This window comes from Phacochoerus africanus, chromosome 5 (genome assembly GCF_016906955.1).
Source record: "Phacochoerus africanus isolate WHEZ1 chromosome 5, ROS_Pafr_v1, whole genome shotgun sequence".
Classification (NCBI taxonomy): Eukaryota; Metazoa; Chordata; class Mammalia; order Artiodactyla; family Suidae; genus Phacochoerus; species Phacochoerus africanus.
Genome location: NC_062548.1, coordinates 121,195,298 through 121,483,655, shown reverse-complemented (window position 1 = coordinate 121,483,655; position 288,358 = coordinate 121,195,298).

Below are 288,358 nucleotides of genomic sequence, written 5' to 3'. Positions count from 1 at the left end.
CTCATGGAGGGTATCTGCCAGGTACATTAATTGTCATGGTGGATATACGTAGGAGACGCCATGGGCTGTCCCTTCATCTCCCGCCCCCGCCCTCTAGTATTGCTTTGCTGCTGCTCATCCTTAAGTTGTAGGAGTCACTGTGCTAGCACAGTTGCTTCTATTCCTTAGACACTGGTCCAGGGTTTGGAGATAGGGCTCAGACAGTTGGGTCAAGTTCTTTCTCTGTCCTGTTAGCAGTAAGACTCATAGGTCAGGGGATACGAATGGCCATACTTCCTTCCATAGGGACCTGAGAAGCAGGATTTAGTCCAGAGAAAGACAAGGAAAGAAAAAAAGAATGAGAATAAATGTGCCATGAATGTTCAGAGAGGACCAGGAACATGAGCTCGAGAGGGAATCCTGAGTGATGCCTGAGATCCAGGCACGTCCCTAGACCTGAGTTCCTTGAGGCGATTCACAGCCTCTGAATAATCAATCTCTACTGTTACCTAGGAGTTGGGTTTTGTTGCTCACGACCCCCAATAGAAATTTAAGACCAGGGAGGGTACCCAGCAATGTCTCTAGTAGGTCTAACAGGTATCATACCCACGTGGGCCTTCTGTGTGTTAGGTTGTCATCATTACACTCAGAGCAGAGAGTGTGTACATGAGTTTTCAATAACTGTCTGTATGTTACCGTTCTTTGTCTGCACTGGTTCCCTTGGAATGAAGGAACAAGAGTAGGTACTTCAGGCTAGAGGTCTGGTTTTAAGGATAAGAGAGCAGCTGGAATGGGGCTGTGGCTGCAGAAAATGGGCAGAATGTCTGGGATACAGCAGTATTCTCTGTGTTAATCTCTACTGTCACCTAAGCTATTGAGAGTTGGGTTTTGTACTTCCAAGTTTGGCTGGAGCTACAGTTCTGTGAAGCTGCCAGGGCCATTTATTACATGGAAAAGGGTGCTGGAAAAAGACTCACTAGGCTGCTGTGCCTCAGAGAGCCCACTGCTACCATCACTATACGTGAAGAGCTACAGGCTGTGAACCTTCACCTCTTGGAGAGGCCAGATGACAAGGCGGATGAAAGCACAGATTCCAGAGACCGGCTACCAGGGTCTGAATCCTGGCTTTTTTGTGTGACCCGGGGCAAGTTAGTTATCCTGTCTGTTCTTCAGCTTCTTCCTCTGTAAGACGAAGGTGAAACTATTTTCCACCTTTAAGGTCTGTGAGAGGGTTAAATGCATTACTCTGTGAAAATCATTTAGAACAGCGTTTGGCACATAGTAGGCACAGTACAGGGACCATCATTACGGCCACTGCTGTCATGTACTGTTACTGTTACCGCCACCAACTCTAGGAGATCACAGTCCCCACAGGAGGCAGTACTGGAACACATTAAAAGCCCAACAGTAGAAAAGGAGAAGAGTTGGCAGAGTCAGTTTCGAAGGCGAGGTACTTACACTGGGGATTGCAGGAACTGAGCACGAGTGCAGGGAAGATCATCATTTAAAGCCTTTTGCTTGGAGGGCTCCTCAGTGTCCTCATCCTGTGCCTGACAGGACACATGAATCTAATTATTAATATCTCTGAAATATAATTGCTCAATATACCTTTGTACACTTTTTATCGGAAACACATTCTTTCTGAAGCTAGCCAAAGTGACTGAGTTATATAAGTTAGGTACCTGAAAGCCAACCTTCTATCTTTTCTTCCCCCTTGTACATGTCTTTGCCCTTTATTCACTTCAGTCTTAGTGATTTCCTCTACCCGACCCCAAATGCAAGGTCACTTGCACTTACTGGGAGGGAGAGGAATCCTAAAGACCATGCATAGCTGAAAACATAGTAAGTTAAGACTAAAACTATAGGAACACCGGCATTTCTTTGTACCAGCTAAAGTGTCACTGCTTTTTGGTTAGAGTGTAAACAAAACTTCAATAAATTTGGCCTGATTGTTTTGAAAAAAAAATGTCTTCATGCATTTTTACATTCAGGCAATTCACATTATTTCAAAATTTCATCAGGATTCTTATACACATTTTGAAATTTATGTAACTTGACTTTATGTAAGGAAACTCTGGAACCTGTCTCTTCCTCCACATCTCCTCTGCCACTCTCCAGATATTCATCATCTCTTTCCAGATTATCATGTTCTCATTTTATGATTATGGTGATCATTTATGTGTTTCTACACCTGTCAGTCTGTACATTGAAGAGTAAGGGACAATTTCTGTTTGTTTTTGCTCTGTCTCCCTTCTCACTAGCACTGCCTTCCCTGCACGCACGCTCATTCGCACACTCTCTCTCTCTCCCTCTCTCTCTCATACACACACACACACACACACACACACACACACAGAGTAACTGAAAATATTACCTCATTCAATCTTCCTGCAATTTTAGGAAGTAGGTGGATATTATCTTCATTTTTCAAATTAATGTATTGAGGTTCAGGGAGGTTAATAAAATTGTATAAGGTCACAAAATTCATAAGTGATAGAGTCAGCATTTCAGCCCAAACCTCCCCAACTCCAAAGTCCGTATTTCTCTTCCTGTGTGCAAAACTCTATTCCCAGTGTTTCCCTTGCTCATTGTAAGTTTCCTAAGGACAGGCTGAGTCTAGTCTCTTTTCCCTTTATTTGGGTAGCATTAGTATAGTAACCTACAGTCACATCCAGGCAGGCATTCAAGAAACTTGATGGCTGCTAGATTGGTTCCTAAAGCAGAACATAGGACTGGAAGGAAGTGGAGCTGCTGGTGTAGGAGTGATGGTGGTTAAATATACACATGCCTGTCTTTTCAGGCAGTGCTGTGGCGAGGGCTCTGAGTTCCGCCAAGCTGAATTCTCATCCTTCGTTAGGATAGGGGTCAGACTGAAATTCCTTAAGACCTAGTAGTGACTTTGATGTTGGCTCAGCTACCTGGTGAGGTGTAGGCCTTTGGAACTGGTTTGGGGTGACCGATCAAAGGGAAGAGTAAGAAACCCTGGAGCCAGGGTCCAAGTCTATAGGCGCCTCCTCCTTTTCTACTGCCTCACATCCAGGCTCAGGAATGTTGGCACACCTTCGCTTCCTCAAGTCAGGGCACTCACTTCCGTCTCAAGGCTTCCATGCCAGTTGCAACCTCTGTCTGTGTCATTCTTCCTATTTTCTCTGCCTCCCCAGTTCCTGTTCGTCATCTGTGTCTCAGTCTACGTATCTCTTGTTTAGGGAGGCCCTATCTGATAGTCTGTAGTAGATTAAGAGTTTCTGATGAGACTGCTGAGATCATCCTTTGTACTTAACACCAGACATGAATTACATAATGATCCTGTGAGCATTCAGTGCCTCTTTTGAATACCAGGCTATAAACTACCTGAGGGCAGGGACTGTGTTCGTTTCACTCATCACTCATGTCTGGCACGGAATGCAGAACACATGCTTAATAAATATTGGTCGACGGATAGATGGAGCGAAGGATGGCATAATCATCTCTCTGCTTTTCCCCACTAGAGGGAAATGAAGAGGGGGGAAAAAGGGATGACTTTCCATTTCACCTGGAGAACATAATGTTTCAATAAGAAAGAAGAGATTTCATTTTCTGGACCGTTGTTTTCAGAATGTTTGTCATTTAAATTCTCACTTTATTTGACAGTACCACTTATATTCCTGCAAGAATGAAATTGAGTAAACACTTTTCAGAGTAACCCAAGGTGACCTACAGGCCTAGGCAGCGTGAGCTTAGAGAGTGCGAGAAGCCTTGAGGCATCAGGAGGGGAGACCAGCATGTCTGTGTTTGAACTGGTGCTTTCTTCTTCACTGTGATCTTCAAAAATCAGATGCAAATCTGAGAATAACATTCATCTTCAGTTCTGGGATGTGATGGGTTTTAGGTCTTACACAATGAAAACAGTGAGGGTCTAAGTTAAATTAAAACTTCTCTCCTTAAATCCAGTGTATTCATAAGTATATAGGACTCATTCATTTTCCATGTTTTAAAATGAAAAGGGCAGTTGATGTGCACAATAAAAATATTCTTGGGCACCGTGTGTAAGGAGCCAGGCCGGTGTGGAGCATGACAGAGAGCCCTGAGGAGCTTTTAGATTCTCATTAGCGTGTGGAATGACATAGAATTTAACATTTAAATGGGCTGTCTGTATTATTTATCTTCCCAACCTGGAGTAGTTGTCAGAGTAAACAGGGATGCTATTAATTATTAATCTGAACAAACCTGCATAAACCAGTACCATCTGGGCTAAACCTGGACATGTGTTCATCCTATATTTAGTAACACTTTGAAGTAACAATGGCATAGATATCTCCTCTAGTACATGAGTCATTTGCCAAGTGAATTTTACCCTTTACAACTACTGTAGAAATTCAGAAGAGAAGGAGGTGCTTAATACCAGGTGGTTAATAAAGGCTATAGAACATGAAGGTATAACCTGAGCAGCATTTGGAAGGATGGACAGGATGTGTAGCCAGGTAAGGGGAGCAGCTTGGCCTCTGTGAGTGGAAGTGTAGAGGGGTTTTCAGGAGTTAACTGATTGATTTTGATTATTTAGCCTAGAGTGAAATAAATGAAAATTATTTTAATATTTTACAAAAGAGATATGTATCTATATTCCAGTTTTCTGGCCCTGCTCACCATGGGATTTTCTAACTCTACAGCAGACCCAGACCCTGCAGAAGAGCAGGCTGACGTGCCTGAGGTGGTACCCCCAGGGATGCCTCACCTTCTCCTTCTCTGCCTCCTTCTCCTTCCCTTTTCACTTTCCCCTCTCCCCTCCCCCCTCCCCTCCCCTCCTCGTTTCACTCTCCTCCTGTATGGCCTTTATACCACATTCTCCTGCATGTACTCCATCCTCTGTCCTCCCTGGTCATGGGGACCGGGACTAGAACACCACCAACCAGGACATGCTGGACTTCTAGGGCCATCATTTTAAAGTCAGAAGTTAGGACTCTGGATGCTGGAGTGACTGATTGCCTCCTATCCATGAAACATTATCTCCTCTAGGCTCCTGAAATTCCTTCAACACCAGTACTCTCTTCAGAAGGAAAACTGATGACTGATACTCCAACTAGGGCCCTTCCAATGAAGGACATATTCTTTGTCTCTTTCTCATCTCTGAGCCAAGGCTTAATATTTCTTCTAGGAGAGAGCCTGCTATCATTTTTCACAAGGAGTTCTTTTAAGAAACCAAATTGCTGCGTGTCATTGCTCTGGTCCTGTGTAGAGAGCTCATCCGTTTACACCTATGAATATTAAGCTCCTTCAGTCAGCGTGGCTTGTGGGGAGTTGTGTTCCCAGGTGGATGTGAATTCCGGTGGGCTTCTTCAGAGCCTTCAGGATTCTGCCCAGTTAACACAGGCATAAAAGCAGGGCATTTGAGTGTATTAGTACTAGATTTTTATTTGTTAATCTTGATGAAAAATGTATAATTTTTAAAGTTAAAATAATGGTTCATAATTTACGAGAAGTGTACTTTTCTTAGATATATTTGCAGACATTTTTCTTCTTCTGGGAAGTTAGAGCAACACCCTCTCCCCCAACCACTTGCCCTGCATTTTGCTCTATGGATGCTTGCTTCCTTGAAGAAAGGCCTTTAGTAGTATACCTATCACTGCAAGCTGCAGGAAAGAATGGAGAACCAGGAGAAAGGGCAGAGAGAGAAAGTTACGTTTAAACTGTGACTGTGGATAGCTGTGTATTTCTTCCGGTGGGTAGAGTAGGAGGCTGGAAGCCTTTGGTAAAATTCTTTCCATGGGGATATTGGGAAGAATTGTGGGGCCTCATGATTTAAAAATGGGAATATTAATCACCCATGAGAAAGAAACCCTAATTGTGACAACACGAATGGATTTTGAGGGCACTATGCTAAGTGAAATAAGTCAGACAGACAAAAAACAAATACAGTATGCTATCATTTACATGTGGAATGTAAAAAGCTCTATTTCTCATAGAAACATAGAGTAGAATGGATATTACCAGGGACTGGGGTAGTAGAGGGGTGTGGGGGTATGTTGGTCAAAAGGTACAAACGTCCAGGTACAATATGAATAATCTCTAGGGATCTAACTTACAACATGTTGATTATAGTTAATAATACTGTATTATACACTTGAAAGATGCTAAGAAAGTAGGTCTTAAATGTTCTCACCACACACAAAAAAGACATGGTAATTATGTGACATAATGGAGGTATTAGCTAACACTGAGATGATAATCATTTGGCAGTATATAAGTGTATTAAATCAAAGCAATTTTATTTGAATTCCTGATATCTAGTTCACAAGAATCCCTGGGAGAGTTCAGAATAAGCTGGCTGTGGCTCGAGTCATGGGGTCTAACCTCACATCTCTCACTTATAAAACCCCCTTTCCTCATTTCACTGAAGGCACTTACTTTCTTCTTTGAGTGAAGGATGTTCTGCTGGGAAAGAGGCATAGTTATAGATATGGTTTACTTTCATGGTTTACTATTTTACAGCATCTGACTGCTTTTGATCATAGCGCCATTTCCTGGTCCTTTTTTTTTTTTTTCTTGTTCCTTCTTGCGCTCTCTCTTAAATCAAAGTTACTGTCACATTGCTCCAGAGAACAAAATAGTTTTAAAAAATGTGTTCTAAATAACTGTTTAATAATTTAAAGCAAATTCTCATTTAATAACTGTTTGCAAGGCTTTTTGTTAACCATTGCAGAGGGGAAATGATAGTTTTTCAACCTAGATTATGCATTGAAAAATTCTTAGGAGTTTCTACTAAAATGGAATCTATAGATAACTTTGAGAAGGGATGAAACATAAAGCAATCTACAGATTCAATGTAATCCTTATCAAAGCTCCAGTGACATTTTGGCTTTAATAGAAAAATCCGCCCTAAAATTCTTGTGCACTCTCAAAAGACCCAGAATAGCCCACCAATCTTGAAAAAGGAAGGTAGTTGGAGGTTTTATATTTCCTGACTTAAAAACATATCACAAAGCTGTAGTAATCAGAACAGTGTGGTACTGGTCTAAAGATAAACATATAGGCCAATGGAAGAGAATAGATAGAAAGCCTGGAAATAAACCTTAGTCTGATGGTGAAATGATCTTCAGCAAAGGTGATTAGCCCACCCAAAGGGAAAAGGTCAGCCCCACTTCAACAAATTGTGTTGGAAAACCTAGATATTCATATGCAAAAGACTGAAAATTGGATCCTTACCTTACATCATATATAAAAATTAACTAAAAATGCATAAAAGACTTTAAATTTAGACTTAAAAACTTTAAAACTCCTAGAGAAATGGAGGAAAACTTCATGACGTGGTTTAAAAGTGATTTTTTGACGCCAAAAACATATGCAATAAAAATCAAGATTTTTTGATGCCAAAAACATAAGCAGTAAAATCAAGATTAGACAAATAGGGCTACATTGAACTTAAAAACTTCTCTATATAAAAAGACACAATCAGTAGAGTGAAAAGGCAAACTGTGGAATTAGAGAAAATATTCACAAATTATGTATTGAATAAGGAGCTGATATCCAGAATGTGCAAAGAAATCCAACTGAACTACAACAGATAGCTTCATTAAAATATGAATGAAAGACTTAAATAGATATTTCTCTAAAGATAATATGCAAATGGACAACATGCCTGTGAGAAGATGCTTAACATTGCTAATTAGAGAAATACAAATCAAAAACAAACCAAGATAACACCTCACTTCTATTAGGATGGTTAGTATCAAACAAAACAAAACACCCCCCAAACAAACAAAAAACAAAAAAAATAAGTGTTAGTGGGGATGGGGAGAGAATTGGAAACTCTACACTGTCGAAGAAGGTAACATGGTGAAACTGATATGTAAAACAGTATGGTGGTTCCTTGAATAATTAAGCGTAGATTTATCATATGACCTATCTGTCTCACTTCTGGATATATATAAAAGAATTGAAAGTATATGGGAGAGATATTTGAACACCCATGGTTATATCAGCTATATGTGCAATAGCCAGGAGGTGGTAGCAAACTGAATGTCCACTGGTAGATAACTGGACAAAGAAAACACGGTATATACATGCGGTAGAATACCTATTCAGCTGTAAAAATGAAGGCAATCCTGTCACATGCTGCAAGGTGGATGAACCTTGAAGATATGTTAAGTGAAATAAGTCAGTCACAGAAAAATATTCTATGATTCCACTTATACGAGGTACTTAGAGTTATCAAATTCATAGAGACAGAAAGTGGAGTGGTGGTTGCCAGGACTGGGACAAGGCAAGAATGAGTTATTTAGTGGGTATAGAGTTCAAGTTTCACAAGATAAATACATTCTGGAGGTTGATTGTACAACAGTGTAAATATGCTTAACAGTACTGAACTGTACACTTAAAAATGTTGAAGATGGTAAAAAAATAAATAGTATACACAAACAGCAGATTCAGAGCATTGTACCACGATCTCTGAATGGATTAACATTCAGTGTTGGTGCTTTTACAAAGATCTCTAGGTGACTGAAGGGCCAAGCAGGGTTGAGGACCATTAAAATGGAGGGGGTGGGTGAGGACCAGCCTTGCCTTCACCGAGTAGAAGCTGTGGGGGATGTGGAATGTGTTTGTAGTCAGTCCATTGTGATGGGGCGTTAGCCATTTCCAAAGTGTCGTGAAGATCCAGAAGGCTAAGACCTTCCTTGCAGCATGGGGTGGGTTTTAAGGCATTCATTGCCAGGTTTTGAAGAATCAATAGGGGTTGACATGAGGCCTAAGAGGGGAGAGGGTCTGCAGCTGCCACGAAAGGATAAAAGTGGGTAAGATGTTGGAAATGGAGGATATCTAGTTTCACTGGGGTGCGTTAAGGGTGCGTGGTGTGGAGGACACAGTGGTAGAGAATTACAATTTCAAGGACAAGCCGATCCCAGCTTGTGGAGGGTACTGAATGTCATGCTAAGAAGATTAGATATTAATCAGTAGACAATGGAGAGTCATTGCTTTTTCAACCAGGGGAGTTCAAGGAACTAAAACATCTGGGTGATTTAAAATCCAGTGATAAGAGCTGAGTTTGAAGAAGATACGTTTTACTCTAACTTTAATGGCATAGACTAACCCATACTTTTGAACTGCCTGTTCACATTTCATGCAGGTTTTCAGTGCATGTTATTTCATTTCTCCCTGCCTGGTCCAGAGCCCTCTGTTTCCTCCAACCTGATGCTCCCTGGGCCTCAGCTCCCCTAACTGAGCACCCAGGAGTCACTTCATCCTGGGGCCCATCCAGCAGACCTACTCACTTTGCTAAGCTAAACAATTGGCCCACAAATAAGTCTCTTAAGGGTGGGGCAATTCACATTTGAAAGATTAGCACTAATTATCATCCACAACAAAAACCCTTGTAAGCATGATTCCCTACATGGAAGTTGGAGTAAATGCTGCTGAACTTCAGCTGGATTGCTGGGGCCTCTGGGAACAGCACGCAAATACACATCCCTTTGCCTCCTTCACAAGTGCCTACTTTCTTTTTCTCAGAAAGCCTGGACAATTGTATTTTTCAGAATATTTTCAGATCTGCAAATGGACCCTGACATTTTGAAACAACTAACCTGCTTTGTTTGAGAAATGCATTTAAATAAATTAATGAAACCACTGCTCGAATGAATCCTTTCAGGCTGCTTACAGAGAAATTTTGAAAGGGCAATATTATCACTGACAAAAACTGCAGCATCTGAGCAATTTGATATCCAGAAAGCTGAGCAGGGAGGCAGAACATAATGACAGAGTTTTACCTATAGCAAGACCATTAAAGGTCACCCACCAGAAGGACAGCTAAAATAGAATTTGTTTTCAAATTATAAGATTAAAGAACATTCCTTCAAGAAAGTATTATTATACAATGTCAAAGAGAGAGAGAGATTAAAATGGTTGGAAGATGCAATCACAGCTGAGATAAATTCTACTTTCTCTGTGGTTTGCACACCCTGCCGTCTCTCCGCCTCAGTGGATTGGGTGGGTTGGAGAAATTAGCAAGTGCTCCTCTGTCCGTACATATCTTTCCCCCACTGAGAGTTCCTTTCCCCTCTGGTCTTACTGAAAACACACTTGCCTTCCAGGGAAACCATGTGAAGGAGCGGAGGGTTTCTTTGTTAATGGTGCCCATTGGAGAGGACAACATTAAAAATTCTTTAAAATGAAAAGGGCAATTTTGAGTTTCCAGGTCATTAGGCAGGTTTATGACTTGTCCATTTGCAAGGAAGCTGGTGGGACTCTTCACACAGCCATTTCACATAAAATTGGCTCATCTCACACATGGGCTTTGCTCAGTTTTCCCCCTATGCCCAGAGCTCCTCAGGCCTAGGCTGAGGCTCCCTTTGGAGGACGTGGGAAAGCCCACCCTGCCTTTTCTGCATCACCATTTTACTTAAAATGGGATAGCACTTTAATAATGGTGTGTGGGACTCTTGGCAATGAGTGAGTGAAATTAACTACAAACCTGTTGTATTACTACTGTCAATTCTATAATGTGTATCATGTATATGTCCTTTACAAATACTAGCTACGAAAGGACCTGTGCAGCTACGTAAGGAAACCACGCAGGTGTTTTCTGCATTCTAAAAATATTTGAATACACTCCTTGACAATAGACTTTCTCTTTACCTAAGACTTTTTGTAGTGGACATGCTTTGTTCAAACTTAAACAACACAGACTGGCAGGAGCTAAGAAGATTATGCAGTCTGGCTATTTGTAATGTAATAAATAATTGTGTGCTTTCTGAGCAGACACAGACAGAGAGCGTCTAAATAATATATAGTCAAGCTGATCATCCAGTTATTCCTTACTCAAAGTGTCTACTCTGGACAGAAATAGCAACTGAATAGTTATTGAATGTCCTTTGTACCTTTTTGCTTTCCTGTGTCTGACCAGTTTTCTTGCTACCCTGTGTCCTTCTCCAGTGTTAACCTGTGAAGCTTGACCTTCCATCTCCTGCCTCAGTGCCTGTGGGTTGAGTGGGGAATTATGGAGAATTATTGTCGAGCTGAGGCCATTCAAACTGCTTGGAGACTGGAAGCTGGTTGGCATGGTCCTGATCCAAGAATGGCTCTTATCATGCTTTTATTTCCGCAAAAGATGACAGTATTAGTGACAGTATAGACAAGTCCCTGGGGTGTCCCTTCTGTGGGGACCAACGCCCCAAAGTGTGCTGTCCACCCTAGTCAGTGGGGTGAGAACCATTGGCTGTTGTCCTCTCCTGGTGAGTCATGAACATCTCCAGGAAGAAATCATCCGCTGTCCTCCCTACCCACAGAGCAGAGCTTAATTTGAACTAAGTATTAAGCAGTTACTCAGCGGAGAAGCTTGGGGTCCTGTAGAGCTGAGTTTCCAGCATCAAAATCAGTGCCAGGGACAAAGTGAAACCTGCCTTTTGATGTCATCTTTGTCTCTGCTCTGTTCCCTTTAACTTCTCTTTTTGGTTTCAGTCTCACCCAAAGTGGATCTTGGAGTTCCAGTGCCCTGGTTAGGAAATGTGTCCTGTGTTAGAGTTTTCAAAAAACAGACAGAACTTTGCTATCTGTGTTACTTTGCCTAGGCTAGAGGTCAGAGGTCATGCTTAATATATTATCACACCTTTTTTCTTTGAGTTTACAACCAGTTACAAAAGTAGATGACAGAATCAGAGTTGGAGGTTAAAATGGCAACCTTATTAGTCATAAATCTGAATTTGAGAATGTGGATGAGATGGGCAGTTACAAATCGTACCTTCTAGTATTTCCCTCTAAGTCTAGACTTTGTATCTACCCACATCATGGAAAAGCTGAACATACTAAACAGATACTTTTATCTGCATTTTCTGCTTCACATTTGTTAAGGTGCTGTGTTGGGAAAGAAACTGAGATAGGAGTTCCGATCGTGGCGCAGTGGTTAACGAATCCGACTAGGAACCATGAGGTTGCGGGTTCGGTCCCTGGCCTTGCTCAGTGGGTTAACGATCCGGCGTTGCCGTGAGCTGTGGTGTAGGTTGCAGACGCGGCTCGGATCCCGCGTTGCTGTGGCTCTGGCGTAGGCCAGCGGCTACAGCTCCGATTCGACCCTTAGCCTGGGAACCTCCATATGCCATGGGAGCGGCCCAAGAAATAGCAAAAAGACAAAAAAAAAAGTGAGATAGATGCCTCTGGTCCTGAGTTGTTGACCTGTGGACCTCCAGTTTGGAGCAGAAATAGAATAGAATGCACCCATTCTGTGCTAAGGCAATAAAGAGAGGTAGTAATGGGGGAGGAGAGAGGGGTACAAAGACTTTTACATTCAGTTGGTTGCATGTTGATGATTGATACACATGTTAACTAGAAAAAGTGATGATAGTGAATGATATTTCGATGACTTCAAAACAGTGTAGAAACGTAAATAGAAGTACAAAGAACAGTCCACACCAGTAGGATTTTAAAAGTGGGGTAAAAAACTTGATTTGATAGAACAAGAGTAAAATACTTAAAAAGTAAAGAAAAACAACATAAGTTTTGAGAAAAAAGAATTTCAAATAGGAAATACAAGTAGTGATAGAGATGCTCCATCATTAGAAGGGAATGTCATTGAGAAATAGACGGTAGTTACAGGTACTTATCAATGTCGCTTTCAATCATATAAAGAAAAGTGAAATTTTAGAACAGATTGAGAAGATTAAAATGTTAATACCAAGCTTGATTTCATGGATACAGTAGATAAATCTAGAGAAAGTGCTTTTTTTTCAAGATATACAGTACATTTATTAAAATTAACCATACCATTAGGTAACAAAGTTTAAAAAAAAATATTTGTTTGCCCACAGACGGATAAAAGAAGAACTTGTTGATGGGACTTACACTACCAAATGTTAAACACTGATAAAACAGTAGGAATTAAAACAGTGTAGCACTGGGAAAAGCAAAAGGAACGGAGCAGAGTCCAGAAACAGAGTGAAGCTTCCATAGGAGTTTTGGGAGATGACACAGGAGCCCTTACAAATCATGGGGGAAGGATGATCTGGGATGGAGGCAATTGGCTTTCTATATGAAAATAGAAATAAGCTACATTTCTGCCTCTTAAAAGAGTAAATGTCAAGTAGATTAAAGACTAAATGTGTAAAAGATGATTTTCAAATTCTTAGAAGAAATTTATATGAACATCTCAGTGACCACAGGGGAAGAAAATGATTTCTTAAGCAAAATCCTACATACGCAAGTTAGCAGGGGAAATATTGATGTATTTGACTCAAAATTGCTTCACATTGGACACATGACCAAAGATGCCATGAACAATCTACCTGTGGAATGACAGTAGGAGAAAATGTTTGCCGCACGTGTAACTGACAATCTAGAATATATTAAAAACAATTCTACAAGCCACCAAGTAAAGACAAGCCACCTAATAAAGATGGACAAAGGACGAAAACAGGCGCTTCATGAAAGAGGAAACCTAAGCAGAGAAAGATAAATAATCAGATAAATTGAAAGAACAAAGTACCTGTTTATAATCAATGGATAAGCCAAACACTTCTTAAGAAGGTGAAAATTCTAAGTACTGGCACACATGTAGGGATGTGAAGACTCCCCTGCCCTGTCAGGGGGAGCGTAAATGGTGAAACCACTTTGGAGGGACACTTGACATGTTTTAATTGACAATGCACTTACCTTATGAACTCAGTCTGGCTTCTGGTTATGTACCCAGAGAAGCTCCTGCACGTGTGAAGTAGGAAATATACATAAAGATTCTTACTATAGCATTGCTTGAGTAGTGACAGCTGAAGGCCAAATTAATGATCAGTAAATCAAGTATAGAGTGTCCATAGAATGAGACATTCCATCTCTCTATCTGCCTGTATTTATAGTTCTCAAAACCCTGATTTTGAGTGAGAAGAATAGCAGCAAAAGGTTTGGTATACCATGATAGCACTTAAGTGAATCTTGAAAACACACGTAAACATTACTATATGTTGTTTTATGGACACATTTGTATGTATAAAGGAAACCTAAAATTGTGACCCTGGTATGATCCACAAGACAGTCATGATAGAAACTGCCTATTTTTTAAAATTAACAGATATAAAAATAGTGACCTCAGGGAAAGAAAATGATTTCTTAATTGGCCTAGTCCATGGCTGGCACTTGCTGGCACCTAAGGATTATTATTCCACACAAAGATGGATCACAAGGAATCAATTTGTTAGGATTTGATACAGATGTAAGGAAAGACTAAATATTTATCAAGCAGTAAGACAGTCACCTTTGGCATGGAATTCTAGGGTTTTTTGCCCCTTTGCTCTGAGGAAAAGAAAAATTAAAAAAAAAAAACTTAAAAAAAAAAACAAATTCAGTTTCAACTGCAAGCAAATGATGATATGAGAGATAGTGGGACACTATTCAAAGAACTTTCCATATTTTCTCAATGAATTGCTAGACTTCTGATGAAGTATCATTGCCTAGATTTTTGTCTTGTTGGCAAAATATAAAGGTTTCTTATTGTTAAATTCTGAAACATGTCCAGAGCCTGACAGAATGTTCTCTGGGGGCAAGATTCTTTGGTTAGATCATGCAAGATTATTCACAAATATGAAGTCCATTGCCAGTTTATCTTACAAACTGCTCATGAAAGTATGTTCAACTTATGAATTCTACTGCCACAAATGCTGTGAGGGCTGAAAGAAGAATTCTGTTCTCATAAATTGCCAGGTGCAATATGCTTTGAGTGGTTCTTTATTCAACGTTCAGCCTGTGGTTCAGCAGCATTGGCATCACCTGGGAGATTGTTAGAACTGGCATCTCAGATCCTACTCCAAAACAACTGAATTAGACTCTGAATTTTACGAGGTCCCCAAGTGATTAGTATACACACTAAAGTGTGATAAACACTGATTTATTTGCAAACTTGGTAGTAAATGACATGGATACCTTCGACTCTATATTTCTTTGTGCCTCATGTCCATAATTTTATTTATTATTTTCCCACTGTACAGCAAGGGGATCAAGTTATCCTTACATGTATACATTACAATTACATTTTTTCCCCACCCTTTGTTCTGTTGCAACATGAGTATCTAGACAAAGTTCTCAGTGCTATTCAGCAGGATATCCTTGTAAATCTATTCTAAGTTGTGTCTGATAAGCCCAAGCTCCCGATCCCCCCCCCCCAAGTAGGTCTATAATGAGTCCAGAAATTTGTTTATTAATTTTGAAATAACTTAAAATAGTTTCAAGAATATTAAAAAGCACCTTTCCCTGGTATAAACACCGGATTGTTTGAGAGTGAATTGCCAACATACAGCCCCATCTCTCCTGGAAAGCCATAGTGTATAGTTCCCTTCAACTGATGACATTCTCTATAAAAATACAACCATCAAAATTAAAAAGTTAACACCGATTTATTACTAATAGCTAATCATTTCACACCTTTTGAGCTTTGCCAGTTATTACTGTAAGGTCCTTTATGGGAAAAGTATTCAGTCCAGGATGATGAGTTGCATTTAATTGTCATTTCTTTTAGTCTCCTTCCATCTGGAATAATCTTTCAGGCTTTCCTTAACTTTCATGACCTCAACATTTTTGTGGCTCACAGGCCAATTACTTTTGTAATATGACCCTAAGTGTGGATTTGGCTAAGGTTTCACATTTTCACCACTACCCACCACCTGTGCCCCAGAAGTATCACATAAATGATACAGTGCTCTTCTCATTTCATTTTATCAGATGGCACATAATTTCAATTTGTTTTACTACTGGTGATATTGATCATCGTCTTTGACTATGATCATGTCTGCCAGGCTTTTTTTTTTTTCCCCATAGTAAAATTATTCTTCTTCCCTTTAATGAGTATTTTGAGGAGAGGTACTTTGAAGCTATCACAAACCTTGCATTAAACCTTTAGTGTCAGTCCGTGTTTCTTGGCTGAGTTAGTTTGATGTTATGATACAGGGTGATATTTGCAAGTCCATCGTCTTTACTGTGTTTATCAGTTGGCATTCCTTTGTAACGAAAAAACCTTTTCTCTCCACTTATTTACCTTTACCATGGTTACCTATATTCACAGATTCATAGATTTCTGTTTTATTTTTTGGGTTATAATCTGTTAAATTTTTATTTTTAATGCTTAAATTGTCTCAGGTATGGACAGATGGAGCCCCTTTGAGCTGGCTCTGGCGACCTTTTGCTATGTCCCTGTTATTCCTTGAGCATCGCGCTGTTTTCTGGCCCAGAAAGACGCTCTGGCCTCATCTAGCACTTCCTCTGCCTTAGCCCTGGATTCAGCTGTTTCTCAAAGGAGTTCTGGTTTCTTTCAGTGGAGGATCGTGTTTAGACACCGAGATTCCCAGTGCTAGGTGTGTTGGTTGTTATTGGTTCCCAGTGCTGCCCATTGTCAGTGGGCAGAGATAGTATGCATATGTATATAGACATACATATATTTCCTAGTTTATCTGATTCAATATGTCTATATGCTGAAAACCATGACTTCATACTTCCAACTCCAATTAAACTTTGACACTTCTAGGTTAACTCTATTTCTTCCACATTTATAATTTCTTTCCCCAATTGTGAGACGCCTACTCCTCCTGTGATCCTCTACATGCTTACTTATTTGAAAAATTCCCCCAGGATGCAGCCAGTATCCTCTCCCTGGCACCGTTCTCCCATCCCCAGTCCCCACTGCAGAAACTTCTGCCTCTCTGGGGTTTCAGTACCTCACAGCAGACTGCTGTCATTGCTGTTTCCCTGTGTCTGTGCCCTTCTTACTATGTTGCTACATTTCATTTCCAGCTACCACCAGTCCCCTCCATCCTTGACAAACACTTTCCTCACCTAGCCAGGTTTCTATACCCCTTGCCAGCCTATGCAGAAGCTTTCCTCACCTCATTTGGGTTCCAACAACAGATGCTAGACTGCCATGCTCTGCACCTTACCCTGCTTGGGCTCTGACACTCCACATGGCTGCCACTGCCCCTGTTTTCCCTGCTCAGGTATCCTCTTTGCCCACTTAGATTCCAACATTGGGCTGTCTCCTCTTCTATCCCTTATCATTCTCCCTGTGCCAATACCTCCTCTCTCCCTTTAGTCTCAGCTATTTCATGTCTTATCATGCAGCCTTAGCATGATGGACAACACTGCATGGCCCCACTTAGATTCCCTACATTTTATTTGTTTTATTTATTTATTTTTTTGCTTTTTAGGGCTGCACCCACAGCATATGGAAGTTCTCCGACTAGGAGTCTAATCAGAGCTACAGCAGCAGGCCTATGCCACAGCCACAGTGACATGAGATCTGAGATGCATCTGCGTCCTATAACACAGCTCAAGGCACCACTGGATCCCCTACCCACTGAGTGAGGCCAGGGATTGAACCCACATCCTCATGGTTACTAGTCAGATTCATTTCTGTTGCATCACAATGGGAAGTCCCAGATTACCTACTTTTTAAACAAACTCTGAAGGATTCTTAAGAGCAAGCCCAACAGTGAACTCACAGTGGTATGTTAGGGGTCTGCTTGGTAGTTCAGCCTTTACCTATTGGTATAATTTTTCTGCATTGTGCCTAAAATTTTCTTTATTGTCTTTTATCTAAACTCTTTAGGAAAGGAAGCCCATGTAATTCCCTTACTGTAAAGGTCTCTTAGACTTGAAGTTTTATTCCTTCTCATTTCTACCCCTCATTCCTTGGGCTGCTCACTTCAGGTACAGCACAAATTTAAGTATATAAAGGCAATCATCACATTTATTTCTAAATTTTCTCCTTTATAGTCTTGACATTTTTAGGTCTATTTCCATTTTCTTAATCTGTTGCAGTTTTTATGTCCTTTGATATTTTGATTTTGTTGTTGTTGTTGAGGATGTCCTAGGTTACCAATATTCTTAAAATGTAGCTACTGGTATAGTTACTTCACCTCTTTTATCTTGGAATATATATCTCCATTAATTCAGCCCATGACTTAGCCAGTTTTCCAGTCCATATAACAAACAGACAGCTCACATTGAGCTGTTTGTTCTCTAAAGTTCTTAGGTCTTTTTCTACATAAACCTCTTCATTTTATTAAAGAGAAAGAAATTCTTAAAGCATTCATAGTGATTTAGCCCCAGTATATAAACAAGATTGCAAGGGAAATATTTAAAAACATGAGCTTGTTTTTAAGATATTATAAAATTTGTCATTTACTTAACCCAAAATATCATGTCCTGATAATTTCTTATCAATTTATTGTGAATTCCTTAAAACAGACAAGCTTTTTAGAAGTCCCTTAATTATAGATTTATTGTCACCTACTTTCTACTATACCCTGCCTCTTGGATAGACCATAATGGGAGATAATACGGGAAAAATAATGTAAATAAAAATACATATGTGTATATGTATATATGATTGGGAAACTATGCTGTACATCAGAAATTGACACAACACTGTCAAGCAACTACAATAAAAAATTAAAAAAAGCAGAATTCTTCATATTGACTCGCATCAGATCTGTGATTTAACTTGATGTAACCTATAACCATCTTAGCTTTTTCCTTGTCTCCTAAAGTATATCCCAGGTCTCCACAGAATATAGAAGGTACACTAGATGGATTATCAAGGAGCTTCAAAATGTATTGAGCAGTCATTTTGCCACAAATAGCTGGTCTGAAAGTGCAGCTTCCATTACTAGCCTAATAGGTCCCCTGACTGAGTGTTGGGAAATGTATTTATTAAACTCCAAGCCCAGCTATTGCGAGGATGAATTGGTTGTTACTTTATAGAAAGGCGATAATTGGAAATAAGTCACTGAGAGATGTCATATAGATAAGCCATCCATCCAGCCATCAAAATTGTTGTAAAGAGTCAAGATTCCTAACTGGCTATAGAACAAACGTTTAAATTTCTTAAAGGCATGTCATTAACCAAGTTCATTGGTTTATTATTCTCAAGTGTCTTAAGGATGGTTGATGCCAACACATTCTCTATGTACTCCTGTCATGGTGCCAGATCAGGCTTTTTGGGAAGTCTTTGTCTTTGGGCAAGGGACGGGATATTCTCTAGTTTTCCTGGGGCTGCAGTCACCTTTATTATTATTATAATTATAGTTGATTTACAGTGTTCTGTTGATTTCTCCTATATAGCAAAGTGACCTAGTTATATATATATATGTACATTCTTTTTCTCACCTAATCCTCCATCATGTTCCATCACAAGTGATTAGATATAATCCCCTGTGTTATAGAGCAGGATCTTATTGCTTATCCACTCCAGATGCTATAGTTTGCATCTACTAATCCCAAACTCCAAGTCCATCCCACTCCCCACCTCCCCCTTGGCAACCACGTATCTATTCTCCATGTCCATGAGGTTTTTTTTTTCCCCCCTATTGATAGGTTCATTTGTGCCATATATTAGATTCCAGATAATCAGTGTCATAGTAGTTGTCCTTTTCTTTCTGACTTCACTTAGTATAAGAGCATCTAGTTCTTCATGTTGCTGCAAATGGCATTAGTTTGTTCTTTTTTATGGCTGAGTAGTAGTCTTGTGCATAGTACCACATCTTCTTAATCCATTCATCTATCAATGGACATTTATGTTGTTTTCATGTCTTGGCTATTGTGAATAGTGCTGCAGTGAACACAGGGGTGTGTCTATCTTTTTAAATGAAAGTTTTGCCTAGGGGTGAGATTGCTGGATCATATGGTAGTTCTATATTTAGTTTTCTGAGGTACCTCCATACTGTTTTCCATAGTGGTTGTACCAATTTACATTCCCACCAACAATCTTGGAGGGTTCCCTTTTCTCTACACCCTCTATAGTATTTGTTATTTGTAGATTTATAATGATGGCCATTCTGACTGGGGTAAAGTGGTGCCTCATTATAGTTTGGATTTGCATTTCTCTAATGATTAGTGATGTTGAGCGTTTTTTTGCGTGCCTGTTGGCCATCTGTATGTCTTCTTTGGCAAAATGTCTATTTAGGACTTCTGCCCATTTTTCAATTGTTTTTTTTTTTCCACTGTTGAGCTGTATAAACTGTTTGTATATTTTAGAGATTAAGCTTTTGTCAGTTGTATTGTTTGCAACTATTTTCTCCCATTCTGTAGGCTGTCTTTTTTTTATATATATATATATTTTCCTTTGCTGTGCAAAAGCTTGTAAGTTTGATTAGGGTCCCGTTGGTTTATTTTTGTTTTTATTTCTATTGCTTTGGGAGACTGACCTAAGAAAAAATCTGTATGGTTGATATCAGAGAATGTTTTGCCTATGTTCTCTTCTAGGAGTTTTATGGTGTCTTGTCTTATGTTTAAGTCTTCCAGCCATTTTATTTTCATGCATGACGTGAGGGTGTGTTCTAGTTTTATTTATTTATTTATTTTTGTCTTTTTAGGGCCTCACCCACAGCATATGGATGTTCCCAGCCTAGGGGTCAAATCAGAGTTGTAGCTGCCAGTCTACGCCACAGCTCATGACAATGCCAGATCCTTAACCCACTGAGCAAGGCTGGGGATCAAACCTGTGCCCTCATGGAATGCCAGTCAGATTTGTTTTCCGATAAGCCATGACAAGAACTCCTAGTTTCATTGGTTTATATGCAGCTGTCCAGTTTTTCCAGCACCACTCTCTGAAAAGACTTTTTCCCTTTTTATATTCTTGCCTCTTTTGTCGAAGACTAATTGACCATCAGTGTCTGGGTTTATTTCTGGGTTCTCTATTCTGTTCCATTGGTCTGTATGTCTGTTTTGGTACCAGTACCACACTGTCTTGATGACTGTAGCTTTGTAATATTGTCTGATGTCTAGGAGAGTTATGCCCTCTGCTTGTTTTTTTGTGTTCCTCAGGATTGCTTTGGTAATTCTGGGTCTTTTGTGGTTCCATATAAATTTTTGGATTGTTTGTTCTAGTTCTGTGAAAAATGTCATGCTTAACTTGATAGGGATTGCATTGAATCTATAGATTTCTTTGGGTAATGTGGCCATTTTTATAATATTAATTTTTCCAACCCAGGAGCATGGAATATCTTTCCATTTCTTTGCATCCTCTTTAATTTCCTTGATTAGTGCTTTATAGTTCTCAGCATATAAGTCTTTCACTGCCTTGGTCAGGTTTATTTCTAGGTATTTAACATTTTGGGGTGAAATTTTAAAAGGCATTATATTTTTATATTCTTTTTCTAATATTTCATTGTTTAAACAATGCAACCAATTTCTGGATGTTAATCTTATATCCTTCTACTTTGCTGAATTCATTGATCAGTTGGAGTAGTTTTATTCTGGAGTCCTTAGGATTTTCTATATATAGTATCATGTCATCTGCATACAGTGACAGTTTTACCTCTTTTCTTCCAATTTAGATACTTTTTATTTCCTTTGTTTGTCTGATTGCTGTGACCAGGACTTTCAATACTATGTTGAATAAAAGAGGTGAGAGTGGGCATCCTTGTCTTGTTCCAGATTTTAGAGGTAAGGCTTTCAGCTTTTCTCCATTAGGTTTATGTTGGCTGTTTATGTGTGATAAATGGCCTTCATTATGTTAAGGTATTTTCACTCTGTACCCACTTTGGTAAGAATTTCTATCAGGAATGGATGTTGGATTTTGTCAGATGCTTTTTCTGCATCTATTGAGATGATCAGGTGGTTTTTGACTTTTCTTTTGTTACCTTTGGTTTTATAAGTTCATATATGCTCCCTGATTCAAAGGTCAAATCTACTCTGATTTTCATCCCTTTTTTCAGTCTTAGGAATATGGTTATCTTTGCCGTGATTATAAACATTTTAATGGATATTCATGTCAATTTTCTATAACAGGTTCTTAGTAAGAGAGGCGAGACAAGCACTTATTAACCAACTTGCTAGGCATTAGGCAGTATATTAGGTGTTTCCTTCACTCCATACTTTTCTCATGATTGGTGCTTTCTCATATGTCAGCCCTAGCTTCAGTATCATTCACTTGATCTTAATAAGTCTCTTTTCTGCTATTTTCTAATTTTTATCTGGTATACTCTGTTGTAATTTTATAATCTGCTTATTATCTCTTATTTCCATAGACTATAAATTTCTTGAAGGCAGTGGTAATGGCTGTTGGCTAAGTTACTTAACCTTGTGAATTTATTCGGCTATGAAAAGCCATCTCCCATTTTGGATCTCCCCTTATTACAGGGCTGAAATGAATTAATAATAAAGTTCTTGTAACTGTATCTGACACTTAAGAAAGGCTTACTCCTACCACTCTTCTACAGTTTCTACAACTGCAATAACAGCTATTATTAGTACTACTACAGCTATTACTTCTACTTACTTATCAGAGTCTGTCCTGGCATAGAATGGATGCTTAGTAAATACTCTTTGAATGAATGCCCAATTCGCAGAGCCATTGTATGAAGTTGTATGAAGAGAAAGTGAGGCTCAGAGAGGAAAATACTCTTCCTGAGTCTGCCTAGTAGTAAAATTGTGTCTAGGACTCATCCCCATCTAACTGCAGTTGAGTACAATTTTCACCATGTTCACCCCTTAATCACTTCAGGCAACAGGGATTTTATATGATTTCATCCTTCATAGAAATTCTGCAAAATTAAAATCTGGAGAAAAAGAAGTCTTTAAGGATTCTGGTCAAGAGGTTGGATGCTGGTTATGGGCCTTGTTTGAAGGGTATCTTGTATGTGTGCCTACTTGTGTCCCTCCCCTGCCCAGTGCAGGATGCCCTGATTCCTGCTCCTAGAAGACCTGGGAGTCAGGACTTCACACAGCTTTGGAGTGTGAGGGCAGAAGCCTGTAGCTGGAGTATGAAGCCCCCATCCCCACTCTCTCAGGCTGCCCAGCAGCACATTTCTCTTCCCACCTGCTTTGCGATCCGTGTTTGCTGCAGCGGCCTCCCTGGGACAGGAGCCACCTCATCTGGCAGGCCATAATTTGGGTTGTTATGCTCTCTCATGGGCAGTAATGACATTTTTTTTTCTTTTCTAGACATGACTGCTCTGCAGTAGCCCCATGGGAGGGAGAGTCAATTACTCCTTCTCCTTGACTCCTGGCTCCACCCTGACAGTGATGGTGATGGCAGAAGCCGGCTTCCAAGGGCTCCTTTCATAGTTGGTGCTTGTCTTGGCAGAGGTGCTCTGCACTGCAACAGGGGACTCTGGAAAGATTGCACCCAGGAGCTGTGACTCGGGAGCACTGTGGGAATTGGCAAGGGCCACAGGGCAAGTGCCCTTGCACAGAAGTAGCTCCAAGTTTTACCCACAGAGAGGCATTTGCATTAACAAGTTCTGGGGAAGCTTAAGCTCAGAAAAGCACCCACCTTAGTGAGCATTATTAGAATCATCTGGCTTAGGTCTGTTCCCTTCAAGAAGAATGTTTGGGAGTTCCTGTCATGGTGCAGCAGAAACGAATCTGACTAGGAACCATGAGGTTGCAGGTTTGATCCCTGGCCTCACTCAGTGGGTTAAGGATCCTGCGTTGCCATGAGCTGTGGTGTAGGTTGCACATGTGGTTTGGATTTGGCGTTGCTGTGGCATCAGCTGGCAGCTATAGCTCTGATTCGACCCCTAGCCTGGGAACATCTCTATGCCACGGGCGCAGCCTGAAAAAAATACAAAAGACAAAATAAGTATGTTTGGATGAAAACTGGAGAGAGATAATGGCCAGTCCTCCATGGAAAATCTGGCTTGGGTGGAGCTGCAGGGAGCATGGAAGCTGCTGCTGGAAGGTAGAGCAGGCCTTGCCGGTCCTCTTTGTAGGAGAGGGTCACGGAAGAGGAGGCGTGATGGTCACAGATCCATACAATTCTGGCTTTACCTTAGAATGCTGTCTAAATTGTCAGCTTCACTCAAAGCGGCACTTAGATGCTGGATGTGATGGATTAAACACGCCGACCTCAGGTCAGATAAAATGGAATCCAGTCGTGTTCTGCCAATTACTCCCTTAGGAATGCTGGCAAGATGTCATACCACTCCAAGCTGTTTTCCTTATTTGTCAAATGAGGGAATTGCTCTCAGCTTCTTAGGGTCCTTCACATAGTGTTTTATGATACTATGAAACAGGCATATTTCTGTCAAACTGCTGGATTGGGTGCTGGGCTGGGTTGCAGATGCTTCTTGTCTTCTGGACCAGAAGCCCTGAGCTGCTGGTGACACTGGGTCCTAACAGCACTCACGCCCATCTCCTTGCCTGTGGGTTATGACTGTTTAGTGGAGCACAAGGTTCTGGATGGTGAGCCACAGTTCAACAACAGACCAAAGAGAACATGATGTAGAGAAGTTTATTACTCACAGGTCCTGGAGGAAGGACCCCGCACAGCTTGTAGGGCCACAGGGAGTCAAGGCAGAGTGCAGACAGGCAGAGAAGCAGGACCCAGGCACCTGCCTTTGTCAGGGGCTGTGGTGGAGTGCTTTGGGATTCCCGGGCTAGAGCTGACTGTCAATTCAAACAGAAAGGGTGAGGTTTGGGTGAGCCCCATGGGGGTGCATATGATACATGCCAGGTGAAAAGAGGCACGGGAGCTGTAGGTCACGAGGGCTATTGGGGCCGTCCTACTGGGAACTTCCATTTGCTTGTGACTCTGAGGCTGCTGTCTAGGGCATGTGCTTGTAGGAAGGGCTGGTGCCAGTTTAAGGTCCCTGCATCCCACTTGGCCAGACGACACAGTGCCGAAGCAGCAATTCCATGGAGTAGCCTAGCTCAACCCTCCACACTAAGGCGCTGGCTGTGGGAATGAGACATCTGGAAGCACCAGGGATATAGTTAATGGCTGAACTCTGATTTAGGTCATCTCTCTGTCTTTATCCCTCTCTCATAAACCCAGTTTTCAAACTGCCAGCAATATATCTTTCCCCAGTGCTTTGATTAATGAGTTTTTTGTTTGAATAATTTAATGTTTAGGAGTGACTGACTCCCCCCCATCAACCGCCAAAAAGTAATTTCCCACCAAGTAACAAGTGGGAATAAGAGTGGCTTGGGTTCTTGGTTGAATCCACTTTCCCCCTGAGACAGCCGAGCGGGGGTCATTAGACTCTGGATTATCCCCTGCTGATCAGCTGTTTTCTTCATAATCATCTCAGGCTTAAAATGAACACCATCAGTAGAAGCCTAAACATATTATTCTCCTGAAATATGACCTCTGAATTCTATGTTTTATTAACTCAAGCCACATGATATTGTAAGAGAGGGGAGAGAACATAGCAGTCATTTAAATTCATGTTAAGTTGACAGATGAACACATTCAAACTTGGAGACATGTTGGTGACTTGGGGGGCACTTTCTGGGTTTATGGAGGGAAGCTGATAGTCGAGGGCACAGCCAGAACATTGCAGTGGGGCTGGAGTCATAATTCCTGGGGTTAGCAGGGGCACAGATGATTGAGTGTTGGCACCATGCTGCCCAGATGGACACTAGTCATAGGTCAGATATAGAGAAGAATATTTTGTGAATAATAGCTGGGGTCGAAATAAGCTTCTATTATTTATAGGGGCCACTTATCTGCCCTCTTCTTCTCCAGTGAGTCAGCCGGCATTGAGGAATCTCTTGGTGGCAGACACATTAGCCCACACCTCTTGAAGACTCCCTTGCAATTTAGAAGCCCCACTGATAGCGCTACTGACATGTGGTTTGCTGAACATTTGAAGGGTTGAGAAACTCACTACTTACTTCCAAGGACAGACTATGCTGCTTGGCTTTGCTAAATTAGCTCTATCTGTCAGGTAGCCACATGTTGGGAAATGCTGAGAGCTGCTTTCCTGTAACTCCCGTTCATGCTCTTTAGAGACATAGATGGGTCTCCCATGGCTACTCAGAGAATTGAAACTGGCACCCTGGTCCCACACCAGGCCCAGGTCTTCCCTTCTCAGAGTTTCTCCTCAAGATCTTGGTTTTAGATCTTCCCCAATTATGGGAACTCAGCCCCGAGTAAGCTCCATTTATGTGCTGAGGTGTCCTACAAACATGTCATACTTCTTTTCTAAAGTATAATAATCAAAACCTGATTATGTACCCAGGGTCACCCTGAAGGAGTCTTCCATTCTTGGTAAATGTGAAGCGAAGAAGTCTGCACTCTGCTGTAGATGACAGGTAGGAGCTGGCTTGTATATGAGAGAATGAGATGAATGTCTCAGGGGAAAGAGTAGCTCTGAGTTGCTGGTGATCACAACCCCCCACCTTGGGATAGGGGCAGAGGGAAACACTCAACATCGTCTGTTTTCTTCCACCTTCCGTCTTGTAGGACACCACCAGCAACTGTTAGTCTGCCCTGCAGAGGGGCTCTTGGCGGGCAACAGCGTTTGGGTTCTATATGCAGGTGGGGTTTAGTGTATCAACTTTACTCGTTGTTTTCTTATACCTATTATTACAGAAGTAAGATGTGCTCCTTCTAGTAATTATGGTTAGTTCCTGGAGGAAAGAACTTTACCTTTTCCAGCTCTTATTTTGTCCTCAACTCTCACAGTGATTTAGGACACATCCTTTACCCCTTCCAAGTGAGGAGATTGGGTAGGTTCCTTTCTGCTTCTGCCTCAAAGCTTCCACCTATAAAAGCTAGTTCCTAGAGGACAATCAGCCAGCACCCTGTGTACCAGAGACCAGCGCTGATACCCTTGGGCTGTACTTGGGACACTGTGAGAAGCATGCTGATGGGTGACAATCCCTCCCCACACCTGGCATAAGTAGTTTACTGGATGGAGATTTGAGAGCCCAGAATCTCTGAAGGTAATGAATCAAGGGGGATGGAACATAAAGATGGATGAGGAAGAATTTATTGGTATAGATACACTCTTCTGTGATACAAGATTTAACAGACTGGCAAGACCCTCAGGGTATAGTGCTAACATGTTGGCTCTTAGGATTGCTCTTCAAAGCATGGAGAAAGTGATGGCTTAAATCAAGTAAGAAGGCCAGAAGTGCTACAGCAGATGGTGGATCAAAGTCTCAGAAAAATGAGCATACTAGAGTATGATGTACCATGTAAGGCTGGAAAACTCACCACCTGGTTATATTTAGTGGGAGGACCCAGAGGATGCTCCATTTCTCAAAGCAATAAGAGATGTGTACTAGAAATAAGGGCACCAGCATCTCCCAGAACTCAGTGGTAGCTCTATCCAAAGATGATGGCTGACAGTGAAGGATTTAGAGAATGGGATGATGAGATCCCCAAATCATAAAGGCCAGGTCATGGTGCTTAATGCTCAGAAGGAACATAAGTAAAACTCTTGTAATGAGGTAAGGTCATAGTGGTGAGTGGATGTTGCTGTGTCTCCCATAGAGAAAATACATGGGTTTAGAAACCAAGAGAGAAGAGCAGGAAAGGCTCATCTCACTGTCAAGTCCAGAAAACTATTTAGGGGAATTAGCGCTTCTCATTCCCATAGCTCAGGGCTCTGTAGACTCAGAGGTCCTGATTCCAAGGAGATAAGCTTGCACTGGGGAACTTAGCAAGAGTTCATTAAACATTAAGCTTCAGTGGCCACTCAGGCATTTTCTGCTCCCTGTGCCTAAAGATTAGCAGGCAAGGAGAGGAGTTAGCATCATGTTAGCCTTATTCTGAACATGATGAGAACAATGGCAGGGTTTTAATGAGAGGAGTAGCATGGTGAAATTTTACAAAATTTCCTTTGAAAGCAGATTGGTGGATAATGGGATAGGATGGAAAGGTGACAAAAGTAAAAACATAGTGCCTATCCCCTTTTGACATTATATACAACCTAGTTTTATGTTTATTTTTTATTGGAATTCCCATCGTGGTGCAGTGGAGGCGAGTCCGACTAGGAACCATGAGATTGCAGATTCCATCCCTGGCCCACTAAGTGGGTTAAGGATCCAGCGTTGCCATGAGCTGTGGTGTAGGTTGCAGACGTGGCTCGGATCTGGCATTGCTGTGGCTCTGATTGGACCCCTAGCCTGGGAACCTCCATATGCCATGGGTGTGGCCCTAAAAAAGACAAAAGACAAGAAACAAAAGTTTATTGTTTATTTGTATCTATATTTGCCATAGTATAAACACCAAGAGGCAGAGATTTATTTTTCTTCCCTACTGCTGTTTCCAAGTACCTAAGATAGTACTAGACACACGGTAGGTACTTAATATGCATTTGTTGAATGAATGAATGAACGAATGAATGAAAAAAGTTTCCTTTCTTGTGAAAAAGAAGGTGGTAATATAATTCAACTTTCAATTTCCTAAAAGTCTGGAAGCAGCAAATATGTTTAGTAAGTTGGTTCACAGTTAACTTGGGCTATAAGAGAGGCTGTGGAAGACTGCAATGATAATACATGCAAAGAGGACCGAGAAACATTACCAGTTATACAAAGGACAACTCTCAAGAGCACTGGGTAAAAGAACCCTGGGTAGGGAAGCCAGAGGCCTGTATTTTTTCATTTTTTACTTTTTATTGTTATTTCCCCCAACACTCCTCCCCCCTCACTGTACAGCATTGGGACACAGTTACACATACATGCATACATAATTTTTTCTCCCATTGTCATGCTCTGTTGTAAGTATCTATATTTTTATCCCCACTTTGTGACTTAGTTTGTGAACCTGACTGCCCATGCCACTTCCCACTCTAGCTCCCTGTGGGATAAGACTGACTCTTACTTATTTCAGTGTAGCTTAGAGTGCTAAGCAAGTATGTGTTGAATGACAGCTGTAATAGGAGTTAGAGTGGACTCCTTATGGCCCACAAAGTTGAGGGGGTGTGGCTTAGAGGATGATAGATAAAGTCCATGGGGTAAACCATCTCTCTTCATCTTTAATGATATGAAATAATGGCCAGGGACCCCGAGCCCTCTTCGTCTAATCATTTTCTGGCTCTGGTGGAAGTTCTTAATATGCATTTTCTTACTGTAGGCAGAGAAACTCAGGCCTGGGTCAGTGCTCCATCTATAAACCTAAGCCCTTTAGGAAATGCAGAAGTCAACTCAGAAGTCCTGATGTTGAGGCAGCTACTGAGATCCAGTGCTCTCTCTGTAGGAAACAGCTGGCTTTTCTGTGGCCCTTCTAGATAGGCCAGCCTTCCACAAACTCTCTGGTTGATTTCAGGTTCCTGGAGCACTCTGGCTTAACTGAGTTTAAGAAGCCCTGCTGGAAAATGGATCATTTGACTCATAGGAGCTATCCCAGTCCTTCAGAGCATTTCCCTGTTTAATTTCCCTCCATCTGCTTGGTTCCTTGTCCTGGAACAATGCTTTATATGCAAACTCTGCAGTGAAGGCAACTTAGAAAGCCCACAGAGAGTGATATGCTAATGGTCTGAGGAAAGAAAAAGAATCGAACAGGTCAGAATCTTTTCCAAACTGGCAGTAATGAAAAGGGACAAGAACTTTTCTATTTTTACCATGTCTGTCCTGTGGCTGTGCATGACACAGCACAACCTGCTGGGAAAAGTCTTGAGTCACTCTTCAAGTAGCCAGGAATGAGGACATGCCACCTCTGTTTTCTGCCTATGTCTGTGGGGGTGAGATTTAAAATTAGGGAAGGTGAGAGTTCAGGTTATACCGTGAACATGAAGTCTGACATTTATTAACACTGCGTAAGTACTTGCCGTGGGCCAGTTTCTGGGACCAGAGAGATAAAGTGGGTTCATACAACGGAACTCCTAACACAGTCTACCAGAGTTGTGCTTTCATGAAGCCCAAGGAGATGCTGAGGGAGCTTCACCTCTGTGTATGTTTCTGAGCCTGAGTCAAATGTTCAGACTGTGTCTGTAAAATTTGTGAGGTTGTTACTACAGAAATCTATCTTTTGGAAGAATAAGGAATCTCAGAGGAGAGCTCAATCCTAGAGCAGGATGATGAGGAAATGCATGATGAGATTGGTCCTACTAGGAAACCCTTAATCATAGTAGGAAGGATAATTCTGTATATAGTCTGGTGTCTGTCACTAAAGGATGACTGGAGGACAGAAGTGCAACTGAACTGCATGCTCTCCCTACACATGCTTGAATCCGGTGTAAGCAGTGTAGCTAGAGTGTTCCCCTAAACAATAGAGTTCTCAAGTCAGCTCTTAATGGGTCATTAGAACTGACTGTGCATATCACAGGCTGAATGGTAGCTTGAAATTGGCCGTGCTGGGAGTGTTTACACCATGGAAGTTGGCAAGCCAGCAGGGCTATTTTGTCTCTGGAAAGATGGTTATTAAACATTTACCAGCACAGCACCGACAGAATGTAACTAACAGGATGAAAGAGAAGATCTTGTCTCCCAAGCAGTCCCAGACTGTAGTACAGTTGGGCATAGTGAAGTTCCAATACGTGGTTTTTCAAAATGTGTTCTGCAAAATACTACCCTGCATACTTTATGTGCCTCTTTTAGTTTATAATGCATACAAGCGTTTTAAAGGCTCTGAGGAATTTTCGTAAGAAACATGCTTGCTTAATTTTTTTTAGTTTAGAGCAGTACTTCTCAGACTAATGTGTGTGTGATTCACCCAGGGATTTTCTTAAGATTTGGGTCTGGGCTGGGGCTGAGTTTATGCATTTTTAAGAAGCTGTCAAGTAATGCTGATGCTGCTGGTCTAAGAGGACCACACATTGAAAAACAACAATTTAGAATCTCTGTTTATTTCATTATAGAATATAGTGAATATATAAGGATTTAAATATATATAGTGAATATATAAGGATTTAAAAAAATCCTCAGAGCACATGTGGTGTTCTTCACAATTATGATCCTGGAAGGTACAGTTTGGAAACTTGGCTCAAATTCATCAACAGTGATATGTGGGGGAGGGGGACAAGTGAACAAATCTTGGTGGAGATCACAGTGTCTCCAGAATAGGATGCAAGTCATGGGGTCCACAGGCCCCAGACCTGACCCTAAGGAACCCCACAGTTTTTAGGGGAAAAGCAGTGGAGCTTTATGGAGACAATGCCCAAGATAGAGGTGGAGATGGAATTCCCACTGGGGGTGGACTTATCCAAGAGCATGTATGAAGCACTGGGAGACACTGTGTTGGGAACATCCAGAAAATCTTGGTGGGAGTGTTGGGCAGGAGGCCAAGTTTCTGCATCATGTAGATGGTGGTATGAGGAAACAAAATGTTAGCTAGGACTGTGAATATCACTAGTTTATACTGACAGGCTGATGAAGATGGGTCAAAATGAATAACATCACTCAGAAGGAATTTGGGACAGTTTCTCAGAATAGATGACAAATTCTGTCTTGAAAGATGAATAGAAATCCATTAAGCAAAAGTAGGATATGGACTTGGGTAGACGGAGGCCTGAAAGGAGTGATATATGTAGTACGGGGAGCATATGTCAGTTGAAAAAAATCAGAGAAGTCAAGGGCATGCAGAGTGCTGGTCCTGCTGCAGTGGGGCCGTGGCTTTTGCACAAGCCCTTTTCCTCTGCCTAATGCCTTACTCTTATGAAAGACAATGCAGGTGTCTGGAGTGTAGCGTGTGCTTTATATTCTTCCAAAGGCCAGGTGTCTGGCATGGGAGGGGAAGCTGGGGGGGAGTGCACCCAGGAAGGGGGTAGGAGAAAAAACAGATTGCTAAGGAAACAAACTTTTCAAAAGAAATCTCCTGAAGAGTCAGGGGACCAAATTTTATTTAATGATGTGACATCTTAGTATGGCCTCATTGCTATAGATAAAATCATATTTCAGAGGGAGACTCACTAATATAATAAAACTGGAGACATGAGAAAGGCTTCTCTTGGTTTCACGTGGGATATGATATACTTCTGGCCTAACAGATTAGAGGCGCCAGCAGACAGCAGCTCTTCAACCCAGTCTGGGATGGACAGGAGGCCGGACAGGAAGGAAAGGAGGATTTTAGAAGGTGGTCAGCATCCCCAGCAGTGCTGTGCTGTTTCCTAGTCTCAGGACAGCCCGCTCTGTAGAAGCATCTACTTCTCTTTCCTGGAGGCTCAGAACCCACCCACGTTACATTTCCATTTATGTAGGTATGTGCTTATCTCTGCTGCCAACTGCTGAGCTAGCCAAGGAAGGAGTCATATTTTATAAAGTAAATAATAAAACATATTTATGAGCATCTGTTATGAGAAATGCAATTTCAAAAATGTTATTTCCTTCACCTTTCATGTCAACCTCGTAAGGTAAGTATGGCTTTCCCAGATTTACAGGAGAGGAAACCACATAGCAGAAAGGAAATGAGAACTTCGGAGGTCCTACAGGGAGGAGCTGTCTAACTCCCAGTTCAGCACTCACCGGCTATACTGCAGCTGTTCCTTAGTCAGCTCTGTACTCCCACAGGGCTCAACACAGACACATGGTGGACCTTGTCAGACACGCCTTAGTTAAGTCTGTTCATCCTTCTTCTAGAAATGGCTTGTTTTAGAAGATGCAGATAATCAATGAGGTTTTGAGAAAAAAAAAGATATTTCAAACTTAATGGATTCTAGTTTTATTTTTGAAAAATTATATGTGGCTTTTATAATTACAATTCATTCTTTCAACTACTCTTTCACTGGGTTGCTGTGATGAGCAAGTAGACATAGTCTCTGGCCATGGTCTAGTAACACAAGGATCATGTAACGTGCAAGGGTGTTACACTTCATATCTGTCTCCATTTCACAGGCTTACCCACAGTGTATCATTCGCTGTGCTGTCCATGTGAAGTAAGGTCCATACTCATATCTTCTAAATTTAAATAAGCATTAATGCACAGATGCCATTTTAATTTGCCCTTTTACCTGTTACTGGTTTCACTTGACCTCTCTATCTTGATGAATTTAAGGTTTAGATTTTTTTTTTTTAGGGCCACACCCACAACAGATGGAGGTTCCCAGGCTAGGGGTCCAATTGAAGCTACAGCTGCTGGCCTATACCCCAGCCATAGCAACATGGGATCTGAGCCACATCTACAACCTACACCACAGCTCGTGCCAATGCTGGATCCTTAAGCCACTGAGCGAGGCCAGGGATGGAACCCGCAACCTCATGGTTCCTGGTCATATTTGTTTCCGCTGCGCCATGACGGGAACTCCGCAAGGTTTAGATTTTTGAGCGAAGAGATGTTTGCTTTTGGTGTAAGCTTAAAGCAACATGGACCCAACGGTTCACAGCAAAAGGGTGAGGGTATGAGAGCAGAAGATCACAAGCAGAAATTAAAATGGTGAGTCCTTCCAGAGTAAATATTGGGGTACTGCAGGTAGCTGATTGCTGTGAGAGCACAGAGGAGAGATAAATACCCTCATCCAGGCAGAATCAGAAAGTCTTTACAGAAAAGGTGATTTATCTGTGTTAACACCTGAAGATCAAGTAGGAATGAACAGGCTGAGGGAGGAATGTATGTAAAACTTAAGAGAAGACAAAAATTCTTCCATGGAAGCAAGTGGTTAGGGATGGCTGGGCCACAGAGTCTGAGGGAGGAAGGGGAGGGAGAATGCCAGGCCGTGCGGTTGGATTTAACATGGAGAGCAATGGAGAGTCAGTGGTGGTTGAACAGGGAAGTGGCATGATCAGATTTCTGTTTTAGAAAGATTGCTCTGGCTGCATTGTGGAGATTGGTTTGTACTTCAGGCAGTTACACAGGGGCAGGGTGACTGGAGAGGAGGCCGTTTCACCATGTGAAAGATGGTGGTGCTGAACTGAGCAGTGGCCATGGACATGGCAGGGATGGGAGAGACATTTTGGAGGTGTTACCAGTAGTACTTGGTTGCAGAGATTGAGATCGCGGCATGGTCATTGATGACCTAGAGCTGGCTGGCTTAAACCACAACCCAAAGTGGTTTCATCCCATGGCAAGGGAACCCAGGGGTGGAGATTTGTACTGTTGTTTTGTCTGAGAGTGGAAAGTGAAAAGGAAACATTTATCTTTACATGAACTGATGCATCTGTGGGAGAGCCATTGTGCAGGAGGTAGCTGGACGTAATAGGTCAGAGGCTCCAAGTCAGAAGAGAAAGCTCTAAGAATGGTAGAAATAGATCATTACCATTTACAAGAGGGACTCGGTCAATGAGCCTGTGAAGGAAGCTGGCGAGCTCAGAAGGGGAGGGGAGTCCAGCAGGGGTGTGGTAGCAGGGAAGCCAAAGGGGGAGAGCATTTCAGGAAGATCAAATCTCTCCACAGTGTCAAGACCCTCCCACCCACTGCTCCTTTCTCTTAGGGTCTTCTGGCTTCCTTGTTGTTGCACAGTTATGTGACTGAGGGAGGCTATAGGATCAGGTACTGAGAGTTATCTGGACATCCTTGAAGCAGTCATGGGGCCTGATGGTTTAGGTAGGGCAGTGTTTCTAAGAATCTGTGGTCAACATTTTATCACTGCCTGGGCCAAAAGACCAAGGATGGAGGGACAAATTAAAATGTATCATATATTGCATTTATTTATTTCCTTATTAAAGGATGTTTATAGAGTGCCTGTTTTATTTCAGAATCTGTGCTAAGCTCTAAGCTGCAGGAGTAAATGAGGTCAAGTCCCTGTCATTATGGGGAACTTCCAGAGCACAATAGAAATTAGTTCCCTTGTGGTGCAGTAAGTTAAGGATCCAGTGTTGTCCCTGCTGTGGCTTGGCTGCTGCTATGGCACAGGTTGGATCCTTGGCCTGGAGCTCTGGGGTTCAGCATGCTGCAAGTACAGGCAAAAAGAAAAAGAAATTAGTTCAATAATTATTTGGATTAATTATAACTGTGGAAATACTACAAATACTACAAAGCCAAAAAGTATCAGGTGCTATTTGCAGAATAGAAGGATTTAAAGTGATTTCGAGGATCAGGGCAGGACTCCAGAGAGAAGGAATATTTAATAATTGAGAATTGAATGATGAGTAGATCATTGAGTAGATGTTAACTATTCAAAGAAGGGGAAAGAGCACTTTAGACATAAGGAGTAGCCTGACTGAGTTGTCAGAGGAACCCTGGTATGTGGGGAAGTGAAACAGCTCTGTGTGTTTGGAACAAGGAAAGCTGTGACAAAGAGATACAAGGTGAGCCGGGAGAGCTAGAGCTGGACTCAGTAGGCCTTAGGAGGGGTTTGTCAGGTGGATTATTAAGCAGGGGTGATGTGATCAGATTTGCATTGAAAAATTCAGTGTCTGCAGTATGAAGAGTGGATTGAAGGTAGCATGAAGGGTTGCAGAGAATCCATTGTGAACACATTTTGAGCACCTAAAGCTATTGTCTACTGATTGTAGTGACTATTGGATGAGTTCTAGAGGATGCAGGGCATGTGGGTAGAGGGGTGAATGAGCAAGAAGTGTATATTATTGTAAAGTTTCAAATCTTTTTGAGGAAGTAGTCATGGAACCTCCCAGGGAAGAGAAAGTGCAAGCTGAGTGTAAAATCAAGAGCCAAGTATAGTGAGTCAGAAGGCTCCAGTAGAGAGGGGCCTCTGTGGACTGGGAATGAAAAAAGAATTGTAAATGGAGAAGTGGGCCACTGGACTGAGTTTCCCGAGATGGGGTGTATGGACAGTGTGGCTCCCATAGGGTCCGTGGTGGGGAGTGGGGGGAGCGCATTCTAGCCTGGAGCAGACAGTTCAGGAGCCCTTTTCTCCTGACTCCCTGGAGGTGGCTTCTCAGTCCCACAGAATAATGGAGTGGTGGGGCCTTCTCTCCCTTTTCTTTCTTCCTTCCTTCTTTCTTTTTCTTTTCTTTTCTCTTTTCCTTTCTTTTTTCTTTCTTTCTTTCCTTCCTTCTTCCCTTTCTTTCCTTCCTTCCATCCTTTTGTCCTTCCTTTCTCTCTCTGTCTCTCTCTCTCTCTTCCTCTTTTATTTTGGAATGGACATCCCAGAGGAAGTTTCATCTTTATTCCTGTCATTTCCCAGCAGAGCAATCAGCTTTGCAAAGCTTTTGATTTTAGGGCTGATCATGTTCCTTTTCTCCCTGGAAGAGGACTGTTTGCATGTTTTTATGAGTCTTATTACATAGCTTTACGACTTGTACATGTAATAATAGTGAGCCAGACGTTCATGGTATGTGTCTCTAGAGAAGTCATCAGTCGAACATAAAAATGTAAATCCATTTGGAAAAACACAGACCAGTTATTGAGAGTGACGCCTGCAGAACATGTGCCCCCAGTGATAGATTAGCACAGGCCCAGTGACACCCACTCTCAGTGCAGACCTGCTCTGTGGACCATCTGGAAACAGACGATGCTCAGTAATGCAGAATAGTAAAATCAGCTAAGTTCCCATTTACAAATGAAAAAAATTGGAGGATGTGTGATTACACGGATGTAAAATCAGTGTACATATTTTTCCCCAATTTGGGGCAGGGCTGGGCAGGGAGAAAAGATGGTCAAAGATTCCAGGGCCCATCTTGTGAATCTGGGTGAAGCCAGACATTTGAAAATAAGAAAGTGCAGATTCTAGGTGGGTGAATCTCTCTGCAAAATTGACCTGTCAAAAACCCTCTATGAATGACTGTACTTTCTCTGACAAACAGATATCAATATCTAAAAGTTCTTCCTGCAATTTCTTCCCACAAAGCAATAAGACAGTTTCAGACCAATAACAGCTCACTAAGTGGTATTCTCTGTTCTGTCACTCCTGCAGCTATAACCAACAAAATGAAAAGGTAAGAAAGATAAAGCAAAAATCAGGGTCACTTGTTATAAGCCAGTAGGGCTCTTTATCCTGATAGGGCATGCCAGAGCAGCTTTACTCTTCTTACTTCATTAGCTTTTCTCCTTATAAAATCTTCTAGGTCTTTTATAGGCAATTAAGACTATTATTTGTCTGACTTTTTTTTTTAACAGTTATTTCCCCAATACATTTTTTTTTTCTACCGTACAGCATGGTGACCCAGTTGCATATACATGGACACATTCTGTTTTCTCACATTATCATGCTCCATCATAAGTGACTAGACAGAGTTCCCAGTGCTGTACAGCAGGATCTCATTTCTAATCCATTCCAAAGGCAATAGTTTGTATCTACTAACCCCAAGCTCCCCAACCTCCTCACTCCCTCCCCCTTCCCCTTGGCAACCACAAGTCTATTCTGCAAGTCCATGATTTTCTTTTCTGTGGAAAGGTTCATTTGTTCCTTATATTAAATACCAGATGTAAGTGATATCGTATGGTATTTGTCTTTCTCTTTGTGACTTACTTCACTCAGGATGAAAGTGTCTAGTTCCATCCATGTTGCTGGAAATGGCTTTATGTTGTTCTTTTTATGGCTGAGTAGTATTCCATTGTGTATATATACCATGTCTTCCTAATCCAATCCTCTGTCAATGGACATTTGGGTTGTTTCCATGTATCGGCTATTGTGAATAGAGCTGCAATGAACATGCAGATGCATGTGTCTTTTTTAAGGAAAGTTTTGTCTGGATATATGCCCAAGAGTGGGATTGCTGGGTCATGTGGTAGTTCTATGCATAGATTTCTACGGTATCTCCATACTATTCTCCATAGTGGCTTACATTCCCACCAGCAGTGCAGAAGGGTTCCCTTTTCTTCACACTCCCTCCAGCATTTGTTATTTGTGGACTTATTAATGATGGCCATCCTGAATGGTGTGAGGTGGTATCTCGTGGTAGTTTTGATTTGCATTTCTCTAATAATCAGTGATGTTGAGCATTGTTTCAAGTGCTCATTGGCCGTCTGTACATCTTCCTTGGAGAAATGTCTATTCAGGTCTTTTGCCCATTTTTTTCCATTGGGTTGTTGGCTTTTTTGCTGTTGAGTTGTATAAGTTGCTTGTATATTCTAGAGATTAAGCCCTTGTCAGTTGCATCGTTTGAAACTAATTTCTTCCCATTCTTTAAGTTCTCTTTTTGTGTTCTTTTTGGTTTCCTTTGCTGTGCAAAAGCTTGTCAGTTTGATTAGGTCCCATTGGTTTATTTTTGCTTTTATTTCTATTGCTTTGGGAGACTGACCTGAGAAAATATTCATAAGGTTGATGTCAGAGAATGTTTTGCTTATGTTCTTTTCCAGGAGTTTGATGGTGTCTTGTCTTATATTTAAGTCTTTCAGCCATTTTGAATTTATTTTGGTGCATGGTGTTGAGGGTGTGTTCTAGTTTCATTGATTTACATGCAGTTGTCCAGGTTTCTCAGCAATGCTTGCTGAAAAGACTGTCTCTTCCCATTTAATGTTCTTGCCTCCTTTGTCAAAGATTAATTGACTGTAGGTGTCTGGGTTTATTTCTGGGTTCTCTCTTCTGTTCCGTTGGTCCATCTGTCTGTTTTGGTACCAGTACCACACTGTCTTGATGACTGTGGCTTTGTAATATTGCCTGAAGTCTGGGAGAGTTATGCCTCCTGCTCAGTTTTTGCTCCTCAGACTTGCTTTGGAAATTCTGGGTCTTTTGTGGTTCCATATACATTTTTGGATTGTTTGTTCTAGTTCTGTGAAAAATGTGATAGGTAATTTGATAGAGATTGCACTGAATGTAGATCGCTTTGGAGAGTATGACCATTTTTACAATATTAATTTTTTCATCCCAGGAGCATGGGATATCTTTCCATTTCTTTACATCTTCTTTAATTTCCTTGATTAATGATTTATAGTTCTCGGCATATAAGTCCTTTTCCTCCTTGGTCAGGTGTATTCTCAGGTATTTGATTTTTTGGGGTGCAATTTTAAAAGGTATTGTATTTTTGTATTCCTTTTCTAATATTTCGTTGTTGGTATACAGAAATGTGACTGATTTCTGAATGTTAATCTTATATCCCGCTACTTTGCTGAATTTGTTGATCAGTTCAAGTAGGTTTTGGGTTGAGTCCTTAGGGTTTTCTATATATAGTATCATGTCATCTGCATACAGTGATGGTTTTCCCTCTTCTCTTCCTATTTGGATGTCTTTTATTTCTTTGGTTTGTCTGATTGCTGTGGCCTGGACTTCCAGTACTATGTTGAATAACAGTGGTGAGAGTGGGCATCCTTGTCTTGTTCCACATTTTAGTGGAAAAGATTTCAGCTTTTCTCCATTGAGTGTTATATATGCTGTGGGTTTGTCATAAATGGCTTTGATTATGTTAAGGTATGTTCCCTCTATACCCACTCTGGTAAGAGTTTTTGTCATGAATGGATGTTGGACTTTGTCAAATGTTTTCTCTGCATCTATTGAGACAATCATGTGGTTTTTGACTTTTGTTAATGTGGTGTGTGACGTTGATTGATTTGCGTATGTTGAACCATCCCTGTGCACCTGGGATGAATCCCACCCGGTCGTGGTGTATGATCTTTTTTATATGTGTTACATTCAGATGGCTAAAATTTTGTTGATAATTTTTGCGTCTATATTCATCAAAGATATTGGCCTATAGTTTTCTTTTTTGGTGGTATCTTTGTCTGACTCTTAAACAGGGAACCAAGACCCTGTGAATTTATGTCACATATAACTGAGAGGCAGTTTAGCTGGAAGGGCCATGGCTGAGAAGTGGAGAGGGGCAAACTTGGGAGTCCCCCATCTTTAACTGCTCTGGTTCTGATGCTGAGTGGGTTTTGGAGTTTGCCTCTCATCCAGCAACGTTGTGGTCATTTTGGAGCAAAACCAGGTAGATAGTTCTATGCCAGGGCAGAAGCAGTGGCAGCTTTCCTTGAGTCTGGGTGTTGGCAGCAGGAGAATTTTATCACATACCCCAGAAATATGTATATTACAACCCCAGCTCATTCCCCTTGTTTTGAGATTAAATTCACCACCGCCATCACCACCACCACTTTTCATTCATATTCGTCGGACAGGTATCTAACAAATCCCCATTGGTGTGGCTAGCCTTAGGCTGCATGGTCTGGCAAATATATCGCCTTGTGTATGTATGTTGGGAATGAGGAGGTCTGAGGGCTGAACAGATGAGGATTGGGGAAGGGTCAGGGTTGAAGAAGCAAAGGAAGTATCTTAGGGCATTCTAGCTGGTACAGTCGAGAAAAGGAACCTGGCCAGCAAATGGCACCAGCAGCAAGTCACATCATGTTCTTAATGAGGGGAGTGCAGCACCCACCGGGCGTCTGGAGAAGGGAAAGAGCCCTGTTGCTCAGAAATGAGTAAAGTGGTCTGGTAGTGTCTGGGTTGGGCCTTGAAGGTGGAGATGGGGGTGGGAAGGAATGGGAGCAGCCCTGATGGTGAAGGGAATGTTGGCTACTGAATGCACCCCCCAGCTACCCCCTTGTTGGACTAAAGCCCCACTTCCCCAGCCATGGCAGTGTTGATGCATGATAGCTGTGTCTCACACTCCACCCCATGATTACTCTCCGCTGAGGAGAGATGCCTTGTTTAGTGCTTGTTTCAGGGAGCAGCCCATATCCAACTGCTGGTTGATGCAGAGTTTAAAAAGCCTGGTGCCTCTGTCCTCATTTGGGACAACTCTGCAGGGCCATTCCAGTTCCCTGATCTCCAGACTGTCTGAGGTCTTTGTAGTGGCATCACAGCCTTCTAGTTGGTACTGCTTGCTTTGCCCCCTCACAGGTGTTGATCTTGACAACATCTGCAGTTTGGGTATGTACATGGTCAGGATGCACCTTCTCAGGTGGATGCTCTGCCATTGCTGTCTCCCAGGAGGTGCACATGGTGCTTTCTTGGCTAAGATGTTGGTAGGACTGTTTCTTCTGAAGGATCTAGGGGAGAACACCCCCCTTGCTTTTTTTTTTGTTGTTCTGCATTTTCTAGATTCTAGAGGCCACTTGGATTTCTTGGCTTTTGGCCCATTCCTCTCTCATCAGGGCCATTGAGGTTGGGCTAAGTCCTTACACTGCCATCTCTCTGGTTCTTATCTGATCTCCTGTCTCTCTCCTCTGTTGATAAGGAACCATGGGATTACATTAGTCTCTCCCAAATAATTCAGGATAATTGCCCTATTTTAAGGTCAGCTGATAAACCATCTTAATTACCATCTGTAAAATTAATTACCCTTTGCCGTGTAACCTAACACAGATTTGGGGATTAGGATTTGGATGTCTTTGAGGTGAACATTGTTCTGCCTACCCAAGGGGGCCTGTATTCTTTTAGTTTTCACTACACAGGGAAAGGGAAAAGCAGGGACTTAAGCCCCTGGAGCTGTTATTCCAGCTTTAGCCATTAGGACTTGACATTGGCGAAGCTATGTACTGTGTTTTGTTTATTAGATTTTCCAAAGTTTCAAACAATACCTGTTGGCTGAGAGTTCCAAAATCCTGATCTTCAAAACAGGCTTTCTTCCTGAGTTTCATCCCCTTGATTCTGTTCCCTACCGGATACCTCTTCTTGAATGTCCCAAGTCACTTTTATGTGCTGGAAGTGTAAATGGTATTGAAGTTTTCTCTTCGTGACTCCCTGCAGAACTCAAGTTCTTGTGGAACTGCTTTTCTTCTTAAAGATTCTGGAGCCCATCTCTCTTCTACTTATTCACTCACCCCACTGTTGACCATCTTTTCTTGGTTTACATTATTAACTGTAGCCTCTCACTAGTCCTGCCTCTGTCAAATACTCATTCCTTCCACCAAACTGTTGCAGGCACTGCCAGATCAATTGTATATAAATACAGAGCTCTAATTGTGAATTTTAAATATTCAGTGTTTCCCTGCTTTACATAAAATCAGTCTAACTCAGCAACCCATACCAGTGTCATCTGTCTTCAAACTTTTTTCATGTTTATTTTCCACCACTCTCTTTAGTTCCATCCAGGTGATGCTATCATACTTTGTCATCTCTGTGTAACTACTCACATATATGTCTGCCTTCCTTCGTAGATGAGGAGCAACTCATCTCAATATCCTCCTTATGTAGAGTGCTCCACGGATGCTTAGAAAATATTCAGTAAAACTGAATTTTCCCTTTTGCTTGCATTTTAGCCATCCTCCTGAAGCAACTCATAGTATAGCAGCAGCAGTGATTACCAAGCAGGTGACAAGACCCAACTGCTGTTTCCAGCCAGAGCCTCTAAGCTACTTGGCCATCTCCAGCCGTATCAGATTTCTGACCCTTTGTTGTTCTGCGCAGTGGCCTCAATATGACCATTATTCCACCTAAGGTCAAGTCAGAGCCTTCTAGTTTTCAGCAGCAACTGCTCAGAAGGGAGTCTCATTCGAGTATCTCTTCCAGCCACTGCTAGAGTTTACCTTTTTGAAAATTTCTATTTTTAAAATTTTGTTTTGTTTATTGTTACGGATTTATTTATTTGTTACCACAGTATCTACTACTCTGTGTTGCAATGAGTTATCCCTTAATGCAGAACTTGTTGTCTGGCTACTAGAACAACTTTCAGCTTCTGACTCTTTTAGGCTTTTATTTATTTTTAAAGTTAGAATATAGTTGCTTATAATGTTATATTAGTTTCAGGTGTACTGCAAAGTGAATTCAGTTATACATACGCATATCCATTCTTTTTTCATATTCTTTTGGCGTATAGGTGGTTACACAGTATTGTAACAGTAGGTCCTTGTTACTTATCAATTTTATATAGAGTAGTGTATATATGTTGATTCCAACCTCCCACTTTATCCCTCCCCACGAGAAATTGCTTTTACTAATACTCTGCTGTTCTGATTTGTAAGAAAAATAAATTTTGTGTGTGTGTTTAATCTTACATATATAAGTAAAAAAATGTTCTGACCCAGCTTCCTCAATATCATATGAATAAACTTTGGTCAGTGGCCAAAGTCAGGTGGATCCAGGGCTTGATGAGGGTGAAAGTGCCTGAACTCAGTTCACCTTCTAAATCACACCATCTCCTACTTATTTTTAGTTACAGTAACAATTTTAAGATGGCATGACGGCTTATTTCTGAAATTGTTTTCTTATTTTTATTTTTTGGTTTTTTTTTTTTTTTCTGTCTTTTCTAGGGCCCCACCTGCAGAGTATGGGGATTCCCAGGCTAGGGGTCTAATCAGAGCTACAGCTGTCAGCCTACGCCACAGCCTCAGCAGTGCAGGATCAGAGCCATGTCTGCAACCTACACCATAGTTCACGGCAACGCAGGATCCTTAACCCACCGAGTGAGGGATCAAACCCTCAACCTCATGGTTCCTAGTCAGATTCGTTTCTGCTGTGCCACAGTGGGAACTCCAGAAACTGTTTTCTTATTGAATTAACTCATTTGGCCTCATCTTTGTAGGGGACATAAGCAGCTTTAAGTAATATTAACTATTCTCTGAGAATGCCACAATGTGGAAACTTTGTGATAATTAGTTTCCATTTCTTTCTATTACAATTAAAAAAAAAATCTCATGTCTTCTGTCTCACATGTACTTTATAGATGCTCTTTGAGCTAATTATGGTTACAAAATATGCCTTAACATTTGCATTACTTGTGACCCATCTTCAAATATATTGTGTTTTTGCAGATTTTTGTGTGGTCTTAAAATGGTTCTGTGAATATGCAGATTGTGGCATCTGTGCACTTAAATTTATGTGACAACCTCTGACCACAGAGATTTATAAATAAATGCAACAGAAATAGCGTATTGAGTGGAGGGGCAAGTGGTGAGGAAGGACAGGGGTCCCTTTTCTTCCCAAGCAGAGCGGGTATACGTTTCAATTATGCTCTTATATTCTCTGGGCTCGTGGTCAAGGCAGAGACTGTGTCTGAGAAAAGATCAATGGCAGAGCAGTGAAGGTTAGAGCAGGAGAGAATGACATCTCCAAGACAAAGTGCTGAAAGCCAGCATAGTGCGTGTCTGCCACCACCCAGCATCACTCATGTGCTGCTTTTAGTCCACACCAACAAACAGCATAGAAAAGGTCATTAAAACAAAACAACCACACCAAACAGCCAACAACTCTCCCACCAGGAAGTCTTGGACAGAAACACTGGCTGTAAATCTTAGACTTTGAAGAGCAAGAGGCAGAGTTTGCAGCTCTCCTTGCTGCCCCACATTTCTCTTCTCTCTGAAAAATATTGGGCCTAACTGTTGTTTTACAATGTGCTCCGGGTTACATAGCATTCTGGGCACTCTGCCTCCACCCTGCACTCCATTAAAGAACCTGTGTCATGGTTTGTTGTGTGCTGGACAAGAGCAAAGTTTCACATTGGTAGCAGCATACTAGATCTCTGGAAAAAAAAAAAGTTTCCAATTTAAAGCCCACCCTGTGCTTTTGACCCCCCACCTCTCTTCCCAGTGATTGGAGGAGTTAATGGAGCTGGGCCCTGAGCATCTCTGGGCAAAACAGAAGGCATCCAAATCTTTGGAGGACACCTCTGTCACTCTGTCACATTTTCCCCTTCTCTACTAGTCAGGCAGAGTTCAAACAACCCATTTTAGTCATTCCTTGCAGCCTTGATTTGTCTGAAAAAATGGTGAAGATTTCTACTAGATTACCTAATCCTTAAGAGAACTATAAAAGCCTTCTCTAAAGAGAGAAAGTGAAGAAATACACAGGCCAAAAGCGCTTTGAATATTCCCAGACTTCAGAATCTGATTTCAAGCTCCATCCTTAGTATTTCACGCATCTAAATCCAATTAACTTGGCTCCACCCCTTTTAAGGGCCTCAGAGTAAAGAAGGACACCCTGGAGGCTGCTTAAACTTTGGGGAATCAAGAGGATAGGTTTGTGTATTCTCTGGGTTGGGAGCACACAGCGCTGAGGAAGCTAGGTTGAGGCTGATGTCACACCTGGGTGGCCCTTGGTAATGCTGTTTCAGGGGCAGGTATTGGATTTCTTTCCTTCCCAATCCCTGGTGCTCCCTGCCGGTGGCGGGGTGCGGGGGTGGGAGGGGGGGGGGGAGGGGGGTGGAGTTGTCTCTGAGCAGGAACAGGAAGGTGGCCACATTTTTCTGGCAAATTAGAGGTTCTTTTACAGTGCAGCTGGGAGTCCTTTAGGTGCAAGGCAGTAAACAAATCACCTGGTGGTGAATGCCGCCCTTGTGACTGGCTGGAGCCTTCTCACTGTGGAGCTGCCCATAGCCTTTAGGAAAGGCAGTGAATGGGGGTCTGCACAGGAAACATGAATTATCCCAGTTTGTTTACTTACAAATGTGTAAAGGTCTCACGCAGCTGAGGATGGTTTTGAATAAATATGCTGCTCTCTCAAAACCAACAGCCCTGTAAGACCTGGAGATGGAGCTTTACTGCTCCCCGGTGCTCAGCTCGTAAATAAATAAAAGGTGCCCGTTGATTCAGCTGCCAAATGTGACATGGTGATGAATTTCCAAGGGTGTCACTCAGGATGGTGACAATTGCAATACTGATGGGCCTGGAAAGACAGGTGACAGGCAGTGTATCTGTGTCCATGGGTCTTTCACAGAGGCCCTTTATAGGGGTGGATAACCTGAAATTCTAGTAACCAGCACAGCCTGGCTTGCTCAGATACCTCACCTGGCACACACTGCAAAATGAGGTGCAGAGGCTATAGAGACCTAGTGAAACAGGTACAAAGGGTTGATAGTGGGAGTCAAATCCTCGGGCTGACACTGACAAAGATGCAGTGTTCACTTCTTTCACAGCCAACGATTCTGTCCCAACCCATTCATCCTTTATTTGGAGGGTTCCAGTGTTTTTTCTGATAGGCTGGGCAGTCCTTGCCTAAAAGCCTCAATGACCTCTCTCTGTTCACTTATAGTGTAAAATCCCAATTACTATGTATGGAGTACAGGGGTCTTCATAACTGTAACAACCTCCCTTGTAGCTCCGTGTCCTACCAGCATCTGAACATCTGCCACAGTGACTGGCCTCTTCTTTCCTGGACGTGTGCATCTTCCTGTTATAACTAAAAGGGATATATGTTCAGATTTATTTTAAGGAATATGCTCATATGATTGTGGGAGCTGGTAAGCTGAGTTCTATAGGAATGGCTGGAGACTTAGGCCTGACTTCTGTGTTACAGTCTTGAGTCCTCTTTGCCAGAAAGCTTAGATTTTTCTAAGGCCTTCCACTGATTAGATGAGGCCCACCCACAGTTCAGAGGATGCTCCCTTTTATGTAAAGTCAGCTGATTGTAAGGATAACCACATCTGCAAACTACCTTTACAGCCACATCTAGACTAGTGTGTCCTATGCCATAGCCTGGTTCAGGTGGCTCATAAAATTTAACCATTATATGGTGTCTGTCTGCTTTTGCACATATTGTTCCCATTGTCCAGAACACTCATGCCCTTCTGCCTATTGAATTACTTATTCATTTTATAAAACTCAGTTCAAACACTTACTCTTCTGCAAAGCTTGTCCCTTTGAGGGGGAACTGGATACTTATCCCTCCTATTTCCAGTTGTCCTTTGCACCTGTGTCATAGCACTTCATGTATTTTATAGCAGTGGGTTGTCCGTTAAGTTTGTTTCCAAGCTTAATTACTAGCTCCTTGAAGGCAGAAATTTTGTCTCATTTATCTATGCATTTTCTACTAATAGCGCAGGGCCTAGAGTGTAGCAGGTGCTCAACAAATATAGATTGAATGAATTTTTACAAGATACACATAAAACCTGACATCTGGCAAATTCGACAGATTAAAGAAAAATCTGTCCTTTGATTTGGCTTTGTCTTTTATGAGGAACAAGGCACAAAATATTACATCACTGAATTGATAAGAAGATATCAGCCATTTAGTATGGGTAAGCTTGAGATCAGTTTGTATTCAGGCTCTGGGCTTTTCCTCCTGGTTTGCTCCCAGTTTTTTCCCACCTACTCATCCTCCCTGCCCCATATCCCAGCCTGTTTTCGTTGTAGGAAGGTGACTCTCAAGAGCACAAGCACCAAGTGTAGTCTCCAGTTTCTGAAATGATACCTTTCCTTTCCTTGAACATGGTCTCTGCTAGGGGGGAGAACATATTTCAAGTAATATGGGTACAAGCAATTAATTGGAAAAAAAGAGGAGAGAGAGTCTTGGGAAAGACTCATTCTATAATCACCTCTCTGGTTAAATTGGCTAATAGCTCAACAATCTCCTCTGCTTATATAGTCACAGCCTTCCTGCCCCATGAGATAGTTTTTAACACTGGTGAATCCATTAGTGCTGGGTTGTCTGTTGTCAACATAACATCCCCACTTCCTTCTTCTAAAGGAGTGGAGCCACATTGGATAGGCTTCTATTGCTGAGTCTGCCAAGGAGTGACGTTCACATGACATTAGGAAGGTGGGAGAGGAGGAGAAGCCAGGTTTTTACAGAGACAGGGTAGTAAGCAATTGCTCTGGTCTCTCCGTGAGTCTCAAACTTCCGAATTAACACATTCATACTAGCTTCTAGCTACTGTTTTCCTCATAGTTGCCTGCTCATATTATTGTTTATGCCAGATCTTCTGGATCGTTTGGCTTATTAGGAGCTGGAGAGTGGAAAGGGCCCCAGACTAGGATTCAGGGTTTCCAGTGATCTGATAACCATGGCATGTCACTTCCCATCTCTAGATCTCAGTTTCCATCAGCAAAATGAGAGATGAACTAGTTGCTTTTGAAAGTTTCTTTCAAATTTGAAAATAAATCACAAATCCATCTAAGTGGTAGAAAATGTGGCATCCAAATGCATTACATATTTACTAAATCCTACCAGAGATTATGTTAGAGCAGTTAAGTACAGTGGCAAAACTTGATTCCCTAGGCTTTTGAGTCAAATGCATTATAGTGGCGGGGGAGTTTGAGACTGAGAACTGGAAGAAAGAATCATTGGATCTAAGGCCAAGAAGCACAACCAGGCCTCTGGGGTATTCCATTTAACTGGCTCTACGGCGAGAGTTTTCTTTCAGTACTGAGCACATCCTGTAGGTGATCCATATGCTGAAAAGACAAATAGAGAACAAGCAGTGCTTATTACTCAAAGATAGTCCGTCCTCAGATCCTCAGCGAGGCAGTGGTGTTCTGAGTGCATAGCAACCACTGGAGCCTTCATCAGTACCTGACCTCTGCCCCCCAAGGATGCCTACCACAAATAATCTTTGAAGTCCCTCTTGGTGCAACAGTAGCCAGGGATTTTAAACACGGTCACATGGGGTGGTTGGAGTGGCCAGAAGCCTCAGGTCAGTCAGGAGACAAGGAGGTCAGGGAGGGTGTCTAAGCCTTGTTAGTGGAGAGCCTCTGATGAAATAGCCTCTGCTCTGCTCAGGGTTGGCTGAAGCATTGTAGAAGCCAGTCTGGATCTTTTGTCTAGTCCTTAGTGGAAATCAGGATCTTCTTTCAGGTTTTCCCATTCATGTTGCCTGAAATCAACCAACATACACCTCACCTGCCAACCCCAACACAAACCTCTGAAGAAGTATCAGCATTACACTTACAGGGTGTCATGATACTCTCTCCCAGGAAATAAGATGGCAGGGGCTTAATGAGTGGTGACTGTTAGCATTGTTTTTCTTGTAGAGGTTGCTAATGCTATGGTCTCTATTACACTTGGACAAAGATGCAATTATACAGCCCACTTCAAGAAACACTTAGAAATTCTCTTTGATACACATATTAAAGAGAGAATCCACCAGCTCTGTGTTTGTGCATCTCTCCTGAGCAGTGGGTGCTCTCTGATTCTTTGTCTCTCCAGAACTCGCAGCTTCATTTTAGACACTACGTGTTAAATGAATATTTGTGGCTGGCGTATTCTAAATGGGTTGCTGCAAATTTCCCAGAGGTGCTCTTCAGTATCTTTTCCCCCATCACACAGTATAGATAAGAGCTCCTTTGGAAGATGTTGATTTTAATATATAAAGCTCAGGGTTCTTAGCAAGAGAAGGGGTCCCTCTCTTAGGAGTTCCTCAGCCCCTAGAGATAGGAAGGTGTGAACATAGGAGTTGAAGGCAGCAAACTCCACTGTGACTGCTTCCCTTTCAGTAACCAGGCTGAGAACATTTCTGTTTCCTCTGTCCCTAGAGATAATAGCTGCTGGTGACATTGTGTTGGTTTGAGGAAACCTTAGATACATTTGTTCTCCTCTCTTTCTGTGTTAATCGTCGTCTTAAATTCTAGCGTATTGCTGTCATGTTGGCAACAGTGAACGCTATAGTGGAAAATCATCCGAGCTTCTTTTCAAACCGACCCTATTCCCCTCAGGTGAAAACTCCAAAATTAGACTCTCTTGGCACGACATTTCTTGATACTGAACTGAACTCAGGAAAGAATGATGTTTGAACTTTGGGTTGTTTTTGAGTTATGTATACTTTTCAAAACACACCTTTCAACTGTCACATTGTATTCATTTTGTGAATGCACAAATGCAGTACTTTATTTTTAGATCTAACTCTTAATCATTTGTTGTAAAACATATATTTATTTGTAAATATTTTGGCTTATGTATTGATCATGATTAAAGTCTAAATACTGACAAATACTATAGCTGGGCGATGATTTATCTAAATGTTAAGAGTAGGATTTGAATCCCAAAGGTGCTGATACAAGCAGGTAGATTCCGTTTTAATGAATTCAGGATTACTGGTAAATGAACATATGTTTGCATTTCAGAAATTATGTTTGCATTACCCAAGAACTACAGTTAGTACCAAGGAGTTGAAATCAGCAAATGCTTTAATGAATTATTGCCTATAAGCAAGATGCCTAGCTTTGATAATAGACATGCAAAGAGAGGGAGATTAATGATGCTATTGCTATTTCATGATGTTAATATTGGATTTCCTTTGGTTCTTATTGTGCTAGAGGCATTTTATGAAGTACTGTATCACAAAGGCTTCTGCTTCTATCTCCTCTCCTTCCTCAACCAGCTTATTCTTCTGACATTTATATTTTTATCAAAATTTATATTGGTAAAAATTATCTTAATCTGACTCCAAAGTCTGAAGTCGTTGTCAGCTTTTATTCCTGCCATTCAACCAATAAATCCTAATGACCAAATTTTAGCATTTGTTTGTTTGAAAACCATTTGAAATTAGGGAACTATTTCCCTTGTACATAAAATGTATTTGGACACTTATTCCTGGAGACACAGCCCCTTCCCAGAGGACACTCCAAATGTTCCCATCTCAGAACCTCCCTCTAAAGACTGTTCCCCACCTGCCTCTTATACTCAGTTACAGATCAAGTCTCTTTTCTATGACCTCATTCTTGATGGACTAGGTAGTAGGGGTCATCTCTTCCCTGTGACCCTGACCTGTAGTCAGTGCAGTGTTTATATGGATTTATGGTCAGACAAAAAACCCAGGAGAACAGGGGCCTGTCTTTCCAATACATATCTATTATTTGTATTTTGAAAATACACCTTTTCCTGCCCTGATAAGAACTCATCTAGGAAATATCATAGGAGCTGATCTCTCAAAGACCAGGAGATAGTGCTCTAATCTGGTGCTAAATCGCCATTCACAGAGTATAGGAATTGCCCAGTGATCTTGTTAAAAATAAAGATTCTGATTCAGTTAGGTCTAGGCTGGAGTCTGAGATTCTGCATTTCTTCTAGCTAATGCAGATGCTGAGGTCCATGCTTGGAGTAGCAGGACTCTTAACTGCTTTTGCCCCAGAGGTCCAAAGCCCCTAATTTGACATGGCCATAGACACATACTCCAGCTAGTTCTCAAAATGCATCACCATTCTTGTTGCTGCTGGCTGTTAGGCTGGGAGGTTTTCTCTGTCTAATAAAATAGTTTAGACTGATGCTTTTTCGGGGACCTAATTGATCAGGTCAAAGAGAGGCTTCTGGAAGCTCTCACAGCCTCCACCTTTCCCATCAGGCCTCCCAGAGGGCTCTGGGACACCTTTCTTGTGCCCTTCCCTGCCTGGAAGGAGCGACAAGTGTGTTCATCATGTTTGTGGCCTGATTGTGTTTCTACTGCCTGAGGCTGAGCTTTTGAATTTTTCAGCAGAAAAAAAGAACTGCGTTGGAAAATAATTTTCCTGTTGGTAGGTTCTCTAAAGGTTACATGCAACCACAGATACTCCACACAGCCCAGGTAACAAAGGAGACAGGCTCTTCCATTGCTCACCTCTTTGCTGCCAAGTGATGGTGACCAGTGACCCATGGTGGCCCTTCCCACAGGATTTCAGTCTCCCTCTTTTGCCTTGATTAATTCTGTGTTCTGAACTGAACTGACAATCATTTATTATTCTGTTTTACATATGCACCTCCAGGGAGTCCAGCTAAAAGCTCTAATTTTCTAGTTCAATTGTGGTGCTGTTCTCCGAGAGGCATCGACTGCAGAGATGCTAAAAGGATGCCAGTTCAGTGAATTATTGAGTTTTAGATAGAATCATATGCTTATATGGATTCAGGTAGTGCTTACTGAAACATGATGCAGACCTCCCTTTGCCCCTGGGTCTGTATGTTCATAGGAGAAAGAACAATGAGCTTGGGTGGGAGTGACCTGCTACAAAAATCCATGAGGTCGGGCACCCTGTGTCTGCCTGCAGTGCCTGGCTGTCCTTAGATACAGCCACAATTGTCAATCAGCTCTGAGAGGAACTTGGCTGCCTGTCTCCGCATCCTGCCCCAAGCCTGTGGATGTTGGAAATGGAAATCAGGGTGGTTTTCTGCTGATTTAAATAGTGTCACTCAAGATTCCTTCCATTAAAGTGTTTTAACAACATGAAGTCTCTTAATCACCTACTTAAAATGATGATGGATATTTTAGAGCAGCGATTTGGAGGCTATTTGAATTTCTCAAATGTGCATAAGAGTACAGTGTAACTGATGAGGCCATGAGGTACCTGGAGTCACCAGTTAGGCAAGATTGCTACTTTCCTACCTCACTCTAGTTTTTGGCTAGTCTCTGCTTTAACTTCAGTCTTCAGAAAGATGGAAACATATTCTAGAAATGTCTTTTAGGTAATGTGTGTTCTGTGTGTCTTCTTTGGATACTTTAAAATGTTTAAATGTGCCTCTATTTGGATTATTTATTCTACCAAGTGAATGAATGTAGGAACTTCAGATTTCTGAAGGGAGGCTGTAGACACGTTGAAGAAAGACAAATGCAAAGCCTTAAAGAGGGCAGGAAGAACCAGGCAACCAGGGGTGAAAGGTCAAGGATGAAGCCTGGAGAACCAGTGCAGGTGCTTCTGATTCTAGGAGTCAAGCCGAGGCCAGGAGAGTGCGTCAGGCTAGAACCAGCTGAGGGCATTTATGGCGGGCAGGGAGAGAGGTGGGAGCTGCAGTTAGGTTGCTGTGGTGGTGTAAGGCTGCATTTTCATTGATGAAAGACACACCGGAGGGAGATGAGGGGTCTGGAGGAGGTCACGACAATCTAATACATGGGCTTGGATCCCCAGAGAGATTTTGGGAGTCCTCAGAATTGATCAATGATGTTACACCATCTTCTTCGTTTTTTAGTGCCCCTGGGAGGGCAATGACAGAAAAGCAATGAGGCCTCGGTAGCTCAGGCCTGCCTCGTGCACTCAGAATGACCCTGATGTAGTGTCCGCGTGGCGAGAGAGAGAATGTGGGCACGGCGCTTGGCACCGTGTGTCACCGTGGGCACGGCGCTTGGCACCGTGTGCCACCGTGGTCCTCATCACTGAACTTCAGTTCCCATTGCTTGTTAGTTCCTTCAGGAAACGTGGATCAGCAGCCTCCCCTGTGCTTGGGGCTGGGCTGAAAAGGGAAGAAGTGTAGTGCATTCCTTATCTTTGGGAATGCACTGGGGGACACTGGCTGCCTCAGAGGTCAGGGAAAGCTTCAAGGGAGGTGACATTGGAGCTTGGTTCATGAAGGATGAGTGGTTATATATGAGGTAGATGAGGAAAGGGGTGGGGATCTGGTCTCTGGAGGACATTCTGAGATGTTGTGTCGCCATGGGTGAAGGCCCAGGGAAATTGAAGTTCTGGTGAGTTGATGTTCAGGAATGGTCATGCGCTTAGGATAGCTGAGGGGAGGGTACGCAGGGGAAGTGCTGGAAGAGAAAGTTGCAAAACCCATTGAGAAGACTCCAGCTGATAACCCTGGTGGGCTGCAGTCAATAGGAGGCAATGGGGGTTCATAAGGAAGGGTGGGAGGCAGCTGACCCCTTTATACCTCAGTTGTTCCATCAGTGGGAGTGGCTTGGTCATCTTCTCTGCAGTGTCAGCAGATCAGTCCTGCTGAACTTGCACTTATTTGTCAACCAGGTGTCTAAAGAGAGTCAGACTGGCTCCTTCCCAGGTCAGTAGGCTAAAAACTGTGTACTGCCTTACCATTTCCAATTGCTAAGCTGTACCAACAGCTCATGCAGCAGCAGGCCGTGACAACAATCCCATGATCAAAATAAAATTTAGGAACCAAAATTTTAATTTCTTTCTGTATGTAGTTGAAATTCTCTCTTCACTGCTTACACTCTATAGCCAAACGTCATGTCCTTTGCTTTACCGTGGCTCCCTGCTGTGGTCCCCTGTTAAATGGCCTGCCCATCGCTCTGAATCATTCTTAGCCTGAGGACCTGAGTGAGGCATTAGGCTTAGCTGTCAAGAATCAATCCCTGCCCTGGTGCTTCTACAGGCCAAAAGTTTGGGAGCCAGAGTCAGATTGCTCACTAGAACAACACTTCTGGAGGCTTAGTGCTGCTTTCTTGCTGAGCTGAAACCTGAGGCAGGTGATAAAATGGTGATTAAACAAATTCCTATGCTTGAATTAGACCAAAATAAGTTTTTATGACTTAAGTCCACTGTTCTCTCAAGTTTTCCTAGTCTTTACTTATAAAATGAGATGTTGGCCAAGACGAGGCTTAAGGCACCTTTTTCTTCAGAATTCTAGGGCTTCCCAATGCTTGATTTCATCTGAAGTCACTAGTATAGGCCCTCTCTACTCGAGTGGGTGTGTAATACCAAGAGGTGCCCGAGACCAGCAGAATAGAACCACTGGAGCTCAGAGGCCCCTCTCCAGCTGCGATAGTGGGCTGATCTGGGCACCGCATGTCACATCACTTAGGCAATTGTAATCTCATATTCTGGGAGACATTCACATTCACAGCTTCACTCACTAAACTTGATAAGAGTAATTCCTTCTACATGTCAGGGCATTTTCTGCTCTTGAGCTACCCTCCTAGATATTTGGTTTGGTGAGGTGAGAAGATTCTGATTCCCAGTATTTTAATTATCTGTTTTTCCCCAGTACTACAAATTCCACCAATAGAGAAAGAAATAGAACACTAGCAACTACAGTGTAGAATTGAGTCTCAGTTTGTCTATTTACTAATTATTCAAACTTGGACACCACTCTAAGCTTTGGCTTCCTCATTGTCAAATAGGGTACTATTGCGAGGACTGAAAGAGGTGATAAGTTTAAAATTTCTTGCACAGAACCCAGATCTAAAGAGATCACCAAATCCTGCTCCTCATCCCTCCATTCTTGCTTTACTACCTTCCACCCTGCTGGGCATTCATGCTTTTCCTTTCAGTGCTGCTATTTTACAGAATGTGGCCCTGCTACCTCCATGTCTTCAGGGACCATTTTCTTCTTAACCCTCTCTCCTTTGGGTTGTATCCCTGTTATCCCTTAAAACCCAAGCTTCATAATCACCTATAATCTCCTGGTTCCCAAGGCCGATGTCTCTGCTTGATCTGGAAGTTGTTTGATCCTTCTGAAGCAATGGACGCCTAAGCCACAGATAACTACAGTTGCTCACAGCTTTTCACCCACCTGTTTCTCACGTGATTGCTCTCCTTGTCTTTGGCTTCTTTTTGCATCTGTCCTGCTCTGAACACCTGCCTCTACTCCACCCCTTTGATGAATCCCTTTCACTGGCTTCTCTTCCTTTGCTTGACTCCTAAATATGAATGCCCCCCAAAGTTTTGTTCTCAGTACTCTGACACTTGTTCCATTCTTGCCCATAGCTTCCTATGTCTGAAAAGTCAGGTGCCACTATCCTGATCTCTAGACCTATATTTCCAATGGCCTAAATACAACTAGCTCTACTCATGACAACACACTGACCTTGCCCCCAGTTCAGTAAGGTCACTGTCTCCATGCAGTACCCCATGTGGGAATTAATGTGACTTTTTCTTGGCTAATGGTCACTCACCCCAATACCTCTTCAGAAAAACTTTCCTCTCTCTCCCCTCTTCTCTCAACAACTCAGAAGGAATAGCTTCCACCTCTGGATTTCCACAGCATTTGCTCAAACAATTATAAACTAACATTAGCATACTTAGTTATAATTAACTGTGTCTATGGATGTATTCTCCTTTTGCTAGATAGTAAGCTCTCTGTGTCACTTATCTCTAGATAGTAACCCTGGGAGAATCTGAGTAACTCCATAATGCTCACCACTCATTTGGATACCCTCTGATTATTTATCTTGCTCATGTGTGTTGGTCTGATCTCACAATGAGTCTATAAATTCCTTTAAGATAAGATGCAGTCTATGAATTGTTACATGGCCAATGATATTTACTTGTGGTTATGAAACAAAAGCCCTAAGATTATTTCTGATTCCTTTACAAGGTGTTGTGGACTGAACTGTGTCCTCGTCAAATTCCTATGTCCTAACTATCAATACCTCAGAATATTACTGTATTTGGAGATAGTACCTTGAAACTTAAAAATGAGCTCATATGGGTGGACCCTAATCCAACATGACTGGTGTCTTTATAAGAAGAGATTAAGACAGACACAGACTGAGGGAAAAACCATATGACTACACATCAGGAAGGAGACCGTCTTCACCAAGGAGAGCAGAAACCAGACCTGCCAAGGCCTTGACCTTGAGCTTCTAGCCTCCAGAACTGTGAGAAAATACATTTCTGCTGTTGACGCCACCTGGTTTGTGATATAACAGGACTAGAAGCCTAATATACTATCAGTTGCCACCAACCAGTTTTGGAGGTGAGGAGCAATGCTTCTTTTGGACTTGACATTTGAAAACAATGTATTTCTTCTTTTTAATTCTAGAGATGGGTCAAAATTAGACAGTGGGTTCAGTTGGTAGGACACTTGCCCACATAGTCTTAAGCAAGGGGTTAGTTATCAGAACTATTGGTACTAACATCGAATGACACTTTCTAAGTATCTCTTGTTCTTATTCTTCTTGTTCTTGTTCCTTTTCTTTTCTTTCTTTTTAATAAGAGTTGAGCAGAGGTTTGCAATTTAAATCACAAGATAACCTATATCTGACTATAAAACAAATTGGGATGTTTGGGCTATGAATGATTTGCAGCTTGATAGTGAGGGAGATAGGAATGCCATGTTAAATTTCTGCCCAAGGTGGTTATGCATGTGTAACAGCGCCCAGAGACTGAATCATCACTTGGGCTTTACAAAGGAACTGTCCAGGTGTGTATGGGAAAGACCTTTTGGAGCTGCTCTTGCTGTTAACAATCTGGTTTCATATACCCAGATGATTAGATGTCATAGATATCAGAAGGAGGTCAATAAAATTCAAGCTTTAAACTTTGACTATAATTTGAGCTGAATAATAGTTGAATTTCAGAACTGAGTTGTCATGGTGAAAGCCATCGAAGAGGAATAATTATCTCATAACTCGTTTACTTTCCTGTTGATCTCATAGCAATATCCCTAACCCCATTTCCAACTCACCAAACCCAGATCATGTTAAGTTATTTTGAATAAATACGCATTCCATGAAGCTAATGGGGAAAAAAAGGGTACTGTGGTTTAGTCAGCTATAAATTGTATATTCTGGAATAAAAATACTAAAGTATCATTCACTTGGTCTCAAGAGCCAAGTGGTAGAGAGATGTTAGCAATAATTCTTTTTGCAGTTTAACGTATGTGACAATCAAGCCATTTATTTCCATTATTTTTGTGAACTAAAATTTTCATCTTATCTCTCTTGGGTAATACCGTACATTTTCCTATTATTAATCCATGAAAAACACTGTGGTGCACTTTGCTAATCAAAATTGCACACTGCATAGTAATTTACAACCTAATAAATATAAGCTTCTTCCACATTTCATCAAGTGTAGATGCAATTACCAAAAGATACTACAATACTAAAGATAAATTTGAACTAAGAGGTAATTTAGGTGCATCAAAACAGTGAGAAATAAATCAAATGGTAACTTATTTTAAGTACAGTTTAATCAATTATTTGAGGAAAATCCCCAGGGTGTTTTCAATGAAGGTAAAAAATGACAATTCTTCCACCGAGGCAAGAGATTTTTCAAGTGATGCCAATAAATGAAGGGCAGAGGGAGGGAGTGAAGATAATTATAACTGTTCTATTTCTGATGGCAGTGAAAAGAAAGAAGAGAAAATTGAGAATTAATGGAGAGGAATTATTCATTTTCAGGACATAGTGGCATATCTCCCCTTCCCTGAAATAACCCAATAGAAAATACAAATTATGAAAAAATTTTCACTGATTATGGAAAAAAGAGGTATCAATTCCATGGCATGGATTTCAAGGAAATTCTTCCAAGTAAAATAAATGTGGCATCGTCTAGAGAAGTTTAGAGGCTGAGGCTGTGGCTCCTCTTAGGAAACAAAAGCATATCATGGAAGAAAGTAGGGGCGACACGGAGTTCCCTGGTAGCCTAGCGGTTAAGGATGCAGTGTCATCACTGTTGTTGCCTGGGTTCTATCCCTGGCTTGGAACTTATATCCCCCCTCCCCGAGTTGGGTGAGAGCTGAAAGAAGAGGCATGCAACCACCTCTTACTTCTGCTGACGTTCAGGTCACTTGGCACTAGTGGGCGAAGAAACAGCTCCAGGTTTTTTCTCTAGCATTGAGATCCAGGTGCTGCAGAAGCCTCGAAATGCTGGCATCTGTGTCTCTTGGGACAGCCTCCCTCACATGGAGATGTAGCACTTCCCAGGGAGTCAGAGCTCCTGCAGGCCCAGCTCTGTCACCACTGTTCCGTGGAGGCTGCCCAAGCTGTGCTGGAAGATTATAATTTAATTTTCTATTATTTTCCTCTCTAATTGTTCTAGCCCGGAGACACCAATTTCTGAGAGATGGCAACCCATTTTCCATTTGGCTAAAAACTGGTCGTGGGTACACTAGATTCTCTCTTCCCAAAGAAAGAGAAAAAGGGGGAGAAAAAAGTCCTGTTAACAAATACTACAGGTTTAAAAATGAAATGAAAAACAGGCCACTCTTGAAAACTAGAATAATAGCCTCCAGCTGAAATATATTAAGAAATAGAAAAAATGTGTATTCTCAATAAGATCAAAGATTTGCTGCAAGCATGCTGCCATTGAGGGAAAAAGTCATGAAGACCATGGGGGATTGTATGGAGATGAGAATCAGACTTGTTAAATCAAAAACCTCAGTGGCAAAAGTGGGAATAGCAAATTGGACAGTGTATCGGATCTAACTGGTGAATTAGAAGAGTGAATGTGAGAAATTCTCCAGGAAATCAGAAGAAAAAGACGCATATGAAAATGAGTAGTGTGACTTTATCCCAGAGAACATGAAGAGGGGCAACAGAAACAATAGGAACAAAGTATGATTGAGGACAGTGGCATGGAAAAGATCTGGAGCCAAGAATTGTGAGAGGATGTTGTGTTTCATGGAAACACATGAAAGGGATACCAAATGTAGATAATACCTCGTGGAATTTCCCAGTTTCAGAACATATGGACAGAGCATCATGTACATTTGGGGATATGCTAACCTATTGGTTCTGTTTCTCTGGAGAAACCTAATACATTGAGTCCCATAATTAAATGAATTAATTGTTGAACAGCCATCACAGTGTAATCCTATGTTGGCACTGGAAGTGATAAAATGAATCCATATTGGAAATAGATATAGACTTATGATAAATCAAATATAAAAAGCATAGTAAACAGCAAATATTATATGATTCCATTGATACATAATATATAGCTCTGTACACTTAGCAAATTAAGGGAAGATGTGTTCTAATCTTTGCAGACGGGCCCAGTAGTAAGAGGATGATTGGATTTTCACTCTCTGCTTTTATTTTACATTTATTAATTTTCTCTGTATTTTTGACAAATACATATATATATATATATAAATACATAAATTTTGTCTTTTTTTAGGGCTGCACCCATGGCATATGGAGGTTCCCAGGCTAGGGATCTAATCAGAGCTGTTGCCGAGAGCCTACGCCAGAGCCACAGCAATCAATACCAGATCTGAGCTGCATCTCCAACCTACACCACAGCTCACGGCAACGCCGGATCCTAACCCACTGAGCAAGGCCAGGGATTGAACCCGCAATCTCATGGTTCCTAGTTGGATTCGTTTCCACTGCACCACGACAGGAACTCCTACTTTTATATTCTTAATAACAGAAATTATAATACAATAAATCTATTTCCATAAAAATAGAGGAGAAAATAAAGTGAACCCTAATTTACATTATTTAAAGGAAAGACCACACTCCAGACATACAGTGGTACAAAATGAAAGTTAAGGCTGGACTGCCTTCCTTAGTCTGAGCTCCCTTACTCAAAGATAACTATGGGTAACAGTTTCTTGTGTAGTTGCACATTTTATGCATACATTTATACACACAGAGGCACACCCACTCTCCATACAAAATTCACATACACAGGAATCATGTAATCCCTGCACTTAACCCCCTTGATTTCACTTAATGCATCTTGGTAATCCTTTCCCATTTTAGCATATATGGATATTTTCCCTTCTTTATTATTGCATACCTTCTATTATACATGTAACACAATTTAACCAGTACATAATGAGCATTTAGATTGCTTATATATATATTTTTTTTTAAGATAGAAATATGTAGTAAATCTCAGTGAAATTTCTGGGAGAAAGAAAATATCACATCTAAAATTTACATATATATTTATATTGCTGAAATTTTCTTCAAAAATTTTTTCAAGATGAAACAATATGCATACTCGGGAACTATATGAGATAGTCTGTATATCTGATCATTGATTATAATTTTAAATAATATACTTTGATCAAATTAGTGAGAAATGTTACCTTGTTTTGATATGTATTACTTTGTGACTGGGCTTGACTACAATTTTTCGTTTCTTTTTGAGCATCTCTGTTTCTATTCCTATGAATATGTATATAATTTCCCAGTTTTTCAGTTGTGTTACCTTGTTTTCAGTTGTGTTAGCTTGTTTTGAAACTCGTTATATGTTAAAGGAATGCTCTGCTTTGTAATGTACATGGATTTGTTCAGTTCACTTTTGACTTTTTTTTTTTTTGCCCTACAGTTTTCTTTTTTAAGGATTAATATTTGTCAGTATTTCTCCCTTAGCTTCTAAGTATTTTAACCTGCTTAGAAATACTTTTATGCATCCAGTGTTACAATAAGTATATATGTGCTTTCTTCTAGGATTTTATTAATTTATTTATTGATTGGTATAAGGAATTAGGGCTATAAAGCTCCCTTTTCCCCAAAGCATTAGGTAGTTATCCAATGTAATTTCTTATAAATTAACTCCAGTAGATAAAATAATAGCAAACTGTTTTATTTCTGACAGTTCCATAATATGCTTTAATCTATGGTAGGACTTAGGGTCCTCTGATTACTATACTTTTTCAGAATTTTCTGGGATAAACTTTATATCCAGTCTTCCAGAAAATCATTAACATTATCATGTTATGAAGAAAATCCTATTAGCATTTTAATTTGGACCCTGTGCAAGTTGTATATTAGTTTGGGGAAAATGTACATATTTTTTTACAATATCGAGTGTTCTTTTGGAACATAGCATGCAATTTAGTCTTACTTCATACTACTCAATTTTACACTTTGCTTCATACAGATCCTATGAATTTCTCAAGTTAATTTTAAGCTCTTTCATTTTGGGAAGTGGCCTTATGAATTGGATCCTTTCGTCCATTATATCTTCTGGTGGTTATATTTTGTATATAAGAAAACTTTTAAAAATGTTAATTGTATATACATTTAAAATTTTTTTTTTGTTTTTAATAGGTTTTATCTGGACAGTCTCAACATTTTGAAAAATATCAACTATCTGTTATTTACAAACTAATAGAAACATTTCTTGATTTCAATCTTACACCCTTTTCTGCTGTCTTTTTTCCCCCATATTGCATTGGCTTGTCATTGTTTAAAAATAAGTGTGGAAATAGTGGACATTCTTACACTGTTTCTAACATTGATCATGAATTTTAGGGTTTCCATTAAGCACCTTCTAGCTTTCGGTTTTAGCTATATAGTCACTGTCTTAAGAAGTGTCTTAAGTGTCTACTGTTAATGTCTTACCCCAGGTTAGAAGTGAAATTTGGAACTAAATCCAAAGTCTCTTCATCTGGAGGCTGGTGGGTTTTCCCCAGATAGTCATTTCTAATCTGACATGCTCACCAAATTTTAAATGGCTTATACATACATTCTCTGGGACAGACCTGTCTCTGTCTCATAATGTTCTTGCTCCGAGTTCAGTCACATGGCAACAAATGTAGTTATACATAAGAGTAAAAGCTAATCCAGATTTTTAAATTCCATGAGTGAGAATTAGAACATTTTAGGGCTCAGGATTTCCTGTCGTGGCTTAGCTGAAATGAATCCAGCTGGTGTCCAGGAGGATGTGGGTTCAATCCCTGGCCTTGCTCTGTGGGTTAAGGATCTGTCTTTGCCATGAGCTGTGGTGTAGGTCCCAGATGCGGCTCAGATCTGGCATTGCTCTGGCTGTGGTGTAGGCTGGCAGCTGTACCTCTGGTTCAACACATACTGGGAACTTCCATATGCCATGGGTGTGGACCTAACAACAACAACAGCGTTAGGGTTCAAGTTTGAGCACTCCATTGAAAATTGCAAGGGCTCCATCATGGAGTTTCTGCAGAGAATAGACTTTCCAATGTATGACTAACATCAAGGCACGTTGCTCCCATGAATAATTTCAAAGGTTACAAACATATTTTTTTAAGAATATCTTGAGATTTTTTTTCAACCTGTGAGAGTAAAACTTTAAAAAAGGTATAACCGTATGTTCAGGTTTGAAACCCAGTTTCAACAAGGATTTCGTTGTTGGCTACTGTAATGATAAAACAGGCTAGTTTCTATGTTAGGCCGTGGCTAAGTGGAAAGCATGTGCAATCCCCCCTGGATGCAGTTATTTCTTAGCCCTTTTAATAATGCCGAAATTTTGTGCCAAATAAACTGATCAAGAGTAGCTCTGGGAGGAAACCTCATCTATGCCAATGTGGCTTGCATGATTCTTATTAATAAATTAAAACTAGAAAGACATCCTAAAGTGATCTCGTTCCTCCTATCTCCTGGGGGAAGGCACTGACGGGAGGTGAGCAGGGAGTAGAGATTTGTAAAAGCAATCATGGCACTCAAGGGAGAAGCAAACCACATGGAGCCAGAGAAATCCTTCATGGAGAAGGATCGAACTAGGCACTTTTGCAGCCTCTGCATCATCCGGGTTGTGCAGAGGTGAGCTGCGTGATTATGGATAAGTGCTGGGGTCACTCACACCTGCCTCTTTTCTGCTCTTTCCTGGATCCGTTATCCACAGGCCCTGTAGTGAAGTACTGGCCTCTTAGCACCTTTGCCTTCTAGTCACTAGCTGCCCAGAGCTTAGTGGCACAGCCCTCACACGCAGGAGGCAGGGCAGGGGTGTGGGACCCAGGGCAGTTTTTTGGGGGGTGGTTATTGTTAAAAAGTATTCAAATTTTATAACAACTCATTAAACATAGAGCTAAATTGCGATGCCTTAGTTGACCTGCCCAACAGCTGGGAGCTAAGGATTGTGTGATTGTCAGATGAGCCCAAATTACATAAAGCGGTTGTTACTGTCTGGTAATCCAGATGCCATTTCTCTTCTCATCTCTATCCCCTAGCTCCTACTTTGGGAACATTATTTTTTCAAACAAAATATACCTGCTACCTGTAATGGATAATGAGATAGGTCAAGGAGGAAATACTCTGGTTGAAAGAGTCAAAGATTGGGAGTTCAGGGTTTCCTTTGGATTGGCCCCCCAGTGTGCTTATACATGGTAAGCATGTAACATCATTTGTTTGATAAATGAACTTTCTAATAAACTGTTGCAATTTGTAAACATGTCAATATATCAACAAACATTTATTAAACTTTTACCGAGTTGACTACTGTTTTATGCATATACAGAAGAATATTAAGATACAGGCAGTGTCCTCCATGAATTTTAGTTCAATTGGAGATAATAATTATCATAACCCAAAGAATAAGGCCTAGCTCAATTACTTTTCCCATCAACCCTGTCATTCCACTTAGAGGAAAATGAGGCTCAGAGGAGTGAAGTGGTTTGCTGAAACCCTCACCTGGAAGCTACAGAGCTGAGGCTTGGACCTGTGTCTGTCTAGTTTGCAAGCCTGTACTTAATTACATGTTCTGCATTGCCAGCGTGTGTAGCAACACACCAAGTGCTGGTAGTGAGCAGCTGAGAGAAGGGAGAGGTCTGGGCAGCACAGCTCTGGGTCTCCCACCCTAGACACTGACCGCAACATGCTGCTGATTGGCTTTTAGACATAGTTTCTATCCAGTCATGTCAGAATTAGTCTGATTCTGATAAAATTAAAGCAACAAATCATTCATGGATTGGTTCTATGGGACTGTTGCCACTTCTAAGAATTTCTGGAAAAGACAAGAGGTTATCTTCTGGACTTTTCGTGGGGAGTGTCAGTGCTTGTCAGGTATGGTAGATCATTTTCAGCCGCTCCTCAGTTCCGGTTTAAGTCTTCTCTGCAACACCTCAGACAGCTCTGTCCTATTGGTTGTGACTGTCTTAAGCAGCCCAGGGAGGCATGGGGAGAAGAAAGATACACCGAACTCTCCCATGAGGTCGCTCTTGATAATAGGCATGCTGAGCACTCCACTTACAGGTCTTTGTTTCTGGACCTGGGGTTTTCTTAGAGCCATAAGGAGGGAGGGCAGCCCAAGGCCATTCGCACGCACCCACATCACTCACCTGCAGAACCTCCCTTCAGCAACCTAGTCTCATGCAAATGGCCTGCTCAGCATGAACTAGCTAGGTTCCAGATGCTTCCCTGATTTTCTGACCCTCATGTATTTGGCACATTTATATCTCTTGTCATATTTCCTTTCCTGCTGAGGTTAAGATGCACTGGGCACACAGAAGTTGTGACATCTGGTGAAGGACCGCTTGGGGTTCCAGACGTAACTTAGCCCCCAACCATGCAGAAAAGCAACAGCCACATCACCCTGAGCAGCCGACTCCATGGAGCAAGCAGCTGCTTCCTGAGAGTCAGGCAGATAGGGAAATTAGTGCTGTTAAGAGTTCTTCTCTGTGTATTTGAACGTGCACAAATATAAACCGGCACAGATAATGAGATAATGCGTCTGTACACATATGAACACATGCATAGATGGATGCATACACACATATTCCTACACCTGCATACTTACACTCCTGTGTACCTTCTCATAAAAATGGGAAAATGCTACTTTTCAAACAAGCACCAGAATTACCTTCCTGAAACACATATCCAGCCATGCTACTTGATGACATTTAGCGATTGTTTTTAGTTTTGTTAAAACTGGCAGTGCCATTGTGATTATGCAGGAAATGTCCTGAATTTTGAAGATCTATACTGAGTAGTTCATGCTAAAATATATTTATAATTTACATTTAAGTATCACAGCAAAAATACACATGAAGTAAATATGGCAAAATTTTTAAATTATGAACTTTTAAATTATTCTCTCTGAGTTTCTGTATATTTAAAAATTTCTCCTTAGAAAAGGTTAAAAAAAAAAAAAAGAGGAAGTCTGAACTTCCTTGTAGTATTTCCTCCCTGCCATCATCCTGAATCTTGTTACTCAAAGAATGGTCCTTAGGCCAGCAGCTTTGGCATCACCTGGGAGCTTAAAATGCAGAATCCTGGTTCAGACCTACTGCATCAGAATGTGTTTTTACAAGATTTCCAAGGGATTTGTATATGCATTTGTCACAGCCTGAACATTTGTGTCCCCCCAAGACTCAGATGTTGAATGAAGTCCTGACCCCCCAGTGTGATGGTGTTTGGAAGTGAGGGTTTTGGGAGGCAATTAGACTTAGATGAGCTCTAATTCAGATCTAATTTAGATGTGAAGGTGGTGCCCTCACAGTGGGATTAGGGGCACTATAAGAGGAGGGTGGGAACTCAGAGCTCTCCCTCCACCATGTGAAGACACAATGAGGGAGTGGTCATCTGCAAGCCAGGAAGAGCATCTTCACTGGGAACTGTATCAGCGAACACCTTGTCGTTGGATTCCCCAGTCTTCAGAACCATGAGGAATAAATAAATTCCTGTCATTTAAGCACCCTGTCCACAGTATTTTGTTATGGCAGACTGAGATGAATAAGCCCTCAAATTTGAGGAGCACTCATTTGGGAAATGAAAGCCAAGCTCTTTGTCATGGTGCACAAGGCCTTTCATGACTGCATTTCCATCTGCTTATTCAGCCCATCTCCTATGTTGACTCTATGACAGTGAAGGAGAACTTGTATGGAGCCCTTACTATGCACCAAGTGTAATGTAAGCAAGGCAGTTCTGGAATAGGCTCTGTTGGCACAAAATGCAGTTTTGTCCAAGGCATTCCCTCTGCCTGGCATGTCTTCTCATTGTGTTCACTTACCTAGTACTGAATTTAAAAAAATTAATAGTAATTCAACTGTCTTATCTATTAAGCTTTCCTTGACCCTCTAGGCAGAATTCAAACCTCCCCATTTTCCTTATCCTCTGCTTCTCCCTGATTAGAGACTTACCATAATGTGTTGTTGCAACCTACTCTTATCCCTTTGCCACCTCAGACCAAGTTTCATAGAATGAAGGTCTACATCTTATTTTTCTTTTGTCTTTTTTTTTTTTCCAGGGCTGCACCTGCAACATATGGAGGTTCCAAGGCTAGGGGTCAAATCGGAGCTGTAGCTGCCTGCCTACACCAGAGCCACAGCAACACAGGATTCAAGCTGCATCTATGACCTACACCACAGCTTACAGCAACTCTGGATCCTTAACCCACTGAGCAAGGCCAGGGGTCAAACCTGTATCCTCACGGATGCTAGTCAGGTTCATTAACCACCGATCCACAATGGGAACTCCTAAATCTTATTTTTAATGGTTTGCCTGATAGATAGAAGCATTATAGATGCTCAATAAATGTTTGCTGTGTAAATCAATAAATCAGTAAACCTGTGTAATATACACCTATACACAGACCTAAGCACCTGAGCAGATTGGCATACATACAAATGTGAAGCCATGTGTGTGTGTGTGTATGTGTGTGTATAGCTCACTTTTTACTATTAAAAAACAAAGGAGAGGCGATGAGAGCACATTGATAGTATGCATTTAGAGAGCTAAACCACTGATGTGAAAGCAAGGAGGAGGCATAGCGCCAGCGCCCTGGCTCACTGGTGGACCTCAACCTCTTGGGAGGTTTTAAAAATATGGATACCTGAACCCTACTTGAGACAAAATAGGTCAGACTTCTCTGGAAGTAGGCTGCAGAGATCGGAGGCAACTGCTTTGAGACAGGGTTGACAACCTCTACTTACCTGCTGGAAGTTGCAATATCATGGCTGGTAAAAATAATTCATATTTTTGTATAGTGAGATGAGAATTTTAATTCTCAAATTAACTTTGGATATTAAACTTTGATAATACACTTTAATTTCCTGCTAAAATCAAATTCTTTTTAAGGTGGAAAGGAAGAAGGTTTGGCCTTTCTGGCTTGATATTCAGGAAGTGGAGCCTCCCTGTATGTGGGCAGGTTGGCCTTTCATTTTCATCTGTCTGCTGCCTATGCCGCTCAGAGGTTTGGGGACCCCTTGGCTGACCTTCTGAGTTCAACTGTCTGTCACTTTATTTGCCAGATACCACCGATGTCTTTTGGGAATCTGTGGCCTCTTCTCTGTCTCTTCCGCCTAAAAAGCAGTTTTTTGGAAAGGGATCCTCCCTCTCCACCCGAGGATGTCTCCATGGGTGACCTCATCACCACTTGGGTTTCAGTGACCATCATTTGCCAGTGACTCCCTGTCTTAGTTTCTTAGGGCCACTGACACAACGTGCTTCAGACAGGTGGCTTAAAACAACATTTATTCTCTCACGGTTCTGGAGTCTTGAAGTCTGCCCTTGGGATATCGTGTCAGGCTGTGCTCCCTCCTCTAGCCTCTAGGGAAGGCGCTTCTCTGCCTCTTCCAGCCGCTGGAGGCCTCAGGCACTGTAGCTGCAGCACTTTTATCTCTGCTCCAGCATCATGTGGTGCTCTCCCCCGGTGCATCTGTGTTTCTGTCTTTTTTTCTATGGCCATGGTCGTATTGGACTAGGAGGCTGCCAGCTGCAGCCTGACCTCATCCTAATTGATTACATCTACCGTGGACCCTACTTCCAAATATGGTCACATTCTGAGGGACGGGTGGTCAGAGCTTCAACATATCTTTGACGAGAATGCATTTCAACCCATAACTCCCCCAAATCTCAATTTCCTGCTTTCTGCATCTCTGTCTGGGTCACCAGTTGCACATCTCCCCACGGAAGTCCAAAAATACCTAAAAACCTATAAGAAGGAGTAAGCATCATTTGTAATTGCTGGATCTCGCTCACAGTTCCTTATTTCAGTAAACACTGTATCACTGCACACCCAGGTGTGATGTCATCCTTGGCATTATTCTCTTTTTCACGCAGCCCTTCAGGGGTCGGCAAAGTCTAGCACTTAAACATCTCCCAGATATCTTCACTTCTCCCTTTGTCCCCATGTTGACAGCCATTGTCTTTTTTTTTTTTTTTAATCCAACAATGTCTCACTGAGATGGCTGTAATATTCCCCCATGAACTCTCCCAAATCCATTCCCTGTAGTAGGAAGTATATATATTCCCCATATATGGCATAGTCTTTTAAATCACAGCTTTTATAATGTAAGTTACTTTGTAAAATCCTTAGATGTTTCCCATTGCCATGGGAAATACTTATATACTTAAGCACAATTTTCAGAATCTCTTATGTGGCCTTACATGGCCCGAATAATTAAGCCCCCCTTTATCACTCCAGCTTTACGTCTCATCCCTCCCCCCTCGGTCTCCACACACCAGTCACACTGGCTTTCTTACAGTTCTTGGCAAGTTCAGACCTTTCTGCGTGAGGGACTATACTCATATTTTTAGTTTCCTGGATGTTTTCCATCTCTAGCCTTCTTTTGCTCTGTTCAGCCTTTGGATCTCAGATGAAACTTCATCCTCACTAAGTGGCTTTCCCTGACTTTCCAGTCCAGGACAAGTCCTGTAAAATGCTCTCAGAGTATTCTGTACTATTCTTTCATAGCATGTACAATAATTGTAATGAAATATTCAGTTATACAATCAGTCTTCAATCTGTTTCTCCCACTGAAATGTAATATCCAAGGATCCTGGAAGCAGGGGCCGTGTTCTCTTCTCTGCTGGTGCCTTTAGCACCCGGAATGTTGTCCAATACATAGTTGATAGACGTCTTTGCTAAATGAATAAAAAGGCAAGGCATCTTTTGGGTTTGCTCATAGGTATGTCCCTGCTATCTTGCATAGCTCCTTGCACATAGAAGGCACTTCGCAAATATCAGTTGAACCAAATGGTGGATCAGCCCTCTCTCCATCCTCAGTATTAGAACATGCATCTCTGGAACCAGGTGCAGCCACTCCAGAGAGGACAGTGAATGAGGAGATCAGTGAATGGCAAACAGGAGCACCACGGTGTACGCATATTCTGAAATCCCCATGCATTTGCTCTTTTTAAGTGACATGTTCACCCCCCACTGCAGCTTGGGAGTCTTTCTGACACCTTCCACTGAGCTGGCACAAGCAACGACAGGGTCTCCTGAGGTCTCTCCTCCTCATGTCAGACCTCTGCAGGGGAAGCAGCCGATGGAGCATTCAGGGGCAAAGTTCCACACACCCAGCGTCACACTCTGTCCTTGGAGGAGGAAGTGTCTTCCAGTGAATGCTCTTAGGAACGTCAGCTGTAAAGACTTGGACCTTGTTGTCAGGTGCAGATGTGAATTACCCGAAACTAGATATATCGTGTAGTAAAATAGACACAACCATGCATATTTAGCACTAATAGCGTCAGGTCTACAGCTGCTGGTTTTTCTCAGTGTGCACAGTGCTTTCAACATGCATTCTCACCATCGATTCCTACAACAAATCTGTGGGTAAGTGTTATAGTTTTCCCCTTTTTTACATTTATGCAATGAAATTAAATCTCAGTGTAGGGCAACTAACATGGTATTGGAATTTCAGTAGGAACATAATGTGTGTGGCAGAGCTAGAAACAAAAACGAGGTTTTTCAGACCACCAGGTCTTCTCTCACTACCTCCCGGGGGGTGGGAGGTGGTGGAGGAGAGAGTTGGCACAGGTAGGTGAGCACAGCCTAATGTTTTTCATGTAGCTCCCTCCTGAGGAGGGGTCGTGGTCCTTGCTCCCAAGAGTCCCTTTGAATATGTGCCTCCATACCGGCTAACCATTTTTGAGCACTTTTATAAGTACCCCATAACTATTACCGCATCGGATGCTCACAACATAAATTTGAAGAATGAACTATTATGTCCTGTGTTAATGGGAACCACTGGGAACCACAAAAATTAAATAATATCCCTAAGCCTACATGATAAGTTTTAGAGCCAAGGGTCATAGTCAGGCTATCTGATTCCAGTGTCTGGACACTTAACCGTTTGGTGCCACATTCAGTCTGTTTTCTTTAGGTTGCCGTCTCCACCTTTCTGCTTGCTGCCATGCTCTCACAGAGGAATCCCGAGTCTATTATGCTCAGGGTTTTATCTGGACATTACTTTCTCTCAACGTCTTTGTTTCCCTGTAGTAGGGAAGCAAGCAAAAATGTGTTTCTTGGATGAAAAGGAAAAATTTATAAAAAGGGCCTGTGATAATCTGGCAGGATATTAGTACTTACTCACTGGTGGTACTTAGTAGGTGATTATAATAATTATGCAAAGCAAACAAATTAGCTAAGTTAACTTCTCTCTAAAGCTCATTTCAATGAGGTGTACAAGAGAAAATGAATTCTCCCACTTATTGTTCAGCTGAAAGGGAATTCTAAAGGGGAAAGACCGTTCTAACTGGGATAATTAAAAGATACATCCCCTAGATAATCACATTTAAAATGTACATACACGTGCACCCACATAACTGTTGCTTAAGACATATGCAGAGATGTGGATTTGGAGACAGATTTCAGGGTGGCTTATTTTAAATAAAAGCAATGAAAACTTGTGATTGAGAACTGCAGCAGCATCTTTAAAATGCTCATATTTCTGAAATAATGAGCTGCTTTGCAAGATGACAGATTTAAATGGTGAGGCATAAGCTTCAAAATACTTGCTGTCTAGGCAAGCTTATGATATTTCTACAAATGGGGTTTTCGTAATCTGGGGGGAATTGCGAAGGGTACATTGAGTACTTCTCAATTTTAACAGGCACTTTATATTGCAAAGTTCTTTATAATCACTTTTAATAATGTTTCTTCCAACAGCTCTGATGTTCCAGTTTCACAAATACAGTAACTGATGCAGATAGAATAAAGGAAGAATTTTGGGTCCCACCTCCTAGTGGGATCCAGACAATCTCACCCAGCTGAAAATTGCAAGAAATCAGACTTGCCGTTGAACAGTTGATCTGTGTATTTCATGGAAGGGGCTCCGTTGCTTAGAAGGGCTGGGAGGGTCACTGATGAATAGGCAGTTCTGTCCGGACTTGTGCAGCAGTGCATGGTCACAGGTGGGAGGGATCGTCCCAAGGAGCTGTGCTGGCCCCGCCTTCTCTATCAGCTGCGATGTAATTCTCTGTAGCACTGTATTCTGAAAGGAATCATTCACTCATGCCTTCATTCAGGGGCAACTATTTAGTGAGCATCTACAAAAAGATCTATATTAAGAGCTTTCTAACCAGAAGATGACTTGGAAATCTGCCTCTGCAACTTGACACCCAACTCTCATAGCCCAGTCATGCTCACAGTGTTTTGCACTTGAACTGTCCCAAGTCAGGTACAGTTTGGATGTAAAGTGAGACGTGAACATTTCCAAGTTTTATTGACCATTGTTTTTAAAAAGTCATAAATCCTAGGAGATATTTCTCTAAATATGTTAAAGAGCAACTGATCTATAATCTTGCCCATCCGTGAAAGTCCAGGGTGACTTTATAGTCTCTGTGAAACTCTTCTGGACCAGCTCACTCTTTGATCTTCATCACTTGGGATTGGCACTACGCTGACTTCCAGTTCAGTTCAATTCCATTCAACACTTGTTTGATTATTTACTTTTTGTCAGGTCCAGTGCTGGATCTAGGAATTCTGCACAGTGTACTTTAGGGATTTTGTTTGTTTGTTTATTTCTTGATGCTATTTTACCCATGAGATTGTGAGATTTCAAAGAATAGGATACCTCTGCTACCGGCTGATACTCCCCACTGCATCCTTCCTAGAATTGTGCAGCACAGTTCTTTGCACACAGAAGGCTGATGGTGTAACCAGTCAACTTAATGGAATAAGTAAATTCCAGTGCTATGCAGTTTATTATTTTCAAAATCCCTATAAACCAGAGAGTGAAGTTGCGTCTTGTTTTCTAAATGAATATTTACTTGATATTTCTCATTCTTTCCTTTCGCATTATAGAAACCCACTAACACTTCTTTTTTGGCTCCAATTATTACCTGGCATACATTATCCTTCCTTTTTCCTCTTTTTTCACTGACCTTCTGCATAGCTTTTAAATTTGCACGGATCTGTGATAAGACAGGGAATTCTGCCACTTCTTGACAGATATTCTGTCATTATGTGCATTTCATAAAGACAGAAGAAGCAGTAGAAATTAGCAATGTCACCTCCAACGTCAAACTCAGTTAACAATCCTTTCCTGTTCATTTTCATACTCCACTTAGCGCAAAGTTTTTACTGTTGTCTTCTTTTCTGAAACTGAAAAGCATGTCTTCGTTCACAAGGAATGGTGACAGGAGATGTAGCTGATGAGAAAAAGCTGATAGAGGGATAAATTGTGTTAAAACACATGACCTATTAGAATCATAATATATCCTGGAAAAATATTTCGGATTTAATGCCCATTATTGGTAAACAAGAAGCTGAAAACTGAAAAGTAAGCATTTTATCCTGGTGACCTAGCAAGTCATTGGGAGGCTTTGGGAAATACGCTGGGTTGGAGTCCTTTTGACTGGCCACTCTGAGTCATCAACATAAAATCCTCTGTGACCTATTTTGTTAAGCTACCTGTGGAGAGGCACATATCATAGGGGTTTGGAGCATAAGATTTGGAGTTCGGAGTTGGATGGCTCTGGATTTTCAGAATCAGGCTCGTAAAATAACCTTCCTCTGTGTCTGCTACCTCCTCTGTAAAATGAAGGTAATGACAGTGTCTACAGGGTTGTTGTGCGAATTAAGTGAACTAACAGCCCACAATCTGGCACGCTGTGAGACTCAACTCATGGCTCTTACTATCACACATACACCATTTAGAAATAATTGTGAAACCCACAGATGAGGTTTTTGGCAGAGAACAATCCTGCAGCACATGTTGTTGAATTTGTAAAGTAGCCATTGGTGACCTATTAAACCAGGACTTAACTCACTTGCTGGGTTTATTCATTCGCTTGTTCATTGGGTGCCCACACAAATATTTATTGGGTGCCCGCTCAGTGCCTCATTCTGTGCTAGGCACTGGCAAGGCAGAGACGATTTAGATGTGGTCTCTGTCCTTGAAACTTGAAACTCTTTCACAGAGAAGTAAATGAATTCGACTGATAAGGTTAATAATAGTTAATAACAGAAGCACTGACAAAGTAGTCTAGAAAAAAGAAGAAAAGATTGAGTCCCACCAAATGGGTTTTAGAGAGTCAGAGAGCCCTTTGAATCACTGAACTGTAATTGTTTTATTTCTAAGATTTCCACGATCAAGTGCAGGATGAAATAACATCATGAAAATTGGCTCTCTCCTAATATGTGCAAACAAATTCAGAAATGACATATTGCAAAGGTAGGTCATATCTGATTTCAGATGCTCTGGTTTTCACCTAAGGAATCAGCCCTTGCCGTTCTTTCTCTGCTTCCTCTTTCCCTACGGACCACCAGGGAAGTTTGCATTGTGAAGTGATGAACATGTATCTACTGACCACTCTAGCAGTGATTCTCTTTTTGAAGGACAATGGAGGCCAGTTTTAGGGTGGGTTTAATTTGTGATTTGCTTGTGGGTGAGCTCAGGTAGGACTCGGGAGTAGATGGAGATTTGTATGGTATTTTCACTTATCAGAAAATAAAAAAACCTTTATGGCGAAGATGAAAAGTGTCCTTTGGGAACGGGAAAATGAATGTTACTAAAAATGTCAAGAACAAAATCCTGTTTTGTTGCAAAACAGAGTGACAAAAGGGCAGGGCTAGCCTGGAGTGACCGGAAGTGTGCCACTCACCTCCCTTCTTGGACATTTGGGAAGACTGAGGCCCAGACGGCTTTTCTAAGGTCCTATGTGAGTGGATGAGAGGGCCTGGGGTTATCATCTGCCCCAGTCCATGTCCCCTTTCACCAAGAGAGGGCTTTGTTACCTGGGATCTGTGCTGCAAGATCTGAGGATCTTCAGGACATGCCCATCTACCTGATTCTCGGTACTTTCCAGTGGGGCTTCATCTAGTTTTTCCTCCCACCTCCAACATCACTTGTTTTTCTATCGTATATTTGATTACTATGATGGCCTTTAAGAATTGAATTTTTTGGGAATTCCCATAGTGGCTTTGCAAAAACAATCCGACTGGGAACCATGAGGCTGAAGGTTCGATTCCTGACCTTACTCAGTGAGTTAAGGATCCTGCGTTGCCGTGGGCTGCGGTGTAAGTCGCAGTTGCGCCTCAGATCTGGCGTTGCTGTGTCTATGGCGTAAGCCAGCAGCTACGGCTCCAATTCAGCCCCTAGCTTGGGAACTTCCATATGCTGGGGGTGCAGCCCTGAAAAGCAAAAAAAACAAAAAACAAAAAACACCACAATTGAATTTTTTCAAACTCTGACATCAAGGGCTCAACTTGGAAGCTTGAACCAAGCTTTCTGTCCTTAGCACTGGCCGCCTTCTTTGTACTGTTTCCCCCCACTTCCCTTCATTCAGCTTTTGCTCTTACCTGTACCACTCAGCCCCTAGCAGAGTTCCGTATCACATACAACATTCAATAAACATTTGTTATATTAAATAATAGCAGTGACTAGACATAGAATAAGTATAATGGAAGATAACGTTACACAGCGAAGAGGTTAAAATGGATCCTAGCAGCAACACAAAATTAACTGAAGCACCTTTTTGATCTGCTCTGTCCAACTTTGTAGGAAAAGAGCTTCACTATGAAAGGTTAAAGTTTGCTCTTTGCCTCCCTGATTTATTTTCTTCCCATGTCCCTGTGTCTTTGTAAATGTCTCTCTGTGCTACACTGCTGGGGCAGTAATCTCTGCAGCTGCTAATTGTGCCATCATGAATCCACAGTACTTCTTGTGGCCTTGATAGATGACTGTTCCATTAACATGTTTACATTTCCAAAGCACTTTGTGCTCTTCCTCCCTTGGGAGTGCCTGGGATATGTAGATAGGAATGGCTCTGTGCACAGCCTACCTCCTCTGCCCTGCCTTAGATTCAGAGCAGTTGCCTGCAGCCAAAAATTAGAATAAGGCTTGCAGAAGCTGCTTTGAGACCTGTTACTAAGGAAGAAGCAATTCAATAAGAGGTGGGGGATGGGATGGGGGGAGTGGGGTGAGCAGTCAAAATGTGGTTTCTGTGCCACCCAGCTGTAACTCATTCTCAAAAGCCTCCTAAAGATACCTTCCTCTTCAGATCGCTCTGATGTTACCTGAAGCTCTGCATCATCTTCTCCCCAAGGCTGCTTTAAGCTCTGACTTTTGTACATCTGATGCTTGCACCGGCTCTTTCATTTCGAGAACATGGTTATCTGGATTCCAGGCCTATCTCCACCTGTTGAGGCCTCTGTATTTCATTTAATGCTAATTGTGGTGTTCTTTCTGTTTCAAGGCCTTTAATAGTCATCCATTACACATCCACTGTCACCTGCCTAGGTTAGCCTCAACACGCTCCTCCTTATCACACTGTCTTGGAGCTGGCTTTCCCCTCCAGCTGCCCTCATTGTCAACTCATCATCTCTATAAGACAGACAGCCTTTTCCATATGCCAGTCATCTGGTCAAGGACCTTCCGTGGCTCCCACCGCCTTTGGAACAGGCCCTCAAGGATAGTTGCTGATTGATGGATTGCTCTGTAAACTCTGCACGGTGCCTGTGTTTACGAGGCCCTGACACAGCTTTTAATGACCATTCACATTAATCTCTCTTTCCAAAAAGGTCTTTGGAGATATTTAATGTGCAGCCTGTGTCTCTTTCAAGTTGATGGGTTTGCCTGAGAGGTGGAAGTAACTCTAAAGAAACCATTGAGTTTAAACAACACTCTGAATGACATGCCTTCTTTTGGGATATTTCTCCAAACTGATCAGCTTGCTTGAAAGTGGAATCTGCATTCATTTTTAGCATCTCTCCAGCTTTGAATGCTGTCGGTGTCTCAGAGCACTGCGATGTTCCTTGTGACAGCTAGAGCAAGGTCTAATTACGGAAAGATAAATATGAGTTCCAACCCCTTGCTTTTCCCCAGGATGTCACAAACCTAAATGCTTAGTGAGTTCAGATTTTTGTGAGTCCCTATTATTGTGAAGGAGAAAAGTTTACATTATTAAATTTACTTTTAGCTGTACAATTTCTTCAGAGACCTAGAGCTCTTCCTGCCTTTACAAATTTAAAGAAATTGGATAAAGAGACAATAACCTGAGCTTTCCTGGAGACACTGGATATTTTGATCTATTTTTACTGCAGCCTATTTCCAAGGGCAACACATCTCTGATTTTTTTAATCAAATGGTGCGAATCGAAAGTTGCAGCCTGACCTCTGGAGCAGACACCACGGGATGTCAGTGGCAGCTGCGAATAGTGTGAGCACCAAAACGGAGCTGTCTTGGTCTTACTATGGGAAAATAACCTTGACCCTATGTTGAGGAAGCAGACTGCCATCTCAAAGGAGGGTGGGGGTTGCTATACCTTTAGAATTACTGCATTTTGATCTGGGCACTGGTTTAAGTCTCAACCAGGAGGGCTGCTGTGCCTGGTGAAGATGTGATTAGATTAGTCCAACTTCTCACCACTGTCAACTCTTTCTTTATTGAGTGAGTGTCACAGGTAAATGCTGCTGAGAAATCTCAGTGGAAAGGCGGAACAGAGGGCGATTGAACAGAGAGAAAATCACATGTATGTTTGTTTTTGAGCGGCAGGGATAACCATTAGCAAATTTATGAGTTAAAATCTTACCCACACTTACATTGTAATTCGGATCACCATTTCTTTCTTCTAAGGTAGGCCTTCTGAGTTTTAAATCTAAGACTCTCAGTGCCCAGTGCAATTCTGAGCACATTATGTGGAGTGTGCAAATATTTAGTGATTAATTAATGAATAAAAACCAGAAGAGAACATACTTAATATTCCCCTTCCCCCCAAGAGTTAGGCCCAATTCATGTTGTTCTTCCCCAAGTCATTGTAAAACCTGGAATTCCCTGCCCACTCTTTGACTTTCCTTGGATTTGGTGAGTTCCAAGAGGGCAGCGCTTATGGCTGTCTTATCTTTATTCTGTGTGGCCTCAGCTTCTAGACTGGTGCCTGTCGCATAGTCCACATCCAAGTAAGATGCTTTGCATGAACAAATAATATTTGAAAGGTCAAACATTTGGCACTTCTGATTTCAGTCAATAAGCATCATCTGCTAAATCCTATAATCACAGTGACTGGATCTCTCAGAGCCTGATTTTAAATCTCTATCCTATTTTTTACTGTATTACTCGACCCATCCTCAAGGCATGGGGCTTACACAACAATGAAGATCTTTCTTCTCCCTCAAAGAAAAATGAAAAAGAAAAAGAAAAGCAACACAGCCGAACCAGTTATATTCACCCCTGAGCAAGAGCAAAAGTTAGCTGAGGGAAAGATCTGGTGGTCTAAGGGGTTTAGCAACTGCATGAGGAACGTTGCCCAAAGCAGGTAGGGTGGACCGTGTGTGCAGAGGCAGGAATTTCTGGTTCAGAAAGCTTATCTGAGGACAGGCCAGTCTCTGAGAACGAGACTTGTCTACTGCCAAAGACAGATGGGACACGTTATATCTTGAGGGGTACCAATCAAGTGCAAGGGATAGTCTCAGAGGAGAGTTCATCTCTCTTGATGATTTCTCGACACTAGAAAAAATACTGTGGAATTTATCTGTCACCCAGGGAAGAAGTGAGGAGGGAAAGTGTCTTAATTGACATTGCGTCTTCAAAAAGACCAAAAATAAATGAATGCAATGTCACATTCACTTGACCATTACCAAAAAAAAATTTCCTGCTTCTGCTTTCTGGGAGACTGAAAGAAGGGATAAACACATTTAGAGAAAATAACAGAAGTGCTTGAATCTTCAGATCTAATGACCAAAAATTTGTCATGTTCATTTTCGGAAAATTTAAATTAAAAAAAAATAGCTTAGAGAAGTAAGTGGTTGCTTCTGTCAGAATGAAGAAGAACACTTTACCATTACTTCCTAAACTAATCCATCTGTTCTTTTCAAGCAAATCTACTTCTCCTATATTTTCTGCTAAAGAATGAATGATTAACCTCAAACAGATGACCCCTAATTAATTAAACCCAGTATTTACTTTCAGGAATGGAGCCTAAGACCATAAGGTCTTCACTGTTGAGTTTTTTGTTTGTTTTTCTTAAGACAGAGAAGGAGAGATACAAGAGTGTGAGGAGGTTGAAATTTAAATTTTTAGACTAGGTTGTTTCCAGAAACTTCTTAATAGGACTTTCGAATTCATGTTCTTGAGGAGACTTTCTCCGTCCTGCTGGGGGTTAGAAAGTAGTTCTGTTATTTACTGGGTACCTGAGAGAGGGCACAGATCGTGTTGTGCCCTCAACACAAGTCTCAAACCTTGAAATAATCACTCATTTTGGCATGAAATTCAACCAGAAATCTGATTTTTAAGACCTCAATTTTTTTAATCAGTTTCTATGGATTGTACTTTATCCACGTGTGAAACGAGCAGATTTGAAAGTTGGATTGTTAATTTTCTTGGCAATGTAATGTTGAATTAACTTGAAAAATATGTAACAGTGTGTGTTCTTCAAAAAATCCAATACTTTTCAAAATACATCAATTTTCAAAAGTCTGTTTTTAATTAATTTGGCACATTTGTGTTCAAATATTAGCATATGGTCTGTTTTTGCTGTCCTGCCATCCCTTTCTTCCTCCTACCCTCCAGCTCTCCCTCCCTCTCTTCTCTTCACCTCTCCCTCTCTCCTCCTCCTCTTTCCTCTCGCTTTCATTTTTGGAGGATGATTTGCATACAGTAAAATATACTGATGTCAATTACTCAACTTGAATAATTTTGACATTCATGTGTACCCATGTAACCAGCACCCAAAATAAGGTATAGAATATAGTCTTCATTTTGGAAAGATCTCTTGTTCTTTTTTCCATTCCAGAGACTCCCAGAGTCCTGACTTCCATCATTTTAGTGTTGCCTGTTCTTTGATTTCATCTACATATATGACATGTGCCTATTGTAACTGATTTCTCTCTTTTAACGAAATGTTTTTGAAGTTCGTCTGTATCAATGTATTAGTTTTTTCCTTTCTGTTGCTGAATAGTATTGCGTTATATGAGTGTACCAAATTTATAAATATTCTTAAGAAATGTTTGGTCTGCTTATATTTTTTGACTATTATGAATAAGGCTATTACAGGTCTTCTGTGGACATGTATTTTCATTTCTCTTGGGTAAAAACCTAGAGATATGATTACTGGGTCATAGGTTATTTGTATGTTTAACTTTCATAGATGCTACCAAACTGTTCTTCAAAGAAGTTAAATGATTTTATATTCTCACTAGTATGAAAGCTCTAGTTGCTCCAGATCGTCACCAACATTTGGTATTTTCAGTCTTTTTTTTAATAACCATTCTAACGATCGTGAAATATTTAAAAATTTTTAGAATTTGCATTTCCTTTATGATTAATGATATTGAATGTCTCTTCATGTGTCTATTGGCCATTTGTGCATCTTCTGTTTATGAAGTGCCTGTTTAAATGTTTTGCCCCAATTTTTATTGCATTGTTTATGCTCTTATTGCTGATTTGTAGCAGTGTTTTATATATTTTGGATATAAATTCTTTGCCAGCTGCATGTAATATTTTCACATATAATATTTCAATCAGTCTCTTGCTTTTGCATTTTCTGAACCTATGTCTTTCAAAAAGCAACAGTTTTTATTTTGGTAAAATCCAATTTATGAATTATTTTAAGATTTATACTTTTGGCATCCTATATAATAATTTTTCCTTTCACTGAGTTTGCAAAGTTCTCCTATGTTTCCTTCTAGAAGTTTCACAGTTCTTGCTTTTAAATTTAGGTTTATGATCCATTTCAAATGGGCTTTTCTGTATGGTGTGAGATAAAGGTTTTAGCTAGTTTCTTTTTCTGTACAGACATCTGTTTGTTCTGACACTATTTATTGAGGAGAATATTCTTTCCCTATTGAATTGCTTTGATACCATGAACATAAATCAACATATATGTTAAGGCTTCTTTCTAGACAGACTGTTTTGTTTTATTGATCTATATCATTTATAGATAGACATGGCCTATCTGTAACACAGCAATACCAGAATCTGATTACTATAGTTTTATAGTAAGTTTTGAAATGAGGTGCTAACTTTGTTCCTTTTTTTAATGTGTTTTTAACTTTAATATTTGAAATTTTATCAGACTTATAAAAGTTACAAAAAGTAATACAAAGAATGTGTTCTAATTTATTTATTTTTATTGTTATTTACCCAATACATTTTTTTTCTACTGTACAGCATGGTGACCCAGTTACACATACATGTATACATTCTTTTTTCTCCCATTATCATGCTCCATCATAAGTGGCTAGACATAGTTCTCAGTGCTACACAGCAGGATCTCACAATTTCTGATGTTGACATCTTATCCAACCATAGTATAATACCAAAGTGAAGAAAGCTAACATTGATACAATGTTGTTATCTAGTATACACATCTTACTCAAGTTTTATAATGATTTTTACTTATCTGGGTTTCTATCCATTATTATTTCCCTTCAGCCTGAAAAATGAATTCTTCTACTAGATCTTATAGTGCAAATCTTTTGAAATAGAATTATATCATTTTTTTCCTGTCTAGAATGTAATTATTTTGCTTTCCGTTTTTAGAATGAAAGTCTAGATTGACAGGATTTTTTTTTCTTTCAAGCTTTTACAGATGCTATTTCTTTTACTTCTGACCTCCATTGTTTCTGGTGATAAGCTAGTTGTTTGGTTTTTTGTTTTTTATTTTTCATTTTTTGCCTTTTGAGGGCTGTGCCCAGGGCATATGGAGGTTCCCAGGCTAGGGGCTGAATTGGAGCTGTAGTCATCAGCCTACATCACAGTGATGGCATCACTAGATCTGAGCCACGTCTGTGACTTACACCACAGCTCATGGCAATGCTGGATCCTTAACCCACTGAGTGAGGCCAGGGAGCAAACCTGCATCCTCATGGATACTAGTCAGATTTGTTTCTGCTGAGCCATAATAGGAACTCCTTGTTTTTATTTTAATACCAGTTTTCCCTTGGATGTAATCTTTTTCCTCTGGATGCATGTAATAATTTTTCCTTATCTCTGGTTTTTAGAAGTATGGCTATGCATTGCTATATTTTTCTTTTCATTTATCCCACTGAAGTTTCACTGAGCCTTTTTAATCTATGATGTGAAATTATTCAACAATTTTTGAAAATTCTCAGCCCATAGCTCTTCAAATATTGCTGCTGACTTATGATCTCTCCCCTTCCAGGAATACATATGTTCAGCTATTCAGTATTCAGAGTGCAACAGATCTCTGATGCTCTGTTCAATTTTTTCCACTATTTTTTGTATTTTAGTTTGGATTACTAATGTGTTCCAAAATTATAGTTCTTTGCTTTTTTTTTCCTGTTACGTCAATTTACTGTTTAAATCATCAAATGGATTCTTAATTTCTCACATTGTATCTTTTTTATTTCTTTTTGTCCTTTGAATCTTCTATCTCCCTGCTGAGATTCCTGGTGCTATTACAGATGTAGCTCTGGGTTTGGAACATGGAATTTTGAGTGGTTAGTTTTCCTGTCTTTGCTTTTCCATTCATGGGAGAGCCAAGAACCCTCACAATCCCTGCTGGCTACATGCTGACATAGTGAAGAACAGTCTGGCTTTCACTTGTTTCTAACTTCAAAGAATACATATTTCTTCCAGTTGAGACTGTTAACTGAGAAGAATGACTGAAGGCAGCTCCTGTGGGGAGCTTCTTGGAATGGTCTAATTTTGCCAAATGCTTCGGTTAGGTCTGCAGCCTCCCTTAAGGACTCCTCTGACGAGAATACACATTAATAGGTGGGTTTGCACTAAGAGTGTTGAACTCCCAGCAGAAGCAGTTATCACTCACATTGTTTAAATGCTAGCTCATGGTAATAACAAAAGCACACTGGCTTTTTGTTTATTTTATTATTGTTTTAAAATTTTCTACAAGCAATATTTCCTTTTATTCCTTGCATCTTGGGTGGTCTACTACCAGTACTCTGTCCTTGGTATGCCACTGTTTGAAGACACAAAGGTCTTTTTGGTAAATTATCCACTTCATTGTGGCCATGGGTCACTATTCTTCAAAGCACCTGATAGAAATAGACTTTCCAGTGAAAGAATTTCCGCAAAATCTCTGGGGATCAAAGATAACTAATTTCTTTTGTTTTTATTTTTTATTTTATTTTTTTTTGTCTTTTCGTCTTTTAGGGTTGCACTAGCAGCATATGGAGGTTCCCAGGCTAGGGGTTGAATCAGAGCTGCAGCCACCAGCCTATGCCAGAGCCATAGCAACGTGGGGTCTGAGCTGTATCTGCGACCTACACCATAGCTCATGGCAACACCAGATCCATGACCCCTGAGCAAGGCCAGGGATTGAACCCACATCCTCATGGATGCTAGTTGGGTTTGTCAACCACTGAGCCATGATGGAAACTCCAAAATTTTGATGTATATATCAAATATGTATATATATATATATATATATTTTTTTTTTTTTTTGCTATTTTTAGTGCTGCACTCACTGCATATGAAAGTTCCCAGGCTAGGGGTCGAATTGGAGCTACAGCTGCTGGACTACGCCACAACCACAGCAACACATCTCATTACTGGACATTGAATATTCTCTCAGTTCTTCCATGAGGCACATCATTCCACAGAAGCAAGAACAGCCTCATTTTCTCAAGACAATAAGAAAAGAAAAAGAAGAACTGGAATTCAAGCTAGTTTTGTCTCTTGAGGTTGGAGAGCCTCTTACCGCAATGTGCCTCTGGACACATCAGCTCCTCGTGGTTCTCTAGAGCTGCATTTTGTGTTGGGTGTTACTGGCAAGACTCCTGAAAAAAAGTCAGAGGAATTTACGCAGAGAGAGCTTTAGAGCATTATGTATTGGTCTCTGGCAAGGGAGCACTTGACTAAACAAGAAACAGCTAGATTCGGTGTCTCCAAGGTGAATCTGTAATAACTTAGGTGGCAGTAATTTCCTAGGAGACTGGCATAATTATACCCAGACAAATTGCCTGAACAGATACATATTTATTAACATGAGATTAAAACTCTCGAGTTTGAGCAAACCTGGAGAGCAACAGCAGAAGCCAAAGCAGTGAGGAGCACTGGTAATCTGTGTGACACCCAACACCAGAGCTGACAGAGCCAGGGCAGGGTCCAGCCTGCAGTTGGGGTATTTGAGGATTCAGCTGCATTTTCTTGTTTACTGCAAGATGGGGATTAACATCTCTGGATGTCAGCACTTAGAATGTGTATCAGTTAGCTAATGACTGTGTAACAAGTCACTCCAAAATTTAATGGTTTTAAACAGCAGCCGTTTATTTAGTTTATAATTTAGGCTGGATTCATCTTGGGCCTCCCATGTGTCTACAGTCAGCTGCATGTCAGCCAGACGTCAGTACTTTTGAGATTGGTTGGCTGTGGGCTGGGGCAGTAGGATGACCAGGACACATGTCTGCAGTCTTTCCACAGGGTAAGCCAGTCTTGTCCTCGTCATGGTTCCAGGGTTCCACAAAAGCAAGCACAATGCAAAGCCTTGGGCGAGAGAGTTCAGAACTGGCAAACCATCATTTTCACTAAATTCTGTAGTTAAAGCAAGTTACAAAGCTAGCCTAGAATCAAGTGGAAGGGGGAAACAAACTCTTTCTTACTGAAAGGAGCTACAACATGGCATTATAGTACATCACAAAGAGCATGGGAATAAGAAAGAATGAAGGACTGTAGGCTTTTTAAAAAATCTACACAAAAACCCTTAAAAAAACTACAACTCTACCAGAGATAATGCTAGAAGTAGACACTAAGTATTTGAATCAAGGATCTTTATTATTCTACATTTTCTTCTCAGCTGAATTAGGCGCAACTTCTATAAGCAAGGTTCTATGTTTGGCACTCTGTAGGGAAGATAAAATTTTTTTAAAAGATATTGCTCCTGATTTCTAGGATCTCACACTGTCGTGGGAAAGACAGACAGACAGTTCTCACATCCTGTCTTTAGAATCACCAATGTTGTGATGTTCTACAATAAGGAGTATGAAAAAGGGAAAGTTTACATATTGATGCCTGTAGGGCTTGTAAGATCACATATGAGTTGCTACAAGATGAGAACAGTGGTGGCATTTGATGCACCAGGTAGTTTGAGTTGTGCTGAGGTGGAGAGTCAAGGAAACCTAAAATGACAGCAGCTCTCTGGTGAGGGTGAGATATTAGAATCAGGCAGGTAGATGTAAATGTGATTTTGTGTGTTGGTGCGTCACAGAAAAAGCAGGTGAACACAGGTTTTCTGGTCAGTCGGATTAGTATGCCAACCACTGCTTACTTGGTGGTAAGATGAATTTAATAGATTGGAGGACAGGAAACAAAAAGACTGGATAACAGCTCAGATGGAGGCAGAGAAAAGGCCACTGGTAGCTGAAAACCTAGTAAATACAACTGAGATCCTTAGGGAAAGGGTAATTAACAGTTGTGGGATGAAATCTTGGAACTAGGTTGGTTTATATAGATGGTAAACACATGCCTACCTTTTGCGTTGGTGTCCTATCCTCCATGCATAGCTGCTTGGTCATATCCCAGAATGACTTTGGCATTTCCGTATGGTTCTGCCATAACCTTTTCCTTCCAAGTTAGTTCCTGGATAGTGGTACTAAAATGAGTATTTATATACTTTTTATACCTTTAACGACTCTTGATGAGCTGATTTCATGTATCTCAAGCTTCATATGCTCATGTCGTGAGAAATTTACAAAGATGTTAAAACTACATCCATTCTGGTTTTGATTTTGATGTTGCATGATTCTGTGGCCATGTGAAATCCAGTAGTCCCTCCACCTATAACAGAATGCAATTCCTTGTTCACTGATCCTTTGTGATCCAAGTTTCCTGTCTTTGACCATGGTTGTGTGAAAAGCATGAAAAGATGGCTGTGGAAGGGGGACCCTCATGGGCCAGCATGAGCAGCAATGTAGCGTGGTATTAAGAGCAGAGTCTCTAGATTCAGACTTCCTTGTTCAAATCACGGCATTCTCCCTTTCTAGTCATATAACCTAGGGCAAGTGCTTTGGTCTATTGATGCCTCTATAAAGCATGCACCTAAATCATACATGATGAGAACTAAATAAATGTCTGCAATTAATAGTAATAATAGAAATATCAATTCTTCCACTCACTCCAGCATGCCCTTTGCCAAGTGTTTGCAACTAAACACTTACTGAGGACCCTGCACTGCCTACAAGTTCTAGGGGAGTCAGCATGGAAAAGGGAAAGAGAAGATCTAGCAGGGCTGAGAATGTGGTATTGGAGCTGAGGGATGTTTAGAATTCGGCAAGCTGGAATTGAGATGGGAAGGGAAGAGAAAAGTCATGTTAATACTTCTAATTTAAAATGAGGAAATTGGTCCATATAATTTTCAGTTGCATAAGAGCTCTGAAATTCAATTCTACAAAATCATGCTTTCATTCCTTGATGAATATTTGAGAATTCAGTAAATGAGTTGTTGCATCCAAAAATTTTAGCTACTGGGCATGAAGTTTATCCAGTATTCACAGCAAAACAGATTACTAGTGGGAACTTGAATTAGAAAAATGCTGACATAGTGGAAAATACAGTTTTACCCAATGGCTTGAAAAAAGACTATAAAACTACCTGGCAACTCTGCAGTTACTAAATGGAGCCTAATGGCGTTTTCGTTTTTCATGTTGGCATTTGAAGGTTGTTCTGGTAAAGTTCACCTGGGAAGAAGGGCTTTTAGTAAAATGGCAAGATGGTGCTTCCTCTGATGTCTCAATTGAAATGAGTGCTTTGAAATCATTTAGACAGTGGCAGGGTCCTTATAAGCAAGGTGAATGGTTTGCCAATTTCATTATTTCTAAAAATTACCTAGGGAGTTTTGAAACATGAAGATTCCCTGAGCAGTGCTTTTGAAGATTCTGATTCAGTAGGTCTGTGGCAGGGCCCAGAATGTGCATTTTAGCAAAGCTCTGATTCAGGTGGTCTTTCAGTAACACCTAATGAAACGTTGAGTTGAGAAGTTTGAGATGTCTGAGGTCACAAAGAGTAGCCATTAAACCAGAAATGTATATTCTGGAACTCCTGAGTGCCAAAGGCGAACCTGAGAACTGAAGCTCTTGGAGAAGGTGGACCTAAAAGAAAACAAATTTTAAGCTACTGATTGAAGGCTTCAGAGTCAGGGCTGGCCCAGTGCAGTCTTGAGGTCAATATTTGGTCTTGGTTACCCTGAGTTTCCCCCCTCATTTAGAGTCCCCTGGCCGCTTCTATCCTACCTGTCTACCCCCCACCCCTCAGAGTGCCTAAGCCTGCTCTGACACACCATTCCCCATCCCTCCCTAGAAATGGGCCCTTTGCTTCCTCAACTCACGTGCATCCTGGCTTCTAGGGCTTCCCTCTGAAAGGGAATGGCTCCTCAGAGTGATTAAGAGACAAAACATAAAACAGTGACTTCCAAAAGAATCCCAGTAACTGGTTGATATAAAAGATTTGGAAGCCATCCAACCCCTCTCCCTCACCCAAATCACAGTGCATCTTTCTGTCAGTAATAACGAGAGAAAACAAAGTCTAGAAGAAAAATTCCCTTCTAAATCTAGTTTCAGGATTCTCATATAAATCTGGGACAGCATATGTATGTAAAAATCCCAGTGGGCCAAGGATGCACATCAGATGCCGTGCTAAACACAGAGTCACTTTGCTATAGGGAGAAGGCATTGACTGCAGTAAGAGCCCTGGTTCTAAAGCAAATGCTAAGCCTACAGATGATAAGCTACTCTGGAGAAAAGAGCGGATAGAATGACTTTTGTTTCAGAGGCATCCCTTTTAATGATAACCTAAACAATTAGCTTTAATGGCAGTGCCTACAAAGTGCCTTATAAAACACTGTTCAAGGTGCCTTATAAAACCTACTCTTTAACAAATAATTTAGGATGGTGAGAAGTTTTAAAGCAATGTGCAAAGTCAAATTGGGATCTGGAAAGAGACTAGTCTGTATCTTTCTAGGAGCTTTAGCAGCAGAGCCTATAGGAGAACATGTGTCTCTATCTAGGCTGGTGCCCCATGTCGGGTCAGCTTGAGGTTCAGAGGAAGGGCAAGAGCAAGGAAAACAGGCAAGAGAAGAAATGACCACTAGAGGGCGGAGAGGAGCTTGGGCATATTAATACCCACCCCCCCAAAGAGATGGAGAAAAACCTCTGAGCTAGGGCCAGTCCTCTGGAGAGTTTCAGTCTCTGCAACTGTTCAGATTTGCTTCTTTGCCATAGCCATCATTGAGCCACCCGGCACTCCCTCTAGAAGCAAGGAGGTTTAAACAGGCTATCAGCAGATGAAAGGTGTCCTTGCCTCTGAAACTTTTCTCTTCCAAAATGTCTGTGTAGAGGTAAAGATGCTCAGATTGATATTTTGAGATCCCAATTCATGGTTGTTCTAAGTAATGATTTTAATGCAAAGCTACAAGATGAGAAGGTGATTTTCTACTGTAAACTCATTTTTATAGCAGTATAGACATAGTTGAAGGAGGTAATAGTCATTTTAAACTGTTAGGTGTGCTGAGTAGAACACAGGTGAGCAGTCCCCGAGACTGGACATTTTCATGGTGTGACTTTTAATGGCCTCACAAGGTCCTTAGGCTCTGCTTCACCAGGCTGAGTGCCCAGAGTAGAGCAGTGCAAGGCGGGTGGACTGCCTGGTGGGGGTGACCTCGAAGGTGATGGACATCTGTTCTTTCCTCGAGCCCACAGCAGGCCCTGAGCATAGTGCTTTGGGTGGAGTAATCCTCTTCCCAAGGCAGGCCAGTCGCTAATCATAAGGTGATTTTCCCTTTGGACATTTTGCTGTCCCTTTGCCCCCCCCCCCACATCACCTCTGACTTTCTACATGTTTCCCATCTGTTAAGATCAGCTTGAAGCAATTTTAGATGTATTTTATCACAGTCTTTCATTGTTGAAAATCCTACAGCCCCTGTAGCTGGTGCCCCACAATGAGCAATTATATTGTCTATGGTTATATATGATTCTCTGGTGGCTCCAGATGTGAAATCTTGTTTTCTTAATGACACTCTAACTATCTCCAGCAAATCAGCATCTGTTCTGCTGGGCTTAGTCAAGGCCAGATGCAGGAATCGCAGTAATTTGCTTTTTGGTCCTTATCATTCACCCAGGGTCTAGGGTTTGTCAGCCAAATCAATCAGAGACAGAGAGGCAGCATGTCACAGGGAAAACATCACTGAATAACAAAAGGGGTTTGGGGTCTAGTACTTCTACCATCTAACCTGATGAGGGCCTGTGGAAGGGTCACCAAGATTTATGTGCTTCACTCTCCTCTTCTTTAAAATTAGAATGTAACTTGTTTTTTATACTTGTGCTGAGAATTAAAATACAGAGGTGAAAGGGATTTTTAGAGAAGTGAATCTCTAGATAAATGGTAAATGTTATTATATTAACTTGCCAACATGGGGAAAGGGAAGCTGAGCTGGTATGACCATACCTTACCTGGAGTAACATTAAATAACAAGATATCATATCTGGAAAGGATTATCTGTATCTATAGACAAAATAATTAACTGTAGGATGCCAGCTATAGGGGCTGTAGGATTTTCAGACAATGAAAGGCAGTGATAAAAGATGTCTAAAAATCCCAGTGAGATGGTCAGGGGGCAACAGGAGGGAACACCTTCATGACAGAGGCTGATTAATTGCTTGGTTCCTCTCCCACTGGCTGATGGACAGCTCCCTTTGGGAAACGTGTCCCAGGTGACAGTTTGGAAGGGTCTCTAACATAAAATGGTAAAGAATTTCACGTATGTCACCTACTTTCCTCAAGCCTTTTATCTTTTCGGATTTCATGGCTAAAACCTTTAGGATGTAAGATTCAAAGCCAGAGACCTCCCAGAGCCTCGTGCTGCAAAACAGAAATGGCACAGAGACCTGCTCTTGTACTCAGACAATCATCCTGCAGGAAATAGGTGGGAGAAATAAGTCACTGTGGGTTCTGGTTGTCTGGAGAGCAAAGGCTAAGACCTGACTTAAGGGCTAAGTTTTCTGAAAAGGTCCTGTCATGGAGGCAGCCAGCAGTATGAGTGGAAGCCAGGGGGGTGATTGCCATGTTTAACCCTCAGGATTTTACTGAAGGAAATGTGGGGTCTGGGGCCACTGAGGATGGTACAGGGAAAGGAAAGTTAATTGACCTTAGCAATTATTTAGATCTCTGTTCCTTAGGAAACATGGGATACTTTTGGAAGGTTAGACTAGCTCCCAGCCTCCCATCCTATATGGGATATGGAGTTGAAAGTTGTACTGGAAGAAAAAGAGGGAGAAATGGGCTGAATATTCATGAATAATTGAATTCTGCTATACCTGCTTATGCATAGTCATTTAGAGACTGTTTGAAATCAAATAGGTGTAGGGGTGAAATCTTAGTCTGGTAGACGTGATATTGACTTTTTAGGATACATCCTAATGGTCTTACTTTCCTATATCTATGATACAGGCCAAGTGGTGCTTGCTATTTGCAGTCAGAAACTGATCCGACAAAGGAACATAGTAAACAAATGAGGAAAGCCTGAACCTGTTTGCAAGGATTTCTGGTTAAATTTGAACTCAAATCATGATCCTCATGATTGACACTTGAAATACAGAGTTGCTTTCCTCAAGTGGCTTATTTGTTAAAGAGCTGGTGCTGTACTTGGTGCCATATGGTGCTTAATAAATATAAATCTTAGACATTCTGATGATGGTGAAAGGGCTAGAGAGAATTGCAAATGCATGTGTTAGATAAAAATTATTATATTCTTACTTCAGAAGAAGAAACTAAAACACAGAAAATGAACACATTTTGCAAAAGTGTCCTGTGATGCTGCTTTCAGAATTACCCTTTCATTTATACTTTTACACTTTTGACATAGTTTTTATTTATTAAATCAATTCAAAAATCGAAATCATCCTGGAAAACTCTTTTAGTAACCATATTCCATATCTCCTTTTTTTTTTTCTTTTCTTTCCTTTTCTGGCCCCCTCACAGCATATGGAGTTCCTGGGCCAAGGATCAGATCTGAGCTGCAGTTGTGACCTAAGCTGCAGTTGTGGCATTGCTGCACAGATCCTTAATCCATTGCTCCTGGCCAGGGATCAAACCTGTGTCCCAGCGCTCCCAAGACACTGTCAGTCCGATTGTGCCACAGTGGGAACTCCAGTAACCACATCCTTTTAATTTTTAAGTTGTATCAATTTATAGCTTAGAAAAGTTTATCAGGATCTTCTGGTAAATTGTTAGAAATAATATGAAAATTTAACAGTATAGCCAGCACCAAAAACAATATGCAAATGCCTGTATTTTTATATATCTTGGAATTAAATATTAAAAAAAACCCACATTTTCAAAATATTGCTCCTCTGATTTCACATTAATTAAATGCTTACTATGCTTTTAATATTCTGCATCTGTTGTTTGATACCAGTATATATGCTAGTATGTGAGTAGGAAAGAAGATATGTAGGTATATGCATCAGACACTTGTTTCTGAATTCAATTTCATTCTTACTGGAGTACATCCTTTATTGTTTCTTTCTGTGAAGTTCTCTGCATTGTTAAGCCTGTCTGAAAGGTCTCTGCTGTTCTCTCTTGAATGATAATTACTCTAAGAGTAAAATTCCCAAGTTATTTTCTTACCGTCTTTTGATAATATAAGTTAATTTTCTTTTGATCTCTGTTTTTGCTAATGCTAGGTCTTAATTCTTTATAAATATTTTGCCTTTCTTCTTTGGTTGCTTCTGAGAGTCTCTGCTTGTCTTTGGGGTTTTGCAGTTTTGTGGTAATGTGTCTAGATGTGGATTTTTTAAAAGTATGTTGGGGTACAGGGTATTCATACCTTTCATCAATTCTGGAAAATCCTAAGACATTATTATATTAAATGTTGCCTTTTCAGTGGTCTCTCTAACCTCCTGGTAGGCCACTGATTAAGTACAGATTGGATGTCTCCTTCTATCATCCATATTTCTTAAGCTTTATTTAATATTTTAATCAGTGTGGCGAACTTCTAGTTCCCTAATTCAGTTTTCAGCTCTGCTTATCCACTGAATGCTTAGTTTCTCTGAAACACATTTTATATATGTTTGTGTGTTTAATTCTAACACATCACATTTAACTTTTACTTTCAAAGCTGCTAGTTCTATTTCATAATGTCCCATAAAACATATTTGTTCCTTATTTTTTTTCTCCTTTTTTCTTTATGTCACTTTGAATATTCTATTTTTGGTGTCTATTTTTTGCTGCTATCTTAAGTTCTTTGGGATTGAATTTACTGGTTTACGAATATTTTTCTCTAGATCATTTCTTGTTTTTTTTTTTTTTTTTTTAACTAAGCTTATGTTTAAATGCATTGTTTTATTCCCAGCATATATGGTCCAATAAAGCCTTGGTTGTAGACGTATTTTCATGAAGTATTTTTATGTTTATTTGTTTTTATTTTTATATCCACATTACTGAGGGGCTTTAGAAATCTAGAACTAATGTTTTGATTCATTTATCACTCTGGTGATATGAACTTTTTATTGGTATAAAGATTTAGGCTTTACAACCTTACCTAACAGGTTCTGTATATAACAAAAGTTATCCTTTGAATTACAGATCTTGTAAAATTATTTTTTGGTTTGTATTTTTTTCTCACTCTTTGTATTTTCACACACAGTTCCTGAGACACATTTTTTTCTTTTTGGTATCTGTGTTAGTAGGTCTATTCATCCTACTCTCACTGTCGCTGAAGTGTCTTGGTTTTAGCAGCATACTTCACATGTGCAAAATATCACATATCCCCTCCTTATGTGGGTTCTAAAACCCAGCCCCATAGCTCCTATATCCAGTAGTCCATTGTATCATGCAATATTTCTCAGGCCACTATAGTTTTGATTTTTTTGTTTCTCATGCTTTAAGTTTCCTCTTTTATATGATATTTAGGAATTTCCATTTGAACTCAAATATAAGTTGCATAATAAAAAATACATAAGCTAACCTGCATTTTACTACGTGTGTAAGCAGAGCTCTTTCTTCCTTGGCTGAGTCCACCATGTTCCTGGAATGTCATGTGCTATAAACTCGGTTGACATTTGAAAAAAAATGAATATTTTATTTTGAAAATACTTAAGGCAAGAGACTTTTGATTCCAATCTGAATTACTACTTAACTCACAACAGGATAAATTAAGACTGACAGTAAGCCTATAGCCAAATCTAGAAGAAATTTCTGCTATTAGGTTGATTGAACTAGATTGAAAAGTGAAATTGATGGTCAGTTTTACAAGCTCATGTGAAATCTGCCCATTCCAATGTAGTTAGAAAATCCCTCCCTCTTTCATGCATTCTCTGTCCTGATTAGAGGCACCAGTTCTCTACTAGCCAGAAATCTTTCTCTCTACTGCATGGCAGCTTTTTATGTGCTTGTTCATTTTTTTGAGATAGCTGGGAAACTATTCTCCCTCACTTTCCACTTGCCCCTGTATCCCAACTCCATCCCCAACCAACACTGTATTACTTCTCTTTTAGCATCTAGTAAAAAAATTGAAATTGTCAAAATGCAACTGCAAGAAGTATGTGGAAAGGGGAAAGGCTCATGGTAGCATGCTGAATTTTGGGAGACACGAACCTTCAAGAAAATCACCATTTATAAGATTGAGTTTGGAAAAACTTTAATAGCGGTGCATTTTGGGGATTTCAGTTTGCTCTATATTGAGTCAATATAGAGCATAATATACATATATCGAACCAGCGGGGTTAGTCTTGAAAATGTTTACATAAAACTACCATCCAATTGGATATCCAGTAATTCAGTAGTGAGGAGCACTTCACATACTGTGATATTTAGCAGATGTTAAACCCTGGCAGATAGTTCCTCAGCCATGGATGAGGGCAAGAAGAAAACCAACAGAATATCTGTGACAGTGTACTACATAGCCCAGGAAGAAAAGCTCATCCTGAAGATTGAGAAGAACTTACTGACAAAGATTGCTTATTAGAAGAAACAGAGGAAAACATAGCTTAAAATGTTTTAAATCGACTGCCTCAAAACCTGGCATTCTTTCTCCTGTATTTGAAGATAATCAAGAGGTAACATATAAACAGAGAATGGCAAGAACTGAGATATTTTTTAAAAAGCAGGAGAGCAGGGAATGATTATGAGAAAATTAAAAGGGCAATGGCAGAAACAAAATTTATAACAGAGGCAATGAAGAAAAGAACTGATACTATGGAAAGAGATAATATATACATTTGTGAAATTCTATCAGATTAGATGGAAACTTATGAATAAATGACAATATCTTGAGAGAAAATGGAAGAGAAGGAGTGTTACAAGATTTGAGATAAACATAGTTATTACTTCTGAGGAAAAAGCCAAAACAATTGGCACAAATCAGAAGATTGAGAAAGAAGTTATTTCCTGAACTGAAAAATAAGATAAACCAGTGCATGTCACAAGAATCACTCTGCTCCGTGTAATATGAACAAAACTTGAATTCCATTGGGTGAAACTTAATGACATGAATGAATGCAACATGATGCTTAATTAACAGTTTCACCCATAGAAATAAATATCATGCCAACATGAGTTGCAAGACATATCATGCAGAACATGAGATGATTCGGATCTTTCAAAGTAGATAACGAAAAACAAGTTGTGTGGCAGTTAAATCCAGCATATCAAGTGTCAGAAGGAGTTGTTGATGGGCATTAAAGAGGACTTTCAAAACTTTTGAAGTATGTTTCGTATTACGCAAACACATAGTGGAGTAAGTATACTCTCTCTCGTGAACATGTGAATCGAGAAATAGAACAATGTCAGCTCCCCCACGTCCTCACTCCTCATGCCCCTTCGCAATCAGTATTCTCTCCTCCCTACTAATCTAGAGTAAGAGTGATCTTTTTATATATATATACCGTATACGCCTATATCACTAAATAATAGTCTGTTTTTGAGTTTTATATCAATGCAATTATACTGTGCGTATTGTTTTCTATGTTTATTCTTTCATTTAACATTCGGTTTATGAGATTTATCCATGCTGGCTGTGTGTAGCTATGGTTCTTTCATTTTTCTTTGCTATTTTGTGTTCTTTTAATGAAAACACTGCATTTCTATGCATTCTGATTTTTGACTCTGGCAAATAATGCTCCTATAAAATTGCCGTACATGTTTTTTGATGAACATACATACATAGCTTTGTTGGTTATATACTTAGGAATAGAATTGCAGGATCACAGGGGATGCACAGGCTTAGCCAAAGAGATACTATCAACCACTTTTCCAAATTGATTAAAACAGTTGGCATTCTTATCAGCTGTGTGTGAGTTCCATTTATTCCCATCATCACCAAACTTGGAATTATCAGTTTACATTTTAGCTGATCTGCCCTATGCAAAGTAGCACCATATTGTGGTTTTAATTTATCTTTATTTGATGATTAATAAGGTTGATCACAATTTGATGTCTTCAGAGGTCATTTAGATCTTCATCTGTAAGAAAGTGTCTTTTCAGAATCCTTGCCTATCTTTCTTGTCTTTGTAGGAAATCTTTGTATTTTGAATAACAGTCCTTTATTTATACATGTGACAGATAAAGTCTCTGGCTTGTTTTCTCTCTTTTTAGGGTAGCTTTTAGGGAATAGATCATTTCAATCTTAATATATTGGCACTTATCATTCTTTATGGTTACCACATTTTTGTTTTATTTAAGAAATCAATTTATATCCACATTTATAAAAATAGTGTTCTCTATTGACCTCAGGAAGATTTACTGTTTTTCCTTTCTCATTTATTTAGGTTTATGATCTACCTGAAGTTAATATCTTCTGTATGGTATGCAGCAGGTTCTAATTTTATTTTATTTTCCTTATAGATTATTTAATTAACTCAGAAACATTTATTGAAAATCTGTTCCTGCCCTCTAGCTCTGCAATTTCACCCCATATAAATTAAGCATTCACATATAGATAGATCTTTTTCTGAGCTCTCCATTCTACACCATTTGTCTATTTGCCTCTTCTCATTATCAAAGGTTTATAATACGATATGATATCAAGAAAGCAAATCTTCCCACTTTTTTCTTCTTTAAGTGAATCTTGGCTTTATCTTTGCATTTCCATAGAAGTTGTGCAACTGACTTGTCAAGTTACATACTTGGACAGACTTCCTGGATTTTGAATGGTAGTACATTAAACTGTAGATTTATTTGGGAAGAACTGACAGCTTTAAATATGGAATCTCCCTGCCTGTCAACATGTATCTTCTCTATTTAGCTCTCATTAATGCACATCAGTAACGTTTTATCATTTGGTTTGTAGAAATCTTGTACATTGGTCATATAATTCTTATGTGCTATTTTACATCTTTAGTAATATTGTATGTAATGTTTTTTTATTACTTTTGATAATTTATTGAAGTAAAATGATTTTTTGTGTCTTGATTTTATGTATAGAAATCTTGCTAAACTCACTTAGGCATTTTAACAAAATCAGGTCATTTGCTAATCACAGTGGGTTTTTTTCTTCCTTTCTTACCCTTTGGCCGTACATTTCCGTGTCTCGACTTCTTGCCCTAGTCAGAATGTCTGTTACTATATGGAATCGAAGGTGGGAGAGAGTAAAGTCTCATTTTGTTTCTGATCTTGCTGCAATTTTTTCGAATAGATATCATTTTCAATAGATTTGCAAGTTCCCTTCTTTTCCTAGCTTGCTAAGAAAATTTGTTTTTATTACGAATGGATGCTGAATTTTGTCAAATACTTTTTCTTGTTCTATAAAATTATCTTTACCCTTAATTTGCTAATGAGGTTGAAGGGGTATTCATGCAGTTGACCCTGGAGGCCAGAGCTGAAATTTTTTTGGGGGGAGGGCAGGAGTGGGGGCGCACCTGCAGCGTATGGAGTTCCCAGGCTAGGGGTAGAATTAGAGCTGCAGCTGCTGGCCTATGCCACAGCCACAGCAAAGCAGAATCTGAGCTGCATCTGTGACCTACACCACAGCTTATGGCAACGCCAGACCCTTAACACAGTAAGTGAGGCCAGGGATTGAACTTGCACCCTCATGGATACTAGTCATTCATAACCTGCTGAGCCACAATGGGAACTCCCACAGCTGCAATTCTTGATTCCTACTCAGAGTGGTTCTTTCCCCTACACTTTGGACTAATAGTTTTTTACTGTCTTTTCAACCTTTTCCTGCATTTAAGAGGATTTTTAAAGAATCACTTACATGTAAGTCTTGAAGCAATATTTTACAATTATTAGAATATGAGTATTTTTACATTATAAAATGAAATAATGGAACAAATGTATTTTGATTTAAAATGAAAATAGCTATGAAGGGAGAAATACAATACTTGAGATACTGAGAGAGTTAACGTGGCAGAACAATAGTTCCTTATAACCAAAGACTAAGGCTTACTGGCTCCTCATTGTCGCTGAACCAAGAAAGCAGGTGACCGGTTTTGGTTGATTTCTCTCTGGATCCTGTGCTCCATGCGGCATAGACTTTGAAGTCAATAGACCTGTGTATTATCTTGGGTCTCACTTCGTCAAAGGCACTGGCCCTCTCGGAAGCTCCTGAGTCATTTCTTTTCACTACATCGGGCTGTTACTTAGTTTTTGTTATGGATTAGAAAACAGTTTGTGCCTCTCTTATTCTTCATCAGAAAATTCTCTTCCAGTCTCAGGACACATTTTCCATGCAATATCTTTCTCTGTGAATTTTCCATTAGGTTATGCTCATACCAGCTAGCTTTTGCATGTCTCAGAAAGGCATTTGGGATCCATATATTAATAAATAGCCACAGTTGCTTTTAGTTTGCAGGAGAGCAGAGACTACCCTGGGAATATCTCAGCCATTCATTTGCAGACGATTTAAGAAATACTTCATCATGCTTTATTGTGTTTCATGTGGTATAAACACACCTCTCAACTGAATTATGTTCTATATTCAAGTAGGAGGTTAAATTATACTGCAGACAGAAAGAGAAAAGTACAGTGATTTTAAACAGAGTTGGGAATGAGGAAGAGGAGTTTATGTTGTTAATAAGAATGTTTAGCTATAAAAACCCTATTCCAAATCCTTTGGCTCCATAGTTCATACCTAGTATTTGAAAACTGAAAACACACTTTTTCTCAGTAATTTTGTAAGCATTCTTGGTTCCTGGTAACTATGTTTACTAATAGGAGTGGATCTAACAGTTTTTGATTTGTGGTATTGTTGGAATAGGAATAGCTCTTTAGAATTTCTGTGGGGTGGTGAGATATGACGTGGAGGTAACGTAGAAGGGATTCTGAAGATTAAGGATAGTTTCTCAATACCAAGACAAGAGCATTGTCAATCTGTTATGTTATAGTGGGAAGATGCTGGTACTGGTTGTACTAGCTCAGTTATAAAAGGAATAAACTATTGATAGACCCAGCAATACAGGTGACTCTAAAAGTAATTATGTTGAGGGAAAGAAATAAGTCAGAAAAGAGTACCTACTGTAAGTTTCATCCATATAAAATGCTATGAGGAGAATTTTACATGGACGGAGTTCCCACTGTGCCTCAATGGGTTAAGGATCCTGCACTGTCTCTGCAATGGAATGGGTTTGATCCCTGGCCCAATGTAGAGGGTTAAAGGTCTAGTGTTGCCACAGCTGTGGTGTAGGTTACAGCCGCAGTTTGGATTCAGTTTCTAGCTTGGGAATTTCCATGTGCTGCGGGTTTCAGACCAAAAAAAAAATAAAATAAAATAAAAAAACCCAAACAAACAAACAAACAAACCCCAAAAAACCGCTGTGAAATGCGAAATGCGAGCAATTCTGTAGTAACAAAAAGTGAACCATGGTTGCCTGGAGATGAGATGGGTGGTTGTGGGAAGTGGCAGGGGGCAGGATTACAGATGGGCAGGAAGAAACTTCATTGCATGATGAATTCACAGGTGTGAACATACATCAAAACTTACCAAATCATATACTGCAATGATGGGCAGTTTATTTTATATAGATTATACCTTAAAAAGCTTTTTCTTTTTTTTTTAAAGGGAGGCAACATTAAAATTAAAAAAAAAAAAATCCTACTTTGGAATCCCCAGGTAAAATGAGACCATTAACCATACCCCCTTCAAAAGATTATTGTAATTATGAAATAAGTAACCCACATAGAGTACTTAGAATTATTCCTGACAATAGTAAACCCTGTTAAAATATTAGCATTTTTTTCTTATTATTGGATAAATGAGAGACTATCTCTCTGAGAAAAGTAAAGAGGGTACTTTCTTAGTAAATTTTGCAGGTGGCAATTGAGGGGCAGTGATTCCTCCCAGTTATAGACTGAATTGTGTCCCCCCTTGAAATTCATATGTTTAATTTTGAACTTCTAGTATCTCAGAATGTGGCTGTATTTGAAGGTAGTACCTTTAAAGAGGACCTTTAACTTAAGTTAAAAAGCAGCCATTAGTCAAACAGGATGCCAGTTATAGTCGAGGAGATTTGGACATGAGAGACACCAACCAGGGCTGCAGACTCACAGAGGGGTGGCCATGTGAGAACAGAGAATTCAGCTGTCTGCCAGCCAGGAAGAAAGGCCCGGGAAGAAACCAACCCTTGTGATACCTTGATCTTGGATTTCCAGTTTCTAGAACTATGAGAAAACATATTTCTGCTGTTTCAGCCACCTAGTGTGTGATATTTTGTCTTGGCAGCCCTAGCAAACTAATAGACATGCTAGACAGAAAGCCTCTTGCAACACTTCCATACCTGCCAGGGCAACTGCTCACCAACAGGCCTCTGTCTGTCTATAGAGCATCCAGGTTTTCCTGCACAAAGCAGCAGTGCACTGTCACTCATCTCAGGGCATATTGTAATGAGAAGGCTTTCAGCATCCAAATCCAAACCAGACATAGGCCCTGCAGTACCTCCTTCAGTGACTACCCATGGGGGTACATGCTGGGGTTTGCAGCTGCTGTGCCTGCAGGCTCTGAGCTCTGGCCTCCTACTGCTTAGTACCATTGTCAGGTGCAGTGGAGCCCAGGCTTATATAATCAGGTGCTCTGTGCGGTAAGACATCAAAAAGGAAGACAACAAATGAAACTCAGAGATTGCTTTACTCACAGGGATTTTATTTCCTAGTTCGTGTAAGGCACTTTTCATCTGAAAAGTTTTATCTTGGAATATAGAAGCTTACATATCTTCAATGGAATTACTATGCATTTTCTAAGACTCTAGTGTTCTTTGTATAAAGAAAGACCTGTTCCTGCTCTCCCTTAAGATAGCATGTCCTCATTTTTTTCCCTGCCTTTTAAACTTTTCTTTCTATGTAACAAGCCCCTTGAACACCTCTTTGGAGTTTTTTTGATCATAAACCAGATTTTTCATTCTTTGAATGCTTGTTCTCTCCAACCCTCATATTAAACTTCCTGCCGTGTGACTCCGTGAGTGATCTGTCATATATAAGCACAGAGACTCCTTGGAGACAATGGCATGAGGTTTTATATCTCACACAGCCTTCTGGGCACTAGGTGCTTTCGGTGAATCCCTGTAATGACTTTCCTTCCATAGAACTCAACATTTTTTTTCACATAAACCAAAACTAATTGGGAAAAAAAGCATCCGTTTTTTTCATCAGGCACATATTAGTGGATGGAGTTATGAAATTGAGTCAAAAACATTGTTTGGTCTAAAGGGGTTCTCAATCTAATAGAGGGATTCAAAAATTTATATATGCATAAGAACGTGCTGTAGGTCTGGACTAGAAGGTAGACATTGGAAGGTAGAATTTGCAAGTATGGATTAGATTAGAAGTAGATAGGCTACCGGGGGAGGTGGAACAGAGTGAGGGGGGCTTTAACAGAGGAAGCGACCGTGGAGCCAAGACTTGAAGTGCAGGCATGTTTAAATGCACACCCTCCTCCACCCCGTCTCTGCTGTAGATGTGTCAAGACCTGTGAGACAGGAGACTTTCCCTTCAAGGACCTTACTTAGGGGTCCAGCTGGGCACATGTTGTGCCATGGTATCTGGCTATTGTTGATATTGCTCACTCATAAGCATGTATTGACCAGGGCGGTTTATTGAGAGTGAAAATGTGCTAAATTGAGCAAAATGTGTGGGAGTTTATTTTTATTTTTTAAGATCTATTTTGTGACCATATTATACCAGCTTTCTGAAGCATATTCTAACCTTCTCTAAAAATGACTGTCAGATTCTCTTGAAACACTGGCAATTTAGAAATATACCAGTTTGACAGCAACCAGCTCCTGGCCTCTAACTTTTTCCAGAAGGCTCTTCTGTCATTCAGTATATCAGTGTTCTCTTCCTTCTGTTAAATTCTCAGACTCTAAAATATGCAGATTTGTAACACAGCAGTTAGCCATCATTAACATACTGTATTTTTTTTACGTTTGCTTTTTTTTTAGGTTAGCCTTACCCAAAAATAAGATGGAGAACAGTGACCATGTCTATCCCTTTAATTAACTCCCCTCAATATGCTTGACAAAATATGTGATATATAATTGTCATTCTGAGGTAGGAAGAGGACTCAGTCTCTGTTTTACAAGGCCTTTACCACTAACGTGGCTGACAACGGCAAGCAGCTTTCCGGCAGGTGCTCTCTGTAGAAGGAGAGGAGTGCTCTTACCTTGAAGGAAGATGATTCTCAAGATACCTACCTTGGAGTGCTTGGGTGCCCATTGTACCCAAAGAAGGCTACATATTAGAAATGTCATGGGTTTTGAAAGTAAAGAGTGATTGTGCTTAGAGCTGAACAATGGTACTTTGATTAAAAAAAAAAAAAGAATTTCCATGATTATCGACATCCTTTTTACCTCAATTTTCCTTTGTGGTGGGTCCTGTCACCCAGTTTATTGATGCACTATTGCCAGAGTTAATGATAAATGAATCCCCTCCCCCAACTTTCTTAGTTTTAGGCCAACAGAAAAGTAGGCTTCTGTTGGGTTTCAGGTGCCTATACCTTTGAATTGGCACACAGTACACACAGTATAGCCACATCCTCCTTACCTATTTACAAAAAAGGATATTCATTTCCTAGCTGAATACTGCATAGATCACAGTTTTCAATATCACTGCTAATGAAGCACACTATGTTGCTTTGATTGCCATCCGAATGTGAGCAGTTAATTAGATTGATTGTCTATTTGATGCCTGCTGATTAGCTTATGAAAGCCCTCTGAATTTCTGACTTTGTGAGAAAAGGCCCCTGACTTTATGATTACTGATTGATGCTCCAATTTCTGATTGCTGTGTGAATAGACACTTAATAGCTCTGTCACCTTGACAAGGGTTTTGGTATTCATATGATGAGGAAAACAGAGTAGGTTTCTCTGTTTATCAATGTCTACCAAACATTCAAAGTTCTTTAGAGTGTGAAGACCACGAATCAGGGGCATCTGTCGCCTTGTGATAAGACCATGTAACTAATGTCATATGGTTAGCAAAAGTAATGGGGAAGGAGGAAGTTGGCGGGTGGCCCTGAGGCTGTTTTCTTCCTGGAGACCAGTTTTAGCGCTAGGATTAATCTGTATGGCCCAGGAGTCATTTCTGTGAGTGGATAGTGTACTTTCAAGAGTAAACATGCTGTAGTTTTGATGCACTTACTCTGCCTCTTGGTTTTACACTAAAATACCTAAGGAGATACCAACAAAGATAAATTACTTGCAGAAACACCGAAAACTCATAGTGACAGTCGGCCAGTTGTTGGAATCTAGGAGAATTTTCTCACTCCGTGGTGCATCAAACTAGACTGTTAAGATGGAAACCCTGATTCAGCTAAATGCTGACTGCTTAAAGTAGTAGATATAAAGCCTCTTCAACCTCTCCCGCTCTTTGTACCTGGATTCAGAATAGTAAGTTATGCCCCTAGCAGAGAATTGGGTACCTTTCCCTCTACTATGGGCAAATTGCTTTTTGGAAAAAATGTAATATCTTTTTCATCGTCTTCCTAACTGCATCCAATTAGTACAACACAACATCCAGGCTAACAATTACCCTGTGGTACAGAAGTCTGAAAACTTACTTATTTCAAACTGAATTTTTCAAGACAAGAGAAGAGGGTGTATATGCAATGATTATCTGAAAGAGATGCCTTGGGCTGGAGAGGAGTGTGAGGGTGCCAAGTAAGGGAAAGAGAGAATGGGAGGAAACATTTGATTCCTTTCTTTTTTAAACAATTAATTAATTTGTTTTTAATTTATTTTTTATTGTTATTTCTCCCAACACACTTTTTTTTTTTTTTCTTTCCACTGTACAGCATGGGGACCCAGTGACACCTGATTCCCTTCCTTTAAGACAGATGCTGGTGATGACTCACCTTCCATGTCTTTAATAGTTAGAAAATACCAAGCCATTAGTGAGGACCTAAGCAATGCAAATGCTCATGTGCACAAGCTGATGTGAGGGCAACTGGTAAACCACTTTACCGACAGTCTGGAATTTCTCTGTAACATCTTGCCCTACCCTCCAAACTTGAGGCCAGGCAAAGGTAGAAGGTGCCAGTGTGTGCATATCCTGTGGCCCAGGAAATCTCCTCTTGTGATAAGAAGCAATAAGAAGGAGCAGGTGGGCCAGGTTGAATCTGAAGGTGCCGAGGAAGATGTGAAGTGACATCTTGTACAGGATTTAATGCGCATTCCCCAGGTTCTTCATTTGAACGTAGTCGAATCTATTTTTTAAAATTATCTTTTGCTTTAGGCTTAATACTTCTCTGTGTGTTGTTTGAGACATTTTTACCACTCTAAAGTCACAAAGATATTTCCACTGACTTTCTACTAAATATTTAAAAGTGTTGTCATTTATATTTGTTTCTAATTTATCAAGGTATGATTGAAAGTAGGAGTCACTTTCTTTTTTTAATATAGAAATTCAATTTTCTCAACAAAATTATTTGAAAAATCATTTGAATGGTAATGCCAGCACTTCCATATATTCTCTTTTGATATGTGTGTCTATTTTGTTTTTGGATCTCTGTTGAGCATTTGATTAGATTTGCAATGAAGATATAGATCAATTTAGACGTAATAGTTGCACTATTTAGTATTTACCTTTCTACTTAGGTAGGATTTTGTATTTTGTATTTCCTTAAAATGCCTCAACTGAACCTAATTGTCAGTTTCCTTGGCATACAGATTTCATAATAGATCATTACCCTTAAAAGCCTCTCATGCTATATCTAAAATTTCAGTCCTAATACTAATTATTTATTTGCCTTCATTTTATTTCATGATCACTTTTGCAAGAGGTTTATCAATTTTGTTTATCCAAAGAACTCTTTCAGTGTGTCTCCTGAAAACAATGTATATAAATACATTTTGTCAAGTTCTGTCTGATGGAATTTGTCTTATTCATAAACATTGAATATGGATTTCATATATGTGGATTTATAGCTCCCTGCCATTTTGGGGTCTCTTTGTTCTGCTTTTTCTGTTTCTCTTCTCATTTCATGACTTTTTAAAGAGTAATTTATTTTCCTTCTTATTCTTTTTTCTGTATGTATTTTATGCTATGCATCATAGTGTATTTCATTGTTTCCTTTTTCTTGCATATTTTGTATGTTATATATTGTATATTATTTCTAAAGTGTACGGATTTGAGATTAATAAGCTCTACATTTTTTCAAGTCGTCTCTGTATTAGTCCCCTAGATTGCAAATTACCACAGTAACTTAAAACAATACACATTTGTTATCTTACAGTTCTGGAGGTTAGAAATCTGAAATGAGTCTCACTGGGCTAAAATGTCAGTGTCAGCAGGTCTGTATTCCCTTTTGTATGCTTTAGAGGAGAATGTGTTTTATTGCTTCTTCTGGCTTCTAGACATAGCCCACATTCCTTGGCTTACAGACCACTTCCTTCTTTAGAGACAGAAATGGTTTGTAGTCTTTCCTGTATTTCATCACTCTGACACCAGCTCTTCTGTCTACCTCTTCCACCTTTAAGAACACTTGCAATTATACTGTGCCACTTGGCTAGTGCTTGCTAATCTCCTATATTAAGATCAGCTGATTGGCAACCTTAATTTCATCTCCTCCATCATTTTCTCTTTGATATGAAATATATTTACAGGTTCCTGGTATTAGAACATGGACTTCATTGGAAGGCTACTGTTCTACATACCAAAATTACCCTATAAATCTTAGCATGCATATTTGAGTACACAAATTAATGTTAAACTTCTTCTCCCACATGAGACAAGGTATTTACAATTAGTAAAGTTTTATCCGTATCCTGGTTACATACATTACTTTTTGACGCATTAGTTCTGTCCTGATTTTTCCACACCCCAATGTGAATTCATTGTTATTGTTTTCTGAAGAAAATGATCATTTATATATACCTGTATGTTGCATTCATTCTTCACAATTCCTTCTTGCATCTTATATTTTTCTTCTAGGATCGTGTTGTTTCTCCCTTTGTCTTCTCCTTTACATGTTCTGTTTGTTAGTGAAGGTCTATTGTTAGTGACGTCTCTTAGTTTTTATTTGCTTATGTCTATTTAATTCTATATTTCAGGATATTATTTCTGGTTAAGTCTAGATTGAAAGTTGTTTTCTCACAGCAACTCTGGCTTCCATTTTTTGCTGTTTAAAAGTTTATTGTCAGTATAATTGTCCTTTTTCTAAAAGTAAATTATATATTTTTCATTTTTAAACTTTATTTAGAAGTCCTACAGCTTCATTAAGATATGTTCTGATTTAATGTGATGTTGATTTCATGGTGTTTATTCTGTTTGGGATTTATTGATTGTCTAGAATTTAAGAATTGCTGTCTTTACTCTAGGAAATTCTTAACTACTACCTCTCTAAATATTGCTACTCACTCTTTTTTAGTATCCTCTCCTTGTTCTCGCATTTGAAATGTTGGGCCTTGTTACTCTGTCTTCTTTATCTTCACCCCAAACTTTTTTTTTTTTTGTCTTTTTCGGGACACACCCATGGCATGTGGAGGTTTCCAGTCTAGGGGTCCAGTTGGAACTGTAGCTGCTGGCCTGCACCACAGCTATAACAATGTGGGATCTGAGCCACATCTGTGGCCTACACCACAGCTCAAGGCAATGCTGGATCACTAACCCACTGAGCAAGGTCAGGGATTGAATCCATGTCTTCAGGAATGCTTGTGGGTTTTGCTAACCACTGAGCCACAACAGGAACTCCCTTCACCTCAATCTTGTACTTTTTCTTCATTTTCCTTTGCTTACTTTTTGAATAATCCCTTTAATTCTTAGGTAACCTGGAAAATACCTGATACTTCTAATAACTGCAGCCATTTGAGGTTGATTTTATAGTTTGTTTATGTTTCTCTACTGACTTTATTTGTATGTTAATTGTTTCTACACTTGTTTAATGATTTCATACTGTTAGTTCACATTTCTTGAAAATCTGTGGTTAACAAAGAAAGTCTGTGTTTTTCCTAAATTACTCAGCAGCCCAATCAAATCAAGACCATTTGGATAAGGTTTTTCAGGCCATATGGGTATGGTGAATTGCAGCCACATACCCATGTAACCCAGGCTCTGCTTTAGGAATTCTCCAAATTACTTTTCACTTTTAGCTGTACTCCATACATTCACAATCAAGGTCTCTGCAGCACACCTTCTGCGGGAATAATTTGTTTTGTTTCCATTTCACATACTGAGCCCCTTGCTGGTCTCAGATTTATTAGGGACTCTGTAATCCAAGCTCCCTCCAGATTTTGGGGCTCTGGGCCATTGCCTATTTTCTCTTGATTTGATGTGGCCCATTAAAACTCTGAATTTATTGTAGATGTATAGCCAAAAAAAAAATAATAATAATAATTGAAAACCGAGACTGGAAAAGAAATGTTTATGCCAGTGTTCATTGGGGTGTTATTCAAAATAGTTAAAAGATAGAAGCAATCCAAGTATCCATCAACACATGAATGGATAAACAAAATGTGATACGTACATACATATGGGATATTATTTAGCTTTGAAAAGGAATGAAGGAGTTCTCTTATGGCACAGTAGGTTAGGGCTTGGTATTGTCACTGCAGTGGCTCTGGTTGCTGTTGTGCAGGTCAGATCTCTGGCTCAGGAACTTCCACATGCCAAAAATAAATAAATAAAATGAAAAGGAATGAAATTCTGACACATGCTTTAACATGGATGAACCTTGAAAATAAATATGCCGAGTGTAATAAGTCAGTCACAAGAGGACAAATATTGTACAAGTCCGTGCACATGAAATATCTAGAATAGGCAAATTCATAGAAACAAAAAGGTTATAGGTTACCAGGAGCTTGAGGAAGGGGTAATGGAAGTTATTGCTTAATGGCTAAATGAGTTTCTGTTTGGAGTGATGGGAAAATATTTGGGAATAGATAGTGATGATGATTGTACAACATGAATGTAATTAATGCCACTGAATTGTCCACTTAAAAATAATTAAAATGGCACATTTTTATGTTATTTGTTTTTTAATCACAAAATAATTTTTAAAAGCTGGGTTTAGGCCTTCATATATTAGCAGATATCCTCAGGGCATTCTTTGATGCCAGTGGTAGCTCACCAAGGGCTTTCAACATTTCTGGCATCTGAGTTTTGCCTTTTTTTTTTTTTTTAACCTCTGCCTTAGTATGTTTTAAAAATTATATATGTATATATAGTAGATAACATATGATATATATATGAAACATGTATAGTATCTGATATTGGGGTGCTCAGTTGAAATATTTTTACAAATATCCTTTCTCTGGAGAAATTTAAGAAAAAGAAAACACATATACAATGGTTGAAAGCAAGGGAAGGGAGCATCTATTGTTCGTACCAGGAGCAGACATCCAAATAATGTTGGGTGAGTTTGCCTAGCCACATTATTCAATCATGCCCCACAGCCCAGATCTCCCCAACACTTGTGCCTAGTCAGGATTCATGAGCAGGAGAGCTACAATTGAAACCCACTCATCTCCAGCTGCCTGCTGATTGTTCTGGCCATTCAGAGAGAGATTGAAAATCTGCTCTTTTGTTCCTCTCTTTTGCTCAGTAATTATATTTACTTGCACAAAAGCCTGAGTGAAGGCTAAGTCAGAGATTTGTATGGTGCAAGATGTCTCAGTCTGTTTTCTATCCCTAAATGAAAGATGGGGATTAATTTCTTTATTTCTCAAGGAAATCAGTGTGGATCCATTGGCATGCTGCTAGCAAAAGTTGCTTGATCAAATACATTTTTCACAATGTACAGACTGCCAACTGTTGTTAGAGTACTCTGAAAAGCACATTTTCTTGACTTTAGTGTCAGTTTGTGTTGACTCTGAATTTAGAGGGGGAAAAAAAGCCATTAACCTCCAGAAATTATAGAAAAATAGCGTAGCTATATGGTATGGCAAAGTAATGGATAAACAATTATATGCAAATGAATGCAGATACTAGAGGTCTCAGAGTGCAGACTCTATAACTTCTCAAATGAATCCCTTGCCATAATCTTTTTAATAGCAGAGCACATGTTGAATCCTAGGTGGCCTTTAGACATGTTAGTTGTGCTGTAGTAGAATTAACAAGTCATCCCAAACTATGTCTTTTATAATTGTGTTCCTAGGAATAGCCAGTTGTGTAAGAACCCAAGGTGTTTTAAACAGACTGATTACATCCATTGATTGATGATTGGATTCAGAATAATTTTCTTTCTTTGGATGAGAAAAAGCGATGGTTATTGACCCTGGTCATTCAATCAAAATGGTAATGCAACATAAGCATGCCTGCTTGCAGAAGCAGCAAGCCAGGGGAGAGTCTAAATTATGCAAGGTCTGCCTCTAAGCTGTGTTTATGAATACAATTGATTGACACTGCTTGTTGCCCCTCCTCAGCACACATGCATCCACATGCGCTTGTCTTATTATAGATAAACAAGACATTGGGATTGCAGAAATTGTTTTTTCTCCATATTTCATTGGGAAGATAATCACTACTATTCTTTATTTGTGGTTAATGTGCCATTATGTGTAAAAGGGAAAAATGATTAAATGTAATGCATTATCAGAAGCACTCAGAGCTTATACTTGGTAAAGAAAGTTGATTACTCAAAATATCTGTCAAGAGGGTTTTGTGTTCTCTAGATCACTTAAAATGCCTCTCTAATTACAGGATGTGTCATTGTACTTACTTCCTCCAGGTTTAACTAGCTCCTCTAGCCTTGGCTCCTTGGCCTCCCTCTCCAGGGGCAATTCAGTCCTTTGTGATCTCTCTCTTAATTAACACTTCCAAAGGTGCACAGAATCTAGAAGGCATGTTGCTATCTCTTTCCATAACCTCATTTTAAAAACAGGTTCTTGTAGTGTGGGTGGAGCTAGAGAGGGGAGATTTGCAGTAGGATCGAATGGGACATGGGGTGAGGGCAAGATTAAAGGAATGTGAAGAAGAGTGGATCAGAATTTAAAGCAAAGTAATGTGGTGGAAAAGTGCTTTTTTTTTTTTTTTTTCTCTTTGTACTCAGCTGGCCCTTCTTCTGGGAAATGTGCCATCTTCTTTTTAAGAAATTCTCTTCTTCCAGACCAATCATGTGGTTCTGGTATAAAGACTACCTTTTTTTTTTTTTTTTTTTCACTTTCTTTAGCTGCGCCCATGGCACATGGAAGTTCCTGGACCAGGGATCGAATCAGAGCTACAGCTGTGACCTATGCCACAGTTGTGGCAATGCTGGATCCTTAACTGACTATGTGGGCTGGGGATTGAACCCACACGGCTGCAGAGACAACACCTGATCCTTAATCCACTGTGCCACAGCAGGAATTCCAAGACTACATTTTTAATGACCTCACATTTTAGGCCACAAGATGGTAAAACCCCACACAGTTTGGAATCATGCTTCTCTAGATTTTTGAATCTATTTAGAGAATGCAAAAATCTCTTTCTCCCTGGAAAAATTGGAACGTAAACTTTGGAGGTACCAGTAGGCATGGTTTCAGCTGCGTGAAAGAAGCCCAGTAGAAAGAAGCTAATACAGAGAGAAGAAGGGGTTGTTGAAAGAAATCCTGGGTGGTATTTGAGACCACACAGTCATCTGATTATCACTGAGGCCCAGTTACAACCACCTACCTTTCTTGAAACTTCTCACTTTCATTGGCTTTCAGTCGCAAAGTCGCAAATAGCACAAAAGGAAAATTTCTCAGGAAATTTAATTGTTAAATCAGCTATCAATTTTTTGTCATATTGCAAGGTTTTGAGAATTTTCTTTGAGGCATAAAAATCTGTTTCGATCGCTAGAATTTGTAAAATTGGGTGGCCTAATTGAAGTGTTCTTTCCTCATGTATATTCCGATTATTGCATTTCTCACACATGTAATTATTTGTTAATATCTATCTCTCCTACATATCTGTGAGCTCCTTAAAGGGAGGGTCCAGGTCTTATTTTTGACTGTGTGTCTTTAGATCCTGGAATAGTTTTAGGCGCAACTTAAGCTTTAGAAATACCTGTTCAATTGAACTTAATTGAGCACCAGTGCCTCTTCAGCATTTTGCATTTCGCCTTGAATGAATTGCCAGGCATCTGTCTCTACCCTTCCTAGGATCTCTCACTTCTAATGTCACTAAAGTTCCTCCTTATTGTTCTAATTCCCAACCTAGGAGCACTGGCTCTCAAGAATTTCCAGGAAGCCCAGACAGCTTTGTAGCTTTGAGAGGACTAGCTCCTTGACATTCTGTTCTGCTTCATTTCAGAAATGAGACTCCAAATTTGGAAAGTACCAGTGAAACTCCACAGGTAAGAAATAATGTCAATCATGACTCATTCCATTTACCTGATTGGACACTTTGGATGGCTTATCTCAGCAGGTTTCTGTTCAAAGAACATCTGTTACTTTTACTGAATCCCTGTAATGAAGCCAGCACTTAGTTGCAACTCCCTGAAAAACCCGCAATTATTAAAACCACAAGCATGTACCTCCTCCCTTACCACTTATTTTAGAAATGTAGTTAGCATGAAATATTTCCTAAGTGCCTACTCTAGAGTTCACATATGTTTTTTTCATTGAATCCCTGTTTCGCAGAGAGGGGAACTGGTACTCAGAGAGGTCAAGTATTTTGCCCAAGGTTCATATGGAGTATTTGGTAGAACAGGACTTGTAAGGGAGGCTGAATGTTGTCATGTTCAAATCTTTAGTCCTTGCCATTCAAGTTCTCCATGAATGGTGCTTGAGCTGAGCTTACCTAGCTTCAAAATGTAGTTACTTCTACTGCTCTGTATCATTTTAGAAAGAAATAGCGTGTCACTTAAATATTTGAGGGCATCTATAAAAACTTTTATTTGCATGGATTCACATAATGTTGACTGGATTTGCACACGCTAATTTGTCGTTTTTCAGTATTGGGTTTGAATTCCCATGTTCCTGATATACTTTAAAAAATCTAGCTCTTTGCCTTTGTGCAAGAATCTAGTTTACCTCTTTCAGCATCCATCAAAATAGGCTAATGATGGGGTTTGAGGGCAGACTACTTCTTCTTATTCATTTTTTGTAGGTATACAAATTGATGGTATTTATTGAATTTATGGAGTTGTTCAACTGTCACTGTGATATAATTATATATATATTCCATTTCTCTAAAAATTTCCCATGAGCTCATTTGCAATCATTCTCCACTGCAAAGAGTATCCCTGCCAGAGGCAACCATTGATCTGCTTTCTGTCTCTATAAAGTTACCTTTTTTAGACATTTCACATAAATGGAATCCTACAATTGTAGTCTTTGGTGCATGGCCTCTTTCACTTAGTATAATGCTTTTAAGGTTTATATATCAGTATTTCATGCCTTTATATGATTAAATAGTTTATTGTATGAATGTATACCACATTGCATTATATTACCCATTTAGCATTTGATGGATACTTGGATTGTTCAGTAGGCCATTATAAACATGCTTCTATGAACAGTTGTGTATAAAATAATTGTGTGGGCACGTTTCCATTTCTCTATGGTAGATTATTAAGAGTAGAATTGCTGGGTCATTTGAAAACTTTATCTTCATTTTTTTAAGAAATTGCCAAACTGACTTCCAAGTTGGTGGTACCACTTTACATTTCTAGCAGCAGTGTGTGAGGGTTCCAGTTTCTCTACAACTTTAACAAAACTTAGTGTGGTCACACATTTCGACCATAAGTATTCTTGTAAATGTGCAGTGGTTTTTCATTGTAGGTTTAACTTATTTCCTAACGAATGTGTGGCAATCTTTCACGTGCTTATTAGTCCTTACATGTGTTCTTTGGTGTAGCAAGTACAAGTTTTGATCAATTTTAGATCACTTTTCTTATTTTGGGGTTGTATAATATTGTGCTATAGAGTAGTATGCTATTAATATTGTGTATTTTATACTATAGTATATAATACGTATTATGGATGAAAGTCCTTTATTAGATACGTATAGTTTTTAAATATTTTTCCCATTTTGTGCCTTGTAATTTCATTTTCTTATGGTGTCTTTTGAAGGATTAATGATTCTCATTTTAAAGTATTTTTGAAGTATAATTTATTCTATATATTTATATATTATAATTATATATTTATTACATTTATATGAGAAAATAACAAATTTTATGTTATGTAAAACCATACATTATATTATTTAATAAAATAATATATAACATTGTATATTATGAATTATTATTTTACCTACATGTGTATTTATGTCTCCAGTCTTTGGTTTTGTACCTAATAATTCTTTGCCTAACCCCAAATCTTAAAATTTTACTCTTATGTTCTCTTTGAAGGGTTTTAATGTTTTTAGCTCTTACATTTAGGTCAGTGATTGGTTCTGAGTGCATTTTTGGTGAGCATCTAAATTCATTCTTTTGTTCATGGCTATCTAATTATACCAGTATCATTTGTTTAAAATATAATTGCATTGCCTTTGTCAAGGAAATTTAATCATAAACACAAGGATTTATTTTTGGACTTAGCTGTTTCATAGATCTATGTACTTATCCTTCTGCCAGTGCCACACTATCTTCTTTACTGTTGCTTTATGGTAAATTTTGAATACAGTCATTTAAGCCCTTCAGACTTGTTGTTCTTTTGAAAAATTGTTTTGGCTATTTTAAGTCTTTGCATTTATTTTCTATAAAAAAAAATCTTGCATAGATTTTTGACAAGGATTTTGTTAAATTTATAGATCAATTTTTTGAGGAAAAACTGTATCAATTTGGGAAAAATATCTCAGTCCGTGAACATGGCATGTGTCCTCATTTATTTAAATTCGCTTTGTTCCAGCAGTGTTTCATGGTATTCAACATAAAGTCTCATACATCTTGTGTTAAATTTTTTCCAATGCAATGCATACTATTCTTTTTTTTGCTATTCTAAGTAGAATTGTTTTCTTGATTTTATTTTCTGTGGCTTATTGTGGTCTATAGACTTCAGTTGATTTTGGGTGCTAATCTTATATCTTATGACCTTGGTAAACTTACTCATTCTAGTATGTTTTGTGTGTAGAGGAGAAGGGCATTCCTTAGAATCTTTTATGTATGGATTATGTCATCTGCAAATAAAGACAGTTTCATTTTCCCAGATTTGAATTCCTACAATTTCTTCTCCTTCTCCATCCCCCTTCTTCTCTCCTTCTCCTTCCTCTTGCCTTAATGTATTGGCTATAAAGTCGCTAATACAATGTTCACTAGACATGATGAGAACAGAGCAGGGTGTATTGGCTTTGTTCCTTGTCTTTTGGGGGAAGTATTTACTCTCATCATTAAGTATGATATTAGACATAAGGGTTTTTTTGTGTGTGTGTGTTTTAAGGAAGATACCATGTATTCCCAGTTTGTAGTGAAATATTAATGTAAAAGTATGTTGAATTTTTTTCACTAACTCTTTGTATCTGTTGGGATTATCATGCAGATTTTGTCATTTCTTTCATTTATATAGTACATTATTACTAACTGATTTTCAGATATTTATCCAACCTTACATTCCTGATATAAATTCCACTTGGCCATGATATATAATTCTTACAAAATGCTTCTGAATTCAGAGTTTACAATATTTTGTTGAAGTTGTGCATGTATCTCTATTCATGATGGCTATTGGTCTGTAGTATTTTTTTCTTGATGTCTTTGTAAATTTAAGTTGTCATGGCAATACTGGCCTTATATAATGACTTTAGAACTATTCCTTACAATTATATTTTCTGGAAGAGCTCACGAAGGAATTATATCGTTTCTTCTCTAAAAGTTTGGTATGATTCATCAGTGAAACCATTCGTGCCTAAAATTTTCTCTGTGAGAGTATTTTAAATTACTATTTCAGTTTTCCTACATTTTATTAATATATTCACATTCTCTCATTTTTCTGAATGAATTTTGATAATATGTATCTTTTTATAATTTGTCCATATACTCTGATTTGTCTAATTTGTTGGCATTCAGTTAGGCTAATATTTCCTTATAAACCTCTTAGTTTTTATAAGGAAGATAATGAGCTCTTTTTTTCATTATTGGTTTTGGTAATTTGCTGCTTTTATTTTCTCATCAGTCTAACTAAGGGTTTACCACTTTCATTTATTTTTTAAGTCAACTTCTTGTTTTGTGATTTTTTTTTTCTATTTCTCTTTATTTCATTGATTTACCCTAACATTATTTTCTTACTTCTTGCTGTAGATTTGGTTTACTCTTCTTTTTATTATTTGCTAAAGTGGCAGCTTAGGTAATTGATTTGAGACTTTTTTTTTTTCCTTTCTGATATAGGCATTTAAAGGTTTAGACCCTCAAAGAATTCAGCTGCATTCTATAAATATAATGTGTTTTCATAGTTTCAGTAGTTTATTTTATTTTATGATTTCTCCTTTGACACAGGTCATTTAAAGTGTGTTGTGTAATGTCCATATATTAGAGTTGTCTCAGATTTGTTTATGTTATATACTTCCAACATAATTTCGAGTGATCAGAGATTATATCTCATATGCTTTCAGTCATTTAAGCTTTTGGGGATGGTTTTATAGCAAATGGTCTATCCTGGAGATTTTTTGTTATAGTTCTTGGGGTTTTTTAATGGCTGTAACTATGGCACTTGGAAAGTTCCTGGGCTAGGGGTTGAATCAGAGCTGGAGCTGTGGCCTATGCCATGGCCATGCCAACACTGGATCTGAGCTACTTGTGTGAACTGTGCCTCAGATTGAGACAACACTAGATCTGTAACCCATTGAGTAAGGCCAGGGATCAAACCTGTCTCCTCACAGAGACAACATTAGGTCCTTAGCCCACTGAGCAACAATGGGAACTCCTGTCCTGGAGAATGTTTTATGTGTCCTTGAAGAGCGTGCATTATGCAGACTTTGTTTGGAGGTATCCTACTGATGTTGGTTATAACAAGTTGTTTGATAGTGTAATTTCCATTGTCTATGTTCATAACGATTTCTTCTAAGTTTTTCTAACAATTTTTGCGAGTAGTCCATTGCAGTGGATATTATTGAATTGTCTTTTTTTTTTTTTTTTTCAATTCTGCCAGTTTTTGCTTCATGTATTTTTGGGCTTTCTTGGTAGCTGTATATGTATTTATAATTTTAATATACTCCATAATGATATTTTTATTGTTATGAAATGTCCACTTCTGTAATATTTCTTATCTGAAAGTTAATTTTGTGTGATATGAATACAGTAACCAGATTTTTTATGGTCACCATTTATATGTTATTTTAATTTTCATTATTTTCACATATTTATGTCTTTGAATCCAATATGTGTCTCTTATAGATAGCATCTAGTGGATTTGCCTTTCTACCATCTGACATGCCATGCTATTTAAGTGGCTATGTGTAGACACTTCACATTTAATGTAATGATATGTTTGGTTTTACTTCTATGGTTTTGATATTTATCATTTTTCTTTTTTGTTCCTCTTTTCTTTCTTTTTAAAAATTCTTTTCTATTGTAGTTTATTGCATAATATTGATTATAGTTCCCTGTATTATGTAGTAGGATTTTATTGTTGATAGATTTTATATAAAGTAGTTTGTATCTGCTAATCCAGAGCTCTTAATTTATCCCTTAGCTTTTCCCCTTTGGTAACCATAAGTTTGCTTTCTATGCCTGTGAGTCTGTTTTATATTAAGTTCGTTTGTATTTTTTTTTTTTAGAATTCACATGTAAGTAATATCATAGGATGTTTGTCTTTCTCTATTCTGACTTCATTTAGTATGATGATCTCTAGGTCCATCCGTTTTGCTGCAAATGACATTATTTCATTCTTTTTATGGCTGAGCAATATTTTATTGTACATACATAGCACATTTTTATCCATTTGGGCTCTGTATTCTGTGCCATTGATCCATATGTCTGTTTTGATTACATAGGTGCTGTTTTGATACCATGCTGTTTGATTACTATAATTTTGTAGTATTGTCCAAAGTCTGTGAGGGTTATGCCTCCAGCTTTCTTGTTTTTTCTCTGGATTATTTATTATTTTTTAAAGTCAGTATTGTACAACTGTCATTGTAATTCCTCTGTTGAATTTTTACTATATATTTTGGTTATTTTCTTAGCAGTTGCTCTCAGAATTACAATATGTATTTTAAACATATCTCAGTCTACTTCAAAATAATACCAACTTAATTGCAGTAAAGTATAGAATCTCTGCTCCAATATATCTCCTTTCATCTTTCTTTTGTCCTAGTATTTTTATATATATTATATAATGCAAAATACATATTATAAAATGTGTATTATAAACACAAAAACAATGCTACAGTTTTTTAATGTAATTCAATTTTTCTTTAAAATTTAAGAAAAGAGATTATAAAATATGTATTTATAGAGCAAAGCACTTGCCATTTACAGTACTCTTCATTTCTTCTTTTGGATTTGAGCTGAACTCTGGTGTCACTTCCTTTCAGCTTGAAAGATTTCCTTTTGTATTTTTGGTGATTTAAGTCTGCTAGGAATATATTTTCTCAGTCTTTGCATATCTGCAAATATACTTATTTCAGCTTCATATCTGAATGGTAATTTTGCTGCATATAGAACGTCTGTTTGAAATACAGGCGTACCTTGTTTTATTGGGCTTCACTTTGTTGCACTTTAGGACATCGCAGTTTTTACAAATTGAAAGTTTTTGGCAACCTAGTTTTGAACAAGTCTATTGGTGCTATTTTTCCAGCAGCATTTCTTACTTCATGTCTCTGTGTCATGTTTTGATAATTCTTGCAATATTTCAGACTTTTTCATTCTCATTAAATTTGTTATAGTGATGTGTAATCAGTTATCTTTGATGTTTTATAATTGTTTTGGGAGCCATGAACCACACCATTGTAAGATGGCAAACATAAGGAGTAAATATTTTGTGTGTTCTGACTCTTCCACTAACCAGACTTTCTCCCATCTTCCTCTCCTTAGGCCTCTATTCCCTGAGGCAAAGCATTATTGAAATTAGGATATAGCTCTGCAGTGACCTGTAGGTGTTCAATGAAAGGAAGAGTTGTATGTCTCTCACTTTAAAATGAAAACTAGAAATAATTAAGCTTGGTGAGGAAAGCATATCAAAAGCCAGGATAGGCCAAAAGCTAGGCCTCTTGTGCCAAAAACTTGGACAAGTTGTGAATGCTAAGGAAAAGTTCTTAAAGGAAATTAAAAGTCCTCCTCCATATTGAGGACACAATTGATAAGAAACAATCTTATTGGGGATATAGGAGAACATTTTAGTGGTCTGGATAGAAGACCAAACTAGCCAACACATTCTCTTATGACAAAGCCTAATCCAGAGCAAGGCTCTAACTCTTTTCAGTTGTTTGAAGGTTTAGAGATGTGATGAGCCTGTAGAAGAAAACTTTGAAGTTAGTAGAGGTTGGTTCATGAGTTTTTTTTTTTTTTTAAAGAAGCTGTTTTGATAATAGGTAAAATGACTCATCAAGTACTGATATAGAAGCAAGCTACAACAAGTTATCCAGAAAATCTAGCTAAAATATAGCCCCTAAAATGAAGGGGCTCCACTAAACCACATATTTTCAATGTAGATGAAATAACCTTATATTGGGAGAAGATACAAGCTAGGACTTTCATAGCTAGAGAGAAGTCAATGCCTGGCTTCAAAGCTTCAGGCTAGCTGCAGCTCCCTTGTCAGGAGCTAATAGAGCTGGTGACTTTAATGAAGTCAGTGCTCATTTACCATTCTAAAATTCCTAATGCCCTTTAGAATTATACTAAATCTACTCTGCTTCTGCTCTATAAATGAAATAAAAAAGCTTAGATGACAGCATGTCTGTTCACAACATGGTTTACTGAATATTCTAAGCCCACTGTTAAGACTTACTGCTCAGAAAAAGCAGATTCCTTTTTTTATCACTGTCCCTTAAAAATGCACCTGAGGGAGTTACCATTGTGATTCAGTGGTAATGAACCCAACTAGTATTCACAAGGATGTGGGTTCAATCGCTGGTCTTTTTTCAGTGAGTTAAGGATCCAGCATTACTGTGAGCTGTGGTATAGGTCACAGACTTGCCCTGGATCCCACACTTCTATAGCTGTGGCTGTGGTGTAGGCTGGCAGCTGCAGCTCCAATTCAATCCCTATCCTGGGAACTTCCATATGCCACACATGAAACCCTAAAAAAAGCCAAAAAAAAGAAAAAGAAAAGAAAATGTACATGGTTACCCAACAGTACTGATAGCGTTGTAAAAGAATTAAAGTTGTTTTTATGCTTGTTAACACAACATCCATTCTGCAGCCCATAGATCAAGGAGTAATTAATTCAACTTCCAGGTCTTAAGAAACACATTTTATAAAGCTGTAGCTGCCATAGATTGTGGTTCTACTCTGATGTATCTGGGCACACTAAATTAAAAATCTTCTGGAAAGGATTCACCATTCTAGATGGCATTAAAAACATTTGTGATTCATGGAAAGAGGTCAATATGCTAACATCAGGAATTTGAAAGACTTTGACTCCAGCCCTCATGAATGACAGATCAGTTCAGTGGAGGAAGTAATGAAGAATAGCAAGAGAAATAGAAATGGAACCTGAAGACATGGCAGATTTGCTGCAGTCTCATAATAAAACTGAAATGGGTGAGAAATTGCTTCATATGGATAAGCAAAGGAAGTGTTTTGTTGACATTGAATATGTTCCAAGTGAAGTTGCCATGAAGACTGTTGAAATGACAACAAAAGATTTAGAATATTATATAAACTTAGTTTATAAAAGAGTGGCAGGCTTTGAGATAACTTAATCCAATTTTGGAAGAAGCTCTACTATGGGTAAAATGCTGTCAAACAACATTGCATGCTATAGTTAAATTGTTTGTAAAAAGAAGTCACATGATGTGGTAAACCTCAGTGTTGTCTTATTTTGAGAAATTGCCACAGCCATCCCAGCCTTCAGCACCCACCACCCTGACCAGTCAACCGCCATCAGCATGGAGGTGAGACCCTCCACTAGCTGAACGATGACTTAACTGAAGTCTTGGTTGTGGTTAGCATTTTTTAGCAATAAAGCATTTTTTAATTAAAATATGTACATTTTTTGGCACAATTCTATTGCACATTTAATAGGCTGTGGTATAGTGTAATGTAACTTGTATGTGCACTGGGAAATGAAAAAATGTGTATGACTTTATTGTGATATATGCTTTATTGTCTTCTTCTCAAATAAACCTCCAAGTCTTGCCAAAGTTTTTCTATAATTTTTCCCTTTCAGCACTTTGAATATGTCATTTTAATGTCTCCTGAACTCCATTGTTTTAGAGGAGAAATAAGCTATTTATCCTTACATTGTTCATCAGCATGTGATAAGTTGTTTTTTTCTTACTGCTTTTAAGTTTCCTCTTTGTCTTTAAATAATTCAGCATGTCTAGGTGTGACTCTCTTTGTGTTTATCTTACTTTAGTTTTATTGAGCTTCTCAGGTTTGTAGACAATAATTTTCATCAAATTTAGGAAATTTTTATTGTTTCACTTTTTTTTTTTACCTTATCTCTCTCTCTGCTTCTTCTGTGACTCCAATTACACATCTGTTGGCTTGCTTCCTCTTATCTCATATCTCTGAGACTGCTCATTTTTTATCTTTTTGTGCTCAGTTCTTCAGATTGGATAATTTCTAGTGATGTATATTTAGGTTCAGTGACTCTTTCTTATGCCATATTGAATAGATCGTTAAGTTCCTCTAGTAAATTTTAAATATAAGTTTTTGATTTTTTTAATTCTGGAATTTTTGTTTCTTTTATAATTTATATTTTTTGTTACTGAGATTCTCAATTTGTTGATTTGTTAACATATTTTCCTCTAATTCCTTAAACATTATTTCCTGTTGCTCTTTGAATAAATTTACCATAGTTACTTGAACACCTTTGTCTGCCACATCAACATCTGGGAACACTGAGAAATTATTGAAAGTTTTTTTTTTCCTTTTTTTTTTTAGTTCTTATATAGATCATGCTTTCATTTTCTTTGCACGTGTCATAATATTTTGTTGAACACTAGACATTTTAGATGCTGTATTTAAGTAACTCCAGGTTCTAACCCATCCTTCTGTTTGAGGATTGTTGTTTTTGTTTATTTTATGTTAATGATCATAACTTGTTTGGACTAAATCTGTGAAATCTCCCCCCCCCCCCGAAATGTATAAACATTGATGTCTGTCTCTGATCAGTTTTCTTTTTTTTTACTTATAAGTGCAAATTGCAAGAAGATTTTCTGTGTCTTTAGAGACAGACATTTTAAGAGGTTATATATCTCAACCAGTGCCTTCCTTTTTTTTTTGCTAATAGATCTGTGTGTGAACTGGGGACTGCATCAATAGTTTTGGCTGACTTTAACTCTCTTCTGCTTTAATTTTATGATAGTTCCTCTCAGGTCTCCTCTGGTCATACATTTAAGTTTCATCAGCTAGGGATATTTTAGTGGCTTGCACCCAGTCTAGACTGTAGTGCATGTCCACACAGCCTTGGCTATTTCTAGCATATGTGAGGAAATTATCAAGCCTTACATAACCACCTAATCTTCTTAAATCTCTGCCAACATTCTCAGGTAGTTTCTGAGCCCATAGTAACACACTCCAAATTGTGTGATCACTCACAACCATTGCAACCCTGGCAGTGACAATGAAGCTGCTGGTTTTCATGGCCTTCTCCACCCTGGTTGAATTATCATAGTGGGGAACACAGAATTAGGATTAGTCCTACAGAAAAACATCACAGACCCCCATTGTTCCTAATTGTGGATTAGCAGTTTTCTTAACTAAATATTTCCATTTATCTTCTATGCTTTTGGTCAATTTCCAGAGTTCTAAAGTTGTTTTAACAGTTTTGTAAACCTTCATAGTTGCTTACTAGGAAGGAGACTTGTTGGCCTTCTCACTCCATCATGCTAGACTTTTATACACTTTTGTTTTCTTAGTGCCTAACACAGATTCTGACTTATAGTGGACTCTTAAATGTTATTGAATTAATAAACTAAGGGAGTAGGAAAAGGAAGTGTTATCTCATGCAGCTCAGGGATTCCAATGTAAGTTAATGGCTTTGTTTTTGTTTTTTGTAAAAGTGTACAAGAGACATAATCTGGAGATAATTGGTCTTCAACTGAGAATGATTAACTAACAAGACTTATGGTCCCTAGAGATAAAGTGGAACAAGTTGTATATACATGCCAATTTCTGACAGTTTCTAGACACATCTAGAGACCTCATGTTGCTTAAGACAGACTCCAGCTGTTACTTCAAGTAAGGGAATTGTGGTTAATGATTTAGATAGCATTTCCATTTTGACTTCAGCTCCTAGTGCCAGTTGTTGGTTGGAGACTGATTACTAATCCAGAATGTTTATTGAATACCCATATCTCTTATTTCATACCAGGAACTCAAGAATTACATAGACCACTATAATATGCTTATGTTATGTCTCTAAAAAAGAAAGAATATTGGAATAAATAATTGACCTCATGAAAGTTCAAGTATATGAAATAAAATGGTTATACTTGGATATAGCTTACCCATACTAACAGTTTAAGTTTTATGTTTTTTTTTCCAAAACAAAAATCCTTAAGATTTGCAAGAAAGCATGGAACAGAAGCTGAGTTACCAGTTTTAGAAGCTGTCACTAAAATTGTCTGCATAGCCATTTAACCATGGTTATCCTTCCCACATTTCAAGCTTTAGAGAGAACATAAAATCCAAGCAGTCAGTGGTTCATTTATACCACCATATGGCATGATTCTGCTCGCTTTCCAAATTCTTCAAACCTCTGGTGTTAGTTAGACTCCAAATATCTCATTCCGTACTTAAACTCATCCATACACACACATCCATATACATCACAAGTGCTCACACACATATTTCCATTGACTGCTGCATTTATCCCCCCCCCCCAAGGATAAATGTATTTGGCTAAGATCCTTCCATATACGTATCTTATCTCTGCATGGCCAACTGGTAGAGCTGGCCTAAGACACCAGTAGAGTTGGTGGAGACAGTCATCAGCTGTAACTTTAGATGCCACTAGTATGGTAATAGTATATCTATTGCTAGGCTTCCGTAGAGAAACATTGGACAAATGGTCATTCATGTTGTAGCTGATCATCAAACATTTAAGCTCAACTGCTACATTAGCAGTCCAATCTGAAAATGAAATTAAAATCGAGCAGGGTATGTAGATTCATTATCAATCCAATGTGACAATCAATGCTAATAATCTAAGAGTATTTAGATTAACTAAAATAAAATGGGCTAAGAAACCTCATAGACTTAAATAAGGCGGAGAAAATGCCTTGATATCCAGTAGAATAGAGGACTCTTGCTTTTTTTTTTTTATCGCTTGGATAAGTTCATTAGCATTTTAGTGAAAATAGATCTTTTGGTTGTCAATTGGAAAGTGGATTTAAGAGAAAAAGGAAATAGTTGCTGTGTTCACACAGATATCATTCTAGGAACTCTACAGGGGATTATAATTGGAAGATACCCCTGAAGTCCCATTGTTCCTTGCCCTTTGTTTTCTGTGTTTATCTCCTCATAACTCTTACCATAAATATCACAACGGGTTTTTGTGTCAATAAACTCCTTTCCTAGACAGTGAGCTAATTTAGAATAGGGGCTACTCTTAGCGTACGCACCATAATAACTTTGTGATGAAACTCATTTTCTAAAACATGAGCTCCTTTAAGATAGGGACTCTGTTGTATTAATTTTTCAATTTCTAGTTTCATTGTTTTTGAAATAGAGTAGGCTCTCAGTTGCTTGCTGACAATGTACAAAGGGAAGAAGAATGAAATAAGATCATGTATTCAGTCATACTTAGACCACAACAATACTCAGACACTTGGTGGAGTGATAGGACTGATAAATGGTACTTTTTGGATAAGTAATGAATGGCTTCTACTATAAGGTTTGTAGTAGTTATTATTGGACTGAGTCTATGATTAGAGTTCACCTTATTGCTCTGCTAAGTTGATTGTACTATTAGGATTTTGAAAAACCTTGCGAACAAATACTACTATGAAATTGTAGACAATATAAAAAATGTAGATAGAAAAGATACAGAAAAATGGTTGTTATTGGTGAGCAGCTTTTAGTTTAGGAGTTTCTTATACAACTAAATACTCATATTAGCAAAAATATAACTTATTTCTACAAAGAGTCCATGAAAATTATGTATAGAACATTTATATACAGGCATAGCACTTGTTGCCAGGAGTACAAACATAGACTGCAGCCAAATTCCTGTCTTCAGAGATCTTAAATACTAATTAGAAAGAGACAAGGTCATAAATAAAGGCAAAATGTGTCACAGGTGCGGTGTTTGCAGTGTGTTCAGGGTGGTTCTCTAAGAGGCTGTGGTCAGCTGCACAGTGGGTCATAAGGTCAAGAAAGGGTTGGCAGAGGAGGTGACCTTTGAGCTGAGCATTGAAGATAAATAAGGTTGGCCAGGGAGATGAGGGGAAGGGAACAGAAAACAGCATGAGTACAGACATTGAGTGTGATAGCCTGGGAGTCTTATACAAGTGGGAAGGCAGCTGTGGGTTTCCCTGAAATGAGATCTGTACCATCAGGTGCTGTCAGGTGGAAATGGCAGGGTAAGTAGCATATTTGATAGCAACCAAGATAAAGCTCCCTTGCAAATTGAACTTGAAACAAGCTAGATATAAATACAGATCTATTAAGGCAAAGCGCTTCATGTGTCAGTATCTATTAACTGCTTGATGCTGAGATGTATTTGTGCTGAGTGGCAGGAGCTGGTGGGCCTGCCAGTCCCAGTAGGGTATAATACCAAGAGAGGTTTTTCCCAAAGAGAAGTATTTGCTTACAAGTACACACTACCCCTGTTGTATTACAATGTGATTATACTTCAGGCTCTCCTGAGAGATAAAATTGTCTATGATGGAAATCAGAGGGAGAGCACAATGCAGAGCTGGGGGCTGGTTGGCAGCATGCTAGATCAAACTCTCTTTTAACTTGTGTCAGACGGGGATTAACATTGGATTTTGTGATATTTTTGACTGATACTCATATAGTTCCATTAAGAACAATCTTGTGAAATTATCTGAATGCATCTGCTTAAATGACAGGAATGGATGATAAATTATATCTCCATAGCTGTCCTTAAAGAGAGGGAAGGATTCTGTAGACACCGAGGATTTGGCTTTGCTCTGTATTTTTGCAATTATATTATTTCGCCATCTTAAATTAGTAAAGTAGTGCTGACAGGATAGTTTTCTCTAGTTCCATGGAGAGCAAGCATATTACATGATAGGGAGCTGGAGTCTCCTTTTACTTTATTTATCTCACCTGTGAGATACCATAATACAAACGTCCCTTACCATGACGAGAAATGCACACGTTTACCCAGAATGATACCTGATTCAGGATTTTGTTTGTGTTTACCCAGTATGCCCCTCTGAAAGGACAAACACATGCATTTCCTTTACCATCTGATCTTTATTTTATTCTAACCATTTCTTTACCATCCTTATAGGCCTTTGTAGCTTCCAGCTCAGATTTATGAGATGATAGGCTAGTGCTAACTCAAGGGTAAGATGCAACAATTAAAGTTTTCAGTCCAATAAAATGTTTAAATGACATTTTTGCTCTTTTTTTCTCCAGTATTTTTTATGAACTTTCACATTTACTGAGTTTTGTGAACTCCCTTAGTTTTTACAGCAGTAACCAATCACAACTCTTTGTCCCATTTACCCAGCGTTAAATTTGATTGAAGTAGGACCAAGTTTGAATGTCCAATGACCATTTTCAGATTTCAGCAAAATTAATAATGTTGCTTGATCTGTTAAAGTGCTTTGGAAGGTTTAATTTTACTGATTGGATAGAAATGGGCAAAATTGCTATCATTGTAAATTACATACCTCAGGCTACACCAGTATGGAAATAAGAATAGCACTCCAATAACATTTATGAAAACAATTGTGCACTTGCCAGTCAGTCCTCTCACTTCTCTCAGAGAGTTCGGGCAAAGTCCAGAATCTCCAAGCCCATGGACCATTTAGTATTCTTAGCAACTTTGATAGAGTTAGCCACTTATGTCCTCTTATGCTGTGGCTTGCTCTAATGATGTCTGCTGCTTCAACATTCTGTCTTGCTGTCCCCATTAAACTACTTAAATGTTCTAGTAATTTTAATATCTTTCTAGGTCACCTCATCCCAGTTTCTTCTTGCCCCTAAAAGCAAGATAAATATAATTATTCAAGCCATGAGCTATACTTTCAGATTGAAAATATTGTCACAGCTTACATCATCACATCTTCCAGTAAGAGGATCACGAGTTTGTTACTTATAAATCTTTCTCTTCTTTAGATTTTCTGTAAAATGGGATATGATCTGTAGTTGAATGAGGCAAATTTATTCCAGTCATCAGTTTTCACTGTCCATTGGGAGTATGGGGGGAAATAGGAAAAATGTTCCTGGTTTGACACCCCTGCATAATTTACCCATCTAGTGAAATACCCACTGTGTCAAACTGAAGTGAGCCACCTTGCCAGTTAGTACTAGCATCTTTTCCAGTAAATACATCTGTCTCTTTGTACTGCTTCATTGTATGGAGAAAAATTTTCCCCAAAGCGAGAGTTGTTTATTTTGCTACACAAATCTTTAGTTTTGTGTTGGCTGCACGGCTTAGATTTCTAGAACACAAGATCGTCCCTTTAAAAACTTCCCCCTGGGGTAACTGTAATTTCTCAAAAGTATATGGCAGCTTTTGGTAAACATTTATATAACATGCATTCTAGGTGAACTAGAACTTGGCTTTTGCTAGGTAGAGCAAGTATCAGTTGACGCCTTTCTCAGCATCAATTGCATGGTTTTATTTGTATGAGTTTGAGACATCTCCTGGGAATCCAACTCAGATAACAATGGAGTTCAGGCATATCTAGAAGGCTGGGGGTTGGGGTTGGGTAGACTCATTGGTAACCAAAATGCAAAGTGATGGTAACACTGTTTCACAGGGTGAATTGATCATAATAAATGATGAAGTCTGGTTCAATGATCAAGATTCTGCAGCCAGGCATGAGGGCGAGAAGAGAGAAGCAGTTTTGTTTGTAATGTGTTAGCTAGTGAAAGTGACATTACCTGGAATATAACAGCAGACCCTTGCTGGCTTTTTCATTTATGTTCCTATCAATAGTTACACATATGGGTACTTTTTTTCTAACTAAAAATACAAATGCATATTTACACACTTATTTGTATAACAGATTAAAACCTCAGTCTGTATATTGGAGCAGCTTAATTACATTCACATATAAGCATTTGCATATGAAAGTCCTTGATTTGCATGGACAATTATAGGTACTCTTTTTTTTTTTTTTTTGCTAATGCAAATGAAGAAACACCTTTGGAAAATTGGCCTCATAATTTCTAATCATATATCATTGAGTGGTGCATACAGTTTTAGGAAAGAAATTGGCATCATTTTAAGAATAAGAAGTCATTTAGGCAGATTCTCTCTCTGTGGGAGAAGTGCTCCACAGAATAATCTCTTTTCTAATAATGCTTAAAAATTGAGCATTCAATTGTCCAAAGCTGAAAGAGATAAAGGACTGACTTGGTGGTTCCTGGGTAAGCACAGAGTGGCATACTTGACTTCACTTAACTTTTGTGTGAAGAATTTATAAATGTTTTCATTAGAAGCAATCAGAGGATTGTTTGTGTATAATTTTTGTACCAAAGAGGATGGGAATCCCTGAAAGGAAGGAGCAGTAGGGAGCCATTGGTAACGTTTAAAAGTGTCAAAGCTCAGTTTGGAAGGCAGGGGGCCGTCCTAGGCATTTTCAGCCCTATTCTCAGATCTCTGTCTCTACAAATAAATTTCAAGGTGAGTTAAATATTTCCTAAGGGGCAGCGAAGCTCACATTAAGATTTTAGCAGCTGTCAAAAAGCCCAAGATCTCTTGAAAGACTGATTACTTAACATGCCTTTTATTGTCGATATTCTGTCCACAAGTGTTTGGTCTGTCTTTGGGGTGTTTCTCTCCTGTTATCAGTTATTTAGATATTTGAAATTTCTTCTTGTCATGAGCATGATCATGAGAAAATTTTCAGTTCTATCATTTATGTACTTTCAGTAATTACACTTCATTTATTGGGTCATGAGAAATGACATTTTGTTTCTAAGTGAATAGAGTTGTAATGAATTCACTTCAGATAGTTAAATCTTAAGTCTGTAACCGAGGTGACTTTGCCCTTAAAAAATCACTCTGCAGTACGCCTTTTTTCCTCCCTGTTTATCTAAGACTATAACCATCTCGAACACATGAAACAGATGCCTCTTGGGAGGCTGCTGACTTTTCTGTCCAAAGGGATGTTGACAAATAGACCTTACAAAAGGGCATTAGGACACCATTTTGGGGACACATAATCATAATCCAGTGATTCAGGGTTCGGGTAGGATGTAGTCCCAGCTTGGTGGGGTGGGGTAAGCCTTCTCCCTTCCCTTCCTTCAAGGTCTGGATGGATTTGTATCTCTGCCAGGAAGGATTCTGAGCATATTCTTCCCACGCATTTCATTCTTATACTTTCATATCTGTTAGCAATTCCAGGAACTGTCATTGCTTTGGCATATTAATTACATTTAAACTTAGAATTGATTCCCAGTCTTTCATTCATACACACACACACACACACGTATGTATGTATGTATATTACATATTGAGTTGTGAATATATATGAATATCTATAAAACTGGACATGTATACATATTAATGTATATATACGTGTATATATATGTATGTATACATATTCAGTGTGTGTATGTGTGTATTCCAACTGAAGAGTTCATCCGTGATGATGATAAAGTTCTTTTTTACTCTCATGGAAGTAGGTTTTAAAATCTGAAAAAATTTGGGAGCACTTCAGCTATTACAAGACCTTTTTATGTCTGTGATATACCTTAAATTTACAATAACCTTATTGTAAATTTGAGGCCAATATAATTGTCCCTAGAATTTTCACTTAGGCGGGGGGGGGTATAGATGATCTGTTCAAAGTGATAATACCAGTTATGGCGAGACCAGTGCCGAGCATGGCCTCAAGAACCCTAGTTTGGTGCTTCTTCTGCTACTGCTAGGCCTATGCCTTTCACTCTTGGAGGTCTAGTAGCACCTATCACAGCCTAGAGTCTAAGGTAATATGTGTTTAATCAATGAAAGCTTCCTCCTTCAACATCACAAAATATTCCCACAGTTAATATAGTGGTTATTAAGCCCAACTATATACTTTTGAAATATGCCAAGAGAATGGTCGCAACTTAGAAGATAAAACTATAATTTTAAATATCCTGTATGTTGATAGCATGTTGTATATAACATGTTTTGAGGTCAATGTGAGAAACCATGGGAGAATACCATCAATACATATCTCATTAAACTACAATAGTAAATACCACCACACTAAGGTCAGATGTTATCTGAGGGAGGCGAGTGTGCAGCCCTACTCTGTTCAGATTTCTTCAAGGAACATTTCCCAGTCTGCTGTGCAGCCTCGTCAGCCTCACTGATACATACACCTGTTCTGCCTTGTCTGGCCTCATAGGAGACTCACCTCTATTATTACACGGTGTTCACCTTTACCCCACATTTCATGCATATCTTTTTTCCCCACAGGTATGAACACCTGAAGCAAAAGCGTAGTGCCTGAGCTCATTTTTATTTCCCTCAAAGCCTACTAGGTATTTAGTATTGTTTCTGGGATAAATAGTAGAATCTAAACAAACATACCTTAAGTTACATTGTCAGCCATTTGCAGGCAAACTAGAACAAATCTGAAGCACCACAGTTTAGGAGATACTAGAGAATATATAAAGGAATAGTGATTATGATGAGATGGATGAAAAGTGAGATCATAAAGACAGGTTAAACACCTGGAATAACATGGATGAGCTTGTATGGCATGTTCACATACATATTTGCATAACATACCGAAAGCGTTTTTAAGATACCCGTGGAGCTTATTAGCACAATGCATGGCAAGAGTAGATTCTCAGTTAAAATTTGTCAACCTAATTAAGAGAGAAGATATTCACAGGCAGGCAAAGAACATACCTCTACCCTCCTCCTTCCTCCTTTGAGTCATCAAAACGCACCATTTATTTGATCATCAGCCTCTCTATTCTACAAGATTACAGTACAGTGAGAGAGAGAACTGGAAATTGTAGAGGACAGAATGTGCCCCAGCAGAATACACGACCTGCAAGATTAGCAACTGTCCTACACTCCTCAAAGGTCAAGGGGTACTTGGCTGCTGCTTAAGGAATGAGGAAGACACAGTCTCAGTGATGTGGATAGGAGCACTTGAGATGGAGATAGTGGGTTGCATAATATGTAAACAGGCCTCATGCCCACACTTGGGTGATGCAGGGACACTGGGGGCATAGGACAAGAATATGAGCTCCAAACTTATGGTGGACTTTGTTAAAACTTTCAAATGTCTCTAGTGGACAAAAATCAGGAAACTGACTTTTTAAAAAGGTATATGAAGATGTAAATAAAAGGGTGCCAGCCTACTCACTTAATAAACACTGAGTGATTTTCAGGTACTAAAACATTACATGGATTACCCTTTCCCATAAAAGGAGGTCCTGAGCCCATATTGGCTCCTCCTGTGAGCTTCAGTGTCTGTTCATGTACCCTTATGAGCAAGAGGAATCTGGATTCCCCCCCCCCCCCCCATTCTAAAGGAAACTTTTTATCATCTGTGCCAGGATCTGACTACCATCTAGGACCGATCACTAGGGCCTGCATGAAATGATCATTAGAAAGATCAGGTCCCCTGCAGATCCCACACCATATCTGCTGCTTTGGGGACAAGCTAATAATGGCTATGCACACAGAATCCTGGGTTTTAGCAGATAAAAATTCAGACTTAATATTGCCCACGATGTTCAAGATCACATCAGAGAGAATAATTTGTCACGAGGATAAATAAATAATACATTTGCTAGTTAGCTTGCAAATAAATGATGACTCCTGGAAACTGTACCGATTCGAAACCTATCTTTTAGAGCAAAATTGGGCCCACCATCCAGGCAGAGCTGCTCCTCCATTTCTGACTTTAATGTTCCTGCTTCAGCACAGGTATTCCTTTTCATTAGAGCTTTTCAACCAGGAAAGCTAATACCTGAATATATTATTCTGTATATTTACCTCAAACTTAATAGTACTGAAGCTTGGAGCAGTTTGCATGCATGGAATACTAACAGGGAAGAGCAGAGCAGTGGAAGGAAAGAAACGGAAGTGAGATGGACAGGGACAGTGTTCCTTACTCAAGAGTAACGTAAAAGTCAGAGCAAGCCTCTCAGATAGGCAAGCTGGTCACAGGCAAAGTATTTTGAGAAAGGTTTTTTTTTTTTTAAAGGTTTTTTTTTTTTAATAGCAAACATATATATATATATATATATGAGTCTGACAGCAGAAATTTTCTGTAACTTCTACCAAATAGCGAGCATGTGGGATGAAAAAAGAGAAGACACAAATATAGGTGAAATGCTAAGACTATGAGTAGAAAGGATGGTTAGCTAAATGGATCCCTACTCTTAAGGACCTGTAGTAGAGTCTGGATTTGTAAAGAGGGGTACTTCCAAAAAATAGAAGTCTTTTTGTTTTAAATGACTGCACCCTGGGAATGTGGAAATTCCTGGGCCAGGGATTGAATCCAAGCCTCAGCTGTTAGCTGTGCCGCAGCTGAAGCTATGCCAGATCCTTAACCCACTGCACAGGGCTGGAGATTGAACCTGCGCCCCCTCAGTGACTTCAGCTGCTGCAGCGAGATTCCTAGCCCACTGTGCCATAGAAAAAACTCCAGAAGTCATTTTTTAACAACAAAAGAATACTGATAGGATATCTGAATCCATGTGACAGTAATGTCACTGATCCTTTGGTATTTATAGACAGAGTACGATGTTAGGAAATGGCTGGTGAACCAGAATCAGGAATTTTTGTTTCATAATACTCTTATCGTAACTTTGAGCTATGGTTTTCACAGTGCATTGCTATATAAATTTCCACGTATATATTTATAATTTGTCACACCAACTAAGCAGCCAACTCCTCAGGAGAAATCATGCATTTTACTTTGTATTCTGCTGTATAGCACCTAGCATGTTGCTTGCCACATTAAAATACACACGTATACAAGACACTTGCTTCCCCCCAGTACTCATATGTGGTGGGACTGGATTGGAGCTGGGTGGTGGTGCCTTCAGACATGTGGTGATTGTTTATGGCAAAGAATAATCTCTTACAAACACTTTGAAGACAGGGGCCTCTCGGTATCCCCAGCGTCGGGAATGAAACCTAGCACAGAGTGGGTACCAGTGATTGGCAAATATAGAGGCCTCCTTGATTGGTGATTCTATTTAAGGTACTGTCCCCCTTTGTACCCTGCATCTCTACAGCCCTTTCACTTCATCGTTCTCTCAGAGGATGATTAGGCACAAGGTGGAACTAAAATTCAAGGGAAGAAATTGGGTCAAATAAGCCTCAGGTGTTGAATTTGACAGGCAAGAAAATGTGTGATGCCCCTGAGCTGAGGAACTGTGAGTGCCCTGACATGAACCGGGCATAGGAGAGGGAGAGGTTGACGATTATGCTGAGAGGCCGTAATAGAAGTGGAGGCAGCGACTGGAGAATGGCACAGCTCCAAGGCTCGGGAGCCATGGCGGAAGCAGGTAATGATTTTGTGGTGCTCTCTTAATCTCCGACAGAAACAAGGAAAGAGTTTCGATGAAGATGTTGAAAGGGATGGAGTATGATAAAATAAATCTGAGGGAAAATAAGCACCCAGCTTACACACACGTGAGCATAGTATGTGTGCTCTCACCTTGCGGTCACTGTCCAGAGTGCTCACTCTCCAGAGAGCCCTGTGACTCCCGTCTTCCCTTCCTGTAGGGGCTCACTCATTCATCACATCATCAATGAGGTTTTCCCTGACCGTCAGGTTCAAAACGGAGCCATCCATTTCCCCACCCCTCTGTATAATTTGCTTGCCCTGTTTTTCTATATAGCATTTATCACTTGCCAAAATATCATCTCCATATTTATTTATGGTCTGTTTCTTTTGAACATAACAAAAGGGCCATGAGGGTAGGAGTATTGTCTGTGTTTGTTCTCTGCTGCCTCCCTAGCACCTAGACTAGTACGTAGAACCTAGTAGACACTGATGAATGGATGAATGAATGAATGATGGCAGAGTCCCCGTGGAAAGCACTGAGAACTGGAGAGGGCAGAATTCTTGATCCATCGCAGATTTTTATTTGCTTGGATAATCAGGTTCTCTTCACTGGCTCCAGTGTGTCATCTGTAATATTGTGTGAGTTAGGAGAGGTTGAGAATAGGAATAACATCATATTACCCCAGAGAAGCTACATGAGTCCATCTCTTTGAATTTCTTCTGGTTCATAGTCCTCTGACTTTGTGAATCTAAGATTCTCTGATCTAAATATTCCATTTTCCCTCCACAGAGAAGGCTTTACCTTTAAATCAAATGAATATCTCAATTTTACATGAAATCCAAAGATGATGAACTTTATTGGTGACTTATGTATGTTTATGCATACACACATAATAACACATATGTATGTATACAAACACAAGATAAAAAAGAAATCAAAATAAACAGTTTTTATGCTGTTAGGCTACCAGTTACTCTATATTGGCAAACTGGCTAATATATCTAGTTGAACCAAGAGGAAGGACGTTCAGAGCAGTTTTACTGATGTATTTTCTTTTTTACTACCTGTTATTTAAAAGAATAGACCAAATGCAGTAAACAGTTCCCTAGCTGTTATTTAGAGAAAGGTTTGAGCTTCAATCGATATGATATTTTGCTCTGTAGGTATTGGAAATCATTCCACTCCTGTCACTAATTGCTTTGATATTCTGCAGAAGTACAAAGTGTCAGCTATTTATTAATAAATCTGTTTTTGTAGTAGGGGGTGCATCTTTACTGTTAATCATGTACCAGCAGAAAAAGTACCGAAGCCCTGAATAGAGCATGTAATGAAAGACTCTGTCAGTGTATGGCATATCTCTTGATTAAAAAGCCAGTGAAGGGATACACAGGAGAAGGACAGTATACATAGAATTCTTCCAAAGCCTTCATCACCAGTGATCACTCTTTCATGGATTAAAAGCTGTCAGATATAATCATTTATCAAGCAATTGTGAAATGGGGAAATATAAAATTAAGAAGAGATTTCTGATCGCTTGTCACAGTCAGCCACTGGGCAAGGCTTGCATAGAACTCATGAGATTAAGTAGATGAAACACATGTTTATTTGATTCTCTGATGTAACTAAATTGAGAAATGTTTGCAGGACAGATTTCTCATCTTTTTCACTCAGCAGTGAGTGATAGAAAAAGCAGACCTCTGTCTTCATCTTTTCAACAGAGCTCTTCTCCAGGCACAAACTGTAGCTCCGAACTGTCCTGGGAAACAAAATCATTTCCTCAGAAAAAAAAGGAATAGTGGAAGAATGTACTCCTCCATCATATCCAAGCTGTCATGTACTTAAATTTACTGCTGTATGCAGATGTCTATGAGTTATAATTTGGGGAGCATTGAGAAAACTTTCTTATTAGTTCCCAGGGATCATTTGTACCAGCCTTTTCCACTTTCTGAAATCATTATCACGGTGCTTGACAGTTATAGGGACTCTAATCTTACAGACTGTCTTTCTTCTAGGTCCAGGGTAAGGGTGTTTAAAGACTAGCTTCAGGATGGCACCAACAAATGAACTGTATCATGATAAGAAATATGGTAAAGCTTCTGTAGACCCTGGCTCAGAAACTCAGAGGATCTGAACGTGCTTATGGGGCCCCCACTTAGTCCCAAAAGGCAACTAGACTCTATGCTCTGACAAAAACTCTAAAGCTTTACAGAACATGGGAATTAAATGCCTATTACTATGTGCTAAGCAAAGAGGGAGGAATACAAAGTGACTTCTGTTCCTAGTGGGAGGTGAGTGTATAAATAAATAACTGCACACATGCAATATGCCAGTCGAAGAATATGTTTCTTGGGGTTTATATAGGAATTAGTTACACACTGGGCTTGAGGGAAAGGTTCAGTAAAGATTTATAGAGATGGACATTTAGGTGGTTTCCATGTCTCGGCTCTTGTAAACAGTGCTGTCTGTAATGAACATTAGGGAAACTGTGAGGAGGGGGAGTAGGGATAAATTGGAAGGATGGGATTAACATACACGCACTAGTGGGAGAAAAAAATGTAATTGTAATGTATACATGTAAGGATAACCTGACCCCCTTGCTGTACAGTGGGAAAATTAAAAAATTAAAAAAAAAACCCATACACACACTACTATATATAAAGTAGATAACTAACAAGGACCTACTGTGTAGTGCAGGGAAGTTTACTGAATGTTCTATAATAACCTATGGGGGGTGGAGAATGGATGCATGTATGTGTATAACTGATCCACTTTGCTGTAAGCAAGACACTGATATAACATAGTAAATCAATTGTACCCAATACAATTTTTAAAAAGATTTATAGAGAAAGTGATTCTGAGAGACTTCTAGAAGGATTTAGCTGGTCATCAGGTAGACCAAGAGTTTAAAATATTACAAAAAAAAAAAAAAACCAAAAAGCAAACAAAACACAGAAAAAGGAAACCACCTCACACAATGCCTGGTACCTCTCCTACCCATGCTCCTTCTAATTCTCCCCACCCCAGGCTGAATCATTAATCTTTCTCTTCTGTAGCAGCTTTCATTCTTATAGTGCTATGTAGCTTAAGAATATTTACATATAGTTTCTCATTTAATCTTCTAGCCACCTTCAGTGGTTTGCAGGCATAGCCATGATTGGCCAAGCACTGCAGAAAATTTTCTGAGTGGTGGTTTTCCCAAATTTTCCAAGGAGATACATAGAAGGCTCCATTCTACATACATAGAAGAAAAGTTAATTCATTACATGTTGTGGATGTCATAGGGCATTAAGAGTTAATTCTGTGGTTGAGCAAGTATAGGATAGACTTTCACCAAACTTAGCGCCTCTGTCCTGACTGCAAAGATAAGAACTATACTTTTCAGCTTCCTCAGAAGTGAAGTGGGACCAATTGACTAAGTACTATTCAATAGAACTCATAGAATTGACGTGCAGACTTCTCAACTAGGCTAATAAAATCATCCAGCATACCTCTCCGTATGCTTTCCCTACTCACTGGCTGAAATGAGAGAACTCTGAAGATAATAGAGAAGAACAGAGCCACAGGGTTGAAGGATCTTGAACTGCTAAGGTTGCAGTGTCAAAAGCCACCTGCCACAAACCATTGTTAAACCCGTATACAAACAAGATAGAATGTTTTACTGTGTTAGCCATTAAACCTTAGGTGTTATGTCTTAAAGGGATTAGCCTTCCTTGATTAATTTAGCAAAAGAGGTATTATTTTCCCAGATTTACACCTAAGGAAAGAATGATTCATGGAAAACGAAACTTTGACCAAGGCAAAATGGGAATTGATGATAGAAGCTCCACTTGAATGCACACCACATAATTCTAGAACCTGTGCTCTTATCCTTCTCCACATCTCCTCTACTTTGAGGTCAAAGAGTTGTGCCACTGCTGCACAAGAACTAGGCCCAGCATAAATGCTCTTCAATAACTAGTGACTGGGTGATTCTAGCCAGCTGAATATACTCTTTAGCCTTGAAGATAAAGCCCTATTTTGTGTTCCCTTCATAGTTAGCTGAGCACTTGCCCATTTAATTACTGCTATGGAATTGGGGTGTGGCCCATTTTCTACTACCCGGTGCCACAGAGACCCATCTCTGTTTGTTCAGCAGCTTTGTTACTCAAAGCAGGATCTGTAGACCAGGAACATGGTCATTCCTTGGAAGTTATCAGAAATGCAAAATCCCAGGTCCCACTCCAGGCTTATTGGATCAAATCTGCAGCTTAACAAAATATCCAGGTGATTCTTACGCATGTTAAATTTTGAGAAGTGTTGGTCTACAGCATTGCTATACTTTGAGGTTTGCTTTCCTGAACTAGAGTGCCCCCAGCACCTGTGTCTCTTCTGACCAATGTTGTCTTCATGTCAGCAAGTCTCTATGCATCCTTTTACTTTGACCACACTGTTATCTGGCTGCAACTGCATTGACATGGACACCTGCTTTGACTCACATCTAACCTGGCTTTGACTTCCCTTCATGTGCTCTAGCCATCCCAGACTGAGAATCTGGTGCCCAGTGCAGGCATCAGCTCTTGTAAAATTAGGTGTATACTCAAAGGAGTAACATTTTAAATGCTCTATAGTGACTTAAGGTTTTATACTAGCCCCGGATACTGAATGGGAATCTATGAGAAATGAGCCCTTGACTGATCAATGATTATGCAAGTCTCCGTTAGAGGGAAAAGACCAGGATGTAAGGAGTTATCCTCGCAGGGCCTATTGTGTTAAGCACCCGGTTTTATTCATTTTTTGGACTAATTAGCATTTGCTCATCTCCTCCACCACATAACATGTTGGTTTATTTTCCTCTTATGACATTGTAAAAATAAAACTAATAATTTCAGCTCTCTTCTTGTTAATGAGAATATATCACTGCTCTTAATTGAACTACTTTGAATGTCAGCAGGGAAGGATGATAGCATCTTCTGTGTTTATTGCCACCCAGGCATCGGGCTTTGAGAATCAGCCAGGAATAGAAGTGCAGAGGCTTCTACTCTGAGGTAACACAGCTAGTCTCTGAACTGGGTGGCTCAGATATTTTAGTAGGTCATATTTAGAGTTTCTGACCTTGAAATTCAATTACTCAGAAATAACTCAGACAAAAAGCTCAACATCACTGATTATTAGAGAAATACAAATCAAAACTACCACGAGATACCACCTCACACTAGTCAGAATGGCCATCATCAGTAAGTCCACAAATAACAAATGCTGGAGGGGATGTGGAAAAAAGGGAACCCTCCTGCACTGTTGGTGGGAATGTAACTGGTACAACCACTATGGAGATCAGTATGGAGATACCTTAGAAATCTATACATAGAACTACCATGTGACCCAGCAATCCCACTCTTGGACATATATCCGGACAAAACTTTGCTTAAAAAAGACACATGTTGTGAGCCACACGGGAAGTCCAATGAGAACTATGTCTAGATACTCATGTTGCAACAGAACAAAGGGTGGGGAAAAAAATGTAATTGTAATGTATACATGTAAGGATAACTTGATCCCCTTTCTGTACAGTGGGAAAATAAAAAAAAAAAAAATGAAAGTTAAAGACACATGATCCCACTCTTGGGCGTATATGCGGACAAAACTTTCCTTAAAAAAGACACATGCACCTGCATGTTCATTGCAGCACTATTCACAATAGCCAAGACATGGAAACAACCCAAATGTCCATCGACAGATGATTGGATTAGGAAGTTGAGGTATATATACACAATGGAAAACTACTCAGCCATAAAAAAGAATGACATAATGCCATTTGCAGCAACATGGATGGAACTAGAAACTCTCCTACTGAGTGAAATAAGTCAGAAAGAGACAAATACCATACGATATCACTTATATCTGGAATTTAATATAAGGCACAAATAAACCTTTCCATAGGAAAAAAAAATCATGGACTGGCAGAATAGTCTTGTGGTCGCCAAGGGGAAGGGGAGGGAGTGGGGTGGTTGGGGATCTTGGGGTTAATAGATACAAACTATTGCCTTTTGAATGGATTAGCAATGAGATCCTGCTGTGTAGCACTGGGAACTCTATCTAGTCACTTATGATGGAGCATGATAATGTGCGAAAATAGAATGTGTACATGTATGTGTAACTGAGTCACCATGCTGTACAGTAGAAAAATGTATTGGGGAAATAACTATTAAAAATAATAACAAAAGATTTTAAAAAAGAAATAACTCAGATATTTATTGGGAATCTTAGCATGTGGCCCATTGTTCTCCAACTACTAACAAGTAAGGGGATTTTAGTGGCATCTTTGTCAGCTAGCCTTGGAATGCGGGGGAGGGGAGTGTGGGTTCTTGGGCCACAAGGCTATGTCTCAATTCTGGCTCTATCCTTGCTTGACCTTGTGGAAGTTACTTAACCTGTCAAGATCTCAGTTTCCTCCCTGAAAAATGGATTTACATGGTTCTTGTGAGGTTAAATAGTAAGACATGGAAAGTATTTGGAGTAGAAGAGAGCAGTCCACAATCATCCAGAAAAATCAATCCTTGTCTTTTGTGACCGTTTTCACCATTGTTATCTTTGGCACGTGTAAAAAGAAAGGATTTAAAATAAACTAGTCATATCTTTGGCTGAAATGGTTCCCTCTGTTTCTTGACTGAAAAACACACCATGTAAGTGTTGAAAGTAACCATATCAAATGCCACTAGCATCATAGATAGGGGCCCTAGGCTACCAAGAAGCCATGTGAGGGCATTGGACATAGAGGTTAAAATAATAATTGTTTTATGATTTTGTGGAACACTCTCCTTGGCTTCTCCCTTACTGATAGTGTAGCTTTCCAGACTTCTGGTCTGATTTCCCACATGGTCTTAATTATACATGGCCACAGCAGTCTTGAGTTGATCTGACATCAAAACAAAACATTGTTTCTGAGTTCCTCTATCAGTCCCTGGTTTGGGGAGTTCTGTTTGAAAGCAAGCTTTCTTACAGTGATCAGTATCAGTATGATAAGGAACAACAGCTTAGTTGTCAACGCTCATGGTTCACATGCCTCTTAAGACTCTAAGTGTCTTGTGCGATTCTGATATTTCATCTCACATTTCCCTCTTCTCTGTTGTCCAATCATTTGTTAATGATACCAAAGTGTAACACACTTTCAGGGTGTTATGTCCCCTTCAAATCTTTTCAGAACTGATTTAATACCATTTTACGGGCCTGGGCAATTCATCCAAACCCTTAAATCATTTTTCTTTCCCCAGCTTAAAGCCTTTCAATTCTATTCCTTCACTGATAAGGCCTAACATTATAACAGCTTACAATGTTCTCACTCTTAGACATGTAAGGGAAAATAACTGTAGGATCACTGCCAGTGTTTATCATGGAGTATTTTTTTTTTTAATGGAGCATATCACAGAGTACGAAAACAACTAACATTTACCAAACACTATTTTCATATTTAGAAAATGTCTTTGAACAGGAAATGACAATTGTGGCCAAGTTAACTGTGACTTGCTTCCAGTATATTTTCAGCAGCATTATTTTCAGAATAACCAAATCTTCACATTGATGATATCACTTTTCTTCAAAAACAAATATTGAAAACAGACAAAAACCTATTATGCATTGCTTATAAAACAAAGCTGAAATTTTTAACATTTTATTCAGAGTTACAATTTTTTTTTTCCCAGCACCTATTCCATTTCTACAGACCCAGTGATTTTCTTCATTGAGTGTAACTACTTTTCTAGTTTTTGCCTTCCTAAATATGTCTGTCGTAACTCATTTTTCCTTTTTCAACATTCTTATCATGGAATAATTATTTTAGCACGTCCTAGATTCCCTGTCGTTTGAGGATAAGGTTACATGTCATATTCATTATTGTAGTCCTTATTTACAGGGAATAATGTCTTATGTATTATAGATTCTGATTAAATATTTTCCTGGAAACTGAATGAATAAATGGAAGGGAAAAAAGTGGGAAGATAATAAATATCAACTGGATATCAATTATGGGGTATAATTCTGGTTCTGCCTCTGAAAATATGCCTTTGGATAAATGTGTCACATAGACTTTATGACCTCCACCTCCTAAGGTTCATACCCTTGTGGGGTAACTTTCTCTAGTGTGTAGGCAGGTTCATGACTTGCTTTTACTCAGTAAAACTCAGTGAAGGGCTGACATGTATGAGATTGCATAATTGCATCGCATGACGTGGTGGTGCTCACCTTCACAGGGTTTCCTTCTCCCCCTTTCTGCCTTTGAGGAAGCAAGTAGTCATATTGGGAGCTACACATGAAGAGGAACTGTGTGATGGCTGCTAGGAGCTAAGGAGGGCTCTGACCAATAGCCAGCAAGAGACCGAAACTCTCAGCCCTACAACCCCAAAGAAGCAAATTCCTCCAATACCTTGAATGAACTTGAAAGTGGTTCTATGCCAGTTGAACCTCAGATGAGGTTGCAACCTTGTATGACATCTGTATTGCAATAAGGTAATACCCTAAGCAGAGGACACAGATAAACTGTGTTCAGACACATGACCCACAAAAACTGCCAGAAAACAAATGTGAGTTGTTTTAATATTGCTGCGTTTGTGGCAATATCATTACATAGCAATAGGAAACTAATACATGAAGGGACTCACTGATTACCATTTCCATAGTTGTAAAATTTAAATAAAATTACCCTTCCTGCCTTCACCATGATATTTTAAAAAACAGTTAAAATGAAAAGACAATACATTTAGAGAAATTTAAAATGCTAAAACACTATATGAACATTTTAAGAGAAACATTTTACTAATACGACTCCATTTATTCTTCCAACAACTCTTTGAAGGATATAATATTATCATCCCTCTTTTATAGCCAAGGGAACTATTATAGCTATCTTCCAGATGAAAAACTTGAATCTCAGAGAGGTCAATTAACCAGCTAAAGACAACATAGTTTGTAAATGGTGGAGCTCAGATTTAAATTCTGTATTGAATTCCAAACCTTGACACTTTCTACTGTGTAAAAGTAGATTGCTAGTAAAACAAAGTATGTTGAGAACCACATGAGGCCCATACCTATGCCTATATGTTTTCAGGAGAAGTGTTTTCAGAATAACAAAAATCTTGAGGGCAAATTTAGCATTTTACAATTATGATAAAAACTATAATTCTTAGGTTTAATGAAGTAAACTAAATTGTCCTAAAACATCCTATTACAAATGCTGTATCCCATAACAGGTTTGATTCAACAACAACAAAAGACATTCATCAGAGGCTTTTTATGTGTAGATCATTTTTGAGCACATAGCATTTATTAATTAACAAGAAATGAAAAACTAAAATTTTAATTGATTTTCTTTTCTCAATACAATCATCTCTTTTCCATAGCTTTCCTTAACCTGAGAAAGTAACTAAAATAAATTCAGAAAACTCACTTCTGTTCTCTACTATGCTAATAGCTTGTTACATCATTTTATAGAAACTGAGTAAACATCATTGAAAGCTAGAGAGGCTTATGTAAATACTGCCAGTAGCACATAATGTTAATCTTTAAATCCTACCATGGCCTATGGGTAGAGAAATGTGTTGGAAGGCACATTTCTGGTCTCTTGCTATAAATTAGTCTTTATTGGCAGAGAGCCTGACATCCATTGGGCCATTATGTCATTAAGTGGATTCATGATGCCAAAAAAAAAAAAAAAACAAAAAAACAAAAAAAAAAACAAACTAGAAATAGGATCAACTCTCCATTTTTCTCTCTAGATGCCTAACTCTTTGATCAAGTAGAAGGGCCAGTGCTTTAATCCAGACCTCTTCAGAAATAAAAAGATTATACCAGGCAACCTCTTGGAAGCTCAATGGGCAGGCACATTTATCATGTATCCTTTACCTGAGGTGCAACAACTTCAGTCCTATTAGGGAAGGAACCCCCATTTTGGCATCAGGCCCAAATGGCATTCTTTCACTCATTACCATCAAAACAATTGATGTATTAGACCCACTTGTCTGTGTGTAGAGTTCTCCATCAGTTGGGATATGAGGTACAAGAGTGGTAGTGATTGACACCCCAAATTGTCAGTCATGCCCTTTAATTACTGGAGGTTCAATCTTTGCACTCTCCGGTCTCCTGCCTTTGAGGAGTACCTTTATTGAATTTATGTGAAAATCTATGAAAATGGCTCTCAAACCTGTATTACTATTTGTCATTGAATTTTAGTCCAGCTGCCTCTAAACTTCCAGCTGCTTGCAAGTCATGAACCAGTTGAGTATGATATGTGCCTTGAAATTAACCACATTGATTCTTAAATTGTGATGATGAACACTTAGCTAATTAAACCCATAACTTTTCAGCTTCTTCCTCATCCTCACTGGATCTTGATTGGCTTCTAGAATTTGTATTTTTAATGAGTATTATGACACAAGAGCGTTTAATAAAGTGTAATTGACCTGAAGGGCCGAAAGACCTCTCAGTTACTCTTTGGCAATATCCCACCTTTCTCTTTAATGACTCGTAGTGCACCCTGAGATCCATGCCATCCTCTGTACCTATCTTCCCACCTCACCTCTGGCTATCTCTGATGTCAGGGATTCACACGCCCTAGATTTGATTCCTAACTTGATAGTGATTTTATAATAAGCCTCCAAATGCCCCAGAACCTTTGCTCAGACTGTTCCAGATATTTTTAAAAAATTGTCATTATGGAAAATTGTAAACATACACAAGATAGGGAGAACAGTTTAATAAAACTCTGCCTACCCATTGCTAGCTTCAACAATCAGCCATCCGTACCTCAGTCATGTCCCCTCACCTTTGAAATGACTCTCAGATGTCATATTTTATTTGTAAAATATTTTCCTATGACTTTCTAAAAGTCGATAAATCTTTTTCAACCTCAATATCATTTTCATACATACAAAATAATCAGTAATTTCTTAGTACTAGCACAATTCCAATTAGTACACATCAAATTTTTCTCAACTCTTGATGTCTCTTGTCATCACCACCACCGTCATCACCGTTGTCATCAACCTTCTGTAATTTTTAGTTTGTGCAGTCAGATTCCAAATAAAGAAATACATTGACTTTGGTCGATATAGCTTTCACATCTAAGTTTCCTTTTCATATCTTTTTCTCCCTTTGCTGTTTATTTGTTGAAGAATCTAAATTATATTTTCCTGTAACATTTGCTGCAGAAATTGTTGATTATATTTCCTCTGTGCCTTTCATTTCCTGTAAGCTGAAGTTAGACTTAAAGAGCTGATCAGATTTAAATTCTGATCTTGGCAGTTCCTGTCTGGTGAGCAGAAACGTATCCTACTAGTATCCATGAAGATGTGGGTTTGATCCCTGGCTTCACTCAGTGGGTTGGGGATCCGGTGTTGCCATGAGCTGTGGTGTAGGTCACAGACGTGGCTCAGATCCAGCATTGCTATAGCTGTGGTGTAGGCCGGCAGCTGTAGCTCCCATTTGACCCCTAGTCTGGGAACTTCCAAATGCTGCAGTTGAGGCCCTAAAAAGCAAAAAAAAAAAAAAAAAAAGCATCATCTTTAGGCAAGAATACTTAAGAAGCAGGATTTTTTGTTTTCATTTGGGGTTTCATCATATCTGCTTGTTTTTATTTTTGTGATGTTAGTAGCCATTGATAATCAGCACCTCAATCCATTGTTTCATTATGATACATCAAATGTGATATGGTGATATTCTAATTATTTCATTCTTTCTTTTTTATTCAATAATGAGAGAATATCCTAGAAAGAAAGAACATTTACTTCCTTAACTATTTGTTTACTTCGAGGTATAAATATTTTGGGAATAACAGGTGAAATGCTTGACTCCTTTATTTGCCAGTATTCACTAGGTTCCTGAACATCTTTCAGAAGTGGCCAAGCAGTTTCAAAAAAATAAATGTGGTGGATTTTCATGCATTTAAACATATTTGAAGTGCTTCTGTCCACTATAGTTACTATCCTCCTTGATGCTCAGATTTTCTTATATCTTCTCCCAGTTTTTTTTTTTTTTGAGTTTTATGATTCCTTTTCTGCCTTTCAGTCTACTGTATTTACCAAATGTGACATATGAACTCAGCATCACTCAGCTAGCTTTTGCTCCTAATTGCTTATTTACTCCATTGACACCTGAAAGAAGAGTGTTTGAGTGGACTAAGTATAAACTCTACTCTGCTTTATGTCAGTTATGATTGTGTCAACGTCCTGTAGGCAGTCGGGTACTTGTATCTGGAGTTAAAAGCGGCTAAGCTTGGAGATAAAGGTGTAGAAACACTGTCTCATAAGTAGTGGTAGAGCCATCAAAGGCAATGAAATTCCCCAGAAGACTGAAGAGATAAGGTTACAGCCCCACATTACACAGTACACAGAGAAAAATGGAGCAAGGGAAAGAATCAAAGAGTGACATGAGAGAAAACTGGGCAACCAGGACAGGGTGATTTAAGAGAAGCCAGATGGGGAAAGGAAGTATTTAGAGAACAACTCCAGGGAGAGGGCTTAGAGTCTCTTGAGTTTATCATTCAAGAGGCAATTAGTAACCTTCATCAGATGAGTAAAGAGTGGCTCAAATTGATTAGACAGCCTGCTCCAAAATCATAGCTGATAAGCAGCTGAATGAGAATCCAAACCCTGGTATTCAGACTCCAAAATCTCTGCTCTGGCCACTCTGCAATTGCTCATCAATCAACTGCATTGTAGTTTCCATGGCAAATAGCTATCCACATTATCCCTGGAGGTGTAATCGTTATGACATCCTATCTAGATGGGATTTAGAGTCTATTTGGATGTCCCTGATGGCTGTGATACAGATCTCACTCTTGGCCTCATAAAAAAAAATGTTATAAAAGAGGCCAAATTCTCTAGTTCTTCTGGCACTAGTATTTTCTGCTCTTAAGCACAGTCCCTCAGTCCATAACTGCCTTAAGACAAGCTGGAATGTGTGTGGGGGCGGGCATTGGGTGGGGAGAAGGGAACCCACGTATGTGCATTTATTTGCGGGCAGACTATGCTGATGGCATTTCTGTGATCAAGGACTGTTCTACATTATCTCATTATTTAGCTATAGTGCTAAACACCCATAGATAATGGACCTGGCCTTGACAGAGGTGATCTTGGTCAGTTCCAGGCTTCCCAGCCCTGAAATTATAGTGGCTATAAAGGTTAAGAATAAGAAGGAAGAATCAGCACTGTTTCAGAAATAGGCTTCCAATCAGAGAGCCAGAATTTTACCCAATTTGCCTCAATCAAGTTCTCTACATTTTATCCCATAGCTCTTATTTCCCCCCCCCTACATGTATTGTTAGTATTTTATTCTTTGACGAATGTTCCTAAAACATCCCACTAAGACTGAAAGGTAAAGTTAAGAATACTTTTATAAGGATATAACATGTGTACTGACTGTTCACTCTGCAAAATCTTGATCATAGGGTTTATGATACACCTAGTTAATGGATTTCTAATCTGGTTAAATTTGTGTCTGTAGTAGTTGTTCTTATATCATGGGTTACTTTTCCCTTCAACGTTCTGTTCATTCATTCCCGTATCATTCATTCGTTAGTTGTTTCGTCAGCATGGTGGCTTTGCAAATGCTCTTCTTTCCCCCTGAGATCTCTATCCTTCCTACCATCATGTCCATCCACCTTCACTCCTCTCACTACAGTGGACTGAGTGACCCTCCTCTGTGCTCTCCTAACGCTGCCTTCATACTTCTACCACAGTGGAGTTATCTTTTTTTCTCTCTGAGTAAGTTATCTGAAAAAGGGGAAATGTTTTATGTATTGTTGTGTCTCATATGTGTAGGAACTCAGGAATAAGTATTTGCTGTGATGAACAATCTTTGTTTAGAGCTCAGTATATGAAAATCACATAATGCTGTCAGAATCATGTTGTCTAAATGGTCAGGGTTGATAAAGTCTGAAATAGCAGTGCAATACAAGACTTTTATAATTTGTTTGATTTAGCATTTACGTATCTATATATTTGCGTGTATATGTATTATTTTCAACATAAACAGTTAATATAAGCCTGGGGAGTAGATATGTCAATATGCTTACATGTTCAGAGAGGGTAGGTACAGATCAGGTTATGTAGACTATAAGCCAGTACATTGGTGAGTCCTATAAAGAATCCAGAGGAGAGAGACAGCACTTCTGACTTTAATGGTGCAACTTAAATCTCCTCTCCTTCTCGCCCCCACCACCTCCTTTTTTGTATCTGGGTCTCCTTATTTTGAAAGTGTATAACAATAACTACTTGTAGTACCCAGTAGGTACTAGAATGAGGACCTCTTTCATATCAATAGTTTTCTTACCTTGCATTTTGAGCTACACACTAAGCAGCAGGAGGGCGGAGGTCATGCCTTATATGTATACAGAGCCTGCAAAATGTCTAGACTGGAACTGTAACATAGTATAAGCTTGGTGAATGCTCAGGGATGAGTGCGTAACCTGTGGAGAATTCATGCATGTCATATTAGGTTAAACAGCACACAGACTCAGGGACCAAAGACAGGTTATTTCCAATGGATTTACTGGACTGTTTGGCTCTGTCCTCAAACAAAAATAGAAGTAAAGAGCTCTCTGGGTTTGAACTATGCTCAAGTTTGCAAACCATAAACAGCCAATGAAAAAGGATCACCTTGTGCATTCTCTGAGGTCTCTTTCACGGAGTCTCCCTGAAGTAAGAAGATGGTGTAATGATGACTGGGTTTTCAGAGGACATGGACCACGCTCCTCTGTGAAAGAGTTTAGATATGCACTTAGCATTTGAAAGACTTCCCAGATAGGAAGAAAGACGTTCAGCAAAAAGTTACTGTCTTGCATAATTTTAACACCACCAACAGAGATCCCCAAAAATGACCATCTATTTATATTTTCAAGAATTACCCGTTTTCCTTGTGTTCATGAAATGTGGTCTCTTGAATGTCTAGAAGAAATGTCATCCCTAAATATTTAATACCATTGGGTTTCCAACTCGAAGAAAAAAAATTAAAAGAAAAAGAATACTTTCGGTGACAGTTCTTTGAATTTTTGATGCCTGCTTCCTTTTCCACAGAACAATGAATATTTCTTAACAAATTAATCTGGCTGTTATATTGTAATCTTTCTGGTTAGCCTTTGCCATTTTCATTGGTGGGGTTGCTTTTATAAAACTTCTGGAATTTGCTTGGTACATGTTTGTAGTTGATATATTTCTGTTTCTCCCTCTAGCTCTACCTCGTAAATATCTCTCATCTGCCTTGAAGGGCAAGGCCCAGTTTCAATAATACAAAATTATGCCTTTTTTGTTTTTATTGATATCTAGTTGACATATACCGTAGTTTTTGGTGTACAACATAATGATTTGATATGTGTATAAACTGTAAAATTATTACAAGTAAGTTTATTTACCATATATCACCACATATAGTTACAAATTTACTTTTTCTTGTGATGAGAATTTTTAAGATTGATTCTCTTAGCAACTTTCAAATACACAATATCATATTATTAATTATGATTAATGTAGTCACCATCCTGTACATTACATCCCAAGGACTTATTTTTCTTACTATTGGAAGCTTGTACCTTTACTGGCTACTACATATGCCTTATTTAGGATGTCAGACTAGGTACTCAGGATTTTAAGATCATAAATCTTGAAATCACACATCAGACAAGGTAGCTTTCTGATGTTTCATGATGAAAGATAAACACATTACATGGACACAGTTTTCTCTAAATGAAGTGTGCAATTTTCATGCCTTTGTTTAAAATTTAATGCTTTTGAGGATTATCATTTTATTTATTGTGCCTCAAAATTCAAATGCAATTAAGAGATCAAGAAAGTTATTTTGGTGCCTGGTGAGTGACCAGGTTCATTTCTGTCCTTGCCGGAGGACAGACTCCTGAATCACCGGTAGGTGTTTCAATCCTAACAAAAGCTACACTCGTAATTGTCTGGTCAGTTGTTAGGAGATTCAATACATTGATCAAAACACTTGTTCAAAATTGTCTTCTTGATAATTGCTTTGTAGCCCGTTTGTTGCTTTTGGTTATTGCTGCTGCTGCCACTGCCAGACCATAGCTGACCAGCAGACCAACCTCAAGCCATGTTTCATTACCTTCCCTTCCGTGAAGTGAAATCACTCCATGACATTGCCACCTGCACTGCCCTCTCAATATAAAAATAAGTAATGGACACACATTACTCACTGCATCTCACCTAATTCCAGTTCCGGCCCTAACATTAATTGCTTTGATATTGACCAGTATTGCTTAATGGCTTGGAGCCTTAGTTTTCTTACTTATGAAATATATGGACTTGACAGATGTTTTCCAGGATGCCTTCCGGCTCTGATAGTCTATGATCTTATATGATCAAATGAAATGAAATTCATTAAATGCTAAATGAAGGCAATGGATTATGATGTCAGTGAAGATGATTAAAGAAGGCGAGTGGGTTGAAATTGCACCTCAGTTTATCCACAAAGTTATTTATTGCACCAGGATTCCGATCTGCTGAGAGGAGGGGGCATGAAAGAAGTAATCTTTCATAACCTGGTTATATGATGCTATCCATTTTCTACAGTGTACTCAAGATTTTTGTGATTATTTTTGGCACCCTTCACACACACACACACACACGCGCGCGCGTGCGTGCGCAGATATCCAATACTTACTGATGACTCCAGAATTAAAATGTATGCAGTCATTGAGTTTATTTTTCTCTGTGGCTATATAATCACTACATTTTATAAGGCTTTTATGACTTTGCATTTGGCCTATGTGTGTGGGTCTTCATGTAATGTGAAAATTCTAGCTGTGTCCTTAATGTTGTCAAATTAATTTATTACAAGGGTACTTTTCTTTTTTGCTTTTTAAGGGCTGCAACCCATGGCATATGGAAGTTCCCAGACTAGGGGTCGAATCCATGCTGCAGTTGCCAGCCTACGCCACAGCCACAGCAACGTGGGATCTGAGCCACATCTTCGACCTACACCACAGCTCAGGGCAGTGCCGGATCCTTAACCCACTGAATGAGGCCAGGGATTGAACCTACATCCTCATGGTTGCTAGTCAGGTTCGTAAACCGCTGAGTCACAAGGCTGCAGCCACAAGCCACAAGCAAATACCCCAAGGGTGATTTTCTTATTCAAGGTATGTATGGTCTGGAAAAATTTACAAAGTGTTTCCTTCCTTCCTTTCTCCCTCCCTCCCTCCTTTCCTCTCTTCTTTCCTTTCTCTCTCTTCCTCCTCTTTCCTGTCCCTTCTCCAAAAGTAAATTCTGCTGCTTTGGAGTCAGTTTTTATTTGATAGACAATTACTATAAAAATAGACGGAGGCTGTAAACTGGAGGGTGGTGCCTGGCTCAGGTTAGTGGGAATGGTGGATGACTAGAGAAGGGAGAGTGTATACCTGCCTGTATACCACAAGCAGAATTTATTTAATAAATCTCCCGCCCAACGCTACCTGTCCCTGCATTTGCCCAAGTCACCTGGTTTTGGTGACTTATGTCAGCCTCAGCTTAGGGCGCTCAAGAACCCAAACATTTAAACACTTAACTCAAATGTCCTGATGATTCCTTCAGAAATTTTAACCCATGGAGATATAAATTATTTTCTTCTAGAGGATGTGATTAAACTCTGTTCTATGACATGAGGCATATCAATCAAAATGTAAGTCCTAAAATATTAAATAAATATCAGTTGAATACCCATGGTTATGTTCTTTCCTGATGTAGAAAATTTTCATGTATTTTTGCTTGCTTAGCCTCCATCTCTTCTTTGATAATCATATTTAAGTTTTCCCCTAGGTAACTGAATTTCAAGTTATTTGATTACAACCTACCATAAGAATGTATTCAACACTAGTAAACACTATTTAATATGAAATAAAGTCTTTATAAATTAATATGTAATTACCTGTGATATCATCTGATGTTTTTCTTTTTTCCCTTCTTCACTTTTTCTCTTCCATACTATCCCCTTCTATTCTGTCTGCTAAAAGTAAAAACAAAAACAAAAAGAACACTTGGTTATAGCTTAGCAAATTGATTTCATTTTTATGCACTTACTGCTGTGTCCAGTTGTTTGAAAAATTGTCCTACAGTTCACTCTTTCCTGTGTTCAATACATGTGCTTCTGGTGAAATTTATAGAACATCCAGTTCTAACTGTGGAGAATGTGAAGTGACACAATCAAAACATCATATTCCTCTGACCTATGTGCTATGTTCGGCTATAGAAATGTGACATAAGCATTGTAAGTTACCCTGACTCTTTGTTGTTCAGTAGGACATTCTGTCCTTTTTGATAGAATTGAGGGGGTAGGCTAGATATGGAGTCTAGAGCTGCTGCAGCCATCTCTCACAAAAGACAAGCTATCTGTCTGAAAATGAAACTTAGAGGAAGAGCCTTTGTGAGAGGTGGAAGGAGGAAGGAAATTTTACAGAATTGAGTGCTAAGGTTGGAGGAGGTGAATTGATGGTCCATGATAGCATATGTAGAAAGTTACAGAGCTAAAATTAGGATGTGCTTGTTTGTTTTCTTACATGATGCTGTTCCCTCTCATGTGGTGCTTTCTTCTACCCAGATCCAACAGTTAACCTTCCTTCTGTGCTTCTGCATTACTTGTGCCCTTGCTTCCGCAACATGATTGTAAGGTCTTTATGGGAAGTTGATAGGATAGAAAAAGCATCAGCTTTTGAGCCATACAAACCTATTCCAGTTCAGTTTCTTTGGGTGGAAGCCGACTTCCGTAGGTGATTCTCCCCATTATGCACCTTTCCACCTCTTAATATTCTGCACTAGAACTCCTGAAACACCGCTTCATATACCTCCCACGCCCTCCCAGTGGTCAAAGCTTTGGAGCTACTATCTCTTATCACCAGATTATTTAAAGAGAGAAAAACAGAAGACAAAAACCTTCCAGTACTTTGTAGACATGGTACATAACCTCTTTGAGTATTTTTGGCTTTACCTAAAATGGGATTTTTCATTAAAAAACATAAGTGCCATTGGAAAATGCACAGGACCTATCTTTGTTAGAGTAGATTTTTCCATGTTTTAGAGAATTACATGTTCCAAGAAAAAAGTTTTTATATCAAAGGTTTTTATTGAAAAATTTTGAATGATATATTTAAAAAGAAAGAAAAGAAAAGGAGGCAGGGACACAGAGAGGACGTGTGTAGGTTCCTTGAGTTGGGAAGATGAGTTTGCCTATGTGGTAGAGTAGAAGGTTGGAGGGGAAAGGTTGGTCCAGAAATCTAAACATGCATATTCTTATGGTAATTTTACTTTATTCTTAATTAAAGGAAGAGAATTTTATGAATCTGGGAAACACTATCCTCCCCTAAGGCTAAAAAGATAATCACTTACACATTCACTTATGTATCTCTCCAAAGAATTAACAGTATATAATGAATTCTAGGTATACAAAAAGTATCTTTCATTTTAGTAAAACGTACCCTCTGAAAGTGAAAATTTTCTGCAGTGTAGGTGGGTCGCCACTTTTGCAGGGTTGCATGTTTTGGGGGAAGGTGAAGAGAAGAGTATTGTTTCTCATTTAATTTTCAGCCTTATAAAAGCTTATGTCTCCATTTCCTCCAAAAACATCTGTTAAACTACAAAGCTGATTCAAGCAAACAAAAGAATTTGAAAGAAAGACCAAATGCTCTGTCTCCAAGAAGACATATTTAGCCAGGTTCCAATTGACATTCATATGCATTCAAAAGCAATTAAACTCTCACAAAAGCAGCACAGCAGCAGAGTCTGGAGCACTCCTTGTTTTCAAGCATTTTAGAGCTCCTTTTCAGGAGGAGGAAGGCCTGGGGAGCTGATTCTCATTAGTTGTATTTCTAGCTCAGTAAGGCAGTAAACAGACAGCCTTCTCAGATGCTATTTGGCTCCAAAGTCCAGACCTGATTAAAAACTAAAGAGAAAAAAAAACCTTATCATCCTAACCACAGTCTCAAATATCCCCCACCTCCAGAGTTTTTATCCCAATATCCTAATTCCTCATGGCACTTAAAACCTTTAGGAATTGTTTGTTTACTTGTCTACTGTATATCTTTCCTAGTATAAATGTTCATTTAATAAGAGCCAGAAGCTTGCCTGCTGTTTATATCCAAGCACCTTGCCACTTACAGGTGTTTGGTGAATATTATTAAATGAACGAGTGAATGAATGGAATTTCTGTTGCAGAGTAATAGAAATCATACACAAAGCTTGCTTGAGTCTTATCATTACATTTCAGTTTATTGTTTTACTTTTTGACATGAAAATTCCTGCATGTGGTAGACTGGTGAGTTGTAATTTTGGTGTGTGTTATATCCTTTCTCTCCCTTCCACTTTAGTAGCTGATAACCCTTTCAATTTTGAACTCTTGAGAGCAGGAATAATAGATATGCCATATTCCTTGTGTTTAAGTTCATAAAGTATTCCAATGAAGCAGTAAAAATTAAAAGTGGGAATAGGCAGAGTAGGTCCAATTTCCTTCTTCCACCCAGCTTCCAGAACAAAGTCCATTAAAATCCTCTAGGGAAAGGAGTAGAGAAGAGGAGAGGGCATTTATTGGGTTTGTGACATTGTTTGCGGCACCCTCTGGGGATATTGGGCATGAGGCTGGGGTGAACAGGTATGAGCAGGATTAGTGTATAGCAGAGCTTTGCACGTCCAAGCTGGAGTTCCAGTGATAGGCAAATGATAGGGGATATGTCTCTTGGATATAATGCAGAAATTCCAGAGAGATGCTCAGTGGTTCATTAGGAGCAAAGTGAGTATTTGCTGGCAACTCAAAGCCCTCTGGGTCTTCCTGATGGGCCAGCGGAATAGGCTGACCTTCCCCGTGCCCCAGTGCTGATGGCGGGACTGAACAAACATGGAAAGCCTAAGGATGTGAACAAGAGGGCCCCAAGTAACCATACTGGATCTACAAATGAAGGTTGAGGCAGGACTTAGGACATTTCTATAAAGCAATAGGAACAGAGGCCATCAACCCAAATCTTTGGTCACCTCAGTGAGTGTCACTGTGAAGGGGATGTGTCTGAAGATCACAAAAGACAACGCACATCTCACAGAAGGTCAGCTTATGACGTAACCATAAAAAGACTCTCTTTTTCCTCCATTATTGCTTCTGTAATGGCAGTTGTTAAAGTCTTCTAGAGATTTGAATCAAAACAGGGAAAGGGAGAGAAAGGGTAAAATCTGAGAGTGATTTTAAAAATCTGAATACGGCTGCATTATAAGCCTGAATTGACTGAGAAGTGCCTGAATGGGAAGAAATTTACCTGAAAGCGACTTGATATCAGTTTTTTGCTCCTGAGCAGAAATGGGAGCTTAATGATAGAAATTATGTTTGACTATAGAAAAATAAGTTACGATTTTGCATATATCAGTTTGTGATTGAGAATTTGAATCCATTATAGAGTCCCATCAATTTAATTTTTCTTTTATGGCTACAACTCCTGATGATTTTCTCTTTTTTTTTTTAGGTTACTATCACTCACTTATATGCTCCACCTTTTTTTTTTTCTGGAGCTATTCATCATTTAACTAGTTCAGGGATGGTTGTTAAAACAATGCAGAAAAGTCAAGCGGCAAGGAAGTGCTTATTCAGTTCAGTGTCGTTAAAAAAATTTTCTTCACCCTTTTCTTCTCTTCTTGCTGCTAGTGTTATTTCCCTTACCTGAAATATTCTCCCCGCTTCTACTTAATCAAATCCTATTGATCAATGCTTCACTCAGATCTTAACCACTGCAATTCAGGTTTCTCTGGTTGCTCTATCCCAACATTGCTATCACCTTCCCTAAACTCTCAAAGGATGTGCAGTCTCTACTGCATAGTTAAGAACTGAATTATAAGGGCCAGCCTTTGTTGCTTTTCTTCAAACTGATTAGTTTCTTACTTTGTCAATTAGATTATAATCCCCAAGATCTTCCTTATATTTCCTTCCTTATATTTCCTTCCTTATATTTCCTTATATTTCCTTATATTTCCTTCCTTCCTTATATTTCCTTCCCAAGGTCTTGGGCAAGTGGATGATAGTTACTGTTGACTCATTTAAGTATCACATTTTGATCCAAAGTAACATTTTGATTTAGAAAACAAGTGGGCTTCATAGCCTAGATTCCTCTGTGTAAACCCAGCCAACCAACTAATTATTTTCAAAGGAGGTGACCAGTACGATCCCAATTTGAGACGTCATGACTCATTCTAAATTCAACTTAGTATATGATGCGCTTGCCAAGTGGCATAATATCACATGTATTTCCTTGACCTAAGACAGGTGGGTAGAGTTTACATCCTAAGTTTATCTGATTTTATTCCTCACTCCAACATACTAGCATTAATTCAGGAAAAAATCCTGCCTTTCCCCTCTGTCTCTCCTCTTCCCATCTCCTACCACTTAGAGTGTTAGTTTTAAGTACCTGAGGGCACATTCAGAGCCAAATCCATTCAGAGAATGGGGTATGTCTAATAAAAGTGGTAATGCGACTGCTTGGATCACTGCCCTCAGGGGAGTATAAAAGTTTTGCTGAGATCCAAACTGAAGAATAGAAAAAGGAGTATTTCCTGCCTGGTCTCTACGCTGGGAATGTATCTTCCATTGGGAATGTGCATGCTGTACCCAGTTAGTCATCTTTTATTAGACATTCCTTCCAGTCACTTTTCATAGACGTCCAGATGGGTGATGGGGACGGATTTGTACCCATCATCTGACCATCATTTTAGCTCTTATTTGACTTGGCAGGTTTGATGAAAAGTTGTATTTGCACACTGACAGATTCCTTGATGGGCCCATTTTTAGTATTGACAGCATGAGGTGACTTTCCCAGTTTAAGCTTTTTGTTTGCTGAAGTTTATCCCCCATCCTTATGTTTTCATTCATTATCACAGTCCTCTACCATCTTTTTCTTCTTAGGAGTTGGGCAAATTTCCAACAGTTATTAAACTTACTATTATGATTTAATTTGTATTATAATTCTAGTGACAAACATGTCTTCTGTTTGTTGAGAAGATGAGTGAGCTGGTGAAGTAAATTCTTTTATTTAACCTGATGACCCCTTAACCTAAACACTCAAAGATTCCTACTCTTTGTTTTCTGTTACCTTTAAGGGAATTCGTGTTATTTTGTTTTCTAAATAACCGCATGGTGATTTGTCGCAACTATTAGTAATGACTAATAACATCACTTTTAGTGGCAACTGGAAGACATACAGGATCGAAGTAGGAATTGAGGAGACATTGATAATTTCATGTTTAGACAAGTAAACATGTCTTGAGAGATGACCATTGGAGACCTGTTGCATGTCTGTTACCTTGAGCAGAAATATCCAAGAACACCAAAGGTAGATAGAGGCTTCACTTAGTAGTTACAAGAAGCTAAGATAACATCAACTTTTCTTGGTGTTGTGAAAACAGTATTCTATACTGTTCACTGACATACAAGTATGACTTTTCTGATGGACATTGCACTGCCTCTTTTGTTTTACTTTTTTAGGGCTGCATTAATAGCATATGGAGTTTCCTAGGGGTCAAATTGGAGCTATAGCTCCTGGCCTACACCACAGCCACAGGAACGTGGGATCTGAGCCATATCTGCATCATACACCACAGCTTATGACAACGCAGGATCCTTAATCCACTGAGTGAGGCCAGGGGTTGAACCAGCATGTTCATGGATACTAGTTGGATTGGTTTCCCCTGTGCCACAACATTGCACTGCTTTTGCTCTGAATCTCATCAGCATACTTTAGTTCGGCATTTTCATTTTTATGCCCTTCACTTCATGGCTACTCATGAAGCCCTGCAAAACTGCACAGCCTGGATCTACAGACACTATCCCCACATGTGAGCCTAAGATAATCATGGATACTTCCTCCCCCAAACTGTTAAAATCTTTACTTTCGTTGATAAAATTTTTAAATTCACAAGGAGTGCCTTGTCATCATCAGTTAGAATGTTTAGCAATACATTGTATATTAAGTTTTCACCACTATTTCTAGTTGCAAATGGTGTAACCTATGATATTGTAGTTCTTCAGAAACACAGAGTTTTTCCTAGGATGTGGAGAGATAAGTCCTTACATAAAATTAACTCTGAAAGAACAATTCAAACCATTTATTTGTAGAAATGTAAACAAATTAGAGAATAAAGAGATTGACAAGGTCATAGATATTGATAGTTTGTTTCTGGTAAATGTGGCAATTTGTTCATAAACCTTTAACAACACTCGTTTCTGAATTTCTATTAATTTTTTTAAAAGCGTTAAAATAAAGGGACAATAGTTAAGTCAGGCCGAAAAGGCTGGAATGACTGCCACCTGCCAGTCAGAAGTTTCATGAAATATACTGGAAGATAGAGCCAGTTTGAGGAGTGCTTTGCCAGCTGGGATGGGATGCTGGGGCTAGCACGCTGTGTGCCACATTTCCCAGACTCTTTACAGCTGGCTTCTGCTAGGTTAGGTGTAGGTAGTAGAGGAGAGTGGAGGGGAGATGGAGGGGAGGAGGTACTTTCTTTTTCCTGTGTGCTCAGCACTGTCAACATCACCCTAGCATCAGCAGCAGCTCTTCAGGCAGTGCAGGTTGCCCCAGCTGCAGCAGTATGCCCAGCATCCTGCAGGACTCCTGGAACAAGCCTTGCCACAGCCCTTAGAGGTATCAGAACAAACTGGCAATGCCATCCCCTCAAAGGTCTGCACCCAAGTTCTATCAGGCTTCTCTGTGATCCTAAATGTCTCCTTTTGAAAGGTATCTCCTTTTAAAAATCTGATCACCAACTCTTTCAGGCTCCTCCTCAGGGCTCCTAAGTTCTGTTACACTTAGCTCCTCTCTTTTGTCCCTCTAGGTCTAGGAGTAGTAACTTTTCCTTGCTGTTGTTATCCCTGGGTTACCTCAGTATTACTTCTTCTTTCCCCATAGGGCATCCCCTGTGGGGATTAAATTCACTCTGTTGAAGGACATAAGGTAGTTTTTGCTTTCCTGACTGGATTCTGACTAATACAAGTGGTATGTGTGAATATGAGAATTGGATAAGGTCTTTAGGACATTAATTCCTGAATGTTAAGAATCCATTGCATTTTTCAAAAAGAGAGATGCATGACGTCCTGATCCATTTTTACATGTACTGTTCTGTCAGTGCCCAGATATATAGTTTGAACCAATAGAGTAAAGGAGATCTTAGAAAAAAGGCAGAAAGTAATCATGAGTCATTCATGTTCTCCATCAGAAAGGATTAGATTCTACTACATGACACAGATGACTTCATGAATAGTAACTTAAACACGTGTTATACACTAAAAGGTCTGGGCATAGGAAATCCAGGATTTGTGAGGCTAATCCAGATGGCATCAAGAAATTAGGCTCCTTCTGTCTTCCTAACTTGCTATTCTCAGGGTGCACCTTTTGTCTTCCTGGTCACAAGTATGGCGGTGTTTCCTCATCCCAGGCAGGAAGAGGATGGAAGAGGGCATTATATCAGCAGACTTCTTATGTGCCACTGATCAGAATCCTATCAGAGGGCTTTACCTGAAGCTGCAAGAGAAGATAGGAAATTAAATTTTTAGGTTTTTTTTTTAAATTTTTTAGCTCTATAAGTAGTCTGGCAAGAAAGAAAAGCAGTTGCACTCCACATTATGCAGATACGCAGACCCATTCTATGACATGGGTGCCCCATGGTAAGCTGCTGTATTTAAGCCTCAATATGTAGCATTTATATTACTGGTGCAAGAGGCTGATTGTATATTGTCCATTTAAGTAGATTATTAAGTTATTCATTATTTGCTTTCTATATTTGTTCAGAAAGGAAATTTTGAGAGTTCAAAGGGGCAGAGAAGAAAGCAAGCTCATTCTAACACACTTAGCCACCCATTCGGCAGCATTTGAACTTTGCTGATGATCATTTACCATGCAACAGTGACTCTCTTTGGTACTTTCACCATTTGCTACAAGGTCACCCTTGAAGAGCTGCAAGGCAGGCTCACTGAAGTCTTTAGCACAATGCTTCACCCTCCTTCTTAATTAGCTGCCGAGAAGGAGTGGAATTGTTTTGCCATTCCACTGTCCCCATTTAACTCATTGGAACTTGGCTCTGCCGGTGGAGAAGGGGCCGGGAACAGCTCTTGATGGCGCAGCCTAATGAGGCTATCAGTAACACACTGATGCGATTAGACCTCCTAGCATCTCAAATATGCAAGGAGGCAACCTGCACAATACTGTGAAAACCTGGAGCAAGAAAAGGATTTAGTGATTGTGTTTTATTTAACTAAGATGAAAGCAGCAATCTTCCCATCAGGCACTATTTATGATTAATTAAGATAGATTTTGCAAAGCAATCTCTGCTTTTTGTGCTCAAATGGAGGCATGCTAACAAGAGAGGACAATCATGAAGCTTCACAATCTGAACAGTAATAAGCCTGGCTTCAACCCCACCAGCTAAATTTCATCTCGGTGACATTCAAGGTTTGGCAGCCACCTCTCAGCCTCATCACAGATGCTAATAGCAAATCAGCTGAAATGGATGATGTAAATGATGCCAAACCTACAATGATTTGTATCTTTTTAAAAGTTCTGCGCCAATTTTCTGGAGATTTGCTAAGGGAAGAAATGCATATGACATGCATGTGGGTCCTGAGGAGAGGGAAGCAGAGGCAAGGTTAATGCATTTCAAGGTGGGCTTCAAAACGCAGAGAGTAAAAAGACACAGGAAAAGGAAGGTGATCATCTGCATGGAACAAGAACTCATAGAGGGCCATGGATTTGAAGCATACTTACTTAAACCTCAGGTGGCATGTATGAATGTCATATTACCATTCAAGACCTCACCCTCATTCAACCAAAGAAACAAGACTAATCTAGAAAAGAACAGAAACAGTGACAACAACCAAACAACAGTGACTTCTGGGTAAAATCTTCTTTCATACCCTATTGGCTTTTTTAGCCTTTTCAAGTTATTTTCATGGATCTGGGCATATAAACTGATCGCTTATTTAATAATTGGTGCCAAAAAGAATAATTAAAAAAAAAAAAGGAGTTCTCATCCTGGCACAGTGGAAAAGAATCTGACTAGGGACCATGAGGTTGTGGATTCAATCCCTGGCCTTGCTCAGTGGTTAAGGATCTGGCGTTGCAGTGAGCTGTGGGTTAGGTCACAGAGGCAGCTCGGATCCTGTGTTGCTGTGGCTGTGGTGTAGGCCAGCAGCTGTAGCTCCAATTTGACCCCTAGCCGGGGGACCTCCATATGCCACAGGTGCAGCCCTAAAAATAAAAATAAAAAAAAAATTGATGCCAATTATTTTGAATAAAACAAAGAAGGGATTTCTTTGACCAGTGTCCTCTGAAGCGCAGAAAAGTAGATGTCATTTTTCCATTTATTTTACACTTATTTTTAAAAGTGTGAAATAAGTGGGCCAGGAAGTGTAGTAAGTTTGGGGGATACATAACAAACCATTATAAACATGTGTTCTGATTTTACTAAACATGCCAATTATATGTGATTTAGATGAGGATCTAGGCAATTAAAGCACAGTGATTATGTGCTGTGCTGTGGGAGAAGTACGGGTTCTAAGAGAGAGAGAGGAAGGCCTAATGGTGGTGGGACAGGAGCCATCCAGCTAATTTCTTAGATGAATGGATGTCTAAGTTGTGATGTGAATGAGGAATAGATATTTACAGGGAACAAAGGTAAGGTTGGGTGGGGAAGGATTGCCGCATAAAGGCAAGGCACGCTAGGAAAAGGACTGGAGGCTAGAGAAAGACGTAGTCAGAAAACAACATTCTTTTGTGTGGTTGGAGGCCAAGTGTGGTGACAGGGTGTAAGGGAGAGGGGTGCAGCGTGAGGGAGAAAGCTAGACATGAGTCTGGAGGTCCCAGATCACAGAGATTTTTTTTTTCCCTTTTTAAATTATATTGAGGAGTCTGGACTTACCCTAAAGTACTTTTAAGCAAAAGTGCACCTTGATCAAATGTGCATTTGAAGTGAAGGAAGGATGTTCTACAGTGGGTGAAACTGAGGGCTGGGAAATTTGTTAAGAGATTGTTACAGGGATAAAAACAGCATTATAGAGTCAGGTGGAATTGTGAGCTGTGAAGAGATTTGGGAAATATTTAGGAAGTAAAATCAATAGATGAGATGACTAATTCTATGAGGGATGTTCTGGATAATCCATAGTAGGTAATGATGGTATTCCCTGAGACAGGAAGTCTCAAGATGTGGAACTTGGAAGCTGATGAAAGGGCTTTGGTTCTGCTGTAGAGGTGTCAAGTTTTAAATGTCTTTGGGCCATTCAAGTAAAGGCTTCTATCTCATAGACAATGTGGAATTATAGTCCCTGAACTCATAGATGCTGTTAAGATCTGGAAGTGCTTTTTTTTTGTCTGAGGTGAGTGGTTAGCTAGTCCTTTAAGGCAAGGAGGGGAGCTCCTTTAAGAAGTCTGCAGAGCATTAGAAGAGAACCTACCTGGAAGTTGGAGAAATATCAGCATTTAAGAGTCAACAAAGAGCGAGCCCTGGAAGTAGATGTGGTCAGGAAAGTCTTTGAAGTTAGAAGTAAGTTTTCAGAGAGACAATGTAAATGACTTGTTAGAGATGTTTGACTGTGAAAGCAAAGAGAAAAGTTAGCTGATATTTGAGGTGAAAGTGGGGCTGAAGAGCAATTTCTTTATAAGATGGGAGATGCGCTTAGCACATGCGTACAGATATAGAGGTTATGATAATCCAACCTGGGGATAAAGTTTACCTTTGAACGGATCATGAAAAGAGGATTTGCTAAGCAAAGGAAAGATGTTAACACGTTTGTGGAGAGGCATATTTAACCTACTAAAGAGAACAAAGTGTTTCTGAGCACTGGAACAGTAGCTATTTGCATATGCACAGTGTGATTAAAGATTGCGCTTACCTTCTCCCTGGAGTCAGACTTGTCTTTGGCAATGCATTGTTAGTAATGACTTTGAATATCAAAGTTTGTTTGTTCCCCTTGTTGTTTTCTTCATTCTCCAGATTTCCAGGCTCTGTTCTAGGTGTTAAGAATTCAAAGAAGGAAATGTCTAGTCTTTCAAGGAATTAACTACCTGGAGAGGAAACAGGCATTTATAATACAGCGAATGCCAGGAAGGGGGGCTTGGGAGGGTGTCCTGGGCACCTAGAGGAGGCTGCTTCCTGTAGCAGGAGTCAGGAGGCCAAATCTTCCTAGAGATGTCACTGGAGTCTGGGAGGTTGAGTAAGCGTTGCCTAAGCTACATTCACTTTAGTATATTACATCATTTTGAATTACTACCAGTTCAAACCCCCCACCTCCCACTCCCTGCAGTTCCTTTATATAGTCGCCAGTAAACTTGTTCTGTAATAGAGTAGTGTAGTCTCGTTCACCACCTCAGCTCTGCCTTGCAGTGTGAAAATAACCAAAGACGATACAGAAATGGATGGGCATGGCTACTGGCAATGGTGAATTTTACCTGAGCCTTGTGATCCTGGAAAACAGAAAGGTTAAGAAACTCCCCACCTCACTGTCTACTAGGAAATGGCTTAATTCAAAGAACCACTCTCCCCCTGTGACTTAGATAAGGCTCAGGGAAGCCCCCCGTGTTTACCTATGAGAAAGCCAGGCACAAACCCTCCAGATTCTTAATTTTTTGCCTCATAAATAATTAGCCAAACTATTTTGTTCCCACAAATGAACAGGATCAAAATGCTTTTTAACAAAACTTTGGTTAATATACTGACCATCCCTCAGATCTCTGAACTTCAGCCTGCCCTCAGCCTGAGCCAGGCATTGGCACCTCCTTAAGGGCAGCTCCAAGTAAAGAGGCTGGCCTTGGCATGAAGTATTCTGCTATTCCACCTACAGTCTGATCACACCACCCTCTTAAGCTACTTCCCCACGCTCAGTTTCTTCAGTTTCCTTCAGTTTCAGTTTCTTCTAACCTTGTTCATTCCTTTCTAGAAAAGAAAATCCCCTTTTGCCTATCCCTGATGATACTTGCTGATCTTATGTTCAGAGCCTTCCTTCTACTGAGAAAGTTCCTCTCTCCTTGTGGCGGTGGTTTCTCATCCCCTTGCCTGACAATAATCCGTCTAAATAAAAAATCCCTCTTTTACTAAATCTAGATTTGTTAATAAAAATCATTATGTTGACACTATGTCCCAATAAAACACACTAAAATTTGAATTTTATGTCATTTTCAAGTGGTACAGACTTGTATTCTTAGGATTTTTCCCCTAGCCTTTTAAAAATGTAAAAATTATTCTTAGCTCACAGTCCATACAAAAATAGGTGGCAGGCCAGATGTGACCTGAGGGATATAGTTCTGCAATCCTTGCTTTATCTTAAAGAAGCTTCATGTGTAACAGAACCCAATTAGTTGGCCTTTTAGAGAATTGCCTATCAATTCAATTCAATAAACATATATTAAGTGCCTACCCTTTGCTCAGCATTAATTCTAGGCCCTGGAGATAAAGTCATGAACAAGACAAATACTGTCCTCCTTTCAAGGGATTTGAAAGTAATGGCGGTAGTATTTAACGTCAGTATGCTCTGCTGCCTATTATGTGATACAGTTCTATTTAGTTATCAGTTTACCGTAGAGATGTTATGAATAGAGGACATAACCATACACGCAGGCCATTGGTTGTTTTGATAAACACACCACACATTTTCAGGCTGAATAAACGCTTCTCCCTAGTACCTAATAGTCAGCATGGACTTCTGTACCCTAATTCCAGCCATAGAACAGCCATCCCAAATAAATATGGAATTCCTCCTTGAACACTATCTTCAGACTCTGTAAGATATTCTTGGAGTTTCTTCCTTGGTGACCATTTTTTTACACATTGAGGAATTTCTTTCTTCTTTCTTCTTTTTTTTTTTTTTTGCCTTTTCTAGGGCTGCTCCTGCGGCATATGGAGGTTCCCAGGCTAGGGGTCTAATCAGAGCCGTAGCCGCCAGCCTACACCCCAGCCACAGCAATGCCAGATCCGGGTCACGTCTACCACCTACACCACAGCTCACGGCAACGCCAGGTCCTTAACCCACTGAGCAAGGGCAGGGATCGAACCCGCCACCTCATGGTTCCTAGTCGGATTCGTTAACCACTGTGCCATGAAGGGAACTCCTGATGAATTTCAATGTTAGTAACTGCCACATATTAATTGAAGTCATAGATGAATGAGTGAGATAAGTAAGGGTAACTAAAGAGACCAGGCAGTGTTTTCTTCTCTTGAAGCACAAAGTTTCTGATTTAAAACAATCCATTTGAAATTTTGTACTATTTTAAAAATATTTTTATTAAAGTACTGTTGATTTACAATGTTGGGGCCATGTCTGTTATAGTTGCTCACTATATAGTGATACACACTCACATACATACATTCTTTTTGTAAATATTATTTTCCATCACGGTCTATCCCAGGTGATTGTATGTAAGTTCCTTGTGCTATACAGTAGGACCTCATTGCTTATCCATCCTAAATGTAATAGTGTGCAGCTACTAACCTCAGACTTCTGGTCCATCCCATATCCTCCCCCTCCCCCTTCCCCCTTGGCAACCACAGGTCTCTTCTCCATGTCTGTGAGTCTGTTTCTATTTGGTAGATAGGTGCATTTGCGTCATATTTTAGATTCCACATATAAATGATATGATATGTGGTACTTGTCCTTCTCTTTCTGACTTACTTCACTTAGTGTGTTAATCTCTAGTTGCATCCACATTTCTGCAAATGGCATTATTTCATTCTTTTTATGGCTGAGTAGTATTCCATTATATATATGTACATCTTCTTAATCCATTGATCTACTTAATCTATGGACATTTAGGTGTGCTTTTTTTTTTTTTTTTTTTTTAAGCCAACTTAGCATGGACCAAAGATTTGGTCCCTCAGAAATTTCGGTATTGAAACCCTCAGTGTGATTATATTTAGAGATAGGACCTTCAAGGAGGTAATTAAGATTAAATGAAATCCTAAGTGTGGAGCCCTGGTCCAGTGAGATTAGTGCCTTTGTAAAAGAGACACTCAAGAACTCAGTGGCTTGCTGTCTCTCTTTGCACACACAAAGGAGCCATGTGAGAGCATGTTGAGAAGGTGGCAGAAAACAAGCCCTCACGAGGAAGTAAATTGGATGGCACCTTGCTCTTGGAATTCCAACTTCCAGAACTGTGACAGAAGTTTCTGTCATTTAAGCCACCTGGTCTGTGGTGTATTGTCATGGCAGCCTGAGCTAATTAATGCACGGCTTTATAGAAATTTCCTAAAGGAGGCTTTGGAGAGTTCTGAGCAAGGTCGGCAATTTTGGAATGAATTTCCACTCACCAAAGAGCCTCTGCTGAAGAGAAAGAGACTCATTTGGATGTAAAAGTTTGTGTCAGTTTCAAAAATCACCAATAATTTTTTTTTTACGATGTCACTGTGTGTATATGTGTTTGGTATGTATCTGATTTAACTCCCTACTAGATTATAAATTCTAAGCCCACAATCACCTGAAAATCCAAAGAAAAGAAAGAACTACATCTATGGGGTGTGGTTATATGGGAGTCTTTATAATGTTTACTGTTTGCGGGAAGAAAACTCTGTAGGGTCTCCTTAGAGAGACTTACCCAGAAATATGGAATGAGAGAAGGAGAAAGAGACATATCCATGGATAAATTCCAATTCTGAAACATGTAAGGTGCCAAATTTACCTTGAATAGAAGGCTCAGTGTGACAGACTTCTTGTGGGCTGTGAGAGTAGGCAAAGGGCTTTTGCTGGTATGTATGACATGCCGGAATACTTATTACTCCACTGAATGTTAGAATCTCGGAATACGGCATTTCCACAATGATTAAGAACATAAGCAATTAAAAAAAAAAAAGTTGCTTAGTGAACTAATGCTACACTGATTAGAAAATTGATTGAATCAGTGACTACTGTTTAAGACTGAAATTTGCTCTCTGCCTGTTGGACAAATAATTACTAATTATTGCAGTTATAAGAATCAGCACTCAACTCTTCTTCTCACATAAAGCATTTTTGTTTCTTTTTTTTTTTTTTTTGCTCCAAGGAGAATATGATTCAGTTCTTTCTTTTATTTACTTTCTTCTTAACCTTACAGCAAGGACCCAATATTTGCCACTATGTGCTTGGAGCTGGGAGTATGAAACTCCGTATAGGTTAGGGCTCAGACTTAGAAGAGTTGATGGCCTTGAGAAGGAGAAAACAGATAAAAGATATTGCAATGCAAACTAAGTGCTATAATACAACACTGTGCAAAGTGCAGTAGGGAAATTTAGGGATGTGAACCAAATACTTTGAGTGTGGGTGTCAGAGTAGCCAAGACACAAGCCTGGGTGTTAGTGAGAAAGGACAGGGAATCATTGCCTTTATTTCTTCCTCCCTCTATTCACTTAAAAATTTCAGGGTCAGATAAATTCAAGAGCAACCAAAATCAATTTACCGGGCAAAAAAGGAGAGGATACGAATAACATTCTTTATGAACTCTCTATTTGAGGAGAAAGACACGTTATTTTGGTGGCGGTGGGCAACTAGGTAGAAAGAGATTTCTATTAAGTGAAAAATGAGCTTCCACAGGAAGCCGCGACAATGAAAGTAATAATTAAATCTTCCTCTAACTTAGGTTGCATTGTAAGTGCTTAGCTGAAAAATGTGTCTGTACCTCCGGGCCTGCAGCAATGACATCTGTTATATTTTAGGAACAGAAAGCTAATGAGGTGGAATCTGGAGTAGTGAGCTTAATTGGGCTTGTTTTGATTAAGTGTATGTGCTGGGAATATTCTAATCACTTGTCTGAATTGCAAAACAGCCAGCTTAAGCCCCCAAATTCTTGCAACCATTTGTGAATCAGTTTAGAATAGATAGGGAAATTGTGTGGAGAAAAGAGTAAACTGTAAAGCAAAAATTATCTAAAGTTCAGATGAAGTAAGGCATATGAAGTGTTCCTTGCCTAATTAGTGAGTTCAGGCCTAAATAGCAGCCCAGTCATACCTGCCTGCTGTTCAATCCAAGTTAAGGCATCTGCCTGGAGAAGCATGAAATGTCAAAGGCTGAAGGACCAGAGTGAGCATGATGCCATTTCACCTTCCTCACTTTTAGAGAATCTGAGGCCTAGAGAGGAAGGGACTTTGCTAAGACCACCATGGACTATGTGGCAGGATCAGAGCAGGAACTGCCTCCAGAGTCCCAGAACATGACTCTCCTTTCTGCCGCTTGCTCAACAACCTTTGGAATGAGAGAGCCTTTGAGCATGGGTGGGATTCGATTCAGCAGTTTCCAAGCAAACATCCAAGGTGGATTCTAGATGCCCATTTGCCTCCAGTAATGACCATGGGACTTTGTTCTGTTAACTCTCTTTTCCCATTGCAGACTGTTCCTCCTTAGAAGGGAAATGAAATAATTCTTTGTAGAGATATTTGGTTAATGTTTGTCTTCTTCCCTACATCATATATTTCCTGAGTGCAGCTCATATCTCTGACTCGTGGAAATCACACAGTTCTGAGAGCAGAGTACATTCCCTTCTGTGTTTGTCAAATGAAAAGAGAAATACATGAGTAAATAAAAGAACATCTTGATCCTGCAATAAATGGCAGAGGAGGAAGACCCAAATCTTTCAGGGACAAAGACGACTCTTATGAGAAAGGCTTCTCTGTTTTGGGAAAGAGAGAAATAAGAGTCTTGAAGGAGGAAAGGTGAGTTTGAAAATTAAAGAGCTCCTGGACATGGGACTTTGGGATACAGAAGTTTAGAGGCTCATACATTTCAGTTCTTCCATCCAATTCAGAACAGTTCCAACAGCATTTTCTGGACATCCACTTATTTTAGAACTTGTTCTAACCTTTGAAAGACAAGGGTAAGCAAGTCCCTGCTCTCTAGAACCTCAGAGCCAATAATCAATTAGCTATCACATTACTTACTAAGTACCAGCACATGCCAACTTTCCACCAACGATGCTTAGTCTCCACACAAGCTTCTTTGTGCCCATGTGTGCCTAATGCAGAACATAGATGGAAAAATGCTGTGTGGATGGCAAAAAAAAAAAAAAAAAGTTGTCTGGAGATACTGAGCCTATTAAAGAAATGAGGTCGGAGACCAGAGAGAAAGAGTGTGTATGTGTGAGAATGGGAGTGAGAGAAAGCCAACAGGAGAAATAATATTTGCAATAAACTCCCAAGGTCAGCAATGAAAGAAACTAGAGTAAATACTCTTAATAAGGAGGCAGACAGGCAAAAGGGGAAAAAAAATACAAAAGGGATAAAGTCTCTGACTGGAGCAGCCATAACCATGATAGAACTTGCAGAGCTGTATTTAAAAATGACCTCCATGATGAAGGGGTCTGGGTCAGACCTCAGCCTCTTCACTACACCTTTGTATTATTGACCCATCACTCTTTCTTGCCACTCACAAGCCTGTTTTGGGGTGCTGTTTGGATGAAGCAGGAAGCGGAAAACCACGAGAGCTGAAAAATTCACAAAACTCACGAAAATAAGTGCAAATTATATGAAATCTGTCTCCCTTAACTGCCAGCATAAAGGCCCAAACATGCAAGAGTATGAATAATCGAAGTAAATTTTAATTAGTTTTAATCTTTCCTTGTTCTCCTGTAAATAGGGTGAGCTGTTTCCAAGGTTCTGACTATTACCTTGGCATGTATGTACTATTTACTGGTACACAGAAACACTATGCAACAATTTAGGATAGATATTAAAGAAAAATGCCTTACTCAATGTAAACTGCAGGGATAATTTAGGCTGGCAGAATGTAATTACCCAAACTGGAACACATTCCTCAGGGAGCAAGAACGCGTGAGAAGATGGTGTGCTATTGCACCCTGTGATGAGAGCAGCAGTTTTGGAAAATGAAAAGAAAATGAACCAGGGATGAAAGTTACATGAGAAGAACTGCCCTCTCTGACGACCTTGAGTGAGAAGTGGAGAATTGGGGGAATTGCGTGGGCATAATTGCTGCATTGGACGAGCCTTTTAGCTCAATCCATCTGACACTAATTCCTCCCTAGGTGGATGCTTGGTCTGTGAGCACTGTTGTGAGAGGGAGCTGATGGCCTCCCCAGAAGGGTCAGAGTGGTCCCTTTTATGATGTAAAGAACTCACATCCTACAATGTCTGTCAGCTGTTTCGTGGCCTCTTAGAGCCATACAGTATTCCTATACCCTCCTCAAAACCAGATAACTTTCAAATATTTCAATAGAATTTCCATTCACTCTCCAAATCTTGCCACAGCTAAATGCCCCCTCTGATTTTAATTGTGCACTAAATCATACTATTCTAGATTCTTGACTATTTTTATCCAGCACCTCAGAACAGGCTGTCATTTTTTTAAACCCTAGTTTTCAAGATTAGATGCATCGTTCTGATACATAAAAGAGCTGACCTACCAACTTTATGGATCTTGCCAGGCAGTCACATCACATTGTTGACTCAAGTTGGATCAAAAGCTCTACAAATTCAACTCCTTTTCTGAGTGTTCTAAGGGGGATTGGCCCTGAGGTCTCCCAGACCTTTCTTCTTTTTACCGATTCTTAGATAGACCACTGGTATGTGTCACCTCTTTTTTGATACCTGTACTTAAAAGTTTGATATTTCCATATTATCATTACTATTATTAATTTTTAATTTAAAAATAAAAAGTCATGTTCATAAAAAAAATCTATCATCTCCATTCTGCTACTTAAGTCATGAATGATTTCAGAGCTACATACAGAAATGTTTGGGGATTTGACATTGCAAATACAGAACTAATTGATTGGGGTAGACAAAGAGAAAATGCCTCACATCCTATTTCAGGTGGAAAGACATCATACATCTTATTTCAGCCTGGTGCAATAGGTCACATTGTCTTTCCTGGTCTCCTGACCACACACAGATGAAGCCTATAAATGGCAACACTACCCTAGCCAAAAATTAATTAAAAATTCATGGGTCTATAGATTTTCTGTTGAGATTTTTCTTGGTTTGGGTCCAAATTCTATTAGTCTCAGTATCCCTATTCAAATATCAGGGTATTTCATAATAATGTAATAAAATCTTGCTTATTAATCCCATTAACACTATTTCCCACCGGGTACCATGTCATTCCACTGATGTGCAGTAAGACGTTAGAGTATGAGGATATCTGTGGATGCTCACAGATGTCCACACTGTCACATGTCAAGGAAGCAAATTTGAAATTTCTTTGAGTTCCTACTTTTATGGTCTTTTGCTCTAAGTTCTTTCCTTTCTGTACTCTCAAGTTGTGTAAAAGACCCTCTCTCTGGGAATTCCCGTTGTGGTGCAGTGGTTAACGAATTCGACTAGGAACCATGAGGTTGCGGGTTCAATTCCTGGCCTTGCTCAGTGGGTTAAGGACCCGGCGTTGGCGTGAACTGTGGTGAAGGTTGCAGAGGCGGCTCGGATCCTACGTTGCTGTGGCTCTGGCGTAGGCCGGTGGCTACAGTTCCGATTGGACCCCTAGCCTGCGAACCTCCATATGCTGCGGAAGCGGCTCTAGAAAAGACAAAAAGACAAAGGAAAAAAAAAAAAAAAGACCCTCTCTCTGTCAGCTTTTTTTTTTTGGTCAGAGGTAAAGCACAGATTTTGGAAAGAAAGCCATGTGGATTTTGGTCCATGCTGAAGGTTGCTTGAATGATGCGAGTGATAATTGTGCACATTAATAAAAGGCAAATGAGTGGCTCAAGGAATATAAAGATGTGTATTTATAAACAGTGCACATTTCAAGTATGTGTGTTTGGGGGTGATGTAGAAATGTCCCCAGAAAGGATTCATTGGCATCACACCATGCCATGCTGCACTGACCTGCACATCCCCACTCTCCACCACACAGCACCCTGTCCCCTTACTGCATCTCTCTCTACCTTTTCTGTCTTTCCCTTTGTAGCATCAGAATCCAAAATCAAGTCCTCTTGATTATTCTCCAGGTTAAAATGGGCATTTGACTTTCATAGCCTTGAAGAGTTTCATGAGAATTAAGATGTTCATGAGTCTATCGAAACATCCCTAGTCTCTCTTCAATGGGGAGTAGAGGCTCCTCTTCTGACCCAGCTGTCCACCTTGTAGACCAGTACAGTGTGGGGACCACCATTACCAGGACTGAAAACAAACAAACGAAAGACAAGCCGGAGCGTCCTCTTAGGGATGCTTACTCCTAGTTTGAGCTTATGAAGGTACTATCCAGTGTCTTTTCCCAACACACTTTTCATCCCAGACTTTCTCCACAGTTTACATCTTGATTATGTATTTTTTGTTTTACCTTTCACTTGCTTTGAGGGTGCGGAGATAATATTACATTAGTGTACTTATTATCCAAACAATGTGAGGAAAAAAAATTACTGTCGCCAACTAGAAAATTAGGTAATGGAATTAGATTTCTTTGCCTTTTTCATTAACAATTGCTACTCCTGTGCCATTCTGAGGGAAATCAGAAACATTTCATTTCATTGTTTTTAGCTTTCTTTGCACGTGTGAAAAAAGGAAGAGGCTATAGTGAGATTGCAATCCTGGACCCCTCTCCCCCTGGACAGCATGGCAGCTGAGAATGTGTACTAAATGTTCCCTAACACAGGAGCTCAGGTTTTAAGGCCCCTCAGGCAGACCTTATGGGCAAAGTACCATCTGTGCCCAGTGCCAGGCAGGCATTGGAGACACAGCCTTCAACTCAAGTCAGCTGAGAAAAAACTCTGTGACACCGGCATGGTTATTGGTTCCAGATGCCACACCTGGAATGTAAGTCCCCAGACCAACCCCTGTGGATTGCTCTTAACAGCATGGAACCTGTGCGAGGGAATAACTGACTTCTAAGCTTTGTTCCTTAGTTCCTTGGAGCTGAGCTTGGCCACCCTCTCTGAATGTTCCTTGGCCAAGCCCAGCTTGAAGAAGGATCTGAGCTGCAACGAGCAGACATTCTCATTTGGATTCCAACCCCTGAGCTTATTACCTCCCTATTGCAGTTCCAGCTCCCCTACCCTCTCCATACTCCCATGCCTCAGAAGTGCTGTTTCTGCATGGAATCCCTTTCTTTTGCTCCCTTTGGCTTTGCTGGATTGTTTAACCATTGGTGACAATCTTAGAAGGAAAATGACTCTATGAGTATCTTTTATTTCTTAAGCTATAGATAATTATAGATAATAATATGTGTAATTTTATTTATTTAGGTAATTGTAGATAATTACAACTGAAAAAGAGAGAAATGGCACTGATTTCATTTTTCAGTAATTTTAGGCCTTGTTTTCATCTACTTAAATAACTTGTGACCTATACAAATGCATTTAAAAACTAATCAAAATATTTGGTAATGCACTATATGTATATATGCATATATATATATACACATACATATATTTGTAATAATACATACATATATACATATATATAAATTTTTATGTGTATATATTAAACCAGTTATTTCTTGGTTAAAAAAAAAATTGGGGGGTCAAGATAGATGAGAAAAATTATCATTGCCATGTAGGATATCAAACACAGGAAATAACTGGAAGTGCTCCAGCCTAGAAGTATCAAAAATAATTCCAGTAAAGTAATGGTTTTAAGTCACAATAATTTCATCTTCCTCCTTCTGGTCACTGAGGTAAATTAGAATTCACCATGCGAATATTTCCTGTGTTTTCTGACTCAGCTTCTCTCATCATGAGCTTCTCTGCTTGTGTAGAACTGAGCCCTGAATACAGTGCTCTCAAGATCTAAACTTAGCTTGTTCCTAACAATTTCTTCTTTACTTCAGCACCTTGTCTCTTAAAAAACTTCATGTTCATCCCAGTACCTGACATATCATAAGCTTTTGAGCAATGTTAGTTGACAGAATGATTGCTCATATTCTCACCCAAGCTTCTATCTCCTGGACATTTTTGATCAGAGCCACTGATGCAATGTTGCTTAATTCTTTGCTTTAAGATCATTTTCATCCTATAAAGTACTTAGAGGATACAGTTTTTTGGAAGACCTTGAGAAAATTCATTAAATGTTTAAAATCAACCAGTTCTATTAAGTCTCTAAATATTCCTTTCTTTCTGACTTCCTTTTATGGCCCAGGATCTCAAGATTCATCCTCTGAAGAGTGACTTTGCCCCTTTGCATAAATAATTCTATCTTGTGTGTGTGTATGTGTGTGTGTGTGTATGATGGAAATGGATTTCAAAATCATAATTAAAATTCAACTTAAGTTAAAAATGTAATTCTGTATCACAGAATGCTTTCTTGACAGGTAGAATCTTTCTTGCAGTTTAGAAAAGAATCTTGTTATAAGACCGGCACAAAATTATTGTTCACCCTGTTTTCCTGCTAACTTCCACCAGGCTGCATATCCCGGAAACTCCAGGCCTGGGGCCCATGATTAAGTATGGCTTTGAATTTAATTTTTTTTTTCTGAATAAATAAAAGCAGGGTGTATGTAGGCTTCAGTGCAGTTAAATGATTGGGAAAAAAAAAGAAAGAAAGAAACTATGTACAGTCCTGTTCATTTTTTTGCAACAAACAGCAAGGGCACCCTTTCCATGCAGTGTCCGCAGTCACACCTCTGACACTGTGCTTTTTGTCCTCAGAAGCCCTATGGTACTTAAGGTTTGTAAGACCCAATCCAGCCCTCAGTTCTTGGTCGCTGTGTGGAGTGGTAAACCACTCTTTAATGTGGTATCCCTTCCCTCCTGATGACAGTGAGCTCACTGAAGGTAGGACTGATTTTATTTTTTAACTTTCTAAAGCTGGCCGAGAGCTTTATGCATGGGTAGACACAATATAAATACTCAGTACATATTTTCTAACTGGCTTTTCCAGAATGTGTATTAGGAGAGATGTGCACAGAAGACATAGGAATGTGGATGGCTTTGAAAAGAGAATTCTAGGGCTGTGAGCGTTTTTTGTTTTTTGTTTTTTTTTTTTGGTTTTCAGATAAGGATACCAGTAAGAAGCAATTGTGTCATGTGATTGTGTGTGTGTGTGTTCATTGTGTGTTCCTAGTAATATATCATCTGGCAGGAAGCTGAAGAATATGACCCAACAAACAGTATCTCATATTTTCATTTGTAAGATTCTCTTTTTTGGGTTTCTCATTCACACTCTGGGTCAGTGAATCTAAAATGAGGTGAAGGAGGAGATCCTGCAACTATCCGTAGATGCTTAGACCTCGCAAGGACTCCAGGGATGGTACTTTATCACCAGCTGAAGGGGGAGATCCTGCAACTATCAGTAGATGCTTAAACCTCACAAGACTCTAGGGATGGTACCTTATCACCAGCTTTCTTCCCTTAAAGGGGCAGAGCGAGAGGGATGTTGATGGGATATGCCGTGATTGCTCTCATGCTGCTCTCAGTGTTTGTAGAGAATCAAGACTTAGACTCAAAATGTGTAGAGATTGACACAAGATATTCTGGACTTAGGGCAGAAATGCAGGCACTGCTTCTAGCGTCTAAGCCTGTTGCTGAAATGGGAAGTTTGCCACAGTGCACAGTGTCCTGCCCGGAGCCTTGTCCTGGGGGAATGGAGCAGTAATGGTGAGATGATGCCGCTTTTGATCTGAATTTATAGGAAGTCCCTATATTGATTGCAAGAGAGCTAGTTTTGCCTTCCTGCATCAAGACAAGATATAGGCTGTATGTCTGGTAGTGGAACACGACACTGCCTCTAACAGAGTCAATTATGCCAGCACGTTAGTTGATATATTAAGATTAAATTTGTAGGGAAGAAGAAAATGAAGCTTTATGGTGTAAGCTGTAGGTTCATTTATACAAGCAATTAAATAAATGTATCCAAAAAAGTATGCATCAGTATGGCTAAGATAACTTGGATCAGAGCTCCTGTCTCAACGTCTTTTTAATCAGTGCCACATCTGAAAACACTGGAGGCAGACCAATTACATTTTCATTTGGCCCAAAGTTAGGAAGGTCAATTTAATAAGCAGTTTGATAGACAGGGTTCAAATAATCTTGCCAAACTAGAATAATAGGCCTAAACATATAAAATTATAAGCATTTATTTAACGTCTGTTCTCTGCTAGACATAGAAGTATTGTACATGCACTGTCCCCTCAAATGCTACGTACTATGTACAAAAAAAAAAAAAAAAACTATGAAGGAACTCCCAGTTTCCTGTCTGGCATATAAGAGGCTTAGATGTTGCCACTTCATCCTAACAAGTTAAAAGCAAAACAAATTGAAAATTCAACAACTCTTCTTAGATCTGTCAAAAAAGTGAGATCACAGGGCAAACGACTCTTTGCCAAACTGGAGAGACCAACAGGCAAATACAGAGAATCACATATCATATTATATCACTTACAAGTGGAATCCCCCCAAAAATTGATGCCAGTAAACTTATTTACAAACAGAAGCAGACTCAACAGCCACAGAAAACAAACATGTGGTTACTGAAAGGGAAAGGTTACTGGGCATTTGGGCTTGATAGATAGATGCTACTGTATCTGTACTGTAAAACTGACAAACGATAAGGACCTACTGTCTAGCAGAGGAAACTATATTCCGTATCTTATAATAACCTACAGTGGAAAAGAATCTGAAAAAGAATATATATATATATATATAACTGACTAACTTTGCAGTATACCTGAAACATTGTAAATCAAGTATACTTCATTAAACATAAATAATTAGGAAAATAACCCAAAAAAACAACCCAAATCCAAAGACTCACAACTTAGCAGAAACCTGTGAGAACCAGTGTTTGGACAGGGAAATCTGAACTGGAATTGACACACTGCAGAGGCTCTGTGTGGGGCACCTTGGAGAGTCAGACTCTCCAGAGAGGTTCGTTCTGAGTGGTGACATCCACGTGTTTGCCGGGTTTACTTGCAGAAGCTCTCCCAGGCCCTTACTGTGACTTTCAGAGGAAAATCTCCCGTTTTGAAAAGCACCGCAACATTCTGTTCTTCTTAACAAGGTTCCCTGGGGAAGCGATTTTACGGGGCCCTAACCATCAAGAGTTTTAGCAGAGCCTAACTGATCTAGAGGGATGGAAACTCTAGCCATCTTGTTCTGCCTAAGAGGGGAGGGGAAAAAAAAAAAAAAAAAACACCTGAGAAATATTTGTGAGGTCCACAGTCCAGAGGCATTGGCTCACCAGATGACTGATCCCTGCAAACCTAGTCTTAGTGCTAGAGACTGCTTCCCCTCCCCCACACCTCACTGCCTCAGCAGCAAGGGCCTAGTTCTAGCAGTTCTTTTAACCTTGCATATTATGTCCACCTGTCAAGAGTCGGTAAAAGTATTCTGCTCGTTTCATTAGACTGACTTTTATTATTGGATTATAAGATTTAAAGAAAAAATTCTGTGCAAAAGCCCTTGTGAAATATACTAATTAAAAACAAAGCTCTATTATAATTATGCTCAATTTATAGATAAGGAAGCTAATGTTCAGAAAACTGATGTAACTTACCAGGTTACATGGTGAGTATTGGCAGGGGCAGGGTTAGAACCTGAGTAGTTAAACACTGTGCCATATTATATATTTAGGTCTTAATATAGCCTTTTATTTCCTTATATATACCTTTGAATGTACGACTTTAGGTAAAATTAGTAACTGTTCAATATTGGGCAAATATCACTGTTAATATTTATGAGAAAGGACTTTCAGGTTTCAATAACTTTAAGGTCAACAAGAACCAAAGGCATAAGAAGGCTATTTGAAAAATCCAATGTAAATCTGAGCTACATAACGTCTAGGTCAAGGGAAGCAATAATCTCACTTGCATCGAGACCCTGATTGGGATGGCGCTAATTTTTGTTAAAGCCTTTAAAATGCTTCGTATCCTGAAGAAGACAATAATGAGATTTATGAAGGATCTGGAATGCATTGCCAAATTAATTCAACAGTATTAATTGAGTACTCTGTGATAGGTTTTATGGCGTAACGATGAACGAAACAGTGCTTATCTCAAGAAGCCTTGAGGTTTAAGAAATTTAGAGTATTTATCCCAAAGAAGAGATGACTTGAAAAATAGGATGAGATATGATTAAATTACCAAAAACATTAAAATACCTGTTCTGTGTACACATTATGTTGGAGAATAGAGATGCAACGTTGCATAAATGCATTGTGATGGCATCTTCAAGGAGACTGCAGTCTAGTGGGTAAGAGAGGTCCCATACGCTCAACTATCATACAACAAAGTGTATCCTAGTGACAGCAACGACGGGCTAACACACTGTGGAACATGGCAGAGATCAGCAGAAGTGCTTCTGTTTGAGGAAGAGCCCAGAATGGGGTCCCTTGATAACTTTCTGCAATTATTTTAGGAGCTGCTGTTTGGCACAAATTCGTTAAAAAAAAAAAAAAGCCCTCCAGAAGGAGCATAACTGTTTGGAAACTTCAGAATTGTAGAGAATAAAACTTTTTATTAATAGGTAGCAATAATGGATGAGACAACAAAGAGGTCACCTTAAAAAAAGGACAATTTTCACATCACAGAACATGTCCTAGCAGGATCCTGCCTACCACCTGGCATGGGTGTTATGGATGAGATTCCTGACTGGGTGAAAGTTTGGACTAAATGAATTTTGAGGTCCCTCCAAGTTCTAAGAATATTTTAATGGTCTGAGTGGCTTCCTAAATTAGAAAAAACTACTTACAGGAAATGTGTATTTTTTTTTTTTTTTTGGTTTGTCCTCTAGATATTTTACAGCGCTGGTTTTTCCTGACATAAGCCTTACATAAGCCTTTTGGGTAGGGCTTTGCACCTGTATTTTCATATCATTTAGCTTGAGCTCATTCCAAGACTGTAGTCTGTTAATTATATTGTCCAGTAATAAAGGAAGTGATTCTTGTCCAATAAACCTACACTGCAAGAGAACAACACTGGAAACACAACATTACAACTTCCAGCTGAAGCAGTGCTGATGTCCTCCACTTTTTGCCTTGAAAATGGCCAGGAGCTTCTTATCTGGTCCTGTCAATCTCTGACCTGGGAATCCTACATCATGTCAGCTGAGGACATCTGTGCTTTCCCAGGGGGATTTCTCTTAATCCAGGTTATTCCAGGAATGTTTATAGTCCTTCATTCCTTTTTTTTCCCCGTTTTTTCTTTTGTCGTAGAAAGTGCAATGCACCAGGATTCAGGAATGCTAGGCTCACATCTTTGCTTTGTCACTTAATATCTGTATAAATTCTCTGCTCTGAGACTTGGACTCTTCTCCCGTGAATCATGAAAGATGCACTGCATCAGTAGATAGCAGCCTGATTCTTTAATGGTTTTTCGGAGAGTTTTAAATAACCCATTTTGGAGCCTCAGCCTCAGAGATTCTGATGCAGTAGCTCTTGAGTAGGAAAAGGAAATGATATTTTTAAGTTCTTTTGAGGATCCTGATGATACAGCCCAATTCAGGAACTGGGTAAGATAATTTCTAAGGTTGCTATCAGTTCTAAGAGTCCATGAGTTTGTGATTCTGTTTTTCCCTCTTCAAAACTTCAATGATTTTATACATATATAGTCTTAAAAAGAAAAGGCTTTTACGCACCACAGCCCATGTGGAAAAATTCAATTCACTTGTGATTATAGGCAACATCATTTTATTTTAACAATTTCCTTTTCTAATGCTGCTCAGGCAGTTTGAAGAAGTGTTCAAGGAAAAAAAAAAAAGCTGAAAGGAATTAAATAAATATTTAGCCAAGTCTGTGCACACCCCTCCCCCATCTGCCCGCCCATCTAATTCCTTCCCTTCTTTCTAGTCTCAAACATTTAAGCAACACATAAGAGAAAAATGCTCTCCCTTAAGCCCATTTTTGAAATGATTCTATTTTTAAACACTGCAGTTCATCTCAGTTGTGCTCAAATTCAATTCACTTGTGATTGTCTGCTGTATTATTTTCTTTATCAATTTCTCCCCAGACTCAGTGGGGTAGTGATTGAAATTTGAAAGCTTATGGGGGGAATAAAATCCAAAACAGTATTGAGGAAAATGTGTCTTGAGTCTTTTGGCTTCAAGGAGCCCTTGCTTTTCCTCAGCACCCAATCCACTTTCATCCATAGTCTCTTGATAAACACCATCCAGCCAAAATGACTTAAAAATAAATTTAAATTGATTCTTCCATCATCAAAAGTATTCTTTTCTCCCTAGCCTTAAAATGTTTCATTTTCTATTGTTGCGTCATGTTCTAAATGCTCTAAGATTGCCTTGCTTTTCGTTGCTGCATCTTTGCTATGCTTCTGTTTCAGTTGGCACACATCCATGTGAGGTCTTCTGAATGTGGGGCACTGGAAGCTTCTTGAAATGGAAACAGTTATTCTGTTCCCAAACTGGCTTGGCTTTTGAACACAATGAGGACTTATTTCTGATACAGTGACCTTTGTTAGCATCATATTTGTTAAAACCGTGGTGTCATCTAACTTTTAATTCCGTTCTCATTTCTTCCACCCAGAATTCAATGTAAAACAATCATCACATATATTAGGGACGATGAAGGGAACTGGCATTAACAACGAGAGGGTCCAAACACCAGCGTAAGGACGTACAGTTTTCAGGCTTATTTGTACACATTACAAGAGAGTGTGCGCATTCTCATTCATGTCCAAGACCCTCATTGGAGGGCGGAAACAGCCACACTCAGGTGATTGTCTCCTCTGCTGCACAGCTCCAGGGACCGACTGACTGTCTCATTGCATGCTTTCCTGGTCTGCTCTTTTATGTCCCAGTACTGCTGAAATATTTGCTTCTTTGTGTCATTCACCACTTGGGTTTACTTATACCTTGTTTGGATATTGACGTTGGAAGAAGGTACAATGATCCACGGAGACACAGGAGACTTATTTTATAGGTGGGTAGACTGTAAGTGGCTGGTCAGTACATTTTTACTGAAATACATTGAATACATCCAGATCTTGTTTCAAAGTGTGATCTTTCATCTGTAGCCATGCTCACCAACTTGGCACTTGTTAATTCCTTTTCTTTACTTGTACCACTCACCAAAGCCGGCCCTTCCTTCACAGTCTGCCACCTGTAAGACGTCTTCTGTGACCACATACATTCTTACTCGGTGTGCACTTCTCTTATGTCCTTGTTTGCTTCTCATGCTACTTAATGTTTCCAGAATGTATGTCCTGTTCCCTAAGTAGACTGCCTGTCCGTACATGGATACACTGTGTCCTGACTGTGTCAGTGCCTGACGTGGTCAGCACATGCCAATTATGAGGCAGTATCTCTGGACTGTAAGATGGATAATAACAATTTGTTGAACAATTATGTGCTAAGCACATTATCCTTGTTATGTCACAACAACTCTATGTGTTAATTACCATTTATATTTCAATTGATAAATGCCAAACTGAAAAAATTAGATGGCTTGCACAGTGTACCAAAAGTGCCAGAGTTAGTACATGAAGTCTGGGCTTTAACTCAGAAAGAATGCATTGTGACATGATGAAGTTTTTTCTCCAGAGCTTTGCTCTGTGATTTATTCTTTCATTCTTTTCCCCTCTGTTTCTACTGACCATAATCATTCCCTTGAGGTTGGAGGTGATACATGGTATTTTATCATTAAAAGAAGATATGTGAGCAGCCAGAAATTATCCATGGGAGGGCCTATAGGAGAGTGAAGTTGGGGGCAAGGAGTGAGTTAAAATCCCACTATATAGTTAACTGAGACACCTGGGTTCCAAGTGATTTATTTCCATAATGATAGCAGTACACTCATCTCTTGGTATCCAAGGGGGGATTAGTTCTAGCAGCCCCTACAGATGCCAAAATTGGCTGATGCTCCACTCTCTTATGTAAAACAATGTAATACAGTCGGCCCTCTGTTCACGAGTTCCACCTCCACTGTGGATATGGAACCCGTGGATGCCGAGAGCTGACTATGTTTCTCAAACATGGACGAGGCATCAGAGTTTTTACTTCCAATATCTCAAAAGAACCAGGAGCTTCTGGAGTTTGCTCATGATGTCTAATCAGGCGGCTCACCTGGGCCTACCTGACACTCCGTGTGCTTTCACATCTGAAGAAAGGAAAGGCAGTACTTCCTCCCTTGTGGATTTACATAATTGTAAAGCATCAATGGTGCCATTGCTTTTTCAAAATAATTGTTGGAAAGCGATTAGCTACTGCAAATCCCAGAAGAAAATACATCTGTCTATTTCCTGCCTGTAAAAATGCCTGGGAAAAAGACAGTGGACCAAGAAACATCTGAGAGGAGCAGGCACACATCTGCTAGATCAACAGCTCCTACACGGTCACCCTCCTTAGAAGGAAAACCTTACAAGACCCACAACAAGAATTTTACTCCTAGAGAAACAAAAGCAAAGGAGGTAGGATTTTAAAAGTACTTTCAGAATTATAAGGAACTGCCCAAATGTGAGCTATATTGTCTAAATAGCTCATTAAAAGACCCCCTAGCTAGGATCTTCAGAATTTTGGAGGTGGTGAAATCAAAAAGAAGATGGCTATAGTGTTAACATGTATAGGAAAGCACCAAGACCTATGAAAATAGAATTGAAATAACTACATGAACGATCTTATTGTCTGATTATTGCTGAAATGGTCTGTACATTGAACAAGCCTCTAAAACGTTTTCTGGGAGTTCCCATTGTGGCTCCGTGGGTTAGAAAACCCGGCATAGTCTGTGTAAGGATGTGGGTTCCATCCCTAGCCTCGGTCCGTAGGTTAAGCATCCAGTGTCACCGCAAGCTGCCGTGTGGGTCACAGATGTAGCTCAAACCTTAGCCTGGGAACCTCCATGTGACATGGGTGCGGCCGTAAAAAGAAAAAGGAAACAATGTTTTCTAGCCTTTTGACAATGCAGCCTCATTATAAGAGTTTTTTCTATTTGAATTCTGGTGTTTAGTTCAAGGGGACAACCCAGTTTCAGGAACGTTAATGTTTTCCTGATAATGGGAAACCCATGGGGAACTCACCTGCATACATTGACACGGAGCCTGGAGAGGCTGGCAGGACACCAGTGAGGGTCATAAGCATCAGGAGCTTATAAAAAACTGTGTCCAGCAGGGTCACCCATCTACAGTTCTTCTAAACTGATGTTATGGTGACCAAGAAAGAATTGCAATGTCCCTGAGTGATATAAAAGCACTAAGGACCTGTGAATACTAGTTACTTTTTTAAAGCAGCTCTCTTGGGGTGTACAAAGAAGTGGACTATATACACACACACACTCTGCTAATATTCATTGATCCTTTACATGCCAGGTGCTTAGGAATTTATTTCCAAAATACTGAGAATAGTAAGGAAACCTATGAAGGCCAAAAGCTGCGTAGATAGAGATGGAGAGTTCCCCAGTTATTTATTGCAGTATAACAAAACACTCCCAAAACTTAATGGGCCAAAACAATGATGATTTATATTCTCTCACAGTTCCGTATCTGACTGGTTTCAGCTGGGCAGTTCTTTTGCTCTGTGTGGTGTTGGGTGGGACTGCAGCCTTCTGAAAGCACAAAACTGTAGCGTTCAAGATGGCTCAATCCCATGGCTGGCAGAGGGTGCCGGCTGTCAGGTAGAACTCAGCAGGGCTGTCCGCCAGACCTCCTCATGGCCTCTCCATGTGAACTGAGCTCCACATAGCTTGGTGGCTGGGGTCTAGGAGAAGAATTGCAGCTGTGAGAACATGGGATTTGAAGATCTCTTTAAGTCCCGGCCTTGGAAATTATGGTATCACTTCTGCTGCTTCTTATTGGTCAAAGAGAATCACAGGAGCAGTAAAGATTCAAGAAGACATATAGGCCAGGTTTGTTTGGGTGTGTGTGCATGTGTGTGATTAAAGACAAAAAAAAAAAATCAGTTAAACTGAAGTAATTTATGGATATCATTAATCCACACTGTGCAGAAAGGAATGTTTTTGGGGTGAATTTTAGTAAAGAAAGTGGTCTTATCAGCAGATCCCTGACCAGAGTTTAACTCTGTTTTTGTATACATTTTTTTTTTTTTTGAGGCAGGGGTTAACTTCTACATATTCCATGGCGATTTTTAAAAGCAGTGAAAGGTGAATGATCCATGTATACAAGGCCAAAGTCACATGGGCTCCATTTTCAGAGATCAGAGCATCCTGTCCCTCATTTGTGTGGGCTTGTGTTGGGGACCTTCAGGGCTATGGCTCCTCCTCAGCTTTGCTTCCATGCCAAGGCTCTGGGCAGTGTCTCCATCACTGAGGGCAAGGAGATCCTGACATTAGGGGATGGTAGTGATTCTTGCACAGGTGTTGCAGAAAACTTTAAATAATTTAGTATACCAATTTTCACTTTCCTAATTTAGTTCTATTTTTCACTCCTTATTATCTAGGAAGACCATGTTCCCAATTCCTCATCATACTAGTCCTTGTAGAAGACCTGGTATGCTGTAAGAACTTAATCACTCCTTTTTGATTGATGAACTGTATGCATTCTTTTAAATCTAAAGAATAGTTTTCTTTAGCTTTTGTGATCCTTCAGATATTTATGCCAATAAATACTAAAGGTACATATAGAATCCATGGTGAGAATAAAGTCAAAATCACAGTTCTGTTTATGTAAAAGTTCAGGTTGTTTTCCTTGGATATAGCATCTAATTTTCCATAGCTATTATCAGCTATAACTATAGCTTTTACCACTAGCCCAGAGCTATACTATTGGTTATAAGGGGAATGTGGTAAGAATATGAATGTCTGGCTAAGCAAGACTCCTGGAATTTTCTGGCAGGACTCAAGATGCCTCAGTAGAATTCCTGTCATCTTTGTATTCAAGGGAATATAAACATATTCAAAGAAATAGACACTCATATATGTATACATTGTGATAGGTAGGTATTTACATAATGTCTTGAGAATAATGATAATCCAGGAAACATTTGCTAAATTATTTGAACTGAGCTACTTATTTTCCTTCAGCTAACTCACATCACAAGAAATGTGAATAACCTCTGATTTAAGAATCAGCACACTGAGCTTTAGCCCCATTTCTCATTCTGAATAAGTCATAAAAAAATGCCTCACTTGTCCATACATCATATTTCTAGCCACTCCATCCACACAAAGCAGTTGAAATTAGTTAAACAGATTCCTAAGAAGCAAAAAGGGCTCTCACAAATCCTGTAATTTTGTGCTTTTTGGTGAAATATGACACTACCTTCAGAACAGAGAAGATAGCATGGCTAGTAAAGCTTCTTAAGAAAGATCATTAGAAATAGTGCACCAATGAGGGTTTTAGTACATGGACAAAGCCGTATAATGGTTAAAATCAATGGTAACACAACGCCTCAGTGTCAGTTCCGTGTTCAGATTTGTTCATCTCCCTGGTCTTAATTTCCTCATTTGCAAAATGCGGATACTTTATAGGGTTGCTGTAAAGTCTTTCCATCACATGGTATAAGTGCCATGAAATAGAACATTGGCAAATTGCACTTAAATTACACGGAGAAGTCATTTATATGAAATGGATAATTTCCTAATAATACTGGAAAAATAAATCATCAATCTCTATATCTACATTATTATATTTTACATTAAACCTGGCAGAAAAAACAAACAAACAAACAAAAAACAAAAACAAACACAAACCACTGCTTCTGCAACTCCAAAGATATGCATAGAAGATAAATACATTCAGCTCATCTCTGAGCTCGGTGGAGAAAAGTATAGCATAAAATTCACACCTACATTTAGACAGACATGCTCAAATATACATGCACACAAATGGAATTGTTAACATTCAGGAGTGTGAAAAGAAAAACTTGGTTTAACTCTGGAGTTTTGCTCATTTTCTGCAAACAGAATAATGATTGAAGGGAGGTACTTTCGCTGTTCTCCCTGTCTGAAATTCTGAAGCCTGGAGGCCATCTGAGTTCTCCTTTTAGGTTTTGGCAGTTATTTGAGAAGTGGCACAGGAGGGTAAGTAATCACAGCAGGTTCTGGGAAGGAAGCACCACCTAAATTGCTATTCTAAGGTAGTAAACAGGATTCAGGCAACTTCTAAGAGTCAGATAACTTCTAAGAGGCTAAACCCAAGATTGAAATGGGATATTTAGCCCTGTTATATGTGCTTCAATCTTCTGTAGGGCTGGCTGGATTATCAGTTTCACTTTGGAGAGTGTGTACAATACCTGCGTCTAGGCCAAGGGTTCAAGGCTGCAGGTTGCAGGACTGGGTTAATGAAGAACTTTTTTTTTTTTTTTTTTTTTTTAAGAACCTCACCTGCAGCATATGGAAGTTCCTGGGCTAGGAATTGAATCAGAGCTACAGCTGCCAGCCCACGCACCACAGCTCATGGCAACGCCAGATTGTTAACCCACTAAGCCAGGCCAGGGATCAAACCCACATCCTCATGTATGGTGGGATTTGTTTTCGCTGAGCCACAAGGGGAACTCCCTGAAGAACTTTAATAAAGCTAGAGTCAAGGTTGGTTTGGAACAGAGATGAACTTAGGCTTGGATGGTGAGATGGAGAGGTTAGGACTGGTGTAGTTACTCAAAATTTTGCATTATTGGTGTGTTTAGCAGTGGTCCCCCTGTGATTGGCAGATCCCTATTAGGAATATACATAGTTGCGTTCTTAGTCTAGACTACATAGCTTCACTTTCCAGTACAGTAGTCACTAAGCATATGTGCCATTCAGCACTTGAAATTTCACTGGTCCACATATATATACATGTAAGTGTAAAATCCATACCAGATCAAAGATTTAGTATGAAAAATGACATATGTATATCATATGACTATTTTAATAATTTGCATGTTAAAATGGCAGTAATTTGGATGTCTAGAGCTATCAACTTATTAAAATTAATTTTACCTCTTTAATATATTTGCATGAATAGTAGAAAATATAAAATTAAAGATGTGGCTCATGTTATATTTGTATAGGATAATGCTGTTCTGCACAGTGACAGACTCAAAAACAGGTAATGCTTATCTAGCCAGCTAATGAGTCTACCAACTTGTCATATCCTTTCCAGACACCCGTTTGACCAACCGTAACACAAGGAATAGTAATAGTACATAGGAACAAAGTTGACATTGGAGAAGGGAAGAAGGAAGAGGAGAAAGAAGTAGTATAGTGGGTAGGATAAGCAACTATATACATATATATATATATATATATATATATATATATATAGTTTTGGAAACAAGATGAAAGAGCAGAGACCAAGTGCATGTAAGCTGTCTGTTGGGAATGAAGAATTAAAATGTGGATGAGAGTCTGATGGATCTGTGTCAAAATGCTGTACTCTGTTTCAAAATTATCATTGGTATAATTGAGGTGGAGTATTAGAGAATGGTTTTGAGTGTCATCTGTAAATGAAAATAGAATGTCCTATTCCCACCCCAACCAGCACCTCAACAGAACTGAGTAGAGTTGAGAAGGAAGCAGAATTTGCCACAGGGAGAAGTTACGTTGTGATTTGGTTTCTGGTTTTTCTTTTTTTGAGTATATCTTTCGTCCATTTTTTTAAATTGAATTGAGGTTGATTTACAATATTATATTAGTTTCACATGTACAGCATAGTGATTCCATGTTTTTACAAATCACAAAATGATCACCATAAGTCATTACCTTCTGTCATCATACCAAGTTATTACAACATTATTGATTATATTTGCTATGCTGTATATTACATTCTCATAACTTACTCATTCTGTAACTGGAAGTTCATAGATCTTAATCCCCTTCACCTGTCTCACCCATCACACCACCCCCTCTCATATGGCTGCCACCAGTTTTTTCTCAATATCTCTGAGTCTGTTTCTCTTTGGTTGTCTTCGTTCATTTATTTTGTTTACTAGATTCCATATATAAGTGCATTCATACTGTATGTTATTCTGTCTGACTTATTTCATTTAGCATAATATCCTCCATGTTGTCAATCTATATTGTCACATATGACAAGATTTCATTCTTTTTTATGGCCAAGTAATATTCTATTTTGTCTATTTCTCTATCTAGATATATTGATATTACATCTTCTGTAGCCATTTCATCTATAAATGGCCACTAGATTGCTTCCATTTCTTGACTTTTGTAAATAATGCTGCAAACAACATTGGGTATATATATAGATCTTTTCAAATTAGTGTTTTTGTTTTTTTCAGATAGATACCTAGAAGTAGAATTGCTGGATCATATGGTAATTCTATTTTTAACTTTTTGAGGAACCTCCAAATTGTTTTGCTGTACCAATTTACATTCTTACCAACAGACCACAGCTGTTCCCTTTTATCCATATCCTAGCCAATACTTGTTATTTGTTGTCTTGTGATAATAAACATCCTCATGAGTGTGAGGTAATATCTCTTCGTGGTTTTGCCTTTGGTCAAGGCAGCTTTCGTTAGTGAGGCGATTTGTGAAGAAGCCTGTTTGTTAGCAGCCCTCCCTGGCACTGGGAATTAAACCTTCACTTCTGAAAGGAGCACCTTACAGCTTCCATGACATTTCTCATGCCCAGTGTTGTCGCTTGTCAAGGAGCCCAATACCCAGGAAGGCAGTGGTGTCTGTTGGGTTTGAAGGGTAATCCAGTAAAAATGCACTCTTTATTTTTCTCCTGAGTTTGAAGCAAGTTGAGAAATAAGATATGAGAATGACACACGTAGAGTTAAAATGCAAATTAGAGGATAAGTATTTATTTCATTCAATAATTATCCCATATAATGTATCTCCTCTCTGGAACTGAGCATACTCCCTGAACTGCTGGCCTCCCTGTGTAGATCCAGGGACAGACACTGCCTGGAATGCATAGCCTCAGATAAACAGAGGATAACACCTATGTCCTGAGGGCAAGCCATGCAGAAGGAAGAAGCCTCCCTTCTGAGCCTCATACACTCTGTGCCTTCTGCTGATTTTATCAGAGGTCAGAGAAGAAAGCAGAAAGTGTTTCCATACCCTTCTCTCAGGGGGAGTAGAAAATGAGAACATTTTTCATTCTGTAAAAGTAAGAAGTGGGATTTAGGTATTCCTTCTTAATTCTGCTACTTCCTCTGGCTACTTTTGGTCTTTCCCGCAGGCTTTGTGTCCTCAAAATAGCTCAAGAGAAGATATTATCTTCATTGGCTTCTTCTAACAAGGGCCTTCTGTCCCTGAGGCTAGCTTCAGGCTTCTAAAAAGAGAACATGTAACTATGAGTCTGAACTTTGTAGACATGAAATGCTTTTTTTCCCCCCACATAGCACATAGTTTAAAGATGCACATTCAAGACTAATTATAAAAAAAAGATTGTCTTATCACTCTCATTCAATTGCTGCTCTAGAAAATGACAAGTTGCAAATATTTTTGCTTCCCTTTAGTAACTACCTTCTTGTTTTCTTTATTTACTTTGGCTGCACCCACAGCATGTGTACGTTCCTGGACCAGGAATTGAACCACTGTACAGCTGTAGCCAGAGCCAATGCAGTGACAATACTAGACCTTTAACCTGCTGAGCCACAAGGGAACTCTAGCTGTTGTGTTTCTTAATACTATACTTATACTGGCCCTTCTTGATTTTTCTATTTAATGCATTGTCTGTTGACTTTACACTACAGAAAAGAAAATGCTGGATTTTTTGCGGGGGGGCGTGGGGATTGCTGCTTATTTTTCACATGTTGATTTCTCATCCACCATTCTACCACCATAATGATGATTTCATTTTGGTTAGATCAGTGTCAGTGTTAGTCACAATTAAGCCGTGTGCTAATATATTATGAGTACTGTTTCTTTCTTGCAAAACTTCTTTATTTCCTAGGAATTAAAAATAATCTTATCTTTTGTATTTTGCCATTGTCTAACTGCTAATCCATCCCTCAGTTCTACCTATTTTGTGTAAATCTCAATATGTTAAAAACATCATGTATTCAATGACATTCATCTTCAAGAAACTTTATTTGTTCCATCTGGCCTCCTTCAGTCTGAATTGATTTGTCTCTAGAACTGCTATGCAGCTTTTATTCTGGTATCTCCTTCCATTATCAAGTTGGGGATTTTCTTTATCTGCCTTGATTCCTGGATTCCATGTCTTTTCATTTCCTGGTTTGCTTCTTTATTTTGGTGTAATATATCTTCTAGCATTTTCCTGAGAAAGGGTACATGGACGGAAGGCAAAATCATCCATGACATTATATGTCTCAAAATGCTTTTATTTATTCTCTTCTACTTTCTGAAAGATAATTATAACCATGAACAACTGTATGGTTCAATACATGTGTTCAGCTTTAAAATTTTTGCCTTCTTGTATTTATTTCCAGTTATCCCTTGCCCTCTGGTTCTTTTTTTTGTATTAACACTATTTTTATTTAGGGGATGTAATATGTTCTTTTATTTCACTAAGGATTATTAGAACAGTTTTTTGTTTTTTTTTCGAGTTTTCCTCTTCTAGATGATTACGTTTCCTCCAAGATATTTTTACTGTTTGTTATGTTCTTTGTCTTTTGCATGGGGTTTTCCTTTAATTTCTTAGGATATTTTTTTACTAACTGCTCGTTTAATCAGATAGCAGAGAAAACCTGAATAGATGCTAATCAGGTGTGTATGTTGGTGGATTTTATTATAGGTAGAACTGGTTAGACTTTTCACTGGGAGCTTGAGGGAGAAAATATCATATCATACTTCTGCTCTTAACTGTATCTAATCATTTTTCTCATCCCTGGCTGACACTTCCACCTCCAAAGTACCAGCAAGGTATGGGGGGAAATTTGCCCAGCTGATCCAAGAGAAGGAATCTCTGCATTTCTGAACTGGCTTTTTTTTTTTTCTTTTTTTCTTTTTTTTTTTTTTTTTTTTTTTTTTGAGGGAGCCTGTGGCATGTGGAAGTTCCCAGGCTAGGGGTCAAATCAAAGCTATAGCTGCCAGCCTATGCCACAGCCATAGCAACTCCGGATCGGGGCCATATCTGCCACATACAACACCTCTCACGGCAATGCCGGGTATTAACCCACTGAGCAAGGCCAGGGATCAAACCCGTGTCCTCATGGATACCAGTTGAGTTCGTTAACACTCTTCTACCGAATCTTTTTCTTCTTTGTCCCACCTCCCTTCCTGCTCCTCTAGAGAGCTGATACTGGCCATTCTTAAGCTCACAGCAGAATTTGTGTGGAGGGTAAATTGGGTCACTCTGTTTTCCCTTCTGCTAGTCGAGTTTTCAAATACATACATCTGATCAGTTAGATCCACTCATTTTTCTGCTTTTTTGGCCTGCAGCATTTGGTTATTTTCATCTTTTCTCCTATCCTTTTGCATTGAGGGTGCAAATAGCCCTCTTGCTCTTGTTTTAGGGAGGTGTTTAGAGAGGCGTCAGAGGCAAAAGTGTTTGCTCAATGTGTCATCTTTAACAAAAATGTCCTCATTAGTATGTCAATGCTGTATTCTCCCCATTGCATACGTTTATTCCCTTTTCTTTCTCTTCTATATCTTCACATCTTTACATTTAGTAAATATATATTTACAAATCTGAGCATCTTCTGGATCTTTTAAAATTAGTATACAAAAAGGAGACTTGGTTTCCAACTGCTGTCTCTCTCCGAACTATCCAGAACAGGTCTTACACATTTCATCTTAATGACTACTTTAGACCCAAAATAATTTTTATTGATAACAGTAATATGGTAATTCATTATGGTATGCTGTTACCCAAGTGCTAATTAAAAGGAAAGATAGTTGAAGGATAAAAGAGGGCTTGAAAGCACATCACACAAAAGTTCCTTCCTAATATATTTCCTGTCTATCACACTTATTACTGCAGGGTGGGTTGACAGGTTAATTATGTACTAGGCAGGAGAGCTGGTAGAGAGGATGTTACAATCTCAAAAGCAAACACTTATAATCATTTTATCTAAATATAAGACAAACTCACCTTGGTGAAGGACTGCATTTAGTGATTATATGTAAGGCGACCTCCTTACGTATAGATTACAGACGGAACCTAGGGAAATGTTATGTCATAGAGCTAGTACATAAATGCTGACCCTCCAGCAGTTTTCTGCGACTCATATCTAGGGATTCTGTCAGATGTTGCAAGTGTGCTTTATCCTTTCACTGCTGAGAATTCTGATGTCTCCATTTCCTTCTCAAGCCCTAGTCTTTAATAGCAAATCTCCCCCTCGGTATTCATAAAGATAGCATATTCATAGTGTATTTTATTTACAAGTGGTGAGAATGTATTATTTTGCTTAGGGAGGACCTTTACCCTATGAAGGGATTTTCTGTCAAAATTTTCCTGGTGGCCTCCATCCTCCATTGTTTTGTCCTGAAATCTCTCTGGAGCAGGAGGCTCATCTCCATCTTGGACAGCTCACTGCACCATTTGGGAGTCCCATTTGAGAGTTCTGGTTGCTGCTTTTCTACTTTGTTTTAGATTGGGAAGAAAAGTCCTTGTAATTTCTTCCAGTGACATTAATTCTTACCTTCTGGATTTACACATTAACTCTCAACATCTTTCACAGGAAAGTTTTCTAGTATCTGAGTATAACTGACATAGCTCTCGAAAGTTCTCTTTTCTCTTTGATATACTTGCACAATTCTTCTCTTTATTTCTACTTGTCATTTTTTTTCCCCCCAGAATCGACTTTATGTTAGTTGCCATTCTCTGGAATGTTTGCCATGATCTTCCAAATGACTAGCTCGTAATTTAATATAATGCTATAGCCATATACACATACAGATTAGAGTGAGCCTGTTAAGCTTGTTGTTCTGAACATTATACTTTTACTGGTGCAATCCAAGATACCAAGGGCTGTGCTAGCCATAGCTTTTCAATGTATTGGCTTATATGAAGTGTAGAATCTTTTCTGTCCCCTGAACTCATGTATTGTTCCCAAATAAACATGATTTTTTTATTTCTCATCACGAATATTTCCAGACTTTAGACAAGTATAAACAATGTACTGCTTTGTGACATTAACAATTTAGTTTCTCTTTCAAAAATTATACTTCTTAAAAAAATTGGGTAAATGTTAATCTAATATGTAGGCTGCACTTAGAATTGGTTTTAACTCGCTCCTCTTTACTCCTGAGCACCTAGAATATGGTGAATGGTTCATACTACTTAATTCGCTTCACCTTAACAATAAAATACATCATTATGGAGCAAGTACAGCTCCAGACAGTTAAGCCCTGCTGAGGTACATGTTGTTAAGCCAGTGAGGTTCCAAGTCTTTGGAAAGAGCCAGCATGTGAATAAGTAGAGTGATAGCTGGTCTGGAAGGTGTATTGTAGATGGAATAAAATGATGGTGAAGCAGGGTGCTTTCCCCCACCTTCCAGGCTGTCCTCAATATGTTATGTCTTTAGGTGGCTAAAATTACTATTCCAAAAGATTACTACAACCATGTTGATGCTCATATTCAAGCAGTGTTTCATATCACTTTTGGATAGCAGAATGAGGACTTTTTTTTTTTTTTTTTAATTGGCAGCACCAATTGCCATTCCTTTTGCTCTTACTTTGTTTTTGTTTTTATTTTTTTTTACTGAGCTCTTATGTGATTCATCTTGTGTTGCCATCTAAATAAACATTTTCTTAAACATAAAAAATTGATATGACACTTGGAAAACTTTGCCTAACTTGACAGCTTATGAATGATAATGCTACCTCAGTAAGTTTACTGGCTTGTTCATTTTGCTTTATTGGTATCATCAGATACTCAACTTAGAAAAATAGCGATCACCTATGAACAAAGCCAATTCTAAATTATTTTGATTTTATTAATAAATCCCCTCTGAAGAACAAAAACAATATAATTCTCTCTCTGATCATCCTTGACTAAGTACAGTGCCTTGCTCCTTGCAAAACATTTTCGCATCTGAAGCTCTGTTTGATCCTTATAATAACATGGTGAGGTCTGCAGAATAGAGATTGCTGTCTCCACTTTGCAGATGAGAAAACTGAAAAGATGTGACCTTCTTGGCCGAAGTTGTCGGACTGGTATGTGGCAGACCCACTGTTCTCTGAACTCTGGCCTTTTCATTCTACCAGAAGCCAATGTGAGATGCAGGCCTTTTTCTTGACTTGACATATCTTGCCTGGTACATATGTTGGAAGAAAGAACATTTAGGTGATGCACACAACCCAAAGGGGTCACCCGTAGCTGTGACCTTTACTGAGCAAGGTGAACTCAACGCAGATACAGAAAAGCAGAGCTGTGAGAAGAGATGCTGGGGCAACCTAATTTAGACCTTCCTTCACGAGAGTAAGCCAGTGAAACCATGTGATGGATTCTTTTTAATATGGTATTATTGTCAGGGAATAGCTTCAATATGCACCGTAAGCATTAGATGCTAAAAATAATAATAGCAATTATAGATTGTTCTGACACCAGAAGAGTAGAATTATGCTTCTTAACTGCATTGCCTTTAGCCAATAAAAATGCAAAATTGCTTTTCTAGAAACTGTTTTCCTCTGTGTTAGATTACCAAGAGATGGCAGCATTCCATCCATCATTCAGCAAGTATATATCCCTTGCTGGAGAAATAAGGTTTCCTCTTTTCCCAATGAAGTGTTGAGTGCAAGGAATAAAATTTAAAATATGAATCTGTTTCATAATCACCCATTGTCACACAGTCATGCAGCTCTAGATTGCCCAGACCTAAGTTTAGACAGTGATGATACCTAACTGTAAAGATTCAAATGACCTATTTTAGAATAATACATGGTATATGGTTGATGGTAATGCACAAAATCCACTGAGTGGTGATTCAGGCAAGGGAATGGTGATACATGATTCTTCCTTGGATGCACTTGAAGTCTTCCACTTGTGGGCTTTCCTTTTCTGCAGACACTTGTTAATTCAAAGTCAAATGCAGTGTGTTAATAAAGCTGTGACCACTCTATTTATACAACTTGATATTCTGTTTGGAGTTTGATACTTGTCTGCCCATGGAAAATTTTAGTAAATATAACATAATCCACCAGTATGTGCTAGTCAGTAAAAGAACCTCAAGATATGTGATAATTTCCGGGGAAAGGTGGATGAAATTCTTTGTTAGGGAAGATCCAGAAAGGGCCATAAAGTTAAAATTTTCAAAAGTTTATATTTCTAGTGTTTCAGCTTGTCATAATTGAGTTATTAACTTATGACAGAGGCCAATGGAAAAATAATTTTGATACATTTCTTATGATAAAAGTGGATACTTTTAAAGTAGATGGATATATTGCTGATCTCTCTTTTCTCTTGGTAACTGTATAGTTTATTTTACCGGTAATTGTCTTCAATTGTCAAATATCACAGATTTGTCATAGAGTTAATTTGTCAACCAATGATTCCGACTGTGAAATATCTTAGACACAGTTTTAGAAACTGCAGATTCTTTGCTATATGTCTCATTGCTTCCTTCTTTAGTGGAGGTCATTACAGCCCCCATTTGATGAGGGAACCATGGTGCTGGGAAGCAGCTGTGTTATTTTTCTTCATCTCACTGAAGAGATGACTCATTTATCCCAGATTTGAAGGAAGGTGCCAGAAGTCACACAGCAAATTAGCGGTAGAGGCAGCCATGCCTAATTCTAGTCTTCTGACTTGAAACCAGTGTATTTTCTATGCCTGGGACTTACTAAAAACATTTTGAAAATGACGCCTTTGGCTTTTAAGATGAGCCATACCACAGTCCACTTCAGGTGTCCTAGTTAATTGGATTGGCGGTATTTGAGCCATTTTTAAATGTAAGGTCTGGGGAAAGGAAGCAGTTGCAGCAGAAGGAAGTGATGGATCTCTGCATAGTAAGGGAAGGTGTTGCTGACTCCTGGGTGCTTGCTGGGAAGACATAGGGCCCCTACCATAGACCACAGGTCTGAGCAGCCTCACTTTTTCTCCCTGTCAGGAGGCAGGGGTCTTCATCTCCTGCAGGAAACCATGTGCTCTTGTTTCTATACATTCCATTCCTGAGAGAGGGTCGACCGAGCAGGACCTCAGGGGTCTGGCCAATTGTTTTCTATGGATGAGACATTTTTCCTTGGAAAACTGGTAGCTTTGAGGGGAAGTAGCCATCCTTTCCTCTTAGGAGACCCCAGGCTAAGTGTCACACAGATCAGGTCATAAGCACAGACTTGTAAAAATGTGTTGCAGGTACTGCTGTAGTCATGGGAGGCCAGCAAGGATGGTTCCTCCATGGCTGAGAAACAAATGAACTAACTCTCCTTTAGCTTCTGTCAGCCATGCTGCAGGTGGGGGCTCCGAGGCACGTGGGGTTTTTATTGGTAACACACACAGCTTATCTTCTTGGTTTCCCTGCCTATCCCTGTGATACGGCTCCAGGGCCCTGGAATGAGTATGCAAACATTGAGAAAGGAGTGACCTCCTACAAAGCTGTTTTTCCTTTCCACAGGGAAGTCATGATGGGGGCATTACTATCCAAAGGCCTGCATAAAGGGACCTAGTTCTCATTCTCTCAAGGTCCAAATTAGGAAAAAATACAAGCGATTCTTGACAATAATGAAAGCCTTTGTTAAGTGTCAGATATTATTCTGAATGCTTTTTGTGTGTTAATATTTATTCCTCCACAGTAACCCTATGGAATTGCTATTTTTACTTCCGTTTTGCAGATGACCCTGGGTCTTAGGGAAAGTAAATAAGTTCCTGAGGCCGCACAGGTAGTAAATGCTTAGACTGGGATTTGACCCTGGAAAGACCAACTCCAGACTCTTTTCTCTTAACCACACCGTACTGTCCCTGTGCCTCTTTCTGCCCCATCATGGGTAGCATTTTCTTTTCCTCTTCAAAAGTCAAAATACAGCTCGTAGTGATGTGACCTGCCTGTTCCTTATCTATATTGCTAGAGGACACAAAAAATGGTCAGGGTGTGAGCCTGGACCACTGGAGACTGTATTTCTGGATTGGACATGGACAGGCTCTCTAGCGTGGGTATAGATGGTGCTCAGCAGTCTCTTTGCTGAAATTGTCCTGCTTCCAATGTCGTAACTAATCCATCGAGAGTGAAGCTGCTACCAGTCAGGTCTGGGTGCTGATGTGGAAAGGTGATATACCATTCCTTCCTTGTAACGAAACAGATCTTGAGGGCATTATTTTTCCAAAAAGCCCCATAGTCATTTGGTGGGCAGAGTTTACCAGTTTGAGTCCATCAAGTTTATCTCGTTTCCATTTATTGCTGGAAACAGAAATGTGACTCCGATTTCCACTTCTCTCAGAAAGTAGACTTTCTAGCCATTGGTTTCCAAAGAGCTTCCTCTAGGGAAAGGGATAAGGGGAAACACCCTCACGGAAACATTCCCCAAGGACTTTTCTCTGCCTCCTCACCTCGTGCAGCCTGGACTAAATGTGATAAACTTCACACGCCTGCTTTAACCTCTGGAGCTGCTCCCCACTTTCTCCACTTTAGTAGTTCTAATCTGGCCTCTGCTTCAGCCTCTGCCTCCACGAGTTGAGTTGAGTTTACCTGGGTCTACCTGCTCATGAATCTTTTAGCTGAAGAACTTTGCCAAGGTCAATTCTGCCATCTCTATATTTGAGATTACTCTGCTTTGAGATTGTCAGAAAGAACCAGTGACCCCTGCCACTTAATACTAACAGCATTACGTATCTCCAAATATATAAAACAGTATGCAGGAAACATATTATATACTGGGTAAAGCTTCCAGAGACCTTGGAAATACACCATGGCAAAGTTTGACAAAAGCGTAAGAATTCCTCAGTTAGTACAATGCAGTAGAAAAAGATGCATTTGTGGGAATAAGGAATAAAAGCCTCGGCTTTGGCAATGAGTCAGAGTGAAAGCACTAGGGCAAATGGATAGGTCATCAGCACTATCCATCTTCCTTATTTTTGTCTTTGGGCTTAGGACCGTTTTAATTCATGCTGTGTGCTGAACATTGACATGGGAGAGAAAATTAAACATTTAAGTCAATCAAATCTATTTCTAAGATACATTTAATTCCTTGGTCATTATGGGAATTCATTTACAAGGCTCAATATCTCTTAATAGGTAATATTCACCAGCCAGAAGAACTTATCTATTCTGCTAGTTTCCATCATCTTGCAGGTGACTAAAGTTACCCTGTTCTGGAAGAAGATGATGAAAAGGCTCCTATTAAATTAAATTTATTGTAATAAAAGACCAGTAATTAATGATAGTATCATTTAATAAAAGAATAGTAACATTTATTGACACTCAGTGTAAATCAATAACTACGTTAAATGTTTTAACCATATTATCTCACTTAAATAAAAAATAATGCTGTGAGTATCTCCATTTTATAGATGTAACACTGTTAAGCACCTCCATTTGATAAGTGAGAAACTTCCCCGATATCACTAGTGAGTAGAAAGCAAAGATTAGGATCTGTAAAGTTTGGTGATGGGGGCTGCACTGTAAGAGTTATTTCTTTGTGGGAGTTCCCATTGTGGCGCAGTGGTTAACGAATCCGACAAGGAACAATGAGGTTGCGGGTTCGGTCCCTGCCCTTGCTCAGTGGGTTAACGATCCAGCGTTGCTGTGAGCTGTGGTGTAGGTTGCATACGCGGCTCGGCTCCTGCATTGCTGTGGCTGTGGCATAGGCCGGTGGCTACAGCTCCGATTCGACCCCTAGCCTGGGAACCTCCATATGCTGCGGGAGCGGCCCAAGAAATAGCAAAAAGAGAAAAAAAAAAAAAGAGTTACTTCTTTGTGGTGTGTCTCCTTAAGGGCTTTAATTTTGCCCTCCAGTGCAGGCCCCCATGTCTTGTCCTTTATATCCCTGATCCTGAAGCGTGGAAGATGCACAGGAGATTCTTCGTGATGAAGGTGGATTGGGCTTACGGTCCTTTTCAGTGAAGCCTTTCCTGACTTATCTGATGTGTAGTTATGGAGAAACTAGGTTTTAGATTTCATTCTACTACTTAGACCCCATACTGTATTTGTGTTTTCTGTATATTTTTTTCATGTACATATTATAAGTTTCCTTAGGAGTTGAGATTTTGTCTTTTGCTTGATTTGCCAGCTAAATCCTTTGAACAGAGACAATCTTATTTTGCAGTGTGCATGTGGTGTGTCTGTGCATAGGTGTATGATATCAATAATGACATTGACTTGATAGAAATACCAAAAAAAGAAGAGGTCAACATGAGGTTGAGTCATGGCTTGGTATATGTCACAGAAAGTCATCCTGGGGCTGACTTGCCCAATTGGAATGAGAGACCTGCTATATGTTTTTATTTCACTCTGTACCAAGCTTTTTGCAGTACCTGGTATATTTTACAATAATTGCGTCTGTTCAGTTTTCTGTTTTTCTTGCTGGACTGTGATATCTAGGAAGGCAAATACCACTTATCCACAGAATTCAGCACATGAGTACTCATTAAATATTTGAGGAGTGATTGAAAGTGCTTATCTGTGGTTATCCACATCTTCAGATACTAAATACTCTGTATGAGTCGTTCAGACTGGACGAACTAAAGCACCACCTTGAGAGTCAGGACCAGCAAGGACACAGAACCTTTTCAGAAGCAGGTAGAGAATATGCTGCCTGACATTCTCCACAACAATGATAACAACAAAACAGAGTGAATTTAATTCTGTGTCGAACAATTTTCAAGTGTCATCCTTCTGACCAATTTTTGGAAGCAGAAATTAGAGAGTAGGAATCTGAAATTGTGCCTATGACACTGACATTGGAGTCTTCCAAAGGTCATGGACTGGGCCTTCCTGAAGTACAGGTTCTGACTTATTCAGGACATAGATATGATTAAGACGGAGTCTGAGTTTTGAGGGCACAGGTGAAGGTCACCACTAACAGAGGTATGAGATGCAAACTAAGTTTTATGGATACTGATGGCAGAATGAATGTGCTTGAATGAATGTGCTTGATTCTTGAGATCCCATGATTCAGGGAAAAGCTGGAAAATCCTTTTTTTTTTTTTTTCAAGGTAACGGCAGATAAAGGGTTTAGTAGGCCTCTCTCCATCTATGCATTCCCCAGTCAGGCTGTGAGTGGTTTTTCTCCTGTAACACAGATCCCTGCAGGAACTGGCTGTTCCTTTAGAAATGGCAGCACCAGAAAAAAGCTGCTCTAGGCTGAATAATTATTTCATGTCTGATCCCTAAGTCTAATACCAAGTGAGTGAAGCAAACCCTTTAGTAAAACAAATACCCGCATTATGCAGATAGGAGCGTGGAGACAAATAGGAAGAGGCAGCCAATTCCGCTCCAGAGGCAGGCGCCAGGGAGGATTGCCAGAGGGCATCTGCCCAGCCAACAGCAAGGCCCATCTCAGTGTGCGATTTGGGGTGCTCCTAGCTGCTAGCCTGTGGAACCTCACAAGGAGGACAACACCAAAGGGGATATTAGGGCAGCTCTGCTTCCAGCACAGCCGTGGCGTTTGGTAAATTGATTTCCATTTTTACTAAATGAAAGCCAGTTGCTAATGGGAGAATGATTTCTAGGTGCCATATGGGCACATGGATATTTTCTAATTTAGTGGCTTGAATATGATCTGTTCCTCTTTATATTAAGACATTTTATCGTAATTATTTCTACTGCCCCCGGCTGAAACAAACAGAGCTATTTGTTGAAAGGTTAAATGAGGAGAGTTGATGATTCCAGTTCATGTTTGGGGAATCAAAAGAGATATGACACCCACATTATTTCAATTATGTTCCAGGAAGCAGAGCACGTCAGGAAGGAGTGTGGTCTGCAGTGTTGATCAAAGGATGGTGATAAAGCTCAGATCTTGTTCATAGCCCTAGAGCCGTGAGCTGACAGAGCTGGAAGGACTTTAGGGATCGTTTATACAAAACCTTTCATTTTAGAAACTCAGGGCCTGGAGAGGGAGGTGACTCTCCCAAGTTAACACAGCTATGGGCAGATGTAAGAAGGTGTCAGGTCTGGGAGTTCCCTTGTGGTACAGTGGGTTAAGTTCCCTTGTGGTACGGTGGGTCTTTGTCACTGCAGCAGCTCGGGCAGCTGCTGTGGCACGGGTTCAGTCCCTGGCCCAGGGAATTTCCACATGCAGTTGGCATGGCCAAGAAGAAAAAAAGAAGGAATGTTCCAGGTATTCTGAAGCCGTTTTGTGAGCTTTCCACTTAACACCATTGTTCTGTCTCCTCCTTTCAGATAAGCTTGGCTCATTTTCTAGATGTGATGTCATGATCACACTGGTGGAATAATTTTTAGATTTTTGTAAAACATTTATCTTTTTAAAGCTTTCAAAAATAGAATATATATATATATGATATGTATATACACACATATACATATATAGTTTTTGTGATGAGAACTTTTAAGATTTACTCTTTTGGCAACTTTCAAATATGCAGTACACTATTATTAACTGGTGTTACCATGCTGTACATTATATCCTAGTGAGTTATTTTATAACTGGAATTTTGTGTATTTTACCTGTGGTTGTTGTTGCTGTTGTTTTTTCTTTTTATTGCTGTACCTGCGGCATATGAAAGTTCCTAGGCCAGGGATCCAGTCAGAGCTGCAGCTAAGGCCTGTGCCACAGCCACAACAACACTGGATCCAAGCTGCATCTGTGACATACACTGAGGCTTATGGCAAGGCTGGATCCTTAACCCACTGATGGAGGCCAGAGATTGAACCCGCATCCTCACAGAGACAGTGTCAGATTCATAACCTGCTGGGCCATAATGGGAACTCCTACATATTGTTTCTGAAAAAAAAAAAAAAAAGAAATTATCAGAGTCAGTAACCTACTAGCAAGGTAACATGGTTGTCATAGCACCTATGTGATGCAGACTATTGAAAATGTCCCATCCTCACTTACAGCTGAATGTTGCAAGACCACTCAGGCTTTGATCTTGCTTTCTGACCTACTGTGGGCAGAGGAGCAGAAGAGATGCTAGAGACAAGTTCTTGTCTGATGGATAGCTGTCATCTGCTGACGGGTCAGATTCTCACAGACAAGAATCTCTCTCACAGGCATTCACCTAAGCATGCACACACACATGTTCATACCAAACTATGTCAATCAGATGTTATTTCACAATTGCTAAATAATTGATTCACTAAATACTACAGAATTAAGCAAGCAGGTAGATGTCTCTCCCTTAGAGAAGGAGTCTTTTTTTTTTTTTCTTTTTTGTGATCTTTTTGCCTTTTCTAGGGCCGCTTCCCGAGGCATATGGAGTTTCCCAGGCTAAGGATCTAATCCGAGCTGTAGCTGCCAGCCTACACCAGAGCTACAGCAACGCGGGATCCAAGCCATGTCTGCAATCTACACCACAGCTCACGGCAACACTGGATCCTTAACCCACTGAGCAAGGCCAGGGATCAAACCTGCAGCCTCATGGTTCCTAGTCGGATTCGTTAACCACTGCGCCACAACGGGAACTTTAAGAGAAGGAGTCTTAATTGGAGTTGTTGGGACTTGCACCGCATGTTGAAAGATGAGAAGAATTGGGATAATACAGTATCACAGAGGAGAGAACACTTGATGTAGGACAGAAAGTGATATGTTGGTGATGGGGTGGGGCTGGGAGAAGGAGCAACAGCTGGGCTTGGTTTCTCTGGCGTCTGGGGCGCTGCAGTGGGAGAAGTGGAATATGTATTAAGGGAGGCCCAGGAGATTATGAAGATACACTGAGACATTGCACTAAAAAGCTGACACTCCATATTAAGTGTAGGGACATTGGGGTTACATGTACAAGTGTTCATGTTTTTTTTGTCAAGAATTAAGATAAACTGGATTCTATGTGAAAGAGCTGTCTTCAGTGACTTACGGAAGAAGCTATCTCTTCCCAACTCCCACATCCATCTGGCCCCAACCTTTTTCTCTGTCAATCCAAGTCAAATTTAAAGTAAGAAAAAAATTCTGTAATTGAAGTTGTCTATTTTTTGCTAGTTATATCTGTCTCCTCAATGCTGTCTCTGATTAAATCAAATGTGGAAATAGCTGCTAATGGTGATAGTTTAGGTTAAAACTTTTTAAATCTCATTCAACACACATTGAACACATGTGTTAAGTCTTCCTGTGTGCCTATAATCGGGCTGGGACTTGAGACAAGAACGAAATAGGGACTCAGTCTTTAAGCAGCTTGAGTCTAATACGGGAAATAAATGTTGGGAACTATTCCAGGTGTGATATCAGAAATCTGTGCAATGACCTCACAAAATCAAATACCTCAGAATACACCAGACCAAGGAGGTAAAGGACCTATATGCCGATAACTATAAAACTTTCATCAAAGAAATCAAAGAAGATGTAAAGAAATGGAAAGATATTCCATGTTCCTGGATTGGGAAAATCAATATTGTAAAAATGGCCATACTACCCAAAGCAATCTACAGATTCAATGCAATCCCTATCAAATGACCCATGACATTTTCCACAGAACTAGAACAAACAATCCAAAAATTTATATGGAACCACAAAAGACCCAGAAATTGCCAAAGCAATCCTGAGAAACAAAAACCAAGCAGGAGGCATAACTCTCCCAGACTTCAAGAAATACTACAAAGCCACAGTCATCAAAACAGTGTGGTACTGGTATCGAAACAGACAGACCAATGGAACACAAGAGAGAATCCGGAAATAAACCCTGACACCTATGGTCAATTAATCTTTGACAAGGGAGGCAAGAACATCAAATGGGAAAAAGAAAGTCTATTCAGCAAGCATTGCTGGGAAACCTGGACAGCTGCATGCAAAGCAATGAAACTAGAACACACCCTCACACCATGCACAAAAATAAACTCCAAATGGCTGAAAGACTTAAATATACGACAGGACACCATCAAACTCCTAGAAGAAAACATAGGCAAAACACTCCCGGACATCAACATCATGAATATTTTCTCAGGTCAGTCTCCCAAAGCAATCGAAATGAGAGCAAAAATAAACCCATGGGACCTCATCAAACTGAAAAGCTTTTGCACAGCAAAGGAAACCCAAAAGAAAACAAAAAGACAACTTACAGAATGGGAGAAAATAGTGTCAAATGATGCAACCAACAAGGGCTTCATCTCAGGAATATATAAACAACTTATACAACCCAACAGCAAAAAAGCCAATCAATCAATGGAAAAATGGGCAAAAGACCTGAATAGACGTTTCTCCAAAGAAGATATACAGATGGCCAGCAAACACATGAAAAAATGCTCAACATCGCTGATTATAAGAGAAATGCAAATCAAAACTACCATGAGATATCACCTCACACCAGTCAGAATGGCCATCATTAATAAATCCACAAATAACAAGTGCTGGAGGGGGTGTGGAGAAAAGGGAACCCTCCTACACTGTTGGTGGGAATGTCAACTGGTACAGCCACTATGGAGAACAGTTTGGAGATACCTTAGAAATCTATCCATAGAACTTCCATATGACCCCGCAATCCCACTCTTGGGCATCTATCTGGACAAAACTCCTTAAAAGAGACACGTGCACCCGCATGTTCATTGCAGCACTATTCACAATAGCCAAGACATGGAAACAACCCAAATGTCCATCGACAGATGATTGGATTCGGAAGAGGTGGTATATATACACAATGGAATACTACTCAGCCATAAAAAAGAATGACATAATGCCAATTTGCAGCAACATGGATGGAGCTAGAGAATCTCATCCTGAGTGAAATGAGCCAGAAAGACAAAGACAAATACCATATGATATCACTCATAACTGGAATCTAATATCCAGCACAAATGAACATCACCTTAGAAAAGAAAATCATGGACTTGGAGAAGAGACTTGTGGCTGCCTGATGGGAGGGGGAGGGAGTGGGAGGTATCGGGAGCTTGGGCTTATCAGACACAACTTAGAATAGATCTACAAGGAGATCCTGCTGAATAGCATTGAGAACTTTGTCTAGATACTCATGTTGCAACAGAAGAAAGGCTGGGGGAAAAATGTAATTGTAATGTATACATGTAAGGATAACCTGACCCCCTTGCTATACAGTGGGAAAAAAAAAGAAAGAAATCTGTGCAATGAAATATGGCACATTGGGAGCATTTAATAAATGTCTGTTGATTAAAAACCCTTCTTCTTGTATCTCAGTTCCTATTCTTTCTTGCTGTTTCAAGAACTTGGCTTCTCCCCTCATTCATGGAGATTTCCCTTTATATAGGATCAGTCTGTTAATATATACACAAACATTTTCTAATATTCCAACCTAAGAAAGAAAGGAAATGGTAGTAAAACCTCTTGACGTCACATTCTCCGCCAGTTATTGTCATTCCCTCCCACCCCTTATAATAATTTCTGCTTCTTCACTGATCATCCTTGAATTTTTTTCTAAGGAGACTTCATACAGCCCTCCCTACTTCGCTAACACGGTTTCTGTAAGAGGCATTAATGATCCCTTTGTCACCAGTCCAAGCGACTTCTCTCTTCTTATCTTACTTGATCTCCAATAGCATTCAACAAAATGAGCTCCCTTTCTTGGAGCTGGTTTTCTCTTGGGATCCTGTCACCAGACTCTCTCTGGGTTTTCTTCCAGGCTAATGCCTCACCCCCTAGTCTTCTGGGTTGGCTCCTCTCCTTCCCTTTAGCTCTGATTTTACCTCCTGCTTTTCTCTCTTTTCACCCTGCCTCCCTTGGGGATCTAACCCATATACTGGTTTTAATTTCTCCCTATATACCAGTGACTCTCAAACTGTATTTCTAGTTCTTATCTCTCCTCAACAATCCAAGTATCAGTATCCTACTCTCTATTTGACATTAGCAAGTGGATGTCTTATAGAAATCTCAAGCCTAACAGGGTGAATATAATTTTCTTAATTTCCCACAACACATCTTATCTCTACCTTTCAGTTTATGACACCACCATATACCTATTTTGTTAATCGAAAACTCAAAAGTTATCTTTGACTCCTCTCTTCCTCAATTCTTAGACCAAATCCATGAGTTAAAAATTATATATTTTACCTCATCTCAGGTGTCAAATTTTTAATTTTTCCTCATTTTTACTACTGCTACACTAGTCAAAACAACTGTTGCCTCTCACCCAGACTAATGCAGTGGCTGCCTAAACAATTTTCCTATTTCCCCCTTTTTACCCACTTAGAATTTTCTGCAATAGAGCCATGACTTTCTTTAAAAAAAAAAAAAAAAGTAAATCAGGGAGTTCCTGTTGTGCTCATTGGGTTAGAGAACTCAACCAGTATCCATGAGGATGTGGCCGTGATCTCTGGCCTCACTCAGCGAGTTAGGTGAGGATCTGGCATTGCTTCAGCTGTGCTGTAAGCTGGCAGCTATAGCCCTGATTCTGCCCATAGCCTGGGAACTTCCATATACTGCAGGTATGGCTCTAAAAAGAAAGAAAGAAAGAAAGAGAGAGAGAGAGAGAGAGATGAGGGAGAGAGAGAGAGAGAGAGAGAGGAGAGAAGAAGAGAGAAGAGAAGAGAAGAGAAAAGAAAGAAAAGAAAGAGCAAATCAGATTATGTCCATATCCTACTTAAGACCCTCTAATGGCTTCCCATCATACTTAGAATTAAATAAAAACTCTTGGCTTGTAAAGCCTTTGATGAAAGGTCCCTGGTTACTTCTCCAGCATCTTCTGATATCCATGCTGTGGTGTGCTGGCAAATATTAAGAACAGGCTCTCTAATTAGGGGTGGAGGCTGGGAATTGGAGGGAGCTTTGATTTACAGTGTTTAACAATTTCTCTGGTGTAAATATTCCCACCACAGCCAATTACAGACTACCCAATTGATGTAAGCTGGTGCACAAAACACCTGAAAATGTAATAGTTATCTCTCACTAGCTGATACAAGCCAGCCTCACCACTTGCTGTAACCTCCATCACAATGCTGTAGCCACTCTGGGCTTCATTTATTTCCTCAAACACATTATTCAAGTGTCTGCATTAGGCTTTGGATATAATTTTTTCTCTCTGCTTGAAGTGCCCTTTTACTTAATCATGATATAGAACAAGAATAATTTTAGTTACTTAGCTCCGAGCTGAACTCAACTCCTCACTGAGCTTTTTCCCGAACATCCCCTACAGTGACCATTTAGTCATTCTCTAGTGCATAAGCTGATATTAATTCTTGCCATAAGACTTGAGGCGATCTGATGTTTACCTAATGTGTGTGTTTATTTATATTCCATTTGCCTCATTAGAATGTAATCTCTAATTTTGCAGGGTCCTTGTCCATCGTGTTCACTCCTGCATCCTCAATGTCAAGAGCAGTGCCTAACACACACACACACACACACACACACACACACACACACGATGCTCAATTTGAAAAAAAAAAAAAGTCAATGAATAAAATAGCATTTTTGTCAAGGTTGATCTCTGCTTGTTTTAATGGTCTTTGAAATGACCAGGTTGTTAAATTTCTCGAACGTAACTTTTCTTCTATTCTGCCATTTTGCAGTCACTCATCTCTTAATCTGTAATGCTGCACCAGTCCCTTTGCTTTTTATCCAACAGAATCTTGTTTACCCTGCAAAGTTTAAGTCATGGCCCTTCTTTTAGGAAGTCTTGCATAGTCATTTCAGGCTTCAGAGTCCCTGACTTCTGACGGCCAGGAGTGCATTTTAACTGTATACATCCCTGGTAATTGTTCAGGTACTACCAAGTGGCACCCTATGTTGCTCTCTTGTCCTGTGACTTATATGTGTATTTTCATTTAATGTTTTCAGTGCCCACATAACCTTCCACCTATTTGATTCTGAGCTCCTATGCTTCTAGTTCAGGCTAGTGTTTCTTCTCATGTTCACTAAGATTCTTGGTGCCAGTCCGTAAGCAGTGTATATTTAGTTAATGCTTTATTTATTAGATTCATTTTATGGTTTTTGAGGGTCTTAAGCTGGGTCTTTTGTTTTCCTCTGTAGATAGCTGCTCCATCCTCCTCTGCTTTGTACCCTGAGAGATTGAGCATATGCACTTTCTCAAGGAGCTCTCATTCCTTCTAGCTTTGGTTGAGTTGAGCCAGTGAGGAGCATAGATCAGAGATTTGGGAAAGAAAGACCCCCAGCATTTCTCTGGCCCCCTCCTCACCCTGCACCATCACCACAGGCTTTCTCCAGCATCTGCTGTAACACCTAAGCTCTCCTCAGAGACTTTGCTCTGCACTCAGAAAGTGTTCTCTTTCTGAGTGGCTGCTTCCTCCCTTCCATCCCTCAATCCTAAGGGTGATAGCTAGATCCATGGTACTTCACCCTTCCTTGTGATTTTTTATCCATAATGTCCTATGAAGTGCTCCTTTCTACTTAAGGCACTTTCTTCAATGTCCTCCTGACAAGTTGCCTTTGATGTTGAGTCCCCCGTTCTTTCTTCTCTCTTTCTTAACTAATTCCTGCTTGATTGTCAGGTCTCAGTGTGAGTGTCATTTTTCTCCAGGAAGTATTCATGACTTTTCTAACTTGGGTGTATCTCCTTATTTCCAAGTAGCTTCTCTTCATAGGGCTCATCGGAGTTGCAACGTTACCTTGATGGCGTGATTACTGATGCATCTATATCCTTCAGCAGCTCACAAGCTCTGAAGTCCCAGAGTCCAGATGGCCTTCACTCTCTGGTAGTCCTGGGCATTCATTTGCAGAACATTTGCAACATTTGCAGAACAAGCTTGTGATTCTGACCCCGTAGTAGGAGTCACCTCTATCTAGCAATTTCCTCCACAATTACATTTGTAATTCTCTTGACAGGTCTTTCTCTTTTAATCAGATAAATCATCTGACCAAATCATCATGATCAAAATATTGTATAAATATTTCCGGTTCATTATAAAGCAAGTATAAATGCAGATAAGCAAAAAAAAAAAAAAAAATCCCAGAGATGAGTTCTGTGAATATATTGGAGTGTAACACTCAAGTATATATTTCTAGGTTATTTAGGAGTTCTTTGGATACAAGCAACAGTAATGGGCTAAATTGAACTGAGGTAAGATCTGGGTTTACTGGAAGGGCATCTGGTAAAATCACATCATCAAAGGATGTGATGCCATTCCATTTAGAAAGGCCAGGAGAATAATCGTAACTCAAGTCTCAACTTCTATCTGCACTTCTATTCTCCATCTCCCTGACTTGCCATCCCTCTTCCTGGCTGCTTTTTTTGCCACATACCTTCTTACAGGTGGGGGCAATTCTGACTGTGGTGTGAAACAGAATTTCCTGTTTCTGGTTTGAAGAAATTTCTTATTCTGGAAAAGTTCTTATTGGTTGTATTGGCTGGAGTCTGATCTGGAACAAAGGAGTTGGCATGTATAAGAATGAGGTTGGACTTCGGGGAGGAACAAAAATGAAGTTCAGAGGAAGTTTGGTGGGAGTGTCCTCTCCTGTGTGTGTGTGTGTGTGTGTGTGTGTGTGTGTGTGTGTGTGGTGTGCTGTTTCACAGCCTCTTACCTCACATAATGATACATCATGACCATCTTTAAAGAGATGCCTCTGTAACTGAAGCGTATCTGTCATCCTGACAGCACAGACAAAGCAGAGCTCGACCTGGGCTGGGTGGCAGGAGAGAACAGTATTGCACTTCATTTTCATTCTTTCAGCGAGGGTACCGCTGCCAAGCAGAAAGTGAAGGCGAGGAAGCCACAGGGCAAAGGAGGAGGCCTTGAGGGAGTTTGAGGAAAAGGAGCCTGGATTTGGGCCCCAAGGAGGAAAAGTCATTCAAAGCAAAGGCAAGCAGTCCAAGTGAGCTCATTGCTGAGAGAGGAAATGGGAATTAATGAATAAAGATAGAGCTAAGAATCTGAGGAGATAATTGGCCTTACTAGATATAGGGTCTCTTGCCAGAACAGTACATCCTAAAAATGCTAATTCAGAGCCCCAGAAGATTGGAGCAGCCTTAGATAAGAACCAGCTCATCAGCCCTATTTGCAGAAAAGTCCAGAAGGGCTTGGAGAACAGGGATATAAATCAGCACCTCTAGTGGAGGAAGGAAGATGCATGTCACTCATTTTGCCCCGGCTGGGCTCAGTGCCTCTCCTCCACTGCTCTGCCCTGCTGGTGGAGGTGACAGGATCAGGTCTCTGATCCCTCCCCCTGCTGGCTGCAGTGGATGTCTCTGTCCATCCTGATGCAGAGGTTCATCCGAGTCTCCCAGGAGTTCAGAGAGTAGGTTTTCAGCTATCTGTCCCAGCTCCTCAGGGATGCCCTCGGTCCCAGGGGCCTGCAGCTGTGACTTTGAGGGAAGGCAGTGCCAGCTACCCTCTGAGCAATATTAGCATTACTTAAATACCATTTCTCATTTTATATTCTCATGGCAGGTAACGTGATCTCAAATTCATGAAGCATCTGCTCTCTCTTCATCCATCCACTCTGGAGATAATTTTTAAAAGATATTTTTTTTTTTTTTTTGGTAATGACTTTACATTTAAAGCTTTTTTTTTTTTTAAGTGGAAGTTTGGGAGACTTTGAAAAGTCATGCTCAGCAGAAAAAAAAAGTAATTTATACTCTCTCTAGTTAATAACCTCTTATGTGCTTTAATAATTTAAACCAATTATCAATGGGAAGGTCTATAGTGTATACTTCAATGATTGCTTTTCGTATATTTCCTCCTTTCTTTCATGCCGTATGTCACTTGTCCTCGATGTGTCTCCAGTGCCTATTATCGCTGCTACACACATGAAATAACTGCTTTAGCTAGGAGAACATGACCTTGACACGGAGAAAAGCAGTCCTTTAAAGGATAGCTCAATTAAAATCTAAGGCCTCTGTTCCTGATTGGATTTCATTATTATTCATAAGACTGTGCGGCACCAAGCCACGTGTTTTCAGGGGCTTGAAGCTTGTTTCAGAAAAGGCGCTAATGCCTTTTCATCAGTGGAATGCCTGCCTGGAGCCTATGGAGCTTAGTCACCAACAAGCTCCTTCGCCTGGCCTGGCTGCTGGAGGCTTCACTCCTCCGAATAATATATTCGGCATCCATGAGATGGTGAACACCTTGAGGGAGGCTGTGTGCTGCACTTGGCAGGAGCATAGGTTATTTGGTTCATGCAGGTCTAAATTTAGATTGAACATCTGGAATTTCAAAGCTGGTGATCCCGAGACTGATTCAGATTCTCTGAGCACAGTTTATCAATCTGGAATATGGGAATAATTATGTTTCTTTCAACGTTCGTGGTGCATGTAAAATGCTTAGCCCAGTTCCTGGCCCCTAATAAACACTGGAGCTCGTTATAGTAACACGATAATAGTAATGCAGGGCAATGTTTACTCTTTTGTTTTTGTATACACCCAGGATCCTTAATTACCATTCCTTGCTGAGATAAGATTTTTATTATCAATGACCACTGAACACAAGGTGGAGGCGTGAAAGCATTTCACACTCAGTGCTCCATTGCCCAGAAAAAAAGAGAGAAATGCTAACTAAGTCAGTCAGGGACGTCTCCCTTGCAAAGATGGGATATGAAATATATCACAAAGGTGAACCATGGACATGGAACTTTTTAGAACATAAAGGACTAATGATTTGTGCCAAGTCGACAGAAAGTGTTTCATGGATGAAACACATTTAATTCTAAGGATAAGACATCTGAACTAGTCAGAAGGAGGCCAGAGAGGGTATTACCAGCAGAATCTGTCCATAAATTACATAAAGGCTTCAGGGAGGAGGGCCAAAGTGGAATTATGTGCCAAGTTCAAAGCAGCAGCTTCACTGTTTTAAAGGCAAACCCGGGTCTCTGTTCTCCCAAACAACAGGACCTTCTGCCCCATCGAGAATATTATGTGATGTGGAGCATGCATAAAATGAATATGTAGGCCAAGCACACATCACGGGGTGGAGCAGGAGCTAGTGTCCTGAGGGTGGTATGTGAGTGAGGGAGAGGCCTGAGAAGAATATAGAAACCTCCACTTTGAGTAGGTCATGCCAAGGGAGTGTCATGCACCCCAGGTACAACTAGAAAATCATTTCAACTGTGTGATACTCTGCTGATTCTAGGGCAAGGTTTCTCAGCCTCGACACTATTGACATTTTCAGCTGGATGATTCTTGATAGTAGAGGCCTGTCCTATGCATTGTACAACATTGAACAGCATCCTGGGCCTCTACCCAGGAGATACCAGTAGCAACCATCAATTGTCACAACCAAAAATGTCTTCCAACATTGCCAAATATCCCTTGGGGCGTTGTTGAAGCACCTTGGCTGAGGTTATCCCTCCATACAATGATAAAAATCTGGGGAGATAGGAATTCCTAGACCCTTGTACCTGCTGCCCAGAATCTCTGATTGGGACCTTTTTCATGCTGAGCCTCAGTTTTGGCATTTCTGAGTCTAGCTGACTCTAGTCTGTTGGCAGGTGAGCAGCTTCAAGATGAGAAGTCATGTGCATTGGCCTGAGTCAAGGAAAATCTGGTTACATATTAAAGAAATTCTCAAGGGGAGAATTCTTGTGGCACAGTGGGTTAAGGGTCTGGCATTTTCACTGCAACAACTCAGGTTATTGCTGTGGCATGGGTGTGATCCCTGGCCTGGAAACTTCCATATGCCTTAGGCATGGCTCAAACAAACACACACACAAAGTCTCAGATGAACAAAATCTTTCTCCCAAGTGTAATTTTCCCCACCCCCAGAGATTATTACTTATTACAGCCTGTGGGCGAACAGCAAGCAAAATTGCCCTATCTGTATTCCCAGAACAGTAGACCATATGCCAGGGTCAAACCTATTTGCAGCAGGGTTGTATTGTTTTGTGACATCACAATTCCGGGCTACATTTCCTAATCTTGTGACCTTCTGCTCCATCCTGACTATGGAGAGTTCACCTAAGCACAAAGTGATCACGTGCAAGTAGGACAAACACATTTCGAACAGTGCTGGCTTAGGTAGTGTTGGGGGAGCTCAAATATAAGCTTCTTATCATTGTTTTAATGATACCCACTTAGTGGAGCCATTTGAAGCCAAGCTTAATGGAAGCACTTGCTTACATAACCTAGGTCCACAATATACATGTCTTCTAAATGTTCTTTCTAAAAATGGTGTGGAACTAAGTTCTAAAAGCTTAACCATGTGTTAAGCACAAATCATATCACCCGTTTCTCTTCATATCTTCGGCAATTGTTATTCTTTGCCACATGCACTTGGGAGTTGTTCCATGTGCTTCTCTTTAAGCTACCAGGGCCAACTCAGTGACTCTGATGAAGTGTACCTGTGTCTCAGAGCCCACTGGCAGCAGTATCAGCTACCAGCTCTCAGGATGCCCATTAGTCTGAACAATAACTAGACCACCAGGCACAAAGATAGAGAGACTAACCAGCCTTTATTTTATAGTGCTGAGATCATACTTTGGGGCTTGCTCTCTCTCCTAATTCATAGTTTTAGTTCCCTCCTTCAGTAAAGTTTGTTTTCCCCATTGTTTTCAACAGTTCAGGCTGTATTTGGCTTTCCTCTTAAATTCAGCATCTTCACCAATGACCAAACTTTCTGCTCAATACTAAATGTCAAACCCAACAGAGACTACAGATGAAATAAAAGTGCTGTAGCTGGCTCTGAACTCTGCCCCAGCTTTGTCATTTCCTAAGAGTCTAAGTTCTTTGAATTCACTTTCTGTTCTTTGAGTTCCCTATCCAGATGTGATTTTTGAGACCAGAGCTGAAATCCTGAGACAGATTTTCATGTGATACTTCTACCTGCAGAGGGCAGAATTTAGAACAAGTGAAATATTACAGTGGGTTCCATTGTTCAAACCAAGTGTAAGCTTTGAAGAACTGGATATGTTGCTCTAGAACTTTGAACTCCCAAAGATTGAGGGTTTATTGACACTATATGACTACATTTTTAGCTTTAAATAACGATTTTAAAAAAAATCTCTTACTGTGGACAGAAATAGTGACAGACTATGGGTCCATGTAAAAACTAATTGTTTTAATACCATGAGATTTAGTGTAAAATTTTCCTTTACCATTGCTGTTGTTTTAGCGTAAATAGAATGAAAATTTCTGAGTCTTTTCTGACTGATTACTTGACAGGACCTGCATCTGCCTTTTACTGTTTAATTTGAATAGCTGCAAGGCCTGCATTATAGCTTTCAACACTGAAAACAATGGGTAGTCATAAAAATTGTGAAGCTGACCAAGAACAAAAGCCCATTATAAGTGATGGAACATCGACTAGAAGAGGGTGTGAGTACTCCTCTACTACCTGTGTAATTAGATCTTTTCTCCCTCCTCAGCAAAGTTGCTTCCTTTGCTTACTAGTCAGTGTTTGCTTACACCTTGACAGTGATTTATGGACAGAATGAGGCCATCTAAGCATCATGATGGTGTGAAGTGGGTGCAAGAATAAACCTGTTACCAGCCTTGCAGAAGATGCTGGCTACTTACCACCACGTGGCCTGTCATCTGAGCCAGAGGAGAGGATAACCAGGGGGTCGTGTTAGGCCATTTGGCTCAAGAGTTCACAGAATGAAAAATCACAGCTGCTTCCCTTGTACACCATAAGGACCAGATCGCTGCGAAAGGCAACTTACGAGAGTTAAGGGAGAACTAAAATGAACACGGAAAATTGGAGCCGCCTTAATGTGCTGAGCCAGCATATGCTGCAGCATAAATAAACTGGGCAGGCAGAGCCCCAGACACACAGAGAGGCTCCCATCCCTTGCCAGGTCAGGGTCTTGAAGAAAGACCTGTTCATCTGTTGGCCTGTCAGCTGCACGTCTGAGGCCATGGAGGATCCTGGTCTGGATTATTAGAGCATGGGTCTCTCTGAGTGCGGGCATCTCCCTGGATGGGGGACAAAGACAGCAGGATATTGTCTTAGGGAAGGACAGGGCCCTGAGAAATGTAGAGGGCTTCTCTGAGGCTCAAGGTGCCTGTGAGCTTTCTGCTGCTGCCAGTGTTTCTTCCTTTTGTTATCATTAATACACAGATTATCACTTGCCAGCTCCCATGAGCTTCCAGACTGTAAGGGAACCGTTTCTCTCATCATCAGCTAATGAGGACATTTTGTCCCTGTAATCCCTGAAGAAGTGTACTCCTCCCCTAATTAATCAACAAATATTTATTGAGCAGCTTTGGCACACAGTCCCACTGCCTCTCCCTCCCAGTCTGTCTTCTCCTCTGTGCACTCAGGGAGCTCACTTTGCCTGCACTTCTGTAGCACATTTCCTGAGCTGTGTGATAACCCCATGTCCACATAGCTGATTTTCTCCCTACACTGAGCATTCCCAAAAGCAGGAACCATATTTTATTCATCCTAAATAAGTCCTAGCCTAGAGTGGGCACTTGATGGATGTCTGTGGAAGAATGGAATCGATGGCTACAGAGCTCATTGTCATCTCCTTGGCTCTGTGAAGGATACAAGAAAAACGGAAGCCACATCCTCTCCCCCTGCAGGGTTCACAGTCTAGATGCCGGTCAGGAGAGCATAAATGCAGCAGACAGTGACTTATCACCTAGGTTAATGTCATATGTATTATAGGTGTTGAGAGAGGTGAGCAGTGCAGGCTTAGGGAAACCAGGAGAGGAGCTCTGAGTGGTCGGGCTTGGGTTGTGTTTGGGAATTGGAAACAATGCTGTGTTCCAGGGAGACGACAGGGATATCCAGCCCTCCCAACCCACCAGCCATTTCTCCAGAGCACCCAGTTTTACCTGGTGTATAAAATGCAGAGCCGCGTGCTAGGCTTGGACACTGAAATGAAAAGTCTGTGGAGTTCCCGTTGTGGCTCAGTGGAAACAAATCTGACTAGCATCCATGAGGTTCGATCCCAGGCCTTGCTCAGTGGGTTAAAGATCCAGTGTTGCTGTGAGCTGTGGTGTAGGTCGCAGACTTGGCTTGGATCTGGCATTGCTGTGGCTGTGGTGTAGCTAGCGGCTATGGCTCCCATTATACTCCTAGCCTGGGAGCCTCCATAATGCCATAGCTGCAGCCCTAAAAAGCCAAAAAAAAAAAAAAAAGAAAGAAAAGAAAGAACACCCTATCACTCACTCTGTGCTCTTCTCTTTAGTGGTATACAGTCTTTCAGACAGAGGAAGTCAGTGAGGGAATGAAGGGAAGCACATGTTCTCTTTGGGAAAACTCTCTCATGTGCTTAATGAAATAAGGAAGGCCTCCTGGCCTTTTCTCCTTCCCGCTTCACTGGGCTGGGGAGATATGCAGGGTGCCTCTGGCTAAACACTTTCAAGACATAACCAAGTGCACGTGTAAATCTTGAGGTGGGAGCAGAGGAGAACAAAAACTGGAGAACGTGGTGGGTGGTGGTAGGTGTGCCTGTGATGGAGGCCAGCAGTCGACTCTTCCTCCGCAGCTACCCCAGCTGAACTCTCCTCCCTCGTGGGGTGCCTGCCACTCAAATTAGCATCTGGAACATCCTCTGTTGGGGGATGTCCACTTGGAGCCAGGACCTCTGTGTCCCGTCTGCCCATCCCATGTCTAGGTCCACTCCTCTTGCTGGCCTGCCCCTTCCAGCTGTTCCCTTCTCCATTCCGCCTCATGCATAAATTAGAACCAACTCTCCTTCCCCCAGCCCGGGGAGTTCTTGGTAAGTTCTTGGTCACATGAGTCATACCTAGAACCCTTCCCTCATTCAGGCCTGGTGTCACCCAGAGAGAAGCCCTTATTGGCTTTCTTTCAGAATGTGACAGGTCCTTTGGGTGAGTTATCTGCAGGAATCCTTAGAGAAGGGAACGTGAAAGGGACCTGCAAAGAACCGATTTAAAGAGAGCACATCTGTCAGTTGCCATTATTCATGGGCACCTCCACAGGACATCCGAGGCTGTCTTGTAAGAGCAAGCAGGGCGGGGGGAGAGTTATCTTCTGCTCCTCTGCATGAAGTGCTTCTTTTCCCGTTTGCTATGGGAGGCGATTTGTGGTCTGGCAGCCAGAACAACCACACTTCTTTTAGATGTGGTCCGTGGAGTCTTGGGAAAGAGTTTTCCAATGTAGCCTTAGTTTTTGCCCAGAAGAGATAAGTCTGTCTTCACAGACTTCAGCCTCAGTTCATTGTTGGGGCTGGCCTATGTTCCACATGTGCCCTTGGAACAGGCATTTGCAGAGAAGAGGGCTGAGTTAAGGAAAGTCAGACAGAGGAAATTTAGAAAACCAGGCTGTAGACCTAAAATAAGACATATGGCTTCTGTTTCAGTTAATTTTTATGTGGTTTCCATGGGGATTGTCATCTGTGGGATGACGTCATCTTCGGTAGCTATGACTGCTTTTCCATGGAGGTTGGAGTGAGGCTAGGGGCCATGAGAGTTGGGGGACAAGAGGAAGAGGTAGAGGAGTGACCCTGGGAAATGAAGTAGACCAACAGCCTGGACAGTCTTTTGACCCCAGCAATGTCTGTACAATGTTTGTAAACACAAAAACAAGCCCAGAAAAGGGACATGTGTAGAGATGGGCTTCCTCCCACATTCCCTACGATGCCTCTCCCTGAGACACCCAGGGAGCTGGGTACAGTGGCCTCCTTGGTCTCCAGGAAAAGGAGATAAGCTGACAATTCATAGCACAGAGTTCCCATCCAGAAGTCAGAAACCCTGAGTCCCTATTGCCTGAATAGTGGAATGGTGAGTAAACCCCACCCTGACCTGAGTCATAGAGACATGAAGAAAGTGGCCTCTGAGGTCCCTTGCAGCTACAGTGATCTTTGGATCTGTGGCTGCACATTAAGTAGCTTAAAAGAAAATGCTGGTGATTCTCAGATGCTGGCAGTTTAGACATTGTGGATGGAAAGAGTTCTAGGTAGTAGCTACCTCAGTTACTTGTCAGGACAACTGCCTGGATACCTTGCTCCTGGCACCCATGTTCACTAGAAGAGTTCAATCTGTGGAGTTTAGGCAATGCATATTAGTGGACTTTATTATTCATTTATTCTGTTTTTAATTGACCCATCTAAAAGCTCTTGAATGACTGCTATAACTAGCTTTGTATTGAGGACATGATAAAAACAAAAGCAAAAACAAGAAGCTGTCAGGAGTTCCCATCATAGCTCAAAGGAAACAAATCTGACTAGCATCCATGAGCACACAGGTTTGATCCCTGGTTTTGGTCAGTGGATTAAGGATCTGGTGTTGCAGTGAGCTGTGGTATAGGTCGGAGGCTACAGCTCTGATTAGACCCCAAGCCTGGGAACCTCTATATGCTGGGGGTGCGGCCCTAAAAAAAAAAAGACAAAAGACAAAAATAAAGAAAAAAACCAAGAAGCTGTCTCTACCGTCAAATTCTTCGATGCCCATTGAGCAGAATAGGATCTGTAACTCTAGAGGGACACCCCCGCCACCGCCCCCCCAGTCCAAGGTGGCAGCCAGAACGGCAGCCTGAGCAGGCTCCCTGTTAGAACAGACTCTTGGAGAGTTCCCATCGTGGCTCAGTGGTTAACGAATCCGACTAGGAACCACGAGGTTGCGGGTTCGATCCCTGGCCTTGCTCCATGGGTTAAGGATCTGGCGTTGCCATGAGCTATGGTGTAGGTTGCAGATGTAGCTCGGATCCCACATTGCTGTGGCTCTGGCGTAGGCCAGCAGCTATAGCTCCAGTTAGACCCCTAGCCTGGGAATCTCCATGTGCTGCAGGTGTGGCCCTAGAAAAAGACAAAAAAAAAAAAAACCCACAAAAAACAAAAAAACCAAAAAAAATACACAATAGACTCTTGGAGCTGAACTTTGAGGATAAGATTGGGAGCGTGGGAGAGGAAGTAAGTCAAGGCCAGAGGTGTTGATAACAAAAGGCTGTTCTTACTGGATTGCCCAGCGAGGAGGGTGCAAGAGCAGAGAAAGAAGCCTAACAGTGAAATCTTCTCCCTCCTGAACTCCCTTGCCTAATACAAGAGACAAGGCAGACAGTGAGACTTGAGCCACAGAAGATGAAGAAACCTGGATCCAGCGTCCATCCCTGTCGCTGCCATGTTTTGTGGCTTTGTACATCCTGCCCGGGGTGCAGTCTGCAGCTTGTGGATGCTTATTATCCATAATAATCATAATAATTAATAAAACCTTTTAAAAGGGGGCTTTAATCATGCTTGTGCTTTGCTTCCAAACACATAATAAAAAGGAATTACTTATAAAAGTGACAAATTTATTCCTAATTATACCATTATTTTGTTATGCAATACAAGTAAAGCAATCTTTGAAGCTGGAAAAATGTCTCATGCAGAATTAATTAGAACAGTACACTGTTTGGAATTAGGCAATTATTTTATTGATATTTCACAACTAGAACTTTGTAAGAGCACCTCAAATATTTTCATTAATGCCAGTAAATAGTTATTTTTAAACACTTACTAGTATGAATTCTAAAGATAAACTTTGGACTGTTTTTGGACCTTATGAAAATGTTTGAATCTGAGAGGAAAATTTATAGGACGCATGAGTCACTGTGGCCCCAGGGAGGTTTTTAGGAAGCAGATGGCAGCGTTCAAGGAATTCACTTCTTGTTCAACGTGACACCGCAAGGGAGGGGCTGCAGAGACATAGCAGTGGCCCCGGCCAGAAGGGGGCCTAGGTGTCATCACCATGCAAGTGAGGGAATCCAGCGAGGGATAGTGGTCTCCAGGTTACCCTGTAAGTTATGGGCTAAGATCATAACTCTTGTCCCTGGACTCTCATTTCTATGCTTGTGCTTTCTTTTAAAAATATAGACTTGTTTTCCAGGTTATAAAGGTAATACCTATTCATATCCAGTGCTCCTTCCTGCTGCTTTCTGACCCAAGTCCACACTGAATTCTTTATTTCATTTTTGCAGTAGATTAAATAGCCCATGGGTACCATCATGTATTCTTACTCTGCCTTGTGCATTGAAGACTTGCCTCCTTACCCATCTCTTCCTAGGCTGTAAATAAAGCCTAAGTTCTCTTTCTGTCTTCTAACCAGCCCACATCCAGGGCTGGGCATATAGCATGGGTGCTGTCAAGATGTGCTCAGCTTTACCAGGGTCACAGCACCTGATCGAGTGTAGGAGACTACTCCTCATGAAATTCCTATAGGCTGACGTGGTTGCAGAGGGAGATGGTGGGTGGGGAGACAGCCATGCTTTTGAGAGGCCACATTCAGGGGAGACCGGCAGCCTCTGATGGGGATGGACATGCTCATGCAGTGGCCATGGCCTTGGTCCTGGGTCAGGCTTTGGGTGCCTCTGGGAAGCAGAGGACCTCTTGGTTCTTGGGGTTGTTCAGAACAAAACTTCTTTTTTAATTGATGTGGATAATACTGGGAATATGCACACGCAGAAAACACATTGGCAGGCAGGGCTCTGGCATTTGGATCCTTCCAGAGGAGGAAGAAAAAGGTCAGGGAGTTGGGAAATGAAGAAGTGAAAGAAACTGTGAGAACAGTGTAGTTTTCAAGGAAGAGGGGGCAGTGAGTTTGCTGCCTGCAGCTCTAGTCTGACTTCTGTTACTTCTTCACGCTGCATCCTGAAGTAGGGCTGTACATGCTTCAGGCCTTAGCTGCCCACATTGCAAAATGAGGGCATTAGTCTACCAGGTACCCAGGGCTTGTCTGAGGAGTGACCAGCCACGCCCCTCAGGTGGCTTCTCTTTCACCGAAAGCACAGGTCTAGTGAGCTCTGAGTAGCTCAAATAATGAAAATGTTCTTCCGTCTTCCATGGCAGCTTGCTCAATCATTACAACTCTCTTGCGGCTTGGCTTTGCTACCTAATATTTAACCTAAACCTTTTCCCTGCTTTTGTCTTAGATCATCATCACTTGCTCAGTTCTATCAATCTACCTGTGCATTTCTACACCACCTCTCACCAGAGTGCTTAGCACCTGTCCTTTCTGAGCAATGAGGTTAATATTGAAGGTAAAATCCATTTCGTAGAGATAATGTACTATAGACCTTTCAGAAGAGCTCTCTATGATAATGAGGAATGAGTTACCATGCTGAGGTTGTTTAAATGTCATTTATTTTAACAAGTGACACTCTGAATTTATTTAAAGTTGACTACAATGAAGGAAGGTGGAAAGTTTTAAAGTTTCATGAAACAATAATAGAAGTGCAAAGCAAGGAGCCCTGAAAGATGGATCTGAATGGCAATTCTGATTGCAGCTCCATGGGAGGGCTGCTAGGGTTGAATGCTTCCTGCTGCTTCTGAAAGACCCCAGAGGTGTGGAGAATGAAGATGTCACAGAGAGAGCACCGGTTTGGCCTCTGTGCTTCCCTCTCTTTTCCACTGTGTTCATGTGTATATCTCCACTCACGTTGTCAGATGTCCAGGTAGGTATATGTGCATCAGGGAGCTAGAGGGGGAACATTCTCTTTCCTGCTGATGGCACCATTTAATGCTCCCTCTGGCACGAATCACGGTTGTGAGTCCTGAGGCAGCTGCTACACAGTTATTCCCGCTGTCTTCTCTGGAGCCATACTTGGCTGTCTGAGAACAATGACCACATTTTATTCTCATCTCTACCAATAGGAATTAATAAAGTTGTACATAATGACTTATGCTTGTTCATTTGAAAAAAAAAAAAAAAAAAAACAACTGAGCTTGGAGGGTAGACAGAGGGCAAAGATTACAGAGTCTTCTTGGGGAAACATGGTGAGTGGCAGAGGAATCTGTAGTCTTGATTTGAATGAGTGTTCTTTGGAGTCTAGGAGGGGATTCTATTGATTGCAAACAACAGAAACCAGTTATAGCTAATTTTAGAAAGAGGTAGTTGGGGTGAAGGTGGATTGGTTGTCAATATGCTGGTGTTAACTTGGGGACATAGGGCATCTGGGCCTTTCAAGGGCATAGAAGAATGTGGAAAGCCATCAGGGAGCCATGTAGTAGGAACTCCTTCCTCCTGTGTGTGTGTGTGTATATATATACACGTATGATATATGTACAACAGAAGATAGCTGCCAGGGTATCAATTCTTATTCCATATTCCTAGGAGAGATAATCAGTTGGATTTGGCTTAAGGGTCCACCCTCAAGAGCTAACTAGCTAACACCAACAGCCAGAGGGTAGCGTATTCACTTTGCCCTCTGGCTGCTGCTGTAAATAAAGTGCATTTCCCCATTGGTAAATAGTAATGACAAATACAATGTTGACATGGAAAAAGGAAAAAAAAAAAAAAAAAGAGTCTACCTCTGGTCCAATCATTTATGGCCAAGAAGGTAAGGTCAAGTAAAACAAATGTGGGCTACTGGGGGCTTATCCTTGTGTGTGGAGGAGACAGTTCTCATGGAAAGTGACCATTCTGAGCTGGGCACATATCACAGAATATTTCTTTTTTTTTTTTTTGTCTTTTGTCTTTTGTTGTTGTTATTGTTGTTGTTGCTGTTGCTATTTCTTGGGCCGCTCCCGTGGCATATGGAGGTTCCCAGGCTAGGGGTCGAATCGGAGCTGTAGCCACCGGCCTATGCCAGAGCCACAGCAACGCAGGATCCGAGCCGTGTCTGCAACCTACACCACAGCTCACGGCAACGCCGGATCGTTAACCTACTGAGCAAGGGCAGGGACCGAACCCGCAACCTCATGGTTCCTAGTCGGATTCGTTAACCACTGCGCCACGACAGGAACTCCATTTTTTTTTTTTACATATCACAGAATATTTCTAATACATGAGAGAAGGTTAGAGCATACACAAAGCTGAGCTCAGAATCAGTGGCCACCGTGTCTTCCTTGAGTTGGAACGTGGCATATAGTAGTCAGCCTACTTAAGTGAAATGATGTCTGAAGGTGGGTGATTTTGTGAAGAGTTAGATCATAACAACATTTTTAAAGTTAAATAAGTTATTTTCTTTTCAGTCCAATCAATTCCCTTATTTGAACATTTAAGATAATTATAGGTTACAGGTAAATTATATATTATACACATGCTAAATTATAACCCATCGCCACCAATTAATATTTATTGAGCAATGAATGGGCAAAATATGCTAACTTAGGGATTCAAGACCTGAGTGTAATTAGGTATTTCGGCTGGGAAAGATTATAGCTGCATCTTCTCAAACACCCCTCCCTTTTCTCCCCAGTGTATGTGAAGGGAAACGTAAAGATAATATGTTCGCCCTTAGCTTATCTCTGAAGTCGTTTATACAGGGAAAAAAGTCAATTACTTTAAATATTTTAGATTCTATTTCCCAGTAACTAACCAATGACAATCTATGATGGTCTTTAGGGCCAAGTAGAAGAGTGAAATATAATGGTTTATATTTTTCATTCTGCAAAGGCTTCTTATAGGTCTCTCACATGCAGGCATAAAGGGACGGCAGTGAAACTGACAAAGCCTGGTGCCCCTGGCTTGGGATCTAGTGCAGGAGACAGACTGGTGACTCTTCTCCTTGGTACCGCTGATGGTGCTGTCTGGCTCAGAAAAGCAAGTTATGGTTGTGCAGAAAGTAATCACAGAATGTCTGTGGCTTTGTAAACAGTGAATAAAACGGTACAGAAAGTTCAGCAATTTATAAAGCATTTTGAAATCCAGAACTTAAGATTTAGACCACGGAACAGACCATTATTTTAATGGAGCCACTATAGTCATGCCAGAAGACACAGTGGTAGCCCAGTGATTTGGCTTTTGTCAGCCCCCCCGTGATGACTTCTATAAGGGATGGATGTGCAAACCTTAAGGATGACCTGAGCCTCTGTGAAGCCTTTGGCAGGAAGGGAGGGAGGGCAGAGGGAATCAGAAGTGGAAGTTTGTCCGTAGTAGCTGTGACGGAGGTAGTGCCTTAGGTGGAAAGCACCTTGGCCATCAGGACAACGTGACAGGGAGCACATCCCTGGGCTGAATCTGAGAAATGTGGAACTGAATTGTTAGTTTGAACTCATACCCAGTTTGCCCAGGACATTTCCAGTGTATGCCTGTCTGCATTCAGATAACGAAGCATTTTGTCCCTTACTCGTCTCAGGCATCAGCTCACACAGAGGTTTTAGAAACCACCACCTGTGATGGACTAATTCTGTCTTCGAGTTGCATATATCAGTGGAATCCTTTCTAATCCTGTATATTCCTTGTTGCACCCATATCTGTATTTCTGACAGCTCTAAATATCCCCACTATCACTGTGGATGTACACTTTTAGAGTGATTTCTACTTTCCAAACTCATATTATGAGTTTTTCCTTTGAATCTCGCAATTACCAAGGGATAGACAGAGGCTGGGCTATTATTGCTCAGAGATATTAAAGTACTTACTCAAGGTGATCATGGTTGTCAGGGATAAAGCCCAGAGTAGAACTCAGACTCCCAATTCCCAGGCCAGTGCTTTTTCTGCCACATGAAGGGCAATGCCACATACAGACAGAAGCTTCCGGGGCGGAGCGCATATCTCACTATCTGAGTATCCTCATTGCCTAGTACCCTGTGTGGTCAGTGTCTGCAGGCTTATAGAACTGGGGAGAGACCACAGATCTACATGTGTGGCAACCTGGATGGTAGTTCCACTGCTAACTTTTTCTATTGTCATACCATGTCTAGTTATTTATTTCTCTGTGATGAAGTGAAGGCAGTAAGATTAGTCTTGTCTACTCAGGACCTTTATTGATGAATATATATATATGAAAATAGAGGGGTAATGCTCAGAAGAAAGAAAATGCTCAATATTTAAAGTAAACAGGTATAATAACACAATGGGCTATTTTTCCCAGGAAAAAAAAAAAAAAGCCTTAAATGATCATATGCAGAGAGTGGGTCCCTGGAACTTTGTTTGACCACCAATCCAGGTACCTTCTCCCCCCACAAGAAAAAAATCCCTGAGTACCTTTAGTCACCATCACTGTCCCTCTGCATGTGAAGTGGAAAAAGTGTGTGCCTGGCCACTTGAGTCATAAGTAAATGTGAGATTCACTGTGAATAAGCTAACCAGGCTTTATCTTTTAAAAGAAAATTTTTTAAAAATGAAGTCAAGTCTTAAGCATAAATGCCCATCATTCATATTTCGAAATTGAGAAAAGCATGTCTATGTTTCTTAGATGCACACTTACTATGCACACGCTTGCTTAAGTGGACATGGCTTTCCCTTTCACTTCCTCACTGGAACTGTTGGGTGTGCTGCTGTTTTGTACTAGAGAAGGCGTATCTGAGTCCAAAGGAAATGCTAGCAATTTAATAGGAGATAAAGTGATCCAGCACAGCTCACACACGCAATAAAGGAAATGAGAGGCGACAGACTTGTAATGTGTCTTTAATGTAATCACAACTATATTCCAAGGATGGAGGTGTGATTTCAATTTGTATGGATGCACACGGCTTTCTCATTTGAGATGATCATTAGTGGGTGGTACACCCCTTGTTGCAATGGGAATCTGCTCCGTGGAAATTTAATGCTCTTACTGCAACTAGGAAACATCAATTGTGACAGAAGGGACTGGCCTGAGTCAGATCACCCCTGCAGCCAAAAGGCCTGCTTTTCGGCAGTCAATACCAAAGATTCTAAATTCTGCTCCCGACTGAGAACAATGCACTACATTTCCTCCTGAACCCTGATGTGAAAGGGAGGGCTAGCCACCAATTGCACTGACAGCTGAAGACCACGTGTCTGGGGTGGGGTGTTCGGGGTCATCTTACATCTCCTGTGTATATGATTTATAAACTGGATTTGATCCTTGTTCCTATTCCTCCGCAAAGGAAAGCTATTTACATCTTAAAGAAGGCTTTCGTCGCTCATATTTCTTACTCCCTTGCATTACCACAGCTTTTTATCTGTTTCTTATCACATTCAACCTGTCTCATAGTTATTTGTGTCTGCGTTTTATTTTCCCCGGCAGACTGTGAACCCTTTGATATTAAGGTCCAGTTTGTAATCATCTTTGCAATCCCTTCTTGCACTTTAGCACAGGGCCTGGAAAGGAGGCAGCTTGCATCCGTGCTTGGTGAACTGAATTGAAACACTTCCTTTATACCCTGAAAGCAAGGCCATCCTTCTGGGTGAAAGTCTACACAGAAATTAAATTAATCAATGTATCCCTTTTCCTCCCTCACATTAACTCAGATTGTGCTGTGCTATTAGCTACGAGGGGATTCTATTTAGGAAGACACGCTCTTACAAATTTCAAATTTGATTTACAAATAAGTTTTACATTTCCCAAACTTTGCTAACATTGCAAACTCCTTAGTGGATTATACTTACAACTGAAAATAGATTATCCTTATCCAAACTTCATCACTAACCTGGGGATTTCAAGGATTGGTGTCACACAGGGAAGTCACAAGAACACTAACACAGCTGAACTCAGTTTCAGATTGTGTAATTCATTCATCATGTGGCCTCGGGCAAGGGGCAACTGTGGGTCTCAGTTGGTTCAGGATTAAAACCATTATAATAATACCTGTGCCGTGTGCCTCACAGGGTTATAATGAAACTAATGAGGTGATTGGTGTGAAAATACCTGTAACCTGCAGAGCTGTGTGTAAATAAAATGGATTATGGGAAATAAAGATGGAAAGGATTAGGCATACTAGTGTCCCTGTGTAGCAGGAAATCAAGGGGGGGGGGGGAGAAATCTCACATTGAACCTAATCTGTGTTCACTCCAGGATTCAAGCAACCTAAGACTGGCAAGCCCATGAGGCAGGGACAAAGACTTAGTTTTACAAAATATGAGAAAATTGATGATGAGAGCTGAGTACATAAGGACATCCCAAGAAAAGGGTATGGGAGGAGCAACTGTGAATATGTGGCTTATCAAGCTCGTGGCTTCCATCTTTTATGTAACCCTAGCTCCAGGACTTTTAGGCAGAACCCTGGGAAGTAGAAAATATAATTAAAAATAAGGAACTAAAACAAACAAAAAAAACGAGTCCACTGAAATCGTCGTGAGACCATGTGTGGTAAGGAAGCCTTGTTCTGTTTCTCATGCATGTAACACAGGGGAATAATTCCAACGGGGAATAGAGGCCCTTTTTCTGCTTCAGCATGGTATATGCAGTGAGCTGGAATATGGTTAGAGTTCCAGAAGACATAGCCTTGTTTGGGCACACCAAGAACTTCAGTGCATACATCAGGAACCATGGCAATGAAGGCACCCAGGGCAGGCACACCCCACTTGGAGACACCATGCTCAGCGCCTGTTGCAGCAGGAGCGCCACATGCCTGTGGAGGCAGTGGTATGCCAATGACTATGGGAACAATGGGCACTAAACAGCATTGCTCTGGACATCGTTGTGTCCTCCTTGAAGATAGAAGGCCCTCTGAATGAGGGCCACTAATGCCTGATGGGCTTGGCATCATGTAGTAGTTATCGCATAATTGACAGGGGCTGGAAGGAATGGCAGGATTGACCCCTAAGAGGATTGGTGTAGCAGCATGATAGCTGTACAAGTTTTCATGAACTAAGGGGAGAACACCAAAAATATCAGTTACAGAAAATTGAGAAAGCATGCGATGTCAACAACCAAATCTGCATCAATGACATGCAAACAGGAAGAGCTGCATGTCTACATTACTTCATATAGGAAGGATTGTAGGCCATGGGCCAGTGTAGATCCAGCAGCATTCTATGATTCTACAGTAAATAGAGGGATCTTTCTGCCACAGTTATGCAGGAAATGCTAGTAAGGAATATTGAGGCCCTTAAAGCTTGGGGCAAGGCGGGGGATTATCTTCAGTGCTAAAGAGGAAGGGAGAAAGCTTTTCCTGTTGTTGTTGTTTTTCTTCATTTACCATTTCCCCAGAAACACAGCCTTCTCAGGCCCAGGCAACCACCTTTGCCCCCCATTCCTTAGGATTTACACATCACAATATTAAAACAAGATCTGTTATAGATAATTTAGTCCCAGGAAGCTTAAGCCAGGGACAATCAAGCAGGGCTTGAGTAACAGAGAACACCAGGCCTCTTTATTTCTTTACCCTGGGACTTTTATTTCTGAGCCAAGAAGATAACACATCTTAATAGCAAGCAGCTGAGTTAACTAGATAAAAGGTTTCATAAACAGTTGGTAAAATCAGAGAAATCGGAGACACACAGCCTTACCTTGCTTGACTGGCTCTAAACGTATATCACGGAGAGCAGCACAGAATGAGGTGGTGAGATACTGGGCACTACTCTCACGAGCCAGTGCACGTGGGTTTCCATTCCTTCCTTCCTTCCACAGATAGATACTGAACCCTACTAAACAGATTCCTCTTGGCTTAAGTCTGGGGATAAGAGATGCCAGAAGAATCAGTCAGCTAAAATGGATTTAATGATCTTACAAGATAACAGTTACATTAAAACAAAGAGTACGTGGAGCAATAAAAGGCCTTTTTTTCCATACTGTTTGATAGTAAAGAAATAAAAAGCCTAAAGAGTTTAGATCTGTAAGTAAATAATGGTACTAGGAGTGAATATAAAAATGTGACAGGTGACTTAAAATGAGTAAGTTGACAAGGAGTAAAAGGATCAGGATTATAAATTATGGTGATTCTATAGTTAAAAGGAAATGGTAGGCAAATGCAAATAGAAAAACTCGACAAAAAGGAAGAAAAGCTACTTAGTGGGAAGAAAAAGATCAGGAAGCCTTTTAGGAAATTAATTTGGTGAAGGAAAGGGATAGAAATGGGACTAGAGGGGCCGAGAGCCTGGAGCCACATGATGGGGGGCTGCGGACTTGTTAACTACTCCTGGCCCCCAAATGGTCCACGCATGACCAAAAAGATTTTCAATGAAGTCCAAATTCAAGAAAATTCCAATTACTGTGGCAGCAGCTAGAATAAGGGATATCAAAGGAAGTATCGAGGGGAAAATGATTGATTCTGAACAAAGGAAAATTAAAGATCAAAAGCAAGAAGATAAAGGAAATCATACTGGTTTTGGACAAAGACTACACGCATTCAGAACCTATAAATAGATAAATAGGGAGCAATTTTCTGAAAAAGTTAATGAAATGGAGCAACAACTGAGATATGGAAAATAATGATTATGTGACGATGGGAATAAAGCCAGTCAAATGCTACCACATCAATTAAGGAAACAGCAGGCCTCCAGAGCAGAGACAAAAATAATACAACTTCTGAAGACCCAGCATTTACAAGACAACATAAAAGCACCAAGAGAAACATGTGCCTTTCATTACTAATCTGTCTTTACATGAAATATTACCAAAAAATACTTTAAAAGACATGAAAATTATTCAAATTGCAAAGCAAATTATTCACAGCTGTGTACGTTTCATCAGCGCAAGTTTCAGTCTGTGCTGCTTTGTGTCCAGGCCATGGGCCCTCATCACACCACAGGTGATGGCCCTGACTCTGGAGATGTTAAAACCGGCCAATGGAGGCGGAAGGACCCATGGCCTCTCTGTTCACTGAGCTCCTGTGTTGACTCTTAGCTTCCCTTGGGGTCAGAGGGCATGCTTTTAGCCATTGCTTTTCTGGTTTCCCCTTCCAGTTTATGATCCTAATGAGTAATCTGTCCACGGATTCCGTCTCAAGACACACCTGCTGAGCACACAGTTGGATGAACAGTTGGACTGAAGGATTCAGTGTCCCTGACGACCTCTTTCTTCCCAGTTACCAAACCAGGGAAGATACTAATGTTCCTTCCGATGTCATTAATTAGCTGTGCTTCACTGGTTGTGAGTGGTACAAGTGAAATTCTCTTCTCAAACGTTCACTCTCTTCCAGGTTTCTCGAATTTGTTTTGACATCTGTTCATTTCCTCTGCATCCTGAGGAGAGTTCTTCGCTCGTTGCCAATGTCAGTAAAGTTTTGCTAAGTGAATGGAGCTTCATACACTCACCTGCCTGCATGCTGAATCGACTACACCAACCCCTGCCTCCACTGTCCCTTCTCTGTCCATTTTTCTGGCTCTTTATGACATACTGTGGCTTCAAACGATGGGAGTCTCCCAGGGTTTTGCCTTAAATCTTTTCTTATCCCATTTTATGTTTTTTTTCCCCCCTTTCTCATGTCACTTCCCTTCTACTTTTTTTTAAATCCTGTTTCTGTTTGTCCATTTTAGAAAAGTGAAACAGTTCAGGGCGGTGGATAGATCACCAAAAGGCAACAAAAAAAGCAAAGGATGCTTTAGTAAGGCCAGAACTCAAAATCTTGTGTAATTCCTCATAAGTACTTCTTCTTTGAGTATGACTTCCTAGAAACAGGGCTTCCCACAAAGCTTATTTAAAAATAGCAAAACACAAACTAAAATAACATACATATTTATAAAACATATGTAAAATAAATATAAATATTTATCACAAATTAAACAAAACTGTAATGCAGATCTGTAATTAGAACCAAATATAATTTATACCCATTTATAATTATCTCCAATAAAATAATTCTAGCTTTCTCGTCCTGCTTGTTGTCATTTCTTCTTCAGCCTATTCTAAGTTATAGAATCTACACTATAAATTTCTGGTAATGGGTTTAATAGTTTATAATGTTATATATTTACTTTGTAACTTGAAAAAATATTACATTTACACATGAACATGATTTAAAGTGTCAAATATTTCTTCATAATTTCTTATGAAAAACTGCAGTCTTTGCTCCCCGGCAATTATTTCCCACTTGTGTGTGAGTATTCTACTGTTGTAACAAATTACCACAAAAGCAGTGGTAATTTAAACACTTAAAACAACACACATTTACAGTCTCCCAGTTCTGGAAGTCAGAGTCCGGACTTCCACAGTCCAGAGTCCCAGGAGGAAGACGGCTCCCACTGGGGCAGAATGAAGATGTCAGTGGGGTTGCATTTCTTTTCCAGGGGCTCTAGGGGAGAATTGGATTTTTTGTTTATTCGGGTATTGGCAGAACTCAGTTCCACGCAGTTGACGGATGGTGCCACTGTCAGCTCACAGCTGCCTGCTGCCCTGGTCCTTGTGCAGAGCCTTCTACATCTCAGAACGAGCAACAGGACTTGGGATCTTTCTCATCCTGCCTTCTCTTTCATCTCAGCTCCTGGTTTTCTCTCCCAGTTTTAAGGACTCATAACTAGGTGGGCCCACCCTGATAATCTAAGATAATCTCTGTTTCAGGGTCCTTAAACTTTCTCATATCTACAGGTTTCCTTTTGCCATTTAAGGTCACATTCACAAATTCCAGGAATTAGAGCTTGACATCTTTGGGGGCAGGAGCAATGATTCTGCCTGCTATATCGCAGCTACCCTTATTTAGCTTTTTAAGGTCATTATTTGTTAATAACCCCAGTATCTCTAAATAGAAATCCTTGATGGTTTTAGTTTTTGTAATTATGTATTAGCTTCCAATTATAGAGAATGAGGATTTAGCTACATTTTCTACTCAGTCTCTTATAAAGTATGTCCATTTTTTGTCCCTTCATCTTTCTTATATGGTTAAATTAAAAATAAAATCAAATACATTTTTTGCATTACGAATGCCATGTAAACACTATTCATAGCTGAATTATGTGGTATACTATTATGCTTCTTTTCAGTCAAAACTTTTTGGTTTGTTAAATTTTTATCTCAGTTATTCTATACTGTCTCCCAGTCATATAAATTTCCTTCCTGTCCTGGTTCTTCTAATGAAATTATGCATTGTCAGTTCCATCTTCTTGAAGAACTCTCTCCCAGAATTTCCTGATCTGTTCAATCTGGATTTGTTGATTTCTTATGCATGCTACCTATCTGTATCTGCATCCTGAATATTCCTTTTACTTTCTATTGTGTTTGAGTTTTACTTTTTTTGTTTTTTCCTCATTTCAATTGAATACATTTTTCAGGATTTTTTTTTTCTTTTTAGGGCCACACCTGTGGCATATGGAAGTTCCCAAGGTAGGGGTCGAATCAGAGCTACAGCTGCAGGCCCACACCACAGCCATAGCAACATGGGATCTGAGCCACGTCGGTGACCTACACCAAGCTTGCATCACTGCCTGATCCCTGACCTACTGAGCAAGGCCAGGTATCGAACCCATATCCTCGTGGGTACTAGTCAGATTCATTTCTGCTGCACTGCCATGGGAATGCCTCAGGAACCTCTTAAGGATGTGAGGGAGGCAGATATTGTAGACTTAGGCATCACTTTCATATCCTCAAACTTAATTGAGCATTGGACTAGTTTGAGTTTTATTTGGGTATTATGTTATATCAGAATTTTGGTCTAAACATTTGTTTGGCAGTTTTGAGCTTCATCAGTCCCTCTGCTCACAGTACTTTCATTATCCCTGTCATTGATGCTCAGTATCCTCCAGTCCAGAAACATTCTGTTTTAGTCTCTCCAGGGAAAAACCTATTTAGGCTTCTGCAGTAGACAAGATGATACATGAAGTGACAGGAGGAACTGGGAGTCTAACTGCTTCGTAAAATTATTTTCTATGAACCGTCCTGTTTTTAACCTTATATTTCCACCCTTCAGTACAGATACACATTTTCTGGGTACCTGGTTCCTCCAGTTCCTGAGCCTTGGGGATCTTATGATGTAAATGAGGGTATTTCTTGGGTTTCCCCAGATTAGGGTTTAGCATTCTCCAGCCAGCTAAGGTAGTTAGCACGGACTGCTTTCCAGCTTCAAAATACCATCGCTGTTGTCTCCACTTCTTTTTGAAACTTCTGTTGTTTATTTCCTTTTACAATCGTTTTCTGTGGTTTTCTTTATTTCTTTTCAGTCATGGCTGAATTCAGTTTGTGTGATCAGCTCACTATCTTTAACTAAAAGTCCCTGCCGACTTTTAAAATTCAACTAACTATTTTGTTATTGTTCAATAGGAAGAACAAAGTTGCTAGATATACTAGCTCATTCAAAGTCTACTTTTAAATGGTCAGTTTTCCTGCAGGCCAACCTTACCTAGATATGCAGTCAGGCTGTAGCTAAAACTCAACTGGAAAACATGAAATACTATACTCCTTCTAGTCCAGTCCTTCATTAGGCCAACCCCTTGTAGCTATGGATACCATCATTTTCCAGATTCTGAAACTGTTCACTTAGGTTGTCAATTTGTTCTTCCGTTCAGTCTTAGTAAGGCACATTGATTTTTTTTTTCCCCCTTCGTAACATCTCTCAAACATGCCCTCTCTTGTTTCTAACCATTTCTTTCTTCCCGGTCTAAACTCTCACTACCTATCACTAGGATTATTGCAAAGCAATATATTGACAAGTTCTGATCTCTCCCATTCCCCACCTTTTTTTTTGCCATTTTCTTCAACCTTACTGAAAAGCATTGCCAACATGATACCTTCTGGCTACATATAAGTTCTCTCCTTCTCTTGGGATCAAGTTTAGACTGAGTATATGCTTGTAAAGGGAGCAGCTGGATGACATTCAAGGATCTCTATCAGAGCTTTTCACTGTGCCTAACAGCAGTTTTCTCTAGCTTAATAAACTGGGTTGCTTCTGCCTGTCCTGACTTTTCTCCTTCTGTTTCCACTGGTAAATACCCATCCCTGTTGACTCTCCTTGGCCTTTTCCCCTCTCCACCTAAACCTGCATTTCCACAAGGATCTACTTTACCTATAAACAATCATGGAATCTTGCCCTGAATATCAACAAAACAGAGTTAGTTGCCTTAAAATCATGTGTCATTTGGTGTTTTGCCTGCATGTGAAGTTTCCTCCTCATGCTCTTTGATGGAAGGGATTATATCTGTCATTTCTCTAAAACTCATTAATATGCTGGAGAGATGACTTGTGGCATATACAAACTTGTATATTTTAAACTTTCCTATGAAAAATTATCCTTAAGCAAAGATGAGAGGACCTCACTCTAAGAAATGTGCCTAAAACATTTTTTGTTTCCTTGGATTCACATGTGAAATTTTATTTTTTTTTTAATTTATTATTTTTTTTTTTAGATTTTGCATTCTGAACCACAATGCATTTGTATCAAGGTACTGAGTCCAAGATTTGATTTCACCACTTAGTACTGTACAGACTCGGACCAATTACTCAGGTTTTCTGTGTATCGGTTTTCTCATTTTTAAAACAAAGATGACTGTTGTTTCTGTTTCATTGTTGATATGAGCAAATAAATTAGTTAATCTGTATAAAGCACTCAAGACAGTGCTAAGCAATTATTAAATGCTCAATACATACTAGGTACTGTATTTGAAAAGATTATTTAGATTATTTCCCCCCTGATAGTTAAGTTAATGCTCCAGAAATATGTGCCACATTTATCCTATAGTTTCAGAGAATCAGGGTGGAGCTTGCAGCAGACCCTCAGGTACCACAGGTGAGAATCAGCAGGGCACTTGTAGTGTGCTTCTGCTTAGAGAAGCTGAGATACAATGATCTGAGCCTTGTCCCACATCACAAAGGAACAGCCCCACAGTCCCACACTCTTGCAGCCGCAGCACGGCCATCTCAGCACAGAGCCCTATCCCCTCTTTAAAACACATGAGTTTGGATGATCTTCATCTTGCAAAAGATTTCATGGAACAAAACCCTGTACATCCTATGTGCCCGGATTTGTGGGTTTTTTTTTTTTTTTTTAGGATTTCAAAAGTTCCCAAAATAAAGAAGAAACATGTCTATCTCAAGGTTAAACCTGGATCTTTTGCTTCATTATTCGGTCTATCTCCAAATTATGGTGCAGTGTTACCCCTCTGTGATTTCCAGGGGAGATCGAAGCAGGGTAAGTTTTTAGACTAAATCTTGGTACCTTGGTTTTGTAGTAAGAGTGAGGAAAAGAGAAAACAGAAGGCTAAAAAGGGATTGAGAAGTGCTGAGATTTAACCCAGAATTCTGTAAATTCTGGTTACTTGGCAGATTTGCTTCTCAATCCGTCTGCACTAGATGTGTGCTCTGGATTCCCAAAATGCTTCTTCCTTTTCATGCTCTTTGATAATCTTGTTCTCTGGGAGACCTCAGACTGGAATTAATTGATAAGTGTTCTTTTAATTCTCTAAGGCTACATTCAGTGATGCCCTCTCAGCAGATGAAGAGATATTTTAGGGAGTGCCAAAGTCATGGTATCACCTACTCAGTGGTGGGACATGGGGAAGCCGCTGATTACTGAGGGTAGAAGCATGCGTGGTGTACACGTATCTCAGCAAAATGTCCCCTCGAGGGGAGTACTCTGCTCTATCTCTGCTCTGAAATTTATGGATCCTTCAAGGTCCTGCACTCATGTGGTCTATTCCAGGAAGCCTGTGCTGACTGCCTCTTCCTTGCTCCTTGCCCATGTTACCTGCACTGACTTTGTGACACTGAACCCTGTCTACCTTGGACTCTCACGGGTTAGAGTTAGGACAAGGCTTCCCACCAGATTATGAGTTCATTCAGGGCAAGGGTCAATAAAGCCAATTGCCATTTTGACTTGTTTGGAAAGGAGAGTTGTTTGGCACGGCTGTTGTCTCTGGGACCTTTTGCCCATGACCCTCTGTGAGGTCAAGCCTTGAACTTAGGAGGGGATGACTCTTCTATAGTGTTCTTTCTTCCCTCTACACTCACTGGCACCTCCAAGTTCTTACCTTTTGCCCTAACTGCATGTGCTCCCAGATCACTGCCATTGCTTCTTGGGTTCTTGTATCCCTGAATAAAAAAAAGAGATAATCCTTTTTATTATTTTATCTTTCCAAAGAGATTTGAGGGAACAGCTGGAGCATTACAGAGGAAAACAAAAATCTAGATAGGGTTTTTGTCTACCTACCTACTTCTTTTGTCTGCAGTAACATAGTTGTAGAACTGACAAAGCATAGGTCTTTGGTAGTTTCTGTTTTTCTCTTGGCCTGACATTCATCTCAGTGACCTTCACCCCAACCCCCACCCCAGTAAATGCTTCTCCCTTTAATACTTGTTAGCATAAGGCACTAGTAAGAGTATACCCAGAAGTCTCTGTGCATATGAAATCAATGGAAAACTCCCAGCAGTCTCTAAGGACTCTTTAAAATCACCTTGGACCCTATATCGAAAGAAACAAAAAGAAGCTAAATATCACTGCCATGCATAAGACATTTTACTACTTGCTACTTTAATTTCAAACCAAAAAATACAGCTCTATTAAAGGAAGCACATAGTCTATTATCTATTGATAATAACCTTAAATAAATGCCAAACACAGAGGTCTAAAATTATTTCTGGCCTCATGCATCACTTATGTTCTATGCCATGGCCCTGCAATTGACTAAAAATAGTGAAATGTATTCATTAGGTGGTGTGGTATGTGTGTTTAACTCTTCCAGACTTTGATGCTTAGATGTCTTCTCTGATAATGTGAAGACTTTGCAAAAGTGGAAGGGCCCTAAGTGAGCCAAATGATACTAAAAATGTCTTTGTTCTCCCTCCGGTCCTTGACTTGCCCCTTCCCATTGGTTAACAAGTCCTGTTAATTGATCCCTTCATCTCTCCTACTAAGACCCATACCCCTTCGTCCTCCTCATGATCATCATCTCCATCTCTAGATCGACAGACTTCTCAACTGAATTTCTGCTATAGCCCTACTGGCTTTGTCTCCAGGCTCTCTATGCTACTAATCCAATAATTTTTTTTAACCTATAAAACTGGGCTTTTATACTCCTATTTTCCAAGGCTAAATAAAGCTCAACTTAATTTTCCAAATACAAGCTTTTGGGTTACTGCTCCTGCCTGGTTCTGCAAATCTCTTTTGCGGCACAACCCTATCAGTGCTCCCCACTTTAGCCATAGCTATAATCTTGGAGGTGCTTGAATGTTCCATTCCATTTCCTGTGTCTGGACTTCCTTTCATTCTTTCCCACACGTCTAGAATTCCTTGCTCCTCACTGTCTGCCTGGCTACCTCCTTGAGGTCCATCCAAAGTCAGTACACATTGTCACAGTGTCTACCAAGGCTAACAACATTATCTCTGAATCTAACTAAACTCTTTTCTTGGTGTTCTCATAACACCCTATGCATCAAACAATCCTAAACCCATCTCCATGATGTCCCTCCCACTCTCCCTTCTCTTTCACTGGCTGCCTTCTAATTCCTTGTGGAAAGTGACTCTATTTTGTAGCCTTAGGATTTAGCATAATGTCTTTAGCACATCTTGCACCAAATTAGTGCACTTGAATGAGTGGGATGGATGTATAATTTAAAAAAAATGGGAACTTAGGTCTTTAAAGAAACATTGTCTTTCATGACAGAAATTTCTTGGAAGCGTAAGCTTAATCTAGTGAGACAAATCCAAAACCAGATGAGCCTGCTTTTGGAGCCCAGTTACAACTCACACAAAGAAACTGGGCTCAGTGGTACTAGCACATCACCGCCGACGTGGCAGAAAATTAACTCTCAGCTTCATCACCCAACTTACTCATCAGGGTTGACTCTGAGTGGCTTTTGAATGAGAGTGAATTTTATCTTTGACAATAATTTGCTGCCACTGAGAATTTTTAAAAATTCCATTCTAAAGAGTGGAATGTAGTCTAGAGCGAAGACAACATCCTTGTAATATATGTATTATTTCCTCTGGGGACTGTTGGAAAGAATAGGTCTTAATTTTTGCTGAAGACTTCACTTATTTATTTAATTAGTCCTGTGACATGGAGGTAGCTTGGGCACAGTAACAAAAGCACAAAAGTTAAATTCAGATGCTTTAGACTTGATTTCTTATTCTGGTGCTTGCTACGTATGTGGCTTGGATAAGTCACTGATTGGGGGAAAAAAATGGATTTCAGGTTATTGTGCTAAAATGAGGTCATGGGCATTCCAGAATTGCAGTAATCAAAGTGGCTATTATATAATTTATTTTTAATGATTGAATGTCTACTATTAACTAACATTTTTATGATAATTTTCTCAATCCTCTTAGAAAAAAGTTCATAGATAAGGAAACTGAAGCTCAGAGAGATAAGAAATTTGCTCAGGGTGACACAGGTATTACATAGTAGCAAAAAGCAAAAATTTTCTCAGTCTGACTTCATAACTCATATTCTTAAACATTCTTTTTCATTTCTCCAAAATGATTGCTAAATCCAAACCCTCTAGCAGTATGGATTCAACATGTTGATGAATTTGAATTTTGGCCTATTTCCTTTGTCAGACTATATTCATATAAATAAAAGTTTTTTGTGGACCTTACTGGTGAACAACCAACCTCATATACATATAAAATTCAGTACACACACACACACACACACACACACACACACAGAGTAATTTACTCTAGAAGTTCAAAAGACAGTATGTATCTCCCCTGGATCAAAGATCATTTGCAAAGCGTCTTTTTGGTAAGTGACCTTTTTCCAAAGGGAGAGGACCTCTTTCCAAGGGGCTGTCATGCGGAAGAGGGTGGAGACTTCAGAATCAGGCCCATTGGATGGAACTTAGGTGGAGACACTGTTTCAATTTAATGTAAGAAGGAAACAGGTGACAATCAGGGCAGCCCAACAACAGAGCAGGCTGCCTTGTAAGGCACAGGGCTTCCTGTCACTGTGGTGTTCAAACAAAAGGTGACAGACCTCTGTCAAGGATGCCATACTCACTAGCCAGGGGGGCACATTGGGTCACATGTCCTGTAAGGTCCCATATGGTCTTCAGGGTTTGAAATTTCATAAAGAAGCCAGAACTGTGGTGACCCCTGACACACTCTAGCAGTGGATCATGCATCTGCCAGACCAAATACTTGGTAACTCAGAGCGAAGGGGGCTCTGGACAGGTCCTTCAGGACACAGGCAGTGGCAGAAATGACATTTCAATGTCTCTTCTAGTTTCTGTCAGATACAGGAACATCAGCGCTTAAGTCTGTGCACAAATTAGCCATCTAATAAAAAATCAGTAGTTTATGCTCTTATTGATACTTGTCAACCTAATACTTGCACATTAAATGGAAAATGACTGCTGGAAGAGGTGTCTAAAAATTCAAATGGCTTTTCTTTGATGGGACTTATAACACCAGTCATTGTGTATACATTGATTTATTTAATCCTCTCAACAATTTTGTGTACATTGGCATTATCCTCATTTTAAAGTTAAGGAAACTAAGGCTTAGGGAGCTGCGTTTTCATTACTAGAAAGTGAAATGATCACAGGACATGGAGTAAGGATAGAAAGTGTTTCTGATAGAAAGCTGTGGAACCTTATTGCATAAAGTAACGGATGCCCTGTTTCCATTTGTATGAACAGCTCTTCAGCTTCCAGATGCTGGGATCCATATATCTTTAGTCCCAGGTTTTCTTACCCACCACTCCCTTGATCCAGTGGTTCCACATTTCAGTTCCTGCTAGTAAATCTCAGTGTCTTCACTGCTTGGTCAAGGCCAGTAGAAGCTCCCAGGTAATTATAAACTGGGCCACTTTGTACTGAAATTAATTTTCAGTATGTTTTTTTAAATGGTCTGTATTCAATAAACAATGGAAATCTCTGTTATAATGATTCCTCCCCCATGCCATGGAAAATCATTATGGTTTTGTGTCAAGGATGATTCAGGGTGGATTTCTAATATTATCTCCTTCCCCCACATTTCCTCCTATCTCCTCAAATAAACTGAGTCATTAGAGACTAAGGTCTTTGCATTTTAGCCTGTGCCAGGCACTAATCTATAAAACATAGCAGGTTATTTTAGGGATTCGGTAGAGAGTTCACACAATAGAATAATAAACAGCAATGAAAATGAATGAACCATTCCTATGTGCAACAGTGTGGATGAATCTCAAGAAATAGTGTTGAACAAAAGAAGCCAGCCTCAAAGGAGTACGCAACATACAGTTCTATTTGTGAAAATATAAAATACAGTATTTAAACGAGGATAACACTTGTAGAGTAGGTGTAGGTGAAACTCAGTATCTTGAGGTTCTGGTGATGTGTTTCTTCCTTTGAACCAAGATTTATAATTTCATGAAACTGAACATTTATGATCTGAATAGGTTTTTTGTTTGTTTGTTTATTTGTTTGTTTTAGTGGAGCCTATGTTTCAGTAAAGAGATTACCAAAAAATTACTTAGAAGGAAGACACTACACTCAGACCTTTGGTTCCAGAGAAACAGGTGATTTCACTGAGTGCGTGGTGAGATTCGCATGTAGAGGTCTGACAAAGGCTTCTTAGCAACATTCTAATCTGCCACAGTCACTTCAAGCACTAGAAGATCTGCTTGGCCTCGTGGCCTAATTTGAAGAGTAGCTGGCATGGCTCTCTTGGCTTGTCGCAGAGCCTTTTCTTGCTCTGTGGTTTTGTTCTGGAAGCTTCTTAGGTTACTTGGCAAATGAAATAGAGAAGTATGCTTAACTGGAGTATGTATTGTGTCTGAAACCAAAAGAGACTCACTACACAGTGTGCCTCTTATTGGTAAGAGGGGCAAGATGCAGCAACTTGTTCTCCTTGATGTACCCTATACATTGAACCCCAAGTTCCACTGAATAGGCAGACTCTTGAACTTTTGTAAGATTGACTTCCTTCCTATTCCCTGGTACGTATGTGCCTTCCAGAGTATCTGCTCCAAGTTGCTACTTCTGTTCCCCAGTCCAATCAGCATGATATCATCTGTTAAAATAAAACCTTAAAAATTACCCTTGTTCACGATAGAAAATACAGACAAATAAAAAAATAACATAAATTACCGCTAAACCTACCACTGAAAAAAGTGTATGTATTTTATATATGTGTCCGTGTTTGTGTGTAAATTTTGTTGTGTTTTGTAGTATCTTTTCATTTCATATATTATGACCATCTCTTGTGCCATTCTTCTCCAGTATGGTTAACACTCACTTAGTGATTACTGTGTATTAGGCACTCTATTTATATTCACTATTTCATTTAATTCTCTCAGCTGCTCTGAGGGAAGGACAGTCAGTATCTTCATTTTTCCGTATAAGGGAAATGCCTCATTAAAGTTGTAACTTGGCCCAAAGCTTCGACGCTACTGATTCTTCCTAAAATGAGAATATACTTAACTCCAAAGTCAGAAGCTGAAAGAGCTGCTTTGTTTGAGGTCGGAAACAACTACCCCTCATTCCCACCATGTTACCTGCTCCTTGTAATAATGTAATCGATCTGCATGATGTGCTGTGGGAAGGAAAGGCTTACACAAAGATCATGTCTAGGTTATGATATAGAACTGGAAAGTTAGTTCCTGGCGTTGCCAGATCAAAGTCAGATTTTTTTGATGGTCTTTGCTAGCAAGTATGGAGAAAAAAAATATATCAGATCAATTGATGCATACCAGTTCCCAGGGCATGTGTTGATGTGCACCAAAAATGAATCTATATATGCAGGCAAAGTCATCACATGATTAAATTTTTAATAATCCACTGTCATTCACCAAGATCAATTGATCTTTTACTTAGACAAATTTAGTAGGGATGTGGAAGGGTCCCTGTGTCTTTCAGTCCTTGGTAGTACCACTAATCTCTGCAATCTCTCTAGGAATTTGGTATCACTTTTGGCTTACTGTTTTGATAAAGGGGAGCAGTTGGAGCATTTTCCACTTAACTTTTCTTATAATAATAGCCCACATCCTAGAGGTCAGGCTGTGTGTGAATATTCTGCCAGAAGCTGAGCATATCTGTGTTACTTACGTATGTTGAAACACAAAAAATGAACAGAGGGTGTTTAGTGACTCCTTGGGTTCACTGTGAGTTAGAATCAAAGCCCCATTAATCATCCTACCTTCATAAGCCCCTTTTCTTACTGATAGACTAATGTAGTGTTATAGATCTCTGGGAATTAACATCAATTCATAGCAGTGTCAGGAATCCCTGAAAAGTGTGTTGAGTTTTGCTTCCCCATTGCACTGTCACATGGTAAATAGCTGAGCCACGAGTTGCTGTGGAAAGGCCAGGAGAAAGATTTACAGTATAAATGTTGGCAATAGGGCAGCATCATTCCTCCAGGGGTCTCAGCCTCCCCTTCAGTTAAGAGACTCTGTGTCTGTGAATTCGCCCAAAACTGGGAATTGGTGGCTCAAGACTGGGAATTGGTGGTGAGGCCATGATTGATTTTTGTAATGATTCAAGTGAGGCTTCTGTTCCTCAGACATAGGTTCCTATTTGCCACCATCCCTACTTCTCCCACCAGACCTTCCTGGTGCTGGGTCCTCTTTTGCTCAGTTGTCATCTCCAGAATGATTTCCACCACTATCCCTCTTCAAGAAATGAAGCCCAAACCCTACCACACCCCCAGGATTTGCCCAGGATACAACTGGGGGTTGTCAAACTTGGCACAGTACCTACTAGTGGTTTTTTGCGATGGTCCTCTCACATTCCTGGGAGCTCAGTTCTGCCTCCTCAAAGCACTGGAGACCACATAAGGAACAGTCCATGCCTTTTGGACTTTTATACTATCATATTTTTAGAATAAAGAGAAAGATGAAATTTAAAAATTTTTACAAAGCAGTACAAAGGAGGTAAGACTTCAGTAGTCTGCACAACTATTTCAGTTCTGAAAACACCACTATCAAACAACCAGCACTAAAAACTGGCCACTGCTTTGGTTCTGCAGCTTATTATGGTAACCTCTCCTACTTTGATTTTGGTAACTAAATGCCCTCACTTGCCTCTTGCAGTTCTCGAATCCCATCACTCCCAGTGAATTCATGGAGCCCTCTTCAGTGGCATTAGTTCCTGCTGTCAATCCTGATCTACAGAAAGGGAGCTCCAGAGCTTTCCTCAGTATATTTCTCATAGCCTTGGTGAAGGGGGTGTTCCCTAGGGGACATATTAACAGGGTGTTAATGAAAAATCCACTCTAACATGCCAATTACCCCAAGCAAATAAATATATCCTCCACAACATGCCAGGGAATTTTGGAGCTTCAGCTTCATTTAATAGAGGTCACTTTTGAGTCCAAATTTCAGTCAACCAACCAAGCAAGCTAGTAGGATCACTCCAAATATAAGTTAACATATTAAATTCAGGATTTCTCTAATAAGCCCATATCCATAAATTTTGCTCAATCCAGTATTAGATTTCTTCTATTGCTTTCAGCAGGCTTAAGACCCAGTCTCACACACATGGATTTGGTTGATTTAAATTGTAAAAATGATGCAATTATTTGGGTGTGTGTTGTACCCTTTCATGGTCTTATTTGTACCTCAAAATCGGTGAATCACCTGCTAGAACCTGAATCTGGTTATAACTGAAGAAGTAATAAAAAGTGTCAAGAATACATCCTGAGGACAATCATCAGCCCTTTTTAAGGCAACTGTATTGCAGGAGAGGCCATGTGAGTGCATTAAGCAAGGGAAAACTAACCTCAGGCCTCTTGGCAAACTCTACGGAATAATGGTTACCATCTTCCCCTCAAATGTCCTCACCCCACTTTTCAAAGACCCTTTTATTTTCCTTGAATGCCTTACATTTAATATGAGAGCTTAAACAAAATTGAATACTGAATGTTAATTATAATTTAGTCATCTGCAGAATTAAATTTTGGGTTTGGTTTTCAAAAATCTTGAGCCCATGACTCTAGGATACACATGCTTTCCTTAAGGCAGCCAAAGAAACCTCCATGTCCCTTGCTGTGTTAGTTTTGTATCGCTACATAACAACATACAAAAAACTTAGCAGCTTAAAACAACCTCCATTTTATTATATCTTGCAGAGTCTACATGTCAGGATTCCAGGTATGGCTTACCTGAGTCCCAAGTTTAGGCTTGCACAAAGCTGTAGTCAGAGCTTCAGTTGGAGCTAGCATCTCACTGAAATACAGGTGCTCCTCTCAGCTCACTTATTTGTTGAAAGAAATCATTTGTTTTCAGCTGTAGAAATCATGATGGCTTATTTCTTTAAAACCAGCAGAAAGATCTCTCTCTAGTCTGCTATGATGGAGTATTATAAAACATAATATAATTGTATTATGATGGGGTCTGTACATTTTCCATGTTCTGTAGGCTAAAAGTAAGCCATGGGTTCCCCCAGGACTAAAAGGAAGAAGAAAACACAAGGGTACAACACACTGCACTGGGTCAACTTAATGTGTGTCTGTCATATGCAGACCTTGAGCTGGAAATTTAAAACCCCAAATTCATCATTTTATTTCTCCAGTTTCTCTGGAGCATACCCATCAACCATAGCATACAACTTATTTTTCCTATAGTGTTTTATGACAGCAAATACTTGATCCCTTTCTGTGGCCCTTAATTAAGGTATATACTGGTGATTAATTAGATAGTTGTTGTGTTAATGCATGATGTAAACTAATAGAGTCTTCTTTACCATGGTAGATAAGGTCGGGAACACCTTTAACTTTCTCATCAGGTCAGAGGATCCATTCCAGACAACCCAGAACCAATTCAGAGGAGCCATCATTATAAAGAATATGGCTGCTGCTTTACACTGGCCCTCTGAATCTTATGAAAATTGTCATTTGTGGCTCCCACAAACCCAGAACTCTGCAAGGAGTTAGCTAAGTTGATACCGTACCACTCCACGACAGTGGGGCAGTCATGACTGAGGAGAAGGTGGAGTTGTGCTTGTAATATGACAACTCAACACCCTCTGCTCTAGTCCTTTCTGTAGTTCTTGAGCCATGTGTCTGCCCAGATGCAGTGATTTCTTAGGGGTGCTAAGATCTACTCCGTCTTGTTATATTCTATAAAAAAGGCTGTTTACCAACCTGCCAGTTTCTTGGTCAGGGCTGATTTGATTTACTCAGTCGAGGCCTTTCACCATGTGCTGGTCCACCCCAGGTGAAGGCACTGGGAGAGAGGCTTGGTCTGTGGAGGAGGCGTGCAGTCCCAGGGGTGAGGTCACGGAGGAAAGGCTGAGCTGAATCTTGGGATTTCAAAGCTGCATAAGTTATGACCGATTTTGTATTAATTTCCAGAGCAGGTGCCTTTTGGTCAGGTCTTCAAAATGTGAACTGCAAAGTAAACATGGTATACTCAGGACTTAACCTGAGTGTTTACCGCTGTGTTAGTTGTATCTGTGTGTTGGGATATAGATGATGGTGAGTAATAATAGTGGTTGTTATTTATTCATTTTTTATCACGTGCCTACTTTAGAATAGGAGCCTTTTCATGTGTTATCTCTGTAGTTCTTTCGTAAAAATACTTTTATCGAGATACATTTCACATACCATATACTTTACTATTTAACATGTATAATGCAGTGATTTTAGGTACATTAACAGATATATATATATAACCATAACCACAGTCAACTTTAGACTCAATTTTTTGTTGTTGTAGTTTCTGTTTTTGTTTTTTAGGGCCACACTTGCAGCTTATGGAAGTTCCCTGCCTAGGAGCTTCTACAGCCACAGCATCATGGGATCTGAGCCCCATCTGTGACCTACACCACAGCTTGTGGCAGCACCAAATCCTTAACTCACTGAGCAAGACCAGGGATCGAACCTGTATCCTCATGGATACCAGTCGGGTTTGATACCACTGAGCCACAATGGGGAACACCCAACTGTAGACTCAGTTTTTCATCTCTTCAAAAAGGAACTCTGTACTCTTTAATTCTTACCTCTCTATTTCCCACCTCAGCAACCACTAATCTAGTTTCTGTCTCTTTATATTACCCTTTTCTGGACATTTCCTATGAAAGGAATTATATCATCTTTTGTGACTAGTCTCTTAGCATCATGTTTCAAAGGTGCAGGCATGCTGTAGCCCTTATCAGTGCTTTATTCCTTTTTATGAAGCAAACACATTCTGTTACATGGATGTGCCACATTTTGATTCTCCATCCATCAGTTAATGGATATTCGGGTTGTTTCTTTGTTTGACTATTGTGAATAATTCTTCCAGGCATATACATCTACAGGTTTTGTACAGGTTTTGGTTTCATTTCTCCTGACTAGACACATAGGAGTGAAATCACTTGGTTTCATATTTTCAACAATTCTGTAGGTCAGTAATGCAACCTCTTTTACTGGTAAGGGAACTAAGGTTCAGAATGGTTAAACCACTTGCCCAACGTCATAGAGCAAATGGAAGAGGAGGTTAAATCTCTATACCGTTTTAAGTCCAGAGGGCATATTGCCCCCCCTGTGCTTCTGTCAGGGGTGGACCCTAAATATGCAGCCATGTCCATGTAGGTCGTGACCACCACCCCACAATGAAAACCTGCATTCTCATCAGACTGACATCGGTGGTGGTTTAAGGCACACCTGACATCATCGTAACCACATCCTAAGTCCCTCATCCCAAGTCCCCTGCTAGAAACATGCACTCTAGCTGCATCGACCTCACTTCTATGGATTTTTCACAAAATGAACTCTTGTTTGTCTGCAGGGAGCAGAGTCAGAATTATCTTTCATGTGAACTAGTTTTAGGTGTTTGGCAGGGGGAGGCACAATGGCATCCTTAGCTCTGGAATCTCTCCGAGGCCCACACGGAGTGAATTCGCCTGATGCTGTCTGCATGTTTATCTCCTGACAAAGAGGCTTCTAGTAGATCATCAGACAACGCAGTTCCTAGAGCCTCTGGTGTCATTTCTCAGCCCAGGCCCACTACCCCTGTGCACACACTCAAGGTACCGAGGCCTCATTATCCTGAAATATTGCTCTTTAGGATTGACTGCCATCTCCCCAACTAAGATGCAGAAATCTTACAAACTTTTATATTTTTTAAGAGCAAGCAATTCAGAATTGGATTACCTTTCCACATTTTCATACAAAGTGGATTAATGTGCCCCTGTCTTTATTACATTTTCCACCCTTGTCATTTGTGATTAAGCCAACACTATGAAGATGTATTACAGATCGGTATAAATGGGAACATTAAAATACTGGCTATATATCAGAGAAGCTCAAGGCAAGTTGATTTGTGCTACACATACCCTCAGTGCAATACATTTGGAATATTTCACACTGCTTTGGACAGAACAATCTTTCTACCAAAAAGTGCCAAAAGTAATAGGAGGTAAGAAAAAACGAGAAAAGAGAGAAGAAAGAAGGCAAAGTGCCAGCTTTGGAGGAAGGCTGTGCTTCTTGCAATGACCTCAATGTGAAATTTCTCATGATTAGGTTCAGAAGCCAAAACTATCACTTGGGATCAATGAAGCATGAAAAAAAAATTGTCCATAACTGAGATTCCTAATTCACATGAGAAAGGAAGGGTGTTTTTCAGGCTCCTACCCTGTTGCCTGAGCTCTTTGCCATGTCATTCCTACTCTGAGATTATATTTATGGCTCAGGTTTTCCGTGAAAGCTGCTGGCCCTGGAACAGTTCAAATCTGAAAGGCAAGGTCTGTGTCTACACAGGTGCCACTCATTCTTAGTCACACGAGACATGAAATCAAGGTGTCAAGGCCCAAAACATGGGATGAGGCAGTTCTAGTCATAAGAGGAAGGGATAATGGCCCCTGCAGTGCTGTTTCTGAGCATAGGATCATTCTACTTCTTCCCCACAGGACTCCTACCTACAACATGTTCTTTCCTTCATTTCATAACTTCTTTCCCAAAGATGTTTATAAGAAGACTTCTGAAGAGCTCCAGTGCCTGTGGCTGCAGTTCCTTCCCAGGACATGCCCCCAGGTTCTCCCTGGCCTGTTGTCACTTTCCCTTCTGCTCTTCTAGCTCCTCTGGGACCTGGCAAGGAAAATATGTAAACAGATCACAGCACTCTCCCTCTGGCCACGTCACTTACACTGAGGACATAATCTCAGGGCGTGTTTTAAATTGGGCCTGTGACCTGTGGTAGATGGTATGACTGTGAAGGAAAAGACCTCTCTTCCGTGACGTTAATGTCCCCAGAGCAGTGCAGGTGCTGGGCAGCTCTGAATCAGCCAGGTCTTTGTTGATAAAGAAGAGATGGCTCTATATCCTACCTCTCATTTATCTTGATCCCATCCAATCCTGTGTGATTGGATATAGTGGAAGCAAGACCGGTGGGGGTCTTTCTGTGCTCACAAAGTTCGTGGAGGGTCAAACAAATAATAAGAAATCAATAAATTATGCTAATTATGAAGAAGATAATAACAGGGAGATAAGATACAGTGAGTTGAAGAGGCTAATTGATCAATATCCAGGAGGTAACTTTTGATACAAGTCCAAAATAACTGGCACCTAACTGAATCCTAATTGACCGGGGCATTTGGGGCAGTTAAACTGGTAGCATTCTGGAAGGAGATAAAGTCCTTAACGGAAGCTTTTGTGAGCAAAGGCAAAAGCCTTGTTTTAGGAGTTTCCCGTCATGGCTCAGTGGTTAAAGAACCTGACTAGTATTCATGAGGTTACTAATCAGGTTCCATCCCTGGCCTCACTCAGTGGGTTAAGGATCCAGTGCTGCTGTGAGCTGTGGTGTAGTTTACAGAGGCAGCTTGGATCTGGCATTGCTGGGGCTATGCCGTAGCCCAGTAGCTGCTGCTCCAATTCAACCCCTAGCCTGGGAATCTTCATATTCCACTGGTGTGACCCCAAAAAACAAAAAGACAAACAAACAAACAAAAAACTTGTTTTAGTGCATGTTGGAAATAGTTTTTGTCATACGCAAGATACTTCAATACAGCATGAGGGAATTAGCCAAAAGCCTACTTAAAATTTTGGGTTGAATTCAACCAACTGTAGATTTGAGACAAGGACACAGATTCAATTATTAATTCAGCAAATGTTGACTAAAATAGACACAGCACATCACAAAGCAAGTAGATGGAAGAAACTGATAGTCAAAAAGTGGCGGAAATGTAGTTTGTACATTGTCAAGTGTACTCTACAGGGAAATGAGAATATGGTCATAGAATATGTAATGGGGATATTAATTCTTATCTAAAATATCAAGGAAGTTTTCCCCAAAAGATGTAATTCGAGCTGAAAGACTAAAATTCATGTCAGTATTAACCAGCTGTTTTGTATGGGGTGGGTACCAGAGTCTTTCGGATAGAAGAAACGACAGATGCAGAGATCCTGTGACAGAAAGAAAAGGCTCTGTTTAAAAACTGGAAAGGGAATCTCAGATAGAGATGAGTCTGGTGAGTTGAGAAAGTACCAGGATGTGCAGAATCTGGTAAGAAATCTGAAGTTAATTAGTTATTCATCCTAAGAGTGAGCAATGAGACACCCCTAAGGAATTTTTTGCCTGGGATGTCACCAGTTTATCTGCACTGAAAAAAGGTCACTCTGGACAAGAGAAAAATAGGTTTAGGAAAACCAGGTAGGAGATTATTTAAACTGCCCCTGCCAGAGATCATGGAGCCTTGAGTTAGGAATATGGTAGCTGGAAATGGAGACGTGACCATATCAATGATATATTTACCGGGTTGAACCTATGGGATTTGCTAATGCACCAGAATATAGCCAGTCTGAGAGAAGAAAGTATCAGAGTGGCCCCCTAAGTTGTTGTTTTGCTTTTGTTTTTAACTACAACGGCAAAGATGATAGTTCCTTGATAGAAAATAGTAAGGAATACACTTTAGTGAAAGAAAGCAAACGGGGCCCTCTGTTTACTGACAGATAATGACTGTGAATTTGTGAGTTTAATCCTGCCTGGATCAAGGTTAAGAAGAGGAGGAATGGTAGAGGTTTGGGAGGTTCTTCATGTGGCTGAGAAAGAAATATTACAGACTGAGGGGAGACTGGAGGAAGATTTCTGAAAACGATAGTCTAAATTCAGGAGAAAATTCCGGGGCACCATTTGACATTCTTCTTGGGGTGAAAGATTATACTTTATAAAACAGGAACAAAATTAGGAGAGAAAGAGTCAGATGGTCTGTTGGAGAAGCAACAAGGGAAGATGAAAAGGGAGAGATAAGCGAGAATCATAAGGGGACTAAGAACACACGAAGGTGATGAGGTCCTAAGAAGTTGGTAGGATGTTCTAGTAATTAATCTGTAATGTAGATAAGAAATTTGAAATCTCCCAAAATATAGAACAATAAAATAAGAATTCTAAAAATATAAATATAAATATAAATATAATGGAAAATAACAACCCCAAATAAGACTAATCAATAACCAGAAATGTAGCAGGGAGAAGAATCATACATACTTTTTTTTCTTTTGCCTAAATGAACACCTACATATAGACTGAAGTATCTTAAAATATTGCAGGCATGATCTGTTAAAAAATACCTTGACATATCATAGGAAAAGAATGAACTTATTTAATTAATAGGGATAGACACTGTAACTCATAAACATTCAGTAAGAGGAAAAATAAAAGCCAGAAATAGACATAGTTTTAAAGAGAAGCCAATTTCAGGGTAGCCTCATTTTTTGCTCTGTAACACCAACTGTTAGAAGATACTAGATGAAAATCTATAGCATTTTGAAGATACTTTTTTGTGGTTTGAGGATATTTTGACCATCTTCCTTGTTTTTCTCTTTTTTATGTAGAAAAGCAATGGGAAAACATTTTCAGCTATAAAATGTTCAGATCCTCTACCAACCAAGTACACTCAACACACACACACACACACACACACACACACACACACACACACACACACGGGTTCTTGAAGATATAGTCTTCAAGAGATAAAGAAAGAATGAAAAAAAGGAGCAAAAGTCAAGAATGTAGATACTGTGACACACACAAAAAAGTAGGAAAGAAGTCATTTTAAAAGTAAGAATAACTATTTTATAACTTTTAAAAGTGAATGTAAAAGAAACACTTTGTCCAGTTAATGACATTAAGAATAAAGTAGGTATAAATTGCCAGATAATTGACAAAGGGGAACAGGAGTATAGGAAAGAACCAAACTCTATGGAGACTGAAAACATTTTATTTCATCCTAACTATAATATCAAAAATCATGGTTAAAATGATGAGACTTGAGTTTCTTTTCCTCTCTCTTATTCTGAGTGTGGTTAACACTGCCCTCCTCTTATATTTTTCTGTTTACAGCCTAAATTAAATTAAACCTTTAGGAAGTTTCTGACTCATATTGAACTGTCCTCATCCAGAGCTGAAAGAGAAAGGATCTATAAATGTAGCTTGTATACTGTGAATCCAAACACAAGTACAAGACTTTTATATTATGAGTAAAACAAGTTGTTTTCACATACGTTGCAGTGAAATGAGGTTCCATACTTCCTATGTTTGTTATGATGTCAGTGTGGACCTAAACTATAAAAGTTTATGTTTTTGTTATTATTCTTTTTTGTTTTGGCTCAGCACTCTCCCTCCCATCATAGTTCTCTCTTCAAACATGGGCTCCATCTCTCTTATCTTTGTGTCATCTGGAAATTTGGCCAGCAGTCACCTATGGCCTTTATCTAAGCTGATGTTTTGCAAACTGTAGTCATTTGAGGACCAGTGTCACAATACTGACATGTTTTATGTGTCCACACACGTTATAAACTTAATGTTTGTCAACTTTAATTTTTACTTACATAAATTTATCTCCAAGTAATTTTATAGAGTCGATTTGATGTACAAGGTATCTATATAGATAAACCAGTATTGTTGCTGTACAGCAGAAATTGACAGAACGTTGTAAATTAACTATAATGGAAAAAAATAAAGATCTAAAAAATAGTTAAAAAATAAACCAATATTTGTCTGCATACCAGATAAAACTCTCATGTGAGCCACCCACCAATAGTACAATACCACTGTGCAGAAAACACATTCATTCCTGTTACCTCCGGAGTGGTGGGCAGGTCAATGACCGTGTATTTGTCTCATCGGTGATATCACTTTCTGTGCTAGAGCTGAAAACCAGAGCTCCAGGTGGTGGAGGAAGCCATAATCCGAGCATCCTGACTCATGGGGTAAAGGCTGGATAAAAGTTCTCCAGCTTTGAGCATTTTCAGTTTTGACATATTTGCTTGGTTTTAAAAAGCTCAGACCATTTTAGGTAGTTTATTTGGCTCTTTGATTAGTATCTGATACTAAAATTCTTCCAACTCAACTTATATCTGATTTCTATATTTTAATGGTCTTTTCAGAACCTATAAATATTTTGATTCAGGTGAAAATATGTTTGGAGTACATCATCAGAATCCTTTTGCATTTTTAGCTAAAAAAATTACATATTCAATAATTTGTCAAATTCAGTAATGTCTTTGACCAGTATGCATATCACTCCATGCAATTAAATGAGAATGAAATATACTTTAATCTTTCATTCTGGCAGAGACTTGGAAGGAAGAGATTTGTTTGTTTTATATTCTTTTTTTTTTTTAATTTTCCCACTGTACAGCAAGGGGGTCAGGTTATCCTTACATGTATACATTATAATTACATTTTTCCCCCAGCCTTTCTTCTGTTGCAACATGTTTGTTTTATATTCTGCTATTTTACCCCCAAACAAATCCATCCACATTTGGCTACAAGTAGGTAATGAAGTATATTTCTTTAATGTGATTTCTTTAAAAATGAATTTAGCTCTTTATAATTTCCAGTGAGGATATCAAAATGACAAGAGTTATTCATCTTCACTGTCTTGGGTATCATCTGATCACCCACTGGGGTCAGAAAGACATTTTCCTGGCCAAATAAAAAGTGTCATATAATTCTCCCTAATTGGTGCCTAATACAAACATGTTTACTTTTCTCAGACCCAGCAGGTGTGGGCCACTCTTAATGATGCTTCATCCTGTTTTCCCACAGCAGTTTTCCTCTATTACATTATTGCCCCTTCTTCTACCTACTTCCTGTATCAGTATCTCTTTCTTGTATTTCTTTTCCTCTTCATGTCCTTCCCTTTTCCTCTCCCCCTTTACTAATGAATTGTATTGCATCTAGGCTTCGGAGCTTTTAGATGCTGTGTCTGTCCTTTCATCCTTCTTGGTGTGTTGGCCATCCCACATCTTCTTGTCATCCCTTCTTCTACCCAGCCAATAATTAGGACATTTATGGATGTTCTTGTTTGAACTGCAGAAGCCAGCTGCTGTTTTCACAATGCTGCCAATGAGGGTATAAAATGCAGCTTCTATGCTACCTAACTGGAGATAATAGGTTAAACATAGTTTTCATGGTTTTGGGTGAGAGGTCATTTTCAGGTTAAATACAGATAGGATTTTTTCTGATAGCATTGATGAAGCATAAAGATAAATGGTCAACATTCTATATACATGCTACAGAAATTTAAATATATTTTAAGATAAACTATCCTATGTTTCATCATAGGCTTTGTGTGGTACTGAGATATTTGGAATGCTGTATTTCATAGATTACGCTTCAAATACCATTGCCGGAGAATAATAGAAACAATAGCAGCTCTGCTGCTAGTAGTAGTAAAAATAGTCATATTTAACCTTTTTTCATAGTTTCTTCAATTTTTAATGTCTTGTATTTAGTTCAACATCCAATGAGCATTTATTACATCTCTGGGATTGTAGTTAGTGAACCACATGATGTGTATTTTTGTACATCAGAAATGGCTGAATATCAGGCAGTTCCTGTGGTTCAGAAGTATCTATTTCATTCTCCCAACAAAATTTTGAGGGAGATATTATTCTTGTTTTATGTATGAGGACACTGAGGACTAGCTCAGAGAGTCTGGGCTTCAGACTGCAGTCCTGGCATTTTCCATGCTATGTACTAAGTCCTCCACCATCTAGTTCTGTTGTTCCCATGTTACAATTTGATTAACTAAAAATTCTAGGACAGAACTCAGTGTCCTTAATTGCTCCTGACCCAACAGCCTGTAGATTGTGAACATAAGCTGCCTTCTCTTAGTTTCTTACTAAGAGATGTGTTTTGCTGTTGTTGTATTTGTTTGTTTGTTTTGTATCCCTTGAAAACATGATGTCTGAGCATGGATATTATAACCACAGGGAAATCTACTCGAGCCATGTTCACTTATTTTAAGAATTCCTATAAGACAGAGTGACAACTATGAGAATAAGAGTGCTACCTCCCCTTATGCTAAGTGGGACAGTGGCAGACAAGACGCAGGTACACTTAGTTGCATCACCTTCAAGCCCAGAGCAAGGAATGGCCTCTAGGTTATAGGGCCTTTCATCATGCTGGAGGCAGCTCTTGGAATTTTCAGACTGGCAGAGCTCTGTGGTCATCCTCATTGTCCTTTCTGGAGGAAAGCCAGGTGTTTATTGGCTATGAAACCCTTCACACTCTAAACCCATCAGCACAGGGAGAATTAGAAAATCTTAAACTGAAGTAGTCACATATATATTGAAGTTCAGGTCAACTTACGTCTGGAACCTGTTATTAGAATGCAAGTCCTTGTGCCTGATACATGGTGAGGCCAAGCAATACCTAAATCTCAGAGTTTGGAGCAAATAAAGGTTTATTCAGGACCATGCAAGGAGATGGGTGGCTGGTGCCCCAAAAAGCCAGAAACTCCCTGAAGAATTTCAGCAAAGCCCCTTTAAAGGCAAGGTGAGGAAGGGGTGTGGTTAGTTGTTGCAAATTTCTTGATGTTATATTTTTTGTTCCCGTAGCTATCCAAGTAGGTCAGGTCTCAATGTTCCTGTAAATCTCCCACAAAACAAATACTATTCTCGGTTCTGTAACTTTTTAATCTAAAAATGTAATACTCTTAAAGGTCATAGCCTTAAGAGTAGGCTATCCTGTATATTTCAGGCTATAGGCAGCATCCTTTTGCAAAAGGTATAAAGCAAGGATGACTAAGAACAAGTGACAAAGGACAAAGGTTAAAGTAAGGTTAAAATAAAAGGAACAGATCTAATATGGAGTCAGATTGTCCATACCTATTACACTATCAGTGTCCACAAACCATGGCCTTGAGGTTAGAGTTTTCAAAAGACTTGCAGAAAAGGCAGGTCCACAATTCACCTTCTTCAATTATGAAAGAAACAGCCTTATTAAAACCTCTTGTACTGTTTAACCTAACTTCCTGTGCCAAATAACTATCACTGTTCCACATTGCCCCAGGTCCTCATTCTGGGTGGACCAGGAACTTTAAATTGACATAATCTCCTTCTACTGTAACTTCAATAACTGCATCACTGCAGCTGAACACTTAGGACTGTTTGTGATTTTTGTAGCATCCTCAGTTTTCCAGATGATAATAAATATAATTCTTGAACTATTTTGGAAAACCCATGTATTACTTTTATTCTTTTTTTTTCCTTGGGAAACAAGAAATCTATTTGCTTTTGCACGGTATATGGCAGTCAAAAGTACCTCATTCATTCTCTTTTTATTCATTTGATGCATGAAAAAAAGGCATTAAATGTATTTCAGCGTGTCACCTCAAATTCTGTGCAGCCAACAGTGATGAATATGCTCAGTTCCTCAGCTGGGGTACTGTTTCATTTTTTTGTGACAATATCATTTGACAAGCCGATTCTGCATTGGCAATATTGTATCATATTTTTGTCTGCATGTAAATTATGTTGACAGTCTCATAAACATAAATTGGCAGGCGTACTGTCCCAAAGCAATGTTTGTTAAAATACACTAATGGCATAGAATAAATAAATTTTTCCAAAGCATTAATAACACAGTGGTGTGTCACTACATTGTGCAAGAAGGTCTACAGAATATGTTACTGTCTATGTTAAATTAATACAGTATATATTTCTTAACATATATCTCATTCCATCTCATGCTTATGTTTATTGATTAGTTATCCCATTTCATGGAGCTTTGTGTACTGGTGGCCACACACTTTTGATACTTTAGGGAAGTCAGCATTGTCTGGGACAGATATCTGTAGTATAACATGTTGTGTGGTGTCATTCAGGCACTGCATTGTTAGTACATTGCTCTGCTCCTGACTGGGTTCCCTTCCCTGCCAATCTAATAAAATGCTCTTAACTAGCTTCTGCCCCAGTGGAGCAGCCAGATGCAAGAGTGGTAGATCCAGGGCAGGTCTGCATAGGTTTTATTCAGGTATTTTTTGACCCCAGCAATAAAAAAATTACCCTCCAGGTGATTGTGGACAGACAGCATGAAATGTTGGGAAAAGTATGGACTGTTTCATACTGTTAGCTCTTTTACTTGCCAGCAATGTGACCTTTGGCAAGAAACGAAAAATCTCAAAGTCTCAATTACTATACAATAAGGACAAATAAGAACAGATGTTGTGTGGATTAGATGCTTTAAAATGCTGAACGTAAAGCAATTGGTATGATTGTTTGACTCCTGAAAGGCACTTATGAAATGGTGTCTAACCATTTAGAATGGAGAATGGAGAGAGAGATCCAACAAGAGAAAGACAAAAATAGAAACAGAGAAAGAATATGAGTTTAACCATTTTATTTAATGAAAGAGAGGATGGGCAAATTCATACAGTGTGTCTCCAAAAATATAAGTAGGAGAAATGTGCACAATTTGGAAATTCTATAAATAGATTTGAACCATTGGATTCCATACATACCCTGACCTGTGTGCCTCCTCGAATGGCAGTATATACACCTGACTTCTCAGTTTCATCTTTGCTATCAAGAGATAACTTGCATCTCCTGATCATGGAGGAAAATGATGAACTGAGAATCACAGGCTGGGTTTCCATGGCTGAAAAGTTGGAATTCCTCTGAGAGAATATTTTAGGAAAAGCAGTATGGCTGATCCCTGAAGACTATCCCTTTATTTTTTGGGCCGTACCTGCGGCATATGGAAGTTCCCAGGCTAGGAGTCAAATTGGAACTGCAGCTGCTGGCCTACACTACAGCCACAGCAGTGCAGGATCCAACCCATGTCTGTGACCTACACCACAGCTCACAGCAGGCAATGCCAGATCCTTAAGCCACTGAGAGAGGCTAGAGATCAAACCTGCATCCCCGTGGATACTAGTCGTATTCTTAACCCACTGAGCCACAACAGGAACTCCTCTTAAAGAACATACCTTTTGATCATAGTTGGGCCAGAACTCAGTATGGCTGTAGACTCAAATACTTGCTACTGCAGCTTCATCCAGTTTCCAGGTTTTTACTGTGAAACTTCATGTGAAGCATCAAGTAAACTATCCATTTCACCATTCACATGCTTGAACTTGGGTGCTGAGCAAAGAAGGTTAGGCAGACTCAGCTCTGGTCATGAGATAAATAAATCCAAGCCTAGTAACTATGCAGGTTATGTAAAAAGAGAAAGATACATGACCCTACTCTAATATATTGTTTGAAGTTCAACACCCACACTGATTAACCATAAAGACAACATCTACCAACTTCCTGCTAAACCCAAGAAATTTTTTTTACCTCTTAGTTAAGACATAAGAATTGCTTATAAAATTAAGCAACAGTCCAGGCAATAAATTATGAATGCCTAGACTAAGGTGGTAGCTATAAGTGAGAAAGAAAACATAGGGACACAATGTATTTTATGCAAGTGAAATGTAGTATTTTATAAACTTAAACAGCAGGTGTTATTGAGCACTTAATACTTATAAAGCATTATGCCTGATCTATGGGTAAACAAAAAAAAGTTTCATATGCCTTCCCTGATGTCCAAAGTATAAAATCTATTTGAAGTTATAATGCTAATTAATATATAAGCAAGTTCTTGATGTAAGTGCAAGAACTGGAATCCAGCTCAGTAATATATGTTAGCGTGAGCTGTGTGGGAGATATTAAAACATGCCTCCCAGATGCTGCCTCTTTATAACCAAGAGTACTGCCATTTAATTGCTCACAGATGAGCATTCCCCAGGAACTGCTGTAGGCCAGAGGTAGTTGCCTTACCCAAGGTTATTTGTTTTCTCCAGAGGCAATACATATCCAATGACTGGTGGATGGGGATGTGCAAAGACCCAAACCCCCTGTCTGTATTGGAGACATCACTGAAGGGACCCCTCCAGCTACAGACCTCCCCATGGGACTAGCCATAGCCTATGTTGCAGTGCATCACTGTACAAGATTTCCTTATGCCCAATCCTGCTTTCCTCACTAGGTTACATTCCTTGTTCCTAAGAGTCCTCAAAAAGCCACCTGCACAAGTCTCCATCTTAGAGTGTTTCCTGGGAAACCTAATCTACTTACTGCAGTTTGTGTGTTTGAAGGTTCGAAGTGCATGCAGATAATAAATGCTATAGAAATACTGAAGAGAGCGGAATCTTTATATTTTGTATAATTGAGTATCTCTTTATTTTTCAAAACATTCAAAGTGCTTGTTGCATGGTCAGCCCAATAGATTTTAGCTCCATGAATGGCTCGTTTGCTCAGGAAAATTGGCTAGATGTTGACAGGCAGGACAGAGAATAACTGTAAATGATTTACTTGGGTAGCAGAAAGAATATTATATCATTCTCAAAATAAAGAATTGAATGAATGGAGGAAATTTGAGCTGATTGTTATTTTGTGTGTCGAGTCTCAGGATGTTTAATAAGACTGGAACTTATGGAACTGAATTTAGTGTGAGTTCAGGGCTCATCGGATCTGGGTGATAAACATCTCTTACAGTCAGTGAAAAATTACAGAAAAAGTCACTTCTGAATTCCACTTCAGAATTTATATATTTTAGGTGTTCCCGTCATGGCTCAGTGGGTAACGAATCCAACTAGGAACTATGAGGTTGCAGGTTCGGTCCCTGACCTTGCTCAGTGGGTTAAGGATCTGGCGTTGCCGTGAGCTGTGGTGTAGGTGGCAGAAGCAGCTCGGACCCCTCATTGCTGTGGCTGTGGTGTAGGCTGGTAGCTATAGCTCCGATTAGACCCCAGCCTGGGAACCTACATATCCCATGGGAGCGGCCCTAGAAAAGGCAAAAAAGATTTTATATATTTTAAATATATAAATATATGTATTTAAAGAGCTGAGAAGAAATGCACCAATGTATTAACAGTGGTTCTTTTTGGGTGGAGGGATTGTGAGAATTTCTAAAAAATTATATTTTCCTGTATTACTGCTGTCTTTCTGTCATTGCCCTATATTCTTAGTTTCTTCTCTATCCAGATTAGCATCTCTGTTCTTTTACTGTCGATATTCTCTTGGCAATTTGCAAAATGAACTTATTATTTTTATCATATACATCTGACAATGTGGTCAAATCCAACTAACTTTAGAATTGTGTGGTCCTGTACTTGTCCCTAAACTGCTAACAACAGCTTGACCAATTGCATCTGTGGGTCATTTGGGACCACTAGCAATGAAGGTGTTAACTGAAATTTGACACTTGCCTTCAGCCTCTGCTTGGAGTAAAACATGAGCCACTCACTGTTACTTCCTCATATATTTAAATATTCTTACTCCTGAGATCCTTACATACCCATTAACTTTTTGCTAATCTGTTTTCTGTAATAAACACAATTGGGAAAAATTTCCCAGTAGAAATTGAGCTTGACATTATGTATTTACAATATCTCTTACCATCTCCTTTCTCAGATAGTAGCCTTTGAGATATTGCTGGCTTCATAGTAAATTAAAAAATTTGCAATAATAGCATTCCCAATCTTAGGACTTACTTGAGGTATATTTGTTTCTCCACTAATGTATTCAGAAGTTCTATTTCCCCTTTGAGATCTCTGTTGCTGTTGTAACCTGGTGCTAAGTTGAGGATGGGCTGTATCTCATGACAGCATCCACACTCTTTTGAATGGGTACCTTCAATCCTCTGCTACCTTCTTTGCACTGCCCTTTGGTATAGATTTATTTTTGTCCAAGGAAATTGTCACCTGGGGAATTCCTTTACATATATTAAACCAACCTAGATCCAATTTGCCACCAAGCTATCGGAAATGACTTTTGAGCCTTTGGAAAAGTCACAAAAAGTTCCCCTAAGGATCCTTGGCCCTGGATAGGGAATGGAATTTGGCAGCTGGTTTAGCACCATCAACCTAGTCCTAACTATAACCTATAACAGTATCCAGTAGGACCTTGATAATGTCTACAAGCATGTGAAAACTCAAACACTTTGTAGTTTAAAAACAACAATTTTAACTATTTCATCAATTCAAGAACATTTGTGTCAATTAGCTATAATACCAAATCCATTGCGCTTATGTAGTTCAAGGTCAAGCTTCACAATGCCTGTGGGCTGTATAGGATGCCTGTCCCTGCTGAAGTTTGTTTGGTATTCCTATGTGGTCAGTGTCCTCCCAGGCTATGAGCCTGTTTAGCACTTGGCTGGCCCTCATTTGCTGTCTTCTACTTGTGCCTTTTCTAAGCCTATGTACCTTGTTCAGGTTTGTTGAGGATACTATTATAGTTGATTTACAATGTTCTGTCAATTTCTGCTAAAAAGCAAAGTGACCCGGTCATATATATATTCTTTTTCTCACATTATCCTCCATCATGTACCATGACAAGTGACTACATATAGTTCCTAGTGCTATACAGCAGGATCTTATTGCTTATCTACTCCAAACACTATAGTTTGCACCTACTAACCCCAAACTCCTAGTCCATCCGACTCCTTCTCCCTCCCCCTTGGCAACCCCAAGTCTGTTCTCCAAGTCCAGGAGTTTGTTTCTTTTCCAAAGATAGGTTCATCTGTTCCATATATCATATTCCAGATATAAGTGATATCATATGGTATTTGTCTTTCTCTTTCTGACCTCACGTAGAATGAGAGTCTAGTTCCATCCATGCTGCTGCAAGTAGCGTTATTCTTTTTATGTCTGAGTAGTAGTCTGTTGTATGTATATACAACATCTTCTTACTTCATTCATCTGTCAGTAGACATTTAGGTTGTTTCCATGTTTTGGCTATTGTGAATAGTGCTGCAATGAACATATGGGTGCATGTTTCTTTTTCAGTGAAAATTTTGTCCAGATATATGCCCAGGAGTGGGATTGCTGGGCCATATGGTGGTTCTATATTTAGTTTTGTGAGGTACCGCCATACTGTTTTTCATAGTGGTTGTACAAATTTATATTCCCACCAACAGTGAAGGAGGGTACCCTTTTCTCCAAACCCTCTCCAGCATTTGCTATTCATTGACTTGTTAATGATGGCCATTCTGACTGGTATGAGATGGTAACCCATTGTAGTTTTGATTTGCATGTCTGTAGTAATTAGTGATGTTGAGCATTTGTTCATGTGCCTATTGGCCATCTGTATGTCTTTGGAGAAATATGTGTTCAGGTCTTCTGCCCATTTTTTTGTTGGGTTTTTGGTTTCTTTTGCTGTTGAGTTGTATAAGTTTTTGCATATTTTAGAGATTATACCCTTGTCTGTTGCATCATTTGAAACTATTTTCTCCCATTCCGTAGATTGTCTTTTAACTTTACTTCTATAAAAACAATCATTTGCCTATAGACAAAATGTACAGTGACCATCAAGGTTAACCACTGCCCCAATGTCCATCAATCCATCAGTTGATGAATATACGGACATTATGTAGTATATCCACACACTTGAATATTAGCCATAAAAATAATGATATACTGATTTATGGTATAATATGTATGAACCTTAGTAATATTATGCTAAATGGAAGAAGCCAGACACAAAAGGCCACATATTATATGACTTCATTTATATTAAATGTCCAGAAGAGGCAACTGCATAGGGATAGAAAGTTAGTTAGTGGTTGCCAGGGCTAAAGCCATAGGGGATTGCTAATGGGTGTGAGGTTTTTTGGGGGGTGATGGAGATATTCCAGACTTAGATGTAATAATTGTAGAACTTTGGAAATATACTAAAATACATTGAATTGTACCCTTTGAAAAAATAAATTTCATAGTCATGAACTGCAACAAAGAAAGAAGAAAGAGTTAAAATCAGATCATGCTACTTTTTAAAAACCTTCTAAATTAATGAACTACATGAAAACCAAGTTTACAGAGTCCTTTTCATCAAACATCTGTCATTCTCCAGGGTTTAAGCTATTCCCCAGCAAGTTAGCAAGGTATAAAGCATCCATGATTAGCTCAGGTTCAGAGAATTTCTCTAAGTTAGGTGGGTCCAAAAACAAAAAAGCAATGTATGCTGTAACAGATATCATCTTGAGTCATTGTTATTCAAATGCCAGTGAGAAATGTCAACAATACAATAAAGACAACAAATATTTGAACATGGAATAGGAAGTAGGGTTATGTTCACATGAAACAATGAATAGTTTCTTCAAATCTTGAAACTCTCAGTTTACCCTTAGAAACAATAAACTCTTGTAGTGTTTAGAAGCGTTCATAGAATTTTCTATTAGAAGCATTAAATATATGTTATCATATTAAAGAAGCAAATGAAAAAGTCCCATGTGGACATTGCCTAGTTATTAATAGGACCTTCCAGACTGACAGCCACACCCTTTGTCTCTGCCATAAACCTCAAACTTGAGGTTATCTTGATTTCCCATAATTCATTCCATTTTTTTTTCAAGATTCCCAGCCTAATGTATTAGATATTGGTAATTTAAGGTGGCCCAATAAATAGTACTCTTATTTTCCAACTGAGTATGAACCAATTAATTAAAAGAAAAAAGCAGTGCAAAAACAATAAAACTAAAATAATTTATTAAAAATTTAAAATTTAGATAGTAGCAATCAAAAGTTCATTCTGTTCTCCATAAGTAGGCAAGAGATTCCAAAAGAGAGAAAAGGATGATGGGAGTTTGTCCCCTATCAATCCTTTAGAAAACTTGAAAGGAGGAAGAGGGATGGGGAAGACAGAGATGGATGCATTCCTCTGTTAGATGCTCCTCTAGCTGGAAGGAAGCATTAGCTGTGGGGAATGCATGCTCCTTCCTGCAACATTATAATGTATCCAACTCCAAGTGCTTTCTATATTTTGTTACATTTACTCCTCACAATGACTCTGTGAGGTAGATATTGTTATAAATTTCATTTTATAGATGAGATTAACTGAAGAGTAAATTATTTGCAAGAGGTTATGCATACCTGATCTCTCTACCGTCAAACTACACTATTTCCAGAGCAAGTGTTCTTAAGCAGTGTGCTTTATGGAGATACATTTTTTTTAAGCTAACAGACACCATAAAAAAAATAGAATTAAAATCCTCATGGGAGATAATAAATTGCAGAACTTCCACTACACAGAATTAAATCAGTGTTGTATAATAAAAATCAGAATGTAAGTAAAAGGTTATAAGAATTAATATGGAAAGAGCAAAGATAATAGGTATGAAAGCTGAGAGCAGATAGCTAGCTTGCAAGAGAGAGCCATGGCTTGGGCAGGGAATGCAGTGGAGGTGGTAAGAAAAGGATTAATTCAAGATAGATTTTCAAAAGGGAGATAGGGAATTTGAATTCAGTGTGGAATGCGAAGGAAAGAGGATTCATTACTGAATGAAAGAGAATCAATACTTAATTGGTTGAACCATTTATTAAGTGTAGACTTAGGAAAGAAGTTTGCTGCAGAAGTGGAAAGAATTAAATGTTATTTCTGAAGATTATTTTTTGAGAGCAGGAGGATATTAATAATATTAATAATATTATAATTTGTACATATCAACTTTCATAGAAAATGTCTTTCTAAATGTCTTAATCCACTTCTGTACTTTTTAAAGTGGAATCTAATGAAGAAATTGGGTATTTCTTTCATGCATGATGCTCCTGCGGGTTATTATCATTATTCTGAGTACTGGTTGTCACTTTTCAGAGCTCTGACATAAGGCATGGAAGACAAGGGTGACTCTACACAAATGGAACCTACTGTAGAGATCGGCCCAGATAATTTCAAGTAGAACAATTTCTGTAATACACACCATGTTTGAGTTCTGTAGGATTTTAAGTGATTTTGTTCTTCTTTTTATTATTTCATATATTCTAAATTTTCCAAATAGTGTGATGATTTTTTTTTTCATTTGAACTCAGAAAGAAATCATATGTGAATATATTTTCACTGTGTAAAAGACTCCCTAAGACTCCTCAATGTACCTATGCCAGGAAGTACACATTTTAACATTTCACTTTACACTGTCCTGGGTTTTTTCCTATGTCACTAAATGTGTCTGTCAAAACTTCATCTTATGTTTTTCTTCATATGTATATGTATGTTTATACGTGTGTGCATATCTGCAAATACAAATAGCACGTATTTTGGAAAGTATGTGAGCTCATACTATGTAACTTGCATATTTCCACTTAATGATATGTCTTGGATTTACTTCCATGTTGGAGGATGTAGTTGTATTTCATTAATAAATAGAAAGTAGAGGAAATAGAACAATATCTGCCTCACAGACTGTACAGTGTGTGGCAGATCTCATACATAACTGTTTTCTTATTGAATTATAGTTGTTGCTTATTATTTGCTGGTACAAGTAATGTTGCAAAGAATGTTCTAAACTATATAATATTTGTACTTGTGTGAGTATTGCTTTACTTTTCTAGAAGTAGTATTGTTAGATCAAAAAGTAAATCATTATCGATACTGAAAAATGGCCATTTAGAAAGATCTTCCAATGCAAAGTCCTATCAATGTCATATAAGAATGTTTCTTTCTCCAAAACTTAACATTACAGCTTAACGTCATTACTATGGTTTTTATTCTTTGTGGAGTTTTTATGGGGGAGCATGATCAGAGGTTAGGGTAGGGGAAGGAATTTAGCTTTCCATAAGGTCCACCAGTGTCTCCAAATTTGTCCTTTAATATGGACAGAGATTTTTCCACTACTTCTATAAAATAATTTGTAAACAATTTTCATGTTCTCCTTTTCTAACCAGATTGCTGTTTACGTTGTCTTTTCAACCCAATAGTTGTTTAAAAGATAGTGTACAACTTTGCAAGCTAATAGATTTTTATAAATAATCTAATTTATATTCGATGTCTTTTTTTTGCCTATTGTAGTTAGAGAACATGTTTGTAATATACTGAACTTTTTTTTTTTTTTATAGCCATCATGTATGGGTATATGTTTCATGTGTATTTGCAGGAATGTTTATTTATTTTTTTCCATTTTGGGGGTATAGTAGTTTATTTTGCGTGGTAGAACTTTTTTATTTTCAAGCATGTTGTTTTTTTTAATCATTGATACCCTTATTTATTTTTATTTATCTATTTGTTTTGGCCAGTATAGAGAGATGGCATTAAATTCTCCAACAACAGTTATGGATTTTTCACTTTCTTTCTTGTGTTTTTTATGAGATTTGTTTGAAATATTTCAAAGTAATGTAGCCCTGTGAAAAATATTTTAGAATATTATAGCCTTTTGGGTAGATCAATTTGTATGTTTCCCTTTGTCTAGTTTATAGCCTTTCTTACCCATTTAAACTTATTTTCACTCTATCATATCATCTTTTCCCCCATGATCTTTTGTGTGACATGTTTTTTTTTTTTATACCGTTATTTTCAAACATTGAATTGTCTACATACCTTTTTTTTTTTTTTTGCTTTTTAGGGCTGCACTCGTGGCATATGAAGGTTCCCAGACTAGGGGCTGAATCGGAGCTATAGCTGCCCGCCACAGCCACAGCCAAGTCAGATCCAAGCCATGCCTGCGTCTTACACCACAGATCACGGCAACGCTGGATCTTTAACCCTCAGAGTGAGGCCAGGAATCTAACCCACAACTTCATGGTTCCTAGTCGGATTTGTTTCCGCTGCACCACAATGGAAACTCCACTACCTTTTATTTTTAAATCCTCTTTGGACTTTGAATCAGAAGATTTGTATCTTTTTTTCCCCCCTTTGTTACTTGTTGATGTTTCCTTCTATTCCCTTTTGTCTCTAGCTGAAATTTCTGGATCTCTTCCTCATTGTCTTTTAATTTCACTGCCAGACTTTCCATCTGTTTTCCTTTTTATGCAGAATTGGAGAATCCAGGAGAATTCCTTGGCTGTATCTTCCTAGGAACTAATGTCCTTTCTGTCTATGTGAATGCTTCTTGGCCTGAGCGCTGTGGTTCTGCTGATGGCAGTCATGTACAGCATATACCCCAACATACACCCGCTTGAGTGTCAGGGATTCTCAAAACTCAGCCAATGACTATGGCTTTGAATTTGAATTTTGTGTACTTCATGAGCAGTAGATGAACATAAAGCATCCCCAGCTTTTTAGTTGTTTTGTATTGTATTATGTACTTGACTAAAAAATACTGGCTTCTGATAAGTAGTGACACCAATGATCATTAAAAAAAACAAAAAAAAAACTTGTTTGAGTTCCTGTGTGGCACAGCAGAAACGAATGCAACAAATATTCGTGAGGATGTGGGTTCCATCCCTGGCCTCGCTCAATGGGTAGGGGATCTGGCATTGCTGTGAGCTGCGGTGTAGGTCACAGATATGGCTCGGATCCAATGTTGCTGTGCCTGTGGTATAGACCAGCAGCTATATCTCCAATTCAACCCCTAGCCTGGGAACCTTCCATCTGCTGCAGGTGTGACCCTAAAAACAGAAACAAACAAAAAAAACTTTTTGAAATGTGATATCATTTATGCTATTTCCATTGATTCGTTTTGTCCTTTAATAATTGATCCAACCTTTAAATTAGAGGTTAACAGTCCTAATCTTTGGGTCAGATGCTTCACTTGTGAACATTTCTTGTGTGTATAGTATCTATTATCTACAGAATAGTTTATGGAGAAAAAGTAATTGCCCAAATTATAGAGTAAAAGTCCAAGGAAAACAAATTATTATATTACATAACAACTCATATGAACTATTGCAGAAAACCTCCATTTTAATGGGATTTAGTGCTCTTCTAGTATCAAGGTGTGTCCAGTTGGACTCTCAAGGTGTGTTCTTCTTATTTTAACTATTGAAAGAAGAATAATTCCCTGAAGGTTTTTTTATAAGTAAAAAAATTACTCTTACAAGGTGGGAAATATGCCTTCTCTTTGTTCTAGTAATTCCTTTGGGTATTATAACTGCTAGTGAATTTTGGTGATACTGCTTGTCACATGTGTGGCAGTCCTTGTTGTTTTCACCTTTTCCATGATTCTCACTTTGCCATTGAGTTGGTGAAGACTTTGTGCAATCTGGTCTGCCTTCAGCAATTCCATGGGGAGAGGGGGAGTTGCCAGAGGTGGGGGATAGTAATCACTCAACTATCCCTTACCCCTGGGTGTGCCACCATCTCCCTGGGGACAATGCACTGCTCCTGCAGCACCACTCTGCTTGCCTTACTGAAGATGACATTTCCTCTGCATCCTTCCTGCATTCAGGTCAGAAAGGACTGTTGGCTTAGCTGTTATGTAGAGTTCTCTGAGTCATCAACTGTTTAAGGACCCAGCTCTTCTGAAATCCCCCTCTTAGGTTCTATTAAGTCTGGGTTTGTAGTTCCCCAGCACTGCCCCTGGCTCCACAGCAGTCCTTATCTGCCTTCTTTCAGGGTTGCTTTTACATAGATTCAATTCTGTTTTTTTACTTAGCTCTCAGGAAGTCCTGAAATGTTATGGTTTGTCAATAGCGTGCATTTCCCCCTCTTTCAGGTGATTTGTGTGTGGTTGGGTAGGGGTAGACTTAAATGCTCAGTGATCATCTAAGCCAATCTCTTCCACATAAGTATGCTTCATAATTAGAAAAAAGATACTTATCAGATGGTTACAGTAAAAATAATCATAATTACTATACACACTCTTACCAAAAAAAAAAAAAATGTTGAGCAAAATCTAATTGAGCCACTGTCTGCTCTCAGGAAGGAACCTGACTTTCTGTGTGGAACTGATGAATATTTGATACTTGTGATGAAGTTTAAAAATGCTTTTTATTAATAAGTAATTAATGACTGCTTTGGCATTGTCATGCTGAGAAAGCAGAGAGCGGTGAGAAACTAACCTGAGCGAATGTGAATAGGCAAGAATACTTGAAGGTGACAGATTTTATTTTTAGGCTTTAGGCCTTCTGTGTGCTTTCCAGCACCACCAATTACAACCACTGCGAGGTGAGCTGTACAGGATGGGCTGGGTCCGCTTTCCCCAGGTGCACTTTGAACAAAGACAACATCAGGCAGAGCTGGCTCCATTTGCCATGCTGATCTTACATGAGGCACACATAATTTCATCAACAGTGCTCAGAAACATGGGGATTTTTCTTTTTCTCTAAAATATGTCCTAGAGTCAAGGAAAACTTAATGCTTCATATTCTCCAGGTCCTGCAGGTTGCTATTTTTCTGGGCATTATTTGTAAATCCCTTAATTTTTGTTAGGCAGAACTTCTATGGGAAATGTTTTATTTTACTTTCTCAGCAGGGATATTTCTATCAACTTCAATTAACCAGAATTTAAGGAACCATGTTTCAGTGTAGTAGTTTGACTTTTCTTTTTAGCTACATTTCCTTCTTAAGATGAAGAGAAAGTCTCAGCAAAAATTCATAATTTAATTCAACACAACACAATAGCATGTACACATACCCACATGCATATATTGAAACAACTGATGGATCATGTCAGCTACATTTCTATGAAATGTTTTTTTATGCCTCCAGCAGTGATAAATGATGCTCAAAATGATGCCTTTAAAATATGCAAGATAGTCAACTGATCAAAAAGAAGGATTAAATATTGTTCATTAGCGTGTCCTTACTCAGCAGGGATGTAGATAAAGAGAGTTGTAACTATGAGAGGCTTTGCCTGGCAGGAGCTCTGGTCTTAAAAACACTGTCTCCAGCAACTTGAGATGTGACAGGAAGCCAATCAGGGGATAAATCCCTTGACTTCTCTCTTCTGTGCTCTTCGGTTTCCTGTTGGTTGTTCCATAGTAGCTCAGACCAACTAGAAGCCAGAGGGCAAGGGGTCTTAGTGTGAGAATTCACAGAAGTCATCATTTCAGGGGCTAGAACGGGACAGAGTGGTGGAGAAAGGACAGAGAAGTGGAGAAAGGATCTGATAGGTATGCAGTGGATGTCTGTGGGAGGCATGATAACTTCTCCTTGCAGATATCTGGGTAGACTTCCTTCCCGCATCCCTGAGCAGTAGAGTTGCTAGTACCCTTCAGTGATATTAGTGGCACTTCTTGCCTGGAGGTGGCTGGTCCCAGCTTCTTCTGGTTCTCTTAACTTAATCTGCAGGATACTTTGGTTCTCAGCTCTGGGCTGAAAGAATAACAAACCTCTCAGTTTCTAAGCCATGGGATGATACCTATTTTCTAGTGTGAAAATCAAGTCTCTGAGTAGTTAGTCAGCTCAAGCTAGGTCACGGATAGTATAAGATAGTGAAGCTGGAATTAGAACTGTGGTCTGTTTGGCTCTCATTTGCCTGCCTTTTTACTGGTATTAAAAGTCTATCTTTCTAATAGCTACTGAACTTGGTTTTTGCTCTCTTCATTTATGAGTAAATCCCTTAAAATTTCCCTATGGAGCATCTCACTCCACATTCTCTTGCCTTTCTGCCCTGTCCATCAATGATATTTTATCCTTTCTCCAGCACCCTCAGTAATTTTGACTACTCGAACCTAAGTATATGGTAGATTCCCAACCTGAGGTCATTAAACCATCTTTCTTCTCTGGAAGCAAGCCAGGTAACCAAATCTAAATGCCCTATTCCATAGCAATGCTTTCTATTATCATTTGCACACAAACTGCAATTTTATTTTATTTTTTCTTTTGTTACTGATTTTTTATTATGTTTTTATTTTATGATTTTTACTTTTTCCATTATAATTGATTTACAGTGTTCTGTCAATTTCTGCTGTGCAGCAAAGTGACCCAGTTTTATATATATATATATATATATATATATATATATATATATATATTCTTTTTTTCAGCTCTAGAATTTTTTAAAATGATTTTTATTTTTTCCATTGTAGCTGGTTTACAGTGTTCTGTCAATTTTCTGCTGTACAGCAAGGTGACCCAGACACACATACATATATACATTCTTTCTCTCACATTATCCTCCATCATAAGTGAATAGACATAGTTCCCTGTGCTATACAGCAGATCTCATTGCTTATCCACTCTAAACACTATAGTTTGCATCTATTAAACCCAGATTCACAGTCCATTCCACTCCCTTTCCCTCCCCCTTGGCAACCACAAGTCTGTTCTCCAAGTCTATGAGTTTGTTTTATGTGGAAAGCTTCATTTGTACTGTATATTTGATTCCAGATATAAGGGATATCATATGGCATTTGTCTTTCTCTTTCTGACTTACTTCATGTAGAATGAGTCTCTAGTTCCTTTCATGTTGCTGCAAATGGCATTATTTTGTTCTTTTTATGGCTGAGTTGTATTCCATTGTGTATATGTACCATATCTTCTTAATCCAGTCATCTGTCATTGGACATTTATGTTGTTTCCTTGTCTTAGCTATTGTGAATAGTGCTGCAGTGAACATATGGATGCATGTATCTTTTTCAAGGAGAGTTTTGTCCAGATATACACTCAAGAGTGGGATTTCTGGGTCATATGATAGTTCTAAATTTAGTTTTGTGAGGTTCCTCCATACTGTTTTCCATAGTAGTTGTACTAATTTACATTCCCACCAACAGTGCAGGAGGGCTCCCTTTTCTCCACACACTCTCCAGCATTTGTTTTTTGTTGATTTTTTAATGATGGCCATTCTGACTGGTGTGAGGAGGTATACCTCATAGTAGTTTTGATTTGCATTTATCTAATAATTGAACATTTTTTCATGTGCTTGTTGGCCACCTATATATGGAGAAATGTCTTTTCAGTTCTTTTGTGCATTTTTTCAATTGGATCGTTGGTTTATTTTTTGCTATTGAGTTGTGTTAAGTTGTTTGTATATTTTAGAGATTAAGCCCTTGTCACTTGCATCCTTTGAAACTATTTTCTCCATTCCATAGATTATCTCTTTGTTGTTTTTCTATGGTTTCAAAGCTTGTCAGTTTGATTAGGTCCCGTTGGTTTATTTTTGCTTTTATTTCTGTTGCTTTGGGAGACTGACCTCAGAAAACATTTGTACAGTTGATGTCAGAGAATGTTTTGCCTATGTTCTCTTCTAGGAGTTTTTTGGTGTCTTGTCTTCCGTTTAAGTCTTTCAGCCATTTTGAGTTTATTTTTGCACATGGTGTGAGGGTGTGTTCCAGTTTTCCCGGCACCATGAACTGCAATTTTTTTTTTGTCTTTTGCCATTTCTTGGGCCGCTCCCGCGGCATATGGAGGTTCCCAGGCTAGGGGTTGAATCAGAGCTGTAGCCACCGGCCTGCGCCAGAGCCACAGCAACACGGGATCCGAGCCGCGTCTGCAACCTACACCACAGCTCACGGCAACGCCAGATCCTTAACCCACTGAGCAAGGGCAGGGACCGAACCCTCAACCTCATGGTTCCTAGTCGGATTCGTTAACCACTGCACCACGACGGGAACTCCCCTGAACTGCAATTTTAAATGCCTCCCTTATCCACCCCATTTCTACTTTAGACTTTTTTTTTTTTCATTTTTCAAGTCCAAACCTTTACTGATTTCCTTAAGAAATCAATGTAACTTGTGTTTCTCTCCGTCACAATAGATGAATTTGCTCCCTGTCACATTGGGAAAATAATGATCATTGAACATGAAATTTCTGAGCTACTTTCATTCTACCCAAAAATCATCAATATTTTCATCTGTCCTTGTCTTCTCTCCCATGGGTTTTATTCAATGATACCCAATAGACCTTTAGTTGAGTACTTACTGTGAGCCGATCAGTATGCTGAGTGCTTGGACATAAAAATTAACTACATCCGAATGACATTTTTTCACAGACTGATTTTTGTGAGATAGAGGAAGAGGAAAGGCAAACTGAGACAGATGGAGACACAGGCAAATTGAAACATACCGTACTAAGCACTGTTATGGGCACATGGAAAGTGTCTGTTGATCACAGAGGAAAAGCAATGACCCTCACCTGGGTGTGGGTGGGGGTGTCGAGGGACGATTCGTGGCAGAGATGATGCTTTCTGCATCACTCATGACATCCCCACCAACATCCAGTTCCTTCCTCACTCCCCTCACAATAATTATTATTTCCATTTCACTTGGAAATGGTGACCCTTCTCCAATTCCTGTCAAAGTTCCCCCCCCTTTTCACATGCCTGTAAGAGATGAAAAGTAGCCTTGCTGCCTCTTCACTTCCACCTTCCTCCTCACCCTTCCTTCTTGGGCTCTGGACTCCAACCATCCTACAATATCTGTAGCTTTTCTGTCTTTGCATAGAATCCCTTCCTCCCAGTTTCTCTCTCTTTCTAAATTCTCTTCTACTCTAGGGCTAACTAAAATATCCCTGAGAAAATTCATCTGGTTTCCCACCCCTAGACATAGTAACTCTTTCCCTTACCCATATTCTTATTATATTTTATTTACATATTTATTATGATACTTGCAACTCTGGCAAATTTTTCTTAACATGCTTTCCACCATCATTTGGGTATAAAGTCCATAACTACACATTGTCTGGTATGTTGTGAGTTGTCTGGTATATTGTAAATCTCGGGTAGCTCTTCAGTAAGTTCACATCTGACTGAACTGAAACACACAGATACACATGCATTTTGAAGTCCTAACTCTGTTATGGGCTGAATAGTGTTCAGAAGAACTTTGAATCCATTGACTCAATTTTTTCTGCTGTAAATGGGCATTATAAAGCCCTGCAAAGTTTACATAACATCAATAGAAAAACCTATGTAAAATTATTTTTAAAAAGGTAATCCAAGAGAAATGAACATTCTTATAAGAGAGGATGTCTGTAGCAGAAAAGAAAGCTTAAGTGAACCTGCAAATAAAGCTTCGTTAATTTTATGAAACACTGTCCCTTTTTCCATATTCAGTTGCTACATGGAAATGTTGCCTGAGCTATATGATTACCATTGAATAAAAAAATGCAACGGAAAAAGCCCAAACACATTTTCTCACAGATAATATTGTTTTGAATAAGAGCATTGTATTTTGGTTAGTGATAATGAGAAGGCTTTGGAAATGAAAGGGCAATGTAACTCTAAATCTTTCATTCATTCACTTCTCACACAAGAAGTAGGCCAACTATATCTTATGCCTTTGGGTAAAGAATTTGAAAAGCACTAATGTGCTGGTTTGCCAATTGGAAACCTGACTTTTTTCCCAGCCAAATGTATTAGTTATGGTAAACACATGAATGCATGTACCAGTAGGAAGCATTATATATAAAATACACCTACCTACAGCCACAAAGACTCATATGTTAAAAAATGTCCAGTTTTCTGTATTTGCTGTATATGAATAGAAATGTGGTTAGGACTGAGGGCTCTAGAGTCAGACTTCTCTGAAATCTTGGCTAGCTCTTCTAAGCTATGTGGTCATTCTGAGCATCAATTTCCTCATTGGAAAAATGGATAGAGTATTATTCGATGAGTTTGTTCTCAGGATTAGGGGGAAAATTGAAGCACCTGAATCTTGCTAGAGATTACTTTATGAGCTTTGGATCAAAATGCACCTAAACACTTCACCAGAATCAAGCCTATGCAGCTGGTGATACTCAGTCCTTTTGTCCGCAAAGCCAGAAGCACAACAGTTCATGGCCCCTGTGACTTAAAACACATGTGAATTTCCCCATTTGTACATTGCCTTGCTTTCAATATCTATCCCATTTGCAGGAGTTTGTCAGAGAACAAACTCAAATCCCATGTAACTTGACTGGGAAATAGGGGCTCAGCGGAGTTTAGGATTTGCCCAGTTTCAGCTCTGCACACAGCTCCGTTGTATGGTGTGTGCCGAGTGACCTTGCCCCCTAAGCCGGCCTTGGGGAGAATGCTCCCTGCCAGAACTCTGACCACCTCACACCAGAGGTATTCAAAACTCTTACTTGTAGTGCTTAATTAATCTTCTCCTGGAATCCGATGCTTCTAGATGCTGAGCTTAACTTGCTGTGGCTGGGGTTGATGGAACCCAAAGAACAGAAGCAGTTTACATCTTGTCAACCACAGAACACTGGAAACGCACCCATGCCACATCTGGAAAGATTTGCATTATTTAGTGCCTCTACCCCTCCCCGCTGTCTCTCAAGTCTAAAAGCAAGCAGAACATCTGTCCCTCAAATTCACTCCTGATTATGCACTGTTTTATTCTCTAATTGCAGCACAAGAGTCACCCTTTTCTCCCTGTAGATGGTAAACCTCCCATGGACAGGCCCTGGGTCTGACAATTCCTTTACTGCCCACTGACAGCACTAAGCTCAGTGCCACCAGCACTGTTTAACCAGCCAGAATCAGTATATACTAAGGACATAGGGTTTTTTAGAAAGTTAATAGTGCTAACCTGCAAGGATCTTTTGTTTTGTTGTTGTTTTTTATTTGTTTATTTGTTTTGTTTTGGCCATGTCCATGCATGTGGATGTTCCCCGGCCACAGTGACCAAGCTATAGTACTGACAACACTGGATCCTTAACCCACTGAGCCACCAGCGAAGTCTTTTTTTTTTTTTTTTTTTTTTTTGGTGAAGGAATTCTTTACTCATTTTTCCAGAAGAAATAATGACAGTGTCCTTAACCAGGGATCTCACCTATTCCATTTTAGATGGAGTTCCTTTAAAAGCAGATGCTGAGGCAAGACATGGGGACAGGAACTTTATTTAGGAGTTGATCTCTGGAAAATTAGATGAGGGAGGGCAAAGATCACAGGGAAGGGCTAAATGCCACTAGTGTGTTAATGGTCAGGTTACCATTGAGGGCTTGTCTTCCAGAGGATCCCCTGAGGCATCCCATTGAATGCAGTTGGCATTGTCTAAAGGACAGCAGGGCTACCTAGGTGCACATCCAGTAACTCCCCTTTACTTCTGGAGAGGTAAATTCTTCAGCACTCCAGGCAGCAAGATCCTGGCTGCAGAGAGAACCCTCAGACAGAGAGTCTGCATGTGCCTGGAGTGGGCAGCTCTTTGAAGACATTCTGAGCACCAGTGGACCTGCTCTGGCTTGAGAGGGCAGGGAACTGGCCACATGTCTGAGTCTGTGAGGAGCTCGTAAGGATCAGGAGCCAGGTCCTGAAGGAGAAAGAAACATCTAAAGAGGCTTTGGAGTCTGACAGTTTTGGGATTTGACCCTGATTGTGCTTCTCTTACTATGTGATCTTGGACACAGGACTTGTGCTTCTTAAGCTTCGTTTCCTCATCTGTAAAATTAGGATAATTATATTGCAGTATTCAGTGAGATAGTGAATGTGAAACCCCTGTTGCATGCCTGGTACACAGACAGTGCTCCAAAAATCACAGCTATCATTGTCATCATCATCATCATCATTCTTCTGCATCATGCCCTTCGTACAACTAACCAGCTGATGACAATGCATGGGATAAAATGGTAGCCAAGAGCGTGAACTCTGGCACCAAACTGCTGGGATAGAAGGAGAGTGATGCTTCTTAATTAGCCCTGTGACCTGGAAAAGGTGTTTAACTTTTCTGCTTCTCAGTTTCCTCAACTGTCAAACAGAGATGATGTCACTAACTGCCACCTAAGGCTATTAAGCAAACACACAGGCACATGTTGTGTACAATCTTAGGATGATATCTGACAAATATTGTGCGACATAACTGTTTGCCTGTTTTTCGCTAGTATGCGTTCTCCATGCAGTCAGGGAACTTCACTGTTTTGCTTGCTGTTCTATTGGAAGAACTTAGAATAACACCTGTTATGTAGTGAACACCCAAGAAAATCTGCTCAGTGGATGATATTATTTTCACATCGCTGACCCTCTATAGTCTCATCTATCACATGGAAATAGTAGCACATCCCTTACAGAATTTACCTCTTTGCTATGATGGCCAGAGAAGCTGCTGGCTGCCTGAAGCCCTTTAGAAAAATCTTGGAGGTCAGATAAATGGGAAACTCTGAGACCTTTGCTTCCATTTATTTTCAATGCAAAAGCCTAGCTCAGGAGAGAACATGCTAATAAGAATGTCCTGAAGGTACAGATGGTGCTTATGAAGAAAAAAAGTCTTATTTTTCAATTTACAGAAATGATTAGCTGGGATCCCACTGAGTTCACTGCACGGGCCACTGCTAGTTTTAATTTGTGCCAATAGGATGGAGAGATGGACTTTAATGAGGATCTGTGTTTTCTAATCATGGGCAAAGTTAGGGGAAGTGGCAGAGGGGGTAGGAAGGGTGAAAGATAATTGGAGGATTCAGAAGACAGCACTGCTTCTTGGGGATGGATGGATGCTTTGCTGCCTTCCCAGCTAGAGCCCTATCTTAGTGGCTTTCACCTGACTGAGGATGGGTAGAGATGTCATAATTATCCAGGGAAGCAAATAGTACAGGGACAGCAAACACACTCTGGAGTCAGAAGGTCTTGGTTTGCCATTTGCTGTGTGAACTTTGTGCTTACATTTCAATCTGTAGAAATAGTTACAGCATTGTGACTATTAAACCTGATAATGCAAATAAAGAGCTTAGCACAATGCCTTGCCCACCTTAAGTTCTCAATAAATTTATAAGTTCATGAAGTTATTTTAGTTATAAATGCTCATCCATCTGGAGAAGTGGCACAGAATTCCTTAGCCCCATGAAGCCATTTTTTTCAATACAGCAGCCCCTAATCCTTGCAGGCGCCCTCCCTGGGAGAGAGAAATGGGCTATGTGTACTTTAATAAGAGCCTTTGAAGTAATTTTGATGTTATCCCTTGCCCTTAATATCAGTTAAGAACCGTTCCACATGTACAATGCAGAATTATATGAAAGTGCATTGCTCATGGCAATAGTAAAATATGGGTTCAAGCCACCAATGACAATTTCCTGTAGAAATGATTTCAGCTAAGGCAAGAGTCTAGACTTTTTCCCTCCTAGCATTTCTCTACGTACCTCTGTGGGGTTCACAGAGTGGCCCTGTGTGCTGGAGCAGCCCATGTGTTCTTCTCTTGTGAGTTTCAGAAGTGACTATCTACAGTCCAAAGACAGTACTGGACACTTTCCCATTGTAAGGTCAGCCGAAATGAGGAGACCCGAGTTCAGGCATAAAAGACTTTATTAGAGGGGTTATACTTCTGGGCTGACTCACAAAGGGGTGTCAGCAGTCAGCCGTTCAAGGAGGGAGGTTATATTTGGGTGCCAAGAAAGGGGGTTTCTGTGCAGAAGCTGATGGGCCATTTCTTATGTAAATAGGGTGAAAAGGAACAGACCAGTCACTTTGGGGGAATTGTTAGTAGAATATGAACAGAAGTTTAGACATTCTCCTGGGTAGTGGGGTGGTCTTTAAGATTGGGCCACATGATCTCGGGGAAGATGTAGTCATGTCTTAGTCATGTCTCTCCAGGAGCTAGGCGAGAGCCTAGAGCTAAGTCTTGTTTTTCCTGGGACGAACCTAACACCCATGGAATTGAAAAACTTGATTTTACTGTACCTCACAGAAACTCAGATGCAGAACTTTGGTTGTCTTTGATTGGTTAGCTCATGCTAGAAGTTCAAGATAATTTGATGGAAGCGAGGCAGAAATAATGCAGGGATTTTTCTGAGACAAGTGTTTGTGTTTTGAGGAGTGGAAGGAGTCCATAAATTTCCCAAAACTTTATGAAAAATTCTTGTGTATATATATTTCATTTGGGAGAAAGTAAATAGAGTCATGGGGTCTGAGACCCAGAAAATTGAAGGATCAATTACTTAAAGAGCAAGCGATATGTTTTCCTATTCCTTTCTTTCAACTGGGCATAGAAATTAGAAGATGAGGTTCTGGTCTAGTGGAGGAGACAAATATATTTTAGAAAATAATAAAAATGCCGGTCAAATAAATGCTGTGCGGGTGCAGAGCCCACGAAGATCAAAAGTCTTCAAGGCATTTGAGCAGGATGAGAAGGATACGTTGGCCACGGAAGATTCCCAAAGTCACTCTCCAGATGAACCTATAGCGTTTGCTGCTTCTGATGTACTTAACAGAATAACTGACAGCTTCCATGTAGCTCATCTGTTTGCCCCAGATCAGGGATTACAAATTTATCCCAGTCTACCTCAGGGGGAAATGTCCCCTCAACAGTCTCACTCAGTGACTTTCACTCTTCAGAGTTCTGAGTCTTTTTTTTTTTTTTTTCCCTTAGGACACTTCAATTCATTAGCTCTGGGGGCAGGACTGCAAAGAAAATATAAAACAATCCTCTGAAAATACATCCAGAAAACGTATTGTTATGCAAGCTAATTAGCTTTTGAAAAAGCAGTACTCTAATCAAGATCTTCATATATCACACATGGCCTAATTATAGCGACAATAATACCCAGGATTTACAAAGAGCCTTTCAATATGCATCTCTGCAATTACTTCAATTATTCACCAAATATCCTTAGGAAAAGAAAAGAGGTAGATGAAGAAGCTGGGTTTTGCAGGGCTAGTTTACCAAGCATTATTTTCACAGTTGGAGCTAGGGTCTTAAAAACTATTCCATTCTCAGGGTCTAAAGCCCTGGTTGCCTAACTCATTACTGTTTACAAAAGACAAAGAAAATAAAAACATTATAATACTAGGGATTATGCTAGCCTTGATTGTTTTTAGTTACTGAGTAAAAGATTCCAGATATACAGTTCAACTCATGCTTATCTCTCAATTATTTTCTGAATGAATAAATAAATAAATGGATAAATCAAACCATAAATCAGATAGACCCAAGCCTTGGCAGCCAAAGCTGATATAAACATAGTGGTTCAGGAGTCTATTCCAGACATGTCAGGTATAGCCAGTCAAAAAAATGACTGATATTCAAACTGGTTGGCATGTGATAGTTTAGAAAGGACTTCTTGGAAAAGAAGGAGCTCAAAGAGGACAGTTCCATGAAAAATTAATGGGAAGTTGCTTTGCATGTTCAAAACCACAAAGAAAAAATATGAGCAGTGAGTATGAGAAAATAAAGGTATATAGTCAAGCACGAAATAGGTACTTAATGAATTATACAGACTTAGAAAATATGTTTTTGTGAATGATATCAATGCACTTTTTTTTGTGTGTGTTTAAGGTGTGGAGTCTCAGTCGATTCCAGAAAAGTTTGAGAGATCCTTGTTTAGTGGAGTGTTTCTCTCAGTTTTTATTCAGCAGATTGTGCAGTAATTTCTTTTATAAGCTTTCCATTTCAGCCATATTTATGGCTTTGGGGTGATTTAGCCTTTTTAGTTAAAGATGACATATAGGATTATAACCTCTTCAATTTCTACTCTCAGTAAAAGCCCACACTTGAAAGTCTCTTTGTTTGATATTATGAAGCTCCCCTTTTTTTTTCCCCAGAGACACCATTACATGGGGCAGTGTGGATGGCTTTGGCCCAAAGCTGTTCAATGGATGCTGTTAACTGGGTAAGTATACAGTTTCTTTGGTCCTACAGATAAGATTAAGAAAAGGTTAAATTGGCAAAATTGGCAGCCACCTGCATACTGTATACAAAAATCAACTCAGTATAAATTAAAGACTTGAATATAAGACCTGAAACCATAAAACTCCTAGAAGAAAAGAGGCAGTACATTCTTTGACATAAGTCTTAGCAATATCTTTCTGGATATGTCTCCTCAGGCAAAGGAAACAAAAACAAAAAGAGAAGTAAAACTACATTGAACTAAAATGAAAAGCAAAGAAAACCATCAACAAAAGGAAAAGTTACCAAATGGTAGAATTTATATTTGCAAACATATCTCTGATAAAGGGTTAATATGCAAAATATATGTATAACTCATACAACTCTACAATAAAACAAACCAACAATTTAAAAATGGGTAGAGGAGATAAATAGGCATTTTTCCAAAGAAGACATACAGATGGCCAACAGGCACATGAAAAGAGGTTAAACATCACTAGTTGTTGTGTAAATGCAAATCAAAAACACAATAAGCCATGACTTTATCCCTGTTAGAATGACTGTTATCAAACAGGCAAGAAATATGGAAAAAAAGGGAACCTCATACTCTGTCGGTGGGAGTGTGAATTGGTACAGCCACTATCAAAAACGATATGGAGAATCTTCAAAAAATTAAAACTAGAACTGCACCCAGCTCTTTTACTCCTGTGTATTTATCCAAAGCATATGAGAACACCAATTTGAAAAGATCTATTCACTCTAGTGTTCATCAAGGCATTATTACAATAGCAGAATATGTAGATACCTACATTGCCCATTAATCTAAGCAGTAGAGCCAAGGAAGCAAAAGTAGAAAAGATTGAGTAGTTGATGGTTTGATGTTTACCCAAGGACAGAAAGAAACAAGGTTCAGATAAAGAGGGCTAAGTACCATATCCTTCATGATTTGTGTCAGTAGGCACTGTCTTGAAGGTACCCACTAGTAGCTGAAACACCGGATATTTCAGTGAGGTAACATTGCCCCTGATTAGATCAAAGTAGACAGCTGGTCACTCTGGAGCACCCAGTACATACCTTACAAACTATAGGTAACAGGGTGTAGAACTATAAAGTGTTGAGAAGACCAAGTATGAAATGACTGTCTTTACATGTGCATATCTGTCCTCTGTGGCATCTTGACACAGCTATTATCCCCAACCCCCCAGAAAATAACCCCACAAAAGCCTTTCCATTTTTCACATAGGATGTATATACCAATTGTATCCCTAAATTCTCAATCTGTGAGTGTTCTTTTCAATTTAAACAAAAAAGAATGTATCCTTTCACAATCAAAGCAAAATGACAAATGAAGACTATGCTACAGATGAAAAATTACCAGGAAATTTCAATAGAGATACTCTGTTATAGAAAGAAAATGCCAACAGAGAAAACTGTTCATACTTAGAGTGACTCTGCAAATGATTGATGGGTCAGCTTCCAAGATATTTGAGACTCTGCAAACTATTCAGATAATAAATTGCAAATGAGTACAATTTTATGGATTTGGAGCTTACAATGTAAGCTCTGATTTTGACTGTTCATTAATGCCAAGAATAAAATTTTAAATTGTAAACAATTCATAATACCAAAGGATTTTCCTCCAATTAAACTCGTAGTAATACATTTTGCTCTACTAGATAGATACATCCCTTGTAAGTTGTTCTATGACATTTGACTTAAGGCAAGTGATGCAAGGTAGTCGTGGGCAGAAAGGCTGCCAAAGGGAGAAGCATTGTGATCAATAGGCTTCTTTTGTTGTTGGCAAACACTGTCAGGGGATGATCAGCGTCAGAGCTTGGAGCCAGAGAAAGCTAATAAGATGAGTGGCATGTTTCCCACAATATGCTCTAAGTATTTATGTGCTGTTCAAAGCGAGATCTGTAAACACGATGAGGACAAAGAGAATACGACATTATTGATGATATCCTCCTGATTTATGTTTACAGCATCTGTGGATAATAACTCCATTTGTCAGAGGGATCCTCATGAATACTAATTGAGGATGACGATCCAACCATGACCGGTCTAGCTTTGGGTGATGCCCTTTCACTCTTAAGTGTTTTTACTAGGATTATACTATGTGGAGTGTCCTTTATCTCTGAGAAAGCACGCTGGATTTGGGAGATTTTAGGTATAGTCATTTGCAGAAGTTTTCGGATGTTCACAAGGTTGCATTTACTAGAAATGGAGGCAGGACGTTATCTTTGAATTCAAGTTTATGTTTCATGAAAGTGATTCTGAGTTTAATTCTAAATGTCTCTAAATCCAAGAGAAGAGGAAAAAAAAAAAAGAAAAAACTTAATGCTTTGGAGGAAAGATGACCACAGAGAAAAGTCCTTCAGCTTATTTGAAGTAAATAAGTGATCTTTTTTCTCTCCTAATGTTAGCTGTAGTATTGTTAAGATGTTATAAATAGCATCTTGAATTTCAGGAAGAGGTATATTATAGAGACAGAGTATAGAGTTAGTGGGGCATTGGAGGGGTGAAATAAACCATTTACCGTGGTAATACATCTGTTCTCTTTGAGAATCTTAGCCAAGATTCAAGCAACCTCATTTACTGTCCATGATTCTGAAAATTTTCCTATGTTTTAAGATTCTCAGTCCATGTTAGGAGGAAACTCTTCTACAAAGTGTGCATATTTTTCATTAAAAACTTGTCTTTTTTGTCTGTTTTCAAGTGTACTGCCTCTTGCCAATCCTACCTTCTAGAGATGGCCCCCTCTGCACTTGCCTTGCCTTGTTCCCTGATCCATGGGTATGTGAGTAAGGCAGGATAGTCACATTGGAGGTGAGAGAAAGGAGAAATAAGGTAGCAGTACGGAGGCCATCCTAGAAATGTCTGTCAAAAAGGAAGCCAGCCTCCCAGATGTTGTAGCCTACTCCAGGCTTAAAATGGGATCCCCTCACCAAAGAAACAGGTTGTCCTTATTTCCACTAAGGTCACCCAGTAGAACAATATTTACTAACAATATAGAGGATGCTTATAAACAGTGGTATTATTCATTCAACTAATACCAGGTGACTTTTTTCAAGAGGTTTTTACCAGTTCTGTGCAGATAAATCCTATATAAAACATTTACAAATCTTCACATGTTTATTCAATTTACTAATAATATACATATTGTCTGACTACCTCCCCTTCTCTGGCTTCCCCGGTCATTTTCCAGGATAACCCTAGACAAAGTTGTTCTGCCTACTAATTTCTCTTGATGCAGAGTTTTACTCATAAGGACAAAACATGGGGTCTGTGGAGTATTCTAGTCCCTTGAGCAATCTCCAAATTCTAAACCATGGGAGCCAAAATACATTCTTATGATAGGTAGAGAAATCCAGGCCCACAGAGAATATTTTTATTTCAAACCGCATCAGAGAACACCAGTAACACCCACTCTAGAGCACACTCTGTCCAGGCCTTAATTCAGGCTGATTTTGTTTTGAAAGCATCTCCTCATTGTCTCTCTATGGGAAATAATTATGCTCATAAAACATAAGAAATTGTTTGTCATGCTGGATTGACCGATCTTGAGCCAGACTGTAAGATATGTCATTTCCCATATTATTTGTTTAAAAAATGGCCTTGGGTAATGGTGGATATGACATCTTAAGTAACTTGACTGAAAAAGGAGAGCAAATTACATGTTTTCTGAAGGAGGAAATCTTATTAGCTCTATTATGTAAAAGCTTATTCATGTTTTAGTAACTTCTCTATCATATATCTCCTTCTTCCTTCTAGTCCATCTTAAGAACATCTGCTGTACCCACAGCTGTTAGTGCTGACTACATTATCTCAGCCTCAGTCCCTGATTCCTCCAGGTTGATGGTTGGCAGCTGTGATTCGCCCACAGCTGCCATAACGGTTGCTACACAACAGAGCAAATTCAACTAACACGTGAAAGCCCGGAGGTAGAGAAGTTAAAGCCATAATGACCTAACTGTCCACAATTGCTAATGTCTTAGAAAACAACTCTATTGCAATTTCAGAATCAACAGCCATCCTGTTCTCTGCTTCTCCTGACCCTAAATTACATTGTAATTGAGTCAAAATCCCAGAGACTTGGGCAGTACATCGAGGAGAGAAAAATGAGGATCACACTGGCTTTTTGTTGAACTTTATAGACTTTATCTGACCCTGACTGAGAAAAAAGATGATATATTATTGTCTTCCTGGGGCGTGTGTTAAGTCAGGTGTGGAAATAGCAGTAGAAACATGATCTGTCTTGCCTCCAACAGCTTCTGAGCTGGGAATGGGCCCCTGACACCTAACTCTGTATTCATCACCTCAACCTTCTCGTTAAAAACATGTATTACACTGGGAGAGTTGAGTTGTCCACAGGTTACTTATAACTTCCAATTTCAAAGATTGAAAGGACCTTAGGGGTCTGGTCCAACCTCTCACCAAAGATAGGAATTCCTTATACAGCATTTAGAATCAAAAATGTTCAAGTCTCTGAGAACTTCCAGTGACAGAGCCAACTTCCTTAAAAACCAGCCTTACTATAAGGAGATTTCAGGACATTGCTTTCCTCCCAACATCAGCCTTATGCCACTGCAATGATGAATGGGAGTTTGCTTTATAAAGGGAGAAGATGTACAGTTGTGATGGGTTGGATGGAATGATGCTAATTGGTTGGGTATACATTTGAAAATGATCTGGAGGTTTTCCTAGTGTACTGACTTTTGGACTTTGGAGAAGATGATTCCAGGGTACATGAAAGAGGGACATAAAGAATGGTTTGAGGCACCAAGCAAAAAACCCAAAGAACATCTTACGTCATCAAAGTGTGCTCTGAAAAAAATAATTGCCTCACACCGCCCAGTGCTTCAGGGCAGTTAGCAGCAGTCAGGTGAGAGGTCTTTGAGGACTTGCTGGCGTAGCTATTATGCCTTTGCAGGCTGTTACCAGGCTGGAGTGCTTTCCCACGGCATCACTGAATCTAGGAAAGAGCTAGACCTTTGGGATTAGAGAGAATCATTGCTCTGTATGAACGAGACTCAGACTCATTGAACTTAGTGCTGGCGTCTATGAGTGGCCTCCACATGGGAGCTAAAGATGAGTTTTAAACTTTTCAGTTTCTTTTTTGGGTTGATTATTGTATTTATTCAAGTCTCTTTATTCTTCAGTTTCCTGTAGAAATGAATCATTCAACAGTCTATGAACCACATAGACTGTAATGGTTTCACTTTGAGTCAGGTCCACTGGAGCATTAATCATGCCTGAGGGCTGAATTAGGTATCTGAAGATAGAAATGGCTTTTTAAAAAGTCCATTTCATAAAGTTCTATTTCTCTAAATTAAAACAGAATCTTAAAGAGCATTACCTACAGTGAGGACATGAACCAGTGTGGTCAGTTGTTATTCTCTAAAGCCTCCTTTATTCTCTCTTGTGCATCATTCTTATCAATCTTACTAACTCTCTTATCTATGATTGTGAAACACGAATATGCATGAGCACCATGCACACAGACTCTCTCCAAAAAGCACTCACTTAACACTGTATCCTCTTCTAGACCCTCTCTCTGTTTCTCTTCCACATTATAAGGTTTATATATATATATATATTTTTTTTTTTTGTCTTTTTGCCATTTTCTTGGGCCGCTCCAGTGGCATATGGAGGTTCCCAGGCTAGGGGTCGAATCGGAGCTGTAGACGCCGGCCTACACCACAGCCACTGCAATGCTGGATCCAAGCTGCGAGATGCAACTCGGGATCCAAGCTGCATCTACGACCTACACCACAGCTCACCGCAATGCTGGATCCTTAACCCACTGAGCAAGGCCAGGGATTGAACCCGCAACCTCATGGTTCCTAGTTGGATTCATTAATCACTGAGCCATGACGGGAACTCCACATTTTTTTTAAAAAAGAAAAAAAATCTACATATTGATATTTCTGAAGTTCTTCAGCTCACATTTTCTGCTTCAATGATTATAGCTGGTGTGCACATGGAAAGTTGGGCAATGGCACTAAAATTGGAATAATGGCTAAAAATGGAAAAGAGTTATGCAAAATAGTGGCCAGACTGAGACTGGAAACAGTTATAGAAATATGTCACTTTTGTTCATGAAAAGTGGGTATTAGTATGATCACCACTGTTTAAAAAGCTAAAAATGTGCCTACTGGAAAAGAATCGAAAATTCAAAGGCATCCTCTAGAACTAATTAGATGGGGAAATTAAACTAGAACCCCCCCCCCCTTTTTTTTTTAGGTTTCTATGGCACGGTCTGGTGCTTTAACTGATCTGTCACAGTAGGGGTCCCAAGGCGGTTGTGATTCCAACGGATTTCGGCTAATGGGAAGGGCAGGGCCAGGTCAACCCTCAATGCATTTGACCTTTGTTCCACCTTAGAGAGGCTTTGTCATGACCAAACTTTGCTTGCTCTGACCTTGCTGTGAACTTTTTAGAGTGTTCACAGAAGATTTCTTGATTTTCTTGGCAAGATGCCGAGCCATGAACTTAATGGTAAATTAAAGTCCCTAGCCCTCAGGTGGAGAAATCAGGAGCATGTCCTCATCTGTAAACTCTGATGCACTTTCTAAAAGGTTTCAATTAGTTCTGCCATATCAAAAGAAATGTGTGTAGTCCTTATGATGGAGAGAGAGAAAAGGACACATTAAAGAAAGAATACTCAAAGCCCACCTGATGACCCACTTATTAAGAAAAAAAAATGCTGGCATACACATTATACAAAATGAAGTGATTTTTGTAATTCTTTGGAGTTTATTATAACATTAATTACATGTTAGGTGATAAAGGGATCATAATTGAAAATTATAACATGGGACTTCTGGTCACCTGTTTCATTGTATTTCTTTATTTTATAGAAACACATTCAACAGTTATTAAATCCTCTCCTCCTATGCATCAGTACCTAAGGGAGACAACAAAGAAACAGATGTTACCAGGTGGCATGTTTGTATATGCGCTTTAACTTAAATATTTTATGTTAACTGCCTAATGCCTGTTCCATGAACCCCGTGTTGGGAAGTACTCAAGTGCGGGGAACAGAATCAACTTTAGCTAATTTAAGAAGAAGCAGTGTTATTATAAATTCCTAAATGGTTTATACAATCATTGACAAAACTCAAAGGACATTCATTCTAGGATTGATTCCTAGAAAAGAGCCATCCAGGGAGTTGATTATTCGGCCATGATTAGGTAATTTCCCTGTTGAATTAGGAACCCACTAATGCCACTGTTATTTCAGAGTCCTGCCACTTCTCTGATGATATGGGACAGCAAAATTATCTGTATCTCGCCTTCGTCTGTAATTCAAGCCTTCTGCTCATTCTTCTAATTAACAAGACTAAATCATCTCTGAAATCATATTTTGGAGAATTTGAGGGAAAGTAATCTCCAATTTTAGCCTTTGCAGTATAGAGATGGAGTAGTAATGGATTGTGTGAGCTGACCTGCAATACCTGGAATGTACACAAATCATCTCTACCACTGGTGGCCAGGAAAATTTTATGCTCGATGCATGCATAATTTTAATTTTTCTGATAGCCACATGAAAAAAGTAAAGTTAAGTGAGATTAATTTTAGTAATGAGTTATTTAATCCAGTATATCCCAAATATGACTATTTTAACAAGGAATCAAGATAAATTTATAAATGACATGTTTTGCATTATTTTTTATACTAAACTTCTAAAGTTGGTGGATATTGTACATGTGCAGCATGTATCCATTAAGAGTAGTCACATTTCAAGTGCTCAATAACCACCTATCGCTAGTGCCTACCATATTGGACAGCACAGATATATGATTTCCCAATGTTCATATTTTACATATATATTCAGCAGAACCCTTCCACTAAGTTCCTCTCAGCTTGATGGTTTTTCTGTCTTTGAAAATGTCTCTTAAGGCTGTTGCTTTCTTTAGAGTAAAATGTTTAATTACGTGTGTACTTCTGCAAGACCTCAAGTTCCTGAAGGTTAAGGATTATCTTGATAAACAACATGTGTCATGGTGCAGTGGAAACAAATCTGACTAGGAACCGTGAGGTTATGGGTTCGATCCCTGGCCTCGATCAGTGGGTTAAGGATCTGGTGTTGCCGTGAGCTGTGGTGTAGGTCACAGAGGCGGCTCGGATTCTGTGTTGCTGTGGCTGTGGTGTAGGCCAGCAGATAGACCTCTGATTAGACCCCTAGCCTGGGAACTTCCATATGTTGAGGATATGGCCCTAACAAGACAAAAGATAAATAAAAATAAAAAACAACATATGTCTTATACATTGTTATGTCCGTAATAAACTTTCAATATCTATTTTATTAAATAACTGATTAAATTAAGAGATAAATTAATGAATGGATATTAATTTATCCATTCATTGGCAATTAGTTTTGTTCCAAATTGGCAATTAGTTTTGTTCCAAATTAAGCAATTCAGTTGTAATTGTACATCTTGCGCAATGCCCAATAACCCTACAGAGTGAGTGCCAGTTGCTGTACCTTCATGAAATTCTTATTGCTTCTTGTTGCAGCTTCCAGCCAGACACAGTGCAAATTATTCACACAATAGATGAGTAACTACTCAAGTAGAGTGCCTGCAGCTGAACATAAAAGCAAGTTTCTGGGTGGGACTATCTGAATATCTGAGTTGATAATGATAGTTGAGATCTGAATTGGTAGTCATAGTTGAGGAGTGCTTTTGTCAGATGGTTTAACAAAGACTTCTGATTTGCTTGTGACTTGTGAGAGATACTAGCCCTTAATAGCAGGGTGACTGAAAGAGAGCACACTGAATAATTTTCTTCACTCTTCTGGGCACGCCATATCCATTGTGCCTTCTATGTGTCATCATGATGTCAGGTGAATGATCCCACTGGAAACTTTAAGAAAATTTAAGGACAGAAGAAGTATAAACTGTTGTAGATCCTGGAGCAATTGCTGATAGTATTCCCCACACAAACTGTATGTGCTGCCCATGAGGGAGCTTACTTCTGCCCTCCGTGAAGATAGAGCAGATAGAGAACAATGTTAAGACTGTACCGACCATCCTTATGAGACCTTAAGGCTTGTGAATTTATGACTAATCATCAGTTTGTTTGTATGTGCGGCAGTGAATGCAAAATACACACAATAAAACTCACATTTTAAAATATTTTCTTTAAAAAACAAACAAACAAAACTACCAAAAAATTCCACAATAAACAAAAGTGACAGAACTAGATGATTTGATTGGTTCCATAGCTTCAGTATCAGCCAAATTAACAGAATTACACAGACATTTGGACAAACAGACTTTATATCATCTTGATAGGGAATAGTCAAACCACTCTTGTTTGTTTTCTGTTAAGACTACGCAATGCAGTCTTAAAATACTTCAAGGAGATGCACAGTCAGAGCAGGATACAGGATATTTTATGTGCCTTACAACTTAAAATAATTTTGTTGGATAAGCAAAGGAATTAACTTATAAAATAGACATGAAATGCCTTCTATGTGCCAGACACTATATTGGCCAGTAGGTATAAAATAATGGATGGAATATGGTCCTTGACCTCTAGGAGAAAAAGAGTCTGAATAGGGAAACAGGCAGGTGTATGGATGATATAGTATGGATATAATGTTATAAAGGGGCAAATAAAATTCTAGGGTAACCAAGATGTACAGAGTAGAAAACCTGGAATCTTGGCAGGTCTTGCTTATCAGCTGTTGTATGTGCTGCATGTAAGGGAATGTGGGGGAATTTGCAAGGAACCTTGAGAAATAATGTTTTAGAGATAGTGAATAGCACATGAAAAGACTTCGGAGTACTATAAAGCACTCTATGTTCAAGGAGGTGTAAGACTTATTATATTGATGAAGCTAGTGTTCCTGGGTTTGAGGTGGAGAGACTGGGAGAGAGCAATAGGAAGGTAAGGAAAGATGACCAAAAAGCTATGTTGGGTCTAGAGCATTTTCTGAAATGCCATCCCAAATGGCTTCACCTATGTTCTATCATCATGCTTTCCAAACAGTTCTGCACAAAATATTAGTGGTTGCTCCAGTAAATACAAAATGGAACAAAATAAAACCCTGATTCCATGGTCAAATAAATTTGAGAACCTTCAGTTAAATGAAGTAAGTAAGGTTTCTTAATGCAAAATTTCTCTGAGGGTTTAATATGCAAATATTCATATGTATTATGAATCTTAAGTGGAACAAATGCAAAAGGTATTTCTCAAATGTATTTGACTGCAAAAAAAAATATTCTGAACCAGGAGTTCCCGTCGTGGCTCAGTGGTTAACGAATCCAACTAGGAACCATGAGGTTGCGGGTTTGATCCCTGGGCTCACTCAGTGGGTTAAGGATCTAGCATTGCTGTAAGCTGTGGTGTAGGTCGCAGACGAGGCTCAGATCCCACATTGCTGGCTGGTGGCTACAGGCCAGGGGCTACAGCTCCAGTTAGACCCCTAACCTGGGAATCTCCATATGCCGCCTCTAGGTGTGGCCCTAGAAAAAAAAGCAACAACAACAAAAATATTCTGAACATACTGATAAATAATCTAAGACTTTCATAAGTCAATGGAGCACCACTTGGAAATGACTGTTTTATAGACCATAAAAAACTCTATCTGTCTATCTATCTAATCATTTATCTACCTACCTAAATAGATTGACAATGCATAACATGAGTTTGTAAAGACATTAATAGCCAGCCCATTGTAATTTTTTAAGCCTACATTTTCTACAGAGCACTACTCACCTGAATAAGTTAAACACCATACAGACAAAAAAAAAAAAAAAAGATTTTAAATTCAAGTCAGTTGTAAAAAGATGGGATAAAGGGTTTTGTTAACCACGGTTCTTCTCTGAGATTGATGACCTAACAGAGAGGAGAGGACTAGTGGAGGAAGGGCCTGGATGAGAGAAAGAATTGAATAAAAATGCAGGACACACGGTTAGATTATTCTCAGAAAGAAGGGACCCTCCTCTTTGCACAATGTAGAAGGAGGCAAACCCACGATCAATAATTCTGTGATCTTTGATCTATTGCTTTTTAGATCAGTGGGATCTTACTGGCCTCATTTAAAAGCTGCATAGAAATAAGACCCTGACTATTTAAGCTACTTTGAAGAATTCTGAGAAAGAAGTTAGATATAAAAGCCTGCTTTAAAATAGATGGCTACCAGACTGGATAGTCCCTGCAATAAAACTTGACAAGAAAATGAAATATAGACTAAAAGTGTAATTTGGCTGATTTGGAAGTGGTTGAAAGGTTATAGCCCAAATGTGATCATTCATTCTTTCATGTGTTCATCATTCGTTGATTGGCAAGGAATACAAATGGGTGAGTCCCAAAAGACGTACTCTAATGACCAAAAATCATATATATGTTTAACTTCACCTTGGCTGCACATCAGTATTCTGGAGGAACTCAGTTCTTTCCATCCAGTATGTGCTACCCTCAGCCCTACTTCCCAGGAATTCTGCTCCAGAGAAGGAACATCGATGTGGTCCAGGAATGTGCCGAGGTAACAATTTGGTGATAGTCACAGGGTAATCTATATATAGGTATATAGGTAAAGGGTTATATCTTATGTGCATTTTGTGTATGTAACAAAGAGTTTCAAGGATCTTTAGGAATCATGCCCTTTTAGAACTATGTGCCTGATGCAGTACAGTAGGTCTGAGACTGCATCCCAGATGAGATGTATCACTCTTCTAGGGAGAATAAATGAAGGAACAGATACCTTTTTTAAAGCATTTAACCTTACCCTAAGACTAAGAAAAAATAAATTCTGACAGTTCACAGATTCACCAGGGCCAGGATTTCTGCTTAAGTCTAGTCATAAAAATTTTTGTGGAAAGGGCCTTGTCCTGTAAACATACATCTCCTTTGTGGACTTATTGGAAAGTGATTTTGTGGCCACAGTAAGCACTGAACAAGGATTCAAGGATTCAGGGCACTCTGTCTTACGATTAATCAAAAAATGCAAATTAAAACAGCAAGATATCTTTCTGGTCTATCAAACTGGCAAATATTTAAAATAAAGATATTATGCAGTGTTGATGAGGGTGTGGGGGCACCAGATACGCTCATATGGCTGGTAGGAGTGTAAATTAGCTCAATCATTTTGAAGAGTAATTTGACAAGCTGTATCAAAAGCTTAAAAAAAAAAAAAGAACCCATGAGGCATTCCACTTCTAAGCATTAATCCTAATAGGATAATTCTAGGTGTGCTCAAAGATTTGTCTCTATGCATATTCATTGGAACATTGTTTAATAGGAGAAAAACTGGAAATGAGCTAAATGCTCAATAACAGAACTATCTGAGTAAATTGGGTTATATCCATAGCATGGAATATGATGAAGACTTTGAAATGCTGCTATAAAATAATGACAAGGAGAAAGTAAAACAAGATGAGGTGATTATAAAAGATGTAAGAAACAAATTAACCAAATTCAGTATAAAGATGTTAGATACTGAATCAACAAAGTTAACCATAAAACAACCATTGATGAGACAATCAGGGAAATTTGGACACTGAATATATATCTTATTGCATTAACAATCATTTAATTTTGGGTGAAGAAGCATTTTACCTTTTAAAAAAAACTTCATCTTTTAGAAATGTATACACACTAAAGTATTTATTAATTAAACAATATGATGCCTAGAATCACTTTTAAAATAACCCAATGTGAGGAGTGGAAAAGTGAATAAGGATATAATACAACATAATTTTCCAAATGATATTGCTAATGTTATGATAGTTATTGAATTAGGTGGTGGGTACATAGGGATTTATTGTGCTACTGTCTCTATTTTTGTATATGTTTGAAGTGACCATATGACCACAGTGCAAATGAAAATAATTAATTCTGCTTTTGAATAATTATTTCACAGTTCACAGAAATATTTCCATAGTGAAAAAGTTTCACAGCTCACATTTTTAATACTACTTTTGTCTAAAAAGTATATTAAACAGAAATTAGAATAGAAGCTGATGGTTTTTTTTGCTTTTTTTTTTTTTTTGTCTTTTTGCTATTTCTTTGGGCCGCTCCTGCGGCATATGGAGGTTCCCAGGCTAGGGGTCGAATCGGAGCTGCAGCCACTGGCCTACGCCAGAGCCACAGCAACGCGAGATCTGAGCCACGTCTGCAACCTACACTACAGCTCACGGCAACGCTGGATCCTTAACCCACCGAGCAAGGGCAGGGATCGAACCCACAACCTCATGGTTCCTAGTCGGATTCGTTAACCACTGCGCCACGACGGGAACTCCAGAAGCTGATGTTTTGATATATGTGAAAGAGTAAAGCAGATTAGAATATTAGTAATACTTACATATTTACTTTTATCACATTTTCTAATTTTGTTGAATCATTACTTTCTAAAGCTATTTTCTCTTTCCTAGTAAACATGCATTACTTTAATCAAAAACAAATCTAATAAAAACACTTTCCAAGCTCTTATACTGGACTTGACACTGTGCTTAGACTGAGAGGTGTAGAGATAAAAGCCATAGCCACTGGCTTAAGGTACCCAAGGTCTAATGATGAAAGCCCTCGTGCTGATGCTGTGCTGAGATCCACTGTGCTAAGTGTGATAATTATGGATTGAACACAATCCTATGAGAGGGGCTGCCAAACTCTGCTGAACAGTTTTGGGAAACACTTCCCAGGAGGCCTATTTGAGTCAGTCTTTGAGGAGTCCTGCAGTTTGGAAAAAAGATTAGGGTTGACATAAAATGAGGACCCAATGGAGAAATATTAAAGGTTTAATTCAAAAGGGCTTTTCAGCAACAAAAATTTTCAACCACATATTTTACTTTGTTTCAAATGAAATCATACAATTTCTAAAATATCACTTTGATTTACTTTAAATATATGGCACTGGCATGACTCTGTTTATTTGAATGGTTGAGAAATCATAGCATCAAGAGACAACAATTCGTCAGTCTCATCCCCAGAATGTTACCCATCTGGTGTAAATGAAGTCTGGCTTCAATGAGGGTTTAGTGA